The sequence below is a fragment of the Balaenoptera physalus genome (assembly GCF_965194825.1).
Source record: "Balaenoptera physalus genome assembly, chromosome: X".
Lineage (NCBI taxonomy): Eukaryota > Metazoa > Chordata > Mammalia > Artiodactyla > Balaenopteridae > Balaenoptera > Balaenoptera physalus.
The window spans coordinates 90915422-91170143 of NC_138903.1; the positions used below are offsets into that span (position 1 = coordinate 90915422).

The 254722-nt window shown below is 39.1% G+C and overlaps 5 protein-coding genes and 1 pseudogene across 19 annotated transcripts; 1 reads left to right on the plus strand and 5 right to left on the minus strand.

Moving 5' to 3' along the window:
• Positions 1 to 45395: 45395 nt before the first annotated feature.
• On the minus strand, positions 45396 to 60873 carry GPRASP3 (G protein-coupled receptor associated sorting protein family member 3). 4 transcript variants are annotated; one of them, XM_082447606.1, is made up of 4 exons: positions 60651 to 60873; positions 49814 to 49910; positions 49391 to 49466; positions 45396 to 49060 (listed from the first exon to the last, which is right to left on the minus strand). In XM_082447606.1, the coding sequence occupies exon 4, from the start codon at positions 48908 to 48910 to the stop codon at positions 47213 to 47215; it is 1698 nt and encodes a 565-aa protein (XP_082303732.1). In that variant the 5' UTR covers positions 48911 to 49060; positions 49391 to 49466; positions 49814 to 49910; positions 60651 to 60873; the 3' UTR covers positions 45396 to 47212. The 4 variants fall into 4 exon arrangements, with proteins under 4 accessions (XP_082303732.1, XP_082303734.1, XP_082303731.1 ...); XM_082447608.1 differs by having other exon boundaries at positions 60638 to 60873; XM_082447605.1 differs by lacking the exon at positions 60651 to 60873 and adding an exon at positions 51516 to 51845.
• Positions 60874 to 62495: 1622 nt separating this feature from the next.
• On the minus strand, positions 62496 to 63528 carry LOC309653251 (2-iminobutanoate/2-iminopropanoate deaminase pseudogene; annotated as a pseudogene). Its single transcript has one exon. The product of its transcript is annotated as a 2-iminobutanoate/2-iminopropanoate deaminase pseudogene (transcript).
• Positions 63529 to 64070: 542 nt separating this feature from the next.
• LOC309653165 (G-protein coupled receptor-associated sorting protein 2-like) lies at positions 64071 to 66978 on the minus strand (the record flags this gene model as incomplete). The annotated part of the gene is made up of 1 exon (XM_082447545.1): positions 64071 to 66978. One exon carries the CDS (start codon positions 66976 to 66978, stop codon positions 64408 to 64410), a length of 2571 nt encoding a protein of 856 aa, XP_082303671.1. The 3' UTR covers positions 64071 to 64407.
• A 188-nt stretch (positions 66979 to 67166) lies between these two features.
• ARMCX5 (armadillo repeat containing X-linked 5) lies at positions 67167 to 202908 on the minus strand. Of its 11 annotated transcripts, XM_082447620.1 has the most exons (8): positions 202427 to 202862; positions 202265 to 202323; positions 200614 to 200693; positions 198338 to 200276; positions 68048 to 68115; positions 67883 to 67942; positions 67626 to 67702; positions 67167 to 67304 (listed from the first exon to the last, which is right to left on the minus strand). In XM_082447620.1, the coding sequence occupies exons 4-7, from the start codon at positions 199772 to 199774 to the stop codon at positions 67675 to 67677; spliced, it is 1593 nt and encodes a 530-aa protein (XP_082303746.1). In that variant the 5' UTR covers positions 199775 to 200276; positions 200614 to 200693; positions 202265 to 202323; positions 202427 to 202862; the 3' UTR covers positions 67167 to 67304; positions 67626 to 67674. The 11 variants fall into 11 exon arrangements, 9 of the variants coding, with proteins under 9 accessions (XP_082303746.1, XP_082303744.1, XP_082303745.1 ...); XM_082447618.1 differs by lacking the exon at positions 200614 to 200693 and having other exon boundaries at positions 198338 to 198394; positions 202427 to 202908; XM_082447619.1 differs by lacking the exon at positions 200614 to 200693 and having other exon boundaries at positions 198338 to 198394; positions 202547 to 202900.
• GPRASP1 (G protein-coupled receptor associated sorting protein 1) lies at positions 145911 to 151417 on the minus strand. Its single transcript, XM_082447516.1, has one exon. The coding sequence runs from the start codon at positions 151089 to 151091 to the stop codon at positions 146940 to 146942; it is 4152 nt and encodes a 1383-aa protein (XP_082303642.1). The 5' UTR covers positions 151092 to 151417; the 3' UTR covers positions 145911 to 146939.
• A 48847-nt stretch (positions 202909 to 251755) lies between the features above and the next one.
• On the plus strand, positions 251756 to 254669 carry LOC309652857 (melanoma antigen preferentially expressed in tumors-like). The gene is made up of 3 exons (XM_082446915.1): positions 251756 to 252203; positions 252658 to 253260; positions 254095 to 254669. Exons 1-3 carry the CDS (start codon positions 251914 to 251916, stop codon positions 254606 to 254608), a joined length of 1407 nt encoding a protein of 468 aa, XP_082303041.1. The 5' UTR covers positions 251756 to 251913; the 3' UTR covers positions 254609 to 254669.
• Positions 254670 to 254722: the final 53 nt, after the last annotated feature.

Here is a 254722-nt window from a genome sequence, read left to right on the forward strand (position 1 = left end):
GACTGTGGAAAGTTAAGTAGGGAGTTTGTAATCCACAGAGCAACCACAAAAATATTATACAAAGAGATATATTCAAATTCAGAATAGAAAATTAAAATGAAATACTAAAAGGCATTCAGATAAGCCAAAGAAAGGGGAAACAGGGTAATGAAAAACAGAGAGGACAAACAAAACATGCAAAATAAAGTGGTAGATCTAAATAGAAACATATCAATAATTAATTGTCAACGGTCTAAATACATAACTAAATGACTTAGATCGTCAGAATGGATTTATAAAACAACAAAAAACAAAAATGGCCCAACTATATGTTGTCTACAAGAAACTCCCTTCAAATATAATGATATAGGTAGCTTAAGAGTAAAACAATGAATAAAAATACACCACGCAAACACTGATCAGAAGAAAGCAGGAGAATCTATAGATTCTTTACATTATCAGACAATGTCGACTTGAAAGCAAACACAGTTACCAGGGATAAATAGAGTCAGTCAATTCACCCGGAAGATACAACAATTTTAAATATGTATTATATCTAACAACGGAGTCTTAAAATACAAGAGGCAAAACTGACAGAACTGAAAGGGGAATAGACAAATCCACAATTATAATTTGGGTCTTCAATACTCCTCTCTCAGTAATAGAATTAGTAGACAAAAAATTAGCAAGGTTATAGATGAACTGAACACCACCATCAACCAACTAGATCTAACTGACATTTATAGAACAGTCCACCCAAAAACAGCAGAATACACACTCTTTTCAAATGCACATGGAACATTCAGCAAGATAGACTATATCCTGAGTCATAAAACAAACCTTAACAGCCTAAAAAAATTGAAACCAAACAGAATGTGTTATCTGACAATAATGGAATAAAATTCTAGAAATTAATAATAGAAAGATAACAGGAAAATCTCTAAGAACTTGGAAACTGAGCAACACATATCAAGTAAATTCATGGGTCAAAGAGGAAGTCTCAAGGGAAATCAAAAATATGTAGAACAGAAATCAACTATACTTCAATTAAAAATACATAGAACAGAATTAAAATGAAAATAAAAGTGAAAACCTACAGCTATCAAATTTGGGAGTCAGAAACAAATAGGTCGTTGTCAGGGGTTGAGGTGGGGAGAATGGGTTGACTACAAAAGGCACAGGAGAATTTTTTGGCATAATGGAACTCGTATATCCTGATTGTGGTGTGGTTATACAACTGTATACAAGTGTACATATACAAGTGTATGTACTTTTCAAGACATAGAACTGACACTGAAAGGAGTGAATTTTATTTTCTCTAAATCATACCTTAATGAAAAACAATTTAAAGAGCACACATCTTGTTAAATGAAGAACATAAGTAGCAGATCAGTGTTATTCTGTGATTCAATTCATATCTAACAAACAAATCAGTTAATGTGTAAACCATTGTATCTATTTACGTATGTGTATTTTTCAATATGCACAGAAAAATGCATGCCAAATACAAATCAAACAATAGCAGTGGTTACCTTTGGGGAGTGGGATGCAGGAATATTGATTTAGAAAAGAGACTTTCACTTTGTCCGGCTGTGAGGCATTTTAAACCACACATAAATTATTTATATTTATAACCCATTATGAAACAATATATATGGGAGATATTCTGATAGACAGTGAGGGTACTGAGGAGAATAAAATAATATTCATTATATACTTAAAACACATTTGTCTAACTCTCCCTTCCACTAAAATTAATTCAGGAACGATAATTAACTCCATATGGTTTATGATCTAAAAATGCAAAAAATAAAGTCAAGTTCAATGGATACAGCTAAAAATTTAAATAAATGTGAACTATGTTCTTCAGAATTATAGTTCATTAAGGGAGATGTTATGCCCTTGGTGAATAATAATGGTATCTTTTAAGAACATCAAATGATCAGGAACTGTGACTGGGTATGATTATAAATAGGGAAAATGTTATAGGGGATATGGACCTCTTGTCATGAACAATTTCCAGGTAGGTTCTAACCGCTTTTTTTTGGTATCCTGTTCTTCCAATGGCTGTCATTCTTTTAATGGTTGTGCCCCTGCCTCCTTCCTTCCTGTCTCAGTTAGAAACCTACTAGGCTAGGCCCTACTCCCTGATTTCAAAGCTTACTACAAAACTACAATAATCAAAACAGTGTGGGGAATTCCCTGGCAGTCCAGTGGTTAGGACACCATGCTTCCACTGCCAAGGGCTGGGTTCAATCTCTTGGTCCGGGAACTAAGATCCTGTCTCAGTTAGAACCTACTAGGCTAGGCCCAAGATAGGCCCAGTTAGAACCTACTAGGCTAGGCCCAAGCCTCATTATATGCTCATTGTAATATATTAGCATACGCCAAATGACACAGCCACCTGCACCATGACAGTTCCCAGGCATAAAAGGCCAAAAAGTGGGGCAGTGGCCCAAGTCCTGGAATCCCCACCCTTCTCCAAAATAGTTGGAAGAATCCTCCTACTTATTAGCCTATGAAATTACCCAGCCCATAAAAAACTAACCACTCCATATGTGGGGGCCCGTTCTCACCATCTGAGATGGCCCACACTCTGTCTGTGGAGTGTGTATCTTCTCTCTCAATAAATCTACTTCTTACCTATCACTTTTCCTCTCGCTGAATTCCTTCTGCAGTGAGACATAAAGAACCTGAACTTCATTAAGTCCTGAGACCAGGTGTGCAGTTTTACCTGGGAGATTGTGGATTTGAGTACCTTCCTAAGCCAGAGATTGTGGGTTCAAGTCCCATCTGAGGTGCAAGTCAGGTGGGTTCGAGTCTCATCTGAGGTGAGATTAGGTTCAAGTCCCCAATCTGAGGTGCACGGTTTCAAAAACTACAATGAGGTATCACCTCACACTAGTCAGGAATGGCTATTATCAAAAAGTCTATAAATAATAAATGCTGGAAAGGGTGTGAGAAAAGGGAACCCTCCTACACTGTTGGTGGGAATGTAAATTGGTGCACCTATGGAAAACAGTATGAAGTTCCTTAAAAAAATAAAAATAAAGTTACCATGTGATCCAGCAATCCCACTCCTTGGCATATAACTGGAGAAAACTCTAATGTGAAAAGATACATGCACCCCAATGTTCATAGCAGCACTATTTACAATAGCCAAGACATGGAAGCAACCTAAATGTCCATTGACACGAATGGATAAAGATGTGGAAGATATGCAATGGAATACTACTCAGCCATGAAAAAGAATAAAATAATGCATTTACAGCAACATGGATGGACCTAGAGATCATCATACTAAGTGAAGTAAGTCAAAGAAAGACAAATACCATATCATATCACTTACATGTGGTATCTAAAATATGATAGAAATGAACTTATTTACAAAACAAACAGACTCACAAACATAGAAAACACACTTCTGGTTACCAAAGGGGAAAGGAGGGGGAGGAGTAAAATTAAGAGTTTTGGGATTAGCAGACACAAACTACTATATATAGAACAGATAAACAACAAGGTCCTACAATATAGCACAGGGAACTATATTCAATATCTTGTAATAACCTGTAATGAAAAAGAATATGAAAAAGATTTATATATATGTATAACTGAATCACTTTGCTGTACACCAGAAAACTAATACAACGTTGTAAATCAAACTATACTTCAATTAAAAAAAGAAAAAGAAAACCTCCTTAATATCTCTTCTAATATGTCTGTTGAATTCTTATACATGTTCCTGCACTTAATTTGTTGTCATTACGGTACATAATGAATCTCTGGAAAATTTTGCCATACATTCATGAGAAAATGAGAGTGAAAAAGGTAAATAACTTTATCTTACAGACCCTGTGAAAGTTGACCTAGAAAAATAAAAGAACTCACTCTTTAGTAAAGTGGTATAATGCAACATTATGAACAAAACTCACTATTTCATTTTGAGCAAATTAGACCATAGATATATTAAAATGTAGTTGATAATATATTTAGTTTCTGGTAAAAAAGATGTTTAAAAATTAGCAGGATGACACACTTTAAAAATAAAGTCGATCAAAGTTTGTTAGAATACAGTTCTTATTAAGAAAACTGAGGTGCTCTGAAAAGATCCTTTGGTTGCGATGCTCAGGTGGTCCGGAGGCAGCTCATTTGCCGGTTATGTACCGAATGACTGCCTTGGTGGCGCTGGATATGGCGTGCTTGCCCCTCTTCCCAGGCAGCAGCAGGCGCACGGAGGTTCTGCATGTCTCTGGAGGTGAGGGTGGAGCGCTTGCTGGAGCGGACCAGGCGCGCCGCCTCGTCGGCGATTCGCTCAAAGATGTCCTTCACGAACGAATCCATGACGTTCACGGCCTCCTGCGAGAGGCTCAGGCCCTCCTGGCCCCGCTGCAGCACCCTTCCGAAATAGGTGGCAAAGCTGTCGAAGGCCGTCAGAGAGCGGCGGCGGCTGCAGCGGCGGCGGCGGCTGCAGCGGCGACGGCGGGCTGCAGCGGCGGCGGCGGCGGCTGCAGCGGCGACGGCGGCTGCAGCGGCGCTTCGGGTTCTTCGGCTCGGCTTCCTTGGTGCCCGGGCTTTCTTCAGACGTCTCCTTGGTGCCGGGCTTTCTTCAGACGTCTCCTTGGTGCCCGGGCTTTCTTCAGACGTCTCCTTGGTGCCCGGGCTTTCTTCAGACGTCTCCTTGGTTGCCGCTTTCTTCAGACGTCTCCTTGGTGCCCGGGCTTTCTTCAGACGTCTCAGACGAAGGCTCAAGCATGTCGGAATCGTCTTCCCCGCAGCTCAGAGGGAAGGACAGTGCGGCCGTCGAGGTCCCTTGGCCCGGCTTCTACTCCCTGCCTTCTATGACGTCCACGGGGCAATGCTCACATCTGATTGGATAAAATGCAAAGCAGGGAGGTCTGTCACTAAGGAACCCCATGTCCCCTGTGATTGGATGGCCCCCTGCTTGGCCTCCAGTCAGCCAATCACAGTGGAAATCTGGTGACTTTAAACTTTCCGTGACCTCTACCAGAAAATCTTTGAACTATGCCCCATGTAGGCAAAGTTCACCTCAGCTGATTTATGCCTACTATTTATGCATGAGAACTCTGAAAAGATGTCACCCAAGTCACCTACACGGAAGAAAAATCAGTTTGAGCTTCCTGAGCGAGTCTGACCTCCCTAACTCAAGTCGTCGCCGCCATCAGAATGACTTTAGCCACTTGGCGGGCCATTTTACTCCCACATAGTATCTTGTCTTTCCATGGCTGAGCCTCCGTGGCTTGAGCCGGAAGTCTCTGACATGGTCTGCAGAGTGCTCCTCGAAATCATGGGACATAATTGACCACCTACTGCCTCCAATTACGATCAAAACCCCCAGTGAATTAGAAAACATTGGAATCTCAAAGCCACATTGTCCAAAGTTGGAACACAAACAGAAATGGGAATACTTTTAAAATTAGTAAAAATACTTAAACATTTCTCAAATATAAAATTTTCTTAACATTCCTTAGGTCCTCAAAATACCCCACATGCTTGAATTTGTGAACAAACGTAAGAGTTGTTGATTGAAAACAATGATTAATTCTCTAAGAAAACACCATAGGAAGAATGGAAGGAATAAATGGGAAGTTCTTTAAAATAAAAGCGTATTTCTTGCAAGAACACATGACAATACAGACAAAGGCATTTCTTTAATGTGTTTCCTTACCAATAAATTGCAGAATTGGAATCAAAAAATGACTTAAGAATTGAAAAAAGGGGGGGTGGTTCATCAATGTGGTTTCATCTGAAATGGTCAAGATTCCAAAGCTGTGTCCATTTGCACTTTTAAAGAACTGCTATTTCTACTGCTCATGAAATGTTTCCAATTATGAAAGCGGAAAGCTCATCTTTATTACCAGAAAATGTAATATGGTGATAAAACCAGTGAAGGAAGCTTGCCGTTCCTTATTTCTAAAGAATCCCATTTACCAATGAAAATACAAAAATCCCACTTGATGTGTTAGTAGTCAAATCCTTCCCTTACTTGTATACAAGGGACAAGAGACACATACAGTACAATCTCTGAATTCAAATCATTAACTTACAGTGATTAAAAACAAGCTAGCAAGCAAACAACAGGGAAGGAACCCCTCCAGTTTCCTCCACAATCTCCAAGTCTGAACCTCCCAAGAATGCTTTTATTTGTTTTTCCCTGGCCACTTTCCCACACTGGGCCAAAGGCTGTGGCTCACAAGCTTCCAGTCCATCACTGGCCGAACCAGTGAACAGGACGTGAGCTGCTCTCATTGGACACTCTTATCATCCAAGTGTTGCATAACTGCAGTATTTAGCTATGTCTTGTTTACTTGATTCTTCAAAGGAACTGTAATCATTATTGCAACTTTTGTGTACAGTCATTGTTTTACATTTACCTCTACTTGCTAATTTATTCTATTAACATTCCTACCTGCATCTCAGATCATCTGCCGTGATCTTTTTCCATCTTCCTAAATTACATTCTTTAGAAGTTCCTTTAACATGGTGTCAGTTGATGTAAACACGATAAGATTTCATTTTTCTCAAAAGTCTTTATTTCTCAGTTAAGCTCTAGAAGGAAGCCAGCACTGAGATGGGGTTAATTATGTGGGAATGTTAATCAGGATTACCATCTGAGGATGGGATGAGACATATATTTATACCCTCCCCTTGTTCAGACATTGGATGTGACCTTCTCAGGAAGTCCCTAACTTTGGGCAAATTAGCTCTCTGAAGCTGAGGAAATATCTGAAAGGGTCAATGGCTGAGGATTAGCACCTGACTGTACTCTCAGCAGCCGGTGGAGCAAGTCTACATTTGAGTGTGGTTTGGGGAGGTCCATCTTCATGTGTAGCATAGCTTCACTATTAAATGATACCTTGGCTAGATATGCAACTCTAGGATGACAGTTACTTTCTCTCAGCACTTGCTTTTGGCTTCGATTTATTAAGACAAAGAGGTCTGCAGCCACACTATTTGGTATTCCTTTTTTAGGCACTGCGTCTTTTTGTCTGCTATTTTGATCTCTAGGGTTACCTTGAAGGTTTACCATGATTTGTCAGGTCTGCTTCCTGAATGGAGGAACTTGTGGCTTCCCCTAACTCTGGGAATTACCAGCCATTTTCCTTTGAATAGTATTTTTCCAATATTCACCCAGTTTTATGCTTCTGGAATGCCTATGTGATACTTATCACCTACTTACTCCATTCCTTGAGTCTCTTTGCCTCACCTTTATCCTTTTTTTCTTTTACTTTCTGTGAAGTATTCTATATTATTTCTATTATTTTATCTGTCTTCTAGTTCACCAATCCTCTGTCCAGCTATATCTCATTGGTTATGTAAAATTTCTTTAATCTTTTGTTCATATAATGAATGTTTGCATTTTCACAAAGAGTACATTACAAACTTGGAAGGAATAGAATCAGATTCATCTGAATGACTTAGAGTAGCATCTCCAGATATTAGGGAACAGGGAATAGGTTTTGTTCTTGAACTTTTTGATTTTGATATTTCTGTACCATGTTTGGCTTTTCTCTTATGTTTTCAATGAATTCTGTAACAAAGATAATGTTGAATAAGTTTGATTGGGATATGTTTGCTATATTAATACTATTTTCCAGGGTTGCTTATAATTTCTTGTTGAAGTAGTAAACCTGTTTCCCTCAATTAGTCTTTTTTATTGAGCTATAATGGACATAAAACATTAGTTTCATAATGATTCGATATATGTATATATTATGAAATGATCACCCCAATAATTCTAGTTAACAGCCACCACCACACACAGTTACACATTTTTTTTCTTGTGATAAGAACTTTTAAGGTCTACTTCCTTAGCAACATTCAAATATACAATACAGTATTTAACTATAGCCACCATGCTGTATATTACATGTCTGCGAATTATTTAATTAAAACGGGAAGTTTGGACCTTACTTCAATCTTTACTGTTAACCATACCATTAGATCATAATTGCCCCTTTTCTTCAATCACCTTCTGAAGTGAATGATCAGATGTACTCATTTTATCTTCCAGTCTTCAACATCAAAACCCATTTTTCCTCTCTCTATCCTAGATTTCATATCTGTCATTCACCTTTGCACTCCCAGTCTTCACTGTCTATATGGTATATTTTAAATGGCATTTCACTAATCCTTCTATTCTATTTCTGAAATTTTAGGTGCAAAACACCCAAAGAGCTATAAAAATGTCCCAACAGATTCATTTTCTTAAAATAACTTCTCACATAATACAATATGTATGAGACTAGTATGCAAGATCAAGATTGGCAAAACATTTGTATGTCATATGGACAAACACTAGGATTTTGAAGCAGCGGTAGTGAGCATGATGGAAATAAAATGACTTACGCTGTGCATTCCAACTGGTTTACAGTTCTATCTTTGAAATGAGCATGGTTTCAAAAGAGGCTTTGGCTCCCAAAGTTTTGTCCCCTATGTGTATGACGATCTCAAGGCACTATTCAGAGGGATTTACTTGTAGTTGATCTCCTGACAATTTTCCTGATCACCTTGGAAAGAAAATTCTTTTTTTTTCAAGTTCTTTAATGAGATTTTTCTAATATTCCCGAATAATTTTAACTAATGACCCTCATGAAGGGGGTCCAATTATCCTAAATCCTTACTCTAATTTCCCAAGGAGAACTCTGGAAGTATAATGGCTCATCAGAGATCTTCCACAATGGGCTGAAAAACAAACAAAGAAATTTGTACCCAGTCCTGGATCAGGCGTTTCCTCCCTTCGTGCTGCACTACTTAGGAAAACAATTTCTAGTTTCTTGCCCTGCCCACAACCTTTCTCTTGAGTTCATACAGTTCTGCTAAAGCTACATAGATTTGTCTCTCCTGGAGGTTCCTGTCCCTCTTCTGATGGGTTCAAGGAAAGTTTTTTTTTTTTTTCACACACACACACTGTATTTTATTTTTACAAGAGATAAATAGACTGACACCAAGCATTGTACACGGCTGACCACAACAAAAGCAACAATGATTGCAATTACCAAACATGAAACACACTCATACTATGTCATAATATTGACATTCGGTCCAGTAATCCTCCACTGTAACAGCTGCTTTACTTTGCAGTGAAAACTGATTTGTATATTCTTTGCCTCTGAGTCCTTGTGGGATTTTTTTTTTAATTCAAACAGAAAGTCACACAAATTATACTCATCCTCATCAGTTCACTCAGTCCCATGTAATTAATTTTTTTTTCATCTTGATCTTTTGTTAGCACTTTTATGAGTTCATCAGTTATTCATTAGAGTTCTGAAAATGCTTATTCATTCAGTTCAGCAGTACAGTCAGTTACCAGAAACCTGTACTTGTCAGAGTCTTTTCCATGAATTTCTTGAAGATGAAACCCTTTTATAGGAACATATTTGCAAAAGCATCAGAGTACACCCAGAACTGTCTGTAAATGACAAAAGACTTAAAAATGACCACGGTTAAAGATTTGATGAAAGTTCATAATAATGCAGTTGACAAGAAAATTAGTTATTTCTGAGATATACATTTTAAAGTAATAACTAGGATTATGACCTATAACATTATACCAGAACATATAAGGTTTTTAGAAATTTCATGTAATGTCTGAAACATTTATATTAACATATTTCCATACAAGTAACCCAATGAAAGTTTAGTCTTCGTTGTTTTGCTTGTTTGTTTGTTTATACTGCAGGTTCTTATTAGTCATCAAGGAAAGTTTTGATTTTTGCAGATTATCCAGCTTTTGCCTCTTTGTTTGGCTCAAAGTGATATTCTTCACAGAAGAAATTACAAATTATTTTAAAAGTACAAATACAGTCCTTTAAAATGTTGAACTAATAATGGAGTTTAAAGAAAGTCATAAACAATTCCTAAGGGTTGAAATCACTGAGTATCTTCTCTCTTCACAGAAGTAAGAAGCTAAAAATAAAAAAATTAAACTAAGCAATGAATAGTCGGAGTGAAAAGAGGATGAATGAAGTCACCTTTTTTCTCTTAATGGGAAACTAAATAATCAATATGATGGAAGAGTCGGCACATGTGCCAATCTACAGCTCAGGTTTCATATCACATATACTTTGAGTTGCGTCCCCTGAAATTCTTATATTGGAGTCCTAAACCCCAGTACCTCAAATGTAATCTTACTTGGAGTTAGGGTCATGAATGAGGCAATCAAATTAAAATCTGATATCCAGACCAGATTCTGGTAGAGTTCTTTGAAGCATGTACTCACTCGAAACATTCTCCTTTCTGTCAATCTGTGTGTCTGTATTTCTATGTCCAGGGGCCCAGGAGTAGGGGCATGGTATGTCTACAATGGTCAGAAACTTCATGCCACCAGAGGGAAAGGTTTGCCCTGGATTATAGGGATTCACTGCATGCAGGAGTTCACCCAGATAAGAGTGAGTCAAGTGGGAAAGTATTCCATAGTTTAACAACACTGTGGCCCAAGGAACCCAGGACCTTGTGCTACGGACATATCATGTGTGTGGCACCCAGCAGCATCTCAAAAAGCATGTGTTGTGTGGCACTATTTGTTAGATTTGTGAAAGCTGCTCATTCCCAGACACTTCTCGGATGGATTAAGCATGTCTGTTCCCCTGCCTCTTGACTCTGGCAGGCCTATAATTGCTTTGACCAATGGAGTATGAAAGAAGTGATGTTATGCCCATTACAGAGCTAATCTTTAAGAGGACACATAGCTTCTGCTTTGCTGTTTGAGAGTTCTGAGCCGACAAGTAAAAATCTGCCTATCCTGCTGGACAACCCCTTGGAGAGGTACTTCCATGGCACCAGTATGAGTGTTAGTTGTCTTTTACGCTGCAGAGTAGTTTAAAGGGTCAGTTACACTTCTGTTTTGGTCAATAAATGGAATAGAAAATGGGGGAAATTTCCATTCAAGACATGAAAAGTAACTTGACAAAATTATTTATATACATTATTGAAAATGCTCACCTCTGTGTGAAAAGTGACAGAAATTAATACTTCATTGAGATCCTTAATAATTGTGGTTGCTTGAATGGCTGCACCCTTAATGAAAAACTGGACTTTTTCTAATGGAAAGGGAAGATGCCAGAAAAAAAGAATTCTACACCATGCCCTAGATTTGGGGTCAGGAAAAGTCTCCTTGAGAATTTGTAATCACAAAGGTGTCCTCCTGTAGCTTTGGGGTTCATGTTAACACTATCATTATGGTCCAAAGAATTCCCTGTTGTAAACTTTCTTCCATGGTTTGATCATCATATTGTATTTACCAGTAATAAAAAATAGCATTTATCCTTTCATGATTGGAACTATTTTGTTAGCAGTAGAATTAGCCGCTCCTTGAAGCCCTCACAGGAAACACACTTGGAAACCTGACTATTAGGATCTTAGCTCATTGAAGACCTCCATTTCTTCAAGTCTTCCTAAGTCCTTCTTGGTTCAATGTCTGTAATTTATTTTTACATAAATACATTAAAGATATACTTTGCTTGAGTTACGTAGGTTTTTGAAAGGAATGTGTTTCTAATTTTTAAATATTTCCCTTTTACTGATTAGTTTCTTCTCACTCGGAAGGTTTCTAGGGAATTAGAAAAATAATTTCTTTCAACTAACACATATTTTTTCATCAATTCCAGTATGTGTGGTATTTGGGGTACCTAAGTAATGTTAAAAAAAATTAAAATTTGCTAAATGTTAAATATTTTTAGTATTTATGTACAAGTATCCGATTTCTGTTTGTGGCCTGTCTTTGGAGAACGTGGTTTTACTGTTCTTTCTGATTCCCTGTAAGTTTGATAAGAATTGGAGGTAAGGGCTGGTCAGTTATGTCCTATGACTGATTTTGAGGAGCGCTCTGCTGACCAAGTCAGAGAGTTCCTGCTCAAGCCACGGTGGCTCAGCCATGGAAAGAGAAAATTCTGTGTTGAGAAAAATGGCCCCCAAGTGGCCAGAGTCATTTTGATGGTGGCAAAGGTTTGAGTTATAGAGACTCTCTCAGGGAACTCAAACTGATTTTTCTTCAATGTAGGTGACTTCGGTGACATCTTTTCAAAGTTCTCATGCATAAATAGTAGGCATAAATCAGCCGAAGTGAACGGATGACCTTTTCCTACATGGGGCATAGTTCAAAGATTTTTCTAGTGCAGGTCACGGAAAGTTTAAAGGTCACCAGATTTCCACTGGGATTGGTTGACGGGAGGCCAAGCAGGGTGGCATCCAATGACACGTGACATGGGGTGCCTTAGTGACAGGCCTCCCTGCCTTGCATTTTGTCCAGTCAGATATGGACGTTGCCTGTGACATCAGAGAACGCAGGGATTATAAACCCGGCCACTGGCCCTCAGCAGCCTCATTGTCCTTCCCTCTGAGCTGTGGGGAAGGTGGCTCCGACATGGCCGAGCCTTGCCGTGAGACTTCTTCTGAGGAAAGCCTGGGCACCAAAGAGCCCACAGAGGCCGAACCAAAGAGCCCAAAGCAGAAGATGCCAAGGCGTTGTCGCCGCTGCTGCCCAGACAGTTTCATCACCTGTTTCCCCAGGGTGCTGAAGCAGGTTTTCACGAGGGCCTGGACATCTTCGAGCCCATCGCCGAGGAGGCTGCACCCCTGGCCAGCTCCACCAAGCGCTCCACCATCACCTTCAGAGAGATCCAGACCTCCGTGCCCCTGTTGCTGCCCAGGGAGATTGGCAAGCACGCCATGTCCTAGGCCACCAAGGCAGTCATCAGGTACACCATCCTCAAATGAGCTGCTTCAGAACCACCTGAGCCTCGCAAACCAAAGGGTCTTTTCAGAGCCACTCACTTGTCAGGAAAAGACCTGTAGCACTGAAGAGTCAGATTGACTCTAGTTTTTCGACCTGTGCCATACTACTGCCCATCACTAAAACATTTTTAAGTTGAAGTAAACATCAAACATTATCAGTTCTACTTGAATATATGTCTGTAGTGCAGTTTGTGCCAACAAAAATTGTGACTATTCCTTAACCATACTGCATTTCATAACTTACCTGAACAGTCATTTTAGTTCTAGGTCAGCCTTTACAGAGTTCCTTAAGGTCTAAATTATTTTTGTATTAATTTTATTTTGCATTTTAATTCTCATTCCCTGGGAGGATGTTGTGGAATTTACTAGAGATACTTTATGTGTGATATAGCCAGAGATAAAGTGAGGAAGCAAATAAGCCCACCAATACATCCCTCTTCAACCTTTTTCGACATGTCCCATAATATTAAGTCATTTAAATGCACACATGAGTACTCAAACATATTACAAAATAGCTACCTGAAACTTCCAAGAAACAATTCACTTTTTTAAGTCACTGGTTTCTGAAATTACTACTGGAATTCATTCAGATTCATACAATTTATTGTTTCCCAATCGAGAATTTTTTGATTTTTTAGAACCTTCAGGACCTTGCAGGAACCTTCAGACCTTCAGGACCTGCAATTTTGCATCACTGGATGATGAGAGTATCCAGTGAGAGGAGCTCAGGCCCCACCCTCCACTGATGCAGCCGAGGAGGGACTGGCAGCCCGTGAGCCACAGCTATTGGTCCAAAGAGTGGTGGAGTGACCAGGCCTGAACCAATAACAGCCTTCCTGTGATACTCAACCCCGAGATAGAGTAGGAAGGAGGTGTGATAGCTTCCCTGTTGTTTTTCTGTTCAAGTACTTGCTTTGCACCATGGTGATTTAAGTACAGGCATCCAGATTTGGTAGTGGGACATGTCTCCATCTCCTTGCATCAAAATAAGAGGAGGATGTTCAGCAGTTAAAGAGAAGTAAGATGACTCCTTCTCCTACCTCAAGTCATTTGAGTGTTAATGCTTATGATAATATTTATTTAATTTAACATCTGTTGTGTTCTCTTCTTGGTGCATTGACTTTTTTAGATTTGGTTTTTCTATAGAGGAGAACGTACATGCGCAAAGAATTAGACGGAGGTGTCAAATGGACACAGAGGTCAACTTGAAGGGCTAACACTGGCCAATTCTGGGACAATTTGAGCATCAAAATACTTAATGATAATAAACCCTTTGAGAAAAATAGGACTTTAGTGGTCATACTTATACAAACGAAAACAATTATTTAATAATTAATTAATGATGAGGAAAAGGGAAAGCTTGACCCTACACTCAAATGCTAAGTAATAATTCTAGAAGAAATGACAAAATTGGAAAAGCAATACTTAAAAGAAACCATAGCAACAAGTGATTCAGGTAAGAATCATAAATAGATGCTCAGACTGCGTCAAATCTCACTGCAGTCACAGAGTCACCATGGTAACTATGCTGGCCTAGTAAAACTGGGAAAAAACAAACAATATCCACCCTGATTACATTCCAATATGTGATAGGAATTAAATAGAACTGACATAACACACAGTAATTAACCTCAAGTATTCTGCACAATAAAGGTTCCTGGAAGCTTTAGCAATATACACATAAGTGTATACGTACATACATACATACATACCCACATACACACATGCTCTCTCTTTCCCTCTCCCTCCTTCTCCTCCCCCCCCCCATTCTCTCTCACCACCCAATATCCCAGGAATTCACTGAATGGATTCACTGGTGTATAAAGAAGAAAATCCCCACAATTCAACAGATTCATTTCTGATCACACATAAATTTCAAAGCTACTGGACTATTTTAGTGATGGATTTTTCTGGAGATGACTTGTAGAATTGTCTCTGGGACATTTTTCTCCATAATTTCAGTAGATTGCCAATAATGGGTAAAAGCTGATGTGGAAATACAGGAAACGCAAGTTACGCATCAAATACACTTTCCATTCTACAGTAGCCTGTGCTTTCACTCAAAAAGCTTCCCCAACACTTTCTGTTGAATATTTGGCTACTGACAATTCAACAAAAATAAAATACATGAAAATTTTAACATTTTAATTAAAAATACTGCCGTTTATAATAGTAACAAGAAGTACGAGATACTTAGGAATAATTTGTCCACAGATGTGCAATGCCTATACTTTGAGCACTACAAAACATTGCTCATAAAAATTAAACAACACCTGAATAAATAGAGAGACATGCCATCTTCGTGGTTTGGAAGACACAGTATTGTTAAGATGTCTATTCTCAAACTGATTTACAGATTCAATGAAATCACAATAAAAATCCCAGCAGACACTTTTTTAAAGAAACTGACAGGATGATTTCTAATTTCATATGGAAATAAAAAGGACCTAGACCATGAAAAATCACTCTGACAATAACAGGGTGGGAAGATAAACACTACCTGATTTCAAGACTCATTTTAATTCTGCAAGAATGAAAACAGTGTGGTTTGTGGTGAAGGTGAAAATGTATATCAAAGGAACAAAATGAAGAGTCAAAAAATAGACCCACACATATGTGAACAACTGATTTACAACAAAGCTACAAAGGTAATTTGGTGGACAAAAAATAGTCTTTTCAACAAATGGTGCTTGGAGAAGTGGATATCCACATGCACAAACATAAACTGTGATCCATATATAGTACCATATACAAAACTCAACTCAAAATACATCATAAACCTAAATATAATAGCAAAAACTGTAAAATTGTACCAGAAAACACAAGAGAAAGTCCTTGTGACACTAGATTAGGTAAAAATTTCATAGATGATAAATCAATACCACAATCTGTAAACGAACAAATCGATAAATTGTACTTCCTGAAAGGTAAAAATTTCTGCTCTTCCAAAGACACCGTTGAGAGAATGAAAAGACAAGCCAATGACTGGGAAAGTGTTTGAAAATCATATAACTGATAAAGGACTTGTATCCAGAATATAGAAAATCTCACAAAAGCCAATAAGAAGGAAAAAGACACTCAAATAAATGGGCAAAAATTATGAGTAGACATTGCTCACACACCAAAAATCAGCTATCAAATAAGTACTACATGGAACAATGCTCAACATCATTAATCATTAGGGAAATGCAAACGAAAACTTCAATGAAATACTACTACATCCCTGTGAGAATGACGAAAATTAAAAAGACTGAACACACCAAGTCTTGGCAAGACTATAGGGGATGGAACTCTCATACAACTGCTAGTGGAAATGAAAAATGGTGTGACCACTTTGGAAAACAGTTTGTCACTTTATTGTAATGTTAATCTCACATCTATCACATGATCCAGCCATTGCACTCCTAAGTATTTATTCTAGAAGAAGAAAGTCTATGTCTCTACAAAGACTAATACGCAAATGCTTATAAAAGCTTTATTTAAAAGACCCCTAAATTGGAAACCACCCAAACATCCATTAACAGGTAAATGGATAAAAGAAATTGTGGTATATTCATATACTGGAATACTACTAAGCAATACAAAAGAATGAACTATTGATATATGCAACAAAATGAACAAATCTAAAAATAATTACAATGAATGAACAAACCCAGACCAAAAAAAAATAATAAAACTTCTTTGGTTCTATTTAAATACATTTCTGGGACATGAAAACTAATCCATAGTGGCAGATAACTGTTTTTGCCTAGGGACAGGGCAGTGGGAGGGCTAGGGAGGCCATGTAGTACAGAACTAAAAATGTTATGTGCTGGAAAAAATAATACTAATGACATTTAAACCTGTATGGTTATTTTAGGGGACATGGTTTGGTATCATTATAATAGGGCAAACTATAGGGTAATTAATATTTTTGAAAATACAAACATTCTTGTAACTGACATTTTAACTAACAGTTGAAAAATTCCTGGCATCTTAAAAATTTCATTATACAATGGATAAAAACATGGTGTCCATGGAAGAATCCATATTACAATATTAAATTGCTAGGAAGACCTTTGAACCAATGGCATATTTCAACAACCATCTGAGAGATATATAGGAATCACTGATTATTATTTATACAGTCAGAAAAATATATATAAATTTATGCACATGCATGTTAAACATAAAGAGCCTTCCTCAAGCTAGACAATTAATTGCTTTCAAAGAAAGCATCTCTAAGATGGGCATCAGGGCTACTGCAAAGCATGTAGCTGCTGATGGAATTAAATGCCACCTGCTAAACCTCTTCTTCCAAGATGAGATCAAAGTAGTTTCCCTACTTTTAGGCTAGTTTGTGAACCTCACAGGAGCTATCCTACAACATGCTTTTGTTCAGATCTATGAACTCACTTGAGTCAGGTGTCATATCCAACTAAAGATGTGACGTGTTGTGGTTTCCTGAGGACTGCTGCCCTTGAACCTGGAGTAGAAGCTCCAGCAGCCATCAGGACACAGATGCTCAGAACCTTCCTCTTTCAGACACCTGATATGAGCAAGGCCACCAGCATGAGGATCTGCAAAGGGAGAGACAAATCCAGCAATCACCATGCTTTAGCTTTACTGGTGTAACTATGTGCCCCGCACCGTGGTAGGCACTGGGTTAGTGACAATGACACTGAAACAATTGGGTAGTGATTGTAACAACCCAATGTTACAATGGGCTTCTCATCAGGGCTTTTCTTTTTTTTCTCAGTTATTCCTCTATCTACTACTTAAAAACAAAAAACAAAAAATGTTAAAAAGGAATAAGAAGTGGTCTGAATTCATACAGGCACTCATGATCCCGCAACAACCACAGGGCCGCTGGCTTATTCATGTGTTATCACTGAATGTTCACAGCGACCCTGTGGGGAGGGCATTCTTATCTCCACTTTACAGAGGGGAAAGCTGAGGCTCAGAGAGAGTCGTTACTTGTCTCACCTCCCGCAACCCTGCCTTTAGAAGGAAAGTGGCTCCAGGACACCCTTGGAGCAGGACACCGCACTCACTGGGGCCAGGAGGGACCACAATGGCTTTACCTATGAGACAGCGGAGGCACCGAGCCCCAAACCGGGAAAGAGGTGACTTGGATGTGGATCCCTTTGTCTCCCCACACCCCAGCGTGGTCCAGCCCCCACCGGGGACCCGCACCCTCAGCTGAGTCCCAAACACCTGAAGGCATGACCGGATCTTCTCGTCAGGCCACGTCTGCCTCGGTAGAAAAGTCTTCACGGTCGCCATAGTGACGTCCGGTTTCTATGGCAACCACAATGCGTAGGCTTGGCCTCCACACCGGAAATGTCTCCTCACCCTGCTACACCAATGGTCTTTCGTTGAAATAAAATCACCTTTGCTCTTCAGGCTACCACCTGAGAAAGCATAATAATTAAAGGCACTAGACTGGGACCGGGTAGTTGGCAGAACTCTACACATGTTGTTGGAACAAAGCACGTTCCTACAGTCAGAAATTTTTTGCTTTAAAGAGGCAGTAGGAGAATATTGTCAGTATACAGAGACCCAGGGAGGTATCCTAGGGTTCTTGGAGATGAGAGGGTGAGCATATAAAATTACAGGCCATGCTAAGCAGGAATGACTTACCTGATTCATGAGGTTGGAAGGAGAAACAGGGGTTTCGCAGCCCAGACCCTCTCTCTTCAAAACTCTTATAGCAAGCTGCCCATAGGTAGCATGTGTTCTGCCCTGCCCTTAGGGGTGTGTCTTACGATTAGCTTACAATTCTCCCTTTTTTGTGTCTCTCTAGCTCACCAGCTATTCTTATGTTATTGCTTTAAAATGCTTGTGTCATTACTGCCCCCTCAAATACACCTCTGCTCTATGTCTGATTTATGTAGACCAACCAAGAAATGAAAAAAAGAATAAGGAGAACAATACATCAACTTGATTCCTTATAAAGGTGAAATTGGAGAAAGTGGCTTAGATTTGCTGGCAAATGGGCTTCCTATTAATGATGTCCAGAATTGGACAGACTTGTCCACTCAGTAGTGCTGTATTGGGACAGTCTCTAAGGCCAAAGACTGCAATGTATATCTATCTGCTGTCTGGTAGAAGAGTCTCGTCTATGTTTACTCAAAGAAAGTGACTTTCTTGCCATAGGCAGTCTCTGTAGCAAGAAAAACTGTTTCAGGACACCTTCTTTGAGAAACACTTCTCAAAGTGAAGAAATACCCTTTGTTCTGAATGAATACTCACCAAACCACCTTCTGAGGCTCCTCCCATGGAGCCATTGTGGCAACACTTTCTTAGTACATTAATTTTGTGATTATAGTGTGATTCCATAATTATTATGGAATTATTTTCCAATTTCCAAGACTAATGTATCATATATCGTGAAAATTTCCCTAGGAAATCCCCTCAAGAAGGAATTGATGGAATGCTCAGAAATGTTCTCCCTCTCATAAACCAACACACAAATTGTAGTCAAAATGATAACAGTCCTACCAAGCCTTCAAGGATAAGAGAATCTCTATATTATCCAATGATAACAGACTACAGGAAAAAAAGAAGTAACATTCACCAAGATCACAATGTTTTGAATATCCATTTCTGCTTAGCAATAAACAAAATAATAACCATGTATTATTTCTCAGGATTCTGTGGGTTGACTGGGTGTTTTTCTGCTCCGTTTGGTGTCTGTTACCTGAGGCTGCAGTCTGGAGGCACCTCTCATCTGGAACATCCAAGAAAGCCCATTCACATGCATGAGGGTTAATGTTGGCATATGTTGGGAGCTCACTGGGGCTGTAGACTGGAGCACTTTGGGTCTTCTCCACAGAGCTCTCTACATGTAGGGCTGCCAGATAAAACAGAGGACACTTAGTTAAATCTGGATTCCAGACAACCAAGAAATGATTTTTAGTGTAAGTAAGTGTGATGGTTAATTTCATGTGTCAACAAGACTGGGCCAAGGTGCCCAGATATCTGGTCAAACATTATTCCGGCTGTTTCTGTGATGTTTGGATGATATTAACATTTAAATAGGGGGACATTGAGTAAAGCAGATGAAGGCCTGAATAGAACAAAAGATTGACCTCTAACAAGCAGAAGGATTCTGCAGCAGATGGTGTTCGGGCATCTTATAATGGCTTAATGGCCTTTGATACAGAGGTACTATTGATATTTCCACCAATAAGGGAGTTTCAGGTGAAAGTTTAGAAAGGGATCATCATGGTGATTCTAATGTGCCACCTGGTTAAGACTCCCTGGCTGAGGAGACATGTCAAAATGCAATAGGAGTAGCCTGATCTGGGGAGGAAAGACAGCTACTATTTATGAAGTAGATCATTTAGAGGGGCCCAGCACTACATTCTTCAAGTTAATGGCTGGATTTAATCCTTATAACTACCCTGGTGGTGAGGTATTGCTATCGTCTCTTCATGGATGTGTGTGACTCCAAAGCACGTGCTTCTAAGCACAGAGACAAATGGCAAAGAGGTTGCTCCCCATGCCAACTGCTAGAGCCAGGGGTGGGACCTGGCAGCCTGGGTACCTTTAGTTGCTGGTGGCAGTGCTTTAGCAAAGGTATCAGGACATGTACTGCTGAGGTGGTTAATCTCTGTTCTCTCTGTATTTACCCTCCCTGCAGCAGGAAGCCAGGTTGGTACTCACTCCCTCTGCCACATGGGAGGTTTATGATGGGGCTGGAAGTAGAAGCTGTCTGAAGCCAATGTTTCTTCTGTCCTTTGTGAAAGCTTGACTTTACACCATGGAATGTGCTGCCTGTACCTGGTAGGGAGGGGAGGACATCTGAGGACACAGAGGAGGCCTGGAAGGGAAATTTCTCCCAGACAGGGGTGAGGTAAGAGTTCTATAGGCCCTTCCTGGAGGAGGAGGGACCTGAGCACGGGTCCATATCAACACTTGGGGTTGCTCTTTGGATGGCTCATAAAAGCTGCCCATCCAGCCATGAGGCAGATTATCCTATTTGGATCAAGGGATGAGTCATGCGAGGTTGGGGCGTGAAGGCACAGAGCCAGCTAGGGCAAAGGTCAGCTCAGCCCTGAGCAGTGTAGACAGATGAGTATTGATGATAGGGGGCTCCCTAGGGTGTATCTGGAAACTGAATTCACACACGTGGGACTGCTTTGTCAAAGAACAAGAATATTTAACATTTTAAATACTGTCTAGGTGAAATTTAAAGTCTCTTTACTAATATATATCTCAACGAACTACAAGATGAGAGCACTTGTTTATCCAGATTTATGCAATAATGAGTTTTACAACATTATTAATATTTGCTAATGTGAAACCCTATTGTTGGAGTGTTAGATTACTTTTCATTTTTTCCCCTTTTTCCATATAAATGGTATATTTCACATGTGCTTTTCTAAGTTAGAAAGTAGGGTGGGAAAGAAACTAACACTTCAAGGGCCCACTACTGGCCAGTGTGTTAGGAACTCTACATACTGTTTTTATAACTTCTTACAACTGTTCTGTAAGTTAAGTATCAGTATTCCCTGTTACAACTCATTCCTCCCCCAAGGCACACTCTACCAAGGCTCAGAGAGGTTAAATACATAATCCAAGGACACACGTGGTAAGAGTGTATCCTAATCCAGGGTTGTTGGATTCCAAAGTTGGGTTCTACTCTGAATCTGTGCACATAGGGTGGGTAGTAACGTTTACCTTGCTCTTGAGCAGGTTTTCTCAACCTTAGCACTGTTGATACTTTGGGTCAGAGAACTCCTTGTTGTGAAGGCTGTTCTATGTATTGTGGGATATTTAGCCTCCACCCACAAGATTTCAGTAGCACCCCCAGTTGTGACTACCAAAAATGTTTTCAGACATTTCCACATGTCTCCTGGAGCTGGGGAGCAAAATCACCACCATTTGAGAACTACTGCTCTAGATATACATTTCTTACAGGTAGTTGGATACATGGGTCTGGAGCCTGGAAAAACGTTCTGAGACGAAGACATGATTTGTAGGCTTATGGGGCCTGGCATGTAATAGATGCCCCATAAATATTTGTTAAATAAATGCAAATGACTTATAAAATTGAGAGTCATCAAGTCTTTTTCTATCCTTATACCAGTTCTACAAACTGAAGTAGGATCATTCTTATAAACTTTATCAAAATCTGCATTTTCAACCCAACATTTATTGCTTAGCTTTTGTTTCCCTGTGTAAAAGAAATGTATTTGAAATGGTAGAACATGTTGAAATGGGTTATATTACCACCAGGTAAAGCCAGAGCCACAACGCAACATTAAGATGGCGGAACAAAAGAGTGAAGGTCCAGTGTAGCCTGCATTTCTATGCCAGACCAATGTTAAGTATTTTAATGATACTAACACATTTGATCTTCAAACAGCCCTTTAAGGTTTTATCACCATTTATGGATCAGAAGTTCAAGGCATGGAGAGGTTAAGGAACTGGTCTAGGTCACACAGTTAGTAGGAGACAGAGGAATGGCCCTTCCCAGGACTATATGGTATTAAAGCCCATTGATACTAACCACGAAGGTACCCTACCATGCATCAACAAATATCTCTAGAGCCTCGTCCAGGGTCTGGAACTCAGTGAATTTTGAACTGAATTGAACTTAGATATAGTGACTGAACGTAGAATTCTGGTGAGCCTGCAGCATGACTCTTAAAATAATTTCTTGGACTTACATGGAAAAATATCTCCCTTCTAGAAACTCAAAGTGTTTTTCTGAATGGAAATGACTTTATTCTCTGGCCCAGACCTAGCTGGTTGGGAGAAGAGGCTGGTGTGATCTTCTTTGACAGGTGAGACCACCTCCTCTTTGGGCAGTGACTTACCCAAGATCATCCTAGAGTTTTGAGGTGAGGTCTGCCCCTGGGACCCAGGGAGATCTCCTGGCTGGTACTGTAGGATCTTGTACAAAATACACAGAAATAGCTTTTGGTCCTATGTAGCACAGGAAAACACAGGGAATGGGGCAAGTGGTGACTTCATTCCCTACCCCAAACTCTATTCATGGGTTACATGACTCAACTGAGTGGAAATGGTAATAATCACCTTCTTCCCTTCCCCAGCCCCATCATTCCACTACATAGAAATGGCACTGATTCTATCATAGTCAAGATAGAAATGTGTGTGTATTTTCCTTCTTCTCTCCACATGCTCTCCAGATCATTCTGCCCTTCAAATACAGTCACATCTGTGGTTCACACTCTCTTGCCCCCTCTACTACTAGTGGGGTAAAGCTCCACCAGATTCCTGACTCTCTCGGCAAATCCGTTCTCAGAAAGTGCGAGTCCCTCTTCCTTTTCCCTCCAAATGTACTGCTCAGCTTCTGTCTTCACAGGCCCATTGAGGCTAGAAGTAAAAGAGGCCAAGGTCCCAAGACAGTGGTCTTATGGGTCCCCACATTCCCAGGGCCCTGAATGCCTCCTGATTTGCATGTTTCTTTTTTTTTTTTAATCAGACAACTTTAGGGAAGCAGAAGAAGTAAACATGTCAAATTTATATGTATTTTCTGTTGCACAAATTTGTTTGGGACTAAATGTTGTTCTGCACAATAATCTAAAATTTTTAAAGTATGTGTGACCACATTCCTTGTTAAGAGAAGCTGCCATAAGGTATGTCTTCAAATGGCTTTTAAAACATAGGGGGAAAATGGCATTTGCTTTATCGAGGGGCAGATATATTCTTTTTTGTGTGGACGATTCAATATTTTTATAGATTATACTCCATTTAAAGTTATTATAAAACATTGGCTATATTCCCTGTGTTGTACAACACATTCTTGTATCTTATTTTTTTAATTTTTATTGAAGTATAGTTGATTTACAATATTGTGTTAGTTTCAGGTGTATAGCATAGTGATTCAGTATTTTTGCAGATTACATTCCATTATAGGTTATTACAAGATAATAGGTATAATTCCCTGTGCTATACAGTATATCCTTGCTGCTTATCTGTTTCATATATAGAAGTTTGTATCTAATCCCGTACCCCTAACTTGTCCCTCCCCCTTCCCTCTCCCCTTTGGTAATCCCAGAGTGTATGAGATTTTGTGTTCTTCTTGGCAACTCTGATACCAAAATGCAGTGGCAGGAATGTTTATAGTCCTCTCCTGGGATTTATAACCAGTGCAGTGTACCCTACACCCTTGGTATTGATAACCAGTGCACAGTAATCTGCTCAACAGAAAGAGTATGGAGGTTCTTTTAAAACTTGAAAATAGAAATACTATATGACCGAGCAATCCCAATTCTGGTTATTTATCCAAAAGAACTGAAAATCAGGATCTCAAAGAGATATTTGCACTGTGATGTTTATTTTAAAGCTATTCACAATACCCAAGATAAAGAAACAACAGATAAGTAAATAAAGAAAATGTGACATATACATATAATAGATTATTACTCAGCCTTAAAAAAAAGAAAGAATTTCTGCAATATACAACAACATGGATAAACCTTGAATGCATTATGCTAAGTGAAACAAGCCAGGCACTGGAAGACAAACATTGTATGATTCTACTTATTTGAGATATCTAAAATAGTCAAATTGATAGAATTAAAGAGTAAAATGGTGTTTTCCAGGGGCTGGGGGATGGGGAAGTGAAGAGTTATTAATCAATGGTCATAACGTTTCAGTTAAGCAATATGAATAAGTTCTAGGGGTCTGCTGTACAATGTTATATAAATAGTTATCAATACTGTATTGCACACTTAAATATTTTTAAGAGGGCAAATCTCATGTTAAGTGTTCTTATCAAAATAAAATAAAATAAAATAAAATAGGAAAAAAAAGAAGTCAACTGATAATTCTAAATCTGGCAAAACTGTCCTTCAAAAATGAGGGTGAAATTGTCTCCCCATTCCATTGCTGGTTACAGATTTTGTCTGTAACTCTAAGGGGATTGAAATTATTATAGAAATTCTTAGATTCATGTAGGCCACTGTCAGGTATTGAAGTGCTTCATTCAACAATGTATATATCAGAGAACATTGGGAAACATTCTACCAACACTGTACTGTATTTTGTAATAAAATATTTTGAAGATTGAAAAAAATGAGGATGAAATTAAGATATTCACAGACAAACAAAAGCTGAGGGAGTTTATTACCACTGGACCTGCTCATGAGAAATGCTAAAGAGAATCCTTCAAATTGGAAAGAAAAGATGACATACAGTTTCTTGAGGTCATATGAAAATATAAAGATCTCCAGCAAAAGTAAATAGATGGACAAATATAAAAACAAGTATGATTATAATTTTGGTTTGTAACTCAATTCTTTATTTTATACAGGAATTAAAAGACGAATGCACATAGCACAGGGAGATCAGCTCGGTGCTTTGTGTCCACCTAGAGGGGTGGGATAGGGAGGGTGGGAGGAAGACACAAGAGGGAAGAGATATGGGGATATATGTATATGTATAGCTGATTCACTTCGTTATACAGCAGAAACTAACACACCATTGTAAAGCAATTATACTCCAATAAAGATGTTTAAAAAAAGACGAATGCACAAAAATTAATTACAAATCTATTTTAATGGGTACTCAATATATAACAATGAAATTAGTGACATCAGTAACATAAAGTTGGGGGGTGAGGTACAGAACGGTAAAGAGTAGAGTTTTTGTGTGTGATTGAAGTGAAGCTGGTTTCAATTTATATTACATCATTATAACTTCAGGATAGTATATGTAATGCCCATCAAAACCACAAAGAAAATATTTATAGAATATACACAAAAAGAAAAGAGAAGGGAATAAAAATGTGTACTGACAAAAATATCAAGTAAATACAAATGGAGGCAGCAATGAAGGAGATGAAGGACAAAAAAGCTATAAGCTATACAGAAACAATAAAATAGCAAAGTAAGTCCTTCCCTATCAGTAATGAGTCTAAATATATGATTAAATGCCCCAATCAAAAGACATAGATAGCCAGAATGGATTTTTATAAAAGCAGTATCCAACTCTACATTGTGTCCAAGAGACCATTTTAGAATTACGGACATGCATAGGTTGAAAGTGAATGGACGGAGAAAGATATTCCATGCAAATAGTAACCAAAGGAGAGCAGGGGTGGCTACTCTAATAACAGACAAAATGGATTTTAATACAAGAAGTGGTAAGAAGCAAAGAAGGACATTATATAATGATAAAAGGGTCAACTCAGAAAGAAGATATCACAGTTTTAAACATAGATGCATCAAACATCAGAGTCCAAAAATATATAAAGCAAACATTGATATAATTGAAGAGACAAATAGGTATCTTTACAATAACAGTAGGAAACTTCAGTATCTCACGTTTATTAATGGATAGAACAACCAGAGAGAAGAGTAATAAAGAAATAGAGGACCTGAACAACACTACAGACCAATTGGATCTAACAGACATATACAGAACATCCACCAAGGAAGAGCAGAATACAATTTTTTAATTGCAAGTGGAGTATTCTCCAGGATAGACCATATGTTATGTCACAAAACATGTCTCACTAGACTTGAAAAGATAGCTGTTGTATAAAGTATGTTCTCCAACCACAATGGAATGAATCAGTAAGAGAAGGAAAATAGGGAAATTTACAAATATATAGAAATTAAACAACACAGTCTGAAAAACCAATGGGTCAAAGAAGAAGTCACAAAGGAAAATAGAAAATGTCTTGAGACAAATGAAATGAAAACACAACACACCAAAACTTATAGGATGCAATAAAACCAGTGCTAAGAGGGATATGTATGGCTATTATATTTAAAAAGGAAGAAAGATGTCAAATGAACAACCTAACTTTACACCTTAAAGAACTAGAAAAAGAAGAACAAACTAAACTCAAAGCTAGTAGGAAAAAGAAAATAATAAAAATTAGAGCTGAGATAAATAAAATAGAGAATAGAAAATTTAATGGAAAAAATAACAATAATAGAAAAATAACAATGATACTAAGAGCTAATTTCTTCAAAAAGATAAACAAAATGGACAAACTTTTAGCTAACTGACTAATAAAAAAGAGATAGAAGACTCTAACAACTAAAATCATAAATGAAAGTGGGGATATTTACAACCAGTTTCACAGAATAAAAAAGATAACACAGTACTATGGAAATTATATGTCAATGAATTGTATGACGTAAATGAAATGAACAATTTCTAGAAACACATAACCTACCAAAACTGAATATGAAGAAATAAAATGTCTGAAGAGATCAAAATATTTAGCAGATTGAATCAGTAAAAATAATTTTTAAAACTTCTCAATAAAGAAAAGCCCAAGACCAGATTGCTTTTACAGGTGAATTCTACCAAACATTTAAAGAAGAATTAACACCAATCCTTCTCAAACTCTTCCAAAAAAATTGAAGTGTAGGGAACACTTCCTAACTTATTCTGTGAGGCCAGCATTACCCTTATACCAAAGCCAGACAAAGACACTACAAGAAATGAAAACTACAGGGAAGTATCTCTATGAATATTGGTGCAAAAATCTTCAACTAGATACTAGCAAACCGAATTCATCTGCATATTAAATAGATTATATACCATAACCAATAAGATTTATTCCTATAATGCAAGGCTGGTTTAATATATGAAAGTCAATCAATGTAGTACACCACATTAACAGAATGAAGGGGAAAAAACTACAATCATCTCGATGTAGAAAAATTGTTTGACAAAATTCAACATATTTGCATGATAAAAACTTCAAAAAACTAGGAATAGACAGAATCTACCTAACATAATAATGGCCATGTATGAAAAACCCACAGTTAAAAGCATACTCCATGGTTAAAACAATAAGGTTTTCTGCTAATATCTGAAGCACGATAATGATGCCCACTTTTGCCACTTCTATTCAACATAGTGCTGGAAGTTCTAGCCAGAGCAATTAAGCAAGGAAAAGAAATAAAGGGCATCCAAATTGGAAAGGAAAAGATAAAATCATCATTGTTTATAGATGACATGATCTTGTATGTAGAAAACCCTAAAGATTCCACAAACTGTTAAAACTAATAAATGAATTCATCAAAGTTACAGGATACAAATAAACCATGCAAAAATCAGTTTCATTTCTATACATTAACAATTGACAATTTGAAAAGGAAATTAAGAAAATAATTTCACACACAGTAGCATGAAAAATAATAAAATACTTGAGAATAAACTTAACCAAGGAGGCAAAAGATTTGTACACTGAAAACTGCAAAGCATTGCTAAAAAAATTTTTAAGAAGACGTAAGTAATCGGAAAGCAGCCCACATTCCTGGATTGGAAGACTTAATATTGTTAAGATGTCATACTACCCAAAGCAATCTACAGAGTCAATGAATCATTATAAAAATCCAAACAACATTTTTGCAGAAATAGAAAAATCCACCCTAAAATTCATATGGAATCTCAAAGGACACCAAATGGCCAAAATAATCTTGAAAGAGAGGAAGAAAGTTGGGGGACTCAGACTTACTGATTTCAAAAGTTACTACAAAGCTACAGTAATCAAAACAGTGTGATACTGGCATAAAGACAGACATATAAACCAATGGAATTGAGCACAGAATCCAGATATAAACCCTTACATATATGGTCAATTGAGTTTCAACAGTAGTGCCAGTACCATTCAGTGAAGAACAGATAGTCTTTTCTGCAAATGGTTTTGGAAGAACCGGATATCCATATGCGAAAGAATGAAGTTCCACCTTTACTTTACACCATACACAAAAATTAACTCACAGTGCATCAGACTTAAATGTAAGAGTTAAAACTATAAAACTGTCGGAAGAAAACAAAAGGGAAAAGTTTTATGACATTGGACTTGGCACTGATTTCTTGAGTATGACACCAAAAACACAAGAAAAAAATTGATAAATTGGACTTCATCAAAATTAAAACTTTTGTGCATGAAAGAACACTATAAACAGAGTGAAAAAGCAACCTATGGAATGGAGAAAATATTTACAAATCATATATCTGATAAGAGATTAACATCAAGAATATAAGGAACTCTTACAACTCAATAACAAAAAATAAACAACTTGATTTAAAACTTGGTAAAGGACTTGAATACACATTTCTCCGAAAGGGATACATCAATGGCCAATAAGCACCTGAAAAGATGCTCAACATCACTAATCTTTAGGAAAATGCAAATTGAAACCACAATGAGCTATCACTTCACACTCATTAGGATGGCCATTGTTAAGGGAAAAAAAACCAGGAAATAAGTTTTGGAGAGGATGTGGAGAAATTGGAAAACTTGTGCTTTGCTGGTGGGAATTTAAAATTGTGCACTGGCTGTGGAAAACAGTACGGCAGTTCATCAAAAAGTTAAACATAAAACCCAGTGACTCCATTCCGGATACAATATTTATAGCAGTATTATTCACAGATTCACAGAGCCAAGAGGTAGAAGCAATCCAAGTGTCCACTGACAGATGAATTGATAAATTACATATATATGTATGTATGTATAGGTATATATATATATTTTACACACACATACACACTGGAATATTATTCAGCTTAACAAGGAATGAAATTCTAACACATCCTACAACATGGGTGAACCGCGAAGACATTGTCCTAAGTAAAATAAGCCAGACACAAAAGGAAAATTATTTTATGATTCTACTTATATGAAGTACCTAGAGTAGTCAAATATTTATAGACACAAAGTAGAATGGGGTTGCAGGGGTTGGGTGGAGTGGGGAATGGGAAGTTATTGTTTAACAGGTATGGAGTTTCAGTTTGGGAAGACAAAAAATGTTCTGGAGATAGATGGTGATGATGGTTGCACCACAGTGTGAATGTATTTAATGTCATTGAACTATACACTTAAAAATGGATAAAATGGTAAATTTTATGTTATGTGTATTTTACCACAATGAAAAAGGAATGAACTATTAACACATGCAACAAAATATTATGCTGAATGAAAGAAGCCAGATAAAAAGAGTATATACTGTATGATTCCACTTACATAAAATTATAGAAAATGAAAACTAATTCATAGTGACAGAAAGCAGATCAGTGGTTTCCTGGATGAGGGGAAGTTGGTACATGGAGAGATGAGAGGTAAGGTTACTAAGGGGCAGAAAGAAACTTGGAGATGATGGATATGTTCATTATTGTGGTGATAATTTCATGTGTGTCTACATATGTCAAAGCTTATGAAACTGTATACTTTAAATATGCACAGTTTATCGTAAGTAAATTATACCTTAGTAAAGCTGTTTTTTAACTTGTGGTTAGACACTTAACATGAAATCTACCCTCTTAACATATTTTAAGTGTACAATACAGTATTGTTAACTAAAGACACAATGTTGCACAAAAGATTTCTAGAACTTATTCACCTTGCGTAACTGAAACTTTATACCCATTAAATAACTAAAGCTGTTTTTAAGATGTGTGTTCCATGGATTTTAATCATCTGGGAGCTTGTTATAAATACAGCAGAGTCACAGGCTAATCTATTGAATCAGAATCTGCATTTTAATAAGATCCCCAGATGATTTGTATGTAAAATAAGTTTTCAGAAATCTGCTTTAATGAATATGTATTATTTTTGCAGAGAAGAATACAAGAAATAATTGTTAATTTTGGAAAGTGGATTATGAAACTACAGTATAATGTGATTCTTTTTTCCCCAGTTTGAGATATAATTGACATATAGCATTGTATATATTAAAGGTGTACAACATGATTTGATATATGTATATACTACCAAATGTTTACGGCAATAAGTTTAAGATATTAATTCCATCACCTCACATACACATATTTTCCTTGTGATGAGAATTTTTAAGATCTACTCTCTTAGTAATTTCAAATATGCACTATAGTATTATTAACTAAAGTCATCAAGTTGTACATTACATCCCCAGAACTTATTTATTTTGTAACTAGAAGTTTGTACCTTTTGATCACCTTTATCCAATTCCCCCACCCCGACCCCTTGCCTCTGGCAAGCACAAACCTGTTCTCTGTTCCTATGAGTTTTTTTTTTTTTTTAGATTTCACATATAAGTGAGATCATATAGTATTTGTCTTTGTATGACTTATTTACCATAATGCCCTCAAAGTCCATCCATGTTGTTGCAAATGGCAGAATTACCTTCTTTTTTTATGGCTGAATAGTATTCTAATGGTGTATATATATATATATATATATATATATATATATATATATACACACACACACATATATATACACACACACATATATACACACACATATATATATCACACTTTCTTTATCCATTCATCCATCGATGAACACTTAGGTTGTTTCCATGTCTTGACTATTGTAAATAATGCTGCAATGAACATAGGGGTGCAGATATATCTATTTGGAATACTGATTTCATTTCCTTTGTATATATGTCCAGAAGTGGAATTACTGTATCATATGGTAGTTCTTTTTTTATTTTTATTTATTTATTTATTTATTTGGTTGCGCCGGGTCTTAGTTGCGGCTCATGGGCTCCTTAGTTGTGGCATGTGAAATCTTAGTTGTGGCATACATGTGGGATCTAGTTCCCTGACCAGGGATCGAACCCAGGGCACCTGCATTGGGAGCATGGAGTCTTATCTACTGTGACACCAGGGAAGTCCCTGGTAGTTCTAGTTTTTAATTTTTTGAGGAATCTCCATACTGTTCTCCATAGTGGATATAACAATTCACACTCCTACCAACAGTGCACAAGGGTTCACATTTCTCCACATTCTTGCCAGCATTTTCTATCTCTTGTCTTTTTGATGATAGCCATTTTAACAGTGAGGTGACATCTTATTGTGGTTTTGATTTGTATTTTAGTGATATTAAGCACATTTCATGTACCTGTTGGCCATATGAATATCTTCTTTGGAAAAATGTCTATTCAGGTCCTTTGCCCATTTTTTAATTGGAGTATTGTTTTTTGTTTGTTTGCTATTAAGTTGTATGAGTTCCTTATATAGTTTGGATATTAGCTTCTTATCAGATATATGATTTGCAAAGATTTTCTCCCATTTCTTAGACTGCCTTTTCATTTTGTTGATCATTTCTTTTGCTGTGCAGAAGTGTTTTAGTTTGATGTAGTCCCATTTGTTTATTTTTTATTTTCTTGCTTGTGCTTTAGGTAACATATCCAAAAAATCATCATTGTCAAGAACCCCTGTTAAGAAGATTTTCCCCCTATTATTTCTTCCAGGAGTTTTATGGTTTCCGGTCTTACATTTACGTCTTTAATCCATTTCGAGTTAATTGTTGAGAGTGGTGTAAGATAGGGGTTTCGTTTCATTCTTTTGCATGTGAATATCCAGTTTTCCTAGCACCATTTATTGAAGAGACTATCTTTTCTCTATTGAGTATGCTTGGCTCCCTTGTCAAATATGAGTTGACTGTATATGCATGGGCCCTCAATTCTGTTCCATTGGTCCATCTGTTTGTTTTTAAGCCAGTAGTATACTGTTTTAATTACTATAGTTTTTGTATAAATGCATATACATATACATATTTTAAATTGCATATATTTACATATAACATTTAGGTGTACAACATAATGATTTGATATTTGTATACATTGTGAAATTATGACCACAATAAATCTAGTTAACATTCATCATATGGTTGCAAAAAACTTTTTTTCTTGTGATAACAATGTTTAAGATCTACTCTCTGAAAAACTTTCAAATATCCAATTCACTATTATTAACTATTATTAACTATAGTCTATAGCTATAAACTATAGCTTTTTAATATAGTTTGAAATCAGAAAGCGTGATGCCTCCAGCTTTCTTATTCTTTCTCAATATTATTTTGGCTATTTGGGGTATTTTGTCATTCCATACAAATTTTAGGATTGTTTTTTTCTATTTCTGTAAAAAAGTCATTGGAATCTTGTTATGGATTACACTGAATCTATAGATGGCTTTGGGTAGTATGAACATTTTCACAATATTAATTCTTCCAATCCCTGAACATGGGATATTTTTCCACTTATTTGTGTCTTCTTCAATTTCTTTCATCAATGTCATAGCTTTCAGTTTAGTGATCTTTCATCTCCTTAGTTAAAATTATTTCTAAGTATTTTATTGTTTCTGATCCTATTGAAATGGGATTGTTTTATTTTCTTTTCAGATAATTTGTTGTTAGTATATAGAAATGCTACTGATTTTTGTATGTTGATTTTGTATCCTGCAACTATATGATATTCGTTGATTAGATCTAACAATTTTTTGGTGGAATCTTTAGGAATTTCTATATAAAAAATCATGTCCTCTGAAAATAGAGAAATTTTACTTCTTCCTGTACAATTATGATACCTTTTAGTTCTTTTTCTTGCCTGATTGCGCTGGCTAGGACTTCCAGTACTATGCTGAATAGGAGTGGTGAGAGTGAGCACCCTTGTCTTGTTCCTGATCTTAGAAGAAAAGCTTTCAACCCTTCACTGTTAAGTATGATGTTAACTGTGGGCTTGTCATATATGCCCTTTTTATGTTGAGATATGGTTCTTCTATACCTAAATTATTGAGTTGTTATCATGAAAGGATGTTGAATTTTGCCAAGTGCTTTTTCTGTATCTATTATGATCATATGGCCATTATCTTTCATTCTACCAATGTCACGTAACACATTTATTGATTTACATATGTTGACTCCTCCTTGCATCCCAGGGATGAATCCTACTTCATGGTGTATGATCCTTTTAATGTGTTGCTGAATTTGGCTTGCTAGTATTTTGTTGAGAATTTTTGCATCTATATTCTTTAGGGATATTGGCATGTAGTATTCTTTTCTTGTAATGTCTTTCTCTGGCTTTGGTATCAGGGCAATGCTGGCCTCATGAGTTTTGAAGTCTTCTCTACTCTTCAATTTTTTGGAAGAGTTTGAGATTAATGGGCATTCATTCCTCTTTAAATGTTTGGTAGAATTCACCAGTGAAGATATCTGGTCCAGGGCTTTGCTTTGGAAGTTTTTGATTACTGATTCAATCTTCTTACTCATTATTGGTCAGTTCAGTTTTTCTCTTTCTTCCTGATTCAGCCTTGGTAGGTTGTATGCTTCTAGGAATTTATACATTTCTTCTAGGTTGTCCAGTTTGTTGGTGTATAGTTGTTCATAGTAGTCTCTTATGACCATTTGTATTTTAGTAGTATCAGTTGTAATGTCTGAGTTTTCATTTATAATTTTGCTTATTATTTAGGTGCTCTTTTTAAATTGGTTAATCCATTGGTTGTTCAGGAGTGTGTTGTTCAATTTCCATGTATTTGTGAATTTCCCAGTTCTCCTCCTGTTATTGATTTCTAGTTTCATACCATTATGGTCAGAAAATATTCTTGGTATGATTTCAATCTTTTTAAATTTGCTAAGACTTATTTTGTGGGATAACATATGACCTAGCAAATGTTCCATGTGTGCTTGATAAGTCTGTGTATTCTACAGTTGTTGGACGAAATGTTCTATATATGTCGGTAAGGTAGAATTGGTCTATAGTGTTGTTCAAATCAGCTGTTTCCTTATTGATTCTCTGTCTGGATGATCTATCCATTGTTGAGAGTGGGGTATTAAAGTCCCTAACTATCATTGTGTTGATGTTTATTTCTCTTTTCTGTTTTGTTAGCATTTGCTTTATTTATTTAGGTGCTATGATATTGGGTGCATAAATATTTACAATTGTTATATCTTCTTGAATGACTCCTCATCATTATATAATTACCTTCTTTGTCTCTTTTCACCATTTTTAGCTTAAAGTCTATTTTGCCTGATAAAAGTAAAGTTACCCCTTCATTCTTTTGATTACCATTTGATTGAATCTTTTTCCATCCCTTTACTCTCAGTCTATGTGTGTCTTTAAAGCTAAAGTGAGTCTCTTATAGGTAGCATGTTGTTGCATTCTGTTTTGTTATCTGGTATTCAGCCATTCTATTTTTTTGATTGGATAATTTAAATTATTTACCTTTTAAGTAATGATTGTTAGTTTAAGGACTTACTATTACCATTTTGTTAATTGTTTTATGACCATTTTGTAGGTCCATCATTCCTTGCTTCTTATCTTGCTATCTTCCTTTGTGATCTAATGACTTTTTTTAGCTTTGTGCTTTGACTCCTTTATCATTATCTTTTGTGTAAATACTATAGAGTTTTCTTGTGTGTGATTACCATGATGCTTCCTTAAAATATCTTATAACAACACCCTATTTTAAGCTGATAACAACTCAACTTTGATAGCATTCCTAAACTTTACACTTTTACTGACCCCTCTTGACATTTTAGGTTATTGATGTAACAATTTACTTATACTTTATATTATGTATCCAATAATGAATTATGGTAGTCATGATTATTTTTAACACATTTGCTTTTATACTACAATTGTAAGTGAATTACACAACACCATTACAATATTAGAGAATTTGACTTTGATTATATATTAACCCTTAGTAGTGAGTTTTACACTTACATTCATATGTTTTTATGTTATTAATTAGCATCCTTTTATTCCTGCCTAAAGAGCTCCCTTTAGCATTTTTTGTAAGGCAGGGTAATCTGATTATTTTTGAAAAATATAATACATACGCATAGGACAAGACTGTTAGGATAAGTAGTAAGTTATATTTGCTGATGATTCCCAAAGTTATTTTAAAATATTTAATTTTTTCTCAGTTTTACTTAATAATACGGTAAATATCAATCAATATAACCCACATATAAACTAAAGTTCCTTGGAGTCCTCAATAATTTTAAAAGTGCAAAAGTCTTCTGAGACCAAAAGTTTAAGAACTGCTGCTCTAGGTGAATCTCAAGCATACACATGAGCTGGGTATCTGTGATATCCTTTAAGCCCTAGACAAACAAGATACCAGACAAAATCTATGACATGGGTTTGCACAGACGGCAACTGGAGTGAAGATTAGGAGATCTAACTGGGTCCCAGTGTCTGAGCTACTGCTGATTATAGTGTACACATAAGCTAGGTGTCTGTGATATTCTTGGAGATCCAGAAAGACAATATATTAGAAGAAGCACAATGACAGATCTGCTGGCCAAGATGCTGGGGTAAGGGTCAGGAGAGTTTCCTGGGTCCCATGGCCAGAGGCATCACCAATGATGATAGGACATTGGGTGAGTCAATTCCCTTCTACAGGCTCGAACTGATCACCAGGTTGAAATTGGGGAAGCTGCCCAGCTGTCCTGGAGTATTGTGGAGACCCACAAGATCCCAGCTGGGAAAACACTCTGGGTTCTCAGCAGGGTAGGTAGGAAGGAAGGAACTCTGTTAAAGCCAAGGAATTATTTTAAGTATGGATGGAAAAGTTTAACAAAACAAAAAGAAAGTTGCATTCTGTTGCTTACTCTGATGTATTGATAGAAAGAAAAGAAGGAGCTCTGTTGAGTGCAAGGTCATCATTAGCTCTTATTATTAATGTTATTTATTGAAGTCCATTGATGCAGGTAGAATACTAAGGTCACCTAAAATAACGAGTCTCCTGCCTTCTAGGGAACTAGGGAAAATCACTAGCATCCAGTGTCTTCTGTGTGCTTTCTATGAGTTTTCTACTTTATTATCACTAGGTTTTGAGAGGTAAATTGTGTTCTGACTGTTCTCATTCTTTTGGAAGTAATTTGGGTTTTTAATCCTTTCCTTTGCCTGAGGCTAGTTTTAGTCACTGCCCATATAGGAGTTGTTTTGAAGTTATTAGGAAGAGTTAATATGGATATAACTGGCAAATATACCCTCATTTGGATTTTTGTGCCTATTTTGGAGAACTGCAGGAAAATCAAGAGAAAAGAATCTGATCCTATTTTGTTTTTGAATGGCAGCATCTAATTTCTAGCCCATTCTTTGCACTCAACAAATGAATTTCCTCATATTTGTCCACTCATTAACCAGTAGATATTTACTGAGCACCCACCAGTGACAAAAGGGCAGTAAAAGATAACATGATAAATGTAACACAAAGTGTTTCAGGGTGATGAAAATAATGATGTACCAGGTAGGCTGCCACTTTACAGCTGTACAACCTTGAGCAAATGACTTTATCTCTGAAATAGTTTCCTTTAGGGAATATGATTGAAAATGGTGAAATGAGATGCCATAAAGTGCTTAGCACGGTGCCTGGCACATGGAAGATAATTAAAAAATCCTGCCCTCCCCTCAACCCTGCTTTTTTGCTCTAATTGCTACACCTCTTGGTACTTGAGGAACGTAAAATACGTCTCCTAGATTGAGTTTTATTGTGAAAAGAATAAGCACATTACAGTATTGTCATTAACATATAGTTACACAACACCCCAGGAAAAGCACATTACCTCTGGGGTGTTGCGTGAGTATCTATATGTTAATGACAGAGCATAGGCAGCATACCAGTTAAGGTTTAAACCAGCCAGTCCCTGGACCATAAAAAAACTGCTATGTATAAGGGAGGATTCATTGAGCGTTAAGAGCACAGTCACTGAAATTAAACAAAACTATATGGGAATTCTGGCTCTGCCACTACTTAGCAATAACCTTTGAAAGGTTTCTTAACTTTGTTCAGCCTTAGTTTCTCCATCTATCAAACAAGGACAATGGTAAATACATCGGAGATTTTGTAGAGTCAGGAAGGGAAATAAGAACACATTTACATTATATATGACCTTCAGCACCATTTTTGTGTTGTAAAATGATTAGGGTGATATAATTGGGATAGGGATGAAAATATCACCCATTTCTATGTAAACGGTGTATGTACATTCCTGCTTCCTGTTTTCTTTTCTGTTGGTTGTATCCTTCAAGTTACAGAGAAACAGGATCCCACAAAACAACAAAGCAAAATAATGATTCTGCCAAACAGTACACTATAATGAGAGGCAGGAAATCTGGGTCCCAGGGCTATATTCTCCACATTCTCACATTATGACATTAAGTCATTCCACCCTTCCTTACTTCCATCAAAACAGTAATAATACCACTTAGACCTGATGGCCATCCAGAAGAAGCATAATGAAGAGAAACTTGCTCAGTTTTATACTAAAATAATTACAAGTCTAGAATAATTAAAACCAATGAAAGTATATATAATTTAATGAAATAGAATAGAAAGCCCAGAAAGAGACCAACGTATTTATAAATGTATATTATGATAAAGTGGCATTTTCAAGTCGCTGGGTAAAGAAAACAACTTTAAAAATACTTTCATTAAATATTCAAAAGAAAATAAAGTTAGATTGCCTTCATCACAGCATATTATATAGGATATAATGTCAAATGATAAAAGTATTATTTAAAATCATATGTTCATTAATATACCAATATTTAATTAAAAAAAAAGAAAACAAACCCTCAATTATGCCTATACGTACAGAACATTTGGGAAAAAGTTCACATATGCAGTTTGAATTGGTTCATTTGAATCATGAAGCTTACCTGATGATGGGGTGTGTGAATGATGACTGAAGAAGGGACCTACTCAAATTCAGTGAATTGTTTCTATCACAGTTTGAAATATCTCGAAGATGTCCATTCCATTCAAGAGATTTTTGTGTGAATAAAATTCCTGGTGGCAAAGGCTATCCAAGGAACTAATATTTATTTCTCAACTTACATTTTACAGATGAGGAATTGTTTTTTCAGTATCTAGGGCCTTGTACCTCATTCATTCATTCCTTTATTCATGTAAAAAAAGGAACCCTCAGTAGTGACTAAGTGCTGTTTTTTACATTGTAGGATTTTAGATGGTAGTGAGGGTCTTATGGCAATTATTAGTCAATTGTGTTCCCTGATACTGGAACCATATTACCTTAACCAAAGGGTAAGAGTGTACAGAATGTCAGTTTCAAGGGAGAAGAAGAAACATCTTCGTTAGTTGCTTTTTGTTCCAATCACAGAATAATCCGAACTGTCTGGGAGGTACGACTCAACATAAAGCCACAACCATTTAACAATTTCTGTGTGGCTGGTGAAAAATAAAAACATAATAATTTTATTATTCTTTGCTTTTGACAAGACTTGATAGTCATTTTTTTTAAAAAAGGAAGTCTGATATCTGAATGTAAAATAACTCTTTGCATTGCCAATAATGTATGCAATGCCTATCTGTGAATTTCCACTTCCCTTGATCAATTCCTCCAGGGAACAAAGCAGCTTTTCTCTTCCCATTATACACTTTCAGTGTTTATGTTAATCAGGTTTCTTGAGTTCTAGCTGTTTACAAAACTTACGAATTCCTGTAAGTCTCCCAGCATCTTGGGAGATAATCCCCCTTAATCATCTTGATGAAGGAAGATTCTGGCTTGCTTAATTAAACATCTGATTTACTTTGGGGATTACTATAGGTTTTAGCTCATATTTATGCCTTCCTTTTTATGATATTTTTGTAATTCCTAGACTAATATGGGTACTTGAAACTTGACTTTGTATCTTGCTCCAATAATTCACCCCTAAAGAATTACTACTTAACTGATATTTTCTTTATGGGTATATGCTCATCAGTTTGTATAACAAATCCTTCCTTATCAGATCTTCTCCTTATGTTATAATTTTATTACAGAAGTAGTATTTGTTTACCTAAGAAAAATTAAAAATAAGCTAAATAAAATAATAATAAAACACTCATGTCTCTCCAGCTATAACCAGTTGGATTTTTGGTATGTCATTCCAGTTTCTCTTTTTGCATATAACTATTATTTTTCAAAAAGATCATGCTTTAGTACATATAGATGTCTTTGATTATTTTTAACTGATGCATAATATCTCATGTTATGGAAATATTGTAAATTATTTACCTCATCTCCTATTCATGGATATCTGGAATATTTCTAGTTATTAAATTACGAACAATGCTGCAATTAACATATTTATACATAAATTTTGCTTGTTTTTATGAATTTTTCTGTAGGACATATATCTACTAATTTATCATTCAAAAGTATGAACATTTATATTTTAATAGATATTGGGAAATGACCATAAAAATGGCTATATCAAATTATCCGCCTCTACCTCCAATAGTATATGAAATTGCCTGATTCTTTGCAACAGTGGTTTTCAAATTTGGCTGCACATTAGAATCACGTAGGGAGTTTTAAAAAAAATTATCAGCACCCAAGTTCCTCTCCAGACCAATTAAATCAACATCTCTGGGAGAAGAATCCTGGGCGTCCATATTTTCTAAATGTTCTCCAGGTGATTATAATGCAACCAGGATTGAGAATCACTGCTACGCTTTCACCAACAGTGAAAAATGTTTTACTCTGACCTAGAAATTCTATTTCTAGAAATTTTTCTAGAAGAACACTTGGGCAAATGAGTGTGTGTACAGTCCAGGGCTCTACTTTTGGCAGAAAGAAAATAAGGCAAGGGAGTTGAGGACCCTGATATTAAAATAGCAGAAAATAATGAATTTGGGGCTTGTATTCAAAACTACTACTTACTCTGGTCTGCCATGTGTGTGACATCTTCCTTCAAAAATGGAATTTGTGTAAGTTCTCAGACTATATATTTGAAAGCATTGTACAGAGCCTTCAATAAAAAATGTAAAGCCTGAACACAGGGGAATCTTTTGGGAAGCATAAATGATTTCCTTCAACTGAAAAAACTTAGTAGACACTAATAATGTCAGTCTTACAAATATGCAGAAAGGCAATTCAACCATTAGATGCAGATTCTTTTAAAAGACGGACGGATATCTATAGAAGTGGTCACAAAAATTTCTAACTGGGGAAACCTTTTCCCAAACACACTCTTACTCATAACTGCAAAGTGGAATTCCCTGGTGGTCCAGTGGTTAGGACTCTGCGCTGTCACTGCTGAGGGTGCGGGTTTGACCCCTGGCTGGGGAACTAAGATTCCACAAGCCGCACAGCTTGGGAAAAAAAAAAAAAAAAAAAAAAAATATATATATATATATATATATATAGCATAACCGCAAAGTGAAGCTGCTTTGATTGAAGGTGCTGTGGAACACACAGAACCAACCCATGCACCCTCCCCTGATCCTCTGCGGTGCCTTCTGAAGCATTTTCAGATAATCCTAGAAGTCAAGGAAACACAGATTGAAAACCCCTGTCCTGGGGTACAGCATCCCACTGGTATACTAGAAATGGGTTATAGATGTGTCAGAGATACTGCTTCCCTCAATGCTCGGAGTAGTTGCAGCAGGGAATGCAACAGTGGCTCCAGCTAGAGTCACTGGGGCTGATGCCTTTAATGGAGAGCAAATGTACAAATATGATCATTTTCCATGTGTGCCATTACATGATAAAGATTGGGGGGCACTGATCTAGAGAACAGAACTATTCAGTATATAGCCATGGATATAAAATAATGGTTCTGGTGTTCTTGTGTGACTCAGAAACTGGTTCTGAAAGTAGTTTCAATGTTTCAAACAATTACAGCATAAGTGTAGGGCTTTCCATGGGGGCCACTGTAAAGAATAATATTCATGGGCGCTTACATTTTGATGTTTGTTAAGGAGTACAGTCAATCTCATATCATATTGTCATATTGTATAGAATCAAGATAGTTCTGATAAAAGATTAATGCTTCATATTCTTAAAACACAATAGCATAGCTATACATGAAAGTTACATAATATTTCATGGGCCTAGAGGAGTGTACTGTACTCTCTCCAATGCAACATTCACTTTCCATTGTCATGTTAAAATGACATTCCATCATCAAGGAAAGGGATTAGCACTTTCTTGATTCAAAGAATGCACCTGGAAACACATTTCATTCTGCATTACTATTCCTCCCAACCATTGCTAACATACTAGGCATTTTGTCTATTCTTGACATATTTTAGAGTTTTCGCAAAGTACCTAACTGGGCTGTGGGGAGTAGAATAGCAAGTCTCCCCTGCCCAGATGGAGGATTAACAACTTCTGGAGAAAAAAATTTCTACCCCACGCTTTTATACTGTGCTTTATTTTGAATACTACAACCTGAGAACAGCCAAGTTTAGTTTGCTAAATGTTCAACATGCACAACAAACATTTTGCAAGTTTCTGGAGTTCTCCTCTCCTTCAGGGAAACCTTGGCAATGACTATTGAGAGGGATGTGGCACCTCTAGGAAAGAGGTAGCCAGAGCTTCTTTCAGATTTGCTGACAGGGTACATAACACTGTCCAGCTGAGAGTAGGTGTCCAGAGATAAGCTAAGAGGGTCCTATGAACTCTTAAGGCAAAATCTGCACGTTGGTTTACTGAAGACTTTTTATCAACTCATGATTATGATGCTGTTTTGAAGCTTATTTTATAAAACAATGACCAATCTCTTTAATCTGAAGAACTTAAAATATTTATATAATCTTTATAAGGCTATAACTGGAAAGCAGTTTTGCTCACTGCAAAGCTTGTGCTTGTCTCAATAATAATAACCCCCATTGTCTTGAGTTGTACTTGCATGTACATATCAGTTTCCAGTCTACTGACTGTGGTTGTTGCCTAAGGGTGGGTCCGTAAGAGAGTTCAGGACCTAAACTCTGTAATACAATGTCAGCAAGCTAACCTCTTCACTCTTCTGTTTTAAATTTAGTTCACAAAGTGTAAAGTGGTACAACTTTTCTGGTTGTCAGTTGGTGGTACTTGTCGGGGCTTGAATCTGGAGATCATATGGGAGGGGCAGCAATGAAGGGGCATGAGTAAAATAGGCAAAGTGATGCATGCATGTATATACTCCACTCCTTCTCCCACTAGGTGACAGGGCCCATCCTTACATCCCTAGAATTAACCCAATGGAATATAGAGGTGTGATTCAATTGTCACATTCATATACAGAATATTATGTAACCTTTAAAATGTTATAAATACAACAGAGATGATTTTTCTGCCTCTGAGGATAGCAACGATTGAAAATATTGATACTGAATGCTGACAAGAATATGAAGAAATAGACATTCATGCACCATGGGTTGAGGGGATATATTTTGAAGGTCAGTAAGCAAATATATGTAAAAATTTGAAAATATCCATGAGAAGAAGAAAAGCAGCCCTTGACATCCAGGAGCTGGCCCAGCATTCACAGCTAAGCCTTGGTGTTCTCTTGTCAAATATAAACAATTTCACAGAACATTAACATCCGATAAGGCCACTCTGCGACTGTGATATATCAAGACAAAAACAAGCTTACTCTGTAATCATGTATGAACACAGAGAAACATTGTCCCAATCACAAAAATGGCCAAATATCCTCCTATTCTGGCTAATATAAGTGGCTGCTGCTTCTTTACCTATCACAACTTCAGCCTTGACCTAGTCTTCCCCATTTGTAGAACAAGATTTATTTAGATACCAAATCATAGAATTACAGTTGACCCCTGGAAAACATGGGGGTTAGCGGTGCTGACCCTCCATGCAGTTGAAAATCTGTGTATAACTTTACAGTCGGCCCTCCCTATATGTGACTCTACATCCACGGATTCAACCAACCATAATCATGTAGTACTGTAGCACTATTTATTGAAAAAAATCCACTCAGTTCAAACCCATGTTCTTCAAGGGTCTACTGTACTCATATTTCCTGACAGCTTTCAATCTACAGCAAAGCCTCACTTCCTTAAACCCTCCTCCAAATCACCTAACGCAAGTCCTAATCCTAAAATAAGTTGTTTCTAAAACCCCATTATTGAAGCACCCCATGATTCCCCATGGTGTGTGTTCTTCCACTCTACAACCTAACTTGTTCAAATATTGGTGGTTTTGGCTGGAGGGCATTGCCATTCATGATCTTTGACAAAGTGGTTCTATTTCAAGGAATTTGTCATACAGAAATATTCAAACAGGCATGAAGACATAAACAATGATGCATCACTTTTCACAGAAGAAAGAATATAAGAGTATGCTAAAGAATAAGAATATGAAAGAATAAACTAATAAGTATGTTGCATAAAAACTATAAAATGCTGCTGAGAGAAATTAAAGGAGACCTAAATAAACAGAAGATTCAATATTGTTAAGATGTCAGTTCGCCCCAAATTTATCTACTGATTCAAAGCTATCCCAATCAAAATGCCGGCTGGACTTTTTGTAGAAATGGACAAGCTGACTCTAAAATTCATATGGAAAAGCACGAGTAAGAATAACCCAAATAACTGAAAAATAATAGAGGACTCACGCTGCCTGATTTCAAGACATTATAAAGCTACAGTAATCAAGACAATGTAGCACTGTAATGAAGATACACAAGTAGATCAATGGAAGAGAATAAAGAGTCCAGAAACAGACCCATTACATACAGAGACAACTGATTTTTGACAAAGTTGCAAAGGCAACTCAGTGGAGAAAGAAGAGTCTTTTAAGCAAGTGATACTGTACCAACTGGATATCACTATGTCAAAATTGAACTTCAACCTATATATAAGGTGTACCATATATAAAAAACTCAAAATGGATCATAGACCTAAATATGAAACCTAAAACTGTAAAACTTTTAGAATATAGGATACAATCTTTATGACCTTGGTTAGGCAACAATTTCTTATATTTAACACAAAAACACAATTGGTAAAAGAATTGTCCTTCATTAAAATTAAAAAGTTCTTCTTTCCAAAAGACATTTTTAAGAGAATAAAAAGGCAATCCACAGACTGGGAGAAAATATTTGTAAAACATATATCTAATAATACACTTATATCAAGTATATATAAAGAACTCTTTAAAATTGACAATAAAAAGGAACCACTCAATTTAAAAAAATGGGGCAAAATATTTATACCTACTTCACCCAATATATATGGATGGCAAATATGCATATGAAAAGATGTTCAACATCATTAGTGATTAGCGAAGTGCAAATGAGAACCACAATGAGATATGGCTAAAATTAAAAGACCAGCCACACCAAGCGTTAGCAAGGATATGGAGGAATCAGAACTCTCATGCACTGCTGTGGGAATGTAATATGGTACAACCATTTTGGAAAATGTATAAGTTAAATGTATACCTCCCATATGACCCAGCCATCCCACTCCTAGGTAGTTATCCAAGAGAAAAGCAAATGTCCATACAAACAGTTCTACAAGAAACAGTTGTAGCAGCTTTATTTGCAGTAGCTCAAATCTGGAAAAAACCCAAATGCCCATCAACAGATGAATGGATAAACTGTGCAAACTGTGGTATAGACATATAGTAGAATACTACTTGGCAATAAAAAGCAATGAACTACTGATACACAAAACAACATAGATGGATCTCAAATAATTATGCTGAGTGAAAGAAGCGAGATCCCCTTCCCTCCAAAAGAATATATGCTGTATGATTCCTTTTATGTAAAACTACAGAAAATGAAAATGATTCTATATTGTCAGAAAGCAGATCAGTGGTTGTTTGGGGACAAAATAGGGAGAGGTGGGAAGGAGGCATTACAAAGGGGCATGAAGAAACTTTTCGGGGTGATGGGTATGTTTGCTATCTTGATTGTGGTGATGGTTTCATGTCTGTATACATATGTTAAAACTTACCAAACTGTATACTTTAAATATGTATGGTTTGAGGTATGTCAATTATATCTCAATAAAGCTATTAAATAAAAGCATGTGGTAGATCTGTATAATACTAAATTGGAAAGATAACTGAAAAGACAAAAAGGCAAGTTGCAGAATACTGTAGTTCTATTTCTGCAAGAGAATAAATTTATGTATATTCTTTATTAAGATGATATGCAATGAAAGATCAGGGCACTATGCACCAAATGTTAACACAGGAAAAACATTAAGAGATTCAAAAATATTTGTAGAAGCCTATTTATTGATATGGAAAGATGGTCACAATATACAGTTAGTGGGAGGAAAGGCAAGTTACAAACAGTATTTACAGTATGATCTTGTTTTAATTTCTTAACTGTTTAAAAATCTCCCAATATTTTTACACACTGAAACATTCTCTTCAGCTCAGACCAGGGGTTGTAATTCCTACCCTGAGTCTTAGAAAACACAGCTATAGCCCAAGTCCTGGGAATGCTTTCTGGACCATAGACTTCCAGGAACCACTATCATGTAGATTGAGGCAGCAGCTCCTCTCCTAGCTTTCCTGTTTTGTGTTGATGAAGCTGCAGTTCTGGGCCTGGGCCTAAATTTCTCCAATTAAGTTTATCCTGTACAGTTTTAGCTGGTACAAATGCAGAGTAGGCTTGCCTACTAGTAAAAGATAGAACCGTTTATCTTTTCATATGACACACAGGAGGATAAATTATAAATGGTAAACAAATTAAGGTATAATTTTGCAAGGAGGAAAAAAGCAATTATCTTTTAAACTGTAAGGTATGAAACAATGTACAGAATGATTCCAGTTCTTTATTGAAGAAGATAGGAAGGACACATAGCAAATTTCAGTTGTTTGACTCCAAATCTACATCTCATTCATTCACCAGTTTTGGGCACCTCCTGTTTCCCAGACACTGCCAGTTCAAATCCATACACTCATCCCAGACTTTTCTTCTGACTCCAGCAAGGTTTAGCCAAATGCCTAATGGACATGTGCATTTAGAGGAAGTTAAGAATTTCAAGACTGGCAGGGATATTATCTACAGCAAAACTGAATCATTAAAACCAGTCTGTGAGCCTTGAAGGCCGCCACACAAAAAAGTGGAAGAGGACTATAAGGTAGTGCAATAAGAGCGGGTTTTGGTATCAGACAAAACAGCTATGCCACACTTTCCTGCTGTGGGAATCGAGGAATAAGTATTCAACCTCCTTAACTGCCATTGGAGGCAATCCAGAATAACGAGTTATAATCATAAAAAAAAATACCAGTACATAGCTCAGAGAACCATTGTTGAGAAGAAGAAACCTGTAAAATATAATGCCAACACAGTATCTGACATGAGTAGGTACTCAGGAAATGTTTCCTCCCTACATCTACCTCCTTTCTCTTCTGCAAGATGACTTGACATAAATGAAATAGCCTAACAATTTAAGAGTTATAAATGTCATAGCAAAATAAAAGATGAATATTACATTTTATCTGAGATTCAGGGCCATTTGTGTGTTGTAGAATGAGTTATCTGATGCAGGTAGAATAGGGGAAAAACAGTAATTCCTTTTACATTAAACAGCTGGTAGCAACCCTGCTTTCTTTACGTATTGAGAGTGCACATTTGGCAATGAGTGTGTGTGTATACATATACGTGCATGTGTGTGTACTGTTAGATATCTTTTTGTGTGTATATGCTTTGTTTCTACAACTAGATTATAAATTCAAGAATATTATCTTTTTAAATCATTTGAAGCTGCAAATGGATCTAAGCAGATACTAATGAAAAGTTAGCTTACTTATGATGCACCAATTTGCTATCTTAAATGTTAAAAAGCTCCCCATCTACACAAGAGAATAATCAACAGATGTTTTCAACTCACAATGAAATATTAATTGATACCCCAAAATGGTCTAGCTCAGACCTAGACTGTCACAGGTAATATTGTGTTAAAGATGTAATTTATAACATGCACACTGTAATAACCAAAACATGCATGGCTCTTTGGGAACACACAGCCTGTTAAGAGTTTGGAGATTGTTCAAAGGGTTCTCTTTTATTTCTAGCTCATTTTACATTGTTTCGATGATCACTTTAACTTCACGGAAAATAGCCATGAGTGTATTATAACTCAAATGATCAACGACTACAATTGAGCCCTTTCTGATATGCTCCTTTATGTTAATAAATATGGCCACAGCACTAACGAGATTGGCTTTTGCCTCTTTTTGGTTAAAGATGAGTTTTAATGCTGCTAATGCTTTTGTATTGATCATGTCTCTGGCTGCAGCTGGATTTTCAGACATATTCAAAAGTACTTTCAAAACAAGATTTCTGGTTTTACGATTTCCCAGGGAGAGCAAATGAAAAAGCTCTGAAAAGTAATTGGCAACAATGTGGTGATGGTTAGAATCAGTAGTCAGTTGTCCTAGTATCTTTAATCCGGATTGCTGTCCAGGTGAGTTCAAGGGAAAAGACATGGTTTCCTTACACATATGCTTAACATGTAATTCAACCTTGCGTTGTCTTTCATCCCCAGAGGGGGGATTCAGAGTAATTACAGCCTTTTTTCTCATTTCAGAGGAAGGAAAACTAAGCAAGCTTTCAATAAGTGTCACTACACCCACCTCATTAATGAACTCTTGGGCAAATGGATGAACATTAATGATCCCCATAGCAATTTGAGCTATTTTATGAATGAGAGGATCAGTAGTTGATTTAAGTAAGGTAACAAGTTTTTCAAACTCCTCAGAATCCATGTAGCATTCCATTTTGCAAGGGCAAGCAAATGGCTTAATCCCGTTCACCTCCCTGATCCTGATTTGGCGCCTGATCTCCTCTATGGTCTGGATACAAGGGTCAGAACCAAATGGGTACTCAGAGACAGGCTGTGAGCTTGAGGGAGTGCTCCTAGAAGGGCACGCCGCTGTTGCCACAGGCAAAGAACGGGTATTTTCCTCAGCGGAGGCCAGGACAACATATGAAGGAGGCTTTTTCTCAAATGGGACTTGGGATCTAAAGCCTAACACTGCTGGAGTTACAGCAGGAGCTTTGGGCCAGATAGTTACCTCAGACCAGTCCTTGGGCCTATCTTTTTCATTAATTTCATCCACAGGTTGGGGCTTAATTATCCTGCTCACAGGTCTAGGGTTAGGGTCAAAACTAGTTTCATCTCCATCCCAAAACCAGCTCCCAATAACGTTCTCCTCCTCCTCCTCCTCAGCCCCTGGCCTAGCCTTGCAGTTGGCCCCAGCCACAGGCTCCAACTTCTTAGCACAGGATGGGGGACAAATATCAGCTTCACCTTCATCCTTAGCACTGAAACGATTCCCAGCCTCTTCTCCATTCCAGAACCAGGAACCAACACTGGATTCTTCCTCAGCCCAAAACCAGGTATCAATACCAGTCTTATCTTTACATGTAGACCTGGACTCAGCACTGGACTCAGCACTAGCCTCAGCCACAGAACAAAACCGAGATGCTCTAGTGGCCTCATCTTCAGCTTTGGGACTGAAATCTGCCAGAGCTCTTTCCTTCATCTCAGTAACAATCTTGTTCTTAGACGCTGCCTTCAACTCTGCCACTGCATCTTCCTGAGTCCCTGCCCTGGCTATTGCTTTGGCCTGGGTCTTGGCTACAGATCTGACTACGGCAGTAGCCTCCCTCTTGGCTTCAGCTTCTACACCAGCCCTTTTTTCAGTTTTGGCCTTCTTTTTACTCTCATTCTTTCTACTCCTATTCTTTCTACTTGCATTCTTAACCCCAGCCATGGTTGAAGCCCAGTTATATAGATAGTTCTATACAGTCTTGGCTTTGGTTCTCAATATGTCCCAGGTCAGTGTCTTAATATTCTTTTACTGGGTTGAAGGTGATGATCTTCTGTCACTTCAAGGCCACCACAGCCACCACTGGAGATAGGCCTGAGGTGGAAGAAGAAAATGGGCTTTGAGTCTCTTCCAACTGTGCTTTTCTATGCAGAGAGCCACACAAGACATGAGAAAGTAGAGATAGATTGTGTGGTAGGAGAAGTAGAATAGTAGAAAACTCTGTTACCTCATTTTATCCCTTCCACAGTCCCACTAATGCCCAACAATGCCCTGCCCAGGCACTTCCATACTCTTTTCTCTGCATCAAATAGGAACGGAGACGACGGGAAAGCTTGGTGAAAGTGAGAGAGGCTAAGGAGTGTCCAGCCCCTTTGGTATATACCACTATACTCTATAGGTCTATCTGGTAGGCCTCACACCAACCTGCACTGATCTGGTGCAATTTTCTCCTTTCTTGCTTCCAGTGTTGATAAGCCCTATAGTCGACTCACAGGCAGACCTATGGACAAAAACACAGGAGGGATTGGAATTTTAAGTATTTGGTAGACAGACATGGATTCTGGCTTCTAAACCCAATACCTGCCTTTCCAAATCTAAGGCTTTGTGAATATAATGTTTCTGGCCTCCTTGGTCCTCCTCATGGCTTCCTTCCCCACTTCCTAGGTATCTATCAATTACTCTATAGGCACAATCCTAGCTCACCCTAGCCCCATTTCCTATACATAAATGTGAGGGCAGAGGTGTGTGGGAAGTTGGAAGACAATGGCTCCAAGATATGATCTGGTCTTACTTGCCAACAGCCAATTCCCATTCCCAATCAATAGGGGTGCTCATGCTCACACTCACCTTGGATCCAAATGAATAGCTTTTGTCCTCTTTCTTTATCAAATTCAAAGTGAACAGCTACCTGCAGATTTCTATAGTACTCTATAAGGGAACAAACCTATGGATAGACAAAAAGAGGAAAGAAAACAAAAGAGACTGAGATGGCCCAACACCCATGACAAGTGTTACAACATATGCTTCTGTACATTCAAGGCCATGTTAAATATCTCCCACCTGTCTGCTCCTCCCAAATGATCCCCCATCCACTCCCCAAATACCTGCAGCTTGTCTAATCACACCTCCCAACACTAAAGTCAGTCATGTTCCTAGCAGAGGCCACACCTCCTTCCTTGAACAAAAAGATGAGGTGCAAGAATGGGTAGTGGAACACAGGCAACTGTATTTAGAAGACAAGCAGTGAACATAATGGGGACTACTATTTCAATACCATCTTGCATGCCCCTGCCTTTTCCCCTTCCCCACACATACATAGTTCCTATCTCATTCACCACCTATGCCAGCCAGCCCACATAGCAGGTGTCCTCAGGAGATGCTACCCTTACCACTACAGAACAGTCCACTAGCTGGAGAAGAGTCACGCCCTATAGAAAGAGAAGGGGCATTCAGCAAAACACCAAGAGAGTATATTTACAATGGTAGAAAAGTATCAGGTTAATGAACAGATCCCCAGAATTCAGGTCCTAAAACCTCCTTTTGAAGACTCAAGGAATAAGTAAATAAATGTCTCTCATGTCTCAGAATTTCCCAGGAACTCCACAAAATCTTCTGTGGGACTGCTTCTGCACCAAAATGAGAGGGAGCTGTGAAGGGTAGATGGGGTTTGGGTTTCCAAAACCAGAAAATGAAGAAGCAAACTGACTTCACGCGTTCTAAATTGACCCTTCAGAAAAATTTCCTCTCTATTCTGCAGCGCCATTCCCACACCTCAACATATTAAAGTGGGCTAGGATGTTGAGAAAACAGATCCCAAATGCGAAAGATGGATTAATACATTATTTATTTACACGGATCCTTCCTATGAAAGCCTATTGACTCCTCAACCTGTCATTTGCTTGCATTTAATTGGGTCCAAGACCTAAATATGGAAGGCAACAAAACTGCTGTATTAGGAGGCGCATAAACTTTTCATTTTGGTGTCTTCATAATCTACTCGCTCAGTTCCCCTTTCACTGAAGGTGCCAGGCCTACCGCGCACACAGGACACCCCGGCATCAAAGAGGCGCCTGTGGGAAGGGACAGCACCCGGCACGCGGGGTCCGACAAACCCCTTTCCAGGATCAGGGACCGGGCGGGCGGCCCCCCGCGCCCGCCCGCTCGGCACCCGGCTCCGACCGCCACCCCCGGCGGCCTCCCCGACGCCCCCACCCCGGCTCCCCTCCGCCATTTCGCCCGCAGCAGCCTCCCCCACAGCCCTCTCCTGGCACAGGCACCGTCGACGGCGGGGCGCGGGAGTCCAGAAAGCCCGCCGGGGAGCGCCCGCGCCGTTCGCCTCCCCAGGATCCGAGGGAAGCCCTGCGGCCAAGACCTCGCGCCCCGGGCCCGGTCCGCGCCGGTCGCCGCCTCCTCAGCGCCAGGGGTCCCCCGGCGCTGCGCACCTCTCTCAGGGACCCACTCCGACCCGGTTGCCTCCCCCTCGTCAGGCTGCCAGGGTCCGCGGGGCAGGGTGTGAGCCGGTCGTCGCCCCCGAGACACCCCCACTTGCCTTCGCAGGCGCAGGGTCCCGATGGTCGGCCTCCCCCTCCTGCCGCAGCTCCTCACTCGGATTCCCACTGCTCGCCGTGCGAGCAGAACGGCAAAGAGGCGTCCCGCCCCCCGCGCGGCTGCGCCAAACCGGGCAGGGGCTGCAAAGGCTGCGGCACCAACAGCTCGCGGCGAGGGTGTCGGGAAGGGGGCGGAAGGATACGGCACGAATGGGCTCGACGCCCCCTCCCAGGCCCACCGTAGTTCCGACCCAGAAAGGGGCGGGGCCGGGAGGAGTCCCGGCCTCAGGGGCGGGGCCACGCCGGCCCTCCACCGCCCCCCGTCGGGCGACCACCCTCCCCGCCGCGTACACTTCTGGCACCGCAGCCTGTGGGGCCGGCGGGCGGTGGGCAGTGGGGGCCGGGGTTGGGAGGGTAGGGAGGGGCTGCGCTGGAGGGAGCAGCGGATGGATACAGATCGTCCCGGAGTGTGTGTGTGTGTGTGTGTGTGTGTACAGGACTGCTCGGAGTCCGCCCCCCTACCCTCCCCCATCGCGCCCGCCATCCTCCCTGGGCGCCAGTGGCAGAGGAGCTGTGAGGACGGCCCTCCCCGGGTCTGCTTTCCACCTTCTGGGGCCGTGGGCGGGAGGAAGGTGGGAGGCGGCGCCCGTGGAGGCCGAGCCACTGCCTCTCTTCTAAGGGAAGGCAGCCCTAGATAGACCTCTGGCCTGAGGAAACAAACCACCTGTCTGCGCCAGTGTCGTCATCCTCTCTGCCACACTGCCATTTTCTCAGTCGCAGTGGTAGCACGGTAGCACGCTTTGCCATTTCGCCGCCCCCGCAGTTGCCCAGGAAAGAGGGCCTTTCTCTCTCAGGACCCGCACCGGCTCAGACAGTCCTCCCTGTCTCTCATCCCATAGCCACGTGTCAGACACCAGGTAGGGCCGGTCCTGGCTTCTCTCCCCGGGTTCTGTCAGGTCTTCTCTTGCAGTTGCCTCCAAGCGCTCATCATCTTTGGCAGGGTGGGAATGTGGCAGGGATTAGAACCAACTGGGATCTCACACACTTGCCATACACACCAGTCTAGTTTATCTATTAGGGCTGTTAACAAATAAATCATACTTACTTTAAATTCCAAAATCTGCATTATATCTGAGCCTGGTTCTGATGCTTTGTGTCCTTCAACAATGCTTTTTCTTGCCTTTATTATGTGTTATAATTTTGTGTTGAAAGCTGGGTATGATGTTTGGGTAATAGGAACTGAGGTAAAAAGACCTTTAGTGAGAAGCTTTATGTTAAGCTGGTGAGCAGTTGGGCTGTGTGTAATGTTTGCTGTAGCTGCAGGTGTCAGTCTTCAAATTCCTCTAGCGTCTTTATTTTTGTCTCTCCTCTTAACTTTGTGTTTCCCTAATTACATCTTGCAGAGAGAGTCTGCATCTTGCAACTCTTTCAGCTGCACTCCACTGTTACTACACTGGAGGCCTGTTAGCATGTGGAGGAGAGGAAGTGTTATATAATCTTCTGGTTAAATTCCAGTCTTTTGTGGGCCTGTCTGTAGACCATGACCTTCACCTTCACAAGTGTTTCTTTAGCATCTTTCTCCCCCTTACAGGAGAATGGAAGGCTAGAGTGGGCTGGATAGGAGGAATGCCTTTCCCTCAGCTGGGATAAGGCTCTGGGAAAGTCTTTTCTGCTGGAGAGTAGGCCTTTGTTATGGAGAAGACTCGGGGGTGTATTACTTGAGTGTACACTTCCCCTCCCACTGCCAGAGCCCTGAGGAGATCTTTCTGGGATCTTCACTATTAGAACCTGCTGGAGATCCTGGAGGTAAAGCCCACAACACTGCTAAGACTGCAGGTCCCTAGGGGTTTCTCACTCTCCTACTATTCCACCCTCAGTCTCCATCAATTTGTCAAAATTCCCACTTAAGTGTTCTTACCTGTTTATGTCTCTAGCAGTTTCTGCTCTATGTAAAGAGATATAGGCTGTGACTCTCTGGATGTCTTTTCTCCAGAATTTGGGGTGGTCATTTGCCCTGTGACCTCAGTTCTCTGATGGGTCTAAGATAAGTCATTGATTCTCAGTTTGTTCAGCTTTTTTTCTTGTAAGTACAGGAACAATGACTTCCAAGCTCTTTACATGTCAGAACTGAAACTGGAAGTGTGTCCTATGGATTTTAACAGGATAACTAAAGACCAATGAACACAGCTTTCATCCTCTTCTTTTCAGCTGAACTTCAGATCTGGGAATAAAGTTGCCCTTGAAAACCTAGCTGCTCCATAAATATCTGTTCTTTTCCCTCCCAGGTATAGAAAATTTACATGACTCCCTGAACCTGGCATCTCAGCCCCCAAGTTCTTAACGTGGAGTGCAGATTAGAATTCAGACTTCCTGAATCAAAGTTCCTGGTGGTGAGGTCTGAGCAACTGTGACTTAACCCCAGTAGAAAAGTCATCTCTGTTACCACCACCACCACCATCAAGAGGCAGTGCACTATACTACTAGGTGCTTGCTTAGACTAGAGTTACCAGTTTCTGATCCCTGGAAGCACTTTCTAAAAGGAGGCTGCATGGTAGAGTACAGACTCTCTCCCCTGGGCTCTACTCTGGGACTTAGCCAGACTTCAGAGACAGGCAGTCCAAAGTTTAAATAGAGATTTTTACCACTAACTATTTGTGTCACTTTGGAAAAGTTACTTAATGTTTTTATAACTCAGTTAAGTCATCCCTCAAAGGGGATTGGTAATAACTACTTCACAGGATTCTTGTACACACTAACTGAGAAACTATCTGATATTCTGAAATATCTGCAAGTATCAGGTCTTTCTAGTTCCTTTTAAAATTGTAATCTAGTCATATTATGGGGTGGGCTGGGGAAAGCAGTAAGAGTAGATGAAGTAAGTCAGAAAGAGAAAAACAAATACCGTATGCTAACACATATATATGGAATCTAAAAAAAAAAATGGTCATGAAGAACCTAGGGGCAAGACGGGAATAAAGACGCAGACCTACTAGAGAATGGATGTGAGGATATGGGGAGGGGGAAGGGTAAGAGGTGATGAAGTGAGAGAGTGGCATGGACATATATACACTACCAAATGTAAAATAGATAGCTAGTGGGAAGCAGCCGCATAGCACAGGGAGATCAGCTCGGTGCTTTGTGACCACCTGGAGGGGTGGGACAGGGAGGGTGGGAGGGAGGGAGACGCAAGAGGGAAGAGATATGGGAACATATGTGTATGTATAACTGATTCACTTTGTTATAATGCAGAAACTAACACACCATTGTAAAGCAATTATACTCCAATAAAGATGTTAAAAAACAAAAAAAAAGAGTAGATGCGATCTCCACGGTGGCTTTTAGAGGTCATGATTGCTAAGACATCGCCACTGTGCTCTTTCTTACTGTAACCTTGGTGCTTTGTATATTCTGTGTTGCTTAACATAACCCTTTACTAAAAGAACATCACTTTTACATAAGTATGCCTCCCTCCTCCTTATAGTGATGTGCCACAGGGAGGCTGATCCAAATTCCAGAGGTGAGTTTGCTTGGTCTAAGGATAATTCATCCCCTTGGTACTCCAGTTCAGGAATGGGTGGTGATGTAACTCTGCTCAATGAGACATGAAGAGAAGATTGCAGAAGGATTTCTGAGGGAAGTGTCCTCACTCATAAGACAAGGCCATCAGCAAAGGTATCTCCTTTTCCTCCTTGGAAAGTTGCTTGACTCCTTGCAGCCATCAAGTTTCCAGCCTTAAGATGGAAGTTGATATTATGAATGGCAGAAGAAAGAGATGGAAAAAAGCTGAGTCCTTAGCTGAATCAAACAATCACCAAGACTTCTCTGCCTCAGTACTTCTGATCTGTGGATAATAAATTTACTTATTAAGTTAGTTTTAGTTGAATTCCTTGTTATATGGAACAATCCTAAATGTTATGTATGCTCAGGCACAAAACAACGCTTCAGTGAGTAATAGTTCCTGACTTCTGTCTGTCAGTAAGCCCTACCTCTTAAAACCAGTGGCAGAACTCATGTTTCCATGTAAAGGAAAACTGTAGATTCTGAACATCTTGCCTAATGATTGCTAGAGGTCTGACAACTGTGACTGGCTTCTGTTTTAGACTGAAAAGGAAGGCTTCAGGCAGAAAACCTAAACCTTACTTATCTAGGGGGTTCAGAGGTACATTAAATACATGAGCTTATAGATAAGCCTAGTTTCAATTCAGAGAGTCATTGTGTGGAAGTGCACCCATGTGAAATATCCATAGTGTAAGGATATCAAAGGTTATCTGCTTTCTATCCAGAGGACTGTACTGAGGTTGAGAAAGATAAATCCATAGTGTCAACAGCCAGAAAGTTTTGGTTAACTTTCCCCAGGTGCACTGTACTAAGCAACACAGGTATAGAAAGAGGTGGATATTTGGGATTTATCAAGAGCTGAGATTTTGCCAGGACAGTGGAGCCAGGCGCTAGAGGATGAGGTAGGCGAGTAGTAAAAATGATGGCCCATGATGGACCATTAAGTTGGGAAGGAAGGAAAATCTGGAGTATGCTGATTCACAGGTAGAAGGGGATAAGGGACAGGGAGTCCAGCAACACTCAGGTTCAAGTTTCTTTATGATGAATAAAGTACTTTGCTACAAGCTGTAAGGAGGAGAAAATCTGATGATGAAGATAGTCCTGGTGATGATGGCAGCTTTTAGTGATACTTAGCACTAGAGGGATATATTGGGCTGGCCAAAAAGTTTGAACGAACTTTTTGGCCAACCCAATAGATATAGTGTAGTGGCAACACATGCCAGCTCCAGATTCAAACTACAAAGGTTTGAATCTCAACTCCTCTGCTAATCAAATCAAGCTCTGCTAACTGAGCTTGCCAAGTTACCAGTCTGTGCCTCAGCTTCCTCATGTGTAGAACAGAGACAATAACAGCATCTACTCTATACAGTTGTTTTGAGGATTAAATAAGTTAATATATTTAGAACCCTGAGAAGAGTGTCTGGCACTCATAAAGCACTCATTAAATCTTGATATTAACAATAAGTACAGTCACCCTTCCATATCCTGGGTTCCGCATCCACAGATTCAACCAACCAGGGATCAAAAATATTTGAATCAAAGAACTCCAGAAAGTTCCAGAAATCAAAACTTTAACTTGACACACACTGGCAACTATTTATGTAGCATTGGCATTGTATTTACAACATTTACGCAGAATTTACATTGTATTAGGTATTGTAAGTAATCTAGAGATGACTTAAAGTATATGGGGAGGGGACTTCCCTGGTGGTCCAGTGGTTAAGGGTCCGCCTTCCAATGCAGGGGACGCGGGTTCGATCCCTGGTCGGGGAACTAAGATCCCACATGTTACCAGGCAACTAAGCCCACGCGTCACAACCAGAGAGAAGCCCATGTGCCACAACGAAGAGCCTGTGTGCTGCAAGGAAGACCCAGTGCAGCCAAAAAAATAAATAAATAAAATAAAGATGTTTAAAAAAATAATAATAATAAAATAAAGTATATGGGGAGATGCGCACAAGTTATGTGCAAATAATATGCCATTTTATATAAGGGACTTGAGCATCTGTGGATTTTTGTATCTCTGGATGGTCCTGGAACCAATCCCCCCTGGATACAGAAGGATGACTGTACTATGAAAGTAGTAAAAGGCTCAGGCATTGAGGTCAGACTGACTGGGGTCTGATTCACACTTTCAGAATCCAAGTTTCTTCCTCTATGCTACCTGGCCCTCAACACTAGTTTTGTCTTATTCATAAAAAAGGCCCCAGTGCATGATACAAAGAAACAAATGCTAAAATAGGGGTGAATAAAATACTGTGTAAGTACATAGGATGGAGGCATTACTTCCTACCAAGGGGCAAAGAGTAAGGGTGAGAGTATCAGAAAGACTTCAAACAGGCCCTAGCATTTGAGCTGAGCCTAAAAGGATGACTGTGTTTCCTACAGGCAGAGAAAGGGCATGAGGGCATTGAAGATTGAGGGAACAGCCTGGGGAAATGCACAAAAGTAGTAAAGCACAGAGTATAGTTGGGTTGGGAAATAGCAGATAGTCCCATGTGGCTTAAGTGCAGGCAAAGTGGAGCAAGGCTTGGACTGGGTGAGGCACGAGTGAGTGCCTCCTTAAATTGTATCTTTATCTCATTCTAGTCCTGGCCCTGACTTGGAAGAATGTGTTGGAAATGGAGATGGAAAGGTAGAATTGTATGGGAAAGTACAGGGCCTTGAAACCTTCCATTGGGGACCTGGTAGTATTTTATAGACGAGATCCCACTGAAGGCTGCTTTTTTGAAATTGGGGGCAGAGTAGAGGGTCAGCTGTGCTGTAAGATACCCTTCTTTCATTCATGATTGGACAGATGACAAATTCACTCTAATTTTATCCCCAGGCAGCAACATTGTAGGTCAAATGACATCTGAACGGGCCCTGATATTTATTACATGAGATAGCCCATAATATTTATCCAGAAAGGGGGCAGAAACAAAAGGGCCATATGAGTGTTGAGGTATTTACTTCAACTACACTCCCAGGAAAAAATTGAGGGATGATCTTGGCCCTTACAAGTGCTACTCAAGGAGTGATCAGAACAGAGATAATCATCTTCATGCATGGACACACACACCCCACACTTACCCAGTCCGTTGGCTGAGACTGAAAAAACCCACAGGCGTGAGTTAGTTAAGTATCTGCCCTGCAATGCATGTGAGACTTAGAGGTATCTCTCCAGACCGCAGTGTGAAGTTCCCCAAATATAAATGCAGTACCCCCAACAGGAAAAACAGGCTGAGGGAGCTCTGATAAGGAAAGAATATAGAGAGAACTTTAAAAATCATCTAAATTGTAGACGCATGCCACAAAAACATATGCTGCTTTTTTCACCCATAATACACTGGTAGGCTCTGCCTCCTTTATTTTAACTTGCTTATGCATGATGCATAGGATCAAAGGTCAGTTTACAGATATTAATCTAGGGGTGGCTGCTAAAAATAAGGATGTGTGACACTATTATTCTGACATCAGTTCTTTGACACCAACTACCTGGAGTTAGCATCAGACTCCACAGGTTTAAGGGTGCAGTCCCCAATAATACTGCCCCCACTTGAGATCAGATGTCAGTTACAAGACTTGGGGGACCACCCATACTTCTGACTGACCAGTTACAAATTCAGGGGTTCCCACGACCCCCTCAGGTTTGATAATTTACTAGAACACACTAAAAGTGCTATATGTAGAATTATAGTTTTATTAGAAAGGATACACATAGGACAGGTCTTGAAGGGTCTGAGACATACAGATTCCACGTCCTCTTCACATGGATTCAGGGCAATATCACCCTCCCTGGATATCAGTATGCTCACCAACCAGGAAGAGTTTACACTGGGGTTTCATTACATAGGCACGACTGTTCACGTGATCGAACCCCAAATCCAGCCCTCCTTCCTTCTCTGGAGTTCCTGCTGGCCTAAAGCTCCAACTCTAATCACGTGGTTGGTCCTTCTAGCGACCAGCCCACATCCTCACAACCAAAGCTAACTAGGGACCCACCACAGCCCGTTCATTAGCATAACAAAGATACCCCCAGGGCTCAAGAAATTCCAAGGTTTTTCAGGCCCTATGCCAGGAACCAGGGACAAAGGTTAGATATATTCTTTCTTATACCACATGATGTTTGAGGTGTTTGTCAAACTCTAAAACGACACAGACAAGACAACAAAGCTTGAGGGGAAAGGCCACAACCTAAACATTGGTCCCGATACTTATATTACCAGAATTCTGAAGAGTGGAGGGAGGAGGATAACACAAAGGAGGCAGGAGGTAAGAGAGGAGGAGGTAGTCCTAAAGCCTCAATCTCTAATTTTACCCACATGCCCACTGCTCAATTCCAGATTTTAAATATAAACAGGAGGGCCTGAAGTAGTATTACTGCATAGTTTCAACTCTATAGTGAGTATAAAAATAAGGATATGAGTGGGCTTAGGACAATTCATTACTTCCTAGTGGCACTTTCTTGAACTGCCTTGGTATCCAGTGGATGCCAGGGTCGGGGGAGAGAGGTGGGTAGGGGGAGTGGGGATAATTCAGTTAGAAAGAGGACAAGGACTTACCAAAGGCTGCTACCTAGGATAAGACCAAAGGAACAAGCCCTAAGAAGTGGACAGAGAGCAAAACACAAGGAAGAGAGCGAAGTGTCTGCAGAGCGGACACATGAGACCATCCATAAAAGTTTCCATAGGTGATTCCCAGAAAAACCCTATTCTGAGGCCCAGCACAGTAGCAGGAGGGAGCCTCAATGGAGTATCAGCTTTTGAGTTCCTAGATGGGAGGGAGCTGCTGCCTGGAGCTCAGGTCCAGGAATCATCTTGGGAGTTGAGAAGCTTGGCAGTATCCCAAAGAGAAATCCTAAGTGAAGGGCCCAAAGCACCCAGATTCCCTCCTCCTGAGTCTGTTAGCTCCCCTTCCCCAGAGCTGCCCAGATTGGGGTTCATTCCTCTCTTGAATCTCCAGGCAGCTGGAGCCTTGGATCTCCCCCCCTCCCCCAATTATGAGCTGGTCTCACAGTCTGGAAAAGACAAACAGTAGAGAGTGAGTGCCAACTAGGTGGGAGGAAGGGAGTGTAGCTCACAGTTCCTATCCTCACACCTGCGTTTCCTGATCCAGGGCCACCGGTGTTCACAAATTGTCACTTCACCGTTTCCGCTCTCTGGGCTCCCCTGCAGCCAACTGCTTCCACGTGTCCACCTCTCCCACCCACACAGAGAAACAGAGTCACGCAGCGCTGGGCGGGGAGACGGGGGTGGGGTAGGGGCTTTCAGAAGGCAGGAGGGAGCGCGAGGCTCCGAGACACTTCCTCTGCCCGGATCTAGTCTCCACCACCACCTCCCACGGATGCCAATATATGGCCTCGAGCCCACCTCCTCTAGCAGCGGCCGATGCTTCTCTCCACTTACGCCTCCCGCAGGATGACTTCCTGCCTCTTGAGCTCCCGGGCAAAAACAGACCCCAGCTAAGACGCTCACGATTGGCTGAGGGATTGTGTCCTCCGCCAACAAAGGCCATAATTCTGGGCGCTTGAGGGATTAGCTTTCAGGCTAGTGCAGCATGGAGAGACACCCACCCACGCACCCACCATCACGTCCTACCACTCCTCTCACGGCCGTCTGTCAAGCGTCAGGTGCAAGTCTTTCCCGTCCCTTTCCAGCGCGACAAACCTCTACGCCGGTCCAAGTGAGAGTGCGGTCACGTGACCCACAGTTAGTCCCACGTGACCGCGCACTCTGGAAGTCTGCGCAGCCCTGCAGCACGCAAGGCACAGGCTTCTGCCTCTGGGGGTGAGCTGCTTGCTAGAACAATCTGAAGCTCCCGATGGGGGTGAAGATAGAGAGCTGAAAGGAAGGCTGGATTTGGAGCCAAAGCTTCCAGCCCTAAGCCTGGGCCTTGCTCTGTAGGAGCACAGGGCTGGCGAGGAACACCCCATGAGGAGTTTGGAGACCAAGTGACTTAATATTCTGTGCAAAACTCGGGCGACATATTAAAACACACACAGGATCTGTCTTCGAAAATATTGATAGCCAAAACAAACATCCAATCTCCAATTCCCACCACCAGGACGATCTCTGTTAGCACTTGTGGTTTGTGAATGGAGGCAAAACTGCCACTTTGCCCTACTTCCATAAACCTTGCAGCCTAGAATCGGGTGGGGGGGAGGGGAAAGCAGGTTGCACTGTCAGAAAAATTATACAAAAATTGGGTAAAGACAACATAGGTTACTGGATACTAGTTCAGTGCAGTGCTGGGCTTTACTTTCTGTTGATAGAGCAAGTTTTCAACCCTGAGAGACTTATGTTAACTTGTAGGTATTTTGTCCAATAGCTATGGAAATGATTTATGTCCAGTGGAACAGATAACATAAATGGTTTCAATTTATCGCCCTTAAGATATCAATCAGTTTTGTACTTGATCCAGCAATGTTATACTAACATTTATTAATTTTCTATGTGTATGAAATTTAATATACATGTTTTGTTTATATTATTATATTGTATATATTGTATATACACATCTCCTTCAACCATTCTCATAATCTTAGCAGTTGTTAATTGTGTTGAAAAAAAACTTCCATGTGTTCATTTCTAATTTACAAATCATAATTTTACCTTTTCAAAAATTAACAGCATCCTCAGACAAAACAGAAATAACATTTCACCATGTCTAAAAATAATAAAACATGTATTTCCCATAAGCCTGTATTCCCTCTCCAAACCAACTCTATCCCTGACTTCCGCAATTCTTGTCTGAAGGTATGGTACGATGTTTTTACTTATTACTGTGGAAAACACACATAATACAAAGCTTACCATTTTAACCATTTTAAAGTGTACAATTCAGTGGCATTAAGTACATGCACAATGCTGTGCAATCATTACCACTATCTATTTCTGGAACTTTGTTGTCACTCCAAAAGGAAACGTGATGATCTTTCAAATGCAACAGTCATGTAAAAAGGCTGCCATCTTTGTACAAGAGACTAGTATAAACTTAGCAACCTTGGTAATTTTACTTTTCTTTAAAACACTTCATAAGCTAATCTTTCTGAAGTCTCATTCCTTTTCAACTTTTCTAAATGAGTTTATCTCTAAAAAATTCTTTTTAACATATATTCATTTATATAACTGTATCCTTTCCAACATGTCCACCTACAACTTGAGGCACTAGATATAAGCATATTAAAAGAAAAAATCCTTGTCTAATTAATTTTTGTATCTCCCCAATGTCTGTCACTGAAAACTTTTTTAGCATGGTGTATTTTCTTCCAGATTATGGAATATATGAAGTTTCTTAGAAAGTCATATTGAAATTGCACAGAAATTGTGTCTATTTACACACAGGTTTTTAAAATGGGATCTAATTTTCCACAGATGTCACAGTCTTCTCTATTACACCAGATATAAAAGCACCAGTGTCATTTCATGCCAATAAGTAGATCATTTTTTTTAATCTGCATGCTATTTTATTTCCATTAGAAAAATATTATCCATATAAAATTTGGTCCAGTTTCTTCTCCTTTACCTCTACCATTCAAACTTAAATGCTTTAATTTTACTCAAGTAAAAGCAGAATCATGTATCTGACATGAGAACTAAATAGTTCACATCATTAAATTAATAGAGTTTAATTGAATTAGGTGTGCTCTTTATTATTTCTCAGGAATAGTAACTCATCTTTCCTACATGCTATTTTCCTTTACTTTTATTTTTCTGAGTAACTATGTAATGTGTGTCTCTTTTCCCACATCCAGTAATATGAGTGCTACAGAAGTGTAATTTGTAACATCAGTAGCTAGATTCATCATTAATCTTCAACTCATGTTCAATTCCCCTTATTATATGGTATTTCCATAATAACTTCAGATATTTCAGTCAATCTTACACTTTCCAACAAATACTGTAAAAATTAAGACATTAATTTAAAAACATTATTAAAATTCCAGGCTAAATAACACTGGGCCCACTTAGAGTGATGCTGTCACGAGAGGTCCTTGGACAGCTACTGCTTCAATCTCTACACGGCCTCCTTTGGGCAAAGCAGCAACCTGGTAAGCAGCTCTTGCAGGAAAATTACTCTGGAAATATTGTTTGTAGATGTCATTGACAGTATTGAAGTCGTTTATGTCAGCCAGCAAAACAGTTGTTTTTACCACATTCGTGAAGTCACAGCTCGCTGCTTTCAGAATTTCATCCATGTTTGTAAGAGCTTGTTTAGCCTCTTCTGCCACCCCTCCTGGCACAAGCTGTCCACTTGCAGGATCCATGCCTAGCTGTCCTGAAATGTAAATGGTCCTGTCGACTAACACAGCCTGACTGTAGGGACCAATGGCCGCTGGGGCTTTCGCGGTGCTGATCACCTTTCTGATCAAAGACGACATGGCTAATCCTTTTCCCTTGCCGCCCCTCGGAGACAACTACCCCGTATGCGGCTCCTACTCGCGTCTCACGGGTCTCAATAGATCATTTTTAATAGCTGCGTGGTATTTCCTTAATACTTTCCTTGGATTAGGATCACAAAGGAAAGCTTATTCCTGACTCCATTTAATTGGTGTGCTGTTCTACTCTTTCACTCTTCAGGTGGCACTGAGCAACACCTGTACTTTGTGTTGCAAAATGTGCAGATTTGGCCAACTTAGTTCTCCAAAGTGGCCTCATTCCAACTGCATCCCTAACTAAACTTGTCTCACCTATTCCAGGCAGATAGATTATATCCATACTACTGGAACAGATTTTCCAATTACACACTTTTCTTTATACCGCCACTGCTCACTTCCAAGAATGACCTAATGGGTTGTCTTATCCTACTTTTTTTTTTCAGTGACCAAATTTAAGTGCGTGCCTCTTCTCTGAAGCATTCCTCAAGTACCACGGCCCACAGTAATCTCTTCCTTCTTAAGCTCCAGGAATGGGATTTTCCAATGAGGGTATGTATGTCATACTACTCATTGTCTATGTTTGTAACTGTGCACAATGTATCTACACCTGGATTTTAAACTGAAGAAGGGTCACTTCTGCCACTTTTCACACAGAACTTTATTGAAAACACAGACTTGAATAGAGAACCATATGTTTAAACAATGAATAGCAGGGTAGGTTACACAGGCGGCTCAGTTCATTGGAAGCTCAATACTGAAAAATACAGCAACGGACAGCAAGACAAATATCAACAAATTTTTTTCAGCACTAATAGTCATTTGGCATCCACAAAATGATCCAGCTCAAACCAAGAATTGGACAAAGTTAACATCAGCATTAAAATATAAGTTACAAAATAAAACCAGACTGAAAACCAAAGCACTACTCAGGGTTCTTTGGGAACATAAGGCTGATCAGAGGCAGGTGGTTAATCATATTAGCTTTGCTGTCCCACCTCAGGATCATTCTGATTGTCTATTTGGACTTGCAGTTCCTCAGCTAACTTCTCAAATTCATGGAATGCAGAAATAAGCGGCTCAAGACTGAAATCATCATCAATTAAGGACATTGTTCCATTTTTTATAATACTACTGATATTCTGAAACATTTTAATAACAATTTGAATGTTATCATTTGTCTCTTCTATGTTAAAGAGACCCACAAATATCGATAGAGCCTTGGCACTGAATAGTTTTTTTGCCACCACAGGATTTTCAGACAAATTCAATAACATTTTCAGAACGTGAAACTTTGTTCTTGCATTGCCTGTGGTTAATAAGGAGAGAAACCCAGACATATAATTGGCAACCAGTGTGTGATAGTCTGTAGTTGTAGTGAGGTGTCTAAGCATCCTTAATCCAAGCAGCTGCTCAGGGGAACCCACGCTATGAGCAAGGGTTTCCTCACACACTTGACATATGAATGTCTCAATCATGTTTAGATTTGGGTAAGGTGGAGCCATATGAATCATATTTTCCAAAAAACTTGTCCTAACTCGGGAGGAGGGATAATTGAGCAAAGTTTCAATAAGTGAGACAACTCCTGAATCGCGAATGAAATCACGGGTAAACTGAGAAGCAGTCCTCATACCCATTGCAATCTTAGATATTTCATGAATGAAAGGATCTCGAATTTTGTCCATTAATAGAAGGAGTTCTTCAAACTCTTCAGGACCAATTTTAAGCTCACACTGTATGCAGCTGCAGGACCAACTCTCAGGCTCTGCACTCTCCCTGGTTCTAAGATGTTCTCGAATTTCCCTGACTGACCGGTAGGACGGATCATACTGAAATGGGAACTCAGGGTCAGGCTGATCAGGCTGAAGCAAAGATTCCTGCTCTTCCCCTCCTGGGGTAACTTCCACATTCTTGGGCTTTCCCTCAAACATTTCAGAGTATACGGATGATGCTTCTTCAGGAATTCTAAAGGGGCTTGGGGATGGGAAGCCAATCCCATGACAAGGACCAGGTTTGAATTCAACAGTGACCTCTTCCCAGGTTTGGGGCCTGGATGATACATTAACTTCCTCCTCAGCTGTATCTCTGAACCTGGGGCTAGCCTTGTACACAGGATGGGGATTTAAGTCAAAGCAGGCCTCATCCCTGTCCCAGAACCAGGACCCAAATATGGCATCTTCTTCAGACTCTGGCCTGGTGTCTTCTCTGGCCACAGCACCCAAACTGGACTTCTCCTCCGCCCAGAACAAGGATCCACCAATGGCCCCCTCCTCAGCCCCTGGCTCAGATTCACAAATGGCTGAAGCCCCAGCCTCCATACTGACCTCTTTCTCTGCCCAGAACCAGGACCCAATAATGACTTCCTCCTCAAACCTGGGCTCTTGTTTGACCCTGTCACTGTTATTAACATCTTTCTGGGCCCTGGGCTTCAAGACAGTATTAGACTCTTCCTTGTCTCTGGGCCTGAATCTACTATTGGCCTCTTCTCCAGGCAAAAACCAAGACTCTTTATAGTACTCGTCTTCAGACTCAGATTCAAAAAAGTCCTCTCTCTTTGTCCTGAGCTTGGACCTCATATTTGCCTCATCCCTGACTCTGGGTCTGAACAAATTATTGGTATTTTCTCCAGCCCACAAGCAGAATGGGTTGCCAGACTCTTCCTCAGACCCAGACCAGGAATCAATATAGGGTTCTTGCTTGAATCTGGGCCTGGATCTGGGATTAGGCTGATGTTTGGCCCTGTGCCTGGACCTGGTATTGGCCTCTTCCCTAGGCCATGATCTGATACTGGCCTCTTCTCCAGCCCAGAAAGAGGACATTGTAGAGGTCTCATCTGCTGACCAGAATCCAGACTCATTAGAGGCCTCCTCTCTGGCCCTGGACCTGGGATAGCACCAAGACCCCATATTAGTTTCCTCCCCTGATCCAAACCAGGGTTGGATTCCTGTCTGAACCTGGGAGCCAGGAAAGGTCTCAGTGTCTACACTGACCAGTTCCCTATCCACAGATAGGGCCATAGGTTTAGCAGCTGACCCAGACTCAGTATTGACCAGTGGCCAGGTTACTGCATTGGTCTGAGACACGCCCTCTGCTTGTGACATTGCCTCAGCCCCAAACTCAGTCTGGGCCCAAGCCTGGGCTTCATCCTTGGGCCTTGCCCCAGGGATTGCCTTGGCTTCAGTCTTAGGACGTGCCCCACCTACTGCCCTGGCTTCAGTTTTGGGTCTTGTCCCTGCCATTGCCTGGGATTCAGTTTTGGGCCTTGCCCCAGCCATTGTCTGGGACTCAGCTTTGGGTCTTGCCCCAGCCATTGCCTGGGACTCAGTTTTAGGCCTTGCCCCAGCCACTGCCTTAGACTCGGTTTTGGGCCTTGCCCCAGGCATAGCCTTGGACTCAGTTTTAGGCCTTGCCCCAGGTGTGGCCTGGGTCCTAACCTTGGGTCTGACCACCATTGGGACTTCATTCTCTCTCTCAGCCCCACCCCCAACCTCTTCTCCAGGCTTCTTTTCAGGCTTGGCCTGGACACCAGGCTCAATCTCAGCCCCAGTCATAGTACAAGTTACAGAGGAGTCCTGATTAAATACCACTATCCCAGTCTCAGCCTCTACCACAGATCTGTCACAGTTTTCTATCTTCACACTCTAATCTTTCGATGATTCAGGTGATACAGTTGGAAACAAAAGTTATAGTCAATCACCAGTCCAGCAGTCAATCAGCCTCCTTTCCAATCCCAGTCTCAGCCAATATTACAGACAGAGTGCAGAAGAAGCACAACCAAGCTGGGAGAGGATGGATGGTTCCAGGGTGGGTGCACACCTGTTGAGGGTGGTGGTTAGCAGCAATTCCACCACCACCAGAGATGCCACTGGAGATCAATCTAGGAATCGAGAACGACATGCGGCTTTGAGTCTCTTCCAACTGTGTCACTCCATGCAAAGACCCACACACAGAGACTGGACCTTGAATGCTTCGTGGGAGAGTTAGGCTCTCAGAAAATCTCTCTGTTATCCTCATTTCACCCCACACCCTTTACCCCCAGAGCTGTCACATTGCTTTGCTTCCTACAACACAGGTGCGAAAATGGTGGGAAAGTATCTCGGCAATGGGAGAGGCTGAGGCCCTCAGACCAGACCCTAATCACCCTTGGACCTGTGCTGGTCTTCTCTACCCCACCCAAAAATTGTACCCATTCTCATACCTGCACTGTTGTGGTGCAATTTTCCTCTCCTTGCTTTGTTCCAGTGGTATTAAGCCTTAAGCAAACAGCAGGCCATCCTATGGATAAGTAAAAATACAGGAGAAATGAAGTCTGAGTGCTTGGTTGACAGGCAGACACCCTGATCCCTGATGCAAATATCTCTTTCTGTTTAAGTATCTAATTTGTCTGATGTTTCCTGTCGCTTGATTCCTGCTCTCAGGTCTTCTCTGCCCATTCACAGCCCAATCCACACCTACCCCAATAGTCCTAATACTCCTGCAGGAAATGAGCAACGGGTTCTGCAGCAGTGTGCAAATCTGAAAGAGAGTAAGACATGTGAATCAAAGACACCCAACTGGATCAAAAACACCTGTCAATCTTCCTCTGTAGCTGCCCCTTGCATTGCCTCACTTTGCACAAACCTCCAGAGATTTAAGGCAGTCTTTTCCTTCTTTCCTTCTTTGCAAAAGTAACCAGCCTTAAAGCAGACCTATGGACCAAAGATAAAAAGGTTAAGACAATCACAAGACCATGGTAGCAACTAAGCGCCTAATGGACAGACCAACATCAAGGATAGGAATCCATATACTGCCTTTCAATATTCAGAGTCCTCTTAGTAGAATATTCTCATTTTATCTTGGCCCTCTATTTCAGCATTCCAGATAACAAACATCTCCTCTTGACGTCATATTTTTCGCATTGCTCCCTTCTCCAATTCTGAGGATTCACCACTAGGTGCACCACATCGCTTTGCCTTGCGCAGCATAAATTGGGGGAAGGGCGCCCGCATATTCTAGAAAACAGGTTGTGCGGTGGTACTTGTATTGATAATTTGTCCCACCCTCACCTCCCAGTCCATCTTTTCCACCCCCAATTTTGGATGGAGTTGAGGGAGGAAGGCCAGAAAGTGTGGAGAAACAAGGTAGAGAGGAGACTTTTAGGAGGTATTCCTGGATGCCTGACCTGCTCTGGTCGCAGTCACCCCATCCCGATTCGGGTGTCCAGTCAATGGCTGCTGCCCACCCTCACCCCCCATCCCCACACAACGTCAGAAATACAGGCCGTTTTCCCGTCCCTAGTTTTTCTCAAGCCTCTCCTCTACAGATGCACGCCGTGGCGTGTAATCGCCAGACCTACCGCGCACACACAGGACACCCCGGCATCAAAGAGGCGCCTGTGGGAAGGGACAGCACCCGGCACGCGGGGTCCGACAAACCCCTTTCCAGGATCAGGGACCGGGCGGGCGGCCCCCCGCGCCCGCCCGCTCGGCACCCGGCTCCGACCGCCACCCCCGGCGGCCTCCCCGACGCCCCCACCCCGGCTCCCCTCCGCCATTTCGCCCGCAGCAGCCTCCCCCACAGCCCTCTCCTGGCACAGGCACCGTCGACGGCGGGGCGCGGGAGTCCAGAAAGCCCGCCGGGGAGCGCCCGCGCCGTTCGCCTCCCCAGGATCCGAGGGAAGCCCTGCGGCCAAGACCTCGCGCCCCGGGCCCGGTCCGCGCCAGTCGCCGCCTCCTCAGCGCCAGGGGTCCCCCGGCGCTGCGCACCTCTCTCAGGGACACGCTCCGACCCGGTTGCCTCCCCCTCGTCAGGCTGCCAGGGTCCGCGGGGCAGGGTGTGAGCCGGTCGTCGCCCCCGAGACACCCCCACTTGCCTTCGCAGGCGCAGGGTCCCGATGGTCGGCCTCCCCCTCCTGCCGCAGCTCCTCACTCGGATTCCCACCGGTCGCCGTGCGGGCAGAACGGCAAAGAGGCGTCCCGTCCCCCCCGCGCGGCTGCGCCAAACCGGGCAGGGGCTGCAAAGGCTGCGGCACCAACAGCTCGCGGCGAGGGTGTCGGGAAGGGGGCGGAGGGATACGGCACGAATGGGTTCGACGCCCCCTCCCAGGCCCACCGTAGTTCCGACCCAGAAAGGGGCGGGGCCGGGAGGAGTCCCGGCCTCAGGGGCGGGGCCACGCCGGCCCTCCACCGCCCCCCGTCGGGCAACCACCCTCCCCGCCCCGCACACTTCTGGCACCGCAGCGTGTGGGGCCGGCGGGCGGTGGGGACCGGGGTTGGGAGGGTAGGGAGGGGCTGCGCTGGAGGGAGCAGCGGATGGATACAGATCGTCCCGGGGTGTGTGTGTGTGTGTGTGTGTGTGTGTGTGTGTGTACAGGACTGCTCGGAGTCCGCCCCCCTACCCTCCCCCATCGCGCCCGCCATCCTCCCTGGGCGCCAGTGGCAGAGGAGCTGTGAGGACGGCCCTCCCCGGGTCTGCTTTCCACCTTCTGGGGCCGTGGGCGGGAGGAAGGTGGGAGGCGGCGCCCGTGGAGGCCGAGCCACTGCCTCTCTTCTAAGGGAAGGCAGCCCTAGATAGACCTCTGGCCTGAGGAAACAAACCACCTGTCTGCGCCAGTGTCGTCATCCTCTCTGCCACACTGCCATTTTCTCAGTCGCAGTGGTAGCACGGTAGCACACTTTGCCATTTCGCCGCCCCCACAGTTGCCCAGGAAAGAGGGCCTTTCTCTCTCAGGACCCGCACCGGCTCAGACAGTCCTCCCTGTCTCTCATCCCATAGCCACGTGTCAGGCACCAGGTAGGGTCGGTCCTGGCTTCTCTCCCCGGGTTCTGTCAGGTCTTCGTCTCTTGCAGTTGCCTCCAAGCGCTCATCATCTTTGGCAGGGTGGGAATGTGGCAGGGATTAGAACCAACTGGGATCTCACACACTTGCCATACACACCAGTCTACTTTCCCCAGCCATTCTTTGGAGAAGGCCCCACCAGGCACCCACTTCCCCAAGACAGAAACCTGCTGGCCCTTGAATCCTCTGCTTCCTGCACTCCTATATCCTTCCTGTAGTCTCCAGCCCCTCCTTTCTGTGCTCCATGGGGCAAACAGCAACCCTGGTTAAGCACACCTGTGGTTGAGCACAAACCTGCTGGCACTGTTGCCCGTTTTAAAACCCACCTAAATGGCACCCTCGCTGTGGTAAGCTGAATAAAGGTCCCCCAAAGATGTCCACGTCCTGTTCTCCAGAACCTGTAAATATGTGATGTTACATGGCAAAGGAGAATTAAGGTTGCAGATGGAATTAAGATTGCCAATCAGCTGAATGTAAAGTAAGATTACACTGCTGTATCTTGGCCAATGCCATGGCAAGGCTACTTTAAATGTGGAAGAGGCAGGCAGAAGAGTCAGTGTCACAGTGAAGTTGCATGAGAAAGACGCCACAAGTGGACGGGATATCACTAGTTTTGAAGATGGAAGGAAGCCAGAGGCCAAGGACTGCAGGCGGACCCAGAAGTTGGAAAAGGCAAGGAGACAGATTCTTCCTAGAACCCCTTGGAAGAATGAAGTCCTCCTATCACCTTTATTTCAGACCAGAGAGACCCTTTTCCTATTTCCAACCTTCAGGACTGTAAGATAATATTTTATTGTTTTTGTTTTTTTAAGCCAGCAAGATTGTGGTAATTTGTTACAGCAGCAGTGGGAACCGAATTCACTCACCATCCTGATAAAGTCCATTCCCCTTCACTTTCTTGAATTGGGTTTCAGCCCCTGGGAGGATCAATTTGGGCGCTCATCTCTCACCACTATAACCACCCTCTTAAGCGCCTTCTCTCTTTTCTAAAGAAGAGAGATTTTGCAATCATCTTTGAGGTTCGTCTTGGAGAAAGTCCCTATTTACTGAATATCATGGATGCTTACCAGGATGAAAAGGGAACCTTATTCTTACCATGAATTTTCATATCAGCTTTTGTTATTAGATATTTATTATAACTGTACAATATTTAGGTGATAGAGAAAAAATCTAGAGATGATTCTATACTCTATCTAGAGACAACAGATGTCAGTTTTCAGAGGAAAGTCTTTCACTGTGCTCTTTCAATGGCCTCAGCTGAATTGTGGATTTTCTTTGTTCCAAAGTATACTCTCTTGGGTGAATGCCAGGGTGGAAGAAGGGAGTCTGAGCTCTTCTGGGATCTGTGCGTGTGCATGAATCTCTTTGCCTCTCTGAACTGTTCCTTCCCCTTCTGAAAGTGTCTGGTGCCTTTTATTCATTCAACAAATATATATGAGTATCTACTTTGTCCTAGGCACAAACAAAAAAGAAAGAAATCTCTGTTCTTGTGGAGGTGACATTTATTTGTAATTTCATTCTTATTAATTTCTTGTCTAAAAATTTACAGATTTATCCAAAGTCATACCAGCAATCTTATCTGATAATTCTGGATATTGTGAAATCTTGATTCCAAGATACTTTCTGACAGAGGAGTGAATCTACCACTAGCTGACAGATTATACTGTGAGATTTTGAAATACCTGTTGGACAATTTATTGTTAATTCATTTAGAGAACAGACACTACGACTCATTAACATTTATTGAACTGAGAAAAGTCCTATTTTAAGCTCTTTATGTGTATTAGCTCACAAAACTATTTGACATTATGGACTACTATCAAAATAATCTATTACCTTCATGTAACAGGGAAGGAAACCAGCTCGGATGAGTTGTTTCATCTTTAAAGTCAGAGGGAAAAATAAAAGATTAAAATATTAAAAGGATGCTGACCTATGTCTGTCTGACTGGTAGGCACTATTTACTTCATCCTAAAATGGATTCCAGTGTAATAGATTCTGATGGCCAAGGTTCCGCTCTCCTGTGCCTCCACCAGACCTGTGTAACCCTTACTTACCCCTGAAATCTAAATCTCAGAACCAAATAACCTCCAAGCATTAAGCCCAGGATACAGATGCAGCTGTGCTATATCATACCTACAGCTCTGCCCCTGACCCCACCCCACCTCCTACATACTTATGCACGTGAACTTTCACACTAGCATATTCCTTGCCTATGCAACACACATGATCTACTCCTCTTCCCTCTTAATCACCATGGACACAGACCTGTTTTTGTCTATTAAGCTTAACTTGGCTATATTCTGTTGTTTTAATTTGCAATTCCATAATGACATAGGATGTTGAGCATATTTTCATATGCTTATTTGCCATCTGTAGATCTTTTTTGGTCAATTATCTGTTCAGATCATTGACCTTTTTTTTAAATGAGATTGACTGTTTTCTTATTGTTAAATTTTAAGGGTTCTTTGTATATTTTGGATACCAGTCTTCTATCAGATGTTTTGCAAAGTTTTCTTCTCAATCTCCACTTGTCTTTTCATTCTATTAATAGAGTATTTTGCAGAGAAGGTTTATTTTTAATGAAGTCCATCTTACCAATATTTTCTTTCATGGTTCACACTTTTGATGTTGTATCTACAAAGTCCTTGCCAAACACAAAATTACCTAGATCTTTTACTATGTTGTCTTCTAGGAGTTTTATAGTTTTGCCTTTTACATGTAAGTCTATGATCCATTTTACATTAATATTACTGAAAGATGTAATGTATGAGTCTAGATTTTCTTTGCATGTAGATGACCAGTCGTTCTAGCATCATCTGTTGAAATGATTATCCTTTCTGCATTGAATTACCTTTGCTCATATATCAACAACTGGTTGAATATATTTGTGTGGGTCTATTTCTGGTCTCTCTCTTCTGTTGCATTGATCTATTTGTCTTTTCTTTTGCCAATACCACACTGTCTGGATTACTGTGGCTTTATGGAAAATATTGAATTTGGGTAATGTCAGTCCTCTGATGTTCTTCTCCTTCAATATTTGCTATTCTTGGTCTTTTGCCTTTCAATATAAACTTTATAATCTGTTTGCTGATATCCATAAGATAACTTGCAGGGATCTTGATTGGGATTGCATGGAACCTATAAGTTGGGAAGAACTGACATCTTGACAATATTGAGTTTTCCTATCCTTGCACATGAAATAGCTCCACATTTATTTAGATCTTTGATTTCTTTCATCAGTGTTTTGTAGTTTTCCTCATATAAGTATTGTACATACTTTGTTAGATTATGCCTAAATATTTCATTTTTGGTGCTAATATAAATGGTATTGTTTTTAATGTCAAATTCCATTTTTTCAATGCTGGTATATAAGAAAATTTGAATTCTGTATATTAACCTCGTATCTGGCAACAGTGCTATAATTGCTTATTAGTTCCAGGGGTTTTTTGTTGATTCTTTGAGATTCCTACAGATATGATCATGTCATCTGTGAACAAGTACAGTTTTAATTCTTCCTTCCCCATCTGTATATTTTAATTTCTTTTTCTTCTCTTATTGCAATAGCTAGGATGTCCTGTGTGATATTAAACAGGAATGATGAGTGGGGACATCCTCTCCTTGTTCCTACTCTTAGCAGAAAAGCATCTAGTTGCTCAGCCTTGTGATGTTAGCTGTAGGTTTTTTTGTAGATGTTCTTCATTAAGTTTAAGGAGTTTCCTCTATTCCTAGTTTTCTCATTTTTTATCATGAATGGGTGTTCAATTTTGCCAAATGCTTTTTCCACTCTAAATGATCATATTTTTCTTCTTTAGCCTTTGATGTGATGGATTACATTAATTGATTTTCAAAAGTTGAACCAGTATTGTATACTTGGAATAAATTCCACTAGGTTGTGGTGTATAATTCTTTTTATACATTGTTGGGTTTTATTGGCTAACATTTTGTGAGGATTTTTATACCTATGTGCATGAAAGATACTGGCCTGCAATTTTTCCTTTTTGTAATGTATGTGCTTGGTTTGGGTCCTAGGTTAATGCTGTTCTCATAGAATTTGGGGGGGTATTATTCCCTCAACTTCTATTTTCTTTAAGTGATTGTGTAAAATTGGTATAATTTCTTCATTGAGTGTTTGATATAATTCACCAGTGAACCTGAGTCTGGTGTTTTCTCTTTTGTAAGGTTAATCATTGATTCAATTTCTTTAATAGTTATAGGTATATGCAGAGTACCTATTTATCCTTGTGTCAATTTTGGTAGATTGTGTCTTTCAAGAAATTGTAATTCTTCTAGGTTGTCAATGTTTTGGGACAAAGTTGTTCATAATATTCCTTTATTATCCTTTTAAGGTCCATGGGAACATTTCTGGTGTTAGCAATTTGTGTCTTTTCTCCCTTTTCTTAGTTAACTTGGCTAGAGGCATATAAATTTTATTAATCTTTCAAAGAACCAACTTTTGGTTTTATTGAATTTCTCTATTGATTTCCTGTTTTTAATAGCACTTATTTCTGCTCTAATTTTTAAAATCTCTTTTCTTCTGCTTACTTTGGATTTAATTTGCTCTTCTTTCTCTAGTGGCTAAGGTGGAAACTTCAGTTATTAATTTTAGATTGTTTTTCCTTTCTAATACATTCATTCAATGCTATAAATTTCCCTCTAAACATCCCACAACTTTGATAAATTTTCACAATTTTTTTTAGAATATTTAAAAATTTCTCTTGAGAGTTCTTTGACCCACGTGCTATTTAGAAGTGTGTTGGTTAATCTCCAAGTGTTTTAGGGTTTCCAGTTATTTTTCTGTAATTAGTGTTTAGTTTAATTTCATTGTGATCTGAGAGCACGGTTTGAATGATGTCTATTCTTTAAAAAATTTTAAGGTATATTTTATATCCCAGGATGTGGTCTATCTTGCTGAATGTTCCATGTGAGCTTGAGAAGAATCTGTATTCTGCTGTTTTGGATGAACAAAACAGAATACACAAAAATTTATAAGTATTAACTAGGTACTGTTGATTGATGGTGCTGTTCAATTCAAGTTTGTTTTTACTGATTTTTCTACCTTCTGAGTCTGTCAATTACTGATAGAGTGGTGTTGAAGTCTCCCACTATAATAGTGGATTTGTCTTTTTTCCTTCAATTCTGTCAGTTTTTGCCCTATGTATTTCTGTACTTTTTTGTCAGGTGCGTACACATTAAGGATTGTTATGTCTTCTTTGAGAACTGGGCCACTTATCAGTATGTAATTCCCCCTTTCTCCTGGTAATGTTCCACGCTCTGCATCCTGCTTTATCTGAAATTAATAGAGCTACTCTGGCTTTCACTTGTTTAATGTAAATTTGTTTAATGATGGTATTTCTTTCTCCATCCCTTTATTTTTAATCTATTGGTGTCTTTAAAGTTGGTTTCTTTTAGACTACATGTAGCTGGATCTTATTTATTTAATCCACCCTGACAGTCTATCTTTTTTGATTGGTGTTAGACCACTGACATCTGTGATCATTGATACAGCTGGATAAATACCTACCATATTTGTTACTGTTTTCCATATGTTGCCCTTTTTCTTTTTTTGTCTTATCTTTTTCTGCCTTCTCTGTTTTAAATTGTACATTTTATATGATATTATTTCTCTCTTCTCTTAACATATAAATGATACTTCTAATTTTACTTTTCTAGTGGTTGCCCTAGAGTTTGCAATATTCAAGGCCACTTTCAAATAACACCATACTGTTTCACAGGTAGTGCAAGTACTTTACAACAGAGTATTTCCAAGTCCTCCCTCTTATCCGTGATAACATTGCTGTCATTCATTTCACTTATCTATAAGCTGTAATCACCACATACACTGTTGATATGCTTATTTTGAACAAACTGTAATCTGTTAAATCAACTAAGAATAAACAGACTTCATTTCACCTTCATTTATTCCTTCTCTAACACTCTTCCTTTTTTCAATAGATATGAATTTTTGATCTATATAATTTTCCTTCTCTCTGAAGAATTTTGTTTAACATCCCCTGCAGGACAAGTCTACTGGGGACAAATTCTCTCAATTTTTGTTTGTCTGAGAATGTCTTTATTTCTCCTTCACTTTCAAAGAATAATTTTACTGAATACAGAATTCTAGATTGGTAATTTTTTTCCTTCAACACTTTAAACATTTCTCTCCACTCTCTTCTGCTTGTATGGTCTCTGAAGAGAAATCTGATGTAATTCTTACTCCTGCTCCTCTATAGGTAATGTGGTAGGTTTCTCTGGCTTTTTTCAATATTTTCTCTTTGTCTTTGATGTTCTCCCATCTGAATATAATAGCCTAGGTATAGATATTCTGGTTTTTATCCTGCTTCATGTTCTCTGAGCTTCCTAGATCTATGGTTTGAAGTGTGTCATTAATTTTGGAAACTTCTCAGCCATCATTACTCAAATATTTCATCTGTTTCTCTCTTTTCTGTCTTTGTGGTATTTCTATTACATGTATGTTACACCTTTTGTAACTGTCCCACAGTTTGTGGATATTTTGTTCAGTCTTTTTCACTTTTTATCTCTTTGTATTCTCTTTCGGAAGTTTCTACTGACATTTCTTCAAGCTCATTGATTTATTCTCAGCCATGTTCAGTCTATTGAGGAGCCCATCAAAAACATTCTTCATTTCCTTTACACTGTTTTTGATTTCTAGCATTCACTTTTTGATTCTTTCTTAGGGTTTACAGCTCTGTTTATATTACCATCTGTTTTTGCATGTTGTCCACTTTTTCCATTAGAGCACCTAGCATATTAACCATAGTTGTTTTAAATTCCTGGTCTAATTCCAAAATTTCTGCCATATCTGAATCTGTTTCTGATGCTTGCTCTGTCTCTTGATACTGGTGTGCTGGGGTTTTTTGTTTGTTCGTTTGTTTTGTTTTTGTGAGCTTTTTTGGCTTTTAGTATGCCTTGTAATTTTTTGTTAAAAGGTAGACAATATGGGTTAAAGAAACTGAGGTAAATAGGCTGTTAGCCTGAGGTTTTATGTTTATCTGGCTAGGAGTTAGTCTGTGTACACTGTTTGCTATAGCTGTATGTGTCAGAGGCTAAATATTCTGTTGTCCTTGTTTTAGTTTCTCCTGTTGTCTTTGGGTTTCCCTAGAGACTTTTAAAAACAGAAATGTGACCTTGCTGAGGCTGGGAAGGCATCTTGGTACTGTACGTGATACAAATGATGCCCTTACAAGGATATCACATCTAGCTTTTATCTTAATATTTAGAAAGGAATGTGCAAACATCACAGAACCATGTTTCCCAAATATTATTCCATTGAACATGAGGCCATCAGGATGTTAAGGGGCATTCCATTTTTTAACGTGGTCTAATGAAACTGGGAAATGTTTTTATAGAAGACCCTGAAATATTTTGATTAAAATGATGTGAAAGACCTATGAGTAGAGTTTAAAAGAGAAGAGATTTTTTAGGAGTAAAATAAAGCTGAGGGGAGATGTAAGTAGTTGGAGGGTTATTATAAGCTAGATATACTACAGCTGCCTTATCTCCATAAAGTCAGAAGTTGACATACTGCAGCAAGAGAGAGATGGGTTAGAAATGGACTGCATAGTGAGGGTGTGAGAGAAAAATATTAACTTATTATTGTAAAAGAGCATATCATCTTCAACTCTGGACACATGATAGGAAAGGCAAAAAACCATTTAAGGATGATTTATGTGTCTTGCTGCCTGAAGCTGCCAGGAAGGTAACTCTGAATTTCTTTCTCACTCCAGAATTCCATGGCCCTAGTCCTGTAGGTCCTAGGATGCGGGGTAGAGACGTTTTCTTAAAGAAGGTCTGAGATGTACACTTCCTTCAGCTTTAATCTGCTCTTATTATACATGAGCCTTATTGATGTGGTTGGAAAGTGTGGGGGGAATGGGAAACATTCTATGGTTCTATTATTTGGTCTCAGTGTTTCAGTGAGCCTTTGTCCCTGGTTTGTGACATTCACAAGTGCTTCTCAGTTTTTTTTCTTTTTTAGGTGAGACAGGAGGTCTATAGGGGGCTAGAGTTGTGTATTTTCCTCTAGTCTGTGAACTCACAAATGTTTCTTACCTTTTTTTTCCTCCCAAGGCAAGATAAGAAATGCTAGATGGGGCTGGAATTGAAAAAAAAAGCCTTTCCCCTGGTGGGATAAGGCTCTAGTAGTTTTTTCCCATTCAGAGCAGGCAGTTGTCATGGAGAATGCTCTGAGTGTATTTCAAAATGTTTGCTCTTCCCATCCCTCTGCTGTATCCATGAGGGAATACTTCTTGGCTCTTCACCATGAGAACTGAGTGGTTTTCCTGGAGGTCAAATCCACAAAAGCTCCTGTAAGACTGTGACACACAGAATTTCTCACTCCCTTGATGGTCCACACTCAGCCTCCAGCAATTTATCAAAATTACCATTCAAGTGTTCCTACCAGTTTTGGCTCCAGTGGATTCTACTCCAGGTAAGCAGATCTCAACTGTGATTCTGAATTTGTCTGTTTCTCCAGATTTTGTAGTGGTGATTTGGCCTATGATCTTAGTTATCTGATGGGTCCAAGAAAAGCCAGGTATTTTCAGATTTTTCTTGTTGTGACTTTGTGAGTCACGACTTCCAGGCTCTTTATATATTGTAACTGAAACCAAAATTTTGGATGGAAGACTTAATTTATGCTGTTTGAAGATGTGTTGACAGCTATTTCCCCTCAAGTCTCTGTATACCCTTTAACTCATTCCTCTTCCTTATTCAATTACTTACTCAAATTGACCACTGAATAAGTGTTACTACGCCACCATAAAGGAAGTGACAGAAGGTGATTGTAATTTTTCTTTTTTTACAACTAAGAGTTATTTAACAGAAATTATTTGAACAGAATTATTTGAACCAGGAATTCTACTTCTAGGAGTATGCCCTAAGCTAAGGATGTGCAAGCCAGTTTAGCTACAAGTGTATCAGTCCTCTGCTATCCCTTCAACGATGGGATGACTGTAGAGAAGAAAAATATCACAGAGGGAGTGCACTGAAGGCATAGATGGAAACAGAAAAACTGAGACAAGTGGTCTAGACAGCAGCAAACACAAACACCTACATGATCCACAGATCTGTTTTTCAAGATCTGTTCTCAGTATTCTGGAATTCACCCAGGTGATCATGTGGGGTAGAAAAGGGCAAAAACAATAACTTGACTGAAATAAATAAAAACACACAGGTGAAATGTACCATTTAGTGACAGAAATTTACTACGGGAATGTTCATCACAGAATTGTTTTTAATAGGAAAAAATAGAGATAACCTAAATATATGAGTATAGGAAATTTGTTAATTATGGCAAGCTCGGTAGATGGGATTCTATGCCAACAATAAATGGAAGTGTCTGTTTCAGAAACACCTTGTCAGCATTGGGCTTTATCCAACTTTTATTTTTGTCAATATGCTGGGTAAAAAATGGAATACTATTATTTTGATTTGTATTTCTACAATTGTGCAGGAGCATATCAGGGCATACTACATTAAAGTAGCAGTAACAAATGACCCTCAAATCTCAGTAACTTAAAGCAACAAAAATGTATTTCTTGTTCATACTACATACCCAACACAGGTTGGTTGGGGCTACACTTACTAAGATTAAAGTGATGGAACAGTCACTATATGGAACATTGCTGGTTACCATGGAATAGGAAAAGACAGATCATGACAAATCACACAGTGGCTATTAAAATTTTACCCCCCAAACTGACAAAAATTTTTCTGTTATGTTCCATTAATTAAAGCAAGTTATATGGCCATAGCTGTGTTCAAAATGAATGGGGAAGTGCAAGACTAAGTGTCTGAAAATTACACAGAAGGAAATCTTGGTTAGATTGCCATATATGTTCTAACTAGTGTTTCTAGTATATGCTATCTTTTCACTTGTTTATGGTAATTTACAACAGCTTTATTGAGATACAGTCTACTTACCATACAATTCACCAATTTAAAGTGTACGATTCAATGGCATTTAATAGATTCAGAATTGTGAATGCATCATCAAAATCAATTTTGGAACATTTTCATTAGCCCAAGAATATACCCTGTAGCCCTTAGCTATCAGACTCCTTGCCCCTATTCCTAAACCAGAGACAACAACGAATCTGCTTTCTGTCTCTGTAAATTGGCCTTTTCTGGACATTTCATATAAATGGAATCATGTGATATGTGGTCCTTACTAGCTTCTTTCACTTATCACTTGTAACATGTATCAGTACGTCATTGTTTTATTGCTGAAAATTATCCCATGATATAAACAGGCCACATTTTATTTATCCATTTATCAGCGATGGATATTTGGGTTGTTTCCACTTATTGACTATTATGAATAATGCTGTTATGAACACTTGTGTTCAACATTTTGTTTGGACATATGTTTTCATTTCTCTTAGATGTATACCCAGGAGTAGAATTGATGGAACATATGGTCACCTTTTGAAGTTACTGTTTCCCGAAACAACCACACCACTTTACATTCCCACCAGCAGGGTATGAGGATTCCAATATCTCCCTATACTTTCTAGCACCTTTTATTATCTGTCTTTAGTATTATAGTCATCCTAGTGGGTGTGAAATGGTACCTAATTGTGGTTTTGATTTTCCTAATGGCTGATGATGTTGAGCATCTTTTCATGTGCTTATTGGCCACTTTTATATCTTCTTTGGATAAACGTCTATCCAGGTCCTTTGACCATTTAAAAATTGGATTATTTATCTTTTTATTATTGATTTGTACCTTTATTATTGAGTTGGAACCGTTTTTTATACATTTTAGATCCAAGTCCCTTACCAAATGATTTGCAAAATTCTCTCCAATTTTGTGGGTTGGCATTTCATTTACTTGATTGTACCTTTTGAAGCACAAAAGTTTTTAATTTTGATGATGTCCAGTTTGTCTATTTTTCCTTCTGTTGCTTGTGCTTTTCATGTCATATGTTTGAAACTACTACTTAATCCAAGGTCACATAAATTTATACCTATGTTTTATAGTTTTAGGTCTTACATTTAGGACGTTGATCAATTTTGAGTTTTAAAATATGGTGTGAGGTAGGGATCCAAATTCATTCTTTTGCATGTGCTTATCCAGTTGTGCCAGCACCATTTGTTGAAAAGACAATTCTTACCCCATTGTATGGTCCTCGCATCCTTGTCAAAACTCAATAAATATAAAGATTTATTTCTGGACTCTCAGTTCTATTCCACTGATATATGTGTGTGTGTGTGTGTATGTATGTATGTGTGTGTGTATATATATATATATATATATATATATATATATATATATATATATACACTCTATGTCAGTACTGCACAGTCCTGATTATTGTAGCTTTGTAATAAGTATTGAAATCTCACAGTGTAAATCCTCCAACTTTGTTCTTTTTAAAGATTATTTTGGCTATTCTGGATCCCTTGCACTTACATATAAGTTTTAGGAACAGCTTGTGAATGCCTGAAAAAAAACGGAGCTGTAATGTGGTAAGGATTGCATTTAATCCATAGATCAATTTGGCCAGTATTGGTACCTTAACAATACTAAGTTTTCCAATCCATGAACACAGGATGTCCTTCCATTTGTTTAGTTCTCTAATTTCTTTCAACAATGGTTTGTAGGTTTTCAGTGTACAAACCTTACACATTTTTGGTTAAATTTATTTCTAAGTTTTTTATTCTTTTTAATGGTATTGTAGTTGTTTTTAAAATTTTATTGGTTTGCTCATTACTACTGTATAAAAATACAACTGTGTTTTGTATATTGATATTTTATCATGCGAATTTGCTCAACTTATTGGTTTTAATAGTTTCTTAGTGGATTTCCTAGGATTTTCTAAATATAAGATTAATTCACCTGCAAATGTTTTGGTATTATGAATCATGTCAACATTATCAGTTAACTTTATCAATCTTTTTTTTTAATGCCCCCATTGATTTCTATCTAACCAGCCATGGCATTTTCTCTCACCAAGAATATAAGTAAAAAAAATTCTCCTGGTACTTTTATGTTTCAATATTTGCATTTAAATCTTTGAACTAATTGCAGTTTATTGTGGTGGAATGTATTTTATGTTATTTATCTCCAAATAGGTTGCCACTCTTCCAAATTGTGGTAAAATATACATGACATAATATTTATTACTTTAGTCATTTGTAAGTGTATAATTCAATGGCATTAAATACATTCACAATGTTGTATAATCATCACTACTATTTATACCAAAACATTTTCGTCATTCCCAACAGAAACACTATACCCAATAAAAAATAACTCCTCTTTTTCTCCTCCCCTAAGCTCCTGGTAAACACTATTCTACTTTATGTCTCCATAAATATGCCTATTCTAGGTACCTTATACAAGTGGAATACTATAATATTTGTGCTTCTGTGTCTGCCATATTTCACTAAGTATAATGTCTTCAAGGCCAATCCATGGTTTAGTACATACCAAAATTTCATTCCTTCCTATGGTTAAATAAAATTCCATTTTATGTATATACCATATTTTGTGTACCCATTCATCCAGCAATGGGCTCTTAGGTTGTTTCCACCTTTTGGCTATTGTGAATAATAATGCTAGAACACTGGTGTATACATATTTCAAGTTACTGCTTTCAATTATTTTGGGTATATAGCCAGGTGTGGGATTGCTGGGTCATATGATAGTTCTATGTTTAACCTTGTGAGAAGCTGACAAACTGTTTTCCACTGCAGCCATGCTATTTTACATTCCCACCAGCAATGCACAAGAGTTCTAGTTTCTCCACATCCTTGGCAATGCTTGCTACTTTAGTTTAAAAAAATTATAGGTATCCTAGTAGGTGTAAACTGGTATCTCGTGGTTTTGATTTGCATTTCACTCATGACTAATGATGCTGAACATTTTTTCACATGCTTATTGGCCATTTGTTATGTTCTCTGGAGACATGTTTTAAGTCCTTTGCCCATTTTTAAATTGGGTTGTTTGCTTTTTTGTTGTTTAGTTTTAGGAGTTCTTTATGTATTATGGATATTAATCACTTTTAAGATATATCATTTCCAAATATTTTCTCCCATTCAGTAGGTTGTCTATCCACTTTCTTGATAGTATCTTTTGATGTACAAAAGTTCTTAATTTTGATGAAGTCCAATGTATGTATTTTGTTGTTGCTGTTGCCTGTGCTGCTTGGTGTCATATCCATGAAACTGTTGTCAAACCTAGTATCATGAAATTTTCTCGAATGTTTTCTTCTGAGAGTTTTACAGGTTTAGCTCTTAAGTTTAGGTCATGGATTCATTTTGAGTTATTTTTTGTATATGGTGTAAGGTAAGGGTCCAACTTAATTGTTCTGCATGTGGATGTCCAGTTTCCCTGCACCATTTATTCAAAAGACTGTCCCTTCTCAATGGAAGGGTCTTGGCATCCCTTGTGGAAAACCAATTGACTACTGATTTTCTGTTTATAGCTGGGGTCTCTATTCCATTGGTCTATGTGTCTGTCCTTATGCAACTACCATACTGTTTTTTGTTTTGTTTGTTTGTTTATTTATTTATTTAATTTATTTATTTTTGGCTGCATTGGGTCTTCATTGCTGCACGTGGGCTTTCCATACTGTCTTAATTACCATAGCTTTGTAGTAAGTTTCGAAGTTGGGAAGTATGAGTCCTCAATTTATTTATTTATTTATTTATTTATTTTTTTCTCAATTTATTTTTATTTTTCAAGACAGTCATGGCTATTCAAGGCCCCTTCCAATTCCATATGAATCTGAAGATCAGCTTTCACATTTCTGCAAAAAAAGGCTCTTTGAATTTTTATTGCATTGAATCTGTAGATCACTTTGGAAAGCATTGACATCTTAACAATATTATGTCTTCCTATCATGAACACAGAATGTCTATCCATTTGTTTAGGTCTTCTTTAATTCTTTCAGGAATGTTTTGTAGCTTTCAGCAAGCAAATCTTTCAGCTCCTTGGTTAAATTATTACAAAGTATTTAATTATTTTATATGTTATTGTAAAAGGAACTGCTTTCTTAATTTCCTTTTTGGATAGTTCATTGCTTCTGTATAGAAACACAAGTGATTTTTTGGAGTGTGTTTTGTACCCTGCAACTTTGCTGAGTTGGGATTGTTAGCTCTAATAGCTTTCTTGTGGATTAATTGGGATTTTCTGTATAACAGATCATATCAGCAGTGAATAGTGATAGTTTTACCTCTTCCTTTCCAATTTGTATGTCTTTTCTTTTTCTTGTCTAACAGCTCTGGCTAGAATTTCTAGTACAATGTTGACTTGCAGCAATGAAAGTGGGCAATCATGTCTTATTCTTGATTTTAGGGGAAAATCCTTTAGACTTTCACCATTGAGTATGATGTTAGCTGTGGAATTTTCATAAATACTTGTTATCATGTTGAGAAAATTTCCCTCTATTCCTAGTTTTCTGAGTGTCTTTATTATGAAAGGGTATTGGATTTTGTCAAATGCTTTTTCTGTATCAACTGAGATGATCATTTTGTCTTCTTTCATTTATATTAGTGTGATGTATTACATTGGTTGATTTTCTTATGTTGAAACACCCTTGAATTCCTGGGATACATCCCATTTGGTTATGCTGAATAATCCTTTTAATATGCTGTTGGATTTGCTCTGCTAATATTTTGTTGAGAATATTGGTATTATAGTTATAAAGGATATTAGTTTGTAATTTTATTTTCTTGTGGTATCTTTATCTGGCTGTGGTATCAGGGTAATGCTGGCCTCACAGAAAGAGTTTTAGGAAGTGTTCCCTTCTCTTCAGTTATTTTGGAAGAATTTGTGAAGGACTGGTGTTAATTCTTCATTAAATACATAATAGAATTCACTGGTGAAAGTATCTGGTCCAGGACTTTTATTTGGGGGAGGTTTTTGACTACTGATTCAATCTCTTTATTTGTTTTGGGTATATTGAGTTTTTTTTATTATGGTAAAAACCACACAACATAAAATTTAACATCTTAACAATTTTTCAGTGTACAGTTGAATAGGGTTAAGTATATTCACATTATAGTACAAAAGATCTCCAGAACTTTTTCATCTTTCAAACCTGAAACTCTACCCATTAAACAATTCCTCTTTTCTCCTTCCCTTGGCCCATGGAAACCATTATTCTATTTTCTGCAGCTATGATTTGACTACTTTAGAGACCTCATATAAGTGGAATCATATAGTATTTGTCTTTATGTGACTGGCTAATTTCACTTAGCATAATGTCATTAAGGCTATTTCCATATTGAAGCATGTGACAGGATTTCCTTCCTTTTTAGTGCTGAATAAAATTCCATTGTATGCATATACATATTTTGTTTATCCACTCATCCTTCAGTGGACATTTTGGTTGCTTCCACCTCTTGGTTATAGTGAATAGTGCTGAATTCGTTCATTGGTTCTATCAGTGTTTGTGTGTATGTAATTTTTAGCATTTTCTACATATAAGATCAAGCCATCTACAGAGAGAATTTTACTTCTTGCTTTCCAAATTGAATGCCTTTTATTTCTTTTTCTTGCCTAATTCCTCTGGCTAGGACTTCCAATACTATGTTGAATAGAAGTGGTGAGAGTGGGCATCCTTGCCTTGTTGATGATTTTAGAGGAAAAGCTGTCAGGCTTTCACCACTGAGTGCAATGATAGTTGTAGGCTTTTCACATATGACCTTTATTATGTTGAGGAAGTTTCCTTCTATTTTTAGCTTATCGAGTGTTTTTGTCATGAAAAGGAGTTGAATATTTTAAAATTCTTTTTCTGCATCGATTGATATGATCATGTGGTTTGCTTTATAGTTCTATTTTTAACTTATCATGAAATCATCTAATTATTGCAGTTTCATGATAAACACTTACCTATTTTAAATTCAATTTCACATTTTGAATTTAAGGTCTGTTTAAGGTAGTGTTACACTAGAAGAGGAATGAAATAATAAAAGATACTAGTGAAATTCATGGTACACTCTAGTTTTCATGATCACTACCAAATTATGTCTGTGCATTTTGTCACTTTAACCTAGTGCCTTGCATGGTGCTAGTCACAGTGTCACTACTTGATAGAAGATGAGAATTCCTGGGTAGAATCTCTCAGATAGCAGTTCTTCATGCATGGAAGTAATGTCCTCAGTTGGCTAGAAGGGTACACACTCTGAGTACACTTTCTTGTTAACAGTTTTTGCCTTCCCTTTCAGAGTCTAATGACAGCAGCTGATAGGAGAACCTAACCCTTTGCCTTCTTGGTATGATGCAGTCTAGGTTTAGAGAATGTGAGGCAATTCTTGTGACATTTATAAAATTATCCAGAAAGGAGGAAAGCAATTGATATTTAACATTTGGATATGAGCCTTATTAGGTGGACACACTCCCTTCTCATCAGCATCTGCATTTCCCTTTAAAAGCCCCCAGAGCTCCCCATTATTGGTGGTTTAGATGCTGCCTATAGCACTTATTAGTGCTACCAGAAAGCTAAACTGTCACTCACTTTTAAAATATTAATATGAAATAATAAACAGAGGCTAATGTATTAAGCTGTGATAACCATCCCCATAGACATATTTTATCGTGTCACACTTGTCTACCTAATTTCCTAATGAGGTATTTCTAAAAGTGAAAGTGCTGAAGCCAAAAGTTTGGGTCTCCTCTGTTCATTGATACTTACCACAAATTACTCCTGCTTAAAATTCATACCATATTACAGTCCTTACAGCAAGGTATTGGCATGCCTGTAAAATTAAAATTCCTCTAATTTTATGTACTCAATAATTTAAATGAAAAACCTCACCACTGTGAACCTCACCAATAGATGAAAATCAGTATGTTTCTTTCATTACATGTGAATTTAAAGATACTTTTAATACTTTAGTTGGCAATCTTTATTTCTTGTTTTGTGACAGATCTCTTCATGGTCTTTACTCATTTTGAGACAGGAGGTAGATGGGTCCCCCCAGGGTAAGGAATTGGAGATTCGTTCCCTGTGGACCGATACTCCAAGATGAGTATAGCAGGACAATCGAGAGAGGAGGCTAGAAGATAAGAGACCACATATTTCTCATCCTTGAAGTCAAGGAGACCTTCCCGACTACAAAGCTCCTTGGAGGTCAAAAGGCAAGTGATGCTAAGCTACCCATAGGCCTCTTTGGTGGAATCCATCTTGGCTGAGAGATGCATGCACACGTATGGGAGGATCCTGAGATATACCAAATACGTACTCTGAACCAGGCAAATCAAAATGATTGGCCAAAGGAAACCTGGAAGAAATGCCCCATATAAGTGATTTAAACTACCACGAGGGCATGAGTCTCTCTCTGCGTCTGCCCATGTGTCTATCCACGCATATTGTATGCTTTTTCCTCCTAATAAATGCTTTACTTATATCACTACTTTCCGTCTTTGTGGGAATTCTTTTCTGCAAAGCCGAAGGGCCAGGGCCTTGTAACTGACCAGTGGTCTAGTGGTTAGGGTTTGGCACTTTCACTGCTGAGGCCTGGCTTCGATTCCCGGTGTGGGAACCAAAACCCTGCTTCAAGCCACTGAAGGCCGAGGCCACCCGAGATCATATTTGGTGCCGAAACCCGGGACTTCAAGGTAAACCGCGAGCTTCGCCCAGCTGCGGCTTGAGTCCTCTGACTTTTGCTCTTGCTTTCTTTCTTTCACTCTCCACTTTGCATTCTTTTCAAGACCTGCAGGGCATAACCTCTGTCCACCTACAGTGTTATGGCTCCCTCCAACATTGGGGGTGGCACTGGGATTCCCCAGGCCGTGCAGATTAAAATAACGCTTGGGTGACAGCTGACGCTGTCCTTTGGGACCTGGTGGAAATGTGATTTCCGACCGTGCAGGAGCCCCAGGGGTCTCTCTCTCTTTCTCTCGCTCTCCCTCTCTCACTGCCCCGTATGGAACACTCCACTACGCTTTTCCTTCCCACCTTACTCACACAAGAAGGTCTCTTTCTCACTTCATATCTCCGTGCCCTTTTAGGGAAGGATTTCCTGGATATCATTCTTAAATGATTCCTGGGCCCTACCACTGCCAAACCCAGTGCTGCTTGTGTCAGAAAAAATTGTCAGACAATTCCCAATTCTATCTTAGCTGCCAGACAGGACAAAGGATTTTGGGTTCTTCTGCTGTCTAGTCTCTCACCTCACTCAACACCGGAAATTTACTATGAGAATTTCTCCATCTCCTGCCCTTCGAGCCTTGAACCCCATGCCACCTTCCATAGCGCTCAACTCCAATTTCTCCAAGGGTTCTTCTTCGCATCTATCAGACCCCCTTTAGTCCAGGCTTTGGCAGCATACACACTGCTACGGACAGCCTATTGGGCTGGCCACTACCCAGAAGCCCGAATTATAAATTTTGTAGATGCTCAGTCATGAGGAATACACCCCAGCATAGGAAGACATCATAGGACATAAGCTCTATAGCCATGGGATCCCTCCTAAGGAAAGTCCTGGCAACCGGTCTGCACTAGTTCAAATGTCCTCCCCTGGTTATGTGGGGAGATACCTTGGGCAAGGTACCACGGAAGACCAGAGATGTCTAGTCAGAAATCGATGAGGTAGTAGAGGATGCTTGAAACCCCATCAGGTTCAAAGGGGAATTTGGGGGATGCCCTGAACCCCTTCAGGTTAAAGCCTCCTGGTAAATGTTTCTGGGACGCCGGATTCCATTTCTAGGAGCGCTCTCTTGTTCTCAGTTGCAGGTTACTCAACAGGGCAGGATCCCCCTCCAAGCCAGAAGAAACACCTCTGGAGTGTATCCTTAAGAATTGGAATTTTTTTGAGGGAGGGGCTGCATTGGGTCTTTGTTGCTGTGCGTGGGCTACTCTTTGTTGTGGTGTGTGGGCTTCTCATTCAGTGGCTTCCCTTGTGGAGCATGGGCTCTAGGTGCGTGGGCTTCAGCAGTTGTAGCATGTCAGCTCAGTAGTTGCAGCACACGGGCCCTAGAATGCGCAGGCTTCGGTAGTTGTGGCACGTGGGCTCAGTAGTTGCTGTGCGTGGGTTCTAGGGCATGCAGGCTTCAGTAGTTGTGGTGTGCAGGCTCATTAGTTGTGGCTCATGGGCTCTAGAGCTCAGGCTCAGTAGTTGTGGTGCACGGACTTAGTTGCTCCATGGCATGTGGGATCTTCCTGGACCAGGTATTGAACCCGTGTCCCCTGCATTGGCAGGCAGACTCCTAACTACTGCACCACCAGGGAAGTCCTAGAATTGGAAATTTTTTAAAATAGAGGGCTAAGAAAGGAAAAACTTAAGTTCTACTGTAACAGTGCCTGGCCTTTGTGTAAGTTGGGGAATGGAGAAAAATGGCCTGAAAATGGGTCTCTAAATTATAATACTGTTCTACAATTAGGTCATTATTGCCACAGGATGGGAAAGTGGACTGAGGTTCCCTATATTCAGGCTTTCACGGTCCTTTACCAAAATCCCGCCCTATACAGCTCTTGTAATTCAAAACCTGGGGAACCAGAAAACTCTCCAGACATTTTAGACGATCCCCTTCTAAGCTCTCCCATCTCTCGGGGGGAAACCTAGCTCCTCCTAAGCCTGACAGTATCCCTACTTCTCCGGAGCCACCTACTTCTCTCGGTCCCTCTGACTGATCCCCAAATCCACCTCCCTATATCCCTTCATACTCTCTGTAACCCAAAGAAAGAGAGACTAGTCCCTCTGGGGTAACTGGCAATGGAGCTTCCTATCACCCAGGATCAGGGAAATTATGCCCTCTTAGGGAACAACTGACTAGTGGTTATGCCCTGTGGGTCTTGAAAAGAAAGCAAAGCGGAGAGTGAAAGAAAGAAAGCAAGAGCAAAAGTCAGAGGACTCAAGCCGCAGCTGGGCGAAGCTCGCGGTTTACCTTGAAGTCCCGGGTTTCGGCACCAAATATGATCTCGGGTGGCCTCGGCCTTCAGTGGCTTGAAGCAGGGTTTTGGTTCCCACACCGGGAATCGAAGCCAGGCTGCAGCGGTGAAAGTGCCAAACCCTAACCACTAGACCACTGGTCAGTTACAAGGCCCTGGCCCTTCGGCTTTGCAGAAAAGAATTCCCACAAAGACGGAAAGTAGTGACATAAGTAAAGCATTTATTAGGAGGAAAAAGCATACAGTATGCGTGGATAGACACATGGGCAGACGCAGAGAGAGACTCATGCCCTCGTGGTAGTTTAAATCACTTATATGGGGCATTTCTTCCAGGTTTTCTTTGGTCAATCATTTTGATTTGCCTGGTTCAGAGTACGTATTTGGTATATCTCAGGATGCTCCCATGTGTGTGCATGCATCTCTCAGCCAAGATGGATTCCACCAAAGAGGCCTATGGGTAGCTTAGCATCACTTGCCTTTTGACCTCCGAGGAGCTTTCTAGTCAGGAAGGTCTCATTGACTTCGAGAATGAGAAATATGTGGTCTCTTATCTTCTATCTGGGCAGGGCCCAGCCTCCTCTCTTGATTGTCCTGCTATTCTCATCTTGGAGTATCGGTCCACAGGGAATGAATGTCCAGTTGCTTACCCTGGGGGGACCCATCTACCTCTTGCCTCAATTTTGCTTTAAATATCCTCATACGTTCCTTAAGATTTGTGCTTCCCCCTCCTGGTGCTGAGATGGATACCTAGGTTGGTTAAATCCAAGCATTGTGGTCTTCTCATGAGTTACTGCAACGCTGCTTCAGGAGGCACTTGTGCATAAGCTCTTGTCAATTACTAATCACTAGTAAGTCAACTAACTGTGGCTGAAGCCTGAAAGATGGTCCTTGACAGAAACTAGTGCCCATCCTTTGTGAAATAATGTCAGGATGGCTACATTCCTCCCTCCCCCGTGCCTTATTATTCAATTGCAATTTATGTCCTGTAAATTGGTACAGTTTTCTTGGTGCCACTTATGAAATTGAATTAAATTGGGGCATTCTATTTAAGTCAGCATTTCCAGTTATAAAAATTTATCCTAACGAAAGAGTAAAGGACGTTCAAAATTAATTAAAATTGTCATCTTTGAAAATCACCAGCTTAATTCATCTGTAATAGCCCAGAATTTAGAAATGGCAGGGGTAGGGCAGCAATAAAGTTGCAAGGGGAAAGAGAAATTCTTTAGACGTCACCAGATATGCAATGTGTGCACGCATGCGCATGCGCACACACACACACAATCATGCATACACACATATATACACAGTTCTATAGGTTCTGTTGTTAAAATCATAAATTTGGGGACAGAAGAAAGATGGCAAATTCGTTAATTCTTTGGTAAGTTGAGTCAAATGATATATATGAAAAATATACTTTAAGAAATAAAAATAACTAAAAGGATGTTAGTATTAGTTTCCTATTGCTCATGTAACAAATTGCCACAGACTGGGTGGCTGAGAACAACAGATATTTATTCTCTCACAATTTTGGAGGGCAGAAATCCAAAATCAGTATAACCAAGCTAAAATCAAGGTGTTGGCAGAACTGTGCCAGAGGCTCTCAGGAACAATCCCTTTCTTGCCTCTTCCAGCATCTGGTGACTGCCAGCATTCCTTGGCATGCCCCAATCTCTGCCTCTGTAGTCACATTGCCTTCTCTTCTGTGCCTGTCTTCTCCTCTTTTGTGTGAAATATCCCTCTGCATCTCTCTTAAAAAGACATTCTGATTGCATTTAGAGCCATCTCTACTAATCCAGGATAATCTCCCCATCTCAATTTCCATATTCAAATCCCAAAATAACCTTTTTTTTTTTTTTGCCATATAAGATAACATTCACAGGTTCCAGGAATTAAGACATGGATAACTTTCAGGGGGCAACTTTTAGCCTACCACAATGTTCATTGTTGTATATTTTGTTATAGGGAAAATGATAACCATCCTAGATGGTCAACAATATGAATTGGTTCAATCATGTCACAGTCATGGATAGAATGCTACGTGAGCATTAAAATTAGTTATATTATTAAAATGTAAAATATAAAATAAGTTATATTGCTAACTGAAAATTTTTTCTATCAAACTACACAGAAATTAAAAATACAAAGAACAGCCCATGCTTGCAAAGGTGTGGGGAACTAGACACGAATACATTTTTGGCAGGAATATATTTACAATGTTTGGAAGATTTATTTGAAATAAATAATAAAATATACAATGTTCAGGCTTTTTGGTAAAAGTTTTAGGTCTAGGACATCATGTAGATATATTCCCTCCTCAAGTGCAAATTGTATGGGGAAGGTTGATTACTGTAGCTAGTTTGTAAAAATGGGAAAGAAGCACAATGTCCCTCACCCAGGAACAAATGGAAAACTAGGCAATCTTTAAAAAGAAGAGATTAGATTTGTAACTGCAATAGACCGGCATGATATATTAAGTGAAAAAGCATGTAAAGATAGACTAGATGTATTGCTAATCCAAAAATCAGCCCAAGATATTTTGTATAGGGAGGTAGAAGGAGAGAAGACACAGGGGATGTATGCATCTGTGTTGCTGGAATTAATTTACAACAAATGTTTAACACTTTTGTAGCCAGAAAGAAGTGATTGAGTTAAAAACCTGAAAATATGGGTAATATTGTGATGTATATTGACAAGGCTAGTTCTCACCCTCCTGAAGACAGTTTCCTTGTCTACAAAATGGAAAATCTCATAACATTTTCCTGAAGATGTAATGACATAATGTGTTTGTTAGGGTCAACCCAATGCAAATTTGATCCCAAGATGTTAATGAAGTTGTGGTAAAATATGTTTATTACTGTTCGGTTGTAAATATTTTATAACCTCCACATTGACTTCTTTAATCCATAGATTATTTTGAAGTGTGCCTAAATTTCAAAACACTTTTTGTTGTTGTTTCTAGTTGTCATTTTGCTATTGATTTCTAACTTTTTTGTATTATGGTCAAAGAATATAATCTACAGAACAACTCTTTGAAATTTGTTGAGATTTGATTTATAAACTTTTGTGTGGTCAGTTTCAGTAAATGTTCTAGTTTTGTTCTAAATAATGTATATTCTGGCAATTGTTAGGTGCAGTGTTTTATATGCATGCTTTAAATTAAGCTTATTGTATTGTTGAAACTTCTGTGTCACTTTTTTTTGTTGTTCCATAATCTAACACTTATAATCTTTAAATCTTCCATCATGGTGATGGACGTATCTATTTCTCCATGTAATTCACTGAATATTTATTTATATATTTTGAAATTGTTATTAAGTGATTACAGAATGTAATTGTTATGCATTCCTGATGAATTAGATATTTTATTATTATGAAGTTACCATTTTGATCAATTTCTATTTTTCAGAGTTTAATAAAGCTACACCAGAAATTTTTGTTTAGCTAGCACGACATGTAATTTTTTATACTCTTAGTTTCAATCATTCTGTATCCTAGTTTTAGATATGTTTCTTGCAAACAGGATATGATTAGATTCTTTTTGTATCCAGTCTGAAAATCTTTGTCCTTTGAGTGTTAATCTTGTTACATTTTTGTAACAAATTACCTATTTAAATGTATCTTCCATTTTATTTTGTGCTTTCTACCTTTCTAACCTCATCTACTTTTCTCTCCTCTCTGTCTTATGAATTGACTTGAGTATTTTTCCTCATTCCATGTTTTAAGAATCTGCTACTTCCAAAGTTACCTACTCTATTTCTATTATGTTAGTGGTTACCCTACACATTTTTATAAAAAAATAAAATAAAATGAAGAACTCTTAATGTTCCTCCCAAACTCAAAACATTTTAAACTCTAATCACCTCCTCCCAACTCACAATCTTGTATTGTCATTTACTTAATTCTTTACTATGTTCTCATCTTGCAAGATATTCTTTTTAAGCCAATGTTTCTCTAGATTTACACATATTTACCACTTCTGCTGCTTTTCATTCTTACTGCATCATCTCAAAACATCATCCTTTCTGCCCAAAATACAATTTTAAAATTTCTTTTTGTGAACTTACTTTTGGAAAATATCTCTATTACTATTTATCTGAAATGCCTTTATTTCAACCTCATTCTTTTCATTAATTTTTTAATGAACATTTAGAACATACATAAAGATAGAATAAGAAAATAAACACCTATATACAGACCTGGGTTCAATAAATAAATATCTTCTTTTACATAGTTTTGTCTAAACCTTTCAAAGTAAATTATACCATGTCAGCCTAAATAATTTACCATGCATCTTCATAGTATAAGAACATTTTCCTACATAATCAAAATACCATCATTGCTATAATAAGATTAACGATAGTTCCTCATATCTGATTCCCTCCATATTTAAATTTTCCCAGTTGTTCCAAAATGTGGTATACAGCAGTTTTACAAACCAGGTTCCAATCAAGGATCACATACTCTATTAGTTGCTGTTACATTTCTTAAATCTCATTTATCTACAACAGTTTGTCCTGTCGAACTTTTTTCATGACACTGACCTTTTGAAGAGACTGGGCTGATTGTTTTAAATAATGTCCTACATTCAGAATTTGTCTCATTGAATATTTATGACATTGTTTCACTTGTTTTCTATGCCCTATATTTCCTGTTACCTATGAGTTAGCTCCAATGCCTAACGTCATGTAACTTTTTCCTCTAATTCTCTAGGGGTAGCACTCTAGATTGACAACTTTGTTTCTTTCATTATTGCTATTGAGAATTAGCTGCGTGTATAATTGGTATTTCTTTGCAGGCAATTTATTTTTATGTAGCTCCTATTAATATTTTCTGTATGAGTTTAACATATACAACTTTACTATAATGTGTTTAGGTATGTATATCTTTCTCTTAAGTTGCTTTAAATTTACTGGGGTTTCTGAAGATGTGGTTTCTATTTTTCATCAATTCTGAAAAATTCTGAGTCACTGTCTCTTCAAATTTTGCTTCTGTTTCATTTCTTCTTTCCCTTCTATATGGCATGTTCTGTCTCTTAATGCTAACTGTAGAAAAATTTATTCAAAAACCTCCCAACAAATAAAAGTCTAGGACCAGACAGCTTCACTGGTGAATTCTACCAAACATTCAAAGAAGAATTAATACTAGTCCTTCTCAAACATTTCCAAAAAATACAAGAGGAGGGACTCTTCCAAGCTCATGTTCTGAGGCCAGTATTCTCCTGATAGCAAAACCTGATGGGGCACCGCAAGAAAAGAAAATTAGAGGCCAATATCCCTGATGACCATAGATGCAAAAATCCTCACCAAAATATTAGCAAACCAGATTCAACAATACATTAAAAGGATCATACACCATGATCAAGAGGGATTTATTCCAGGAATGACAGAGTGGTTCAACATTTGCAAATCAGTCACTGTGATACACCACATTAACAAAGTGAAGGATAAAAATTATATCATCACCTTAATAGACACAGAGAGAGCACTTGACAAAATTCAACATCCGTTTATTGTAAAAACTCTCAACAAAGTCAGTATAGAGGGAATGTACAGCAACGTAATAAACACCATATATGACAAGCCCACAGCTAACATCATAATGGTAAAAAGCTGAAAACATTTCCTCTAAGATCAAGAACAAGACAAGGATGCCCACTCTCACCACTTCTATTCAACACAGTATTGGAAGTCCTAGCCAGAGCAATTAGGCAAGAAAAAGAAATAAAAGGCATCCAAATTGGAAAGGAAGAAGTAAAGTTATCACTATTTGAATTTAACATAATATTATATATAGAAAACCCTAAAGACTCAATCAAAAAACTGTTAGAACTAATAAATTCAGTAAAGTGGCAGGGTAAAAAATCAACACACAAAAATCTATTGCATTTCTACACACTAATAATGAACTATCAGAAAGAGAAATTTAAAAAAAAAAACAATCCCAGTTACAACTGCATCAAAAAGAACAAAATACCTAGGATGAAATTTAATCCAGTAGATGAAAGACCTGTATATTGGAAACTACAAGACATTAATGAAAGAAACTGAAGAAGATACAAACAAATGGAAAGACATTCCATACTCATGAATTGGAAGAATGAATATTGTTAAAATGTCTATACTACCCAAAGCAACCTACAAATTCAATCAAAGCCCTGTCAAAGTTCCCATGGCATTTTTCAGAGAAATAAAACAAATAATCCTAAAATTTGTATGGAACCTCAAAAACCAAATAGCCAAAGGAATCGTGAGAAAGAAGGGCAAAGCTGGAGGCATCACACTCCCTGACTTCAAACTATATTACAAAGCTATAGTAGTTTAAACAGTATGGTATTGGCATAAAAACAAGACACATAGATCAATGGAACAGAATAGAGAGCCCCAAAGTAAACCCATGCATATATGGTCAATTAATTTATGACAAACAAGCCAAGAATATGCAATGGTGAAAGGTGTTGGGAAAACTGGACAGTCACATGCAAAAGAATAAAACACAACCACTATTTTACACCATACACAGAAAGGAACTCAAAATGGATTAAAGACAAATTGAAACCATAAAACTCCTAGAAAAAGCCATAGGCAGTATGGTCTTTGACATCAATCCTAGCAATATTTTTCTGGATATGTCTCCTCAGGTAAGGGAGACAAAAGCAAAAATAAGCAAATAGGACTGCATCAAACTAAAAAGCTTCTAGACAGCAAATTAAACCATCAACAAAATTAAAAGGCAGCCTACAGAATGAGAGAAAATATTTGCAAATCATATATCCAAAGGAGTTAATACACAAGATACATAAAGAACACATACAATTCAATACCAAAAAATGAAACAATCTGATTTAAAGATCTGAGTAGACATTTTTCCAGAGCAAACATACAGATGGCCAAAAGGTACATGAAAAGATGCTCAACATCGTTAATCATTAGGGAAATGTAAATGAAAACCACAATAGACATCAACTCACACCTGTTAGAATGGCTTTTCTCAAAAAGACAAGAGATAAGAAATGTTGACGAGGATGTGGAGAAAAAGGAAGACTTGTGCACTGTTGGTAGAATTGTAAGTTGGTGCAGCCAGTATGGAAAATAGTATGGATATTCCTCAAATTACTACAAATAGCACTACCATATGATCTAGCAATTCCACATCTGGGTATTTATCTGAAGAAAATGAAAATGCTAACTCAAAAAGATATATGCCCACCCATGTTCAGTGAAGCATTATTTATAATAGACAAGATATGGAAACAACCTGTATCCATTAGTAGATGAATGAATAAAAATTATGGTAAATATATATACACAATGGACTATTATTCAGCCATAAAAATGATGAAATATTGCCATTTACAATAAAATGGATGGACCTCAGGCATTATGCTAAGTGAAATAAGTCAGAAAGATAAAGACAAATACTGTATGATCTCTCTTATATGAGGAATCTAAAAGGGAAAAAAAAACCCAAGCTCACTGATATGCAGATCAGTTTGGTGGTTGCCAAAGGCTGAGGGTGGGGAGTGGGAAAAATGGGGAAAAGGGGTATACATTTATTTTAAAATTTTAAAATAGTGATATTAAAACAAGATCACTCAGAAAATTCACCTGAAGATTATCTTAAAATAAATTGTGAAAAAGTTAAATTTACAAAAAAGTAGAGAAAAGTTTTAAAATTATATATCAAATACCATGTGTACCATATATTTGCTATGCCACATATGTAATAATTCTTTCATATCTCTTTTTTTTTTTTTTTTCTCTTTTTTTAAGGTAATAACATTTATGGATACAATCAGAAACTCACCCCCATCCTTCCCCCTTTCTTACTTCCTCCTTCCTCAGAGGTAAACACTATACCGAGTGTGTGTATATTACTCATTTGCATGTTTATACATTACTACATACATATGTATTTATAAATATATAGCATTACTTTTAATTTATATATATATTCTATTTTTGAAATGTATCCATATTGATTGTCAAAACAATCCTAAAATTCCAAAATCTGAAGTTCGTGGGAGTTTTGACAAGTTAGAACACTTGGTCCTTGAACATAATTTCCTCATGTGTGTTTGATGATTTCTCACTGTGAGGTTCATATTTTCTTTGAAGCTTCATCTGTGGAAATACTTTAAGACCTAAGGAAAATGTAGGTTTCCCCAGGGACTTGTTTGAGCAATGTACCTGGGTTCACTCTGTTTTGGGGACCTCAGAATTGTATACATGATATTTATTAGACCACCCAAATACTGTGACATAGAACTTCAAATCGCTGTGTGAGTTGGCTTAAGAGTAAAAATTCTCATGGTAGTGATGTCACTGAAAATGGTGGAGCAGGAAACTTCAAAACTTTATCCCTCCATCAAAGGAAGAATTAAGATGGCAAAAATTGTCAGAATCAAATGTTTTAGAACACTGTATTCTAATAAAAAAAACTTACAATAACCAAGGGAACATTTAATGAGGAAAAAAGTTGCTAACTTTCAGGAAGAAATTGTTGTGTCATATTACTTTTTATTTTTAAAATTTTTTTTCACATTTTATTTATTTATTTAGTTTAACATCTTTATTGGAGTATAATGGCTTTACAATGGTGTGTTAGTTTCTGCTTTATAACAAAGTGAATCAGTTATACATATACATATGTTCCCATATCTCCTCCCTCTTGCATCTCGCTCCCTCCTACCCTTCCTATCCCACCCCTCTAGGTGGTCACAAAGCACCGAGCTGATATCCCTGTGCTATGCGGTTGCTTCCCACTAGCTATCTATTTTACGTTTGGTAGTGTATATATGTCCATGCCACTCTCTAACTTTGTCCCAGGTTACCCTTACCCCTCCCCATATCCTCAAGTTCATTCTCTAGTAGGTCTGTGTCTTTATTCCTGCCTTGCCACTAGGTTCTTCATGACTTTTTTTTCCCCTTAGATTCCATATATATGTGTTAGCATACTGTATTTGTTTTTCTCTTTCTGACTTACTTCACTCTGTATGACAGACTCTAACTCCATCCACCTCATTACAAATACCTCCATTTCATTTCTTTTTATGGCTGAGTAATATTCCACTGTATATATGTGCCACATCTTCTTTATCCATTCATCCGATGATGGACACTTAGGTTGCTTCCATGTCCTGGCTATTGTAAATAAAGCTGCAATGAACATTTTGGTACATAACACTTATTGAATTATGGTTTTCTCAGGGTATATGCCCAGTAGTGGGATTGCTGGGTCGTATGGTAGTTCTATTTTTAGTTTTTTAAGGAACCTTCATACTGTTCTCCATAGTGGCTGTATCAATTTACATTCCCACCAACAGTGAAAGAGGGTTCCCTTTTCTCCACACCCTCTCCATCATTTATTGTTTCTAGATTTTTTGATGTTGGCCATTCTGACCGGTGTGAGATGATATCTCATTGTAGTTTTGATTTGCATTTCTCTAATGATTAATGATGTTGAGCATTGTTTCATGTGTTTGTTGGCAATCTGTATATCTTCTTTGGAGAAATGTCTATTTAGGTCTTCTGCCCATTTTTGGATTGGGCTGTTTGTTTTTTTGATATTGAGCTGCATTAGCTGCTTGTAAATTTTGGAGATTAATCCTTTGTCAGTTGCTTTATTTGCAAATATTTTCTCCCATTCTGAGGGTTGTCTTTTTGTCTTGTTTATGGTTTCCTTTGCTGTGCAAAAGCTTTGAAGTTTCATTAGGTCCCACTTGTTTATTTTTGTTTTTATTTCCATTTCTCTAGGAGCTGGGTCAAAAAGGATCTTGCTGTGATTTATGTCATAGAGTGTTCTGCCTATGTTTTCCTCTAAGAGTTTGATAGTGTCTGGCCTTATATTTATGTCTTTAATCCATTTTGAGTTTATTTTTGTGTATGGTGTTAGGCAGTGTCCTAATTTCATACTTTTACATGTACCTGTCCAGTTTTTGCAGCACCACTTATTGAAGACCCTGTCTTTTCTCCACTGTATATGCTTGCCTCCTTTATCAAAGATAAGGTGACCATATGTGTGTGGGTTTATCTCTGGGCTTTCTATCCTGTTCCATTGATCTATATTTCTGTTTCTGTGCCAGTACCATACTGTCTTGATTACTGTAGCTTTATAGTATAGTCTGAAGTCAGGGAGCCTGATTTCTCCAGCTCCGTTTTTCTTTCCCAAGATTGCTTTGGCTATTCAGAGTCTTTTGTGTTTCCATAAAAATTGTGAATTTTTTTGTTCTAGTTCTGTAAAAAATGCCATTGGTAATTTGATAGGGATTGCACTGAATCTGTAGATTGCTTTGGGTAGTAGACTCATTTTCTCAATGTTGATTCTTCCAATCGAACAACATGGTCTATCGCTCCATCTATTTGTATCGTCTTTAATGTCTTTCATCAGTGTCTTATAATTTTCTGCATACAGGTCTTTTGTCTCCTTAGGTAGGTTTATACCTAGATATTTTATTCTTTTTGTTGCAATGGTAAATGGGAGTGTTTTCTTAATTTCACTTTCAGATTTTTCATCATTAGTGTATAGGAATGCAAGAGATTTCTGTGCATTCATTTTGTATCCTGCTACTTTACCAAATTCATTGATTAGCTCTAGTAGTTTTCTAGTAGCATCTTTAGGATTCTCTATGTATAGTATCATGTCATCTGCAAATAATGACAGCTTTACTTCTTCTTTTCCGATTTGGATTCCTTTTATTTCTTTTTCTTCTCTGATTGCTGTGGCTAAACTTCCAAAACTATGTTGAATAATAGTGGTGAGAGTGGGCAACCTTGTCTTGTTCCTGATCTTAGTGGAAATGTTTTCAGTTTTTCACCATTGAGGACGATGTTGGCTGTGGGTTTGTCATATATGGCCTTTATTATGTTGAGGAAAGTTCCCTCTATGCCTACTTTCTGCAGGGCTTTTATCATAAATGGGTGTTGAATTTTCTCGAAAGCTTTCTCTGCATCTATTGAGATGATCATATGGTTTTTCTCCTTCAATTTGTTAATATGGTGTATCACGTTGATTGATTTGCATATATTGAAGAATCCTTGCACTGCTGGGATAAACCCCACTTAATCATGGTGTATGATCCTTTTAATATGCTGTTGGATTCTGTTTGCTAGTATTTTGTTGAGGATTTTTGCATCTATGTTCATCAGTGATATTGGCCTGTAGTTTTCTTTCTTTGTGACATCTTTGTCTGGTTTTGGTATCAGGGTGATGGTGGCCTCGTAGAATGAGTTGGGGAGTGTTCCTCCCGCTGCTATATTTTGGAAGAGTTTGAGAAGGATAGGTGTTAGCTCGTCTCTAAATGTTAGATAGAATTCGCCTGTGAAGCCATCTGGTCCTGGGCTTTTGTTTGTTGGAAGATTTTTAATCACAGTTTCAATTTCAGTGCTTGTGACTGGTCTGTTCATATTTTCTATTTCTTCCTCTTCAGTCTCGGCAGGTTGATCATTTCTAAGAATTTGTCCATTTCTTCCCGGTTGTCCATTTTATTGGCATAGAGTTGCTTGTAGTAATCTCTCATGATCGTTTGTATTTTTGCAGTGTCAGTGGTTACTTCTCCTTTTTCATTTCTAATTCTATTGATTTGAGTCTTCTCCCTTTTTTTCTTGATGAGTCTGGCTAATGGTTTATCAATTTTGTTTATCTTCTCAAAGAACCAGCTTTTAGTTTTACTGATCTTTGCTATCATTTCCTTCCTTTCTTTTCATTTATTTCTGATCTGATCTTTATGATTTCTTTCCTTTTGCTAACTTTGGGGGTTTTTGTTCTTCTTTCTCTAATTGCTTTAGGTGCAAGGTTAGGTTGTTTATTTGAGATGTTTCCTGTTTCTTAAGGTAGGATTGTATTGCTATAAACTTCCCTCTTACAACTGCTTTTGCTGCATCCCATATGTTTTGGGTCGTCGTCTCTCCATTGTCATTTGTTTCTAGGTATTTTTTGATTTCCCCTTTGATTTCTTCAGTGATCACTTCGTTATTAAGTAGTGTATTGTTTAGCCTCCATGTGTTTGTATTTTTTTACAGATCTTTTCCTGTAAATGATATCTAGTCTCATAGCGTTGTGGTCGGAAAAGATACTTGATACAATTTCCATTTTCTTAAATTTACCAAGGCTTGATTTGTGACCCAAGATATGATCTATCCTGGAGAGTGTTCCATGAGCACTTGAGAAAAATGTGTATTCTGTTGTTTTTGGGTGGAATGTCCTATAAATATCAATTAAGTCCATCTTGTTTAATGTATCATTTAAAGCTTGTTTTTCCTTACTTATTTTCATTTTGGATGATCTGTGCATTGGTGAAAGTGGGGTGTTAAAGTCCCCTACTATGATTGTGTTACTGTCGATTTCCCCTTTTATGGCTGTTAGTATTTGCCTTATGTACTGAGGTGCTCCTATGTTGGGTGCATAAATATTTACAATTGTTATATCTTCTTCTCGGATCGATCCCTTGATCATTATGTAGTGTCCTTCTTTGTCTCTTGTAATAGTCTTTATGTTAAAGTCTATTTTGTCTGATATGAGAATTGTTACTGCAGCTTTCTTTTGATTTCCATTTGCATGGAATATCTTTTTCCATCCCCTCACTTTCAGTCTGTATGTGTCCCTAGGTCTGAAGTGGGTCTCTTGTAGACAGCATGTATATGGGTCCTGTTTTTGTATCCATTCAGCCAGTCTGTGTCTTTTGGTTGGAGCATTTAATCCATTTACATTTAAGGTAATTATCGATATGTATGTTCCTATTCCCATTTTCTTAAATGTTTTGGGTTTGTTATTGTAGGTGTTTTCCTTCTCTTGTGTTTCTTGCCTAGAGAAGTTCCTTTAGCATTTGTTGTAAAGCTGGTTTGTTGGTGCTGAACTCTCTCAGCTTTTGCTTGTCTGTAAAGGTTTTAATTTCTTCATCAAATCTGAATGAGATCCTTGCTGGGTAGTGTAATCTTGGTTGTAGGTTTTTCTCCTTGATCACTTTAAATATGTCCTGCCACTCCCTTCTGGCTTGCAGAGTTTCTGCTGAAAGATCAGCTGTTAACCTTATGGGGATTCCCTTGTGTGTTATTTGTTGTTTTTCCCTTGCTGCTGTTAGTATGTTTTTAAAAAATTAATTAATTAATTAATTTATTTTTGGCTGTGTTGGGTCTTCGTTTCTGTGCGAGGGCCCTGTCTAGTTGTGGTGAGCGAGGACCACTCTTCATCGCAGTGCTCGGGCCTCTCAGTGTCGCGGCCTCTCTTGTTGTGGAGCACAGGCTCCAGACGCGCAGGCTCAGTAGTTGTGGCTCAAGGGCCTAGTCACTCCACGGCATGTGGGATCTTCCCAGACCAGGGCTTGAACCCGTGTCCCCTGCATTGGCAGAGAGATTCTCAACCACTGCGCCACCAGGGAAGCCTAGTATGTTTTCTTTATCTTTAATTTTTGATAGTTTGATTAATATGTGTCTTGGCGTGTTTCTCCTTGGATTTATCCTGTATTGCACTCTCTGTGCTTCCTGGACTTGATTAACTATTTCCTTTCCCATATTAGGGAAGTTTTCAACTATAATCTCTTCAAATATTTTCTCAGTCCCTTTCTTTTTCTCTTCTTCTTCTGGGACCCCTTTAATTCGAGTGTTGGTGCGTTTCATGTTGTCCCAGAGGTCTCTGAGACTGTCCTCAGTTCTTTTCATTCTTTTTTCTTTATTCTGCTCTGCAGTAGTTATTTCCAGTATTTTATCTTCCAGGTCACTTATCCGTTCTTCTGCCTCAGTTATTCTGCTATTGATCCCTTCTAGAGTATTGTTAATTTCATTTATTTTGTTGTTCATCGTTGTTTGTTTCCTCTTTAGTTCTTCTAGGTCCTTGTTAAATGTTTCTTGCATTTTGTCTATTCTATTTCCAAGATTTTGGATCATCTTTACTATCATTATTCTGAATTCTTTTTCAGGTAGACTGCCTATTTCCGCTTCATTTGTTAGGTCTGGTGTGTTTTTACCTTGCTCCTTCATCTGCTGTGTGTTTTTCTGTCTTCTCATTTTGCTTATCTTACTGTGTTTGGGGTTTCCTTTTTGTAGGCTGCAGGTTCGTAGTTTCTGTTGTTTTTGGTGTCTGTCTCCAGTGGCTAAGGTTGGTTCAGTGGGTTGTGTAAGCTTCCTGGTGGAGGGGACTAGTGCCTGTGTTCTGGTGGATGAGGCTGGATCTTGTCTTTCTGGTGGGCAGGTCCACGTCTGGTCGTGTGTTTTGGGGTGTCTGTGGCCTTATTATGATTTTAGGTAGCCTCTCTGCTAATTGATGGGGCTGTGTTCCTGTCTTGCTAGTTGTTTGGCATAGGGTGTCCAGCACTGTAGCTTGCTCCAGCACTGTAGCTTGCTGGTCATTGAGTGAAGCTGGGTCTTGGTGTTGAGATGGAGATCTCTGGGAGATTTTCGCCATTTGATATTACGTGGAGCTGGGAGGTCTCCTGTGGACCTGTGTCCTGAAGTTGGCTCTCCCACCTCAGAGGCACAGCCCTGATGCCTGGCTGGAGCACCAAGAGCCTTTTATCCACACGGCTTAGAATAAGAGGGAGAAAAAATAGAAAGAAAGAGGCTTTTGGGAAGTCTGAGGTCTTCTGCCAGCGTTCAGTGGGTGTTCTATAGGAGCAGTTCCACGTGTAGATGTATTTCTGATGTATCTGTGGGGAGGAAGGTGATCTCTGCATCTTACTGTTCTGCCATCTTCTTTTTCGCACTGCCCTAGTCTCGAAGCTCCCGCCCCTGCTCCTCAGTCCGGGTCTCCATGGGAGGCCTGTTGTGGCATTTTAACTTACCACCTACCATCCTACACTATGGATGCCATATGGATGGCTGCCTGTGTTTCTGGTGAAACTTTCTGGAGCCAGAGGGCAATACAGAACTTATTCTCAAAGAAATGTATTTTTGTGATTTGACCCATCTGGAGGTTTCCAGAGGGGCTGTCTAAGGAGTTGCCTTTTTTTGCCTGATGTGGAACTTTCTCAAGGAAGAAGTGGCCTATCAGGCAGCACTTGTTGAAATCATTTATAGGTAGACCTACTGCTGCAGTCTCCTGGGACACAGATAACAGAAGGGGTAAGCAACAGACAGACCAAAAAGCCTGGGAAGGAGAAACATGGGAGAATAAGTACTTTTAAAAGCACCCACATATAATAGAGAATCTATAAAGCCACACACATGTTCAGGGAGAGATGCTTGCTCAGAAAATACTGAGAAGATTCTAAGATTTCATCTCCAGCTGATCTTTTGGTTCATGCAAGCAGGAAATGAAGGATGAAGCAAAAATGTAAATTGCAGACCTAAGCACTGAAAGAGTGCCCCAATACAGCCAATCTACAAGGACTTGATGAGTGTCTTTTAAATTTGTTTTGGCCCCAGATATTTAAGAAAGTATCTGGAAAATCACTAGTTGGCCACTAAGATTACAGAACAGAGATGTTAGTGACCAAAAATTTTTAAAAACTACAGTCTCTAAAAATAGTTTTGAAGAGTCACTAAACAAACAAAACTTACAACACACAACAAAGTTCACCAACAAACTCTGGAGAGGGGAAAGAACCTGATTTATAGAGTTACCACATAATGATATTCCAAATATCTAGTTTTCAACAGAAAATGAGGAATGCAAAGAAATAAGAAAGTATGGTTCATTTACAGGAAAAAGATAAATTAATATAAACAGTCTCTGAGTAAGCCAAGACATTGGACTTACTAAACAAAGACTTTTTTTTTTAATGTCTGAAACATTTATATTAACATATTTCCATACAAATAACCCAAAGAAAGTTTAGTATTAGTTGTTTTTTGTTTGTTTTTTTATACTGCAGGTTCTTATCAGTCATCAATTTTATACACATCAGTGTATACATGTCAATCCCAATCACCCAATTCAGCACACTAAACAAAAACTTTAAAGCAACTATTTTAAATATGCTCAAAGAGCTAAAGGAAACTATGAGAAAAGAACTAAAGGAAATTGAGAGAACAATGTCTCAACAAATAGAGAATATCAATAAAGAGATAGAAATTATAAGAAGGAAACATAAAAATTCTGGAAAATAAAGAACAATACTCAGAATTAAAAGTTCATAAGAAGGTTTTAAGAGCAAATTTGAGCAGGCAGAAGAAAAAAATCAGCAAACTTGAAGATAGTTCAACTGAGATTATTCAGTCTGAGGAGAAAGTAAACAGAATTTTAAAAAATGAACACAACCTAAGATGCCTGTAGGAGACCATGAAGCACACCAACATACACAGAATGGGAGTCACAGGTAACAAGAGAGAAAAAGGAACAGAAATAATATTTGAAAAAAATGGCTGAAAATTTCCCACATTTTGACACTTGACACCAATCTACACATTTAAGAAGCTCAATGAACTCCAAGTAGAAAAACTAAAGATATCCTCACCTAAACATATTATAATTAAACTGCCAAAAGGCAAAGACAAAGAAAATCTTAAATGTAGCAGCAAAGTAGAAGGGATTCTCAATGAGAAAAACACTCAATTTCTCATAAGAAATATGGAGGCCAGAAGGCAGTCATATTTAAAGTGCTGAAAGAAAATACTGTCAAAAGTTATAAAGGTGTCAAACTATACTTCAAAGAGAAGGAGATATTAAGATATTTCCAGATAAACAAAAACTAAAAGCTTTTGTTGTTAGTAGATCTGCCCTACAGGAAATGCTAAAGAGAACACTTCATGCTGAAATGAAATAACACTAGGAAGTAAGTATACAGGTAAACATGAAAGGCAGTATTACAATATTTTTGGTTTGTAACTCCTATTTTGATTTAAAATACAGAAAATAAATAATCATAAAAATATGTTAATGGACTCATGAGGTATACAGATATAATTTGTAACAATGACAACATAAGGGGGGTTGCAGCTGTATAGGAATAGAAACTTTGTATATTATCGAAACTGAGCATTAATTCAGTTACTGTTATAAATTTAGGACATTAATTGTAATCCCCAAGTTAACCAATAAGACAATAACTAAAATATGTATAGAAAAGTAAATAAGAGAGGAATCAAAATGGTAGACAAGAAAAAGTTCAAATATAAAGAAGGCAGTAATGGTGGAAGTGAAGAACAAGAAACATATGACATACTGAAAACAAAGAGCAAAGTAGTAGAAGTTAAGTCCTTCATTTGTAATTGCATTCAATACAAATAGATTAAACTCTCCAATCAAAAGGCAGACGTGGCAAAATGGATTTTAAAAAAAGGAAACATGATCCAACTATATGTTGTCTACAAGAGACTTTCTTAGATCCAAAGACATAAATAGGTTGAAGGTGAAAGAACAGAAAAAAGTTATTTCATACAAAGTTATTAAGAGACCTGAGGTGGCTATGCTAATATCAGACAATATAGGCTTTAAGACAAAAATTGTTACCAGAGACAATGAAGACATTATATATTGGTAAAAGTTTTAATCCATCAAAAGATTTAAAAAATATAAACACAAATACACCTAACAACAGAACTCCAGAATATATGAAGCAAAAATTGACCAAATTGAAGGTAGAAATAGACAGCTCTGCAATAAGTTACAGAGACTACTATGAACAACTATATGCCAATAAAATGGACAACATAAGAGAAATAGACAAATTCCTAGAAACATATAATCTTCCAAGACTGAACCAGGAAGAAATAGAAAATATGAACAGACTGATTACCAGTAATGAAATTGAATCAGTAATTAAAAAAAAAATTCCCAACAAACATAAATCCAGGACCAGATGGCTTCACAGGTGAGTTCTACCAAACATTTAGAGAAAAGTTAACACCTATCCTTCTCAAACTATTCCCAAAAAACTGCAGAGGAAGGAAAGCCTCCAAACTCATTCTACTGATATAAGGCCAGCATCAACCCAATACAAAAACCAGGAAAAGATATCACCAAAAAAATTACAGGTCAGGGACTTCCTTGGTGGCCCAGTGGTTAAGAATCTGCCTTCCAATTCAGGGGATGCAGGTTTGATCCCTGGTCCGTGAACTAAGATCTCACATGCTGCGGGGCAACTAAGCCCGTGCCCCAGGCAATATTACCCCAGGCAATCTACAAATTCACGTGCTCTGGAGTCTGCGCACCACAACTACAGAGCCCATGTGCTCTGGAGCCCATGTGCCACAACTAGAGAGAAGCCCATGCACCACAACTAGAGAGAAGCCCATGCGCCACTACAGAGAAGCCTGCATGCTAAAATGAAGAGCCCGTGTGCCACAATGAAAGATCTCACATGCTGCAACTAAGACCCGACTAAGCCAAAAATAAGTAAATAAAATAATAATTTAAAAAACTACAGCTCAATATTACTGATGAACATAGATGCAAAAATCCTCAACAAAATATTAGCAAACCAAATCCAACAATACATTAAAAGAATGATACACCATGATCAAGTGAGATTTATCCCTGGGATACAAGGATGGTTCAATATCTGCAAATCAATCAATGTGATACATCACGTTAACAAATTGAGGAATAAAAGCCATATGATAATCTCAATAGATGCAGAAAAAGCTTTTGATAAAATGCAACATACATGTACGATAAAAACTCTCCAGAAAGTGGGCATACAGGGAATATACTTCAACATAATAAAGGCCATATATGACAAACGCACAGCTAACATCATACTCAATGATAAAAAGCTGAAAGCATTTCCTCTAAGATCAGTAATAAGACAAGGATGCCCACTGTTGCCACTTTTATTCAACATAGTTTTGGAAGTCCTAACCACAGCAATCAGACAAGAAAAAGAAATAAAGGAATCCAGATTGGAAAAGAAGAAGTAAAACTGTCACTGATTGCAGATGACATGACACTATACATAGAAAACCCTAAAGATGCCATCAAGAAACTATTAAAGCTCATTGATGAATTTAGTTAAGTTGCAGGATACAAGATTAATATACAGAAATTCTGTTGTATTTCTATACACTAACACTGAACTATCAGAAAGAGAAATTAAGGAAAAATACCATTTACAATTGCATGAAAAAGAAGAAAATACCTAGGAATAAGCTTACCTAAGGAGGTAAAACATCTGTACTCAGAAAACTATAAAACACTGATGAAGGAAATTGAAAACGACACAAACAGAAGGAAAGATATACTATGTTCATGGATTGGAAGAATTAATATTCTTAAAATGACCATATTACCCCAGGCAATCTACAAATTCAATGCAATCCCTAACAAAATACCAGTGGCATTTTTCATAGAACTAGAACAAATAATTTTAAAATTTGTATGGATTCACAAAAGACCCTGAATAGCCAAAACAATCTTGACAAAGAGGAACAGAACACTTCTCCACTTATTTTATGAGGTCAGAATCATGATAATAGCAAAACTGGACAAAGACATCAAAAGAGAAAAAACCACAGGCCAATATTCCTGATTAACATGGATGCAAAAATTCTCAACAAAACATTAACAAACCAAGTTCAACAGCACATTAAAAGGACCATACACCCTCACCCTGACCAAGTGGGATTTTCCCCTGGGATGCAAGGATGTTTAATATATATACAAATGAATTAATATGATATACCACATTAACAGAATGAAGGATAAAAATCACATGATTATCTCAATAGATGCAGAAAAAGCATATGACAAAATTCAACATCTTTTCATGGTAAAACAATTAATTAGGTATAGAAGAAACTTACCTCACCACAATAAAGTATATATATGACAAGTCCACAGCTGACATCACACCCAGTTGTGAATGGTTGAAAGTTTTGCCTCTATGATCAGAAACAAGACAGGAGTGCCCACTCTCACCATTCCTATTCAGCACAGTACTGAACATCCTTGCCAGAGCAATTTGGTGAGAAAAAGAAATAGAAATAATCCAATTTGGAAAGGAAGATATGAATTGTCTCTGTTTGCAGATGACATGATCTTATATGTGGAAAACCCTATTGCCTTCCCAAACAATATGTTAAAACTAATAAACAAATTCAGCAAAGTTGCTGGATACAAAATCAATACACATTTCTCAAAAAATCAGTTACATTTCTCTATACTAACAATGAACTATCTAAAAAGGAAATTAAGAAACAATTCCATTTATGACAGCATCAAAAAGAATAAATTATTTCAGAATAAACTTACCCAAGGAGGTGAAATACTTGCACACTGTAAACTATAAAACACTGAGGAAAGAAATGAAAGCAAACACAAAAATGTAAAGACATCTTAAGTTCATGGATTGGAAGAATTAATATTGTTAAAATGTCCATGCTATCCAAAGCGATCTACAGATTTAATACCATTCCCATCAAAATACCAATGGCATTTTTTCCCCACAAAAATAGATAAAACAATCTTAAAATTCAAATGGAACCACGAAGGACTCCAATATAGCCAAAGCAATTTCGGGCAAGCAGAAAAAAGATGAAGGCATCACACTTCTTGATTTCAAAATATATTACAAAACTACAGTAATCAAAACGTTATGATATTGGCATAAATACAAAAAGACCAATGAAAAAGAAAAAACAGCCGAGAGTAAACATAAACATATATGGCCAATTGATCCTTGACATGGGTACCATGAATAATACAGTGGGGAAAGGATAGTCTCTTTAATAAATGATGTTGAGAAAACTGGGTATCTATATGCAAAAGAATGAAATTGGACCCTTATCTCACACCATACATAAAAATCAACTCAAATTGGGTTAAAGACTTAAACATAAGACCTGAAACTGTAAAACTCATAGGAGGAAACAGGGGGAGAGCTTCTTGACACTGGCCTTGGCAATGATTTTTTTGGATATGAAACAAAGAATACAGGAACTAAAAGCAAAACACACAAGTGGAATTACATCAAACCAAAAAGCTACTGAACAGCAAAGAACCAATTACCAAAATGAAAAGGTAACTTATGGAATGGGAGAAAATATTTGCAAATGATATATCTGACACTACGTTAATCTCTAAAATATATAAGGAAATTCTACAACTCAATAGCAAAAAATCCCAAATAACCCAATTAAAAATTGGGCTAAGGATTTGAATAGACATTTCTCCAAAGAAGATATAGAAATGGTCAACAGATTTCTGTATATTATTCTTGTATCCTGCTACCTTGCAGAATTCATTTATTAATTTGAATAGCTTTTGTGTGGAGAATATAAGGTTCTTTATATAGAGTATTATGCCATCTGCAGTAGTGACAATTTTACTTCTTCCCTTCCAATTTTGATAACTTTTATTTCATTTTCTTGTCTGACTGCTGTGGCTAGGACTTCCAATAATATGCTGAATAGAAGTAGTGATGGTAGGTGTCCTTGTTTTGTTCCTAAATTTAGCAGGAAGTCTTTCAGCTTTTCACTGTTGAGTATGATGTTGGCTGTGGGTTTGTCATAAATGGCTTTTATTATGTTGAGATATGTTCCTTCTATACCCACTGTGGTGAGAGCTTTTATCATGAATAGATGTTGAATTTCATCAAATGATTTTTCTGTGTCTATTGAGATGATCAAACAACCCAATCAAAAAAATGGGCTGAAGACCTAAATAGACATTTCTCCAAAGAAGACATACAGATGGCCAACAGGCACATGAAAATATGCTCAACGTTGCTAATTATTAGAGAAATGCAAATCAAAACTACAATGAAGTATCACCTCACACCAGTCAGAATGTCTATCATCAAAAGTCTGCAAATAATAAATGCTGGAGAGGGTGTGGAGAAAAGGGAGCCCTTGTACACTGTTGGTGGGAAGGTAAATTGGTGCAGCCACTATGGAAAACAGTATGAAGTTTCCTTTAAAAACTAAAAATAGAGCTACAGTATGATCCAGTAATCCCACTCCTGGATATATATCTGGGAAAAAATGAAAACTCTAATTAGAAAAGATACACGCACCCTAATGTTCATAGCATCACTATTTACAATAGCTAAGACATAGAAACAACCCAAGTGCCCATCAACAGACAACTGCCTTAAGAAGATGTGGGGTGTGTGTATGTATACACAATAGACTATTACTCAGCCATAAAAAAGAACGAAATATTGCCATTTGCAGCAACATGGATGGACCTAGAGACTATTATACTTAGTGAAGCAAGACAGAGAAAGACAAATATATCACTTATATATGGAATCTGAAAAAATAATAGGAATGAATCGATATACAAAACAGAAACAGACTCACAGAGATAGAACACAAACTTATGCTTACCAAATGGGAGAGGGAGGGAAGGTGGGACAAATTTGGAGTATGGAATTAACAGGTACAAACTATCATACATAAAATAGATAAGCAACAAGGATTTACTGTATAGCACAGGGAATTATATTCATTATCTTATAATAACCTATTATGAAAAATAATCTGAAAAAAGTATACATATATAAGTGAATCCATTTTCTGTACACCTGAAACAAACACAATATTGTAAATCAACTATATTTCAATAATTAAAAAAAAAGAAATGGCCAACAGGTATATGAAAAGGTGCTCAAAATCACTAATCATGAGGGAAAGGCAAATCAAAATCACAAAGAAATACCACCTAACACCTGTTAAGAGGGCTATAATTTTAAAAAAAGATAACATTGGTGAGGATATGGAGAAAAGGGAACTCTTGTACACTGTTGATGGAAATGTCAATTAGTGCAGCCACTATAGAAAACAGTATGGAGTTTCTTCAAAAAATTGAAAATAGAACTGCCATAGAATCCAACAATCTCACTTCTGTGTACACGTCCAAAGGAAATGAAATCAGGGTCTCAAAGAGATGTCTGCACTCCCAAGTTCATCGCAGCATTATTCATAGTAGCAAGACATGGAAGCAACCTAAATGTCCATTGATGAATGAATGGATAAAGAAAATGTTGTATATACATACCATAGAATATTTTTCAGCCTTCAAAAAGAAAGAAATCCTGCCATTTGCAACAAAATGGATGGACCTGGAGAATATTATGCTAAGTGAAATTAGCCAGGCACAGAAGGACAAATACTATACGATACCACTTATATGAGGAATATAAAATAGTGAATCTCATAGAAACAGAGACTAGAATGGTGGTTTCCAGAGGCTGCAGGGTGGGGGAAATGGAGAGGTATTAGTCACAGGATACAAAGTTTGTTATACAAAATGAATAAATTCTAGAGACCTACTGAACAGCAAAGTGCCTATAATGAACAATATTGTATTGTATACTTAAAAATTTTCTAAGAGGGTAGATCTTAAAGTGCTCTTATCACACACAAAAATAATAAAGAGGGCTGGAAGAAACTTTTGGAGGTGATGGATATGTTTATGGCATAGATTGTGGTGATGGTTTCATGGCTATACAATTATCTTCAAACTTATCAAGTTGTACATATGAAGTATGCACAACTTTTTATATGTCAATCATATCTCAAAAAAGGATTAAAAATATCATCTTAATACACCACATTAAGAGAATGAGGGAAAAATATCACAGGATCTTAGGAATTAATAGAAAAAATCATTTGATAAAATCCAATGCATTGGACACCAGGAACTCTGGTCTGAAGGGCTGGGCGTGAGGCCTCTGCACACAGCTCGCTGTGAGACAGTGAAGCTAGACTCAGCACGAAGGAAAAGAAAGAGCTGACTTTCCAAGATTGTGGAGGAGTAGGAGGACATGGAGTTCATCTCTCCTCACAAATGTATCAAGAATACATCTACAAATGGAACAATTCTCACAGAGCGCCTGCTGAACACTAGCAGAGGACCTCGGACACCTAAAAGGACAAGAAAGATTCCCCATGTAACCAAATAGGACAAAAGAAAGAAGAAGTGAGAAGGCAGAGGAGAGGAAGCAGGACGGGACCTGCACCCCTGGTGGGGAGCTGAAGGTGAGGAGAGGTTCCTGCATCTGGGGAAGACCCATCGCTGGCAGGGAAATCAGATGGGACAGAGGGGGGCTTTGGGGGCTCGGAGGAGAGCCCAGCAACTGGTCTGTGGCAGGCAGGACAGAGTGAGACCTACACAGATGGTCCGTGCCACAGCACTGTGCACCCCAGCCTGGGATGGGTGCCCACCAGTGCACACAGGGGCTGGGTGCTGGAACGTGGGGTTTGGAGAGCAGACCCAGGGAGGGGACTGCTGATTGCTGTGAGGAGACAGCCTGAGGGGATGGAAATGAGGAGCTACGTAACTGGGAATGCTTGTAGAGGAAGCCCGGACCACCATAGAAGTGAAGCGCCACTGTTGAGTGACACACAAAGGGCGGGGCTGTATTGCAGCCTCTCTCCTCACGTGCCAAACCCTGCCTCCACAGGCACTAGGGAGTGCTCCCGCTAGAGCTAGCTCACACGCCCCTGCCATCGCCTCTTCCCCCCAACCCCCGGCCTGGGCAACCTGCTCGCCCCAATCGCCACCTGACAGGCTCCTTCCTGCCTGACAGGCTTGTGTGTTCTGACAATCTCTGGAGCAGACTCTGGTGGGAGGAACGCATGCAGAGGTGGGGCTGAAACCACAGCTGAGCCCCAGGGACCACGTGACTAAGGAAGAAGAGCTGAAATCTCTCCTCGCGGCTGTGCACACCAAGGAGTTACATCTCCTCTGATGGCTTCCTAAATTCAGCACCTGCGAAACATCTGAAAGGATAAAAAGTGTTCCTGCAGCTGGGATGGGTCTGGCTTTAGCAGCTGTGGGCTTTGTGAACACGTATATGCGGTGGTTGGGCCAGGCCAGAGTCTGAGCTGCCTCCATAGCTCCCACAGTGGGTCCAGGTGCATGACTACTGCAGTCCTGGGACCTGACCTCAGTGGATCTGTGCTGGTGGCCTGGTGAAAACAAAGCCTGAGAGTCACCAGGGCCAATTACCGGCATACCCAAAGGTAAGGTGGGACTGAGAGCAGTGCTAACAACAGTGGACTTTATGAGCCTGCACAACAGGTGAAAGGGGATAAAAGAGAGCACATTCACAGGTGAACAGCTCCAGAGAAGGAATACTCAGTGGCTTCTCTCCCAGTGGGAGTGCTCCAATCCCACCTACCTTGCACCGCATATCAGGATCACAGCTAAGAAACAGATCTGGGGGCCTCTACTCCAACAACTAGGGAGCAGACACTGTTCCTGACAGGGCAGTGATAGCCACAGAGCAAAGGGGAGGGCCTGCTCAATATCCACGGAAGGCTCTGGTCACCACAACAGCAGTCAAACCTCCTATCAAGGGGATAGTGGCATAAGCCTCTGGACCAACCTCACCCACTAGGGAACAGACACCAGAAGCAAAAGGAACTACGATCCTGCAGCCTGTGGAAAAGAGACCACAAACACAGTAAGCTAGACAAAATGAGATGACAAAGAAATAGATCGCAGATGAAGGAGCAAGATAAAAACCTACAAGAACAACTAAATGAAGATGAGATAGGCAATCTACCTGAAAAGGAATTCAGAATAATGATAGTAAAGATGATCCAAGATCTCAGAAAAAGACTGGAGGCACAGATAGAGAAGACAGAAGAAGTGTTTAACAAAGACCTAGAAAAACTAAAGAAGAAGCAAACAGAGATGAACGATACAATAACTGAAATGAAAAATACACCAGAAGGAATCAATAGCAGAATAACTGAGGCAGAAGAATGGATAAGTGAGCTGGAAGACAGAATGGTGGAAATCACTGCCACAGAACAGAATAAAGAGAAAAGAATAAAAAGAAATGAGGACAGCCTCAGAGACCTCTGGGACAACATTAAACATACCAACATTCGAATTATAGGGGTCCCAGAAGAAGAAGAAGAAAACGAGAAAGGGCCTGAGAAAATATTTCAAGAGATTATAGTAAAAAGCTTCCCTAACATAGGAAAGGAAATAGTCGCTCAAGTCCAGGAAGCACAGAGAGTCCCATACAGGATAAACCCAAGGAGGAACATGCCAAGACACATATTAATCAAACTAACAAAAATTAAACACAAAGAAAAAATCTTAAAAGCAACAAGGAAAAAGCAACAAATAACACACAAGGAAATCCCCATACGGTTATCAGCTGATTTTTCAGCTGATACTCTGCAGGCCAGAAGGGAGTGGCAGGATATATTTAAAGTGATGAAAGGGAAAAACATACAACCAAGAATACTCTACACAGCAAGGCTCTCATTCAGATTTGACAGAGAAATCAAAAGCTTTACAGACAAGCAAAAGCTAAGAGAATTCAGCACCACCAATCCAGCATTACAACAAATGATAAAGGAACTTCTCTAGACAGGGGGAAAATAAGGGGGGGGGCAAAAATAGAAATAAGAAAACCACAAATGGGAAAGCTCACAGGAAAACACAGACCTACAGTAAAAGCAGGAAATCATCCATATACAAATATAATATCAAAACCAGCAACCGTGAGAAGAGTAGAGTATGAATGCAGGAAATGGGAATTGCATTTGAAAGTAAGCAACCAGCAACTAAAAACGACCTTGAATATATATGGACTGTTTTATCAAAACCTCATAGGATATGCAAATCAAAAAGCTACAGCACATACACACACAAAAAAAGAAAAACCAACCCAAACACAACACTAAAGACGGTCATCAAACCACAAGAGAAGAGAACAAAAGGGGAAGGGAAGAAAAAAAATCTACAAAAACAAACCCAATAAAACTAAGAAAATGGAAATAGGAACATACATATCAATAATTACCTCAAATGCAAATGGATTAAATCCTCCAACCTAAAGACACAGACTGGCTGATGGGATACAAAAACAAGACCTGTATATATGCTGTCTACAAGAAACCCACTTCAGACCTAGGGACACATACAGACTGAAAGTGAGGGGATAGAAAAAGATATTCCATGCAAATGGAAATCAAAAGAAAGCTGGAGTAGCAATACTCGTATCAGATAAAATAGACTTTAAAATAGACTGTTACAAGAGACAAGGAAGGACACTACATAATGATCAAGGGATCAATCCAAGAAGAAGATATAAAAATTGTAAATATATATGCACCCAACATAGGAGCACCTCAATATATAAGGCAAATGCTAACAGCTATAAAAGGGGAAATTGACAGTAACACAAAAACAGTGGGGGACTTTAACACCCCACTTACACCAATGGACAGATCATCCAGACAGAAAATTAATAAGGAAACACAAGCCTTAAGTGACACATTAGACCAGATAGACTTAATTGATATTTACAGGACATTCCATCCGAAAGAAGAAGAATACACTTTCTTGTCGAGTGCACAAGAACATTCTCCAGGATAGATAACATCTTGGGTCACAAATCAAGCCTCAGTAAATTTAAAATTGAAATCATATCAAGCATCTTTTCCAACCACAACGCTATGAAATTAGAAATCAAGTACAGGAAAAAAAAATGTAAAAAACACAAACACATGGAGGCTAAACAATATGTTACTAAATAACCAATGAATCACGAAGAAATCAAAGAGAAAATAAAAAATACCTAGAGACAAATGACAATGAAAACATGACAATCCAACACCTATGGGATACAGCCAAAGCACTTCTAAGAGGGAAGTTTACAGCAATAAATCTTATCTCAAGAAACAAGAAAAATCTCAAGTAAACAACCTAACCTTACACCTAAAGTAACTAGAGAAAGAAAAACAAACAAAACCCAAAGTTAGTATAAGGAAAGAAATCATAAAGATCAGAGAAGAAATAAATGAAATAGAGACAAAGAAAACAATAACAAAGATCAATGAAACGAAAAGCTGATTCTTTGAGAAGTTAAACAAAATTGATAAACCTTTAGCCAGAAGCATCAAGAAAAAAAGGGAGAGGACTCAAATCAATAAAATAGGAAGCGAAAAAGGAGACATTACAACAGACACTACAGAAATACAAAGCATCCTAAGAGACTACTACAAGCAACTATATGCAAGTAAAATGGACAACCTAGAAGAAATGCACAAATCCTTAGAAAGGTACAACCTTCCAAGACTGAACCAGGAAGAAAGAGAAAATATGAACAGACCAATCACAAGTAATGAAATTGAAACTGTGATTAAAAATCTTCCAACCAACAAAAGTACAAGACCAGATGGCTTCACAGGTGAATTCTATCAAACATTTAGAGAAGAGTTAACACCTACACTTCTGAAACTCTTCCAAAAAATTGCAGAGGAAGAAACACTCCCAAGCTCATTCTACGAGGCCACCATCACCCTGATACCAAAACCCGACAAAGACATCACAAAAAAAGAAAATTACAGGCCAATATCACTGATGAACATAGATGCAAAAGTCCTCAACAAAATACTAGCAAAGGGAATCCAACAACACATTAAAGGGATCGTACACCATGATCAAGTGGGATTTATCCCCAGGATGCAAGGATTTTTCAATATCTGCAAATCAATCAGTGTGAAACACCACATTAATAAATTGAAGAATAAAAACCATCATCTCAGTAGATGCAGAAAACTTTTGACAAAATTTAACACCAATTTATGATAAAAACTCTCCAGTAAGTGGGCATACAGGGAACCTACCTCAACATAATAAAGGCCATATATGACAAACCCACAGCAAACATCATTCTCAATGGTGAAAAACTGAAAGCATTTCCTCCAAGATCAGGAAAAAGACAAGGATGCCCACTCTCGCCACTATTATCCAACATAGTTTTGGAAGTCCTAGCCAGGGCAATCAGAGAAGAAAAAAAAATAAAAGGAATCCAAATTGGAAAAGATGATGTAAAACTGTCACTGTTTGCAGATGACATGATACTATACATAGAAAATCCTAAAGATACTACCAGAAAACTACTAGAGCTTATCAGTGAATTTGGTAAGGTTGCAGGATACAAAATTAATACACAGAAATCTCTTGCATTCCTAAACACTAACAATGAAAGATCAAAAAGAGAAATCATTTACCCCATTTACCATCACATCAAAAAGAATAAAATACCTAGGAATAAACCTACCTCAGGAAGCAAAAGAACTGTACTCAGAAAACTATAAGATACTGATGGAAGAAATCAAAGATTACACAAACAGATGGAGAGGTATACCATGTTCTTTGATAGGAAAAATCGATATTGCCAAAATGCCTAAACTACCCAAAGTAATCTAATATTCAATGCAATCCCTATCAAATTACCAATGGCATTTTTTATAGAATTAGAGCAAGAATATTTATAATTTGTATGGAAACACAAAAGACCACGAACAGCCAAAGCAATTTCGAGAAAGGAAAACAGAGCTGGAGGAATCAGGCTCCCTGACTTCAAACTATACTACCAAGCTACAGTAATCAAAACAGTATGTTACTGGCACAAAAAAAGAAATATAGATCAATGGAACAGGCTAGAAAGGCCAGTGATAAACCTACTCACTTATGGTCACCTAATCTATAACAAAGGAGGCAAGAATATACAATGAAGAAAAGACAGCCTCTTCAATAAGTGGTGCTGGAAAAACTGGGCAGCTACATGTAAACGAATGAAATCACAACACTCCCTAACACCATACATAAAAATAAACTCAAAATGGATTAAAGACCTAAATGTAAGGCCGGATTCTATAAAATTCTTAGAGGAAAACATCGGAAGAACACTCTTTGACATAAATCACAGCAAGATCTTTTTTGATCCACCTCCTAGAATAATGGAAATAAAAACAAAAATAAACAAATGGGACCTAATGAAACTTCAAAGCTTTTGCACAGCAAAGCAAACCATAAACAAAATGAAAAGACAACCCTGAGAATGGGAGAAAATATTTGCAAATGAAGCAACTGACAAGGAATTATTCTCTAAAATATACAAACAGCTCATGCAGCTCAATTAAAAAAAAACACCCAATCAAAAAATGGGGGGAAGATCTAAGTAGACATTTCTCCAAAGAAGACATTCAGATAGCTAAGAGGCAGATGAAAAGGTGTTCAACATCACTAATTATTACAGAAATGCAAATCAATACTACAATGAGGTATTACCTTACACCAGTCAGAATGGCCATCATCAAAATTCTACAAACAGTAAATGCTGGAGAGGGTGTGGAGAAAAGGGAACCCTCCTACACTGTTGGTGGGAAGGTAAATTTGTAAAGCCACTATGGTGAACAGTATGGAGTTCCTTAAAAAACTAAATATAGAGCTACCATATGATCCAGAAATCCCACTCCTGGGCATATATCCAGAGAAAAAGATAATTCGAAAAGATACACGTACCACAATGTTCACTGCAGCACTATTTACAATAGCCAGGATATGGAAGCAACCTAAATGTCCATCAACAGAGGAATGCATAAAGAAGATGTGGTACATATATACAATGGAATATTACTCAGCCATAAAAAAGAACGAAATAATGCCATTTGTAGCAACATGCATGGACCTAGAGATTGTCATACTGAGTGAAGTAAGTCAGACACATAAAGACAAATATATGAAATCACTTATATGTGGAATCTAAAAAAAGGGTACAAATGAACTTATCTACAAAACAGAAATAGTGTTACAGATGTAGAAAACAAACTTATGGCTGTCATGTGGTAAGGGGAGGGATAAATTGGGAGATTGGGATTGACATATACACACTACTATATATAAAATAGATAACTAATAATGACTTGTTGTATAGCACAGGGAACTCTACTCAGTACTCTGTAATGGCCTATATGGGAAAAGAATCTAAAATAGAGTGGATATATGTGTATGTATAACTGATTCACTTTGCTGTATACCAGAAACTTAAACACAACATTGTAAATGAACTGTACTCCAATAAAAAATTTTCTTAAATTAAAAAATATGCCAGTATCACATCTAATACAAATACCACACCTAATGCAATACTCCCTAATAAAAGTATCATTGTTAAAAAACATCCAATGCATTGCCATGATAAATACACTGAATAAACTAGGAATAGAAGGGAACTTCCTCCACATGATAAAAGCATTTATGAAAAACCCTCAGCTAACACCATACTTAAGGATGAAAAACTTATAAGGAAACTCCTAAGATCAGAAACAAGAGAATATCTATCTTCACTACATCAATTCAAAATTGAAATGGAAGTTCTATCCAAACCAATTAGGCAAGAAAAAGGAATAAAGGTCATATAAATTGGAAAGCAAGAAGTAAAACTCTATTTCCTGATGATCCTGTACATTAAAAAATCCAAAGAATCTACAAGAAAGCTACAAGAGCTAATAAACCAATCCATCCAAATTATAGGGCATAACATCAACACACAAAGAATAGTTTTGTTTCTGCATGTCTGCAATGAATAATCTGAAAAGGAAATTAAAGTAATTTAAATTTCATTTAAAATAGCAACTAAATAAAATCTTTAGAAATTAAATGAAGGAAGGAGATGCAAGATTCATACTCTGGAAAGTAAAAAACACTACAGAAAGAAATTAAATGAGACCTAAGTATTTGTGAGACTCCCCATGTTTATGATTCGAAGACTTAATATTGTTAAGATGGCAATACTTTACATATTGATATACGGATTCAATGCTATCTCTATGAAAATGCCAATGGCCTTTTTTTAATATATGGAAAAACTAAACCTCAAAATCCTATGCAACAGCAAGGGTCCCCAAATAGCCAAAACAATCCTGAAAAAGAAAAAAATTGAAAGCCTTACATTTCCCAATTTCAAAACTTACTACAAAGCTACAGTACTTAAAATAGTATGATATTGGCATAAGAATATACATATAGACCAACGAAATAGAACTGAGTGTCCAGAAATAAACCTACACATTTGTGGCTAAAACAATTTCAAGAATAATGCCAAGAGCATTCAATGGGAAAGAACAGTCTCTTCAAAAATTATGTCAGGACAACTGAATATCCACATGTAAAATGATGAATTTGGATCCTTGCCTCATACAATACACAAAAATTAACTCAAAATGGATCAGTGACCTGAACATAAGAGCTAAAACTATAAAACTCTTGGGCAAAAGACATAGGGATAATTCTTCATGACTGTGTATCTATCAATGGTTTCTTAAATATGACATGAAAAGTACAAGCTTCAAAAGGAAAAAATAAATTGGACTTTATCAAAATTAAAAACTTTTGTGCATCAAAGGATATTACCAAAAAATGAAACAACAACTCACTGTTGGAAGAAAATATTTGCAACTCATGTATTTTATAAAGATCCACTGACCAGTACATATAAAGAAAGTGTACAACCCCCAAACAAACCCAACTAATAATAGGCAAAGTACTTGAATAGACATTTCTTCAAATAAATATACAAATGGCCAACAAGTGTACAAAAAGCTGATCAACATCAGTAGCCATTAGGAAAATCCAAATGAAAACCACAATGAGATACAACTTCACACTAACTAGGATGCCTATATTAATAATTTTTTAAATGGCATTTAATAAGTATTGTTGAGAATGTGGAGAAAGTGGAACCCTTGTACATTGCTGGTGGGAATGTAAAATGTTACAGTCACCGTGGAAAAGAGTTTGGCCATACCTTAGTAAATTAAACATAGAATTACCATATGACCCAGCATATGACTTCAATATATCTGAGGTATTAAAATTTCCAGGGGTGGGTATGGGTAATGGGGAAAATATTGTCTAAAAAGCCTCCTTAGAAGGGTAAGAAATACAAGGTATTATAATTTCAAAATGGCTTTTTTTTTCAATTAGACCAGTGAATGGCGAACAGTGACATCTCACAATTTCAAGTATTTATTGGCCATTATTATATTTGTGATTGGGTGATATGGCTTTTTAAATTCCTTATAAATTTTTGGAGGTAGTAGTGTTTATTGATTTACAAGAGCTTTTACATAATATATTAGATGTATTAACAGTTTGACATACATATTGTTATATGGACACTATTTTATGCAGCCAAATCTCTTAATCTCTTTTGTATTTTCCCCTTTTACTGTCATATGTAGGGAGTCCTTTACCATGCCAATATTATGTAACTTTTTAAATAGACTTCATTTTGGGGAGCAGATTTAGGTTCACAGCAAAACTGAACAGAAGGTACAGAGATTTCCCATATGCCCCTTGCCCCCACACATTAGCCTACCCCATTATCAACATCCCCCCACAAGAATGGTACATTTGTTACAACTGATGAACCTACATTGACATATCATGATCACCTAAAGTCTATAATTTACATTAAGGTTAACTATTCATGTATATTATATGGGTTTGGATAAATGTATATTGACATGTATCCACCATTATAATATCATACAAAATGTTTCACTGCCCTAAAAGTCCTCCATGCTCCACCTATTAATAACTCTCTCTCCCTTAACCCATGGCAATCACTGAAATTTTTACTGTTTCCACAGTTTTGCCTTTTCCAGAATGTCAAATAGTAGTAATTATATATTATGTATCCTTTTCAGATTTACTTCTTTCACTTAGTAATATGCATTTAAGTTTCCTCCATGTCTTTTCATGTCTTGATATATTATTTCTTTTAGTAATGATAATTTTCCATTGTCTGGATTTACCAAAGTTTATTTATCCATTTACCTGGGCACCTTGGTTGCTTCCAAGATTTAGCAATTATGAATAAAGCTGCTATAAACAATCTTGTGCAGGTTTTTGCGTGGACACAAGTTTTCACCTGCTTTGGGTAAATTCTAAGGAATATGATTGCTGGATGATATGGTAGGAGTATGTTTAGTTTTGTAAGAAACTGCCAAACAGCCTTCAAGAGTGTCTGTACCATTCTGCATTCCCTCTAACACTGAGCAAGAATTCCTGTTCCTCCACATCCTCAACAGCATTTGGTTTTGTCAGTGTTCTGGATTTTGGTCATTCTAATAGGTGTGTAATAGAATCCCATAATTGTTTTAAATTGCATTTCCCTGATAATATACGATGTTGAGCATCTTTTCATATGTTTATTTGTCATGTATATCTTTTTTGGTGAGGTGTCTGTTAATGTACTTGACCCATTTAATTGCGTTGTTTGCTGCTTACTGTTGAGTTTTTAGAGTTATTTGTATATTTTGGGTAATAGTCCTCTATCAGATATGTTTTTTACAAATATTTTCAAACACTTTGTGACTTGTCTTCTCATTCTCTTGACAGTGTCTTTTGCAGAGCAGAATTTTAAAATTTCAACAAAGTCCAGATTATCAATTATTTCTTTCATGGACTGTGCTTTTAGTGTTGTATCTAAAAAGTCATCACTAAACCCAAGGTCATCTAGATTTTCTCTTATGTCAGCTTATAGGAGTTTTATAGTTTTTCATTTAAAATTTAGCCCTGTGATCCATTCTGAGTTAATTTTTGTGAAGGATATAAGGTCTGTACCTCATAGATTAAGTTTTTTGCATGTGGATGTCCAGATATTTCAGCACCATTTATTGAGGAGACTAACTTTTCTCCATCCTATTGCATTTAGCCCTTTGTCGAAGATCAGTTGACTATATTTATGTCAGTATATTTCTGGACTCTCTATCCTGTTCCATTTATCTATTTGTCTATTCTTTTGCCAGTATCACACCATCCTGATTACTAAGTCTTGAAGTCAGGTAATATCAGTCCTCTGACTCTGTTCTCCTTCAGTACTGAGTTGGCTATTCTGGGTCTTTTGCTTCTTCATGTAAACTTTAGTATCATATAAACTTGCTAGGAGTTTGATTGGGACTGCATTGAACCGATAAATCAGGTTGAGAAGAACTGACATCTTGACGGTATTGAGTCATCCTACCCATAAACGTTGAGTGTTTCTCCATTTATTTAGCGCTTCTTTGAATTCTTTCATAGGAGTTTTGTAGTTTTCCTCATATAGATCTTACACATATTATGTTAGATTTATATATAAGTATTTCATCTTTTAGGTGCTAATGTAAATCTGTAATTTCAAGTTCCACTTTTTCATTGCTGGTGTTTAGGAAAACAATGGACATTGTAATATTAATCTTGTATCCTGCAACTTTGCTATAATCACTTATTAGTTCAGAAGCTTTTTGTTGATTCAGATTTTCTACATAGATAATGATATCATTTGTGAACAAAGAGATTTTTTTTTTCTTTTTGGACGTGCCATGTGACTTGTGGGATCTCAGTTCTCTGACCAGGGACTGAACCCAGGCCATGGCAGTGAAAGCCTGGAGTCCTAACCACTAGGTCATCAGGGAACTCCCCAGTTTTATTATTATTATTATTTGCTCTAAATCTGTATCCCTTTTATTTCCTTTTCTTGTTTTATTGCATTAGCAAGGACTTCCAATATGATGTTAAAAGCAGTGATGAAAGGAAACATCTTTACCCTGTTCCTGATCTCTTTGGGAAAGGTTCTAGTTTCTCACCATTATATATGATACTAGCTGTAGGCTTTTTGTAGATACTTTTTATCAATCTAAGGAAGTTCCCCTCTTTTCTTAGTTTTAAAGTTTTTATCATGAATGGGTGTTACATTTCTATCAAATGCTTTTTTCTGTATCCACTGATATGATCATGTGTGTTTCTTTTTTTAGCTTGTTGATGTGATGGATTACATTAATTGATTTTTGAAAATTGAACCAGGCTTTCATACATCGAAAAATCCCACTTAGTCATGGTATATAACTTTTTGTACAAAGATCTTGATTTACTTTTGTAACAAAGGAGAAAGGGTTTTTAAAAAAGTTAACCCATGTGATTGTTTTAGGTGTATGTTTTGGGTGGGAACCTGGGCTTATTTCCTATCAATAGTTAATCTGTTGTCACAATATGTCTAGGATATTTCATTCCATTCTCCTCTCATTCAGAATGTCACTTTATCTACTGTTTCTGCAATGAGCCTGTATTTTCATGACTTCTGCATTTAAATTCTTCAACGTATTCCATATATTAGTAACAATCTTTCTAGTAAACAAATGAAAAATACCAGAGCTGGTGGACTTCTAAATGGAGTTTTTGCTTCCCTCTGAAGGGATCAGATTTTTGTCCACATATCCTATAATGAAATATTCCATGTCAATACTCTTGCTAAAGTGAATATATGGACTGTTTTTCAATAGGTGGCAAACTGTTTGTTACCAGTTTGCAAAGACATAACTAGCTTTCATCAAAATGTAAACGTACTCATAGCTACTTTCATCAAGAAAATTTTGCTACAAAAATAATGTGTGCTTTGATGTAGTCCATTCAAATTTTGGCACAAATTCCTTTTTTTCATTTTAGACTGGCACTTTGGGTAGCATCACTCAAGAATGATCATATGAGAGGAACATCAGCAAGATGGTGAAACAGGTGGTCCCTGGATTCAGTCACCCTCTCAGAAAGACAACTAGCATTTATCAGAGACAAGACACTTTTGTGAATATCCCAGAACCTGGGGGTGAGGCTGAAGCATTCCCTTGGACAGAAAAAAAAAAAGACCAGAAAAACTACATTAGAAAAGATAGATGAGCAATTTCACTTTCATTGCATTGCCCCGCCTCCAGCCCAGCAGAATGCCACACTGAGGGTCCCTCTGGGTTTATGGCTACTCCAGCATGAAAAAGAGAGCTCAAGGTGGACATCCAGCTTCCCCAGCAGTGTTAGACGATTCCTGGGAGTCCCACTTCAGTCTTACTTCATGGGGATCACTAGGGGAACCAGTGGGCCTAGACTACAGGGGATCTGCTAGAGATGAAAAGGGGGTGAGGCTCACAGCAACCAGCAAGCAGATCTTGGCAGACTGTATTCCAACTGGCAGCAGCTCCTGTGCAGACAGCTCAGCCATCTTCAGAACCGTGCCAGTGGACTCAAGTCGGCAGGGAGCTTGGCTGGCAGTTCTGCCTGGTTTAGGTCCTCAGCCAACAGGCTGTCCCACGGAGTTCATCATATGACTTCACTTGGACAGAGTGGCAAGCCAGTAGCCCTGCCCAACTTCTAAGCATAGTCTCCAGTCCCACCCAACCAGTAAGCCTGGCTAGAGACCCCAAGCAACTACAGAGCCCATCCTATGGCCCACTGAGGCAGTGAGTCAAGCCAGCAGTCCCGCTCAACTTTGGAGCATGGCTTCCAGCCTCTCCTGAGCTGGGAGCCCAAACAGCAACCTCAGATTATAGCCCATGACCCCCATCCAGGCAGAGAGCCAAACCAACAGCCCCATCAAACTACAGAATATAGCATCTGGTCCCGCTTGACCAGGGAATATAAGCTGTGACACCATGTAGCCATGGCACACAGTCTATAGCTCCACACAGGCAGAGAGCCAAGCTGAATTCCCTGCCAAATTGTTGGGCATAGCCTCCAGCCCTGCCCAATCAGGAAGCCTGGCCAGAGGTCCTGGACTGTGGACCACATTCTTCAGCCCCACTTGGGCAGGAAGCCAAGCAAGTAGCCCTGCCCAACTGTGGAGGATAGCCTCTGCCTCGCCCCACCCTCCTCTAAGTGGGGAACCTGAATAATAACCTCGGACAGCCACAGAGCCCATTCTACAGGGCTATACTTGAATGGGTGGTCAAACCAGCAGCCCCACCTAACTGTGGAACAGGGCTTGCAGCTTCACCCAACAAGGGTGCCTGGGTAGCAACCCTGCTCAGCCATAATGTCCAGCCTATGGTACTGCCCAATTGGTGAACACAGCCTACTGCCTCATATGGGTAAGGAGCCTAACCACCAGCTCTGCCTAATCATGGAGCATCTACCATTGCCTCACTCGTCTAGGGAGAACAGAAAGCCATCCCACCCAAATGCACAGCACATCCTACAACCTCACAGAACTGCAGAGTATAGCTGGTGGCCATGCCAGACTAGGGAGCCTGGGCAAGTACCCCATTGGAGAGCCTATGCTATGGCCCTGGCCAACTGTAAGGCAAAGCTTATGGCTTTTCCTGATTATAGACAGCCTGAGGCCTGGTCTAATCATGAAACCCAGACTACTGGCCCACCTGACTCTGGAGCCCAGCTAGCAGGTATGTCCAACCAGGGAGCCCTGACAGCAGCCCTGCCCTAACATGGAGGCCAGCCAGCAGGCTTAACTGACCATGGAGCATAGCCATTGGCCACCACTCCCCTGATCTCACAGTATGGGAAGTGGTCCTACCAAACTAGAGACCGTGATAGCAAGCCCTCTCTGCCCATGGACACTATAAGTGGTACATCCAGAACCCCAAACTGGACTGACCGATAAACAACTTTCCCTGCTAAATTGAATCTGTAAAGGTTAGAAGAAGAGACCGCTTCCTCAGTTACACAGATACTAACATACGAACACAAGGATCATGAAGGATCATGTAAACATGACACTACCAAAGAAAACTAATAAAGCTCCAATAACTGACCCTAAAAAAATGGAGATCTAAGAAATGATTGATGACAAAAAATTCAGAATAATCCTCTTAAAGAAGTTCAGTGAACTACATGAAAACACAACTGGAAAACTGAACAAAACTAGGAAAACAATACATGAAAATAACTAGAAATTCCACAAAGAAATACAAACCATTAAAAACAACAACAACATAAATCCTAGAGCTGAAAAATACAATGACTGAACTGAAGAATTCAATACAGAGCTTCAGCAACAGACTTGATGAAGCAAAATAAAAAATCCGACTTGAAGACATGTCATTTGAAATTATCAGGTCAGAGGAACAAAAAGAAAAAAGAATGAAAAAGAGAGAAGAAAGCATACAGGACTTAAAGATCACCTTAAGGTGAAACAATATATCTGGGATTGTGGTAATCCCAGAAGGAGAGAGAAAGAAAGGGATAAATGTTTATTTAAAGAAATAATGGCTGCAAATGTCCAAACTTGGGGAGAGAAAAGGACATTGAGATTCACAAGGCCCAAAATTCCTTACATAGGATGAACATGAAAAGGGCTACACCAAGATACATTATAATTAAATTGTAAAAAGTTAAAGACAAAGAATTTTGAAAGCAAAAGGGAAAAGAAACTTGTTACATATGAGGGAGCCCCATAAGATTATCAGTGGATTTTGCAGCAGAAACCTTGCAAGCCAGGAGAGTACAGGAAGATACATTTAAAATATTGAAAGAAAAAAGTCAGCCAAGAGTACTATATCCAGCAAAGCTGTCCTCAGATATAAAGGAGAGATAAAGATGTTCCCAAACAAACAACTGATGAAGGAGTTCATCAGCACTAGACTTGGCTTCCAAGGAATACTAAAGGGAGTTCTTCAAGCTGAAAAGAAATGATACCATTTAACAGTGTAAAACATATGAATGAGTAAAACTCATTGCTGAAGGTACATACTCAGATTCTCTAATATTGTAATGGTGATGTATAAAACAATTTCAACTCTAAAATTTTTTTAAAAACCTTATATATATGACAGCAAGAGAAGAAAGGAAGAGACTACAAAAGCCAGAAAACAACAGAATGGTACTGGTACGTCCTAACCTATCAATATTATTTTAAAGAGAAATGGATTGAACTCTCCAATCAAAAGACACAGATAACTTAGGCAAAACATTTTGTGACATAAATCATAGCAATACTTTCTTAAATCAGTCTCCCAAAGCAAAAGAAATAAAAGCCAAAGTAACAAATGGGCCCTAATCAAACTTATAAGCTTTTGCACAGCAAAGGAAACCATAAACAAAAAGAAAAGACAACCTACAGACTGGGAGAAAATATTTGCAAACAATGCAACCAACAGGGGATTAAATTCCAAAATATACAAACAGCTCACACAGCTCAATATAAAAAACAAACAACCCAATCAAAAATTGGGCAGAAGACCTAAATAGACATTTCTCCAAAGAAGACACACAGATGGTCGAAAGGCATGTGAAAAGGAATACTCAACATTGCTAATTATTAGCAAAATGCAAATCAAAACTATAATGAGGTATCACCCCACACCAGTCAGAATGACCATTATCAAAAAGTCTACAAATAATAAATGCTGCAGAGGATGTGGAGAAAAGGGAACCCTTGTACACTGTTGGTGGGAATGTAAATTGGTACAGCCACTATGGAGAGCAGTATGGACGTTCCTTAGAAAACTAAAAATAGAGCTACCATATATTCCAGCAATCCCACTCCTAGGCATATATCTGGAAAAGGCAAAAATTCTAATTTGAAAAGATACACGCACCCCAATGTTCAAAGTATCACTATTTACAATAGCCAAGACTTGGAAGCAACCTAAGTGTCCACTGACAGATGAATGGATAAAGAAGATGTGGCATATATATACAATGGAATATTAGTCAGCCATAAAAAAGAATGAAATATTGCCATTTGCAGCAACATGGATGGACCTAGAGATTATCATACTAAGTGAAGTAAGTCAGACAAAGACAAATATCATATAATATTATTTATATGTGATATCTTAAAAATGATACAAATGAACTTATTTACAAAACAGAAACAGACTCATAGACACAGGAAACAAACTTATGGTTACTGAAGGGGAAAGGGGGGGAGGGAAAAATTAGGAGTTTGGGGTTAACAGATACACACTACTATATATAAAATAGATAAACAACAAGGTCCTACTGTATAGCTCAGGGAACTATATTCAATGTCTTGTAATAACTATAATGGAAAAGAATCTGAAAAAGAATATATATAAATAACTGAATCACTATTCTGTACACATGAAACACAACATTGCAAATCAACTATATTTCAGTTTAAAAAAGAATTATTAAAAAAGACATAGAATGGCTGAATGGATTTAAAAAAATAACAAGATACAATGATATGCTACCTATGAGAGATTCACATTAGCTCTAAGGACAGACATATGCTGAAAGTGAATGGATAGAAAAGATATTCCAAGCAAATGGGAACAAAAAGAACAGAGGTGGCTATACATGTATCAAGCAAAATAGACTTTAAGTTAAAAGTGCTTACAAGAGACAAATAAGATCATTATATAATGAAAAAGGGGTCAATTAATAAAGATGTAACAGTTGTAAATATTTATGCACCTAACATCAGAGCACTTAGTATTTAGAGCAAATGTTAACAGAATTGAAAGGAGAAATAAACAGCAATACAATAATAGTAGGTGACATTACTACTCCACTCCTAACAATGGATACATCATTCAGGCAAAAAATCAATGGGGGAAAAGCAAATTTGAACAACACTATAGATCAAATGTACCTACCACACATATACAGAACATTCTATCCAACAGCAGCAGAATACACATTCTTCTCAAGTGTACATGGAACAACCTCCAGGAAATATCATATGTTAGGCCACAAAACAAGTCTTAACAAATTCAAAATTATTGAAATCATACCAAGAATCTTTTTCTACCACAATGGTATGAAACTAGAACTCAGTAACAGGAGGAGAACTGGAAAATTCACAAATTTGTGGAAATTAAATAACACATTCCTACTCCTGAACAACCAATGAATCAAAGCAGAAATCTAAAAGGAAATTTTAAAAATCTTGACACCAATGAAAATAGGAACACAATATACCAAAAGTTATGGGAGGCAGCAAAATTATTTCTGAATGTTTATAGTTATAAATTTTCATTTTAAGAAAAAAGAAAGATCTCAAATAAACAACCTAACATTACACTTCATAAAACTAGAATAAGAACTAAGCCTAAAATTAGCTGAAAGAAGTAAATAATAAAAATTAGAGCAGACAGAAATATCTGCAATAAAGAAAACAATAGAGAGGATTAACCAAGATGGCGGAGTAGAAGGACGTGCTCTCACTCCCTCTTGCGAGAGCACCAGAATCACAACTGGCTGCTGGACAATCATCGACAGGAAGACACTGGATTTCACCAAGGAGGATACCCTATGTCCAAGGACAGAGGAGAAGCCACAGTGAGAGGGTAGGAGGGGCACAATCAAAGTTAAATCAAATCCCATAACTGCTGGGTGGGTGACTCACAGACTGGCGAGCACTTATACCACAGAAGTCCACCCACTGGAGTGAAGGTTCTGAGCCCCACGTCAGGCTTCCCAACCTGGGGGGTCTGGCAACGGGAGGAGGAATTCATAGAGAATCAGACTTTGAAGCCTAGTGGGAATTGATTGCAGGACTTCGACAGGACTGGGGGAAGCAGAGACCCCACTCTTGGAGGGTGCACACAAAATAGTGTGTGCATCAGGACCCAGGGGAAGGAGCAGTGACCCTGGGGGAGACTGAAACAGACATACCTGCTGGTGTTTGGGGGTCTCCTGCAGAGGCGGGGGCTGGCTCTGTTTCACCGTGGGGACAAGGACACTGGCAGCGGAGGTTCTGGGAAGTACTCCTTGGCGTGAGCCCTCCCAGAGTCTGCCATTAGCCCCACCAAAGAGCCTGGGTAGGCTCCAGTGTTGGGTTGCCTCAGGCAAAACAACCAACAGGGAGGGAACCCAGCCCCACCCATCAACAGTCAAGTGGATTAAAGTTTTACGGAGCTCTGACCTCCACAGCAATAGTCAGCTCTACCCACCTCCAGAGCCTACCATCAAGCCTCTTAGATAGCCTCAACCACCAGAGAGCAGACAGCAGAAGCAAGAAAAATTACAATCCTGCAGCCTGTGGAACAAAAGCCACATTTACAGAAAGATAGACAAGATGAAAAGGCACAGGACTATGTACCAGATGAAGGAACAAGAAAAAACCCCAGAAAAACAACTAAATGAAGTGGAGATAGGCAACCTTCCAGAAAAAGAATTCAGAATAATGATAGTGAAGATGATCCAGGACCTCGGAATAAGAATGGAGGCAAAGATTGAGAAGATGCAAGAAATGATTAACAAAGACCTAGAAGAATTAAACAACAAACAAACAGAGATGACCAATACAATAACTGAAGTGAAAACTACACTAGAAGGAATGAATAGCAGAATAACTGAGGCAGAAGAACGGATAAGTGACCTGGAAGACAGAATGGTGGAATTCACTGCTGCGGAACAGACTAAAGAAAAAAGAATGAAAAGAAATGAAGACAGCCTAAGAGACCTCTGGGACAACATTAAACGCAACAACATTCGCATTATAGGGGTCCCAGAAGGAGAAGAGAGAGAGAAAGGACCAGAGAAAATATTTGAAGAGATTATAGTCGAAAACTTCCCTAACATGGGAAAGGAAATAGCCACCCAAGTCCAGAAAGCGCAGAGAGTCCCATACAGGATAAACCCAAGGAGAAGCACGCCGAGACACATAGTAATCAAAGTGGCAAAAATTAAAGACAAAGAAGAATTATTGAAAGCAGCAAGGGAAAAACGACAAATAACATACAAGGGAACTCCCATAAGGTTAACAGCTGATTTCTCAGCAGAAACTCTACAAGCCAGAAGGGAGTGGCATGATATACTTAAAGTGATGAAAGGGAAGAACCTACAACCAAGATTACTCTACCCGGCAAGGATCTCATTTAGATTTGATGGAGAAATCAAAAGCTTTACGGACAAGCAAAAGCTAAGAGAATTCAGCACCACCAAACCAGCTCTACAACAAATGCTAAAGGAACTTCTCTAAGTGGGAAACACAAAAGAAGAAAAGGACCTACAAAAACAAACCCAAAACAATTAAGAAAATGGTCATAGGAACATACATATCGATAATTACCTTAAACGTGAATGGATTAAATGCTCCAACCAAAAGACACAGGCTTGCTGAATGGATACAAAAACAAGACCCATATATATGCTGTCTACAAGAGACCCCCTTTAGACCTAGGGACACATACAGACTGAAAGTGAGGGGATGGAAAAAGATATTCTATGCAAATGAAAATCAAAAGAAAGCTGGAGTAGCAATACTCATATCAGATAAAATAGACCTTAAAATAAAGAATGTTACAAGAGACAAGAAAGGACACTACATAATGATCAAGGGATCAATCCAAGAAGAAGATATAACAATTATAAATATATATGCACCCAACATAGGAGCACCTCAATACATAAGGCAACTGCTAACAGCTATAAAAGAGGAAATTGACAGTAACACAATAATAGTGGGGAACTTTAACACCTCACTTACACCAATGGACAGATCATCCAAAATGAAAATAAATAAGGAAACAGAACCGTTAAATGACACAATAGACCAGATAGATTTAATTGATATTAATAGGACATTCCATCCAAAAACAGCAGATTACACGTTCTTCTCAAGTGCGCACAGAACATTCTCCAGGATAGATCACATCTTGGGTCACAGATCAAGCCTCAGTAAATTTAAGAAAATTGAAATCATATCAAGCATCTTTTCTGACCACAACGCTATGAGATTGGAAATGAATTACAGGGAAAAAAACGTTAAACACACAAACACATGGAGGCTAAACAATACGTTACTAAATAACCAAGAGATCACTGAAGAAATCAAAGAGGAAATCAAAAAATACCTAGAAACAAATGACAATGAAAACACGACGACCCAAAACCTATGGGATGCAGCAAAAGCGGTTCTAAGAGGGAATTTTATAGCTATACAAGCCTACCTCAAGAAACAAGAAAAATCTCAAGTAAACAATTTAACCTTACACCTAAAGAAACTAGAGAAAGAAGAACAAACAAGACCCAAACTTAGCAGAAGGAAAGAAATCATAAAGATCAGAGCGGAAATAAATGAAATAGAAACAAAGAAAACAATAGCAAAGATCAATAAAACTAAAAGCTGGTTCTTTGAGAAGATAAACAAAATTGATAAGCCATTAGCCAGACTCATCAAGAAAAAGAGGGAGAGGACTCAAATCAATAAAATCAGAAACGAAAAAGGAGAAGTTACAACAGACACCACAGAAATACAAAGCATCCTAAGAGACTACTACAAGCAACTTTATGCCAATAAAATGGACAACCTGGAAAAAAATGGACAAATTCTTAGAAAGGTATAACCTTCCAAGACTGAACCAGGAAGAAACAGAAAATATGAACAGACCAATCACAAGTAATGAAATTGAAACTGTGATTAAAAATCTTCCAACAAACTAAAGCCCAGGACCAGATGGCTTCACAGGCGAATTCTATCAAACATTTAGAGAAGAGCTAACACCTATCCTTCTCAAACTCTTCCAAAAAATTGCAGAGGAAGGAACACTCCAAACTCATTCTATGAGGCCACCATCACCTTGATACCAAAACCAGACAAAGACACCACAAAAAAAGAAAATTACAGACCAATATCACTGATGAATATGGATGCAAAAATCCTCAACAAAATACTAGCAAACAGAATCCAACAACACATTAAAAGGATCATACACCACGATCAAGTGGGATTTATCCCAGGGATGCAAGGATTCTTCAATATACGCAAATCAATCAATGTGATACACCATATTAACAAATTGAAGAATAAAAACCATATGATCATCTCAATAGATGCAGAAAAAGCTTTTGACAAAATTCAGCACCCATTTATGATAAAAACTCTCCAGATAGTGGGCATAGAGGGAACCTACCTCAACGTAATAAAGGCCATATATGACAAACCCACAGCAAACATCATTCTCAACGGTGAAAAACTGAAAGCATTTCCTCTAAGATCAGGAACGAGACAAGGATGTCCACTCTCACCACTATAATTCAACATAGTTCTGGAAGTCCTAGCCATGGCAATCAGAGAAGAAAAAGAAATAAAAGGAATCCAAATTGGAAAAGAAGAAGTAAAATTGTCACTGTTTGCAGATGACATGATACTATACATAGAGAATCCTAAAACTGCCACCAGAAAACTGCTAGAGCTAATTAATGAATATGGTAAAGTTGCAGGATACAAAATTAATGCACAGAAATCTCTTGCATTCCTATACATTAATGTTGAAAAATCTGAAAGAGAAATTATGGAAACACTCCCATTTACCATTGCAACAAAAAGAATAAAATACCTAGGAATAAACCTACCTAGGGAGACAAAAACCTGTATGCAGAAAACTATAAGACACTGATGAAAGTAATTAAAGATGATACCAACAGATGCAGAGATATACCATGTTCTTGGATTGGAAGAATCAACATTGTGAAAATGACTATACTACCCAAAGCAATCTACAGATTCAATGCAATCCCTATCAAATTACCAATGGCATTTTTTACAGAGCTAGAACAAATCATTTTAAAATTTGTATGGAGACACAAAAGACCCCGAATAGCCAAAGCAGTCTTGAGGGAAAAAAAACGGAGCTGGAGGAACCAGACTCCCTGACTTCAGACTATACTACAAAGCTACAGTAATCAAGACAATATGGTACTGGCACAGAAACAGAAACATAGATCAATGGAACAAGATAGAAAGCCCAGAGATTAACCCACGCACCTATGGTCAACTAATCTATGACAAAAGAGGGAAAGATATACAATGGAGAAAAGACAGTCTCTTCAATAAGTGGTGCTGGGAAAACTGGACAGCTACATGTAAAAGAATGAAATTAGAATACTCCCTAACACCATACACAAAAAGAAACTCAAAATGGATTAGAGACCTAAATGTAAGACTGGACACTATAAAACTCTTAGAGGGAAACATAGGAAGAACACTCTTTGACATAAATCACAGCAAAATCTTTTTTGATCCACCTCCTAGAGTAATGGAAATAAAAACAAAAATAAACAGATGGGACCTAATGAAACTTCAAAGCTTTTGCACAGCAAAGGAAACCATAAACAAGATGAAAAGACAACCCTCAGAATGGGAGAAAATATTTGCAAATGAATCAACGGACAAAGGATTAATCTCCAAAATATATAAACAGCTCATGCAGCTCAATATTAAAGAAACAAACACCCCAATCCAAAAATGGGCAGAAGACCTAAATAGACATTTCTCCAAAGAAGACATACAGACGGCCACGAAGCACATGAAAAGATGCTCAACATCACTAATTATTAGAGAAATGCAAATCAAAACTACAATGAGGTATCACCTCACACCAGTTAGAATGGGCATCATCAGAAAATCTACAAACAACAAATGCTGGAGAGGGTGTGGAGAAAAGGGAACCCTCTTGCACTGTTGGTGGGAATGTAAATTGATACAGCCACTATGGAGAACAATATGGAGGTTCCTTAAAAAACTAAAAATAGAATTACCATATGACCCAGCAATCCCACTACTGGGCATATACCTAGAGAAAACCGTAATTCAAAAAGACACATGCACCTGAATGTTCATTGCAGCACTATTTACAATAGCCAGGTCATGGAAGCAACCTAAATGCCCATCAACAGATGAATGGATAAAGAAGATGTGGTACATATATACAATGGAATATTACTCAGCCATAAAAAGGAACAAAATTGGGTCATTTGTAGAGACGTGGATGGACCTAGAGACTGTCATACAGAGTGAAGTAAGTCAGAAAGAGAAAAACGAATATCGTATATTAACGCATGTATGTGGAACCTAGAAAAATGGTACAGATGAGCCGGTTTGCAGGACAGAAGTTGAGACACAGATGTAGAGAACAGACATATGGACACCAAGGGGGGAAAACTGCGGTGGGGTGGGGATGGTGGTGTGCTGCATTTGGCGATTGGGATTGACATGTATACACTGACGTGTATAAAATTGATGACTAATAAGAATCTGCAGTATAAAAAAACAAACAAAACAACTAATACTAAAAAAAAAAAGAAAAAGAAAACAATAGAAAATATCAACAAAACTAAGAATTGTGTTTTGAAAGATAAATAAAATTGACAAACTTTTAGCTAGACTAACCAAGAAAAAAAGAAAGAGGACTCAAATAAATAAAATTATAAATGAAAGAGGAGACATTACAACTGATACCACAGAAATACAAAGGATCATAAGAGACTACTATGAACAATTATACACCAACAAATTGGATAAACTGCATAATCCCTACAAACATGCAACTTACCAAGACTGAATCATGAAGAAATAGAACATCTGAACAGACTAATAATGAGTAAAGAGATCAAATCAGTAATCAAACACCTCTCAACAGATAAAAGCCCAGTACCAGATGGCTTCTGTGATGAATTCTACCAAATATTTAAAGAAGAATTAATGCCAATATTTCTCAAAAATTGAAGAGAGGGAACACTCCCAAACTCAATTGATGAGGCCACCATCACTGTCATACCAAAGCCAAAGAAGGACACTACAAAAAAAGAAAATTAGATGAGTTGAAAAAGAATATATATGTATAACTGAATTACTGTGCTGTACACCTGAAACTAACATGACATTGTAAATCAACTAGACTTTAATTAAAAAATCAAAAAAATAAAAAACAATAAAACTATGCCACAAAAATTTTTTTAATTAAAAAAAGTAAAGAAAATTACAAGCCAATATCCATGATGAAAATACATGCAAATGCAAATATTCTGAACAAAATGCTAGCAAACTGAATTCAACAGTACATTGAAAGGATCATATTCCACGATCAAGTGAGATTTATCTCTGAGATGAAAGCATGCTTCACCATATGCAAATCAATAAATGAGATCCACTACATTAACAGAATAAAGGATAAAAATCATATGATCTTAATAGATGTAAAAAAAAGTATTTGAAAAAATTCAACACCCTTTCATGGTAAACTCTCAAAAACAGGGTATACAAGGACGTACCTCAACATAATAAAGGCCATACATGAGAAGCTCATAGCTAATATTATAGTCAATGGTGAAAGCATTTCCTTTAAGATCTGGAACAAGACAAGTGTGCCTACTCTGACTACCCCTATTCAATATAGTACTGGAAGTCCTAGCCAGAGAAATTAGGGAATAAAAAGCAACTCAATTGGAAAGGAATAAGTACAACTGTCTGTGTTTGCACATGAAATAAACTTATATTTAGAAAAGCCTAAAGACTCAACCAAAAAACTGCTGGAATGAATTTGGTAAAGTTTCAGGTTACACAATCAACACAGAAAAATCAGTTGTGTTTCTATACACTAACAACAAACTATCTGAAAAATAAAGAAAGAAAAAAATTGCAATTACAATAGCATCAATAACAGTAAAATTCTTAGGAATAAATTTAAATAAGTGAAAGATTTGTACATTGAAAGCTATAAGACTTTGATAAAAAGAAAGTGAAGAACAAACGAATAAATGGAAATATATCCTGTGTTCATTGATCAGAATAATTAATATTGTTAAAATGTCCATACTACCCAAAGTGATCTATAGATTTAATGAAATCCCTATCAAAATTCCTATAGAATTTTAAACAAAAAAACAATCCTAAAATTCGTATGGAACCACAAGCAACCAATGCAGTCCTGAAAAAAAAGAACAAAACTAAAGGAATTACACTTTGTAATTGCAAACTTTATTACAAAGCTATAGAATCATAACACTATGGTACTGGCATAAAGACAGACATGTAGACCAATGGAACAGAATCAAGAGCCCAGAAATAAACCCACACATATACAGTAAACTAATATTTGACAAGAAAGCCAAGAAAAATCAATGGGAAAATATAGTCTCTTCAATACATTGTCCTGGGAAAAGTGGATATTCACATGCAAAAGAATGAAACTGAACCCCTACCTTACACCACTCATAAAAATTCACTTGAAATGGATTAAATGTCACACCCGAAACAGTAAAACTCCTAAAAGAAAACATAGGGAAAAGGCTCCTTGGCATTGGTCTTGGCAAAAAAAATTCTTTATATGACACCAAAATCACAAGGAACAAAAGCAAAAGTAAACAAGTGGACTACATCAAACTAAAAAGCTTCTGCACAGAAAAAGAAATGATCAACAAAATGAAAAGACAACCTACAGAATGGGGAAAAACATTTGCAAAACCTGTATCTGAAAACAGTTTAATATCTAAAATATGTAAGGAAATCATATAACTGAATAGTAAAAATAATAATAATAATCTGATTTTAAAATGGGTAAAGGACCTGAATAGACAGTTTTCTACAAAAGAGATACAAACGGCCAACAGTTCCATGAAAAGATGACATCACTAATGTCATGAAAAGATGACATCACTAGTCATCAGAGAAATGCAAATCAAAACCACAGTGAGGTATCACTTCAAACTGTTAGAATGACTATTATCAAAAAGACAAGAGATAATACGTGTTGATGAGAATATAAAGAAAAGCAAACTCTTATACACTGTTAGTAGGAATGTAGGTTAGTGCAGCCACTATGGAAGACAGCATGGAGGCTTTTAAAAAAATTAAAAATAAATTACCACATGATCCAGTAATCCCACTTTTGGGTATATATTCAAAGGAAATGAAATCACCATCTCTAAGAGATATCTATTCTACCATGTTCATTGAAGCATTATTCATAATAGACAAGACATGGAAACTACCTAAATATGCACTGACAGATGAATGGATAAAGAAAATGTTATATATATAAATATGTATAACATTTATTTACATATATAAATAAAATTCAGCCATGAGAATAGAAGGAAATTATGCCATTTGACATGGCAACACAGAGACATATTCTTTGGCCTGGCCAACACACTTTTCCATTTTGAAACTCCAAGAGAATTTCAAAGGAGTTGTATGAGAATATTAGTACCCCTCCACCTCAATCAATATGATATTAAAGATAAGATAAAATGGTAAAATTAATTGGAGAGTAATCATGTATGAATTATGGATATTACATTTCAGATAACCCACAGTGTTTGTTAGTTTGTTATAAACTGCAATAAGCAAACCTGTATGCTTCTAACACCAGAGAGAATTTACCTCAGAAACATATTTGAAGATAACTCCATATATTACAAAAGAGACATGAGAAATTGTTGGAGTAAGGGCATATTATTTAATAAATGATACTGGTATTATGTGGAAAGGATCCATTTCCATTTCCCTCTACATATCAGAAGCCAAAATTCATTCTAGGTAATTGAGTGTTTCTTTTTCTTTATCCTCCCACCCCTTTTGATATATTTAAGGTATGTAATCTTAGTGGAATTTGTTCACATGTACTGTGATATAACATTACTTGTTTTCCCAAATGATTAGCTAATTATTCTAACACCACTCACTAAATGTGTAGAAAAGAGTTAGCACAGCAGACCTGAGATTGCTAGCCTTATAAAGTGCTTACAAGGTTGGCCTTTGGCTGGATTCTGTTAACCTGGATTTAAAGAAGGTTCCCACCATTCCCAGAACAGATAAGATTGGCTCACTGTACCTAAATTCTTTGTGCAAACAATATGGTTTATGCTGAATAACTTCTTTCCTTCTGGGAGTCTGGAATTTCGGTACATGCTAGGCAAAGGGTACCCCAACCTCCCCCAAATTTTGGGCACTCAGTATCTAATAAGCTTCCTTGATAAATAACATTTCACACATGTTGTCATAAACTGTTGTTGGAGGAATTAAGTGTATTCTGTGGGACTCCACTGGGAGAAGGCTCCTGGAAGCTTGCACCTGGTTTTTTTTTAACTTTGCTCCATGCGCTTTTTTCCTTCACTGATTTGGTTTTGCATTCTTTTGTAATAAATCATAACTGTGAGTACAACTGTATACTGAACCTTGTAAGTCCTGCTAGCGAATCATTGAACCTGTGAATGGTCTTGAGGATCCCTGACACACTGAATCTTTCACTTTTCTCCATGAATCTGAACTGTCACCCTACTATAACTGCCCACATATATGTGGCAATATAAGGGCTCTCTATCTGTATTCCATTTAACTTTTCCTGAGTAGTTCTACTCTGTTTTGCCAACAGATTTGACAAAATTTTAAAAATTCTTTGTGGGGCAAATACTTTCCAACTTCCATATTAGTTTTCTTTCAAAATTCCCTGGACTATTCACAGGCTTGTGTGTATATACAAATCAATAAGGAGTTCTTGAACCTTTAAGAACCTCTAAACCAAGAACCTCTAAAAGGCAAATGGGAAAAGCCTACACATACTCTGCTCACAAAAAGAAAACCAAACTGGCTAATAAACATCTCAAAGTAGGTTTAATCTCATTAATAATATCAAAACAACAATGCAATACCATGTTCCCCAATTCTATTAGTACAGGACTTAAAAATTTTGCTACTAGGGTTATAGACCTATTAAAAACTGTATCTACTAAGCTCACTATACAGTTCTAAGACAAATTATCCAGCCTACAGCCCCATCCCAAAGGAAGAAGTCCTTGCTTGACTCTTGAGTAAGGCATGACCACTCGACCAGCATTGGACACCTGAGGTGAGAGTTCATGGAGCTGATGAAAGGGATCACGAGTGTCACTATGAAGGGGGTAGATGGCCTTCTAGAAAATCTCTGAAGAATGGATAGGCCTTTGAAAGACATTATAGGGGGCTGGAGATGACTGGTAGGAAGGGACAAGTGAGTGAGAAAGTTGACCCCTCCAGGTGCAAGGAACTGTGTGAATAAGCTGTGGTGAAGATAATGTCTGTGAAAGTCTATTTTGTGTTACCTGTAAAATGCTATATAATGTATATTCTGCCATAAAAGAATGTCTTTTTAAAGACATTCTTTATGTTATACAAACTCTTCCTGAGACTAGAAAAAGAACAAAAAACTATCCTAACTCATTTAATAAGACTAATATAACTTTGAAACTATGGTGAGAAAACTACGGCATAAAAAAATAAAATCATAGACCAATATCACTCATGAAGAATAATGAAAAAACTGGCAAGTTGAATCTAGCAGTATATTAAAAAACAGTAACAACAAAAAAAAATACTGTGATAGAATGTCAAGGAGATAGGCATATCCACAATTAGTCAGATTTCAGCACCTCTCTCTCAATAACAAGTACAGACAAAATAAGTAAAGATATACAACAGAAGACCTAAACAAGTTTATGAACCAACTAGACCTAACTGACATTTATAGAACAGTTCACAGGACAACAGAAAAATACACATTCTTTTCAAGTGCAATTGGAATATTTACCAAGATAGACCATATTCTGGGCCATAAAGGAAGACTCAATAAATTAAAAGGATTCAGGCCACACAAAGTAAGTTCTCTGACCACAATGATACTGTGGTCAGCACTGTAGAAATACATAAATGAAACATATCTGGAAAAGCCTCAAATACTTAGGAACTACATAGCCTACTTCTAAATAACTCTTGGATCAAAGAAGAAACTAAAAAAGAAATTAGTATGTGATTTCCATTGAAGAAAAATGAAAACACAACATATTAAAATTTGTGGGATAAAGCTTAAGCAGTATTAGAGGGAATTTTACAGTACTAAAAAGCCTATATTAGAAAAACAATGGTCTCAAATTAATGACCTCAGCTTCTATTTCAAGTAGCTAGAAATAAAATAGTAACAAACACAAAGTAAACCAAAGAAAAAAAAATAAGAGCAAAACCCAATGAAATAGAAACAAGAAAAACAATAAAGAAAACCAATAAAACTAAACACTAGTTTGTTGAGGTCAATAAAATTCATAAGCCTCCAGCCAGAATGATAAAGGAAAACAAAAGAGAAGATACAATTACCAACATTAGGAATGAGAGAGATGACATCACTAGATATTTTACAAACATCAAAAGGATAATAAGAAATTTACTGGCAAGGCTGAAGGTAAACAGACAACCCATAAATTGCTGATAGGGATGAAATTCTGTAATATCCCTTTGGAGGGATATTTCAGAGTATCTAATAAAACTACATATGAAGTTATCATTTGATCAACCATCCCCACTTCTAGGAATCTACCCTGAAGATATACCTCTAACCATACAAAAATTACAATTGCACAAGGTTATTCTTCCAGCAGTGTTTGCAACAGCAAAATATTGGAAACAAATGCCCATATATAGGAGAGTAATTGAACAAATTATAGTAGTGACACATAATGGAGGAATATGAATCTGTAAAAAAGAAATGAAAAAGATTGCTATGTACTAATTGGCTTCAAATCTGTAAAATGTGCAAATACTGAGGTTAATGGGATTAGTAAAATTTATTCTTTTCTAACTATACTCTCCTAAAAGGACTTTGGCATCTTGTGGATACCTCCTAAAGCTGAGCTCTGACCAAAATGGATTAGCACAAATAAGGGAGTGCCACTAAGGACAGATGCAAATCACCAAGTCTAAAGCACTGGCCAGAAAAAAAATACAAGGAAAAGAGCAAAGGGTCAGCGGAGGTGAACTTGTGAGAATATTCATAAGGCAGTTTGTAGGTGGTTCCCAGAAGGACCCTCCTCTGAGACCCAAGACTGAAAAGGGAGGGAGCCTCAGATGGAGCAGGTGGAACAATGACCCTTGTGTCTCTAGATGGGAACTGTTGAGGGCACAATGGGACTAAGCTCTTTCAGAATCTCACATCCAGGGCAGACCCCCAGGATGCTGCTGCCTGGGTTGAGATCCAGGGATCCTCTTGAGGGCTGAGAAGCTTGCTTATAACCCAATGAGAAATCCTATGTGAAGGGCCCAAAGCATCTAGGTTCCCTCCTTGTGAGTGTGTTGTCTCTTCCCTTCCCTAGAGCTGCCCAGATTGAGGTTCATTCCTCTCTTGCATCTCCAGGCAGCTGGAACCTTAGAGTAAAAGTCAGTCCTGTTGCCCTCTCATTACCCCCACCCCACCCCCGCCACTAACTTGCCCACAATATTGAGCCCAGCCATCCCCGCTGTCTGACAGACAGACAGAAGAGTGAGTGCCAACTAGGTGGGAGGAAGGGAGTGTAGCTCACAGTTCCTATCCTCACACCTGCGTTTCCTGATCCAGGGCCACCGGTGTTCACAAATTGTCACTTCACCGTTTCCGCTCTCTGGGCTCCCCTGCAGCCAACTGCTTCCACGTGTCCACCTCTCCCACCCACACAGAGAAACAGAGTCACGCAGCGCTGGGCGGGGAGACGGGGGTGGGGTAGGGGCTTTCAGAAGGCAGGAGGGAGCGCGAGGCTCCGAGACACTTCCTCTGCCCGGATCTAGTCTCCACCACCACCTCCCACGGATGCCAATATATGGCCTCGAGCCCACCTCCTCTAGCAGCGGCCGATGCTTCTCTCCACTTACGCCTCCCGCAGGATGACTTCCTGCCTCTTGAGCTCCCGGGCAAAAACAGACCCCAGCTAAGACGCTCACGATTGGCTGAGGGATTGTGTCCTCCGCCAACAAAGGCCATAATTCTGGGCGCTTGAGGGATTAGCTTTCAGGCTAGTGCAGCATGGAGAGACACCCACCCACGCACCCACCATCACGTCCTACCACTCCTCTCACGGCCGTCTGTCAAGCGTCAGGTGCAAGTCTTTCCCGTCCCTTTCCAGCGCGACAAACCTCTACGCCGGTCCAAGTGAGAGTGCGGTCACGTGACCCACAGTTAGTCCCACGTGACCGCGCACTCTGGAAGTCTGCGCAGCCCTGCAGCACGCAAGGCACAGGCTTCTGCCTCTGGGGGTGAGCTGCTTGCTAGAACAATCTGAAGCTCCCGATGGGGGTGAAGATAGAGAGCTGAAAGGAAGGCTGGATTTGGAGCCAAAGCTTCCAGCCCTAAGCCTGGGCCTTGCTCTGTAGGAGCACAGGGCTGGCGAGGAACACCCCATGAGGAGTTTGGAGACCAAGTGACTTAATATTCTGTGCAAAACTCGGGCGACATATTAAAACACACACAGGATCTGTCTTCGAAAATATTGATAGCCAAAACAAACATCCAATCTCCAATTCCCACCACCAGGACGATCTCTGTTAGCACTTGTGGTTTGTGAATGGAGGCAAAACTGCCACTTTGCCCTACTTCCATAAACCTTGCAGCCTAGAATCCGGTAGGAAAAAAGCACTTTGCACCCTGAGACAAACGAAAAGTGAATAAAACTTTGTATATTTTCCTTTAGCCTGGACTACCCCCACCCCAAACCAACTTTATCCCTGACTTTTGCTCCTGTCTGAGGATACGTTATTACTTTTGTGAATCCGAAAAATGTGTACCATAAACTCAGAAACTTTGGAAAGTTTACAGCTTACTCCCTTTAAATTATGCATTTTTATTTAGCAAGCCAGTGCTTCTGAAGTTGTAGTCTCTCACACTTCTTTATTCCTTTGACATGTTTTACATGGTTGCAGGATTTTCCATAATCAAATAATATACATTTGCATAAATTCAGTCCATTTCACACATCTTTTGGGGGGAGGGATCATCTTTCCATGTATGATACCAGTCTTTTCTATTTCACCAAATATAGAAGGTATCAGAGCTTTTCTCAGCCAATTTTAAAACCTATATATCATCAATTTTAGTGGCCTGTATGCTATTACCTTAACACTTTCCATGGCACCACCATGAAGAAATGGAACTCCTGACAGTTAAATTTGTGTGCTTTCTGGTCTTATTCTTTGAACCTTTAAGCAAGATCAAAGAAACACCCATACTTTGAACTGCAAAATGCAACTTCTCAGCTCTTAAAAACTTACCTTATCCTCTATATCCCTTAATACACTCCTCCCAGCCACTCCAGGCAGACTGGATACCTCACTCCCATAGGAACACTTTTTCCAACTCCAAGCTTTTCTTCACAACATCCAACCTCTTCCTTACATTTCAGAGCCCAAATTAATTGGGTCCTTCTTCTCTGAAGCATACCCTGAGTAGCAGCCCATGGTAACATTTTCATTTAAAGATACGAGAATAGCTTTTTCAAGGAGCATTATTATTCATATGCTAATTACCTCTGTGTTATCGTATGTTATTTTTTGCATGTATATTTTAAGTTCACGGAGAAGGGTGATTTCTGCCAACTTTAACACAGAACTTTATTGAAAACACAACATGATTCAAATAGACATCAATAACACTTACTTTGCTTACTTATGATAGCTCAGTTCACTATAAGCTTAAATGGTAAATTCACAATCTAGACACAAACAAGTATCAACAAATGTGCTTTCAGTTTTAATATTCGTTTGGCATCAGAAGATTGATCCAGCTCATACACAGAGTTTGGCAAAGTCAGTATCAGCATTAAAGTGTACATTACAACATAGAACCAACTTTGAAAACTAAAGCATTATTCAAGGACCATAACTCAGGAACATAAGGACAATCAGAGGCAAGTGATTAATCATACTCATTTTTTTGTTCTGCCTCAGGGTCATTCTGATCATCTGTTTTGCCTTGCAGTTCCTTAGCAAATTTCTCAACTTCATGGAATGCAGAAATAAATGGCTCAAGACAGAAATCATCATCAGTGAACCACAACGCCTCTTTTTTAATATTGTTACCAATATTCTCAAGCATTGCTAGAACCACCTGAATATTGTCATTTGTCTCTTTCCTGTTAAAAAGGCCCATAAATTCTGACACTGCTTCAGCACTGAGTAGTTCTTTTGTCATGACAGGATTTTCAGACAAATTCAGTAGCATTTTCAGAACATGAAATCTTGTTTTGGTATTGCCCGTGGCTAATAAGGAGAGAAACCCAGATATATACTTGGCAACCAGTGTGTGATAGTCAGTAGTTGTAGTGAGGTGTCTAACCATCTTTATTCCAGATAACTGCTCAGGGGAATCCAACCTATAAGCAAGAGTCTCCTCACACACTTGACATACGTATGTCTGAATCATGTTTAGATTTGGATAAGGTGGAGCCATGTGAATCATATTTTCCAAAAACCTTGTCTTAACTCGGGAGGAGGGATAATTGAGCAAGGTTTCAATAAGTGAGACAACACCTGAATCGCGAATGAAATAACGAGTAAATTGAGAAGCACTCCTCATACCCATTGCAATTTTAGATATTTCATGAATAAAAGGATCTCGAATTTTGTCCATTAATAGAAGGAGTTCTTCAAACTCTTCAGGACCAATTTTAAGCTCACACTGTATGCAGTTGCAGAACCAACTCTCAGGTTCTGCACTCTCCCTCGTCCTAAGATGTTCTCGAATTTCCCTGACTGACCGGTAGGACAGATCATACTGAAATGGGAACTCAGGGTCAGGCTTATCAGGCTGAAGCAAAGATTCCTGCTCTTCCCCTTCTAGGCTCAGTTCCATGTGCTTGGGCTTTCCTCCAAACATTTCAGAGAACAGAAATGCTGCTTCTTTTGAAAATCTAAAGGGGCTTGGGGATGGGAAGCCAACCCTACCCCATGGGCCAGGCTTGAACTGAACAGCAACCTCCTCCCAGCTCTGCGGCCTGCGTAAAGCATCAGGCTCCTGCTCAACTGAACATCTGGACCTGCAAATGGCCCTGTACACAGGGCTAGGATTTGATTCAAAATGGGCCTCATCTCCTGCCCAGAACCAGGACCCCACTATGGCTTCATCCTCCTCAGCTACTGTCCTTGACTCATAGTTGGTTCCATTACCAGTCCTGTTATTGGCCTCATTTTTAGCTCCAAACCAGGACCCAACAACTGCCCCTTCCTCATTTTCTGGCCTGGATTCAGAGGTGGCCACAGTTTCAGTCTCATTAATGGCCTTGTCTCCAGACCACAACCAGGACTCAACAATCATCTCTTCATCATCCTCTGGCTTATATGCACAGCATGTTTCTGCTTCTACATTGATTTCTTTTGCATCCCAGAACCAGGATCCAAAAGTGGTTTCCTCTCCAGACCTTGATGTGGTCTCTTCTATTGCCTGGGGTCCAACGTCTATATTATATTCTTCAGCCCAGAACCAGGACCCAACAATGATTTCCTCCTTTTCAGTGCCATGCTTGGACTCAAAACTATCCCCTGCCTCCAGACTGGCTTCTTCTTCAGCCCAGAACCAGGACTCAACAATGACTTCCTCCTCTTCAGCTTCTGGACTGTATTTGCTGCAAATGTTAGCCTTGTTACTAATGGCCTCTTCCCTGGCCCAGAACCAAGACCCAACAAAATGTTCCTCTTCAGCTGCCAGCCTGTCCTCTTCCCTAGCCTCTGCTTCTGTTTCAAGCCTGTCTTCCTCCCCAGCCCAGAACCAAGAACCAATAATGTCTTCCTCTTCAGCATCTGGCCTGGATTCTTCTCTATCTGTAGCCTCTATAATGGCTTTATCCCCTTTCCAGAACCAGGACGTGATCATGGTCTCCTCCTTGGTTGGTGCCTTGGCTTCTTCTTCAGTCCTATCATCTATACTGCCCTCTTCCACAGCCCATAACCAGGGCCCTACAGTGGTCTCTGGCCTTGTATATTTTCTGGACCAGAACCATGAATCAACAGTGTCCTGTTCCTCCTCTGGCCTAGACTTCCAGCTGCCTCCATTGGCAGCAAACACACAGGGATCTTCTCCTGACCAGAAGTCAGACTCAGTATTGATCTCTTCAGCAGTTGTCATAAATTTACATTGGGCACCAGGGGCATACTTCATACTGATCTCTTCAGTGGTCCCAAACCAAGATGATATAATACCCTTTTCCTTGTCCTCCAGGCTAGACTTGTTGCTGACTTCAGCCCTCCCACAAGCTTCTACTCCAGCCCAGAACCATGACCGAATAATGGGCTCCTCCTCTTCAGTCTCTGGCATAGTGTCACAATTGACTTCAGCCCCAGAATCCATCTGGGCCTGGTTTCCAGCCCAAAACCAGGACCCAAATATTGTCTCTTCTTCAGCTCCTGGCCTGGCCTCTTCTCTAAACTCAGGTTCTGTATTGATTTCTTCTCCAGCCCAGAACCAGGGACCAATGACCTCTTCTTCCTCAGACCTTGGCCTGGACCCACAGCTGGCCCCAATACCAGCTTCCACACTGGCCTCATCACTGACCCAAAACCAAGACCCAAAAATGGTCTCTTCTTTAGCCTCTGGGTTGGTTTCTTCATTACCCCAGAAGCAGAAACTGGCAGTGACCTTTTCTGTATCATCTGCTGGCACAGATTTGGAAGTGGCATCAGCCTCAGTTTCCACACTGGTCTTTTCCCCAGTTCCAAGCATAGAATTGCCAATAGGCTCCTGCTCAGTCTTTGGTCTGAATTTACCACTGGCCTCAGTCTCCATACTGGCCTCTTCTTCAGTCCAGAACCAACTGCCAACAATGGACTCATCCTCCACTTGAGAACAGGACTTGACAGTGTCCCCACCCACTATGCTGGACTCTTCTGCAGCCCAGAACCAGGCCCCAGTGAGGAACTCTTCCTCTGACCTGGCTTCTCGCTTTGTCCTGGCTCTGGCCTTGATTTTGGCCTCTTCCTTTGCCATTGCTCTGGCCCTCACCTCTTTCTTGGACTTGGGCCTAGACAAGTTATTAGCCTCTTCTCCAGGCCAGAACCAGGACTCTTTTTTGACTATATCCATAGACCCAGACATGAAATCAATGGAAGCTTCTCGCTTGGCCCTGTGCCTGACCCTGACATCGGCCCCTTTCCTGGCTCTGGGTTTGTACCTGGCCTCCTCTCCAGCCCAGAACCAGGATTTTACATTGTCCTCACATTCAGACCCAGAATTAGATTCAGAGACTTCTTTCTTAGACCTAAACCAGGACCTACTATTGGTCTCTTCCCTGGGCCTAGACCAGACACTGGTCTTTTCTCTGGCCCAGAACCAGGATGTCTTAATAGATTCATCCTCAGAACCAGAACTGGATGCAACATAAAGCTCCCGACTGGTTTTGGGCCTAGACATGGCCTCTTCTTTGGCCATGTGCCTGGACCTAGTACTGGCCTTTACCCTGTCTCTAGGATGAAGCCTTGTACTGACCTCTTCTCTACTCCAGAACCAGGAGCTCAGAGAGGATCTATCCACCCATCTGAAATCACAATTGTGAGAAGTCTCTTTTTTGGATGTAGGCCTGGGATGGCACCAGGACCCCATATTCGTCTCCTCCTCTGACTCAAACAAAGGCTGGATACCTGATTGGGACTTGACCTTGGTGCCAGGAAAGGACTCAGCATCCATACTGACCAGTTCCCTATCCATAGACCAGATCTTAGTTTTAGCAATGGATCCAGACTCAGTACTGATCAGTGACCAGGATACAGCATTGGTTTGGGACACTCCCTCTGTCTTCAGTAGTGCCTCAGCATGAAACTCAGTCTTGGCCCATGAATAGGTTTCATCCATGGACCTTGCCCCAGTGACTGCCTTGGCCTCACTCTTAGGATGTGTCCCAACTACTGCCATGGTCTCAGTTTTGGGCCTTGCTCCAGGCACTACCTGGGCCTGGGTCCTAACCTTGGGTCTGACCACCACTGGGACTTCATTCTCTCTCTCAGCCCCACCCCCAACTTCTTCTCCAGGCTTCTTTTCAGGCTTGGCCTGGATGCCAGGCTCAATCTCAGCCCCAGTCATAGTACAAGTTACAGAGGAGACCTGATTAAATACTGCTATCCCAGTCAGTCTCAGCCTCTACCACAGATCTGTCACAGTCTTGTATCTTCACACTCTAATCTTTTGATGATTCAGGTGATACAGTTGGAAACAAAAGTTAGAGTCAATCACCAGTCCAGCAGTCAATCAGCCTCCTTCCCAATCCCAGCCTCAGCCAATACTACAGTCAGAGTGAAGAAAAAGCACAACCAAGCTGGGAGAGGATGGATGATTCTTGGGTGGGTGTAGACCTGTTGAGGGTGGTGGTCAGCAGCAATTCCAACACCACCAGAGCTGCCACTGGAAGTCAATCTAGGAAGCGAGAATGACATGGGGCTTTGAGTCTATTCCAACTGTGTCACTCCATGAAGACTCACATAGAGAGACTGGACCTCGAATGCTTGATGGGAGAGTTAGGCTATTAGAAGTCTCTCTATCACCTTCATTTTTTCTACAATTTTTATCCCCAAAGCTGCCATATTACTTTGCCTGTTATTAAACAGGTTATGAAGAGGGTGGAAAAGTATCTGGGCAATGGAAGAGACTGAGGAGCACCCAGGCCAGACCCTAATCACTCTTGGACCTATGTTGGTCTCCTCTACCCCACCCAAAAGTTGTACCCATTCCCATACCAACCTTCACTGATGTGGCACAATTTCTTGCTCCTTTCCTTGATTCCAGTGGCGTCAAACTCTACAGCAGCCTGCATATCCTGGGTACAAGTAAACATATAGCAGAGAATGGAGCCTGACTGCTAGATAGACAAGCAAGAACCCTGACCCCTGATACAAACATCTCTCTTTCTGTTTAAGGGTCTAATATGTCTAATGTTTTCTGTCTCCTGGTTCCTACACTTAGGTATTTTCCTCGAATTCACGACTCAATCCACACTTACCCCACTATTCCTAATATCTCCTGCAGGAAATGGGCAAGGGGTTCTGCGGCAATGTGCAAATTTGACAGAGAGTAGGAGAGGTGGAGGAGGCCCTGAAACCACTTGGATCAAAGAACCTGCCATGATAATACTGTGCAGCTGTCTCCTGCATCGCCCCTCTTCGCACAAACCTCCAGAGATTTGAACCAGACTCCTCCTCCTTTCTTTCCTTGCAGAAGTGACCAGCCTTAAAGCAGGCCTATGGAAAAACAGATCAAAAGGTAAGATGGTCAAGAAATGATGGTAGCAGCTGAGTGCTTGGTGGACAGACAAACAACAAACATAGGAGTACCCAAGTTATCTATCTTTTAACATTTACAGTCCTGTTGGTTAGAATATTTTCTTTTAACTTAAGCCCTATGGATCAGGCTTCTGGATAACTCATCTTCACATCACACACTTCCTCTTAGTCTCTTCTCCAATTCTGAAGATTCACTACTTGGTGTTCACATCCCTTGTGCTATACAACATAGATTGGGGGAAGGGCGCTCGCATATTCTAGAAAACAGGTTGTGCGGTAGTACTTGTATTTACGACTTCTGTCCCACCCTCACCTCCCAGTCCATCTTTTCCACCCCCAATTTTGGATGGAGTTGAGGGAGGAAGGCCAGAAAGTGTGGAGAAACAAGGTAGAGAGGAGACTTTTAGGAGGTATTCCTGGATGCCTGACCTGCTCTGGTCGCAGTCACCCCATCCCGATTCGGGTGTCCAGTCAATGGCTGCTGCCCACCCTCACCCCCCATCCCCACACAACGTCAGAAATACAGGCCGTTTTCCCGTCCCTAGTTTTTCTCAAGCCTCTCCTCTACAGATGCACGCCGTGGCGTGTAATCGCCAGACCTACCGCGCACACACAGGACACCCCGGCATCAAAGAGGCGCCTGTGGGAAGGGACAGCACCCGGCACGCGGGGTCCGACAAACCCCTTTCCAGGATCAGGGACCGGGCGGGCGGCCCCCCGCGCCCGCCCGCTCGGCACCCGGCTCCGACCGCCACCCCCGGCGGCCTCCCCGACGCCCCCACCCCGGCTCCCCTCCGCCATTTCGCCCGCAGCAGCCTCCCCCACAGCCCTCTCCTGGCACAGGCACCGTCGACGGCGGGGCGCGGGAGTCCAGAAAGCCCGCCGGGGAGCGCCCGCGCCGTTCGCCTCCCCAGGATCCGAGGGAAGCCCTGCGGCCAAGACCTCGCGCCCCGGGCCCGGTCCGCGCCGGTCGCCGCCTCCTCAGCGCCAGGGGTCCCCCGGCGCTGCGCACCTCTCTCAGGGACCCACTCCGACCCGGTTGCCTCCCCCTCGTCAGGCTGCCAGGGTCCGCGGGGCAGGGTGTGAGCCGGTCGTCGCCCCCGAGACACCCCCACTTGCCTTCGCAGGCGCAGGGTCCCGATGGTCGGCCTCCCCCTCCTGTCGCAGCTCCTCACTCGGATTCCCACCGGTCGCCGTGCGGGCAGAACGGCAAAGAGGCGTCCCGTCCCCCCCGCGCGGCTGCGCCAAACCGGGCAGGGGCTGCAAAGGCTGCGGCACCAACAGCTCGCGGCGAGGGTGTCGGGAAGGGGGCGGAAGGATACGGCACGAATGGGCTCGACGCCCCCTCCCAGGCCCACCGTAGTTCCGACCCAGAAAGGGGCGGGGCCGGGAGGAGTCCCGGCCTCAGGGGCGGGGCCACGCCGGCCCTCCACCGCCCCCCGTCGGGCAACCACCCTCCCCGCCCCGCACACTTCTGGCACCGCAGCGTGTGGGGCCGGCGGGCGGTGGGCAGTGGGGGCCGGGGTTGGGAGGGTAGGGAGGGGCTGCGCTGGAGGGAGCAGCGGATGGATACAGATCGTCCCGGGGTGTGTGTGTGTGTGTGTGTGTGTGTGTGTGTGTGTGTGTGTGTGTGTGTGTGTGTGTGTGTGTGTGTGTGTGTGTGTGTGTGTGTGTGTGTGTGTGTGTGTGTGTGTGTGTGTGTACAGGACTGCTCGGAGTCCGCCCCCCTACCCTCCCCCATCGCGCCCGCCATCCTCCCTGGGCGCCAGTGGCAGAGGAGCTGTGAGGACGGCCCTCCCCGGGTCTGCTTTCCACCTTCTGGGGCCGTGGGCGGGAGGAAGGTGGGAGGCGGCGCCCGTGGAGGCCGAGCCACTGCCTCTCTTCTAAGGGAAGGCAGCCCTAGATAGACCTCTGGCCTGAGGAAACAAACCACCTGTCTGCGCCAGTGTCGTCATCCTCTCTGCCACACTGCCATTTTCTCAGTCGCAGTGGTAGCACGGTAGCACACTTTGCCATTTCGCCGCCCCCACAGTTGCCCAGGAAAGAGGGCCTTTCTCTCTCAGGACCCGCACCGGCTCAGACAGTCCTCCCTGTCTCTCATCCCATAGCCACGTGTCAGGCACCAGGTAGGGTCGGTCCTGGCTTCTCTCCCCGGGTTCTGTCAGGTCTTCGTCTCTTGCAGTTGCCTCCAAGCGCTCATCATCTTTGGCAGGGTGGGAATGTGGCAGGGATTAGAACCAACTGGGATCTCACACACTTGCCATACACACCAGTCTACTTTCCCCAGCCATTCTTTGGAGAAGGCCCCACCAGGCACCCACTTCCCCAAGACAGAAACCTGCTGGCCCTTGAATCCTCTGCTTCCTGCACTCCTATATCCTTCCTGTAGTCTCCAGCCCCTCCTTTCTGTGCTCCATGGGGCAAACAGCAACCCTGGTTAAGCACACCTGTGGTTGAGCACAAACCTGCTGGCACTGTTGCCCGTTTTAAAACCCACCTAAATGGCACCCTCGCTGTGGTAAGCTGAATAAAGGTCCCCCAAAGATGTCCACGTCCTGTTCTCCAGAACCTGTAAATATGTGATGTTACATGGCAAAGGAAAATTAAGGTTGCAGATGGAATTAAGATTGCCAATCAGCTGAATGTAAAGTAAGATTACACTGCTGTATCTTGGCCAATGCCATGGCAAGGCTACTTTAAATGTGGAAGAGGCAGGCAGAAGAGTCAGTGTCACAGTGAAGTTGCATGAGAAAGACGCCACAAGTGGACGGGATATCACTAGTTTTGAAGATGGAAGGAAGCCAGAGGCCAAGGACTGCAGGCAGACCCAGAAGTTGGAAAAGGCAAGGAGACAGATTCTTCCTAGAACCCTTTGGAAGAATGAAGTCCTCCTATCACCTTTATTTCAGACCAGAGAGACCCTTTTCCTATTTCCAACCTTCAGGACTGTAAGATAATATTTTATTGTTTTTGTTTTTTTAAGCCAGCAAGATTGTGGTAATTTGTTACAGCAGCAGTGGGAACCGAATTCACTCACCATCCTGATAAAGTCCATTCCCCCTCACTTTCTTGAATTGGGTTTCAGCCCCTGGGAGGATCAATTTGGGCGCTCATCTCTCACCACTATAACCACCCTCTTAAGCGCCTTCTCTCTTTTCTAAAGAAGAGAGATTTTGCAATCATCTTTGAGGTTCGTCTTGGAGAAAGTCCCTATTTACTGAATATCATGGATGCTTACCAGGATGAAAAGGGAACCTTATTCTTACCATGAATTTTCATATCAGCTTTTGTTATTAGATATTTATTATAACTGTACAATATTTAGGTGATAGAGAAAAAATCTAGAGATGATTCTATACTCTATCTAGAGACAACAGATATCAGTTTTCAGAGGAAAGTCTTTCACTGTGCTCTTTCAATGGCCTCAGCTGAATTGTGGATTTTCTTTGTTCCAAAGTATACTCTCTTGGGTGAATGCCAGGGTGGAAGAAGGGAGTCTGAGCTCTTCTGGGATCTGTGCATGTGCATGAATCTCTTTGCCTCTCTGAACTGTTCCTTCCCCTTCTGAAAGTGTCTGGTGCCTTTTATTCATTCAACAAATATATATGAGTATCTGCTTTGCCCTAGGCACTGGAGATGCAGTAGGAAAAAAAAACACTGGAAAGAAATCTCTGTTCTCTTGAGTTTACATTTACTTGTGTTTTCTATTTTATTTAGCTTTCTATCCTAAAAGTTTATGGTCATACCAATGCAAGCTTCTCTGGTAATTTCCAGGTGCTGGGATATTGATCCCAAAATATTTACTGGCAGGGGAGTGGATCTACCAAAACTGACTGATTTTACTGTGAGACTTTGAAATATCTTTTGGACAATTTGTTCTAAATTCATTTACAGAAGACACTATTGCTGTTAACATTTATTGAACTGAGAAAAGTCCTATTTTAAACTTTTTATGTGTTAGCTCTTTATGTGTATCTATCAGATAGATTAAGTGTCATCTTTAAAATCAGAGAGCAAAGAAAAGATTTAAACAAGATGCTGATCTATGTCTGTCTGTTAAGTAATATTATATTTACTTCCTTGTAAAATGGATTATCGTGTGATTGCAACAGCCACAGTTTCACTCTCCAGTGCCTCCACTAGCACCTGTGTAACCCTGACTAGCCTCTGAAATATAAATTTCTGTAGTGTAAGTGCTGGGCATTATGCTTTTTGATTGCAGTTTAAGTGCCTGACATTAAGCTTTTGATTGCCAAGGCATCCATTTCAAAAGAAAACCAGCTTGAATAATCATATTATGGGCTGTAAGACATAGCTACCAGCAAAAGGACCTGAGAAGGAACTAGGCCACTCCCACTCATTAAGTTCCCTCTTTCAGAAAGCCTTGGTTAACCTAGACAACTGAGTCCTTGAGAGATCCTGCCTTTTCCTTCCTGAGACTACTATCTGCTCTTGTGCTTTAAATTAGCCAATAAAGACAACCTGACAAATCCTAGGCTCTCTACACTGGGACCCTAATAAAAGCAGAGCCCCAGCTTCATGTTCTCTCTGTCTCTCTTCCCCCCAAATAATTCGCCCACCAGTAAGCCTGGGATACAGAAGCAGCTGTGCTGCTGCACTATACCCACCCCACCTCCCACATACATGCACATGAACTTTCACACTAGCATATCCCTTGCCTGTGCAGCTTGAGTGATCTACTCTTGTCTCTCTCAGTCATTGTGGTCATGGACCTAGTTTTCCCCATTTAGCTTAATTTACCTTTCTTCTGTCCTTCATGTGCCTCAGGCAAACTTTCCCTCTGGGATCTCCCTTTTGTTCAAGGTTGATCCAAACCCTATGTATTCTTAGAATATATCCATTCTCATATTCCTGAGTTTCAGGAGCTTTACACAGGAACTCAAGTCCCTTGCAGGTGGGACCAACCAGGCTGGGTTGCATTCTTGTAAACTATGAAACTGGATCAATAGATGTCTACTGGGCTTCCCTGGTGGCGCAGTGGTTGAGAATCTGCCTGCCAATGCAGGGGACACGGGTTCAAGCCCTGGTCTGGGAAGGTCCCACATGCCGCGGAGCAACTGGGCCTGTGAGCCACAACTACTGAGCCTGTGCGTCTGGAGCCTGTGCTCCGCAACAAGAGAGGCCGCGATAGTGAGAGGCCCATGCACCGCGATGAAGAGTGGCCCCCACTTGCCGCAACTAGAGAAAGCCCTTGCACAGAAACGAAGACCCAACACAGCCAAAAAAAAAAAAAATTAATCAAAAAAATGTGCAAAAAAAAAATAGATGTCTACCTTCAGTAGAGACTGAAGAACCTCTAGGAAAGATCTAAACTGTGTCTACTACTTGAGACAAAGCACATCTAAAGAACTTGTGGGGAGGCCTGACCCAAGAATATTTTCAGGTTATATTTGGAGTGGGTTCTTCTTTAAGAGAATTTATGCTGAAGGAAAACAGAGCCAGGCACAATGACCTCAGCCCAGGAACAATGCCTTTTCATTAGAGGAGTATAGCTATTCTAATGGCAGCACTGGGATTAGGACTCCTATTTTTGCCTCTTCTAACATATGCCTTCAACTGTATGTCTGTTACAACAAAGGCAGGTTCATAAGTTGTCCTGAAAAGCACAGTTTGCAAAGAAATTATATTCTGGGGTGCAGATCCCACTTATAAAGTATAACCTAAAGAGAGGAAAACGTCCTCCTCTCCAACATGGTTTTAAAATTTAGAGTAGTACTCAACTCTAACATGATGAGGACTCTGGGTATGGGTAGTGGTTGGACAAATTAGAGGGAGCAATTGGAGGGACTTAAGTGCTTCACAGTAAAGCTTACTGTGGCAACCACACATGGAAAAATCGTGTGAAAACCATCAAAATTCAGGACATGGGAAATACCCCTTGCAGATTTCTAGAACTAAAGGGGCTGGTGAGGTGAGTTCATGGTTATTAACTTTGCAGGGAGAAGAAATCCTGAATTTCCACAATGCCAGCGAATATTGGCAGTTAATTGAATGTTAAAGTAACTTTTCAAAACAGAAAAAATATGCGATGGGGCATCACCGTAGTCTGCGTCTAGCCAGCAAAATGGGAAAAAAAGAGTAGAGGTAGTCCACCTGCTTCTTAAAATCCATGGTAAAGAAATGCCTACATCATTTACACTTACATTTCATTGATTGGAATTCAATCACCATTTGTTGAAAATCCCGTCCATTCACAAGCTGTGCTGGGACAACTAGATATCCACATGCAAAAGAATAAAATTGTCTCAGCAAACTAGGAATAGAATAGAACTTCCTTGACTTGATAAAGAACATATACAGAAACACCACAGCTAACACCATACATAATGGTTAGGAACTAGCTTTACCATTAAGATCAAGAAAAGTCAAGGATGCCCCCTCTCACCACTCCTTTTCAAAACTGTACTGGAATTCCTAGCTAATGCATTAAGACCAGAAAAGGATATAAAAGGAATACAGATTGGGAAGAAGAAATAAAACTGCCTTTGTTTGCAAATGATGTGTTTGTCTATGTAGAAAATCTAAAAGAATATCCAAAAAGATTGGAACTAATAAGCAACTCCAGTAAGGTTAGAGGATAAGGTTAATATAAAAAAAGGCAATTGCTTTTCTATATACCAGCAACGAACAAGTGAAGTTTGAAATTAATAACACAGTACCTTTTATATTAGCACCCTCAAAAATGAAGTACATAGGTATAAATCTAACAAATATGTACAAGATCTATATGAGGAAAATTACAAAACTCTGATTAATGAAATCATACAATAATTAAATAAATGGAGAGATAGTCCATGTTCATGGATAGGAAGACTCAATATTGTCAAGACTAGTTCTTCCTAACCAGCTCTTCCTAAACCAAAGCATAGCAAGTTATTTTGTGAATACTGACAGATACCAAAGTTTATATGAAGAGGCAAAAGACCCAGAATAGACAACTCAGTATTGAAGGAGAAGAACAGAGTCAGAGGACTGATATCACTTGACTTCAAGACTTACTATAAAGTTACAGTAATCAAGATGATGTGATATTGGTGAAAGAATGGACAAACAGATCAATGGAACATCATCAGAACAGAACAGAGAGTCCAGAAATATACCAACATAAACATAATCAACTGATCTTTGACAAAGGGTCAAAGACAACACAATGGAGCAAAGACAGTCTTTTCAACAAATGGTGCTGGAGTAAATGAACATCTGCATGCAGAAAACTGAATCTAGACACAGGCCTTACATCCTTCACAAAAATCAACAGAAAATGGATGATAGACCTAAATATGAAATGCGAAACTATAAAACTCTTAGAAGATAACATAGGAGAAAACCTTGATGATGTTCAGTATGATGATGTCTTTTTAAAACAGCTTTATTGAGATATAATTGATATATTAAAAACAATATATTTAATGTATACAATTTGGTTAGTTTGGACATAAGTATACACTCATGAAACCATCATCACCATCAAGATAATAGACATATCTATCACCTCTAATTTTCTTTGTGCCCATTTGTTGTTGTTGTAAGAACACATGAGATCTACCTTCTTAACAAAATTTTAAGTGCACAACACAGTATTGTGAACTATAGGCACTATGTTGTACAGCAGATCTCTAAAACTTATTCATCTTGCATAACTGAAACTTCATACCCATTCAACAACACCCTATTTCCTCTCCCCCGATCCCTGGTAACCACCATTCTCTCTTCACTATGAGTTTGACTATTTTAAATACCATGTATATGTGGAATCATGTAGTGTTTGTCCTTCTATGACTGCCTTATTTCACTTAGCATAATGTTCTACAGGTTCATGTTGTCACAAATGGTAGGATTTCCTTCTTTTTTTTTTAATTTATTTATTTTTATTTATTTATGGCTGTGTTGGGTCTTCGTTTCTGTGCGAGGGCTTTCTCTAGTTGTGGCAAGTGGGGGCCACTCTTCTTCATTGCGGTGCGCGGGCCTCTCTTGTTGTGGAGCACAGGCTCCAGACGCGCAGGCTCAGTAGTTGTGGCTCACAGGCCCAGTTGCTCCGTGGCATGTGGGATCTTCCCAGACCAGGGCTCGAACCCGTGTCCCCTGCACTGGCAGGCAGATTCTCAACCACTGCGCCACCAGGGAAGCCCTCCTTCTTTTTTAAGGCTGAATAATATTCAATTCTGTATATAGACCACATTTTCTTTATCCATTCATTTATCAATGAACATTTGGGTTCTTTCCATATCTTGGCTGTTGTGAATAATGCTGCAATGAACAAGGGAGAGCAGAAATCCCTTTGAGATCCTAATTTCCATTATTTTGAATTTACACTCAGAAATGGAATTGCTGGATCACATGGCAATTCTATTTTTGTTTTTTAATAAGTGCTTTTATTTTATTTTTTTTAAACATCTTTATTGGAGTATAACTGCTTTACAATGGTGTGTTAGTTTCTGCTTTATAACAGAGTGAATCAGTTATATATATACATATGTTCCCATATCTCCTCCCTCCTGCATCTCCCTCCCTCCCACCCTCCCTATCCCACCCCCCTAGGTGGTCACAAAGCACCGAGCTGATCTCCCTGTGCTACGCGGCTGCTTCCCACTAGCTATCTATTCTACGTTTGGTAGTGTATATATGTGCATGCCACTCTCTCACTTTGTCACAGCCTACCCCTCCCCCTCCCCATATCCTCAAGTCCATTCTCTAGTAGGTCTGTGTCTTTATTCCCGTCTTACCACTAGGTTCTTCATGAACTTTTTTTTTTTTTTCTGAGATTCCATATATGTGTTAGCATACTGTATTTGTTTTTCTCTTTCTGACTTACATCACTCTGTATGACAGACTCTAACTCCATCCACCTCACTACAAATAACTCAATTTCATTTCTTTTCATGGCTGAGTAATATTCCATTGTATATATGTGCCACATCTTCTTTACCCATTCATCCGATGATGGACACTTAGGTTGCTTCCATGTCCTGGCTATTGTAAATAGAGCTGCAATGAATATTTTGGTACATGACTCTTTTTTTTTAAATTTATTTATTTTTTGGCTTTGTTGGGTCTTCGTTTCTGTGCGAGGGCTTTCTCTAGTTGCGGCAAGCAGGGGCCACTCTTCATCGTGGTGCGCGGGCCTCTCACTATCGCGGCCTCTCTTGTTGCGGAGCATAGGCTCCACACACGCAGGCTCAGGAGTTGTGGCTCACGGGCCTAGTTGCTCCGCGGCATGTGGGATCTTCCCAGACCAGGGCCCGAACCCGTGTCCGCTGCATTAGCAGGCAGATTCTCAACCACTGTGCCACCAGGGAAGCCCCAGATGACTCTTTCTGAATTATGGTTTTCTCAGGGTATATGCCCAGTAGTGGGATTGCTGGGTAGTATGGTAGTTCTATTTCTAGTATTTTAAGGAACCTCCATACTGTTCTCCATAGTGGCTGTATCAATTTACATTCCCACCAACAGTGCAAGAGGGTTCCCTTTTCTCCACACCCTCTCCAGCATTTATTGTTTGCAAATTTTCTGATGATGGCCATTCTGACCGTTGTGAGGTGATACCTGAATGTAGTTTTGATTTGCATTTCTCTAATGATTAGTGATTTTGAGCATTCTTTCATGTGTTTGTTGGCAATCTGTATATCTTCTTTGGAGAAATGTCTATTTAGGTCTTCTGCCCATTGTTGGATTGGGTTGTTTGTTTTTTGTTATTGACCTGCATGAGCTGCTTGTAAATGTTGGAGATTAATCCTTTGTCAGTTGCTTCATTTGCAAATATTTTCTCCCATTCTGAGGGTTGTCTTTTTGTCTTGTTTATGCTTTCCTTTGCTGTGCAAAAGCTTTGAAGTTTCATTAGGTCCCATTTGTTTATTTTTGTTTTGATTTCCATTTCTCTAGGAGCTGGGTCAAAAAGGATCTTGCTGTGATTTATGTCATAGAGTGTTCTGCCTATGTTTTCCTCTAAGAGTTTGATAGTGTCTGGCCTTACATTTAGGTCTTTACTCCATTTTGAGTTTATTTTTGTGTATGGTGTTAGGCAGTGTCCTAATTTCATACTTTTACATGTACCTGTCCAGTTTTTGCAGCACCACTTATTGAAGAGGCTGTCTTTCCTCCACTGTATATGCTTGCCTCCTTTATCAAAGATAAGGTGACCATATGTGCGTGGGTTTATCTCTGGGCTTTCTATCCTGTTCCACTGATCTATATTTCTGTTTTTGTGCCAGTACCATACTGTCTTGATTACTGTAGCTTTGTAGTATAGTCTGAAGTCAGGGAGCCTGATTCCTCCAGCTCCATTTTGCGTTCTCAAGATTGCTTTGGCTATTCGGGGTCTTTTGTGTTTCCCTACAAATTGTGAAATTTTTTGTTCTAGTTCTGTGAAAAATGCCAGTGGTACTTTGATAGGGATTGCATTGAATCTGTGGATTGCTTTGGGTAGTATAGTCATTTTCACATTGTTGATTCTTCCAATCCAAGAACATGGTCTATCTCTCCATCTATTTGTATCATCTTTAATTTCTTTCATCAGTGTCTTAAAATGTTCTGCATACAGGTCTTTTGTCTCCTTAGGTAGGTTTATTCCTAGATATTTTATTCTTTTTGTTGCAATGGTAAATGGGAGTGTTTTCTTAATTTCACTTTCAGATTTTTCATCATTAGTCTATAGGAATGCAAGAGATTTCTGTGCATTCCTTTTGTATCCTGCTACTTTACCAAATTCATTGATTAGCTCTACTAGTTTTCTGGTAGCATCTTTAGGATTCTCTATGTATAGTATCATGTCATCTGCAAACAGTGGCAGCTTTACTTCTTTTCTGATTTGGGTTCCTTTTATTTCTTTTTCTTGTCTGATTGCTGTGGCTAAAACTTCCAAAACTATGTTGAATAATAGTGGTGAGAGTGGGCAACCTTGTCTTGTTCCTTATTTTAGTGGAAATGGTTTCAGTTTTTCACCATTGAGGATGATGTTGGCTGTGGGTTTGTCATATATGGTCTTTATTATGTTGCAGAAAGTTCCCTCTATGCCTACTTTCTGCAGGGCTTTTATCATAAATGGGTGTTGAATTTTGTCAAAAGCTTTCTCTGCATCTATTGAGATGATCATATGGTTTTTCTCCTTCAATTTGTTAATATGGTGTATCACATTGATTGATTTGCGTATACTGAAGAATCCTTGCATTCCTGGAATAAACCCCACTTGATCATGGTGTATGATCCTTTTAATGTGCTGTTGCATTCTGTTTGCTAGTATTTTGCTGAGGATTTTTGCATCTATATTCATCAGTGATATTGCCCTGGAAGAAATGGACAAATTCTTAGAAATGCACAACCTGCCCAGACTGAACCAGGAAGAAATAGAAAATATGAACAGGCCAATCACAACCACTGAAATTGAAACTGTGATTAAAAATCTTCCAACAAACAAAAGCCCAGGACCAGATGGCTTCACAGGCAAATTCTATCCAACATTTAGAGAAGAGCTAACACCTATCCTTCTCAAACTCTTCCAAAACATTGCAGAGGGAGGAACACTCTCCAACTCATTCTACGAGGCCAGCATCACCCTGATATTTTTGTTTTTTTGAGGGGCTTCCATACTCTACCCTATAGTGGCTGCACCATTTGACATTCCTAGAGCAGTGTCTAAGGGTTCCAATTTCTCCAAATCCTTGCTAACACTTGTGATCTTTTGTTTTTCTGATAATAGCCATCCTAACAGGTGTGAGGGGATATCTCATTTTGGTTTTGATTTGCATTTCCCTGATGATTAGTGATGTTGAGCACCTTCTTATATACCTGGTTGCCATTTGTATGTCTTCTTTGGAGAAATGTCTATTCAAGTCCTTTGCCTTTTTTTTCTTTTTTTGGCTATGAAGTTGTAGGAGTTCGTTACATATTTTAGGTATTAGTCCCTTAGATATATGGTTTGCAAATATGTTCTCCCATTCTGTAGTCTTCCTTTTCATTCTGTTGATTATTTCCTTTGTTGTGCACAACGTTTTAGTTTGATATGGTCTCATTTGTCTATTTTTGCTTTTGTTGTCAGTGGCTTTGGTGCTATATCCAAGAAATCACTTCCAAGACCAACATCAAGACTTTCACCTATGTTGTTTTCTTTTTTCTTTTTTTTTACTGAGGTATAGTTGATTTATAATACTATATGTTTCAGGTGTACAACACAGTGTTTCACAATGTTTAAAGATTATACTCCATTTATAGCTATAATAAAATATTGGCTATATTCCCTGTGCTGTACAATATATCCTTGAAGCTTATTTATTTTACACATAGTAGTTGGTACCTCTTAATCTCTTACCCCTATCTTGTCCCTCCCCACATCCCTCTCCCCACTGGCAACCAGTAGTTTGTTCTCTATATCTGTGAGTCTGTTTCTTTTTTGTTATATTCAGTAGTTTGTTTTATTTTTTAGATTCCACATATAAGTAATAACATACAGTATTTGCCTTTCTCTGTCTGACTTATTTCACTAAGCATAATACCCTCCAAGTCCAATCATGTTGTTGCAAAAGGCAAAATTTCATTCTTTTTTATGGCTGAGTAGTATTCCATTGTATATATATATACCACATCTTTTTTTAAATTTTATTTTATTGAAGTATAGTTGATTTACAGTGTTGTGTTAATTTCTGCTGTACAGCAAAGTTATCCAGTTATACATATATATACATTCTTTTTTATATTCTTTTCCATTATGGTTTATCACAGGATATTGAATATAGTTCCCTGTGCTCTACAGTAGGACCTTGTTGTTTATCCATTCTGTATATAATAGTTTGCATCTGCTAATCCCAAACCCCCAACCCATCCCTCCCCCACCCCTGCCTCCCCCTTGGCAATCACAAGTCTGATCTCTATGTCTGTGCGTCTGTTTCTGTTTCGTAGGTAAGTCCATTTGTACAACATCTTCGTTATCCATTCATCTGTTGATGGGCACTTGGGTTGCTTCCATGTCTTGGCTACTGTAAACAGTGCTGTGGTGAACACTGGGGTGCATGTATCTTTCATATTAGAGTTTTTGTTTTTTCTGGATATATACTCAAGAGTGGAATTGCTGGGTTTATGGTAGTTCTATTTTTAGTTTTTTGAGAAACCTCCACACTGTTTTCCATAGTGACTGCACCAATTTATATTCTCACCAACAGTGTATTATGGTTTCCTTTTCTCCACTCTTTGCTACCATTTGTTATTTGTGGTCTTTCTGATGAGGTATGAGGTGATATCTCATTGTGGTTTTGATTTGCATTTCTCTGATGATTAGAGACATTGAGCATCTTTGATGATGATGAGCAATGTTGATTAGTGCCTGTTGGCCATCTATATGACTTCTTTGGAAAAATGTCTATTCAGGTCTTCTGCCCATTTTTTAATTGGGTTGTTTGTCTTTTTGATACTGAGTTGTATGAGCTATCTATATACTTTGGATATTAACCCCTTTATCGGTCATATCATTTGCAAATATTTTCTCCCATTCAGTAGGTTGTTGTTTAGTTTTGTCATCCTCTATGCTTTTATCTAACAGTTTTAGTTTCAGGTCACATGTTTAAGACTATAATACATTTTGAGTTGATTTTTGTAGATGTTAGGACTCTAACATATCTTTTGGGGGAACACAATTCAACTCATAACAAATGATTAAAGTTTTTGGAAATAGTGGTGATGGATATACAACACTATGAATGCAACTGATGCCACTTAATTATCCACTTAAAATAGTTAAAATGGGTACATATATACAAAATGCAATATTACTCAGCCATAAAAAAGAACAAAATAATGCCATCTGCAGCAACATGGATGGACCTAGAGATTATCATACTGAGTGAAGTCAGACACAAAGACATATATCATATGCTATCACTTATATGTGAAATCTAAAAAAAAGGGGTGTAAATGAACTTATTTACAAAACAGAAATAGAGTCACAAATGTAGAAAACAAACTTATGGTTTCCAGGGGATAAGGGGGAAGGATAAATTGGGAGATTGGGATTGACATATACACACTACTATATATAAAATAAATAACCAATAAGAACCTGCTGTACAGCAAAGGGAACTCTACTCAATACTCTGTAATGGCCTATATGGGAAAAGAATCTAAAAAAAAAAGAGTGGATATATGTATATGTATAACTGATTCACTTTGGTATACATCTGAAACTAACACAACATTGTAAATCAACTATGCTCCAATAAAAATTAAAAAAAAATTTAATATAGTTAATTAAAATGGCAAATCTTATGTCATATATATTAAAAAAAAAGACATCATACCTTCTCTTCTCTCCTCAAACCCCAATTACCTCCTACCTATTCCTCAGTCTCAGATGATAACCTTGCTTCTTATTTCATTGAAAAAATAAAAGGAGTTTGAAGAGAACTTCCACAAACTCCTACTGCCATATCTACTTGCATCTGTGCCCATAAATTCTGCCTTTTCTGATGTTCTCTGAATGAATGTCCATGCTGCTATCTAAAGCTTGCCTGTCCATTTGTCCATTGGATGATATCCCAACTCTCCTACTCAAGGTCATTGTTCCAAAATTTTCTTCTCTCTTTTATCCTAAAAATTTCCCTCTCTCGTGGAATATTCCCATCAATATTCAAACATACTGTACTATCTCCTATCTTAAAAACAAAATTTTCTCTTTACCCCATATCATTCAATAGCTATTACCCCATTTCTCAGATTCCTTTTGCTACACAATTCCTTACAACTGTGGTCTTCAGTTACCATATCAATGCTGTCTCCTCCTTTTCTCTTGAAACCATGCTAATCTTTCATCTCCAACATCCAATGAAGTTTCACTGATCCACTGAAATTGCTCTTGTCAAAATTGCTGATGATGTCCATGTTGGTAAATCCAATAATCAGTTCTCAATCCTCATCTTGACCTACCATCCTAGTGACCATACAATTTATCATTCAAATTGCAACATTTCTGAGAGTGAAAAAGGATTTTGTTAACAATTATTTCTGTACAACAGACATAAACTGGGACTTTCCTGGGAAAACAGGAATATTCTGTCACCTTACCTATCAGCAGTGTTAGGCAGGGTTGAAAACTTCCTTCTTGAAACATCTTGACTTAGCTTTCAGGATACCATACTCTCCTGGTTTTTCTCCTACTTTACTGGCTACTCCTGACTGCACATTCTTAGTTTTCTTTTTTCGATTTTGCTTTTACTAGTTCATTATCATCTCCTATATCTCAATATTGAAATGCCCCAGAGCTCAATCTTTGGACTTCTTCCCTTGCTACTTACATTATCTATATTCCTTAGTGATCTCATCCAGTTTCATGGCTTTAAATACCATCTGTACCTTGATGACTCTCAAATTTCTATCTCTAATCTAGAACTCTTTCAACATTCCGAGACACATATATCCAAGTGCCTACTTTTCATCTCCATGTATACATATAAAAGGCATCTCAAACTCAACATGTCCTAACCTGAGCTCATGACCTTGCCCCTAAAACCTGCTCTTCCCAGTCTTCATTCATCTCAGTAAATGACAGCTTTATTCACTCAGTTGCTCAGCATCAGAATCATCATTGATTCCTCTCTCTTACTTTGCATTCAATCCATGCATAATATCCATTGGATTTACCGCTAAAATATATGCCAAAGCTGGACACTTAATACCATTTCCACAGCTAACACCTTAGTCCAAGCCACTATCATCTCTGACCTAGACCATTGCAATTACTTCCTAGCTTCCAATTGGTCTCCCTGTTTCCATTCTTGTTTCCCTAGGGTCCATTCTTTACACAGCAGACAGGATTATCCCTTAAAAACATAAGTTGTATCACACTGCTCCCCTTGTCAAAATCCTCTAATGGCTTCCCATAACACTTAGAATAATACCTAAACTTCTTTCCATGGCCTACAGTATCTCACAAGATCTGGCCCCTGGCTACCACTTTACACTTCTCTCCAACCACTCTCTCTTTGCTTACATTTGAGCCACACTGGCCTCCTTGCTGTTTCTTGAATAAGCTAATCACATCTCTACCCAAGGAGCTCTACATTTGTTGTTCCCACTGCCTAGAATACTTCTTCTGCAGATAGCTTCATGCTCCATTCCCTCAGTTCTTTCATGTATTTACTCACAGAGAACTTCTCTATCTCATCCAAAATAGGATCCTCCCTTCCAATATCCTCTATCCTCATACCCTGTTCTACTTTTCTCCATAGCATTTATCACTACTTAATATTACATTACATATTTTATATATTTACTTTATTATGTTTCCCTTCATCCCTAAATGTAAGCTCTATGAGGATGACACTTTATTTTTTTCTATGCTATATTCCCAGGACCTAGGAACGGTTCCTGGCACATAATAGATTGCTTAATCAATACCTGTTGAATATATAAATGCCTCCAGAACACTGGGGTGTCTTTTCTGTTGATTATATAAATCATATCAGTTTACACTATGATTTTAAATCTGAGAGTTATTACACTTTTACGTGCTTCTATCACTGACCAAACTAAGAAGCACCCCATTAAAAATCTTTAGACTAATTAGTTTGTTGGAGATAATATTTTTTGTTGGTAAAGGTGAAAGTACCCCACCCAGTGTTTTTTTATTCTGCCATCTAAAGCAGATAGAAAGTTAATGTATACACACTACCACACTGGAATTGGATATAATACTGAAAAAGGGCTATTGGTTTGCTAGGATTTATAAAATTTGGAATTTTAAAGAAATGTCCACAAAATTCTATATATTAACCATAAACATGGGTCTTCTGTTTTCCCAAACTGATGTAAGATGCCAAGCCAATAAATAAAAGTTTGAGGATGTATCAGTTTGCTGGGGCTGCCATAACAAAATATCACAGACTGGGTGGCTTAAACAGAAATTTATTTTCTCACAGGTATGTAGGCTAGAGGTCCAAGATCAAGGTGTCAGCAGGTTTGGTTTCTCCTGAGGCCTTTCCCCTTGGATTTCAGATGGTCACCTTCTTGCTGTGTCCTCATGTGGTCTTTCCTCTGTGCACATGCATGTCTGATGTCTCCCTGTGTGTTCAAATTTCCACTTCTTATAAGGACACCAGTCTAATGGCCTCATTTTAACTTGATCACCTCTTTAAATGCCCTGTCTCCAAATATAATCACATTCTGAGGTATAAGAGGTTAGGATTTCAACATATGAATTTGGGGAAAGGGGAACAATTTAGCCCATAACAGAGGGTTATCATGCTAAAGAGAAAGTTAAAATGAACCCTTATCATATGTACAGGAAGTCCACCACAGAACAGGTTTCCAAGTTGTTTAGTTCATTGTGAGGTGAAATGTACAGAATGGTAAAATTCCACAACTCCGCTTTGGAAAGGAAACCTGGGGAGTTTGACATCATTTGTTTGCACTTTATTATAATACACCCTTGTGTGAACTCATGGGTGATGACTCGATGGATGTCTGTCAAATATGTCCATATAATACTAAAAACTCAAAATATATGAATAGCCTGTTTTACCACAGTATCTACCCATCTGGAACTTGCTTTACTGTTTCTGTGACCACTGCCTTTACTGTAAGTTGTATGGTAGACTGAATAATGCCCCTCCCCTCCAGAGATGTCAATATCTTGATCCCTGGAACTTGTCAGTATGTTACCTTACATGCTAATGTAAATAAGTTAAGGATTTTGAAATGGGAAGATTATCCTGGATTATGAAGATGGGCAAATGTAAGTACAGGATCCTTAAAAGAGGGAAGCAAGAAGGTCAAAGACAGAAGGAAGAGATGGGACAATGGAATCAAAGTTTGGAATGATGCAAGGAAAGGACCATGAACCAAGGAATGTAGGCAGACTCTAGAGGCTCAAAAAAGACAAGGAAATGGATTCACCCTTCACAGCCTCCAGAAGGAATCAGCCTTGCCAATATCTTCATATATCCCAGTGAGACTAATTTTGGACTTTTGACCTCCAGAACACTAAAATAATAAATTCATGTTGTCTTAAGCAACCATATTTGTAGTAATTTGTCACAGGACCAATAGGAAACTAAGAAAAGTGGTCTCTGATTTTAAGCAGTAGAGAGATATACTAGAACTCTTCTTTAGGGAATTACCTAGGTGAATTGTTGAGAATATTGATATTAAGCACATCACAAAGTCCCTATCCACTCTGCCCTAACCCTACTGCTGTATGCTCTAAATCATAAGGCTGTAAAACAACAGCTGATAAGATGTTGCTGGAGTTTAAGGGGATTATTTAGAATTTAGGAAATAGCACCAAGGCCTATTTTCAGGCTTAAAAATCTCAAGCTTGTTTACTGCTCTGTGAGGAAAGGTGAACTCATAAGTATTATTTTGTGATAACAGTGGCAGATAAAAATAAAGTAGGTGGAAAAACTCAGCATATGGTCTACAAGTGTATGATTACTAACTAGTATGTTCCCTAATGTCTATTGAATCCTTTGAGGAGTAGCAACAGCCCTTCTTTTCCTAAGTCCTGACTAGCCTTTCTATTCCTGGAAAAAGCTATTTGTAATTTTTAAAAAGGTACAGAAAAGCATATATGATATTATCAATGTTTTTAAAGAGATGCTATAACTGCTAGCATCCTTTGAATAGCAAACTATAATAGCATGTCCCAAACATTCAATTTATGGTATTTTTCCCTGCAAGGATTAATGATGATGAATTATTTCCAACTAACATATAAATATGGTGGTTCTGGATCTCTGATATACAGAGTTTACGAAAGTGATGAGGTTAAAAAGTCTCCACATTGTGTTTACTACCAGAATCTAAGATTCATTTGCATCTTTGACAATGTAGCTTGCTAAATAAAAGAGCCTCATAATCAAAATGAACAGACTAGACCAGAAACCATAAAACTCCTAGAGGAAAACACAGGCCGAACAATCTTTGTCATAAATCGTAGCAGTATTTTTTTGGATCTGTCTCCTAAAGGAAAGGAAATAAAAGCAAAAATAAACAAATGGGACATAATTAAACTTAAAAGCTTTTGCACAGCAAAGGAAAGCATTCACAAAACGAAAAGACAACCTACTAAACGGGAGAAAATATTTGTAAATGATATGACCAATAAGGGATTAATAGCCAACATATATTATATAAACAGCTCATACAGCTCAACATCAAAAAAACAACCCAGACTTCCCTGGTGGTCCAGTGGTTAAGACTCCATGCTTCCACTGCAGGGGGCACAGGTTCGATCCCTGGTCCCCCTGGTTGGAGAAGTTCCACACGCTGCGTGGTGTGGCAAAAAAAAAAAAAAAAAAAAATGTTTGAAACATTAAAAAAAATTTTTTTAACTTTAAAAATTTTTTTAAAAATTAAAAAATATTTAAAAAACAAACAACCTGATTAAAAAATGGGCAGAAGACCTAAAGAGACATTTTTCCAAAGAGGAAATGCAGATGGCCAACGGATACATGTAAAGATGCTCAACATTGCTAATCATCAGGGAAATGCAAATCAAAACCACAATGAGATATCTCCTCACACCTGTCAGAATGGCTATCATGAAAAAGAACACAAATAACAAATGTTGGCGAGGATATGGAGAAGAGGGAGCCCTCGTACACTGTTGGTGGGAATGTATTGTAAATTGGCGTAGCCACTATGGAAAACAGCATGGAGGTTCCTCAAAAAACTAAAAATAGAACTACCATGTGACCCAGCAATTCCATTCCTGGGTATATATCTGAAAAAAACAAAAACACTAATTCAAAAAGATACATGCACCCTAATGTTCACAGCAGCATTGTTTACAATAGCCAAGACATGGAAACAACCCAAGTGCCCATCAATAGATGAATGGACAAAGAAGATGTGATACACAAACACACACACACACACACACACACACACACACACACACACAATGGAATACTACTCAGCCATAAAAAAGAATGAAACTTTGCCATTTGCAGCAACATGGACAGAGCCAGAGAGTACTATGCTAAGTGAAATAAGTCAGAGAAAGACAAATACTGTGTGATCTCTCTTATATGTGGAATCTAAAAAATAAACTAGTGAATATAACAAAAAAGAAGCAGACTCACAGATATAAAGAACAAACTAGTGGTTACCAGTAGGGAGAGGAAAGAGGGGAGGGGCAATATAGGGGTAAGGGATTAAGAGGTACAAACTATTACGTATAAAATAAGCTACAAGGATATACTGTACAGCAAGAGAATATAGCCAATATTTTATAATAACTATAAATGGAGTATAATCTTTAAAAATTGTGAATCACTATATTGTACATGTGTAACATATAATATTGTACATCAACTATACTTCAATAAAAAAAATGAACAGAGACCATGTGGCTCTTGCTAAAAATCCACAAATGCAATCAATATCAAAATTCCAAAGGCCTTTTTAGCAGAATTGGAAAAACAGATTCTCAAATTCACATGGAATTGTAAGGGGCCTCAAATAGTCAAAACAATTTTGAAAAAGAACAACTTTGGGAGACTCACAATTCTTTTTTTTTTTAAAGATTGATTGATTGATTGATTGATTGATTGATTGCTATGTTGGGTCTTTGTTTCTCTGCGAGGGCTTTCTCTAGTTGCGGCAAGCGGGGGCCACTCTTCATCACGGTGCGCGGGCCTCTCACTATCGTGGCCTCTCTTGTTGTGGAGCACAGGCTGTAGACGCGCAGGCTCAGTAGTTGTGGCTCACGGGCCTAGTTGCTCTGCGGCATGTGGGATCTTCCCAGACCAGGGCTCGAACCCGTGTCCCCTGCATTAGCAGGCAGATTCTCAACCGCTGCGCCACCAGGGAAGCCCCTTCACAATTCTTAATTTCAAAACATACTACAAAGCTACAGTAATCAAAACAGAGTGGTACTGGCATAAGAATACATATATAGATAAATGGAATATATTTGAGAGTCCAGGCATAAACTCCTACAACTATGGACAACTGACTTTTGACAATGGTACCAAGACCATTCAATAAGAAAATAAATGTCTTTTCAATAAATGCTTCTGTGACAACTAGAAAGCCACATGCAAAAGAATGATGTTGGACCCCTACCTCATACCATATATAAAAAATAACTCTGGGGAATTCCCTGGTGGTCCAGTGGTTAGGACTCTGAGCTTTCACTGCTGAGGGCCTGGGTTCAATACCTGGTTAGGGAACTAAGATCCCACCACAAGCTGCGTAGCATGAGCCAAAAAAAAAAAAAAAGAAAAGACAAAGAAAAAAGGTTGTTCTCAAACTTGTTTTTTTTAAGAAGGACATTATGATACCTACATGGCCCTGTGACTAGGGGACTTATGACTAAGATAATATCTACCAAGAAATGTTCAGTAGCATGAAAGAACAGTCAAAAAATCATAATACTGAGACTTATGGGTTCCAGTCTGACATGTAAAGAGCTTGGAAGTCATCATTCCCTTTGTCACTGTAAGAAAAAAACTGAACAAACTGAAAATCAGTATCTTTGAGATCCATCAGAGAATTGAGGTCACAGGACAAGCCAATGCATCCAAAACTAAAGAGAGAAGTGGATACTGAGAACCATAGGTTACTGAGAGCAGAAACCCACTGCTCTCAGTGGGCTCTCATGAAGTTTAAATGTTTCTATTAATACTGGAGTCAGTACTGGAACACTTATACAGTAATTGATGAATTGCTGGAGGCTCTGTGTGATCTAGTTTTAGAATTAAAAAATCCAGGGGGTTCCCTGAGAGGGGTCTCCATACTTTCATGAATTTTACCATCAAGAGCCCTGCCAGGTTCTCAAGGTAAAGAGTGGAGAAATACATCCTTGTTCCTCTAGTAGGTGGAGGGAAAAAGTAACCATCTGAAATATACCCAGAGCATTCTGTTCTCCTTAACAAATGCCTGCTACCCCCAAGGGAAATTATTTTACCAGAGCCTAACTGAATTGAGTTTTACCAGAGCCTAACTGAATTGAGTTTTACCAGAGCCTAACTGACCTAGGGGAATGAAACACCAAACTCCAGCCCCTGTTAGCATTCAATGTGAGGGAAGGGAAATACTTATCTCCAGTCCCCTCTAGCCTTCCTGTACCACTTAATGGGGAGCACAGAGCTGAGAAGCATGTATAAAGGTAGCAGCACAGGGGTACAGGTTCACTATAGGACTAAGACCTAATCATAAGACTATAGAAAAATTCCCCTTGTCCTCACACTTTATTACCATAGCAATTAGGCTCCTGTATACTAACAAGGTATTACAGCTGAAACAACTATAAGTCTCAGACCCTATAGAGGAAGGATTCTCTAAGGAAGCCAAAGACAACAGCGCAGGGGAAAAGCAAGGACACTAGAGAAAATTTTAGTCTCTGACACCTACAACTACAGAAAACATTAAACACAGTCTAACGACTCCTAGACAGATAAACATAAAACCTTACACTAAAGGCCTATTTCAGTTCTGTTGCCCAATATATCCTGTCTGGCTTTCAACAAAAAATTACAAGGCATGCTAAAAGGAAAACACAGTCTGAAGAGAGAAAGCAAGCATCAGAATCAGACTTAGATATGGCACAAATTTTGGAACAATCAGACCAGTATGCTAAAGGCTCTAATAGAAAAAGTGGACAACATGCAAAAGCAGACGGGTAATGTAAGCAGAGAGATGAAAACCCTAAGAGAGAATCAAAATGAAATGCTAGACATTAAAAACACTCTAACAGAAATGAAGAATGCATGTGAGGAATACCTTCATCAGTAGATGAGGCATGGCCAAGGAAAGAATCAGTGAGCTTGGAGATATGCCAATAGAAATTATGCAAACTAAAAAACAAATAGAAAAAAGAATGAAAAACAAAGAACAGAAGATTTAAGAACTGTGGGACAATTACAAAAGTTGTGCTTTCTGTGTGTAATTGTAAGCTTTTAGCAGTTTCTCTTCTATCTCTGGGCCTCGATGCAGGGCAGAAACTGCTTTGAATTCCTGAAGAGGCCTGTAAGGCAAAATAAATATATCGAAAATAACTTATACCATTTAAAAAAAATTTGTAACATATGAATAATGGGATAACAAAAGGAGATGAGAGAAATAAACAGAATACCTATTTGAAGTAATAATGGCTGAAAATTTTGTAAAATTAATGATAGATGTAAATTACAGAAAGGAGCTCAGAGAACACCCTACAGAATAAATATCAAAAAATCTACACTTAGGCATATCATATTCAAGCTTTAGAAAATCAGACAAAAGAAAATCTTCAAAGAAGCCAAAGGAAAAAATGCCTTACTTATAGGAGAATAAGGAAAAAATTACATTGGACTTCTCTTCAGAAACTATACAAGCAAGAAAAGAGTAGAGTAAAATATTTAGAGTGTTGAAGAAAAAAACACACTGACCTGGAATGTTGTATCAAGTAAAATACTTCTTCAAAAGTGAAGAAGAGATAAAGATTTTCTCAAGTAAATAAAAATTGAGAGAATTTATTCACAGTAGACTTGCCTTGTAAAAAATGTTAAATTCTTCATAAAGAAGGAAAATTATATAGGTGTGAAACCAAGATCTATCTATGTGAAGAAAGGAAGAGAATTTGAGAATGAATAGATGAACTTAAAAGATATTTCATTTTTCTTATTCCTAATGATCAAATAACAGTTTGTTCAAAATAACAATAGAAACAATATATTCAGTGATTACTGTATATAGTTGAAATGAATGGCAACAATATTGTAATGGTTGGGAGAGAGGAATTGGGAGTACATTATAATAAAGTATGAGAACTACACAAGCAGTATAGTATTATTTGAAACTGGACTTAGACTAGTCACCAATGTAAATGACAAATTCTAGAGCAACCACTAAGAAAATTTTAAAAAGCATACATAATTAATATGCTAAGAGAGGAGAGTACACAGAATAATAAAAAATGCTCAATTAAAACAAGAGAAGGCAGAAAAAGAGTGGAAGACAAAAGATGAAACAAAAACATGGCAATGAACAGAAAATAGTTACAAATGTGGTAAATATTAATTCAATATAATCACTTTTTATATGAATGGTATGAATACACCAATTAAAAGGAAGAGACTGTCAGGATAGGATTAAAAAACGAGATCTGACAGGAGACCTTCAAGATGGCAGAAGAGTAACACGTGGAGATCACCTTCCTCCCCACAAATACATCAGAAATACATCTACATGTGGAACAACTCCTACAGAACACCTACTGAATGCTGTCAGAAGACCTCAGACTTCCCCAAAGGCAAGAAACTCCCCATGTACCCAGGTAGGGCAAAAGAAAAAAGAAAAAAACAGAGACAAAAGAATAGGGATGGGACCTGCACCACTGGGAGGGAGCTGTGAAGGAGGAAAGGTTTCCACACACTAGGAAGCCCCTGCACTGGCAGAGACGGGGGTGGGGCAGCGGGGGGGAAGCTTCAGAGCCACGGAGGACAGCTCAGCAACAGGGGTGCAGAGGGCAAAGTGGAGAGATTCCTGCACAGAGGATCAGTACTGACCAGCACTCACCAGCCCAAGAGGCTTGTCTGCTCACCCGCCGGGGTGGGTGGGCACTGGGAGCTGAGGCTCAGGCTTCAGAGGTCAGATCCCAGGGGGAGGACTGGGGTTGGCTGCGTGAACACAGCCTGAAGGGGTTAGTGCGCCACAGCTAGCCGGGAGGGAGTCCGGGAAAATCTCTGGACCTGCCTGAGAGGCAAGAGACCATTGTTTTGGGGTGCATAAGGGGAGGGGATTCAGAGCACCGCCTAAATGAGCTCCAGAGACAAGCGCGAGCCGCGGCTACCAGTACAGACACCAGAGACTAGCATGAGATGCTAAGGCTGCTGCTGCAGCCACCAAGAAGCCTGTGTGCAAGCACAGGTCACTATCCACACCTCCCCTCCTGGGAGCCCGTGCAGCCCGCCACTGACAGGGTCCTGTGATCCAGGAACAGCTTCCCCGGGAGAACACACGGCATGCCTCAGGCTGTTGCAATGTCACGCCGGCCTCTGCCGCCACAGGCTCGCCCTGAACTCTGTACCGCTCCCTCCTCTCGGCCTGAGTGAGCCAGAGCCCCCAGAATCAGCTGCTACTTTAACCCCGTCCTGTCTGAGTGAAGAACAGACACCCTCAGGCGACCTACATGCAGAAGCAGGGCCAAATCCAAAGTTGAACCACAGGAGCTGTGTGAACAAAGAAGAGAAAGGGAAATCTCTCCCAGCAGCCTCAGGAGCAGTGGATTAAAGCTCCACAATCAACTTGATATACCCTGCATCTGTGGAATACCTGAATAGACAACGAATCATCCCAAAATTGAGGCGGTGGAGTTTGGGAGCAACTGTAGACTTGGAGTTTGCTTTCTTCTTCTAATTTGCTTCTGCTTTTATGTTTATCTTAGTTTAGTATTTAGAGTTTATTATCATTGGTAGATTTGTTTACTGATTTGGTGCTCTGGCCAGGTGTCAGGCCTGTGCCTCTGAGGTGGGAGAGCCGAGTTCAGGACATTGGTCCACCAGAGACCTCCCGGCCCCACGTAATATCAAACAGCGAAAGCTCTCCCAGAGATCTCCATCTCAGCACAAAGACCCAACTCCACTCAACGACCAGCAAGCTACAGTGCTGGACACCTGATGCAAAACAACTAGCAAGACAGGAACACAACCACACCCATTAGCAGAGAGACTGCCTAAAATCATAATAAGGCAACAGACACCCCAAAACACACCACCGGATGCAGTCCTGCCACGAGAAAGACAAGATCCAGCCTCATCCTCCAGAACACAGGCACTAGTCCCCTCCACCAGGAAGCCTACACAACCCAATGAACCAACCTTAGCCACTGGGGACAGACACCAAAAAAAACAGGAAATATGAACCTGCAGCCTGCGAAAAGGAGACCCCAAACAGAGTAAGTTAAGCAAAATGAGAAGACAGAGAAACACACAGCAGATGAAGGAGCAAGGCAAAAACCCACCAGACCTAACAAATGAAGAGAAAATAGGCAGGCTACCTGAAAAAGAATTCAGAGTAATGATAGCAAAGATGATCCAATATCGTGGAAAAAGAATGGAGAAAAAACAAGAAACCTTTAACAAGGACCTAGAAGAACTAAAGAGCAAACAAACAATGATGAACAACACAATAAATGAAACTAAAATTCTCTAGAAGGAATCAATAGCAGAAGAGGCAGAAGAACGGATAAGTGACCTGGAAGAAAAAATAGTGGAAATAACTACTGCAGTGCAGAATAAAGAAAAAAGAATGAAAAGAACTGAGGACAGTCTCAGAGACCTCTGGGACAACATTAAACACACCAACATTCGAATTATAGGGGTCCCAGAAGAAGAAGAGAAAAAGAAAGGGACTGAGAAAATATTAGAAGAGATTATAGTTGATAAATTCCCTAATACGGGAAAGGAAATAGTTAATCAAGTCCAGGAAGCACATAGAGTCCTATACAGGATAAATCCAAGGAGAAACACGCCAAGACACATATTATTCAAACTATCAAAAATTAAACACAAAGAAGAAATATTAAAAGCAGCAAGGGAAAAACAATAAATAACACACAAGGGAATCCCCATAAGGTTAACAGCTGATGTTCCAGCAGAAACTCTGCAAGCCAGAAGGGAGTGGCAGGACATATTTAAAGTGATGAAGGAGAAAAACCTACAACCAAGATTACTCTACCCAGCAAGGATCTCATTCAGATTTGACAGAGAAATTAAAATCTTTATAGACAAGCAAAAGAAAAGAGAATTCAGCAACACCAAACCAGCTTTACAACAAATGCTAAAGGAACTTCTCTAGGCACGAATAACAAGAGAAGGAAAAGACCTGCAATAACAAACCCAAAACAATTAAGAAAATGGTAATAAGAACATACATATTGATAATTACCTTAAATGTAAATGGATTAAATGCTCCAACAAAAAAACATAGACTGGCTGAATGGATACAAAAACAAGACCCGTATGTATGCTGTCTACAAGAGACCCACCTCAGACCTAGGGACACATACAGAAGGAAAGTGAGGGGATGGAAAAAGATAGTCCATGCAAATGGAAATCAGAAGAAAGCTGGAGTAGCAATTCTCATATCAGACATAACAGACTTTAAAACAAAGACTATTACAAGAGACAAAGAAAGACACTACATAATGATCAAGGGATCAATCTAAGAAGAAGATATAACAATTGTAAATATTTATGCACCCAACGTAGGAGCACCTCAGTACATAAGGCAAATACTAACAGCCATAAAAGGGGAAATCGACAGTAACACAATCATAGTAGGGGACTTTAACACCCCACTTTCACCAAGGGACAGATCATCCAAAATGAAAGTACATAAGGAAACACAAGCTTTAAATGATACATTAAACAAGATGGACTTAATTGATATTTATAGGACATTCCATTCCAAAACAGCAGAATACACCTTCTTCTCCAGTGCTCATGGAATATTCTCAAGCCTTGGAAAATTTAAGAAAATTGAAATCGCATCAAGTATCTTTTCCAACCACAGTGTATGAGATTAGATATCAATTACAGTAAAAAAATCTGTAAAAAATACAAACAGATGGAGGCTAAACAATATACTACTTGATAACCAAGAGATCACTGAAGAAATCAAAGAGGAAATCAAAAAATACCTAGAAACAAATGACAATGAAAACACGACGACCCAAAACCTATGGGATGCTCCAAAAGTAGTTCTAAGAGGGAAGTTTATAGCAATACAATCCTACCTTAAGAAACAAGAAACATCTCAAATAAACAACCTAACCTTGCACCTAAAGCAATTAGAGAAAGAAGAACAAAAAAGCCCCAAAGTGAGCAAAAGGAAAGAAATCATAAAGATCAGATCAGAAATAAATGAGAAAGAAATGAAGGAAATGATAGCAAAGATCAATAAAACTAAAAGCTGGTTCTTTGAGAAGATAAACAAAATTGATAAACCATTAGCCAGAATCATCAAGAAAAAAAGGGAGAAGACTCAAATCAATAGAATTAGAAATGAAAAAGGAGAAGTAACAACTGACACTGCAGAAATATAAAGCATCATGAGAGATTACTACAAGCAACTCTATGCCAATAAAATGGACAACCTGGAAGAAATGGACAAATTCTTAGAAAAGCACAACCTTCTGAGACTGAACTAGGAAGAAATAGAAAATATGAACAGACCAATCACAAGCACTGAAATTGAGACTGTGTTTAAAATTCTTCCAACAAACAGAAGCTCAGGACCAGATGGCTTCACAGGTGAATTCTATCAAACATTTAGAAAAGAGCTAAAACCTATCCTTCTCAAATTCTTCCAAAATATAGCAGAGGGAGTAACACTCCCACGCTCATTCTACAAGGCCACCATCACCCTGATACCAAAAGCAGACAAAGATGTCACAAAGAAAGAAAACTACAGGCTAATATCACTGATGAACATAGATACAAAAATTCTCAACAAAATACTAGCAAACAGAATGCAACAGCACATTAAAAGGATCATACACCATGATCAAGTGGAGTTTATCCCAGGAATACAAGGATTCTTCAATATATGCAAATCAATCAATGTGATACACCATATTAACAAAATGAAGGGGAAAAACCATTTGATCATTTCAATAGATGCAGAGAAAGCTTTCAACAAAATTCAACACCCAGTTATGATAAAAACCCTCCAGAAAGTAGGCATAGAGGGAACTTTCCTCAACATAATAAAGGCCATATATGACAAACCCACAGCCAACATCGTTCTCAATGGTGAAAAATTGAAATCATTTCCACTAAGATCAGGAAGAAGACAAGGTTGCCCACTCTCACCACTATTATTCAACATAGTTTTGAAAGTTTTAGCCACAGCAATCAGACAAGAAAAAGAAATAAAAGGAATCCAAATTGGAAAAGAAGAAGTAAAGCTGTCACTGTTTGCAAATGACATGATACAATATAGAGAATCCTAAAGATGGTACTAGAAAACTACTAGAGCTAAACAATGAATTTGGTAAAGTAGCAGGATACAAAATTAATGCACAGAAATCTCTTGCATCCCTATACACTAATGCTGAAAAATCTGAAAGTGAAATTAAGAAAACACTCCCATTTACCATTGCAACAAAAAGAGTAAAATACCTAGGAATAAACCTACCTAAGGAGAGAAAATATCTGTATGCAGAAAAGTATAAGACACTGATGAAAGAAATTAAAGATGATACAAATAGATGGAGAGATATACCATGTTCTTGGATTGGAAGAACTAACATCGTGAAAATGACTATACTACCCAGAGCAATCTACAGATTCAATGCAGCACTGTCAAACTACCACTGGCATTTTTCACAGAACTAGAACAGAAAATTTCACAATTTGTATGGAAACACAAAAGACCCCGAATAGCCAAAGCAATATTGAGAAAGAAAAACGGAGCTGGAGGAATCAGGTTCCCTGACTTCAGACTACACTACAAAGCTACAGTAATCAAGACAGTATGGTAGTCGCACAAAAACAGAAATATAGATCAATAGAACAGGATAGAAAGCCCAGAGATAAACCCACACACATATGGTCACCTCATTTTTGATAAAGGAGGCAAGAATATACAGTGGAGAAAAGACAGCCTCTTCAATAAGTGGTGCTGGGAAAACTGACAGCTACACGTAAAAGAATGAAATTAGAACACTCCCTGACACCATACACAAAAATAAACTCAAAATGGATTAAAGATCTAAATGTAAGGCCAGACACTATCAAACTCTTAGAGGAAAACATAGGCAGAACACTCTATGACATAAATCACGGCAACATCCTTTATGATTCACCTCCTAGAGAAATGGAAATAAAAACTAAAATAAACAAATGGGACCTAATGAAACTTAAAAGCTTTTGCACAGCAAAGGAAACCATAAACAAGACGAAAAGACAACCCTCATAATGGGAGAAAATATTTGCAAATGGAGCAACTGACAAAGGATTAATCTCCAAAATTTACAAGCAGCTCATGCAGCTCAATATCAAAAAAACAAACAACCCAATGCAAAAATGGGCAGAAGACCTAAATAGACATTCCTCCAAAGAAGATAGACAGATTGCCAACAAACACATGAAAGGATGCTCAACATCATTAATCATTAGAGAAATGCAAATCAAAACTACAGTGAGATATCATCTCACACCGGTCAGAATGGCCATCATCAAAAACTCTACAAACAATAAACGCTGGAGAGGGTGTGGAGAAAAGGGAAACCTCTTGCACTGTTGGTGGGAATGTAAATTGATACAGCCACTATGGAGAACAGTATGGAGGTTCCTTAAAAAACTAAAAATAGAACTACCATACGACCCAGCAATCCCACTACTGGGCATATACCCTGAGAAAACCATAATTCAAAAAGAGTCATGTACCAAAATGTTCACTGCAGCTCTATTTACAATAGCCAGGACATGGAAGCAACCTAAGTGTCCATCAATAGGTGAATGGATAAAGAAGATGTGGCACATATACATAATGGAATATTACTCAGCCATAAAAAGAAACAAAATTGAGTTATTTGTAGTGAGGTGGATGGACCTAGAGTCTGTCATACAGAGTAAAGTAAGTCAGAAAGAGAAAAACAAATACCATGTGCTAACACATATATATGGAATCTAAAAAGAAAAAAAGGTCATGAAGAACCTAGGGGCAAGACGGGAATAAAGACGCAGACCTACTAGAGAATGGACTTGAGGATACGGGGAGGGGTAAGGGTAAGCTGGGACAAAGTGAGAGAGTGGCATGGACATATATACACTACCAAACCTAAAATAGCTAGTGGGAAGCAGCCGCATAGCACAGGGAGATCAGCTCGGTGTTTTGTGACCTCCTAGTGGGGTGGGATAGGGAGGGTTGGAGGGAGGGAGACGCAAGAGGGTAGAGATTTGGGGACATATGTATATTTATAACTGATTCACTTTGTTATAAAGCGGAAACTAACACACCATTTTAAAGCAATTATACTCCAATAAAGATGTTAAATAAAAAAAAGAAATGAAAGAAAGAATAGCAAAGATCAATAAAACTAAAAGCTGGTTCTTTGAGAAGATAAACAAAATTGATAAACCATTAGCCAGTCTCATCAAGAAAAAAGGGGAGAAGACTCAAGTCAATAGAATTAGAAATGCAAAAGGAGAAGTAACAACTGACACTGCAGAAATACAAAGGATCATGAGAGATTACTACAAGCAACTGTATGCCAATAAAATGGACAACCTGGAAGAAATGGACACATTCTTAGTAAAGCACATCCTTCCATCACTGAACCAGGAAGGAATAGAAAATAAAAACAGACCAATCACAAGCACTGAAACTGTGACTAAAAATCTTCCAACAAACAAAAGCCCAGGACCAGATGGCTTCACAGGCGAATTCTACCAAACATTTAGAGAAGAGCTAACATCTATCCTTCTCAGACTCTTCCAAAATATAGCAGAGGGAGGAACACTCCCACACTCATTCTACAAGGCCACCATCACCCTGATACCAAAACCAGACAAGATGTCACAAAGAAAGAAAACTACAGACCAATATCACTGATGAACATAGATGCAAAAATCCTCAATAAAATACTAGCAAACAGTCCAGCAGCACATTAAAAGGATCATACACCATGATCAAGTAGGGTTTAACCCAGGAATGCAAGGATTCTTCAATATATGCAAATCAATCAATGTGATACACCATATTAACAAACTGAAGGATAAAATCTATACGATAATAGATGCAGAAAAAGCTTTTGACAAAATTCCACACCCATTTATTATAAAAACCCTCCAGAAAGTAGGCATAGAGGGAACTTACCTCAACATAATCAAGGCCATATATGACAAAAGCACAGCCAACATCATTCTCAATAGTGAAAAACTGAGAACATCTTTTTGTGGTGTCCTTGTCTGACTGTGGTATAAGGGTAATGCAAGCCTTATAAAATGAGTTTGAGAATGTTTCATCCTCTTCCATTTTGGGGAAGAGTTTGAGAAGGACTGGCATTAATTCTTTTTGAAATGTTTGGTAGAATTCACCTGGGAAACTACATGGTCCTGGGCTTTTCTTTATGAGATTTTTGTTTACTGATTCAACCTCCTTACTTTGGTGATGTCATGTTTCCGTTGGTGTTGTCAAATTTCCTTGATTTTTCTTGTTCCTTGAAGTCTTGCATTGCACTCTTTGCATTTAAAGTAGTAGTCATCTCCTTCAGTCTTTACTAACTTAAGGAGAGAAATACCTTCCTTCAGTCCTGCTAGGGATTCTGAGGCTTTCACAGACCTTTTATGGATATGACTGCTTCTCACTTCTTGCTCCTGCTTGTGGCAGAATTCATAAATTTGTATACTTCTCTCAATCCTGCAATGCACCAGACTGGGTGCTGACAGCCTCCCTTTTGCTTTTCCAAGGGCAGAGCTAAAGCTAAAGAGGCCAAATTTGTGGCCTCTCCGTGGCTCTCAGATTCAGGTTAGCCTTCTGTGCATGCTCACAAGCTGTCTGCCAGAGCTTGCTCTTGCTGCCTTTGAGAACACAGAGTGGGCCACAGGGTGGAGGTTTGTGGGGGTGAGGCAAGCAGTGTTCTGGGGGTGCCAGTGGGCCAGTTGTAGGGATCCACACGTGAGATGTCCCAAGTGGCTTGTGGGCTGGCTTCTTGATAGAGTCCGTGAAGCAGTTAGTAGGATCTATGTCCCATTAGTGCCCTCCAAAAGTCCTATATGTCACTCTCTCAGCCTCTTCCCACTCCCAGTCATGCAGCTGATGACTCGGTACTCTGAATGGAATGAGAGAGAAATGGGCCTCTTGGCCGTGTCCCACACAGCTGGGAAAGCCAGGCACTCCTTAACACACTTTCACTCCTTCCCCCATCCCCGCAGGAGAAATCACTGGCCAAAAAAGTGTCTCTTGGAACTGAGGGGTATTGCTTGGGGGAGGGGTGGTGCAGGTAAAGTCAAAATGTTACTCCTTCCCTCTCCAATGCATCCAAACTCAAATATATATATTATATATTTGTTTGTTTGTTTCCTCCAACAGCATGCTGGACCTTCTCTGCTGGAAACCTAGAATTCCATAAAGGCTTTCTTGTCCATGGGTGATTGTCTCATCCGTAGGTGATTGACAGTGTTCTTCAGGGTCTCCCAGACCATGGCTGAGAGGGACTGGGACCAGCACATGGTTCACTGCAGGGTCCGCAGCCAGGACTGAGATCTGTATGTGTATTACCTGAGGCACGAGTGGGTGAGACTCCTTCGGGGTCCTGTGGCATATGGTGTTGGATCCCACAGCTTTCACAAAGGCACTTTTGTCTGTAGATGGATGCTAAATTGTTATTGTTGAATGGGGCATACGTTCGAGGAATGTCGTATTTGGCCATGTTGCTAACATCACTTCTGGCAATGAGTCCTTAAACACCAAAAGCATGATCTATGAAAGAAAAACCTCTTAAGTAGGACTTTATTAAAATTAAAAACCTCTGCTCCCTGAAAAAAATTTTTTTAAGATAATGAAAAACCAAGCCAGAGACTGGGAATAAATCTCTGCAAAATACATATATAATAAAGAACGGATATCCAAAATATACAAAGAATTCTTAAAACTAAACAACAGGAAAACAAATACCCATTTAAAAAAATGGGCAAAAAGTCTGATTAGACACCCATTTCACCTTAATGGCTCTAAAGTGGATTTTAGGAACTGAGGACAGAGACCAAATATTATAACAAAAGATGCTCCAATTGCCTTATCACTCAGGAAATTCCAAGGGTTTGGGGAGCTGTGAGCCAGGCACTGTGAATGGAGACCAAATATATACGAGAAATATATTTTGATCATCTTAATGACAAAATATATTTCTTATAAATCACAGTATTGCAGTCCACCTCTTGGTCTTTGAACACAGATCCCTTATAGCAAAACAATAAAAAATGTCAAAAGATATGGCACATTACTAGAATCTCATTCAGTCACTAATAACTATTGAATCCATTATGAAATCTTATGAAAATGTCTCCCAGGGCAAGGCCACTGAGGTTTGCAGGCTTCTATTCAATCTTGTCAGTTTCCAAAAGCAGGAGTGATCTCAGCAATATATGGCTTCACCCTTTCAGTGATCTAGTATAATTGAGCCGAGAGGCAATATCATCTTTTGCTCTGGGCCTCTTTTGAGATGTTCATGTAATACTGGATTTCTCTCATTACATAACCATTTATTCATTTTCTAACCCACAGCTACTATTTTTCATTCTCTCCACTTACACCCAAACTTTTCCATCTTTGGAAAGGACATTAGGTTCAGTCACTGTACTGGTCTAGATGGCAGGCAGCAATACTAGTCTAGCAAGTCCCACCCCCTCAGCTCACTTCTAGTCAGATAAGGTAAGGTAACACAGGTGCAGAAGTTACACAGGTGAGCTATCTTTATCACCAGGCAATATAGCTGCATTCACTGTTAATCCTAATTTTCCCAGATTGGGTGAAGGCATATCCTGCCCCATCAGGCCCTTAGGAATTCTGACATAAAGGTAAATAGTTTCTTGCTTAGGAATCATCCTTGTTTCATGCCCTTGTAGTTGCAGCCCTGGTCCTGTGACCATTGTATCAAGTGGTGGGGAAAAGAAAAAGTTGAGGTGATATGGAGAAGACAGAATACCAACATTTTCCCCACCCCCTCTTCCCCTGATCCACCAGAAAAACAGAAATCTATCCTGTGGGGGCACTCTTTTAGCCCCACTCATGTTCAGCTTGAGTGTGAGCACATACTCGTGAAGGCACGTAAGCCAGCCCTTCATGCCTTTATTTCCCCCCACCACCATTTTAGACAGCCAATATTTTAACTGCCCATTCCAATTCTCTATCAAACTATGACTCTAAAGAGGTTATTTTTCTGACCACTGCTGGACATCATGCGATGTAAAGTGTGTTTGTTCCTTGGTCTAAAGAAATGATTCTCAACCGTCCAAATTTGTGCAATATCTTCTGTTATAGTACTTTTGAGCATTTGCATCTACTACTGGGTAGGCAAAGCCCAGTGCAGAGTCAATGTCTATTCCTATATTCCTGTCAGGACTCATTTGTAGCCTCCCAGGGTTACCAGCATTAGTCTGACTTGTCAGCTCTAATCAGGGCCTCCCCGCAACCCCCAAGGAATCTGCCACATAGCCATCTGCAGTCTGTCTCTTTTGCTGGCATACGGAACAGTTCTTATTGGCATTGCCTCAGAGGGTGCAAGAGAAATATGTCTAGATTCGGTCCATCTTTGCACTGCTGCAACTCCCCCATGTCCACTCATTTCATGGACCCAGGTGGCCACATCAAGGAAGCACACCAAAATGTCCACTTAGTGGTTCCAATCACCTTCTGAACCTTGGAAGGGGGTTCTTCTGATGGGCATCAACATGTCCTACTTTAATGTACCCCTTAAATTCCCAGTGATTTCCATGAGGCTGTGCCCTATTAAGGCCATCCCTTTAATAGTCCAGTTTTCCATTGTCTATCTACCTGACCATATGGCCAGGCCATGGGCTACTGTCCATGTGTAGGTAAAAACCCAAACATAAGGGCTTTTGCCATTGCTCAATTCTTCTACCACTGCTAGGAAAACAGCATGCAATTCAGCACACTAGGCTGATCTGTTTTTACCTTCTTCAATCAGAGTGGTGACTTTCCAAACATTTCCAAGATATTGTCTGTTCACCATGGAACTGCCATCCACAAGCCAAGCAGCTCTTTGTTGGTCAGTTAAGGGCTCTTTATAGGGCACTGTCCAAGTTACAACAGAATCCAGTAGCTCCTCACACAGTTCCAGAGTCAGTCCTTGGTTAAAAGAGGCTCCCTGCTCTCAGGAGTATCTCCTCCTTGCATCTCCCAGGCAGCATGTTCCTTTATAAACCATTTCCATTTTATTATGGAACTCTTCTGGGCACTGCCATCCCCATAATCCTAGATATTATGGCTGTTTCAAGTTTCAAGATCACTTTATGTCCTTCAGTCAGTCTTAGGGGTAGCTTCAATTAATCACTGATTGCAAGGTAGTAAATGCCCCTCAAATGGAAATTCTCTAGTCCAAAGTGCCAGTAGTTGTCGAGGTGCTCACAGCTCTTGTCATATGCCCCAGTCTATTCTATGCCTCACATAGGGGTATCACACAGCCTATCAGCACCTCAGCCTCCACTCCACGCTGTTTTGGCTCGGGCAATCTTACTGGTTCCCATTTAGCATGTCCAATTAGCACTGCTTGAAGGGTAGATTTACATGCCTTCTATTTACAATACTAGGTATGGGAAACATTCACCAGTCAGTTATAATGTCCATCCCCACAATACAATCAGGTAAAAAGAGAAAAAAAAAAGATGCCACCACTTCACATAAAACCTGTTTAAATATACCAATTCTCCTACAAACTTTTACCTTAATTTCATCAACCCTTATATTCCTAACTGTAGCCTCCACTAGGACTTCATCAATAGGTTTTGGTTTTACAATACTAGGTAAGGGAGGTGTTCCCCAGCCAGACATAGTTTCCATTCCCAGAAAACATTCAGGTAACATTCCAACTTTCATAATTCAATTAACCGTTACACTTTTATGTTCTCTCAATTGAACTGTAGCCCGAGTCAAGGTTTCACCAATGGATTTTGGTACCACAGTTCATAGGATTCCTGTATCAAGGAGTTCTGGAAACTTTTCTTCACCCCGACTATTTTACCCAAGCTTGTGCAAAAGGTTTTGGATCCTTAGCAAGGGGTAGAGCCAAAGGACTCTATAAGTCACATAAAGTCTTATGTATAAGACTTATATGAACACTTATATAAAGTCTTATATATCTTAAATCTTATGTAAGATTTGTCAATCTTATATTAATTGTTTACCCCTTGTCCTAAGTGATTGGTCAGATTTCTCATTGTAATTTCTGCTCTCTGGCTTTCAAAATTTCTCCAAATTGTGGTAAACAGAGCTGACTTCTTTAGGGCCCTTTAATGTTGGAGGGCCAGCAAGTCCTTTGGTAGTGTTGTATTAAAATCTCTGTTTTAAGCCCATCAAGATCTGTTTTATTCACTCTGCTTCTTAATTATCATCTAAAGATTTCCACCCTGCTGCGATGAGTCCCATGACTCTCCTCTTTCTATCTTCTTTGTTCCACTCCTATCAACATTTGCTTTATTCACCTTATTCCTTAATAACTTTAAAATTTCCTACCCTGCTAAAACTATTCTCTTGATTCTCTCCTCTGCTGTCTCCATTCTCTTGTTAATAACCTAATATTTTTATTAGCATCTATAAGACCATGAGGGGAAGCTGAGACAGCAAATTCCATAAGGCTTCTTGAACTATCCCTCGGTTTTGCAGCAGTAAGGTTACAATGGGGTATCCATGTAAAAGAAGCCCTTTAACCACAGCATCTACTATGACCTGGATAACAAGTATATTCATTGGGTGAATATCCTGGTCATCATAAAGCCAGTCCCACATGGCTTGCATACAAAGCATATCAGCTGCTTCATCTGGGGTGTTCCGCTTGGCATTCATAGAGGAAGATGGACAGTCCCCTTCTCAGGGTAAACAGACCTTACAGTGGTCTTTATCCCATCTACCAGGCTAGTTGTTCCTTCAGAAAAAACCTCTTGTGTGTTTGGATCACACATAGCCATCTGTGATTGTTCTATAGTGATCTGTGCAACCTGTACCAACCCAAACATGCTCTTTCATTCTGCAGCACTCAAAACCAAAGACACGGCTCCTAAATTAGTCACTCTCACAATTTATTTCAGTAAAGGTTCCTCAGTAAACTGATGATATCAATCTACCAAATAAAACAACTCCTTCACACTATGTCCTCTGGTTTCAATAGTTTCTTGGTTTTCCCCTCACCCTACAATGACTACCTTCTTGGTGACCAGAGGTCTTAGAGGTACTTTCTGTTGCCCCTGCATAATTTTTACCTTGGAGTGGGGGCAGCTGTGCGGCTAGTGGCTGAAGCTCAGACTCACTGAAATCTGAGCTTGGTCTAGCATCAGGGTCTGATCCAGCACTCTCTTTTACTTTAAGTTTAGCTATTAACAGATAACAGTTACCAAGGGATTGTATATTTTACCTCTTTCTTATTAGTCTGCATTTCCTTATTCATCTAGTGAGACAACTCCCCAGGAGTTGGATTTGATGAAATAAAATTCATATTTTATGGCAAGACAAGAAAAATTTAAACGTAAAATTTTTCTCTGCCCCTTCGGGCTTCCTCCCTCTCCTCTAGTGTGTATTGTGCATCTGCACTAACCAGACCTCCCTAGGAGATAACCTTCCTTCTTAATCTTGTAAGGGGTCATGATGGCCCCCTACTCACTTTGTACATGTAGATCCTGATTGTGTAAACTGTCAGTACATCACTTGATATATAATCCTTTTTCTCAAAAATGTATATAACTGTGCTTTGACCTCTAACAGGTGGAACAGTCCTCAGAGCTTTCTGAAAGTCTGCCTTCCTAGTTATAATCCTCAGGCTGTCTCAAATAAAATTTTCTATTTCTTTCTTAGACTGACTGTCAATTTTGCATCAACAGATCCATCCCTAAATTCCACTGGTAACTTTTACCCTTAGTAATGGATTGTAGCACAGCTGTTGTTCCATACCATGCATGACCATGAATCAAAGGTTCCTCAACCCCCACCCTTTCATCCTTTCTTTTCCCAAACTACATGTTTATGTGAGCCAGGGCTTTCTAGCAAATCTCACTTCTCTGACACCAACTAAAGTGGTTCTGAACCCAATTCCAATGTGTGTGTCTCGGGGTGTTGGGGGGAAGATAGTTTCCTACAACAACAACAATTCTCAAATGCCAGCAAGGTGTCCTACGATTAAACTTAATTATGACACTATCTACCCAGAGAGAGCATCAGAGTCCACAGGTCAGGGGCTCAGTCCCACAAGACTGCTCTCCACTTCAAATGTCAATCTCAAGCCCAGGTTATTACTTGTGCTTCTGACCGACCAACTACAGATTGGAGGTTTCCACGACCCCCTCCTTGGACTTCAGATGCCAACTGCGAATCCAGGTTGCTACCTGTACGGCTAGCCAGCTACCAACTGGCTATAAATTAGAGGTTCCTATGGCTTCCTCCTTGATTTCAATTAATTTGCTAGAGTGGCTTACAGAATTCAGAGAAACATTTTACCTACCAGATTACTGGTTTATTATCAAAGGATGTAATTCAGAAACAGCCAGATGGATACGTAAGGCAAGGTATGGAGAATGGGTACAGAGCTTCCATGCTCTCTCCCAGCGCTCCACTGTCCCAGAATCTCCACATGTTCTCCAACTCAGAAGCTCTCCAAACCCCATCGTTTTGGGTGTTTACGGAGGCTTCATTACATAGGCATGACTGATTAAATCATTGGCCATTGGTGGTTGATTCAACTTCTAGCCTCTCTCCCCTCCAAGGAAGTAATAGGAGGGGTTTCAACTGAATATTACGACCCTCTAATCACAGAGTTGGTTCCTCCGGTGACGGACACCATCTTTGGTGCTTTCCAAAAGTCACCTCATTAACATAAACCCAGTTGTGGTGGAAAAAGGCTTGTTATGAGTAATAATACACCCGTTTCACCATAATGGCTCTGAAGTGGATTTTAGAAACTGAGGACAAGAGACCAAATATTATGACAAAACGGCTCCCATTGCTCTTATCATTCAGGAAATTTCAAGGGTTTCAGGAGCTGTGAGCCAGGAACCATGGATGGAGACCAAATATATATGAGAAATATATTTTGGTCCTCTGAGTGACCAATTATATTACTTATAAATCACAACATCACACAAAGCTTACTACAATAACTACAGCAATCTAAACAGTATGGTACCAACATAAAGATAGACATATAAACCAGTGAAACAGAATAAAGAGCCATGAAATAAACCCTTGCATATGTGGCCAAATGATTTTTGACAAGGGTACCAAGATCATTCAATGGGAAATGGACATTCTTTTCAAGAAATGGTGTTGGGAATATCCACATGCAAAAGAATGGATTTGGAGCTTTACCTTATACCACATACTAAGTTTAACTCAAAATGGATCAATGACAAACTCAAGAGCTAAAATTTTGAAACTCTTAGAAGAAAACATAGGAAAGAACTTTATGGCATTGAGTTTGGCAATGATTTCTTGGATAGGACACCAAAACATAAAAAAAGATAAATTGGACTTTGTCAAAATTAAAAACTTATGTGCATCAAAAGACCCTTTCAAGACAGTGAAAAGGCAAGCCATAGAATGGGAGAAAATACTTGCAAATCATAATATATGATAATGGGTTAATATCAAGAATATTTAAAGGACTCCTAAAACCTAACAACAATAACAAAAAAGACCAAACAACCCTATTTTTAAGGATTTATTTTTAAGGGCAAAGGCCTCAAATAGACATTTTTTTCAAAGAAGATATGTAAATGGCCAATAAGCACATGAAAAGATACACAACATCACTAGTCATTAGGGAAATACAAAGCAAAACCATGAGATACCACCTCACACACATTAAGATGGGTATTATCAAAACACAGAAAATAACAAATGTTGGCAAGGATGTGGAGAAATTGATACCCATGTGAATTTTTGATGTGAATGAAAAATGATTCAGCCACTGTGGAAAACAGTATGTCAGTTCTTCAAATAAATTAAACATAGAATTACCATATGATGTAACAATTCCACTTCTAGTTATTTACCCAAAATAATTGAAAGCAAGGGCTCGAACAGGTATTTGTACCACCAACGTTCTTAGCAGCATGATTCACAACAGCCAAAAATTGGAAACAACCAAAATGTCCATTGACAGATGTATAGATAAACAAAATGTGGTATATACAAACAATGAAATATTATTCAGTCTTAAAAATAAATAAAATTTTGATACATGCTACAAGGATGAACTTTGAAAATATTATGCTATATGAAACAGCCAGACAAAGTAACAAATATTATAGATACATTCTGGATACATTGTATCTAGATTTGTCAAATTTGTAGAGACAGAAAATAGAATAGTGCTCACAAGGGCCTGATCAGAGTGGGTAGTGGGAAGTTATTGTTTAATGGATACAGAGTTTCAGTTTGGGATGATAAAAAAAAGTTCTGGAGATTGATATTGATGATGGTTAAATGACAGTGTAAATGTACTTAATGTCACTGAATTATACACATAAAAGTGGTTAAAATGGCAAACCTTATATGTTATTTTACCATAAGTTTTAAAAAACCATAGAAATGTACAATACAAAGGGTGAACCCTAATATATACTAGGGACTTTAGTTAGTAATAATGTATCAATATTCATTCATCAGCTGTAACAAATATATCACACTAATGCAAGAGGCTAATAATATGGGAAACTGTGTGTAGGGAAAGGAGGTGGTGGAGAAGAAGTAGTAGTATAGGGCTTCCCTGGTGGTGCAGTGGTTGAGAATCTGCCTGCCAATGCAGGGGACACGGGTTCGAGCCCTGGTCTGGGAGGATCCCACATGCTGCAGAGCAAGTAGACCCGTGAGCCACAACTACTGATCCTGCGTGTCTGGAGCCTGTGCTCCGCAACAAGAGAGGCCGTGATAGTGAGAGGCCCACGCACTGCGATGAAGAGTGGCCCCCACTTGCCACAACTAGAGAAAGCCCTCGCACAGAAACGAAGACCCAACACAGCCAAAAATAAATAAATAAATAAATAAATAAATTTAAAAAAAAAGAAAGGAGGGCAATGTCTACACTATATACTGAGTCCCCTTAAAAAAAAAAAAAGAAGTAGTAGTATAGGGGAGCTCTCTGTACTATCTGCTTAATTTTTCTGTAAACCTAAAACTGCTCTAAAACATAAAGTCAAATAATTTTTTAAATGCCAGTATTATTGCATTTTTGGTTTGTTATTCCTTGTTTTTATTCCAGTGTATTTTATTTATTCATTTATTTTTATTAAAGTATAGTTGAGACAATATTATGTTAGTGTCAGGTGTACAACATAGTGATCCAACAACTAAATACATTATGAAATGATCACTACAAGTCCAGTAACCATCTGTCACCATACAAAATTATTACAGTATTATTGACTCTATTCCTTATGCTGTATATTACATCTCCATGACTTATTTTATGACTGAAAGTTTGTATCTCTTAATCCTCTTCATCTACTGCCCCATAATCCCCCACCCCCCTCCCCTCTGGCAACCACAAATTTGCTCCCTGTATCTGTAAGTCTGTTCATGTTTTTCCAGGGTTTCTTTTTGTTTTCTTTTTTTTTTTTGGCCGTGCAGTTTACGGGATTTCAGTTCCCTGACCAGGAATTGAACCTGGGCCACAGCACTGAAATCCCAGAATCCTAACCACTAGGCCACCAAGGAACTCCTACTGTTTCCATTTTGTTTTGTCTGTTTTGTTTTTTAGATTCCACATATAAGTGAGCTCATATGGTACCTGTCTTTCTCTGTCTGATTTATTTCACTTAGCAAACCATCAACAAAACGAAAAGACAACCTACTGAATGGCAGAAAATAATTGCAAATGATATATCCAATTAGAGGTTAATATCCAAATTATAAAGAAATCACACAACTCAATATAAAAAAAGAAAAATGAACAATCCAATTAAAAGATGGGCAGAGAACCTGAATAGACATTTCTCTAAAGAAGACAGACAGATGGCCAATAGACATATGAAAAGATGCTCAACATCACTAATCATCAGGGAAATGCAGATCTAAACCACAATGAGATATCACCCCATACCTGTTAGAAAGGCTATTATCAAAAAGACAAGAAGTAACATGTTGGCGAGAATGTGGAGAAAAGGGAACCCTCATGCACTGTTGGTGGGAATGTAAATTGGTGCAGCCACTATGGAAAACAGTATGGAAGTTCCTCAAAAAATTAAAAATAGAACTAGCATACCATCCAGCAACTCCACTTCTGAGTATTCACCGGAAGAAAGCAAAAATACTAATTTGAAAAGATATACGCACCCCTATACTCATTGCGGCATTTAGAAGAGCCAAGATGTGGAAACAACCTAGATGTCCATCAATAGATGAATGGACAAAGAAGATACACACACTCATTATTGAGTAATAACTTTTCATTCTGTCTTGGTGTGTGTATGTGTGTGACATCATCAGTAGCAGCATCTGAACCAAATCTGGGGTGATAGTGTATTCTGTCTCTGAGGGGTGGCCACAACAGTCCCAAAAAGAAAATATATTTTTCTGTACAGTGGAGCCATGGGTTTCTGGCAGAATGAAGAGAAAGGGAGAGGGAATTAATTGTAAAGCTTTTCACTTAATAGAGTCATTCATCTAGGCTATCTTTGGTAATTTTAATATTGTATTTCAAAACTTTATATATAATGACATTAATGGATTTATGTAAATTATAAAAGTTCCTACCATTGTTCTTGGTATACCAGAAAAACGACATTACTTTAACAGGAGGCTCAAATGGAAAAGGCACAACCTTTGAGCCATTTCCTCTTGTTTCTTATCCATTTGAGATTTATACACCAAGGGATGACAGCCACAGAAGTTTTTGTTTTTCATACCAGACTAGTTTTGACTCAGAAGAAATTATCTGTTATGAAAACTGAAGGATGATAGTGTGCCCCTCCTCTAAAAGCTTTTTTGTACTTGGTCACTGGCTCACTGAGGGATGAATCATTAGTTCTGGATGAGGATTTCTCACCTAAGGTGCTTCAGAGAGCTTGAAGTCCCACGTGGCTTGAATGCAGGTGGGATATAATGGGGACAATGAAAATATGCCAAAGGATATAGAGCCTTGAAAGACTCGCTAGGGAATCTGGTGATGTTATACAGATGGATTCCCCTGAAAGTTCCTCATTTAAAATTGAGGGCCCAGCAAAGGGTCGGTAGGTGCTAATAGTCCAGCTGTGTTGCAGGAAGATTTCCTGCTTTACTTGATGACAGGAAAGATGAGAAATCTACACTGATTTTTACCCCCAGCCAGCAACATATTGAGACAAGTAACATCTGGATCAGCCCTGATACTACATGGGCTTGCCTGAATTATTTTTCCAGAAAAGGACATGAAACAAGAGATGAGCAATGGGGTTTTGACTTTGAGTACACCCCAGGAACAATTTGGGAACTGACTCTGTCTTCCGTAATTCCTACTCAAGGACAGACCATCAGCTTCTTGCTTTGATACAAACACCTACATACCCCAAACTCACTGTTCTCTTTAACTAACGGAAAATTCCACAGCCATCAACTGATTAAGTGTGTGCTCCATAGGGCATTTGAGACACAGAATATTTCCAAAGGGTCTGGTCCAATTGTACTGTGAAGATCCCCAATTCTGAAAGCAGTACCCACAGCTGGAATTCCAGACTATGGGAGTTTTGTGGATTAAAAACAAGTTATAAAGAACTCCAAAAATCATCTAAGTTGCAACTGTATGTTGCAAAAAGCCTACCTACATTTTTTCACCCTTAATGCACAAATGTGGTTGGTTGTCTTTCATTTTAAGTCCTAGATATACAGAAGATAGATTCAGATTTGACCTCAACAGAAATTAAACTAAAGACAGCTGCTAAAACTAGGGGTACATGACACCTTGTTGAGATTTGTAGGTTTAGGCCTTCCCCCAAACACATAAAAAGTTAGGAGAGAGAGGAAGCTCAATAGAAAGACCAGTATTTGTACACTGTATTTCTCAATACCCAATTTCCCAATTCTGGGCAGTTAAGGAAAGAGGAATGATAACAGCAAAGGAGACAGAGGGTAGGAGAGGCAGAGGTGACCCCAGATCCCAATCTAAACTCTGGCATTCTATGCCACAAACTCTTAACCAGAACTTAGCTTTTATTAGGTATAAACAGGAGGAGCTGAGGTAGTATAGACAACATGGCTTCAACTCTGTAAACTGTACAAATAAATAGGATAGTGGGATTAGGGGAATTAATTTCTTCCTAACCACACACTCCTAAAGGACTTTGGTCTCCTGTGGCTGTCTCATAGAGCTGAGCTCTAATCAAAAGGGATCAGCACAAACACGGCACTGTCATCAAGCATAGGTGCAAATCACCAAGTCCAAAGCATTGGTCAGCAAACAAAAGCAAGTATGAGAACAAACAGTCATAAAGATGGGGCAAATGAGATTTTCCATGAAGCAATTTTTGTAGTTAGACCCTAGAAAGGCCCTCCTCTGAGACCCAGGAATACAGGGGGAGGGAGCCTCAGATGAAGCAGTAAACTCGGTACCCCAAGATGGGGCACCTGGATGTTGAGGGCACAGTGGGACTAGGTCCTTTTAGAACCACACTTCCATGGCTTTGCTAAATGGGAATGAGAACCAGGAATTTTCTTGGAGGTTAAAAAGCTTCAATATATCCTGATGAGACATCTTATGTGAAAGGCTGAGCACAAGTTCTGGGACTCAGACTGGAATGAAAGCATCTGTGTTCCTTTACTGCTAAGTCTATGTCTTCACTCCTTTCTCCAGGTCTGCCCAGATGTCAGCCAGTAGCACAGTCCTGTCTTCTTGTGTAAAGAGTGATTCTACTCTTTGAACATGCTGAAACTAAGTGATCTTTAAATGTAAACTTGTTTTGTTTGTACCCCACTACAGACACAGACAGTGCTCTTTACTATTCTGTTACTTGTGCTTTATCCCTCTGACTAGACTTCAACTGAAGAACTAAGACAATGTTTTCACCAGTTTTAGCATGCAACTTTATTTACACGTAAATGAAGTATTAAATGAATACACTTATGTCAATATAAAGCACAGAAGTATAGCTTACTCAGGATGAATAAGTTCATTATTAGGTCATATTGCAGAAGTACTAAAAATATCTCAATTTATATAGCACAATAAAAATCAACAAACATTCAAGCTCTCAAGATCATTTGGTATCCATAAAACTGGCTCCTTCAATCAGCACAGATGGCATAAATATTGAACTTATAATATGCATTCATTTCATATTACAACACCAAAAAATTATTCAAGGCTTTGTGAGAACATACGGCTATTCAGAGTTTGAGTATTAATCGTATAACTTTATCTCTCACCTCAGGATCACTGTGCTCTGCTAAGTCTTGTAGTTTCTGACCAAACTCTTTTGCTTCCTGGAATATGGAAATAAGTTCAGATTTAGTGAACTCTTCCTTGGTAAATAGCTTCACCTTCTTTTTGAATTGGAAATTTATATTCTCAAATATTTCAATGATATTAAGAATATTGGCCTTTGACTCATTTTTGTTAAAGGGCGCAACCAATGATGACAGTACTTTGGCACTGATCAGTTCTCTTGTATTGGCTTGATTTTTAGACAAGCGCGAAAACACTTTTAAAACATAAAACTTGGTTTTGCCACTTCCCTTGTTTAACAAGGTGAGGAAATCTGGAATGTAACTGACAATCATATGGTGGTCCTCAAATTTTACACTCAGCTGCACTAATAATTTTAGTCCAGCCAGTTGCTCAGGGGAGTTCAAAGTATAAGAGATTATGTCCTTACAAACTTGGTTTACATATGACTCTCCTGTTTTTGGTTCTCCAGAAGACTCAGAGTTGTCATCCACCATATTTAAAGTTCTAGGGTGTTCTTTAACATTGGGATTATTGACCAAGTTTTCAATCATAACAGTAATACCTACATCATGAATTATATCTTGGGTAAATGGATAAGCAGGACTGATACCCATTATCATTGTAGCTATTTCATGAATGAAAGGATCCCTAGTTAACTTAAGTAGGCCAACGAGTTTATCAAATTCTTTAGGCTCTAAACTAAAAACACGTGATTTGCAGCGGCAGGCTTTTGGATTGGGCCCATACTTTTCCCTATACTTAACCTGTTTTTTGAGCTCAGCTAAGGTCTGGAAGTAAGGCCCACTATAGGGTGGGATCTTGGTCAGAGGCCGAATCCCAAGAGGAGTTTCAATCAAGGTCTCAACCAGAGTCCAGTTCCCTTCTGGAGGCAAGGATCGTTCCCCTCCCTCTACTGGGACTAGGACACAAAACCTGGCCCTTGACCATGCTGCCGCTTTTTGCTTTATAGTAAGTTCGGGTTTGGGTTTGGGTGTGGGCTTGGGCTTTTCCTGGATCTTACGTGGAGGCTTATACACTTGAAAAGGGGTCTCTTCTTCAGGCCAGAACCAGGATCCTACACTAGGCTCTTCTCCAGTCCAAAACCAAGAGCAGACATTTTCTTCAGCCTCATCACTGGACTCGATTACAATACCAGCTCTGTCCCCCACCCTCAACTTGATGCTGGCCTCTCTCCTTCTCTGGGACCTGGACCCAATATTGTCTTTATCATCAGCCTTGGCAAAGGACCTGATATTGGCTTCACTTCCAGCACCAGCCTTGACTTTATACTTGGTCACAGCACTGACCCTGGACATAGGCATGGCCTTTGACTTGGTTTGGGACACTATACCAGGTTCTGTAGGGGGGTCTGCCTTAGTCTCAGCCACAACTCTAGTCTTAGTTTTAGCTTCCATCTTGCTCACTTCCCTTGTCAAGGCACGGCCTCAGCGTAGGTCACTGCCTGTGTCCTGGCCACTACTCCATCCCCAGGCTTGGCCTGGGTCACTGGTCCTGTTTCCAATTCTGCCTCAGCCACTGCCTTGGCTTGGATCTTAGCCTTGGCTCTAGTGTTGGCAGGGCCACTGATTCCAGCTTTCAGGCCAGCTCCAGCCCCTCCTCTGCCCTTGCCTTAGCCTCGAAGCCAGTCATGATCCAAGTTAAAGGCAAGGCCAAGTTATGTATCCCCACCCCCGTCTCAGCCTTGACTGAAGGTCTCTCACAGGTTGGTGTTTTCATACAAAGTCCAGTTGTCACTCAGCCCCCTTTCCAACTATAGGCTCTGCCAGTGATATAAACAACGTGCAGAGGAAGCTCACTCAGGGAAAGGAAGGATGGCTGTGTGCCTGAGCGCAGCCCTGTGGAGGGTGGTGGTCTTCAGCCACTCCAAGGCCACCAGATCTGCCACTGAAGTTGGACCTAGGGGTGGAGGAAGGAAATGGGGCTTTGAGTCTTTTCCAACTTTTTGCTCATGTTGATTAGCACAGAGAGACAGGAAAGTATGAAAATTCAGTGCTAAGTGTAAAAGGCAGGTAATTAGCAAACTCCTTCTCCCTTCATTTCATGCTCCCTACTACTGCAGTTGCAACCGATCTTTTTTCCAGACACAAAACAAGAGTATGGAGAGTGGAAAAGCTGAACGGGAGTGAGAGAGACTGAAGAATCCCTAGACTGGCTCTCTACCCCTACTGCACCCAAGCACATCTCCACTACTTCATCCTACAGGTCTACTGAGGAAGTCTCCACATACACTAACCTTCTCTGATCTGGAGTAATTTTCTCCTCCTTTCCTTGCTTCCAATGATGACAAGCCCTACAGCAGACCTAAAGGCAGATCTATGGACAAATAAACAAACAGGAGGATTGGAAACTGATCTCTTGGTAGACTGACCTTGGTCCCTGGTCCCTATAGATGTAGTTTGTCTAGTGTTTCCCTCCTTCTGGTCCCTTCCCCCATTGCCTGCTTCAGGACTGCTCCTCCTCCCTGTTTCCCACCATTTTCCTCTTCAGTGACTGCCCTGGCATTTCCCTGTTTCAAAAATGGGCTGGGGTGAAGTATAAGAATAGGAAAACCAAGTGGGAAGTAATAAAAGCAGGTATTACCCTTCTATACCCCCAAAGCTTAGGAAGGCTCCCAACTAATTCAGCAGGGGACCAAACGGGTTAGTAAGCTGGCAAAACAGAAGAGATAGAATTATCTAGTCTCAATCACTCTACCCTCACACCAATCCAAACAGATATAGGACACATTTCTCTTCTTCATTATTTCCTAGCTTCTAGTTGGGTTACCATTTACAAGCCTTCACAACAACTGAGAGTTCCACAGACCTAAGGACAGACCTACACGCAAAGATTCACAAATGCAGAGATAAATAAATAAATAGAGACAATGGAGACCGAGCCCTTGGTAGAGATCAGCACATAGGACACTGATCCTTTCTGGATACAAGTACCTGATTGCCAAAAATTTCTCTCTTTCTTCCTCCCCTCCCCCAAATCTCCAAGCTCCTCTGCTCCATTCTCAAAGTCTGACAATTCCCCTGCAGAGACAACTCAAAAATCGCTGCAAGATAGTGGTGGTGTTAGTAGGGATGGAATGCTCAAACCATGGAAACTGGCTTCGAAATCAATGAAAAGTATGATTTCCAAATTTCATCTAAGTTCTTGTGTTTCCTTTTTCTCCCCAAAGCCTATCATTTTCTTCAACACAACGGGAATAAGGGAGGGCTGTTTGGAAAGCTGGCAGAAAGGAGATCTGGAATTTCCCCAAGATCCCTACCTGCTCTAGTCTTAGCCATCTACCACATCCAAGCACTGACCTCTCTACAGAAATTAAGCCAATTTTCTTTTTCTTATACCCTTTGAGGTTCACTGCCCCCTACCGGTCTTTACAGAAACATAGAGTACTGCAAATGCAGAAACAGACCTACACATATAAACGCATGATACATACTCAACGACCCAATGAAAAGACAGTGGGAGAGACTTGGTTATTAATAGTTAGCCTAGTAACCAGGACAGGAGACCCTTTTCTAATCCAGGGCCTTGATTATCAAACACTTACAACCGCTTTTTACACTCTTTCCCTCCCAGGGCTCCCCAGACCACTGCTCTCACAGACAGCAAGCAGCAGCCCCTCCTCCTATTAATGTAATCCATCATTTCTCCGCTAGAAGCCGCTACTACACTCCTTTCCCTCCCCAAACATGGTGGGTGGGGGGAGGGCAGTGTCTGGAAATCAAGCTAGCAAGAGGCAGATCATTTTAATTTATCACTGCGTGCCGCTCAAATGACCCCCGTCCCTCTCTCCCTCTCACCACCCGCGCCCCATGACCAAGTCACATTTCCCACGTTCATCTCTGACACCCATATCCACACTCCCAAGCAATGCCCGCCTTCTCACTGACCTGCTCTGCTTGGATGAGAGGCAGTTTTTTCATTTCCTTGCCTCGAGGGTTGCCGAGCCCTAAGAAAGAGGGACGGACAGTCAGACGGATACAAGGACACGAGACAATGGCGGCGACTATGTTTGGGGTTTGGCCCGGCACGGCGGATTCACGACGAGATACCTGCTTTATCAGATGAAGGGCCGTAACTGGCAAACGACTGTAACTTTCTGGAATTTCCTTCTCCTTACCGCCCCCAGGACTCCTCAGGGACCCGCTCCTAGTGATTCTTTTAACAGCTACCTTTTCCTCCGCAGACTTTGTCTCTCCACGTCCCCAGAACCAAAACCGACAGCGAGAGCAGCAAAGCGGAATGGAAGGCGATCCGGCCTCACCGAAGCGGAGTGATACCAGGCCTTGCATAGCGCCACTTTCTCTGTCGGCGAGCTCCGTCCCGCCTACCCTGGCCGTTTCGGTACTGGAGTGGGCAGGGGCGGGGTCTGGATTTTTAGAAAGCAGCGCTGGACGGAGAGAAGCCGACTAAACCAAAGGGTCTCGGTATTAGTTCCCCTCTGTTAGGGAGCTCCTCCACCCCAAACCTACAATCTATTCCCCTGAACTGAAATGTATACGGGTTTCGGGAGGTGGCATCAGTGAATCCGCTTCGGCCCGATAAGGCGGACGGATACCAAAATATAGTTGTTACAAATTCCCTTCTCCAAAGCCTGCGGCCCGCTGTAGTGGGTGGGTTGGGGGAGGGGGCCGAGGTAAGAAGGTCAGGAAAGAGGCTCAAGACTGAAAGAGGAAGGTGAATTCTGATCTATTCCAAAAACTATGCGTCCCCTTTATGAGAGAAGCCCCTTCAAAGCGCCCTTCTCAGCAATCAGCCTTTTGAACTAAAAGGCAGGGGCGGGGCGGGGCGTCTGGAAAGCTGCTCTAGTCCGACTTGCTGATCAATATCAAACACCTTAGTCTTTTCTTGTTCTTCTCTAAGTTTCTCGCCCTTATTGCCTACCGTATTTCTTGCACAGAAATAGTCGAAGGTAAGGTGGGATGAGAATATAGGGAAAGCACAGATGGACGGAGAGAAGCATATTAATACCAAACTACCCCGGTGTGTACATAAGGCATTCTTATGCCCTGCCTCCCCTCCTGACGCCCACGATATTTTCTGCACCTAAACATGCAGGAGCCTGAGCATGGGTATGTGGAAAACAACTCTGTACTCATGGAAGAGGATGAATCTCAAATATCTTTGTACTCTTGAGCCACCTCCCACCCCACAACCCCACCGCAGGGTTTCCTTATTTGTCACCTAAAATGGAAGATGAAGTGGAAGAGAGTTAAGAAAGCAGCACTAAAGTGAGAAGGGATTAAATGCCAAACTATCTCGTTGCGGGGCCCTTTTTACGCCTGACCCACCATATTGCCTGCACAAAAAGTCAGATGAGGTAGAGGAAATATCAGAAAAGGAGGCTGGGAGAGGAGAGGCGATTTGAGGCCAGACCACCCCCGAGGTTCTGGGCAGCCCTCCCCAGTTCTGCTTTCACTGTTCCTGGGACCACGGACGGGAGGAAGGTGGCAGGCGGCGCCCGTGGAGGCGAGCCACTGCCCCTCTTCTAAGGGACGGCAGCCCTAGATAGACCTCTGGCCTGAGGAAACAAACCACCTGTCTGTGCCAGTGTCGTCATTCTTTCTGCCACACTGCCATTTTCTCAGTCGCAGTGGTAGCACGGTAGCACACTTCGCCATTTCGCCGTCCCCACAGTTGCCCAGGAAAGAGGGTATTTCCCTGTCAGAACCCGCACCGGCTCAGACAACCCTCCCTGTCTCACCCCACAGCCAGGTGTCAGGCACCAGGTAGAGCCTCACCTGGCTCCTCTTCACTGTCCTTTGTAAGGAAAAAGGGACACTACCCATGCACTTCTCAAGGGAGATCCTAGCTGCTCTCCTGACTTCTCTCACCACTACATCCTGCCTAATGAATGCATATGCTCATTCTCCCTGAACATATAAATTTTTTTTGATTTTCCATTCCAAGTTGAAAAAAGTGAGGGGCCATTGAGTCATGAAAATTCCATGGCACCTTCTACTGTTTGCAGATCAAGGCCTATCTCTAGGTTTGTCTTTGCCTTTGATGTCTGTAACCCCAAGGCTTAGCCTAGTGTCTGCCACATGGGAGATGCTCTGTGTATAATTTTCATTGTAGGAAGGAAGCAAAGATTTTTTTAAAAATACATTTTGGAAAGAAACCTGGAGAATCTTAATATCACATTTTGCAATGAATATTTGGGAGGATACACGTAATTTAGATTTGATAGCTTTTTTTTTCCTTTTCTGTCTTCTTTTCATGCTTGAAACTATGCCTTACTAAGCTCCTTAATATATAGCAAACCCCTATGAAATCATAAAGAAAAGACCAGTGACCAACAACCCAGTAGAAAAATAAGCAAATATATGAACAGATTGTTCATAAAAAAGACAAATCAACGTTTCTTAAATATATGAGAAAATGTTTCATCTCACTGATAATAACAGAAGTGCAAATTATAATTACAATGATATATAGTTTCTCATCAATCATATTGGCAAAGAACAAGAAGTTTGGAAACAAATTGGATTGGAGAAAAGGTGGGAAAACTGGCATCCTTATACATTGTTAGTGGCTTGCCTCTTTTGGAGGGTAACCTATTGATAGACAAAGATGTGAAAGAGACTTGGAGGCTTACTTGTATGAACTTTTGTGTGTGCTTTTCGAATTTCTAACCTCATATTTATAATAACTATTCAAAAATAAATTTTAACTTAAATAAAATATGCCTTATAATCAGAGAATATTTAAAACACACCACATATTCTTAGAAATCCTCCAAATCCTCAGACTTACACGCTTAGATTCTAAACCAGGCCACCATGTTAGTAAAAGACAGTGAGAAAGGCCCACTGGTTGTCTTAGAAATGTTTCCAATTCTGAAATGGCATTAACGAGGGTAGATGGTTTATCCTCCAGATTTGAAGGACAAACTTCCAAGAGGCCCTTAACTACACATTTCTCCTGTGAGATTCACAATCTGTTTTACTGGGTAAGTCCATAATAAATGTTGTATGGACACTATTACTACTATTAAAGATAATTTTGCTTTCCATCGAGGAGACTATATCTGGATCCATATAGAAGTGTGATGTGAAACAGCACTCTTGATACTTAGAAAATATCCAAAGAGCAGAAAGGGTAGCCATTGAAAATAATGATTATGGAAGATAAGCTTTCTATTTTTTAGGCACCTTTTTTGTTTTAGGGTGGTCCCAGATTTTGGTCCCTCCATTGGAGGAAACAAAGAATGGTGAGATAGTTCTCATGATTATACTCTTAACTGAATTCATATGCTGCTTTAGAAATGTCCTTTGTTCTGAAACTCATTTAACTTTTCTATTGCAATTTTTCAAAATTAATTAATTTATTTATTTATGGCTGCTTTGGGTCTTCGTTGCTGTGCACGGGCTTTCTCTAGTTGCGGCGAGCAGGGGCTACTCTTCATTGCAGTGTGCAGGCTTCTCATTGCGGTGGCTTCTCTTGTTGTGGAGCACAGGCTCTAGGCATGTGGGCTTCAGTAGTTGTGGTACACAGGCTCAGTAGTTGTGGCACACGGGCTTAGTTGCTCCGCGGCATGTGGGATCTTCCCAGACCAGGGCTCGAACCCATGTCCCCTGCATTGGCAGGCAGATTCTTAACCACTGTGCCACCAGGGAAGTCCTATTGCAATTTGTTTAATTGAAGTCTCTGGGAATGTCTATTTTCCCTATCCTTTAACTTATTTTTTATTATCTAAGTTATATATGCTCACAGTAGAAAAATTGGTAATTATAAGAAAAACTTTTAGGAAAGGTATTGCATATCCTAACACTGATAAATACTGCTAACATTTTGGTATATATCCTTCCAGACTTATATCAGTGGCAGTCTGTGTCTATACAGACACACACATACACATGCATACACAAATATACACATATATCTTCACCAAAAATGATTTCATTATGTTTATTTCACTGTAATCAGTTATCTATCCAGCAGCATAAAACACGCTATTATTTCTCCTATTTTATTTTATTTATTTAGTATTTTTTTATCATTTTTTAACATCTTTATTGGAGTATAATTGCTTTACAATGGTGTGTTAGTTTCTGCTGTATAACAAAGTGAATCAGCTATATGTATACATATATCCCCATATACCCTCCCTCTTGCGTCTCCATTCCACCCTCCCAATCCCTCCCTTCTAGGTGGTCGTAAAGCACCGACCTGATCGCCCTGTGCAATGCAGCAGCTTCCAACTAGCTACCTATCTTACATTTGGTAGTGTATATATGTCCATGCTACTCTCTCACTTCATCCCAGTTTACGCTTCCCCCTCCCTGTGTCCTTAAGTCCATTCTCTACGTCTGTGTCTTTATTCCTGTCCTGTTGCTGGGTTCTTCAGAACCTTTTTTTTTTTTTTTTAGATTCCATATATGTGTGTCAGAATACGGTATTTGTTTTTCTCTTTCTGACTTACTTCACTCTGTATGACAGACTCTAGATCCATCCACCTCACTACAATTACCTCAATTTCATTTCTTTTTATGGCTGAGTAATATTCCATTGTACATATGTGTCACATCTTCTTTATCCATTCATCTGTTGATGGACACTTAGATTGCTTCCATGTCCTGCCTATTGTAAATAGTGCTGCAATGAACATTGTACTACATGACTCATTTTCAATTATGGATTTCTCAGGATATATGCCCAGTAGTGGGATTGCTGGGTCACATGGTAGGTCTATTTTTATTTTTTTAAGGAACCTCCATACTGTTCTCCATTGTGGCTGTATCAATTTACATTCCCATCAAAAGTGCAAGAGGGTTCCCTTTTCTCCATACCCTCTCCAGTATTTATTGTTTGTAGATTTTTTGATGATGGCCATTCTGACCAGTGTGAGGTCATAGCTCATTGTAGTTTTGATTTGCATTTCTCTAATAATTAGTGATGTTGAGCATTCGTTCATGTGTTTATTAGCAATCTGTATAGCTTCATTGGAGAAATGTCTATATAGGTCTTCTGCCCATTTTTGGATTGGGTTGTTTGTTTTTTTGATACTGAGCTGCATGAGCTGCTTGTAAATTTTGGAGATTAATCCTTTGTCAGTTGCTTTGTTTGCAAATATTTTCTCCCATTCTGAGGGTTGTCTTTTCATCTTGATTATGGTTTCCTTTGCTGCGTAAAAGCTTTTAAGTGTCATTAGGTCCCATTTGTTTATTTTTGTTTTAATCTCCATTTCTCTAGGAGGTGGGTCAAAAAGGATCTTGCTGTGATTTCTGTCATAGAGTGTTCTGCCTATGTTTTCCACTAAGAGTTTGATAGTGTCTGGCCTTACATTTAGGTCTTTAATCCATTTTGAGTTTATTTTTCTGTATGGTGTTAGAGAATGTTCTAATTTCATTCTTTTACATGTAGCTTTCCAGTTTTCCCAGCACCACTTATTGAAGAGGCTGTATTTTCTCCATTGTATATTCTTTCCTCCTTTATGAAAGATAAGGTGACCATATGTTCATGAGTTTACCTCTGGGCTTTATATCCTGTTCCATTGATCTATATTTCTGTTTTTGTGCCAGTACCATACTGTCTTGATTACTGTAGCTTTGTAGTATAGTCTGAAGTCAGGGAGCCTGATTCCTCCAGCTCCGTTTTTCTTGATCAAGATTGCTTTGGCTATTCGGGGTCTTTTGTGTTTCCATACAAATTGTGAAATTTTTTGTTCTAGTTCTGTGAAAAATGCCAGTGGTAGTTTGATAGGGATTGCATTGAATCTGTAGATTGCTTTGGGTAGTAGAGTCATTTTCACAGTGTGGATTCTTCCAATCCAAGAACATGGTATATCTCTCCATCTGTTTGTATCACCTTTAATTTCTTTCATCAGTGTCTTACAGTTTTCTGCATACATGTCTTTTGCCTCCTTAGGTAGGTTTATTCCTAGGTATTTTACTCTTTTTGTTGCCATGGTAAATGGGAGTGTCTCCTTAATTTCTCTTTCAGATTTTTCATCATTAGTGTATAGGAATGCAAGAGATTTCTGTGCATTACTTTTGTATCCTGCTACTTTAACAAATTCATTGATTAGCTCTAGTAGTTTTCTGGTAGCATCTTTTGGATTCTCTATGTATAGTATAATGTCATCTGTAAACAATGACAGTTTTACTTCTTGTTTTCCGATTTGGATTCCTTTTATTTCTTTCTCTTCTCTGATTGCTGTGGCTAAAACTTCCAAAACTATGTTGAATAATAGTGGTGAGAGTGGGCAACCTTGTCTTGTTCCTGATGTTAGTGGAAATGGTTTCAGTTTTTCACCATTGAGAACAATGTGGGCTGTGGGTTTGTCATATATGGCTTTATTATGTTGAGATACGTTCCCTCTATGCCTACTTTCTGGAGAATTTTTATCATAAATGGGTGTTGAATTTTGTCATAAGCTTTTTCTGCATCTATTGAAATGATCATATGAATTTTATCCTTCAATTTGTTAATATGGTGTATCACATTGATCGATGTGTGTATATTGAAGAATACTTGCATTCCTGGGTTAAACACCACTTGATCATGGTGTATGATCCTTTTAATGTGCTGTTGGATTCTGTTTCCTAGTATTTCTTTTTTTAAAGAAGATTATTAATTAATTAATTAATTTATTTATATTTGGCTGTGTTGGGTCTTCGTTTCTATGGAAGGGATTTCTCCGGTTGCGGTGAGCGGGGGCCACTCTTCATCGTGGTGCACGGGTCTCTCACCGTCACGGCCTCTCCTGTTGCGGAGCACAAGCTCCAGACGCGCAGGCTCAGTAGTTGTGGCTCATGGGCCCAGCCGCTCCGCGGCATGTGGGATCCTCCCAGACCAGGGCTCGAACTCATGTCCCCTGCACTGGCAAGCAGACTCTCAACCACTGCGCCACCAGGGAAGCCCCTGTTTCCTAGTATTTTGTTGAGGATTTTTGCATCTATGTTCATCAGTGGTATTGGCCTGTAGTTTTATTTGTGTGTGACATCTATGCCTATTTGTGGTATCAGGGTGCTTGTGGCCTCATAGAATGAGTTTGGGAGTGTTCCTCCCTCTGCTATATTTTGGAAGAGTTTGAGAAGGATAGGTGTTAGCTCTTCTCTAAGTGTTTGGTAGAATTGGCCTGTGAAGCCATCTGGTCCTGGACTTTTGTTTGTTGGAAGATTTTTAATCACAGTTTCAATTTCAGTGCTTGTGATTGGTCTGTTCATATTTTCTATTTCTTCCTGGTTCAGTCTCGGAAGGTTGTGCGTCTCTAAGAATGTGTCCATTTCTTCCAGGTTGTCCATTTTATTGGCATATAGTTGCTTGTAGTAATCTCTCATGATCATTTGAATTTCTGCAGTATCAGTTGTTACTTCTCCTTTTTCATTTCTAATTCTATTAGTTTGAGTCTTCTCCCTTTTTTTCTCAATGAGTCTGGCTAATGGTTTATCAATTTTGTTTATCTTCTCAAAGAACCAGCTTTTAGTTTTATTGATCTTTGCTATTGTTTTCTTCATTTCTTTTTCATTTATTTCTGATCTGATCTTTATGATTTCTTTCCTTCTACTAACTTTGGGGTTTTTCTGTTCTTCTTTCTCTACTTGCTTTAAGTGTAAGGTTAGGTTGTTTATTTGTGATGATTCTTGTTTCTTGAGGTAGGGTTGTATCGCTATATACTCCCCTCTTAGAACTGCTTTTGCTGCATCCCATAGGTTTTGGGTCATCATGTTTTCATTGTCATATGTTTCTAGGTATTTTTTGATTTCCTCTTTGATTTCTTCAGTGATCTCTTGGTTATTTAGTAGTGTATTTTTTAGCCTCCATTTGTTTGTATTTTTTACAGAATTTTTCCTGTAATTGATATCTAGTCTCATAGCACTGTGTTTGGAAAAGATACTCTATACTGATTCAATTTTCTTAAATTTACTAAGGCTTGATTTGTGATCCACGATATGATCTATCCTGGAGAATGTTCCATGAGCACTTGAGAAGAAAGTGTATTCTGTTGTTTTTGGATGGAATGTGCTTTAAATATCAATTAAGTCCATATTGTTTATTGTATCATTTAAAGCTTGTGTTTCCTCATTTATTTTCATTTTGGATGATCTGTCCATTGATGAAAGTGGGATGTTAAAGTCCCCTACTATGATTGTGTTACTGTCGATTTCCCCTTTTATGGCTGTTAACATTTGTCTTATGTTTTGAGCTGCTCCTTTGTTGGGTGCATGAATATTTACAGTTGTTACATCTTCTTCTTGGATTGATCCCTTGATCATTATGTAGTGTCCTTCTTTGTCTCTTGTAATAGTCTATATTTTAAAGTATATCTTGTCTGATATTAGTATTCCTCCTCCAGCTTTCTTTTGATTTCCATTTGCATGGAATATCTTTTTCCATCCCCTCACTTTTAGTCTGTATGTGTTCCTAGGTCTGGAGTGGGCCTCTTGTAGACAGTATATATACAGGTCTTGTTTTCGTATCCATTCAGCCAGTCTATGTCTTTTGGTTGGAGCATTTAATCCATTTACATTTAAGGTAATTTTCCATATGTATGTTCTTATTACCATTTTCTTAATTGTTTTGTGTTTCATATTGTACTTCTTTTCCTTCTCTTGTGTTTCCTGCCTAGATAAGTTCCTTTAGCATAAGTTCCTTTAGCATTTGTTGTAAAGCTGGTTTGGTGGTGCTAAATTCTCTTAGCTGTTGCTTGTCTGTCAAGGTTTCAATTTCTCCTTTGAATCTGAATGAGATCCTTGCTGGGTGGAGTAATCTTGGTTGTAGGTTTGTCCCCTTCATCACTTTAAATATGTCCTGCTACACCCTTCTGGCTTGCAGAGTTTCTGGTGAAATTTCAGTTGTTAACCCTATGGGGATTCCCTTGTATGTTATTTGTTGCTTTTCCCTTGCTGCTTTTAATATTTTTATTTGTATTTAATTTTTGATAGTTTGATTAATATGTGTCTTGGCGTGTTTCTCCTTGAATTTATCCTGTATGGGACTCTCTGCGCTACCTGGATTTGACAGACTATTTCCTTTCCCATATTGGGGAAATTTTCAACTATAATCTCTTCAAATGTTTTCTCAGTCCCTTTCTTTTTCTCTTCTTCTTCTAGGACCCCTATGATTCTAATGTTGGTGCATTTAATGTTGTCCCAGAATTCTCTGAGACTGTCCTCAGTTCTTTTCATCCGTTTTTCTTTATTCTGCTCTGTGGTATTTACTTCCATTATTTTATCTTCCAGGTTTTATCCTTTCTTCTGCCTCAGTTATTCTACTATTGATTCCTTCTAGAGAATTTTTAATTTCATTTATTTTGTTGGTCCTCATTGTTTGTTTGCTCTTTAGTTCTTTTAGGTCCTTGTTAAACCTTTGTTGTATTTTCTCCATTCTATTTTGAAGGTTTTGGATCATGTTTGCGATCATTACTCTGAATTCTTTTTCAGGGTGACTGCCTATTTCATCTTCATTTGTTTGGTCTGGTGGGTTTTTACCTTGCTCCTTCTTCTGCTGTGTATTTCTCTGTCTTCTCATTTTCCTTAACCTACTGTGTTTGGCGTCTTCTTTGCACAGGCTGCAGGTTCGTAGTTCCCATTGTTTTTTGTGTCTGCCCCCAGTGGCTAGGGTTGGTTCAGTGGGTTGTGTAGGCTTCCTGGTGGAGGGAATGGTGCCTGTGTTCTGGTGGATGAGGCTGGATCTTGTCTTTCTGGTGGGCAGGACCCCGTCTGGTGGTGTGTTTTGGGGTGTCTGTGAACTTATTATGATTTTAGGCTGCCTCTCTTCTAATGGGTGTGGTTGTGTTCCTGTCTTGCTAGTTCTTTGGCATGGGGTGTCCAGCACTGTAGCTTGCTGGCCGTTGAGTTGCGCTGGGTCTCAGCATTGAGACGGAAATGTCTGGGAGAGCTCTTGCCAATTGATATTATGTGGGGCTGGGAGGTCTCTGGTGGTCCAATGTCCTGAACTCGGCTCTCCCACCTCAGAGGCTCAGGCCTGACATCCGGCCGGAGCACCAAGACCTTGTCAGCCACACGGTTTAATCTTCTCAGCATCATAATGGATTTGTGAAAACCCACAATGACCAAAAGAACCTCCAACAATCAGCAACTCCTTTCCTTGGCCTCCCAGTGCAGGGTCCTTATTTCTCCTATTTTAAAAACACACTCTCTTGACCCCTCTTCCTCCAAAATCTTCTGCTCCTGCCACTTCTTGCTTCATTGATTTTTCTATTTGTTTATTTTTAGTATTTTGCCATTTGACTTTCAAAAAATATTTAGGTATATTTTAATGACATAGGAAGAATTCTTATGAAATGATATCAAGTAAAAGAATATATTTTCAAAATTGATTTTATCCAGAACATATTATATAATTAAAAGATATGTGCATAGAAAAGCAAAAATCAGCAGTAGTGATTGCACTTATGATCTGGTTTATGTGAGGTTTCTTTCCCTATGGTTTATACTATTCTGTATTTTCTACATTTCTACAGTAAGTATATTATATTCATGATAAAGTCAGTATTACTTTTAAAGGACTCCACTGTGGATTTTTTAAAATTATGGTAAAATACAGACAGCATAAAATTTACCATTTTAACCATTTTAAAGTGTGCAATCCAGTTGCATTAAGTACATCCACATGGTTGTATAATCATCATCATTATCTAGTTTCACAAATTATTCAGAAATCCTGTACTATTAAGCCCTCACTCCCATTCTGCCTCCACACGGCCCCTGGCAACCACTAATCTGTTTTCTTTTCCTGTTGCTTACCTATTCTGCCTATTTCATATAAGTGTCTTTTTTTACTTAGCAGAATGTCTTCAAGATTCATCCATGTTTTAGCTATATTTTTATTGTGGAAAAAGTCACATAGCATAAAATTCACCCCTTTAACCTGTTTAAAGTGTACAGCTCAGTGGCATTTAGTACAATAAAATTTTGTACAACCATCACCGATATCTAGTTCCAGAACATTCTCATCACCCCAAAAGGAGACCCCATATCCAGTAAGCAGTCATGCCCCATTTCCCCTTTGCCCTAGCCCTTGCCAAACACTAATCTACTTTCTATATCTATGGATTTTCATATTCTGGTTGTTTCATATAGATGGAATCATACAGTATGTGGTCCTTTGTTACTTACTTCCTTCACTTAGTATAATGTTTTCAAGGTTCATCCATGTTGTAGTATGTATCAGAATTTCATTTCTTTTTATGGCTAAATATTATTCCACTGCATGTATTCAATATGTACCATATTTTGTTTATCCATTCATCTGTCAATAGATATTTGGGTTGTCTCCACATTTTAGCTATTGTGAACATTGGTGTACAGGTATCTGTCTGAGTCCCTACTTTCAATTCTTTTGGGCATATACCTAGGAGTAGAATTGCTGGGTCATATGTCAATTCTATGTTTAATTTTTTTGAGGAACCACCATGCTGTTTTCCACAGTGGCTGAACCATTTTTGCATTCTTAGCAGCAATACAGAAGGGTTTCTCCACATCTTCTCCAACACTTCCAACACATGTTCTGTGGGTTTTGTTTTTTAATATAGCCGTCCTATGGGGTATAGAGTGGAGTCTTATTGTTGTTTCTACTTTGCATTTCCCTAATGTTTACTGGTGTTGATCATCTTTTGATATGCTTATTGTTCATTTATATATCTTATTTGGAGAAGTGCCTATTCAAGTCCTTTGTCCATTTTTAATTAGATTTTTTTGTCTTTTGGTTGTTGAGTTTAAGAATTCTTTATATATTCTGAATCCAAGTTTCTTATTAGATATATTTTTCATAGAAATAGACAACCAGATTCTCAAATTTAGTTAGAAATTCAAAGGACTGGAATAGCAATAAAAATTTCAAAAAGGAAAAACAATGTTGGAAGAGTTACACTACTGATTTCAAGCTACAAGTGAGGCATTGGTTAAAGAACATACATTTAGATTAATGAAGCAGAATAGAGGCTCAAAATAGACCCACATATAAGTGGTCAATTGATTTTTGAAAAAGTACTCAAATACTTTGAGATATCAAGGGAATTGATAGTCCTTCCAACAAATGGTGCTGATACTACTTGATGTCCATTTTGGGGAAAAAAAATGAACCTAGATTCTGAACTCACATACTGCACAAAAATTAACTTGAAATTTATCATAGACCTAAACATAACAACTCAAACTATAAAGCATCTACAAAACAACATAGGAGAAATTATTTGTACCTTTGAGGTAGACAAAAGATTTCTTAGGACAAAAAGGCATGAACCATAAGAGAATAAAAATTAAATTAGACATCTTAAAAAGTTTTGTTCTTAGAAAAAAAACACTAAGATAATAAAAAGACTTGCTGGAGATTCTAACAAAGGACTTGCAAAAGGAATCTATAAAAAGAAAACTTACAACTCAATAATATAAAGACAGATGGCCCAATATAAAATCAAATAAAAAATATTTTAAAATCCTATAAAAATCCAATCTAATATAAAGTTCAAAATAAAATATAAAAATATCAAATGAACAAACAACTCGAATGAATTTATCACAAGTGGAGATACAAGTGACCAATGAGCATGTAAAGAAATGTTCAACATTATTAATCATCCTGAAAATGCAAATTAAAACTAAAATGCAAAACTTGTATGAATTCCCTATAACTGCTAAATTTAAAAAGGCTGACAATACTACCATACATTTTTGATGGGAATGAAAATCGGTACAACAACTTTGGACAACAGTTGGGCAGTTTCTTATAAAGTTAAAAATATACTTGCCATAATATGTGGCAAGTGATATGTCAATATCACTCCCAGATATCTACTCAAGAGAAAAAAAAGTTTATGTTCACATGAAAACCTGCACGTGAAAGTTTATTCATAGTCACCAAAACTAGGCACTACCCAAATGTTCATCAATATGCGAACAGAAATGTAAACATTGTGTATACATTCAATGGAATATTATGTATCAAAAAAAGAAACAAACAATGAATACATGCCACAACATGGAATCGGAATGTCTCAAAAGCATTATACTCCAAAAAATAAGCCAGATACAAAGTACTACATAAGATATGATTACATTTATATAAAATTCTAGAAAAAACAAAAATCAGCTACAGTGATAGAAAACGGATCAGTGCATTTCTGAGTGTGCAATGGGGGAAGTATGAATGCAAAGAGGCATGAGGAAACTTTTTCAGATAATGGAAATATTCTATATCTTGATTTTGATGGTGCTGAAGGGAGCGGGGCAAGGAAGTTATGCTAGCAACAAGGACATTGCTTATGGCAAGTTCATTGTTTTTTGCTATATCTTTTTTTTAAACTTTTAATTTTATATTGGAGTATAGTTGATTAACAATGTTGTGTTAGTTTCAGGTGTACAGCAAATTGATTCAGTGATACATATACATGTATCTATTCTTTTTCAAATTCTTTTCCCATTTAGGTCATTACATAATATTGAGCACACTTCTCTGTGCTATACAGTAGGTCCTTGTTGGTTATTCATTTTAAATATAGCAGTGTGTACATGTCAATCCCAAACTCCCTAACTATCCTTCCCCCCCACTCTCCCTCCCTAGTAACCATAAGTTCGTTCTCTAAGTCTAGAGTCTGTTTCTGCTTTGTAAATAAGTTCATTTTATCATTTATCTTAGATTCTGTAAGTGATATCATACAATGTTTGTCTTTCTCTGTCTGACTTACTTCACCAACTAAGTATGACAATCTCTAGGTCCATCCATGTTGCTGCAAATGGCATTATTTCATTCGTTTTAATGGCTGAGTAATATTCCATTGTATATATGTACCACATCTTCTTTATCCATTCATCTGTCGATGGACATTTAGGTTGCTTCCATGTGTTGGCTATTGTAAACAGCGCTGCAGTGAGCATTCAGATGTATGCATCTTTTTGAATTATAGTTTTCGTCTTTTCCAGATATATGCCCAGGAGTGGGATTGCTGGATCATATAGTAACTCTAAGTGTTTTAAGGAACCTCCATACTGTTCTCCACAGTGGCTGTACCAATTTACATTCCCACCAACAATGTAAGAGGGTTCCCTTCTCTCCACACCCTCTCCAGCATTTATCGTTCATAGATTTTTTGATGATGGCCATTCTGACTGGTGTGAGGTGATATCTCATTGTAGTTTTGATTTGCATTTCTCTAATAATAAGCAATGTTGAACATCTTTTCATGTGCCTCTTGGCCATCTGTATGTCTTCTTTAGAGAAATGTCTATTTAGGTCTTCTGCCCATTTTTTTGATTGGGTTCTTTGTTATTATGATATTAAGCCTCATGAGCTGTTTGTAAATTTTGGAGGCTAATCCCTTGTCGGTCGCATCTTTTGCAAATAATTTCTCCCATTCGGTGGGTTGTCTTTTCGTTTTGTTTATGGTTTCCTTTGCTAGGTCCCATTTGTTTATTTTTGTTTTTATTTCCATTACTCTGGGAGGCAGATTGGAAAAGATATTGCTGCAATTTATGCCAAAGAGTGTTCTGCTATGTTTTCGTATAAGAGTTTTATAATGTCTGGTCTTACATTTAGGTCTTTAATCCATTATGAGTTTATTTTTGTGTACGGTGTTAAAGAGTGTTCTAATTTCATTTTTTTTTACATGTAGCTGTCCAGTTTTCCCAGCACCATTGACTAAACAGACTGTCTTTCCTCCATTGTATAGTATTGCCTCTTTATCATAGATTAATTGACCATAAGTGTGTGGGTTTATTTCTGGGCTTTCTATCCTGTTCCATTGATCTATATTTCTATTTGTGTGCCAGTCCCATACTGTTTTGATGACTGTCGCTTTGTAGTATAGTCTGAAGTCAGGGAGCCTGATTCCTCCAGCTCTGTCTTTCTTTCTCAAGATTTCTTTGGCTATTCTGGGTCTTTCGTGTCTCCATACAAATTTTAAGATTTTTTCTTCAAGTTCTGTGAAAAATACCATTGGTAATTTGATAGGGATTGCACTGAATCTGTAGATTGCCTTAGGTAGTATAGTCATTTTGACAATATTGATTCTTCCAATCCAAGAACATGGTATATCTTTCCATCTGTTTGTGTCATCTTCAATTTATTTCATCAGCATCTTATAGTTTTTGGAGTACAGGTCTTTTGTCTCCTTAGGTAGGTTTATTCCTAGGTATTTTATTCTTTTTGATGTGATGGTAAATGGTATTGTTTCTTGAATTTCTCTTTCTGATCTTTCATTAATGTGCATAGAAATGCAACATATTTCTGTGTATTAATTTTGTAACCTGCGACTTTACCAAATTTATTAATGAGCTCTAGTAGTTTTCTGGTGGTGTCGTTAGGATTTTCTATGTATAGTATCATGTCATCTGCAAACAGTGACAGTTTATCTTCTTTTCCAATTTGGATTCCTTTTCTTTCTTTTTCTTCTCTGATTGCCATAGCTAGTACTTCCAAATCTATGTTGAATAAAAGTGAGGAGAGTGGGCATCCTTGTCTTATCCCTGATCTTAGTGAAATGCTTTCAGCTTTTCACGATTGAGTATGATGTTAGCTGTAGGTTTGTCATATATGGCCTTTATTGTGTTGAGGTAGGTTCCCTCTATGCCCACTTTCTGGAGAGGTTTTTTTTGTTTTTTATCATAAATGCGTGTTGAATTTTGTCAAAAGCTTTTTCTGCATCTATTGAGATGATCATATGGTTTTTATTCTTCAATTTGTTGATGTGGTGTATCACACTGATTGATCTGTGGATTTTGAAATATCCTTGCATCCCTGGGATAAATTCCACTTAATCATGGTCTATGACCCTTTTAATTTATTGTTGGATTCGGATTGAGAGTATTTTGTTGAGTATTTCTGCATCTGTGTTCATCAGTGATATTGGCCTGTAATTTTTCTTTTTTGTGGTATCTTTGTCGGTTTTTGTATCAGCGTGATGGTGGACTCATAGAATGAGTTTTGGAATTTTCCTTCCTCTTCAATTTTTTGGAACAGTTTCAGGAGGATAGGTATTAACTCTTCTGTAAATGTTTGATAGAATTTGCCTGTGAAGCCATCTGGTCCTGGACTTTTGTTTGTTGGGAATTTTTAAATCACAGTTTCAATTTCAGTACTTGTGATTCATCTGTTTGTATTTTCTATTTCTTCTTGGTGTATTGTGGGAGATTGTACCGTTCTAAGAATTTGTCCATTTCTTCCAGGTTGTCCATTTTATTGGCATATAGTTGCTTATAGTAGTCTCTTATGATCCTTTGTATTTCTGTAGTTTCAGTTGTAACTTCTCCTTTATCATTTCTAGTTTTTTTGATTTGAGTCCTCACCCTTTTTTTCTTGATGCGTCTGGCTAAAGGTTTATCAATTTTGTTTATCTTTTCAAAGAAACAGTTTTGGTTTCATTGGTCTTTGCTATTGTTTTCTTTGTTTCTATTTCATTTATTTCTCCTCTGATCTTTATGATTTCTTTCCTTCTACTAACCTTAGGTTTTGTTTGTTCTTCTTTCACTAGTTGCTTTAGGTGTAAGGTTAGGTTTTTTATTTGAGATTTTTCTTGTTTCCTGAGGTAAGGTTGTATTGCTATAAACTTCCCTCTTAGAACTGCTTTTGCTGCATCCCATAGGTTTTGGATCATCATGCTTTCATTTTCATTTGTCTCTAGGTATTTTTTGATTTCCTCTTTGATTTCTTCAGTGGTCCATTGGTTTTAGTAGCATATTGTTTAGCCTCCATGTTGTTTGTGTTTTTTACAGTTTTCTTCTTGTAGTTTATTTCTAATCTCTTAGTGTTGTGGTCGGAAAAGATGCTTGATATGATTTCAGTTGTTTCAATTTACTGAAGCTCCTTTTGTGGCACAGCATGTGGTCAGTCCAGGAGAATGTTCCATGTGCACATGAGAAGAATGTGTATTCTGCTGCTTTTGGATGGAATACTCTATAAATATCAATTAAGTCCATCTGGTCTAATGTGTCATTTGAGGCCTGTGTTTCCTTATTGATTTTCTGTCTTGATGATCTGTTCGTTGATGAAAGTGGGGTGTTAAAGTCCCCCACTATTATTGCATCGCTGTCGATTTCTCCCTTTATGACTGTTAGTAGTTGCCTTATATATTGAGGTGCTCCTATGTTGGGTGCATATATATTTACAATTGTTACATCTTCTTCTTGGATTGATCCCTTGATCATTATGTAGTGTGCTTCTTTATCTCTTGTAATAGTATTTTAAATCTATTTTGTCTTATATGAGTATTGCTACTCCAGCTTTCTTTTGATTTCCATTTGCATGGAATACCTTTTTCCATCCCTTCACTTTCAGTCTGCATGTGTCCTTAGATCTGAAGTGGGTCTCTTACAGACAGTATATATATGGGTCTTGTTTTGGTATCCATTCAGCCAGTCTATATGTTTTGGTCAGAGCATTTATCCGCTTACTATTAAGGTAATTATTGATATGTATGTTCTTATTGCCATTTTTTACTTGTTTTGGATTTGTTTTTGTAGGTCTTTTTTCCTTCCCTTCCTTTTTCATTCTCTTCTCCTCTTGTGATTTGATGACTACCTTTAGTGTTGTGTTTGGATTCCTTTTTCTTTTTTTGTGTGTATCTATTGTAGATTTTTGTTTCTAGTTACCAGGCACTTTTGATATAGCAGTCTATATATAAACAAGATTGTTTTAAGTTACTGGTCTTTTAATTTCAGTGCATTTCCAATATCCTGCATTTGTGCTCTCCTCTCCTCACAATTACTGATTTTGATATCATATTTGTGTGTGGATGATTTCCTACCTTTACTGTATGTTTGCCTTCACTGGTGAGCTTTTCCATTAGTAATTTTCTTGTGTCTAGTTGTGGTCCTTTCTTTTCCACTTAGAGAAGTTCCTTTAGCATTTGTTGCATAGCTGGTCTCATGGTGCTGGATTCTCTTAGCTTTTGCTTGTCTGTAAAGCTTTTGATTTCTCTGTCAAATCTAAATGAGAGCTTTGCTGGGTAGAGTATTTTCATCATTTTAAATATATCAATCATGCCACTCCCTCTGGCCTGCAGAGTTTCTGCTGAGAAATCAGCTGATATCTTTATGGGAGTTCCCTTGTATGTTATTTGTTGCTTTCTCCTTCTTGATTTTAATATTTTTTCTTTGTCTCTAATTTGTCATTTTGATTACTGTGTGTCTCAGCATGTTCCTCCTTGGGTTTATCCTGCCTTGCACTCTCTGTGCTTCCTGGACTTGGGTGACTGTTTCCTTTCCCATGTTAGGGAAATTTTCAGCTATTTTCTCTTCAAATATTTTCTCAGGTTCTTTCTCTCTCTCTTCTCCTTCTGTGGCCCCTATAATGTGAATATTGGTTCATTTAATGTTGTACCAGAGGTCTCTTAGACTGTCTTCTTTTCTTTTCATTCTTTTTTCTTTTTTCTGTTCTGTGGCAGTGATTTCCACCATTCTGTCTTCCAGGTCACTTATCCGTCCTTCTGCCTCACCTATTCTGCTATTGATTCCTTCTAGTGTATTTTTCATTTTGGTTATTGTATTGTTCATCTCTGTTTGTTTGTTCTTTAGTTCTTCTAGTTCTTTGTTAAACATTTCTTGCATCTTCTTGATCCTTGCCTCCATTCATTTTCTGAGATCTTGGATCATCTTCGCTATCATTATTCTGAATTCTTTTCCCAGTAGATTGGCTATCTCCACTTCACTTACTTGTTCACCTGGGGTTTCATCCATACCCACTCTGTGGGTGACCCACAAACTGGAAAATAGTTATATCAGAGATGGTATCCCACAGGAATGAAAGTTCTGAGCCCCACATCAGGCTTCCCAGCCTGGGGGTCTGGCAATGGGAGGAGTCCCTAGAGATTCTGGCTTTGAAGGCCAGCGGGGTTTGATTGCAGGACTTCCATAGGACAGGGGGAAACAAAAACTCTGCTCTTGGAGGACACACACAAAGTCTCGTGTACACCAGGACCCAGGGGAAAAAAGCAGTGACTCCATAAGGAATTGGGCCAGACCTACCTGCTAGTATTGGAGGGTCTCCTGTAGAGGTGGGGGGCAGCTGTGGCTCAGTGCAGGGACAAAGACACTGGCAGCAGCAATTCTGGGAAATACTCATTGGCGTGAGCTCTCTTGGAGGCCACCATTAGCCCCACCAACAGCCTGTAGGCTTCAGTGCTGGGACACCTCAGGCCAAACAATTAACAGAGCAGGAACACAGTACCCCCCGACATCAGCAGACTAGTGGCTTAAAGTCTCCCTCAGCATGGCTCTGCCCACCAGAGGGACAAGACCCAGCTGCACCCACCACTGGGCAGGAGCCAACCCCTCCCATCAGGAAACTTGCACAATCCTCTTAGACAGCCTCATCCACCATAGGGCAGACAGCAGAAGCAAGAACTAAAATCCTGCAGCCTGTAGAACAGAAACCATAATCACAGAAATTTAGACAAAATGAGATGGCAGAGGAATATGTCCCAGATGAAGGCAAGGTCATTTTGCTTTAGAAGATGACAGGGGTCTACCAAGCAGACTACCTCACTAGTGCTGATCAGGCAGCTCCTGACTGACTGGTCCTATATTACACCTCTGGGAGAGGCCAAAAATGTAATTAAGTTAACTCTCAGTTTGGTAACAAGGATCTTGGCATAAGTGACTATTTTGGTTCTGTTGTCTTCTTTATAGCAGGCATTTTGGGCCTGTTGATTTCAATTGTTGGAAATGTATTGAGAAATTTGTTCTTGTTTTGGTAAATGTTCCATATTCACTTGGGAAGTATGTATTTAATATGGTATATACATGTATATAATGAAGAATGCATATTCTTTAATTGTTCATTTTAATATCCTATCTATGTCAATGAGGTTGTTTCTTAGTCTTTTTATTCAAATTTTTCATATCTCAACTGGATTTTTCTGTTTGTTCTAACAGTTACCAAGAGAGCTATGTTAATGCCTCCCACTCTCTGTTTTTGTGTATTTGTTCTTTTAGTTCCACAATTTATCCTTTGTATGTTTTGGAACTATGTTATTTGGAATATGCAAATTTAGAATTGTAATATCATCATGGAGGACTGACCCTTAATCATGAAAGCATCCTATCTGATATAATGCTGCTTATTCCCTTCATGTCTACATTTTTAATATTATTATAGCTACATCAGTTACCCTTTGGTTAGTGTTTTGCATGATATATTCATTTTTCCCCTTTAACTTTAAATTTTCCTGCGTTTTTATTTTTATGTATGTCTCTTGTTGCAGCTCAATAGTTTCTTTTTAAATTCAGCCTCACAATCATCCCTGTTAGTTCACTTTCATTTAATGTGATTACTTATATAATTGGTTTTAATTCCACCATTTTACTATTTATTTTCTATTTGTCCCACTTGTGGCATGATCCACTTTTCTCTCATTTGCTTTGTTCTTTTGGATAAATCAATTATTTAAAAAATTATTATTCAATTTTCCCCTCTGTTAAGTTGTTAGGTGTGCATTCTTTTATCATTCCTTTAGGTTATCCTAGATTTCACAACATGCAGCTTTGACCTACTCAAATTTATGATAGATGAGTGTTTTTAAGTCTTCCCCTGTCAATGTTAAAACCATAGTACATTTTAACACTATATGCCTCCAGTCTTTTCTGCTACTGTTTCAATGAGGTTTTATCTCCACATATTATTTAAAGACATTATTATTGTTACTGTTTTATACAATCAACATTCATTTACATTTGTCCACACTTTTACTTGTTGCAGTGATCTTCATCCATTTCTGCATTTCTCTACTTCTGTCTGGGTTCATTTTTATTTTGCTTGAATAACTCCTGTCTTTTGATGTGGATCTGTGGGAGATGAATTCTTGTTTTGCTTGTCTGAAAATCCTTTATTTAACATAATATATAAAGATTATTTTTGCTCTGCGCAGAATTCTAGGTTGGTACTCATTTTTTTCACCACTTAAAAATGTCATTCTATTATCTTTTCACCTCCAATTGTTTTTTGTTGAAATTTAGCTATCATTTTTATTGGTTCTTCTTTCATGGTAATGGACTATTTTCCTTTGGCTGATTTTAAGATTTTATTTTTTAACTTATTTTTTTAGCAGTTTTATTAAGATGATGATCCCAGGTATGTAAGTGTGAGTGTGTGTATGTGTGTGTGTGTGTGTTTATCCTACATAGATTTTATAGAGATTCTTGAATATGTGACTTTATATTTTTCATCAGATTTGAAAATTCCTCATCAAGTATCTTTTCAAATATTGCTTCTGTTCCATTCAATCCCTCCCCCCAAGTCTTATGATGTCAATTACCCATATAGTAGAACAACTTATGTTGGCCTTTATGCCTTGTCTGTATTTTTCATCTGTTTTTTCTTTTTTTTTCCTCTCTGTGGTTCTGCCTGGATATTTTTCTGATTTAGCTTTAAGTTTACTAACTCTCTTCTGCTATGTCTATACTGCTGCTAAACCTAATGAGATACTAACTTGAATTATCATATTTTTCAGTTTTAGTGAACGCTCAGAGGGAGGTTGGTCTTATATGAAATACTCCATAATATCCACCTAAATGACCATGTTTTTGTTGAAATAACAAATTTTAAAGGGACTTTTAGAAATACACGAAATGGTATCTGTCATGAGCTTCCTGTCCTAACATAGCAAAATTTCAGAGATTTTAATTTTTTCTATGCTACATTCTTTATTTAGTCCCATATTTTAAAATTCTTTTTTAACCTCTTTACTGTGAAATAGTTATGGATACACATACAGTTGTTAGAAATAATACATAGTGATCTCATATACTCTTTACCCTGTTTCCCCAGGGTGACATCTTACAAAACTATATTGCAGAGGAGCTTCAAGCAGGTGGAAGAGTAAGACGTGGAGATCACCTTCCTCCCCACAGATACATCAGAAATACATCTACATGTGGAACAACTCCTACAGAACACCTACTGAACGCTGGCAGAAGACCTCAGACCTCCCCAAAGGCAAGAAACTCCCCACGTACCTGGGTAGGGCAAAAGAAAAAAGAAAAAAGAGACAAAAGAATAGGGACGGGACCTGCACCAGTGGGAGGGAGCTGTGAAGGAGGAAAGGTTTCCACACACTAGGAAGCCCCTTCGCGGGCGGAGACTGCGGGTGGTGGAGGGGGGCAACATCGGAGCCACAGAGGAGAGAGCACAGCAACACTGGTGCAGAGGGCAAAGTGGAGAGATTCCCACACAGAGGATTGGTGCCGACCAGCACTCACCAGCCCAAGAGGCTTGTCTGCTCACCCGCGTGGATGGGTGGGGGCTGGCAGCTGAGGCTCAGGCTTCAGAGGTCAGATCCCAGGGAAAGGACGGGGGTTGGCTGCGTGAACACAGCCTGAAGGGGGCTAATGCACCACAGCTAGCTGGGAGAGAGTCTGGGGAAAAGTCTGGAGCTGCCGAAGAGGCAAGAGACATTTTCTTGCCTCTTTGTTTCCCAGTGTGCGAGAAGAGGGGATTAAAAACACCTCTTAAAGGAGCTCCAGAGATGGGCGCGAGCCGCGGCTATCAGCACGGACCCCAGATTAGGCATGAGACGCTAAGGCTGCTGCTGCAGCCACCAAGAAGCCTGTGTACAAGCACAGGTCACTATCCACACCTCCCCTCCTGGGAGCCTGTGCAGCCCACCACTGCCAGGGTCCTGTGATCCAGGGACAACTTCCCTGGGAGAACACCTGGCGTGCCTCAGGCTGTTGCAACTTTATGCTGGGTTCTGCTGCCGCAGGCTCACCCCACACTCTGTACCCCTCCTCCCCCCAGCCTGAGTGAGCCAAAGCCCCCAAATCAGCTGCTCCTTTAACCCCGTCCTGTCTGAGCGAAGAACAGACGCCCTCAGGCGACCTACACACAGAGGCGGGGCCAAATCCAAAGCTGAACCCCAGGAGCTGTGTGAAGAAAGAAGAGAAAGAGAAATTTCTCCCAGCAGCCTCAGGAGCAGCGGATTAAATCTTCACAATCAAATTGATGTACAGTGCATCTGTGTAATACCTGAAGAGACAACGAATCATCCAAAATTGAGGAGGTGGACTTTGGGAGCAATGATATATATATATTTTTCCCTTTTTGTGTGTGTGTATGTGTATGCTTCTGTGTGTGATTTTGTCTGTATAGCTTTACTTTTACCATTTGTCCTAGGGTTGTGTCTGTACGTTTTTTGTTTTTTTGTTTTTGTTTTTTTTAGTATAGATTTTAGCTCTTGTTATCATTGGTGGATTTGCTTTTTGGTTTGGTTGCTCTCTTCTTTGTTTCTTTATTTTTATTAATTAAAAAATTGTTTTAATAATTATTTTTTATTTTAATAACTTATTTATTTTATTTAATTTTATCTTCTTTCGATCTGTCTTTTTTTTCTCCCTTTTATTCTGAGCCGTGTGGATGACAGGCTCTTGGTGCTCCAGCCAGGCATCAGGGCTGTGCCTCTGAGGTGGGAGAGTCAAGTTCAGGACATTTGTCCACAAGAGACCTCCAAGCTACACGTAATGTCAAATGGCAAAAGTCTCCCAGAGACCTCCATCTCAACGCCAAGACCCAGTTCCACTCAACGACCAGCAAGCTACACTGCTGGACACTTGATGCAAAACAGCTAGCGAGACAGGAACACAACCCCACCCACTAGCAGAGAGGCTGCCTAAAATCATAATACGGCGACAGACACCACAAAACACACCACCAGACATGGACCCGCCCAACAGAAAGACAAGATCCAGCCTCATCCACCAGAACACAGGCACTAGTCTCCTGCACAAGAATGCCCACACAACCCACTGAACCAACCTTAGCCACTGGGGGCAGAAACCAAAAACAACGGGAACTATGAACCAGCAGCCTGTGAAAAGGAGACCCCAAACACAGCAAGTTAAGCAAAATGAGAAGACAGAGAAATACATAGCAGATGAAGGAGCAAGGTAAAAACCCACCAGACCTAACAAATGAAGAGGAAATAGGCAGTCTACCTGAAAAAGAATTCAGAATAATGATAGTGAAGATGATCCAAAATCTTGGCAATAGAATGGAGAAAATACAAGAAATGTTTCACAAGGACCTACAAGAACTAAAGACCAAACAAACAGTGATGACCAACCCAATAGATGAAATTAAAAATTCTCTAGAAGGGATCAATAGCAGAATAACTGAGGCAGAAGAACGGATAAGTGACCTGGAAGATAAAATAGTGGAAAAAACTACTGCGGAGGAGAATAAAGAAAAATGAAGGAAAAGAATTGAGGACAGTCTCAGAGACCTCTGGGACAACATTAAATGCACGAACATTCGAACTATACGGGTCCCAGAAGAAGAAGAGAAAAAGAAAGGGACTGAGAAAATATTTGAAGAGATTATGGTTGAAAACTTCCCTAATATGGAAAGGAAATAGTCTGTCAAGTCCAGGAGGCACAGAGAGTCCTATACAGGATAAATCCAAGGAGAAACATGCCAAGACACATACTAATCAAACTATCAAAAATTAAAAACAAAGAAAAAATATTAAAAGCAGCAAGGGGAAAACAACAAATAACATACAAGGGAATCCCCATAAGGCTAACAGCTGATCTTTCAGCAGAAACACTGCAAACCAGAAGGGAGTGGCAGGACATATTTAAAGTGATGAAGGGGAAAATCCTACAACCAACATTACTCTACCCAGCAAGGATCTCATTCAGGTTTCATGGAGAAATTAAAACCTTTAGAGACAAGCAAAAGCTTTGAGAATTCAGCACCACCAAACCAGCTTTACAACAAATGCTAAAGGAACTTCTCTTGGCAGGAAACACAAGAGAAGGAAAAGACCTACAATAAGAAACCCAAAACAATTAAGAAAATGGTAATAGGAACATAAATATCGATAATTACCTTAAATGTAAATGGATTAAATGCTCTAACAAAAGACATAGACTGGCTGAATGGATGCAAAAACAAGACCCGTATATATGCTGTCTACAAGAGACCCACTTCAGACCTAGGGAGACATACAGACTGAAAGTGAGGAGATGGAAAAGGATATTCCATGCAAATGGAAATCAAAAGAAAGCTGGAGTAGCAATTCTCATATCAGACAAAATAGACTTTAAAACAAAGACTATTACAAGAGACAAAGAAAGACACTACATAATGATCAAGGAATCAATCCAAGAAGAAGATATAACAATTGTAAATATTTATGCACCCAACTTACAAGCACCTCAATAAATAAGGCAAATGCTAACAGCCATAAATGGGGAAATCGACAGTAACACAATCATAGTAGGAGACATTTACACCCCACTTTCACCAATGGACACATCATCCAAAATGAAAATAAATAAGGAAACACAAGCTTTAAATGATACACTAAACGAGATGGACTTAATTGATATTTATAGGACATTCCATGCAAAAATAACAGGATACACTTTCTTCTCAAGTGCTCATGGAACATTCTCCAGGATAGATCATATCTTGGGTCACAAATCAAGCCCTGATAAATATAAGAAAATTGAAATTTTCTCTCAAGTATGCTGTCAAGTATCTTTTCTGACCACAATGCTATGAGACTAGAAATCAATTACAGGAAAAAATCTGTAAACAATACAAACACATGGAGTCTAAACAATACACTGCTTAATAACCAAGAGATCACTGGAGAATTCAAAGAGGGAATCAAAAAATAATTAGAAACAAATGACAATGAAAACACGATGACCCAAAACCTATGGGATGCAGCAAAAGGAGTTCTAAGAAGGAAGTTTATAGCAATACCATACAACCTTAAGAAACAAGAAATATGTCAAATAAACAACATAACCTTACACCTAAAGCAATTAGAGAAAAAAGAACAAAAAAGCCCCAAAGTTAGCAGAAGGAAAGAAATCATAAAGATCAGATCAGAAATAAATGAAAAAGAAATGAAGGAAACAATAGTAAAGATGAATAAAACTAAAAGCTGATTCTTTGAGAAGATGAACAAAATTGATAAACCATTAGCCAAACTCATCAAGAAAAAAAGGGAGAAGACTCAAGTCAATAGAATTAGAAATGAAAAAGGAGAAGTAACAACTGACACTGCAGAAATACAAAGGATCATGAGAGATTACTACAAGCAACTCTATGCCAATAAAACGGACAACCTGGAAGAAATGGACAAATGCTTAGAAATGCACAACCATCCAAGACTGAACCAGGAAGAAATAGAAAACATGAACAGACGAATCACAAGCACTGAAATTGAAACTGTGATTAAAAATCTTCCAACAAACAAAAGCCCAGGACCAAATGGCTTCACAGACGAATTCTATCAAACATTTAGAGAAGAGCTAACACGTATCCTTCTCAAACTCTTCCAAAATATAGCAGAGGGAGTAACACTCCCACACTCATTCTATGAGGCCACCATCACCCTGATACCAAAACCAGAAAAAGATGTCACAAAGAAAGAAAACTACAGGCCAATATCACTGATGAACATAGATGCAAAAATTCTCAACAAAATCCTAGCAAGCAGAATCCAACAGCACATTAAAAGGATCATACATTATGACCAAGTGGGGTTTATCCCAGGAATGCAAGAATTCTTCCATATATGCAAATCAATCAATGTGATACACCATATTAACAAATTGAAGGAGAAAAACCATATGATCATTTCAATAGATGCAGAGAGAGCTTTCGAGAAAATTCAACACCCAGTTATGATAAAAACCCTACAGAAAGTAGGCATAAAGGGAACGTACCTCAACATAATATAGGTCATATATGACAAACCCACAGCCAACATCGTCTTCAATGGTGAAAAAGTGAAACCATTTCCACTAACATCAGGAACAAGACAAGGTTGCCCACTCTCACCACTATTATTCAACATAGTTTTGGAAGTTTTAGCCACAGCAATCAGACAAGAAAAAGAAATAAAAGGAATCCAAATCAGAAAAGAAGTAAAGCTGTCACTGTTTGCAGATGACATGATATTATACATAGAGTATCCTATAGATGCTACCAGAAAACTACTAGAGCTAATCAATAAATTTGGTAAAGTAGCAGGGTACAAAAAGAATTCACAGAAATCTCTTGCATTCCTATACACTAATGATGAAAAATCTGAAAGTGAAATTAAGAAAACACTCCCATTTACCATTGCAACAAAAAGAATAAAATATCTAGGAATAAACCTACCTAAGGAGACAAAAGACCTGTATGCAGAAATCTATAAGACACTGATGAAAGAATTAAAGATGCTACAAACAGATGGAGAGTTATATCATGTTCTTGGATTGGAAGAGATATTGGAAAAATGACTCTACTACCCAAAGCAATCTACAGATTCAATGCAATCCCTATCAAATTACCACTGGCATTTTTCACAGAACTAGAACAAAAAATGTCACAATTTGTATGGAAAAACAAAAGACCCCGAATAGCCAAAGCAATCTTGAGACAGAAAAACGGAGCTGGAAGAATCAGGCTCCCTGACTTCAGACTATACTACAAAGCTACAGTAATCAAGACAGCATGGTACTGGCACAAAAACAGAAATATAGATCAGTGCAACAGAGTAGAAAGCCCACAGATAAACCCATGCACATATGGTCACCTTATCTTTGATAAAGAAGGCAAGAATATACAGTGGAGTATAGACAGCCTCTTCAATAAGTGTTGCTGGGAAAACTGGACAACTACATGTAAAAGAATGAAATTAGAACATTCCCTAACACCATACACAAAAATAAACTCAAAATGGATTGAAGACCTAAATGTAAGTCCAGACACTGTCAAACTCTTAGAGGAAAATATAGGCAGAAGGCTCTGACATAAATCACAGCAAGATCCTTTTTGACCCAGCCCCTAGAGTAATGGAAATAAAAAGAAAAATAAATAAATGCGACTTAATGAAACTTAAAATCTTTTTCACAGCAAAGGAAACCATAAACAAGACGAAAACACAACCCTCAGGATGGGAGAAAATATTTGCAAATGAAACAACTGACTAAGGATTAATCTCCAAAATTTACAAGCAGCTCATGCAGCTCAATATCAAAAAAACAAATAACCCAATCTAAAAATGGGCAGAAGACCTAAATAGACATTTCTCCAAAGAAGATATACAGATTGCCAACAAACACATGAAAGAATGCTCAACATCATTAATCATTAGAGAAATGCAAATCAAAACTACAATGAGATGTCATCTCACACCAGTCAGAATGGCCATCATCAAAAAATCTACAAACAATAAATGTTGGAGAGGGTGTGGAGAAAAGGGAACCCTCTTTCAGTGTTGGTGGGAATGTAAATTGATACCGCCACTGTGGAGAACAGTATGGAAGTTCCTTAAAAAACTAAAAATAGAACAACCGTATGACTCAGCAATCTTACTAGTGGGCATATACCCTGAGAAAACCATAATTCAAAAAAAAAGAGTCATGTACCACAATGTTCATTGCAGCTCTATTTACAATAGCCAGGACTTGGAAGCAACCTAAGTGTCCATCAACAGATGAATGGATAAAGAAGATGTGGCACATATATACACTGGAATATTACTCAGCCATAAAAAGAAACGAAATTGAGTTTTTTGTAGTGAGGTGGATGGACCTAGAATCTGTCATACAGGGTGAAGTTAGTCAGAAAGAGAAAAACAAATACCATATGCTAACACATATATATGGAATCTAAAATAAAAAATTGGTCATGAAGAACCTATGGGCAAGATGGAAATAAAGATGCAGACCTACTAGAGAATGGACTTGAGGATATGGGGAGGGGGAAGGGTAATCTGGGACAAAGATTTGGAAAAAGGATATCTAAAACATATCCATCTGGTATATCTACAATATACCAGAAATTACATCCTTTTCAAATTAGAAATATGAGAAGCCTGTTTTCAAGATTCTTGTAGGGGTATGAGAAGGAAAATATTACCTTAAAATTCTTCTTTTGAAAAGTTTCTGCTGTTCTGGATCTTCACCCAGCAATGGTCCACCTAGAGGAAGATGTTAAATGCATTATCATTGCACCCTGCCCAGTTGCTGTCTGTATAAGTGGCACACCAATTCAACCTATCAGTTGTTTTCTGTTCAGGATTGTCTGGGAAGAACCTGACATTAGGCTGGGCTAATGTCTTGTCCTTTGATGGAGGGAGAACAGGCTTTTTCATTATCCTTGCCTGGGGCTCTTTAGAAGTTTTTCTGGACAGCCTAAGCACTTTAACTGACGATTACACATTAAAAAAGTGATACTGGGTTTGAGATACGTTAAATACTTACATTTTCCTTAAACCACCTATGGTAAATAGTATTGACAGGGGTTATTATTCCCTTGGACTGAAACACAATCTAAAGCACAGTGTGGTTTAAAGTGACTTCTTGGACTTCCCTGGTGGCGCAGTGGTTAGGAATCCGCCTGCCAATGCAGGTGACACGGGTTCGTGCCCCAGTCCGGGAAGATCCCACATGCCGTGGAGCAGCTAGGTCTGTGAGCCACAACTACTGAGCCTGCGTGTCTGGAGCCTGTGCTCCGCAACGGGAGAGGCCGCGACAGTGAGAGGCCCGCGCACCGTGATAAAGAGTGGCCCCCGCTCGCCGCAACTGGAGAAAGCCCTTGCACAGAAACGAAAACCCAACACAGCCAAAAATAAATAAATAAATAAATTTATTTATTTTAAAAAATGCTGAATACAGTTTGCACATTCCTTAGTTTGGAGATATTTTTAAAAAATAAAATAAAATAAAGTGACTTCTTGGAAATTGAAAAATATATTTTTAAGCAATAGAGACTAGGAAGAACCCTAGATCTCTTGATGCTCAATTCTGATAACATAAGACAATGATAATGATCATAATTATCCATTTATCATCACTGTCAAGTGTTGTGCTAAGCCCTATATATGCATTTTCTGAATGGAACACAATCAACAGTCTTAAGAAGTCACATCAATTGCCACTCTCAGATAGCCTCATCCACCAGAGGGCAGACAGCAGAAGCAAGAAGTACTACAGTCTTGCAGCCTGTGGAACGAAAACCACATTCACAGAAAGATAGATAAAATGAAAAGGCAGAGGACTTTGTGCCAGATGAAGGAACAAGATAAAACCCCAGAAAAACAACTAAATGAAGTGGAGATAGGCAACCTTCCAGAAAAAGAATTCAGAATAATAATAGTGAAGATGATTGAGGATGTCAGAAAAAGAAAGGAGGCAAAGATCGAGAAGATGCAAGAAACATTTAACAAAGACTGAGAAGAATGAAAGAACAAATGCCTAGAAGAACGAAAGAACAAACAAACAGAGATGAACAATACAATAACTGAAATGAAAAATACACTAGAAGGAACCAACAGCAGAATAACTGAGGCAGAAGAACAGATAAGGGACCTGGAAGACAGAATGGTGGAATTCACTGCTGTGGAACAGAATAAACAAAAAAGAATGAAAACCAGTGAAGACAGCTTAAGAGACCTCTTTGACAACAATAAACGCACCAACATTTGCATTATAGCAGTCTCAGAAGGAGAAGAGAGAGAGAAAGGACCCAAGAAAATATTTGAAGAGATTATAGTCGAAAACTTCCCTAACGTGGGAAAAGAAATAGCCACCCAAGTCCAGGAAGCACAGAGAGTCCCAGGCAGGATAAACCCAAGGAGAAACACACGGAGGCACATAGTAATCAAACTGACAAAAATTAAAGGCAAAGAAATATTATTAAAAGCAACAAAGGAAAAATGACAACATACAAGGGAACTTGCAGAAGGTTAACAGCTGATTTCTCAGCAAAAACTCTACAAGCCAGAAGAGAGTGGCACGATACATTTAAAGTGATGAAGGGGAAGGACCTACAACCAAGATTACTCTACCTGGCAAGGATAGATTCGACAGAGAAATCAAAAGCTTTACAGACAAGCAAAAGCTAACAGAATTCACCACCACCAAACCAGCTCTACAACAAATGCTAAAGGAACTTCTCTAAGTGGGAAACACAAGAGAAGAAAAGGAGCAACGAAAACAAACACAAAACAATTAAGAAAATGGTAATAGGAACATACATATTGATAATTACCTTAAATGTGAATGGATTAAATGCTACAACCAAAAGACACAGGCTTGCTGAATGGATACAAAAACAAGACCCATATATATGCTGTGTACAAGAGACCCACTTCAGAACTAGGGACACATACAGACTGAAAGTGAGGGGATGGAAAAAGATATTCCATGTAAATGGAAATCAAAAGAAAGCTGGAGTAGTAATACTCATATCAGACAAAATAGACTTTAAAATAAAGAATGTCACAAGAGACAAGGAAGGACACCACATAACAATCAAGGGATCAATCCAAGAAGAAGGTATAAAAATTATAAATATATATGCACCCAACATAGGAGCACCTCAACACATAAGGCAACTGCTAACAGCTATAAAAGAGGAAATTGACAGTAACACAATAATAGTGGGGGACTTTAACACCTCACTTACAGCAATGGACAGATCATCCAGACAGAAAATTAAAGAGGAAACACAAGCTTTAAATGACACAATAGACCAGATAGATTTAATTGATATTTATACGACATTCCATCCAAAAACAGCAGATTACACTTTCTTCTCAATTGCACACGGAACATTCTCCAGGATAGATCACACCTTGCATCACAAGTCAAGCCTCAGTAAATTTAAGAAAATTGAAATCATATCAAGCAGCTTTTCTGACCACAGAGCTATGAGACTAAAAATAAATTATAGGGAAAAAGACGTAAAAAACACAAACGCCTGGAGGCTAAACAATGTGTTACTAAATAACCAAGAGATCAAGAAGAAATCAAAGAGGAAATCAAAAAATACCTAGAGACAAATGACAATGAACACAAGAGGGAAGGAGGAGATATGGGGATGTATGAATATGTATAGTTGAGTCACTTTGTTATAAAGCAGAAACTAACACACCATTGTAAAGAAATTTTACTCCAATAAAGATGTTTAAAAAAATGCCAATGAAAACACGATGACGAAAAACCTATTGGATGCAGCAAAAGCAGTTCTAAGAAGGAAGTTTATAGCAATACAATCCTACCTCAAGAAACAAGAAAAATCCCAAATAAGCAATCTAACCTTACACCTAAAGGAACTAGAGAAAGAAGAACAAACAAACCCCAAGTTAGTAGAAGGAAAGAATTCGTAAAGATCAGAGCACAAATAAATGAAAAAGAAACAAAGAAGAGAATAGCAAAGATCAATAAAATTAAAAGCTGGTTCTTTGAGAAGATAAACAAAATTGATAAAACTTTAGCCAAACTCATCAAGAAAAAGGGGGAGAGGACTCAAATCAATGAAATTAGAAATGAAAAGGAGAAGATACAACAGACACAGCAGAAATACAAAGGATCATAAGAGACTACTACAAGCAACTATATGCCAATATAATGGGCAACCTGGAAGAAATGGACAAATTCTTAGAAAGGTATAACCTTCCAAGACAGAACAGAAAGAAATAGAAAATATGAACAGACAAATCACAAGTAATAAAGTTGAAACTGTGATTAAAAATCTTCCAAAAAACAAAAGTCAAGACCTGATGGTTTCACAGGTGAATTCTATCAAACATTTAGAGAAGAGCTAACACCCATCCTTGTCAAACACTTCCAAAAACTTCCAAAGGAAGGAACACTCCCAAAGTCATTCTACTATGCCACCATCACCCTGGTACCAGAATCAGACAAAGACACTACAAAAAAAAGAAAATTACAGACCAATAACACTGATGAATATAGATGCAAAAATCCTCAACAAAATACTAGCAAACAGAATCCACCAACACGTCAAAAGGATCATACACCAGGATCAAGTGGGATTTATACCAGGAATGCAAGGATTCTTCAATATATGTAAATCAATCAATGTGATACACCATATTAACATACTGAAGGATAAAAACTGTATGATCATCTTAATAGAGGCAGAAAGAGCTTTCAACAAAATTTAACACCCATTTATGATAAAAATTCTCCAGAAAGTGGGCATAGAGGAAAACTACCTCAACATAATAAAGGCCATATATGACAAACCCACAGCAAACATCATTCTCAGTGGTGAAAAACTGAAAGCATTTCCTCTAAGATCAGGAAAAGACAAGGATGTCCACTCTCACCACTATTATTCAACATAGTTTTGGAAGTCCTAGCCACGGCAATCAGAGAAGAAAAAGAAATAAAAGGAACCTAAATTGGAAAAGAAGAAGTAAAACTGTCACTGTTTGCAGATGACTTGATACTCTACATAGATAATCGTAAAGATGCCACCAGAAATCTACCAGAGCTAATCAATGAATTTGGTAAAGTAGCAGATACAAAATTAATGCACAGAAATCTCTTGCATTCCTATACACTAACAATGAAAGATCAGAAAGAGAAATTAAGGAAACACTCCCATTTACCACTGCAACAAAAAGAATAAAATACCTAGGAATAACCTACCTAAGGAGGTAAAAGACCTGTACTCAGAAAACTATAAGACACTGATGTAAGAAATCAAAGATGACAAAAACAGATGGAGAGATGTACCATGTTCTTGGATTGCAAGAATCAACATTGTGAAAATGACTATACTACCCAAAGCAATCTACAGATTCAATGCAATCCTGAACAAATTACCAATGGCATTTTTTACAGAACTACAACAAAAAGTCTTAAAAGTTATATGGAGACACAAAAGACCCTGAATAGCCAGTGCAATGTTGAGGGAAAAAAACGGAGTTGGAGGAATCAGACTCCCTGACTTCAGACTATACTACAAATCTACAGTAGTCAAGACAATATGATACTGGCACAAAAACAGAAATATAGATCGATGGAACAGGGTAGAAAGCCCAGAGATAAACCCATGCACATATGGACAACTAATCTATGACAAAGGAGGCAAGGATATACAATGGAGAAAAGATAGTCTCTTCAATACGTGGTGCTGGGAAAACTGGACAGCTACATGTAAAAGAATGAGATTAGAACACTCCCTAACACCATACACAAAAATAAACTCAAAATGGATTAAAGACCTAAATGTAAGAGCGGACACCTGAAAACTCTTAAAGGAAAATATCAGAAGAACACTCTTTGACATAAATCACAGCAAGATCTTTTTTGATCCACCTCCTAGAGTAATGGAAATAAAAACAAAAATAAACAAATGGGAACTAATGATACTTAAAAGCTTTTGCACAGCAAAGGAAACTATAAACAAGACAAAAAGACAACCCTCAGAATGGGAGAAAGTATTTGCAAGCAAATCAACGGACAAAGTATCAATCTCCAAAATATATAAACAACACATGCAGCTCAATATTAAAAAAATGGACAACCCAATTAAAAAATGCGCAGAAGACCTAAATAGACATTTCTCCAAAGAAGACATACAGATGGCCAAGAGGCACATGAACAGCTGCTGAACATCACTAATTATTAGAGAAATGCAAATCAAAATTACAATGAGGTATCACCTCACACCCGTTAGAATGGGCATCATCAGAAAATCTACAAGCAACAAATGCTAGAGAGGGTGTGGAGTAAAGGGAACCCTCTGGCACTGTTGGTGGGAATGTAAATTGATGTAGCCACTAGGGAGAGCAGTATGGAGGTTCCTTAAAAAACTAAAACTAGAATTACCATATGACCCAGCAATCCCACTACTGGGCATATAACCAGAAAAAAACATGATTCAAAAAGACACACGCACCCCAATGTTCATTGCAACACTATTTACAATAGATAGGTCAAGGAAGCAACGTAAATGCCCATCGACAGATGAATGGATAAAGAAGATGTGGTACATATATACAATGGAATATTACTCAGCCATAAAAAAGGAACAAATTTGGGTCATTTGTAGAGACGTGCATGGACTTAAAGACTGTCATACAGAGTGAAGTAAGTCAGAAAGAGAAAAACAAATATCGTAGATTAACACATATGTATGGAATCTAGAAAAATAGTGCAGATGAACCGGTTTGCAAGGCAGAAATAGAGACACAGATGTAGAGACCAAATGTATGGACACTAAGGGGAGAAAGTGGAGGGGGGTTGGGGATGGTGGTGGGATGCATTGGGAGATTGGCATTGACATGTATACACTAATATGTATAAACTAGATAAGTAATAACCTGCTGAAAACAAATAAATAAATAAATAAAATTCCAAAAAAATATTGCCCTTCTCCTTTTGAATATGGATAATGAAATCTTGGAAGACTTGATGTGCCTGGCCAAGGTCATGTAGCTTGTGGTACCACTAAGTGGTAAAGCCATAAAACCAGGGATCCAGTCTTAAGATATTTGATGCCATTACCTCATCTACTGAAAGATGACATTGTACTGCAAAAATTAAAATGGGGGCTTCCCTGGTGGCGCAGTGGTTGAGAATCTGCCTGCCAATGCCGGGGAAACGGGTTCGCGGCCTGGTCTGGGAAGATCCCACATGACGCGGAGGAACTGGGCCCGTGAGCCACAACTACTGAGCCTACGCATCTGGAGCCTGTGGTCCGCAACAAGAGAGGCTGCGATAGTGAGAGGCCCGTGCAGCGCGATGAGGAGTGGCCCCCGCTCGCCGCATAGAGAAAGCCCTCGCACAGAAAGGAGGACACAACACAGTCAAAAATAAATAAATAGATAAATTAATTAAAAAAATAAGAATACGAGGAGTGTCTTTAAAAAAAAAAATTAAAATGGCCGTGGTTGGTCTACTTCTTTGTCTGCAATTAGAGTATAAGAAAAAATGTTGGGCTTCCCTGGTGTTGCACGGGTTAAGAATCTACCTGCCAATGCAGGGGACACGGGTTCGAGCCCTGGTCCGGGAAGATCCCACAGCCAGGGAGCAACTAAACCCGTGCACCACAACTAGTGAGCCTGTGCTCTAGACGGTGTAAGCCACAATTACTGAGTCCGTGTGTCACAGCTACTGAAGCCCGCACACCTAGAGCCCGTACTCCGCAAAAAGAGAAGCCACTGCAATGAGAAACCTGCGCACCGCAATGAAGAGCAGCCCACGCTCGCCGCAACTAGAGAGAGCCTGTGCGCAGCAAAAAAGACCCAACGCAGCCAAAAATAAATAAAAAGAAAACAGAAAAAGAAAGAAAAAGTGTTGAAGAAAGAAAACAGAAAAAAACAAAATTAAACTAAAGCAAAATAAAAAAAAAAACTGAAAACAAACGAACAAACAAAGAAAAACAACCCAGAAAAGCTGTGATCAAATGCTAAGTGTCATGAAGAAAAGTAAGGCTTGTCTGATAAGGTGACAGACAGAGATGTGAGTTTAGTGAGGAAGGTGGTTATAGGGCTATCTGGGGCAGGCTGTTACAGGAAAACACATAATTGTAGAGGAACATGTTTGGTGAGTTAGGGTTAGAGGCACAAAAAAGAGGCTAGTGTGTCTGGAGAAAAATTCATTCAACAAATATTCAAGTATCCAGTGAACCAGGCATTACTTACTATAGGCACTTAGGATATGTTAATGAACAAACCAACAAAGATTCCTGCCCTCCTGGAATTTATATTTTTCCACCACGGGAGATGGCCAATTTACAAAACAGCATATGAATAAAGTGTATTGTATTCCAAAAGGTGATAAACAATTGGGACCAGAAAAGGAAGCAGACAGGGAAGAAGTGGAATCAGGAGTCCAGGGAGAGGGTTGGAAACAAATACTATTAGCTATCCTTGCAATTGATAGGAGAGGTATCAGCGGGCGGCAGTTTTCTCCATTCCGTTGCTTTTGTCAAATAATGTAAATGCTCTGCTGGCTTTACTGCACAGAGGCAAGAATACATTTTTCCTATCTTTTGGTGGGGACTCGACCGCTTGTTTAATATAGCGGAAACTAACACACCACTGTAAAGCAATTATCCTCCAATAAAGATGTTAAATATAGATATAGATAGATAGATAGATAGATAGATATCTCTATCTATCTATCTATCTATCTATCTATCTATCTATCTATCTATCTATAGCAGAGCCCCAGGGACACTAAAGTCTGACGGCTTTTTGTCATCAGTGGCCACTCGTTTTAAAGTTCACACACCCTGTTGTGTAGCCTATCAATTTGGACGTCAGCTCTCTAGGTTTGAGACGGGGCCTGGCAGAAACCCTGGCCAGGCGTTGCCCAGGCCACGAGGAGAGACACTGTGCCAAGGAGATGTAGGAGGGTGGGGTTGGCGCCTGAGAAGAACCCTCTCACGCATAAGGTTCTCTCCCCTCGGTCCCTCTGGGTGGGGTCGGGAATCTGGCCCCGCCTCCCAGTAGATTGAGGGATAGGGGGTCACCTGACCTGAGCTGCACCAATCCAAGTCCTTTTCCGGCGAGTTTAACTTTGAGAGAGAAGCGTTAAGACGCCCAGTGCCGGAAACGCTGAGGCTTGTCGGCTGCGAGCTTCAGAGAGGGAGGAACGTGCTCCTACTGCTGGGGTCTTGGACAGCTCAAGTTTTTTCCAACTCTTGTTCCAATCAGGTAAGTTACAACAGCATTCTTTCTATAAATTACGCCTCTATTGACCTAAATTAAATTACCCAGGGTCAAGGTTTGGGGGTTAATAAGAAAGGCAATCGAACGGATTGCTCGGTCCACTGTCCTGTCCACGCTCCGTGCGTTCCTCTTTCCTCAGCTGTGATTCGCTTCAGTCGTGTGGCTAATCATTTCGCGCTCTCTCTTTAAAATCCCTCGATCAGCCTTCCGCTTCTTAAAAAAAAAAAAAAAGGTATTTCTCCTTTCCACCTCAGTTTTGTTTGCGGTTTGTTTCGATATCTCAGACTTTAAATTGTAAGTATTGAAATGTATGTCTCTCTCCCCCCTCCCCCACCTCTCTCTGTATCTCTCTGGTCTCTGTCTCTCTCTCTCTCTATGTATGGTATTCCATTGCTTTTATACTTAAAATGGTTATCTTCTGAAGAGCAGATAAATACTCATCTACATCTTGGAGATGACTGCACTTTCATTTATTTTAATGGGCTCTCTAAAGCAGTTTGAAATAGTTTTGTAATGGATGAGGCGGCTCGAGCATTTATCCATCCTCCTAACGGTATTTCAATTAGTTAAACTATTATTAAACAGTGTCGTTTATACAATAACCATTCCTTTAACCACTGAATTTTTTTTAATGCTTTATTTTGAAATAATTTTAGGCTCACAGATACTTTGCGAATCGTATAGAAAGCCTTCACCCAGATTTCCCTAATGTTAACATCTTACATAGCCATAGAAAACTTATCAAAATTAGGAAATTAACATTGATGCAGTACTATTAACTAATCTACATACTTTATTTGAATTTCACCATTTGTCCCAGTAATCTCATTTTTCTATTCCAGCCTCCCATTCTGGATACCACATTGCATTTGGCCGTCATTTCTCCTTAGTCTCCTCCAGGCTGACAGTTCCTTCAGCTTTCTGGGTCTTTCCCAATCTTGACGCTTTTGAAGATACCGGTCAGGTATTTTATAGAATGTCTGTCGACTTGGGTTTGTCTGATGTGTTCCTGTGATTTGATTGAACTCATACATTTTTGGCAACAATACCTGTTTTATTCTCCTCCCCTTCATCCCACTGGTGATGGAGGAATTTCCACCCTAGTGCTCTGGGGGTGGCTGAACACACGACACCTGACACTGGACAGATACTACCCACAGCAGCTTATTAGTAACGTTTACTCACAGCCTGGGGAGGAGGACACTGCTGGCCAGGTAGAGCCTCACAGGAGTCCTTCTCTGGAAGAGAGTGAACAAGCAGGGGCTGTGGGGGGCAGTCTGTAGTAGCAAGAGGACGAGGTGACCCTTGGGTCACATGGGAGGATGTGATTGGCTTGTTTGAATACTTCTGTGAGCTGGTAGGGAACTGAAACCCGATAGTCAGGGGCAAGCAGGCACTGTGGCTAGTTCCCATGATAAGGCTGGTTCTTTGGCTAGGGGACCTTCTTCCTGGGAGCACAAAAGGGGACTGGGAACTTGTGGTTAGTCCATTTGAGACCCTCTGGGTTTTCCCCCGAATGTCAGGGCATACATGTCACTGTGCCTTAATTTTAGGTCTTATACCACGGCGCTGCAAAAGCGATTCTGTTCCCTTCTGCAAGCATCATGTGAGGGGGTCCATGGTGTCCATATGTTGTATTAATGATGATATTCATTTGCAACACTTGATTAAGGTAGGGACAACTGTGTTGCTCCATTGTAATGGTACTGTTTTCCTATTTGTAAGTAATAAATATCGTGTAGGAAATACTTTCAGGCTATGAAAATGTCCTATTTCTTCTCAGACTGTTATTCACGACTTTTGAAATCCATCTGTTGATCTTGCCTACAACAATTATGACTTAATGGTGACTTTCTATTTCCTTATTCCTACTACATTGGTTCATTGGAATTCTGAAGAGCTGTCTTTTCTCCCCCATTTATTTATTTATAAATTTTCAAGTTGTTTATAAAAATTGTGTTATAAAATTGATTTCAAGTTATTGAATCAAATAACTAATCAAATTATTTATGTCAGTATTGAATCATGAATAACTATGTTATATTGTGACTTATAATCAAATTATATCATTATTTAGTTTCTTGAATTGTTCCAGCTTTGGTGACCGCAAGCTCCTTTTGGTGGGGTCTGTGTTCTTTCAGCATGACCTGATCCTTTTCTGTGTACTCCCTTGCTGGCATTGTAAGGTATTCCTGTTCGTCTTGTGTTCTTGTCCCCACCACGGCCCTGAAATCAAAACACTTCTGCAAAGAGCCATGCTTCCTTTTCTTGGAAAATGACATTTAGAAACCAATATCTCAGTGTGTGTTCGTTGCTATTGCGGTTTCATTGCTGCTACGTCCTCCCTCTCCATCCACAAATGAAGGAAATATACTGTATGTATATACTCGTGCTTACAGATACTTCTCAATTTCTCTACCTATATGTATAGATATTGAAAGCCAGGAGCTCATACTGATACTTCTAATTTTAATCCGTTGTAGCCTTGTTTGTAACTTCTTTGTCCGACCTGGCTCTCCTTATCTTCAATATTTACTTACTTGTTCATTCCTGATATATTCATGAAATAGTTGCAGAAATGCTACCCAATACACCTGTTAGAAACAGATTTGATAACTTGTGTTTGTGTACAGTTCTTTATGCCGTAGGCCTCAGAGGATGCAATCAAAGAAGTACTATTTTCCCAAGTTGCTTAGCTTAGCTATTTTCTTTCTCACCTCTTCAGTTGTGGTTAAGACATTCATTTGTAGTATAGTTAGGTTAATTTGTTGGTGTTTGTGTTTGAGTTTGCCTCCTCCCCACATCTTAGTTGATTTTAATTTTTTATTTAATTCTGGGGTATGTGAAATATTACTGTGATTCAAAGAGTCAGGGCTGCACAGAAACATCTATTAGACAACTGTCACTCTTTCCTCATGCCTTCTAACCCCCTCCCGTTCCCCACTTATTTCCCACACTCCCCCTGTAGATAACCAATCTCTTTAGTTTCTGGTTTAATCTTTCCTGTATTTACTCTGCACAAATGAACTGATACATATATGTGTTCTTATATTCCCTTGTTTATTAAATGAAGGACGGCATTTTATAATGCTCCTTTGCACTTTTCCTTTTTCAGTTAACAGCATTCCATTAAAAATCTCTTTATGCCATAGAGGGCTTCATTGTTTTTCTTTTTGTTTTTGTTTTTTTTACAACTGCATTGGACTCTGCTGACATATGTAGGGGCATTTAACTTGTTTTCAACATTCTGCAACTACAAACAGTGCTGCAGTGAATAACCTTAGGCATAAGTATTTTTGTGTTGGTGGAAATGGATCTTCAAGTTTTATTCCCAGCAGTAGTATTGTTGGGCCAAAAGTTAAGTGCATGTGTAGTTCTGTTAGGTATTTCCAAATTTCTCTCCAGAAGGGTTGTACTGGTTTTCACTCCCACTAGCTACTGTGACTGTTTCCCCACAGACTCACTAAGAGAACATGTTGCCCTACTTTTGTGACCTTTGTTGATGTGGTAGGTGAGAAATGATATCTCGGTATTGTCTTAGTATGCATTTGTCTAATTAAGAGAAAGTTTGACTATATTTTGAGGACTGTTTTATATATTTTTTGTGAATTTTCTGTTCATATCTTCTCCCATTTTTCTGTAGGAATACAGAGTTCTGTATATACTTGGACTATTATTCATTTGTCCGTGAGGCATGCTGCAAATACTTTATCTCAGTTTGTCAATCGCCTTTTGACTTAGTTATGATGTGTTTGCCGTACGTTAAAAAAATCCTTTGTAGTCACATAGATCGTTGTTTTCTTTCATTGCCTCTGGAAATTTGAGTCACAGTTAGAAAGCCTTTCCCTACGCTGAGGTTAAAGCAGAGTCCTGCCATATTTTCTTAAAGATTTTGTTATGGTTTCATTTGTTTAGATTCCTAACCCGTTTACAGTTTATTTTTGTGTATGGTGTGTGATATGGATCTACATTGATTCTTTTCCCAAATGTCTCAGTTGTTCCAGCATCATTTATTGAACGTCCATCTTTGCCTCAGTGATTTTAAATGCCCTTTCATCATATACTGAAATTTCCATATGTTATTGTTGTTTTTCTGGGTTTCCTATTCTATTTCACTGGACTATTTGTCTATTCATGTACCAGTACCACAGTGTTATAATTACCGAGGCTTTATAGCGTGCTTTAATGTCTGGTATCATTACTCCCCACTTATAGGTTTTCTTTTTCACTTATATCCTGGCTATTCTTGCATGATTTAAAAAAAATATTAATTTTATTATCCATGGATCTAACTCCATAAAAACACTTGCTGGTATTTTTGAGATTATATTAAATTTATACATTAGTTTAGGGAGAACCGACATCTTTTTAATGTTGAGTCATTCTATCCAAGAACATTGACCAATGTCTTTGTGCTTATTCAAGTTTCCTTCTGTGTCGTTCAGGAGTGTCTGAAAATTTTCCTTGCGTAGATGGTCTCATTAAGTTTATTTCTATGCATTTAAGCTTTGTTTTTGCTACTGTATATGGAATTTTCTCTACTAAAGTGTCCTCCAGCTGTGTGTGTGTGTGTGTGTGTACACAAAGACCACTGACTTTTGTATGTAACTTTATATCCTACTACCTTGCTGATTTCTCTGATTGTTTTACTTAATCTGTCATTGTTTCTATAGGGCTTTTCAGGTGTACGGTAATATCATCTGCACACAGAGGTGGCTTTACTTCTTGTTATTCATTCTCATAAATCTAATTGATTTCTCTAGTCAACTGACTAATGCTCGTAGTTGAAGATTGAACAGGAATGATATAATGGGCATACTTTTCTTGTTCCTGACCTTATTGGAAAACCTCTGGTAGTCCCCCACTAAATAAAATACTTGCATGAGGAGTTAATTATATATCTTTTATCATGTTAGGAATGCATCCCTCTTTCCCATTCCTTGAGGTTTTTCTTTTCTTAACATGAATGGGTGTTGAAGTTTCCCAAAGATTTGTTTGGCATCTGTGGTTTTAATCATATGATATTTGTCCTTAATTATATTACTATGGTGAATGATATCAGTGGAATTCCTAATATAGAACCAGCCTTGTATTAATGGAATAAATTGCACTTGATGACAGTATATTAGTTTCTAAATGTATTGTTGGATGTTTGCTAATATTCTATTTAGTATGTTGGTATCTACGTTTTACCTGTTAGCATCCTACTGGCTTCATAAAAGAAGTTAGGGAAGTTTCCTTCCTTTCTAATGTTCTTACATAACTCATAGAGCTTTGGTACTATTTGTTCTTTGATGGTTTACTAGAATTCACCTGTAAAACCATCTGAGCAAGGTGCTTCTTGGGGGTATTGCTGTAATAACTTTATTTCTTCTATGAAAATTGCCTAATTTAAGCTTTCTAACACTAGAACCAGAGTTTTGGTAATCTGTATTTATCTAGGAAGTTCCCTATTTCACATAGATTTTCAAGTTTATTTGCATAGAGGTTGGCAAAGTAATCTCTTCTATTTTCTGTTTCAGTGATTATTTCTCCTTTGTCATTTATTATTTTGTCTATGTGTGATCTCTCCCTTTCTTCCTTCATCAAGCCAGCTAGGGGTTTGTCCGTTTTGAAAAGCAAGATTTCGTTTTTCTATTTTGTATCTCATTCATTTCTGCTTTTATGTTTTGCTTTCTTTAGTTGTTCTTTTTTCCCTAGTTTTTTTTTGTGGTTGTTTTTTGTTGTTTCATTTTTTGAGGCCATACTTTAATTCATTTATCTTCATTCTTCCATTTTTACTCATAAAAGTGTGTACTGTGTGAACTTGCCTCAGATCACCGCTCTAAATGTATCCCATAGATGCCGATATGTGGTATTTCATAGTCATTCTTTTAAAAAATTTCTTTGCAACTTGAGTTTGCATCTCCTCTTATATTCAACATTTTTTTAAGAGAAGCTTTAAAAATTTTTTTCAGGTGGAAAGGCCTTTCTGTTTTCAATTTTTGTTACCAACTTTTATTGCATTGGGGTTAGAGAGGATTGTTTGTACTATTTCTACTTTATAGAAATTAATTATCTCAACTCTGTGAGATAATTATGATGCATTTTTGACAAGAATATATTCCCTATATAACATTATTGATTAGCTTTCTCTTTTTTTTATATGACTTGATCAGCCTTAGACTGAGTTTGGTGTATTAAATCTCCTACTGTTTCTGTTTCCTGTTGTTATTATTATTATTTTATCTACGTCTTCTTGCATGTTTGCTTTATAAAGGTGTTTGTTTGTTATTGGTGCATAAATATTCCTAAGGCTTATATCTTCATTGTGAGTTTTGGCTTTTATCATTAAGACATGTTTTTGGTCCCGTTTAATGCTTTCTTAAAATCATCCTGAACCACCTGTTTTCTTAACACTTTACTCTCTGGTCTATGCATTTTTTCCTCCAGTATCATTTAACACTCACCTAGTGCATTATGATAAAAAGTTTGTTCTATTTTCTTCTACTTCTCTCCCTTCTCTCATTTTTAGTTGCACAGTTTCCGTGTTTTTTTTCACAGCATAAAACTTTTGTACATTAGTCTTCTCCCCTTTCCTCCACCTTGATTTTATTATTGTGTGTAAAATACTCACCATTAGGTATTTTGGTGAAGTTTTCCTTCTCATCGCAGTGGGATCACAATCCCAGTTCCTCTTTTAGATTACTTGGCAAACATTCTGTAAAGAGAAGTATAGGAAATATTGTAAGTTCCTGGGTCACAGTGTCGCTGTCACTCTACTCTGCTACTGGAGTGCAAAAGCGTTCATAGACAATACATAAATGATTGATCATGGCTTTGTTCCAATAAAACTTTATTTACAAAATCAAGCAGTGGGCTGGATTTGGCTCAGTGGGCCAGCTTGCAGACCCCTGCTCTAGTAGCTTCCTTAGGAAGGGCTGAGGGGTGCAGAATTTCCCAAGTTTCTACAAGTTGAAAAGCTTTTTCTGTAGGCTGTGATATTTAAAGGACACCCCAGTTGGTTATAAAATCTTTGCTTCAGCCTTTCTTTTTAGTCAATCTCTGTCTTTTGATTTTTTAAAATATTCTATTTAAGGTGGGTTTCATATCCTCCAGTGCTTGCTTGAGTATAATTAATTTTGTTTGGAGTGTTGACTTCCAGTCTTTTTCTCCTTCATGGTTGTTTAATATGTGTGCACTTTTGTTTCCTTATCTTTTTTTTTTTTTTTACAAAGTTTTGTATGGAATTCCCTTCCTTCTGTTCATCTGTATGATATTGGTTTTTCAACAAGATTCCTAGTTTAATAATGTGATATGTGTTTTATTGTTTGTAGAGTTTTTGATGATGGCCATTCTGACCGGTGTGAGATGATATCTCACTGTAGTTTTGATTTGCATTTCTCTAATGATTAAAGATGTTGAGCATTCTTTCAAGTGTTTGTTGGCAATCTGTATATCTCCTTTGGAGAAATGTCTATTTAGGTCTTCTGCCCATTTTTAGATTGGGTTGTTTGTTTTTTTGATATTGAGCTGCATGAGCTGCTTGTATGCTTTGGAGATTAATCCTTTGTCAGTTGCTTCATTTGCAAACATTTCCTCGCATTCTGAGAGTTGTCTTTTTGTCTTGTTTATGCTTTCGTTTGCTGTGCAAAAGCTTTTAAGTTTCATTAGGTCCCATTTGTTTATTTTTGTTTTGATTTCCATTTCTCTAGGAGGTGGGTCAAAAAGGATCTTGCTGTGATTTATGTCATAGAGTGTTCTGCCTATGTTTTCCTGTAAGAGTTTGATGGTGTCTGGCCTTACATTTAGGTCTTTAATCCATTTTGAGTTTATTTTTGTGTATGGTGTTAGGGAGTGTTCTAATTTCATTCTTTTACATGTTGCTGTCCAGTGTTCCCAGCACCATTTATTGAAGACACTGTCTTTTCTCCACTGTATATTCTTGCCGCCTTTGTCATAGATTAGGTGACCACAGGTGCGTGAGTTTATCTCTGGGCTTTCTATCCTGTTCCACTGAGCTATATTTCTGGTTTTGTGCCAGTACCATACTGCCTTGATTCCTGTAGCTTTGTAGTATAGACTGAAGTCCGGGAGCCTGATTCCTCCAGCTCTGTGTTTCTTTCTCAAGATTGCTTTGGCTATTCGGGGTCTTTTGTGTTTCCATACAAATTGTGAAATTTTTTGTTCTAGTTCTGTGAAAAATGCCAGTGGTACTTTGATAGGGACTGCAGTGAATCTGTAGATTGCTTTAGGTAGTAGACTCATTTTCACAATGTTGGTTCTTCCATTCCAAGAACATGGTATATGTCTCCATCTATTTGTATCATCTTTAGTTTCTTTCATCAGTGTCTTATAATTTTCTGCATACAGGTCTTTTGTCTCCTTAGGCAGGTTTATTTCTAGATATTTTATTCTTTTTGTGGCAATGGTAAATGGGAGTATCTCCTTAATTTCTCTTTCAGACTTTTCATCATTAGTGTATAGGAATGCAAGAAATTTCTGTGCATACATTCTGTATCCTGCTACCTTATCAAATTCATTGATTAGCTCTAGCAGTTTTCTGGTAGCATGTTTAGGATACTCTATGTATAGTATCATGTCATCTGCAAACAGTGACAGCTTTACTTCTTCTTTTCCAATTTGGATTCCTTTTATTTCTTTTTCTTCTCTGATTGCTGTGGCTAAAACTTCCAAAACTATGTTGAATAATAGTGGTGAGAGTGGGCAACCTTGTCTTCTTCCCGATCTTAGTGGAAATGGTTTCAGTTTTGCATCATTGAGGACGACGTTGGCTGTGCGTTTCTCATACATGGCCTTTCTTATGTTGAGGAAGATTCCTTCTATGCCTACTTTCTGGAGGGTTTTTATCATAAATGGGTGTTGAAGTTTGTCGAAAGCTTTCTCTGCATCTATTGAGATGATCATATGGGTTTTCTCCTTCAGTTTTTAAATGTGGTGCATCACGTTGATTGATTTGCGTATACTGAAGCATCCTTGCACTCCTGGGATAAACGCCACTTGGTCATAATGTATGATCCTTTTAATGTGCTGTTGGATTCTGTTTGCTAGGATTTTGTTGAGGATTTTTGCATCTATGTTTGTCAGTGATATTGGCCTGTAGTTTTCTTCCTTTGTGACATCTTTGTCTGGTTTTGGTATCAGAGTGATGGTGGCCTCGTAGAATGAGTGTGGGAGTGTTCCTCCCGCTGCTATATTTTGGAAGAGTTTGAGAAGGATAGGTGTTAGCTCTTCTCTAAATGTTTGGTAGAATTCGCCTGTGAAGCCATCTGGTCCTGGGCTTTAGTTTGTTGGAAGACTTTTAATCACAGTTTCAATTTCAGTGCCTGTGATTGGTCTGTTCATATTTTCTATTTCTTCCTGGTTCAGTCTCGGAAGGTTGTGCTTTTCTAAGAATTTGTCCAATTCTTCCAGCTTGTCCATTTTATTGGCATAGAGTTGCTTGTAGTAATCTCTCATGATCCTTTGTATTTCTGCAGTGTCAGTTGTTACCTCTCCTTTTTCATTTCTAATTCTATTGACTTGAGTCTTCTCCCTTTTTTTCTTGATGAGTCTGGCTACTGGTTTATCAATTTTCTTTATCTTCTCAAAGAACCAGCTTTTAGTTTTATTGATCTTTGCTATTGTTTCCTTCATTTCTTTTTCACTTATTTCTGATCTGACCTTTATGATTTCTTTCCTTCTGCTAAGTGTGGGGTCTTTTTGTTCTTCATTTTCTAATTGCTTTGTGTGTAAGGTTAGGTTGTTTATTTGAGATGGTTCTTGTTTCTTGAGGTAGGATTGTATTACTGTAAGTTTCCCTCGTAGAACTGCTTTTGCTGCATCCCATAGGTTTGGGGTCGTCGTGTTTTCATTTTCATTTGTTTGTAGGTATTTTTTGATTTCCTCTTTGATTTCTTGAGTGATCTCTTGGTTATTTAGTAGTGTATTGTTTAGCCTCCATGTGTTTGTATTTCTTACAGAGTTTTTCCTGTAATTGATGTCTAGTCTCATAGCGTTGTGGTGGGAAAAGATACTTGATACGATTTTAATTTTCTTAAATTTACCAAGGCCTGATTTGTGACACAAGATATGATCTATCCTGGAGAATGTTCCATGAGCACTTGAGAAGAATGTGTATTCTGTTGTTTTTGGATGGAATGTCCTATAAATATCAATTAAGTCCATCTTATTTCATGCATCATTTAAAGCTTGTGTTTCCTTATTTACTTTCATTTTGGATGATCTGTCCATTGGTGAAAGGGGTGTTAAAGTCCCCTACTATGTTTGTGTTACTGTTGATTTCCCCTTTTATGGCTGTTAGTATTTGCCTTATGTAGTGAGGTGCTCCTATGTTGGGTGCGTAAATATTTACAATTGTTATATCTTCTTCTTGGATTGATCCCTTGATCATTATGTAATGTCCTTCTTTGTCTCTTGTAATAGTCTTTGTTTTAAAGTCTATTTTGTCTGATATGAGAATTGCTACTCCAGCTTTCTTTCGATTTCCATTTGCATGGAATATCTTTTTCCATCCCCTCACTTTCAGTCTGTATGTGTCCCTAGGTCTGAAGTGGGTCTCTTGTAGACAGCATATATATAGGTCTTGTGTTTGTATCCATTCAGCCAATCTATGTCTTTTGGTTGGGGCATTTAATCCATTTACATTTAAGGTAATTATCGATTTGTATGTTCCTGTTATCATTTTGTTAATTGTTTTGGGTTTTTTTATTGTAGGTCTTTTCCTTCTCTTGTGTTTCTTGCCTAGAGAAGTTCCTTTCACGTTTGTTGTAAAGCTGGTTTGGTGGTGGTGAATTCTCTTAGCTTTTGCTTGTCTGTAAAGCTTTTAATTTCTCCATCAAATCTGAATGTGATCCTTGCTGGGTAGAGTAATCTTGGTTGTAGGTTTTTCTCTTTCATCACTTTAAATATGTCCTTCCACTCCCTTCTGGCTTGCAGAGTTTCTGCTGGAAGATCAGCTGTTTACCTTATGGGGATTCCCTTATGTGTTACTTGTCGTTTTTCCCTTGCGGCTTTTAATATTTGTTCTTTGTGTTTAATCTTTGATAGTTTGATTAATATGTGTCTTGGCGTGTTTCTCCTTGGATTTATCCTGTATGGGACTCTCTGTGCTTCCTGGACTTGATTAGCTATTTCCTCGCGCCCTTCTCTGGAGCACCTTTAAGCAGCGCTCTTAATCCCCTCTCCTCGCGCACCAGGAAACAAAGAGGCAAGAAAAAGTCTCTTGTCTCTTCGGCAGCTCCAGACTTTTTCCCGGACTCCCTCCCGGCTAGCCGTGGTGCACTAGCCCCCTTCAGACTGTGTTCACGCATCGAACCCCAGTCCTCTCCCTGGGATCCGACCTCCGAAGCCCGAGCCTCAGCTCCCAGCCCCCATCCATCCCGGCGGGTGAGCAGACAAGCCTCTCGGGCTGGTGAGTGCTGGTCGGCACAGATCCTTCGTGTGGGAATCTCCCCGCTTTGCCCTCCGCACCCCTGTTGCTGCACTCTCCTCCGTGGCTCCGAAGCTCCCCTCTTCGCCACCTGCAGTCTCCGCCCACAAAGGGGCTTCCTAGTGTGTGGAAACCTTTCCTCCTTCACAGCTCCCTCCCACTGGTGCAGGTCCCGTCCCTATTCTTTTGTCTCTGTTTTTGCTTTTTTCTTTTACCCTACCCAGGTCCTTGGGGAGTTTCTTGCCTATTGGGAGGTCTGAGGTCTTCTGCCAGTGTTCAGTAGGTGTTCTGTGGGAGTTGTTCCACATGTAGATGTATTTCTGATGTATTTGTGGGGAGGAAGGTGATCTCCGCGTCTTACTCTTCTGCCATCTTGAAGCTCCTCAGGAGGAAATAATTTGAGGAAGGCAGCTAGGTGGTCAGCATTGTCTTCTGCTAACTGACCTCTGATTTCTAATGGCATTTTATCTCATGTAAGTGTGTGTGTGTGCACGCACACGTGTGTGTACGCATATATAATTAAATATACACACAAGTCCCTTTTCATTCTAGTCCTATAGTAGAGGTCACTTGAGTTGGCCCTATGATTCACCACATACTTATTCAATAAGTATTTTGTCCATAGCTAACCCTGGAAGCAAACAAGTGACTCTAGATATCTTCTCAGGATTTCTAAATATTCTCTACTCTGAAGCAGGTTTTTGAAGATGGACCAAAAGACCACAGTCACACTCCTAGAGCTTGCTGCAAAGAGTCTGCTGAATAATGAGCCTGCAGCTATCCATGCCCTGGACGAAATCCCAAGAGACCTCTTTGTTCCATTGTTCAATGCTGCCTTCTTGGGTGGGCATAAGACGATGCTAAAGGCAATGGTGCAGGTTTGGCCTTTTCGCTGTCTCCATATTGGGTCATTGAACACACGAGAGTCCTACTATGACATCTTGGAAGCCATGATTGATGGTCTGCAGATCCTCCCTGCCCAGAACTCTTCCTCTTGGTAAGACTATGACCAGTAGAGACACAGGGAGTCAGCAGGAGGGTATGCTGTAGCCTGGGGCAGGGGGATACCTAACCGTCTCCCAACAGTAGCCAATGGTGAATACTGCAGTCTTTGCAGAGCTGTCGGTCAGCACTTGGGGTCACCTTCGGGACTCTATTGCCTTATAGAGTTGATTATAGAACAGAGGTGTTTGAGGACACTATGAATGGATCTGAGTGCGATTACACAGAAGTGGAATATGGGCATTGAGACAGGGAAAGCCTGGAGGTGAAGGAGGGGGTGGGGAAAGGATGAAAGACGCTGCATTTGTGTGGCAAGAACTTCTTGGTGAATGGCAATGAAGTGAAAACCAGGGTTAAAGTGTTCTGTCCCTGCTTCTCGTCATTGATCTTGCTGGGTTATATTAAAATCAGCTATCTCTCATGTGTTCTGTCTCTTCCTTTCCTTACAGGGGGCCCAAACTGAGGATCCTAGATTTAAGGCGTGACCTGGACTGTGAGACAATATGCTCTGAGATTGGGACCGCATTACCTTTCTGTTTTCAGTCATGCATTTACTCTCAGCACTCTATTCTTAAGATAGAAGAAGCTCAGCATAGTGTCAGGTGCCTCGGGATTGGTAATTCCGGGTCTGAGCCTCAGTCAGCTCAGGAACCCATGGAATTACTAGTGGATATTTCCCTCAATAGTACCGTGAGAACAGAGCAATTCCTCTCTTTCCTTTGTAGTAAAGTTCAGCAGAACCTTGGGTCCTTGCACCTCTGCTGCAGAGGTTTGCAAATCGATAGAATGTCTGCCCTCAAAAGTAGCCTGCAGTTTCTGGATCTGGGGTGCATTGAGCACCTGGAAATGGATCAGGCTAATCTGAGTGAAGTCGTCACCCTTTTGGCTCGGGTGATCCACCTGAACAGCCTTACTCTGTGTAACATCCCCTTTAAATCTTATCAGAGAAGGACCTTCAGATCTTTTCTCCTCTGGCTTGGGCAGCTGGACAATCTCCAGGAGCTCAGCTTGACTTTCTTCTGCCTCACAGATCAACTGCACACACTGCTCAGGTGAGGGGGTGGGGAAGAACCTGGGTTCCCTGAACACCTCATTGTTAAGACAGAAGAGACCATGCTTGGATCTTCCTAAGCTCCTTGTAACCCATTTCTCCTTTTGCCTCAGCATAGGCACTGCTGGGAGTTTGAACCTAGCCAGGGGAGAGAGGGCTACCTTATGGTGAGCAGCAGATGAGGTTAGAAAAGGAAGCTGTGCTCATTCATTCATTCATTCATTCAGTGGCCGTGGGCAGACACTATAATAAGTCTGTAAATATATTGGTGAAAAAGACTCAGTCCTTCTCCTATTGGACTTTACAGCTCTCTAGAGAGGAAGGGGAGGCATTCAGATGGAGAAACATTAAGCTATAGGACTAATGCACATGCCCATGGATGGGCCCCATTAGTTAACACTGCCAGATAATTTTGCTCCTGTATTTTCCCCAAGGCTTAGACCCTGAACTGAGAGCTTGTCATCTGGGAACTAGTCAAAGGAAACCCTCAGTTGGCTGCTTTCCCAGACCCATCCTCGCCAAATTAGTGAATCAGATCCAACACTGATTATGTCGTATATACTAAGTGCATGCAATTTCTTCACTTAATCTTTCCCGCATTTCTGTATAATAATTACTGCTGTGCACATTTTCAAGATTAAAACCCTGTACCTCAGAGTGGTAAAGTAACTTTCTCCGGGTCACAAATCTATAAAGTCTGATCCCAAAGTCCACATTGTTAACCACCTATTGCAAACCATGAACACAGTAGTTTACTCTAGAGCCTTAGGTACCTATAATTTGGGGCTCATTGCCCTCATTCTTCTGAAATAATCTTACTTTTTTCTCTCTTTAGAGTTGTGCCACCTCAGTTGGATACACTGTATCTACCTTTCTGTAGCCTTTCTAACAGAGATGTCACTGTCCTGTCCCAGAGCTCTCAGGCCACCCACCTAAGGGTATTGAGTCTCAGTAACAACCAGATCTTCTCAGAAGTTTATGAGCCCTTCCAGACTCTGCTGGAGAAGGTCTCAAGCACCCTGCAACATCTGGAGATAAATAATTGTATGATAACTGATTCTACTCTGTCTGCCGTCCTCCCAGCCCTGAGCCACTGTACCGACCTCCGTGTCCTTAGCTTTACCTTCAATCCCATTACGATGCCTGTGCTCAAGAGCCTTCTGCAGCACTTGACATCCTTGATGAAGCTGAAGTACGTGATTTATCCTGTCCCTGTCCATTGCTACGAGGAATGGGATTTTCATGAGAGTTTGGACCAACAGAAACTTGCTGAAGTCCAGGCTCAGTTGGAGGCGATGCTGCACGGGGCACAGCGGGACGACATGACCTGGACCACTTGTTCAAAGTGATGTCCACGGTACAAGGGGGTGTTTCAACACTGATGTGTGGCCATTAAAGCGTTCACTTTTTTTTTTTCTCACCTGAAACCCAAGTTTGTAGAGACACATATGTAAAGTTCTACT

Coding starts and splice junctions, on each gene's coding strand:
- GPRASP3 (XM_082447606.1), bottom strand. CDS start 48,910: ATGGCTGGGGTTAAGAATGCAAGTAGAAAGAATAGGAGTAGAAAGAAT.
- GPRASP1 (XM_082447516.1), bottom strand. CDS start 151,091: ATGACTGGGGCTGAGATTGAGCCTGGCATCCAGGCCAAGCCTGAAAAG.
- ARMCX5 (XM_082447617.1), bottom strand. CDS start 199,774: ATGGAAGCTAAAACTAAGACTAGAGTTGTGGCTGAGACTAAGGCAGAC. Junction 68,116..198,337: donor CAGAGCACAGTGATCCTGAG/GTGAGAGATAAA, acceptor TTTGGTCCATAG/GTCTGCTTTAAGGCTGGTTA. Junction 67,703..67,882: donor GGAGTATTAGGACTATTGGG/GTAGGTGTGGAT, acceptor ACTTATCCATAG/GATGGCCTGCTGTTTGCTTA.
- LOC309652857 (XM_082446915.1), top strand. CDS start 251,914: ATGGACCAAAAGACCACAGTCACACTCCTAGAGCTTGCTGCAAAGAGT. Junction 252,204..252,657: donor GCCCAGAACTCTTCCTCTTG/GTAAGACTATGA, acceptor CTTTCCTTACAG/GGGGCCCAAACTGAGGATCC. Junction 253,261..254,094: donor CAACTGCACACACTGCTCAG/GTGAGGGGGTGG, acceptor TTCTCTCTTTAG/AGTTGTGCCACCTCAGTTGG.